Source organism: Heloderma suspectum, chromosome 7 (genome assembly GCF_057233095.1).
Source record: "Heloderma suspectum isolate Gila_16-S chromosome 7, 16-S_ref, whole genome shotgun sequence".
Lineage (NCBI taxonomy): Eukaryota > Metazoa > Chordata > Lepidosauria > Squamata > Helodermatidae > Heloderma > Heloderma suspectum.
Genome location: NC_139464.1, coordinates 45,307,531 through 45,558,824, shown reverse-complemented (window position 1 = coordinate 45,558,824; position 251,294 = coordinate 45,307,531). Strand labels below are relative to the sequence as shown.

At 42.9% G+C, this 251,294-nt stretch overlaps 3 protein-coding genes and 1 long non-coding RNA gene across 29 annotated transcripts; 2 read left to right on the top strand and 2 right to left on the bottom strand.

Annotated features, from left to right (window-relative positions):
• The first annotated feature begins 14,783 nt into the window (after window positions 1-14,783).
• MRTFA (myocardin related transcription factor A) lies at window positions 14,784-166,148 on the top strand. Of its 5 annotated transcripts, XR_014784296.1 has the most exons (18): window positions 14,794-14,929; window positions 47,424-47,685; window positions 110,022-110,087; window positions 130,806-130,861; window positions 132,225-132,300; window positions 134,329-134,490; window positions 135,658-135,833; window positions 136,329-136,490; window positions 137,674-137,927; window positions 138,790-138,961; window positions 139,363-140,469; window positions 142,182-142,277; window positions 146,367-146,531; window positions 148,141-148,311; window positions 148,646-148,706; window positions 149,637-150,331; window positions 163,139-163,362; window positions 165,680-166,148. XR_014784296.1 is itself a non-coding variant. In XM_084809907.1 (16 exons), the coding sequence occupies exons 3-16, from the start codon at window positions 110,081-110,083 to the stop codon at window positions 150,146-150,148; spliced, it is 3,177 nt and encodes a 1,058-aa protein (XP_084666033.1). In that variant the 5' UTR covers window positions 14,784-14,929; window positions 47,424-47,685; window positions 110,022-110,080; the 3' UTR covers window positions 150,149-152,642. The 5 variants fall into 5 exon arrangements, 4 of the variants coding, with proteins under 4 accessions (XP_084666033.1, XP_084666035.1, XP_084666036.1 ...); XM_084809907.1 differs by lacking the exons at window positions 163,139-163,362; window positions 165,680-166,148 and having other exon boundaries at window positions 14,784-14,929; window positions 149,637-152,642; XM_084809909.1 differs by lacking the exons at window positions 142,182-142,277; window positions 163,139-163,362; window positions 165,680-166,148 and having other exon boundaries at window positions 149,637-152,642.
• SGSM3 (small G protein signaling modulator 3) lies at window positions 152,391-212,162 on the bottom strand. Of its 21 annotated transcripts, none has more exons than XR_014784301.1 (24): window positions 212,109-212,162; window positions 203,853-203,953; window positions 202,680-202,741; window positions 189,390-189,475; window positions 178,649-178,715; window positions 177,456-177,664; window positions 177,255-177,362; window positions 170,053-170,196; window positions 168,273-168,468; window positions 167,088-167,233; window positions 165,763-165,987; window positions 165,363-165,417; window positions 163,566-163,693; window positions 163,181-163,336; window positions 159,273-159,327; window positions 159,010-159,059; window positions 158,221-158,373; window positions 157,872-157,942; window positions 157,144-157,192; window positions 156,773-156,858; window positions 156,401-156,523; window positions 154,608-154,668; window positions 153,856-154,330; window positions 152,391-152,557 (listed from the first exon to the last, which is right to left on the bottom strand). XR_014784301.1 is itself a non-coding variant. In XM_084809916.1 (23 exons), exons 3-23 carry the CDS (start codon window positions 202,684-202,686, stop codon window positions 154,247-154,249), a joined length of 2,349 nt encoding a protein of 782 aa, XP_084666042.1. In that variant the 5' UTR covers window positions 202,687-202,741; window positions 203,853-203,953; window positions 212,109-212,162; the 3' UTR covers window positions 152,841-154,246. The 21 variants fall into 21 exon arrangements, 15 of the variants coding, with proteins under 15 accessions (XP_084666042.1, XP_084666046.1, XP_084666044.1 ...); XR_014784299.1 differs by having other exon boundaries at window positions 152,394-152,557; window positions 177,456-177,682; XR_014784300.1 differs by having other exon boundaries at window positions 152,397-152,557; window positions 177,456-177,682; window positions 211,648-212,132.
• A 120-nt stretch (window positions 212,163-212,282) lies between these two features.
• On the top strand, window positions 212,283-234,559 carry LOC146339665 (uncharacterized). 2 transcript variants are annotated; one of them, XR_014784294.1, is made up of 4 exons: window positions 212,283-212,491; window positions 220,931-221,086; window positions 231,223-231,498; window positions 233,496-234,559. It is a non-coding gene; the product is annotated as an uncharacterized LOC146339665 (long non-coding RNA). The 2 variants fall into 2 exon arrangements; XR_014784295.1 differs by lacking the exon at window positions 233,496-234,559 and adding an exon at window positions 231,606-232,003.
• Window positions 217,969-245,764, bottom strand: ADSL (adenylosuccinate lyase). Its single transcript, XM_084809906.1, has 13 exons — window positions 245,451-245,764; window positions 239,415-239,618; window positions 236,778-236,822; window positions 235,990-236,069; window positions 233,784-233,955; window positions 233,285-233,331; window positions 232,636-232,726; window positions 230,290-230,359; window positions 227,715-227,862; window positions 225,986-226,076; window positions 220,976-221,065; window positions 219,198-219,374; window positions 217,969-218,341 (listed from the first exon to the last, which is right to left on the bottom strand). Exons 1-13 carry the CDS (start codon window positions 245,610-245,612, stop codon window positions 218,255-218,257), a joined length of 1,464 nt encoding a protein of 487 aa, XP_084666032.1. The 5' UTR covers window positions 245,613-245,764; the 3' UTR covers window positions 217,969-218,254.
• Between the last annotated feature and the right edge of the window lie 5,530 nt (window positions 245,765-251,294).

Here is a 251,294-nt window from a genome sequence, read left to right as displayed (position 1 = left end):
AGATACACACACACACACACACACTGTGTTTCTATGTCTGATTCCAATATCCTGCAACAGTACAGTAGAGCGGGGGAGGGGGGGGGGATCCTGTATAGACATGCCATAATAAACACACATCTTCTGGATAACGTCTGTCTCTTCCAGTTTAATTTAGAACTAGTCACCCCCCCTTCATTTATAAGGTTCCGAAAGAACTGACAATGCTTCTGATTTGAAGTACATGCAGCTGTCTTTTCCTGCATTATTTCCTAGTCTCTCATAATTTCCTGCAAATATCTTTCCTATTGTTTATGATCCTAGTTTTGCTTCATGTGGATTTTGGGGTTCTCATCAGACTCAGGTGGATTATACAGTCATTGCTGTATCATGTTTTACCCTCTTAAGGAGAGGTTTCACACCATAAGCTACTCGGCTAACTAGGTAAAATCAACTGTCCTGTCAAGGGTTTGGCAGGATTACACTGACTGTGGGCGGTATCCAACTGTGTCATTCCGCTAGCGCAAATGACATTGTGCTAGCAGAAACTAGGTTTCGAACTATGCAGAAGAGGAGAATCCAACTTAAGTTACGCTTGCACAACCTGTCACACATTATGCTTGCTCAACCCATTGTGCAACCAGTTGCGTAAGCATAATGCCAAACCGCTTGCGCAGTTGAAAGATTTGGCCAAGTTCTGCTAGTACCATTTGAGTTTGCGGAATGACACCATTGGATACTACCAATTTAATACTTAATCTAATATTTAAATTGATACTTAAATTTTAAAAAATTGACATAAGGGATTTAATTAAAAAACCCCTTACTTTAAAAAAAATCAAACAATCTTTACACGATGTAAGATAAAAGTCATAAGAGCATAACATACAATTCTAAAAAGCTTATTTGTGACAAGAGGAAAATATTTCAAAAAGCTTTCTAAGGATTTTAAAGGAGCATATATTTAAATCCATTTCTTACCAAAAAAGGTGTTGATTGTCCCATGAACAACAGGAAGAAAAAGATGATGATGAGCTGATCATGTTAAACATCCGGAATGTTTTGGGCAGTCAGCCTCATATTTATACACAGAGTTCTCATGAGCTAGTTATAATCTTGAACTTGGAAAGTCTTTGAGCAGCAGTTTTAAACAATTAAGTATCCAAATTACAGGTGATAACGTTAACTTTCCTTCTTTTGCCAGCATGTCCAAACAAGTTTCTTCAAAACAAAACTCTTGACCTTATATCAGCTTCCCCCAACCTGGTGCCCTTCAGATGTTTTGCATGCTATCTCCCATCAGCTTCAGCCAACATGGGCAGTGGTCAGGAATGCTGGGAGTTGTAGTCCAAAACATCCGGAAAGCACTATGTTAGGGAAGGCTCCCTTGGATAACATTTAAGTTCCTTTTATACCCTAGTTTTATAATTAACTAACCAGAACTCTATTCTCAAAATATTTCCCCTCATCATTCATGACATCATCATATGCAAGATTACTTCCAATACGATCTTTAGTAGTTAATCAATCTTCCTCTGAATCCATTGTTATCAAAGCCTCTTAATTCTACAAGTCATATACTGATACAGTATATGATACTGATACAGAGTGTAATCTTGTTTGTCACTGTTCTCAAACACTGAGTTGACAGGAAAATGGTTAACTAAAAACAGGTGAATGGATGGAGGTTAGCTAGGTTACAAGTATGAATCAAGTTAAAATGGGGGAGATATATAACTGATATTTTCTCTTAATATCCCCTGCAAGGTATGGGCAACAAATACCCTATGGTCAAAAGATAAAAATGTTTAATGTAGGCTGTTTAGACGCCAAGAATCTTACAAAGTTTAAGAAAGTGCACTTTTAAGTGAAAAGATGCCAGAATAAGACTGCAAGGCTTCTGGGATGAGAATTAATTAATTAAACAACAAAAGAATGAATTATGTCTGTATTTTCTCTACTGATCCATGACAGTTGTTAATTTGTTGTTATTGTCATCATGGTTAACAGGTTCTCAAGACAGTAACAACATATTCTATAAAGACCTGTAGAAATCGCAAATGATTTATAAAATGGCATCAAGCATTGCTTTGTTGAATAAGGATCCACGCCAGGCGTTTGTGATTTTATGTATATGATATGAAACAAGTGAGACCTGCAACAAAATGTGGTAATGTGGAGTGGCCTTATTCAGCCAGCCAGCTGGCCAGCTGGCCAGCCATGTATGCCCTCATCCAGAATGCTCCATTCCATCCCCGTTCTCTCTACATAAGGATGCATACTCAGAGAATGAGTTTGCTATTAGTACATTGGATATGATATGATAATATTGTTTTGATTCTATCTGTGCATGCCAGCAGAACGTATCAGTGGTCTCAACATGAAAATCACGTAACTGGGACAGGGAGCTCCAGAATTGCTCTTTTCATGCATGCAATGTTAAATATTCCACAGATGATATGTTAAGGTATTTTTTTGTAGTTTTGCAATATTCCTTTATTCTCCCCATCCCCTTTTGCAACATCAAATCTCAATAGACAATAATGCAAGTCCTTAGTTCTTTCAGACACTATTGCTCCAGTCCAGTGCACCACATATTTCTTATATTTTGATTTGGTGATCTTCTAAAACAGAGTCTTACAGTATTTGTATCTGAATGTTTTTCTGCGTGTTTTTTTTACAAGTTGCTCCCAAGCCTATGCTAATGCAGTTACAGTGGATTCAGATATCCAGTTTTCTAACTTAGCAAATTATTTCAGGATGGCATGTGTAAAGGGTCTTGCATTCAATTGGCTTTGCACCCATCATGCTTTTGTCAAGCTGCTCTCCAGTAGAATGGTAGATACAGAACTAATACTGGGGTGAGACCTCTTTATGTGACCCATTTCCATCTGACCCCTACATACAGTGGGGGGGAAATGCATTTCTCAAAGCCAACACAGACATTACTTTTAATGTGTATTTGGATCCTTTGTTTGGGATTCTCCACAGGTTTTTTTTAAACCAAAACCAGCTGTGGGGTTTTTGTTCTGGATTGGGACTGTAGTGTGGAGGAAGAGGGATTAACCTTTCGTCCACTTCATTTTCCTGCTGAAAATTGCTCTTTGACCCCATAGCTGCTATTTTCAACAAATTTTCAACTTTTTGTGGGCAGAGGGCTTCTTGTAGCAGGAAATCAGCTTCTAGAAAAGGATTAATCCTCTTCCCTCTTTAGCCCTGATCTGGATTTGTAGGGATCCACAGCTGCTTTGGAATAAAACAAAAGTGTTCGGAATCCCAAGCATTAGATTCAGACAGTTTAAAGTAACTTCTAGTTTGTCCCTAAGCCACCAATTTTCATGTTTGAATAGTGCAGATCTCATGTTACTATTTTAATGAGTATAAACGGGAACAAATATAGATTGTCCAAATATGCTAGCTGTGCAAAGACCTTAAACAAAAATCACTGAGGAATGTGATTTTGCCATATTCAAAACCAAGTAGGGTCGGGGTTCTTTATTGCTTACAATTGGGAGGGAGGGAAGCTAAGCCACCTGCTGTTGTGGAGAGTATAATACAATACTTAAATGATTTTTATTTTCTGAGTAAGCGTTGGACAGATCAGAGATACTGTAAAAGCTTCAAGTGTTTTCCAGATGGCATCTAAATAGATCAGAAGACTGGAGGGTGGGGAGGTAAGGGTCTTCGTAGTTAAATGTTAGCCACATTTCACATAGCAAATAAATGCACTATTTGGATACGTCATTGTACTTTCCAAGAAACAGAATATTGTGCTGTGAGGGCTTGCTAAAATGTTAAGTTCTTGCAAACATCCTATTTGAGGAAATATGTGTTTCATGTGCAAGAAATTAGAAACCAACGCTCATTTATTGAGCAAACAATTGTGCAAGGATAGACTACTGGTGCAACACCATCCTCAAATTCCACTGGCTGAACAAGGATAGGATTGCTATTAAATTCTTTGCTCCAGCCAACTCCTAATTATGACAGCATAGGGAACACTGTTAATTTATGTCACTGTAAATCCTGTGATTTCATAGCTAGGCCAGTGTAAAGTGGGAGGAAATGGACAATTCTGGGGGTGTTGTGGGAGAAGATCGGGGGAGTGGCCAACTTACTCCAGATCCTATACTCCCTTGGGTGTGTGGCAAATTCCCGCCACCGTCACTGGCATAAAGTTAATGGAACAAAATAGCCATCGTAAGTAAATAATACCTACTGAGGTTAATGGAGCCTGGAGAGCCCAAGTTGGGTGCTCCTTTCTCCACAGCAACAATGGAGCAGAGGATTCCTACTCATTCTGCAGCCAGTCATGACTTGACAACAGCAGCATATGAATTCTGCCCAAGGAATCCATAACATTTCTAGTATATTCCTATGAGTGAATTGGAAGTTACAGTTTGCAGTGGTGATAGTATAGCGTGCTATTCTTACTGGAAACTATAGAAGTGATCTTGTGTTGCTAGCCCAAGAGATCAGGGAATTGGCCTCAGGATGGGATGGGGTGATATTCTTCTTGGGCAGCACTTAGAGAATGGTGAAGCTTTTCATTAGTTAAACAAATGGAAGGTGAGGTTTAAAAACAACATGGTTTGTGGCTTGGCTTGACTTGCATGAGCCATCTCAATTCTGGAGTGTTTTTTCTGCGTGTTCTGCCCCTTCCATATCATGGCAGTTAAGAGGCTCCACTGGTGGTCTCTTGTTTAGAGGTGTCTTTATATGAGCGATTTATTGCACCCTCATGATTTGGTCAGTCACGGAATTTTGCAGGTCCTTTTCACGATGTCATCAACCTCCAGGATGCCTCGTGCACATTTTCCCGTTTATCACGCTTTCAAAAAGATTGGCGATAAACTAGTAATAAAAGTTAATGGCACCATATCCATACACCATATCGGCAGTGTGTAATGCTGGTTTAGCGCCATGAACTTGCTGAGGAATGACTTTCCTCAATTCAGACCGTGTGTCCCTTGATTGCCGATCAAGGGGAGAAGCGAGTAAAATTTAAACATAGTAATATTCACTAACAGATGCTAACCTTCACTCAGTGAGAAATGATAAAAGTTGGAACTTAATTTCTCTCCTATTACAAGCTTAAGCTTACTTTCAGCTACGAATCTTCACTTTCATTGTGGCGTTACAGACTTTATCTGAACAATACAGTTCAAGACCAGGGTGTTCACTTGCTTTTAATGGATACAATAATAGGAACCACCACACTTTGGTTTTCAGGTCTCTTGCTGCTGTTTCTTGTGGTCCTGCCTCTTGAGTGCCCCCGTTCTTGTACTTGTGCAGGACTATGATGCCATTAATTTCCACTGGCACAGTCTTCTCAAGGGCGCTCAGATTTGATTGGTGGCCATTGGGTGTATGGACCCTTCCTCACCCATTCACTGGGGATCTCTACACCAGCCTAAAATCCAGCATTTAAAATGGGGCTGTCTGCTTCCGTTTTAAATGCAGGATTACAATGACTCCTTTTTTCACCCCCTCCTCCTCCCCATATTTGAGTCTTCCATTGATCTCTTGTTGCTTTACCTCTTTTCACAGAGGGAACTCAAGCAGAATACAGTGGAGTAATTTGATAGCTCATTATCTGCAATCTATTTAAAAACGGAACAATGGGCATTTAGTGCAAGAGATGCCTCGGAGGTTCACAGCGTCATGTAAAGAGCCCGCAAACTTCCATGAAGGAGCAATCTCTCAATCGCAGGATAAAAGCTCAGTGTGAAGAAAGCCTCTGTCTCCAGCAGCATCTCAATAATAGTGGAAAGAGCAATACAGACATAGGGTGTTTCTACATTAAGCAGCCCCCCCCCCCGCAAAAATCCACATCCTTTCCGCAGCTTCCTGCTTTTGGTTTCTTTGCGGGATTAGGAAGGGTTCCTTTACAGGAACACATGGTTTTAATTGAGGAAGTGCCTCCCTCCCTCCCTGGCATGTGTGCAAAGGAGCGGGGTGGGGTGTGGGGGTGGGTTCTTGTTTCTGTAGCTTAACTTCTGCTGTGCTCTTTTCTCACAGCCCCCAGGAAACTTCTGACTTATTTCTGAGTAGATATAAAATGCAAGATTGTGCTGTAAGTGTGCAACCCTTGGCACACTTATGTGGGAGTAAACACCATTGAACTCAGTGGGGCTTACTTCTGAGTAGACATAAGAGTGCCCTTTAAGTTTGCAGCCCTCGGCACACTCACTTGGGAGTAAGCCCCATTGAACTTAATGGGGTGCTCTGAATCAACAGAGGATGTTGCTTCTGAGCTTGGTGGGGTGGGGGATCAGATGTGTCTCCCTTAGTTGCAGGGGGGCATTTTACCCTCTTCTCCCTCCAACTGAGAAATGTGCTCAAGCATTTACATGGCAGACACCTGGGAATCGAGGAAAGTCCTTCCTCAGCAAGACTTGAGCAGAGGCAGGAGTTGCAATCAACAGGCGATTGCCCTCATGCCTGTCAAATCTGCTCCTGCACACCCCGCTCCCATCGTCAATGCCTTTGTCATCCTGACCTCATGTGCCCCCAGCAACTGAAAATAAATGCTCACAGCAGGCAGACAGAGCGGTTTCTTCTGCTATTGGAGAATTACATAGGAAGGTCATGCTGCTCCTATTCTGTGGGTGGAAAAAATACCACATTTATTGCGTTTGTGGAAAACATGGGATAGGCTGGGGGAAATTGCGGGAGACACCCTGGAAGGTAACAGCGTCATCTAAAGAGCCTGCCAACTTCTGTGAGAGAGCCATCTCAATAGCAGGATAAAAGCTCCGTGTGATGAACCTCATAGGCCCTCTGGCTGCTGCTTCCATCCCCTTCATCCATCCCTGCTGACTGTCCTACCTCTTTTTATCCATTGCTAGAAGCCATGCATATGTAGTACAGGCAGGCAGACACTACATGTATAGGCCTCTCCTCCCATATGAGACTGCCTGATGGTTCAGATCTTTTGGAGAGCTTATTTTGCATGTCCCACCAATTTCTGAATTGCATTTGGTGTGAATGAGAGAGAGGGCTTTTTCCATGGCTGCCTCCAGATTGTGGAACTGTCTCGGTAGAGCAGGGATACAGAACCTCTTACAGGCCAAGGGGCCAAATTGCATTTTGGAGAAGCTCTTGGGGGGCCACATTCCAGTGGTGGGTGGGGCAAAAGGGACAGGGCCAGGCACCAAAAAAGCCAGTGCATTTTAGTTTAAAGTTCTTGCTGTTAGTAATTAAGCCTTAGAAGAGGCATTTGATCTGTTCAAAATGTGGGGAAAGCTGCATAAAAGCCAGGAAGCCCCCAAATGACAAGTGCTTGGGAAAAGGGGATGGGGCCAGAGAAGAGGGCATGGCTTTTGTGGGGATCCTGGGGGGTTGGATTGTGACCCCTAGAGTCAGATTTGACGCCAGGGTCGGATTTGGCCCCAAGGCCTTAGGTTCTGCACTCCTGCCATAGAGAAACGTGCCTCACCGCCTCATAACATTTTGGGAAAAAGCATCTTCCTAATTGGACAGGCTTTGACATGTTCATATTCATATTTGATCTGCTCTTATGTTTTAACCCCACCTCATTGGCTCCTTATTTTTGTATTTGATGGTTTTTCTGTTGTCTTTTCATTATTTTATTGTTAATAAAATTGTTTATTATTGCTGTTAACCTGCTTTGGGCATGATTTACGGAAAGACGAAATATATATATTTCCCCTGAGTTTCTGTGTTGTGTCCAGCCTGAACCCCACTGCAGCAAGTAGACCTTATTTTTGTTATAAGCACCCTGCCACTACTACTTTGGGGCTTCTGGACTTGTACAGATGTGTTGTATTTTATTATTCCCTTTTTCATTTGATATATTGTTTATTAATTTTGTGTTTATTAACTTAAGCTTGGTTTTTAAGTCTTGAATTAAGTTTATTGTAGTTTTGTCAGGTCATTTTTCATATTGTTGTCTTTTGATATTGTGTTTGGTATAATTGTATTTGTTTTTGTATGATTATGGTAGCTGCTTTGGGTTTCCTTTTGGAGGAAAAATGGGGTAAAAACTGATGATGATGGAAGGCTAGCCAAGCAGTGACAGTTGGTTGTTTCATCAGCTGGACTTCATTGAGTTTCAGAAATACAACATCTGGAATATATGAAACTGTCTCTATACAGAGCAAGAAAGGAATCCAACCATGGTATATTATCACACTATTGGCTTTGTGGCTCTAGAGTGTGACATCCAGAAGATGCATTTTGCATAATCCCTTTTAAATTCATCAAGTTTCTACCAGTTTTCTTATGTTTTGTTTGACCATTTGTACTCCCCCACAATGAGCAGACCTTTGCTATTTACATGCCTGCTGATCCCACAACATATCAGATAGGTAGCAGGAATATGTATTCCTGCCTCCAAGGTTATCCTTGTTCATATCTTCAGTGACTCAGTTGGACCTCTTGATGAATTGTAGTTCAGCTGTTTCACTTTGGAATCTGCCTTTAAGGTACCTTTGTTCAGGAATGGCTACCTTTAGGTCAGTGAAAGTGTCCTGGGAGGTTGAAGTGTCCCACCCTCACCACCTTTTAAAAAATATTGCCATTTGTGATGTCAGATTTGTGTCCATTTATCCCTTCCCATAGAGACTGGCCCATTTGTCCCATGTAGAATACAGTAAGGCATTTCTGGCAAATGATGATCTATATCATATTGGATGATGAGCAGGTGTATGAACCCCTGATGTTGTGGATGACTAATGTCATCCTGTCCTGTAATGGTCTTGTAATGCCAGAGTAGACATGGGGACAGTGCTGGCATCTAGTTCTGCCACAGAGTCTGGTTCCTGTGTCTGTATCTCTGTTACATGCTTTGTTGTTGCCGGTGAGTAGCTGTCTTAGGTTGTGTGGCAGTCTGTAAGAAAGTACAGGCCTACCACCCAAGGCCTAGGAGATGGAAGTGTCATTGTCCATGATGGGCTGTAGATAACTGATGAAATGTTTGAATGTCAACAGAATTCCACTTATTGCCTATAGTTACCAACTAAAAGACAGATTCCAATGTGAAAGAGTTGCTGCAGTTTATCAAGAGGCTCAACACTCTTATCTCCTGAGGCATGAATAGGAAAAACACTTTTTTTTCTTATAACGCGCTACATATGTCAATCTGCTCATAAATGAAAGGATGCCTGTGTTATCACTCAACAAACATTTTGTGAATGGCCACTGTAAATAAGGTAATTCTCACTGTCTTCTTTCTGCATTTCGTTCCCTCTGACCTCACTGTTTGCAATCCCCACCCCCCACCTCCTGTGTTTGTATATATACTTCTAACTCAGGATAGCACTTCATTCATCTGGTGAAGTGGGCAGCAGTCCATGAAAGCTTATGCCATAATAAATCCGTTAGTCTTTAAGGTGCCACAATACTGTTTTTCCCCCCTGCAACAGACTAACAAGGCTACCCCTCTGGAATATTTCAAAAGACAAGTTAATTAACACCTCAAGTGTTGAGAAAACCATGTCTCTTGTCTAAAGCAGGTATGAGGTTTACCTTTTAAAATGTGAGCTTTAAAACTTCTGCACATTAGAACATTTATTATATGATTTCAATATTCTCCGCTATCGTGGAGACCAGAAACTACCTTAATTTTTAAAAATATATTTTAGAACAATTATATAATACAGTAGCATTAAAAAAAACAGTGAAGAGTCTAAAGATCTTTTATTTTTTTACAGACTACTGTTGGTTCATTTAATAGTGGGCCATAGGCTGTTCACATATACCAAGCAACTAGAACAAATTGGTACAGAGTATAGTGTCAGATTATATATTCAAATGGATGGTAACCGATTAGTTCCTTAAAATTAAAGAATGTACTTTAATCCCCATGTAGTCATGGGGCCACATCTTGTGCTATTTTGGATCAATCATTGTTCTGTATCTTGACATTTGCTTGTGGCAGCAGTCATCCTCAGTTAGTTGTCTTTTGAATCCCCAGCAGCCAGTAACCCATATCACAGAAAGGGGAAATGGAGACACATGACATTGGAAGAGGTGGGGAGTGGCCACCCCACCCATACTATAACACTGTCTCTGGCTTTCATTGTCCCTTGGCCAGTGGCAAACAAACCATCATTTTCATACTACTAGGCCATAGTTAAGTCATCTGAGTCTTTCCAATATTTTGCTATTACTAATCTGGCTGCATGCAGCCAGTTCCCTGAATATTATATTTTGATTTTGTTCATCATATGTGTTAAATAAAGCAAGTTTTGGTGTTAACTTTAAGAAACTTCCTTTTAAAACTATGGCCAGTTCCATGAAAATTGGCTGTGTTGTCACAATAAACTATTTTAGTCTTCAAAGTGCCACAAGATTCTTTGTGTTTATAATGAAATCAGAAATTTTCACCACGTTAGCAATTGGGAGGGGCCATAGCTCAGTGACAAAGCCTATGCTTTGCATGCAGAAGACCCCAGGCTCGATCCTCGGCTTTTCCAGGTAGGGTGGAAAAAACTCCTACCTGAAACCCCAGAGAGCCTCTGCCAGTCAGTGTTGACAATACTGGGCTAGATGGATCTACAGTCTGACTCTGTATAAGGCAACTTCCTATGTTCCAAGAAAACACATAATCCTGACACTCATTATACACCTGCAAGAGTTTGATCTTGAAAATTTATAATTATAGCAATGTCTTTTTTGTAATGATATTCTAGTCATAATTAATAATGACTTTCCAATAATAAAGCTGCTGTTAAATAATATAGCACAAGAAAGGCTATTGTATGATATGACCACTAGAGGTCATAGGATGTCAGAAAAATAAACTGATGCTTAGGGATGTCAGAGAATTTCACCACGAATCTCGGGGAGGCCAAATGCCAGCGCATTCGGCCCCCGAAATCGGTGGCGAAACGGTCTGCCCCCCCGCCCCCCCCCGGGATGGGACTTACCTTGGGCGAATCCTCCTGGTGGCGGCAGTTTTCGGCACTGGCTGCGGCGGCCGGTCTTCCGACCGGCTGCCGCTGCCACCATTTCCAAGTTAAAAACAAAACAAAAAAGGTGATAGGCTATGTAAAGATTTACGTAGCCTATCATGGCTAAATTTTAAAAAACACTGTGATAGGCTACATAAATCTTTACGTAGCCTATCACGGCTGAGTAAAAACAAAAACAAAAAAACTGCGCGTATGCAAATGGCGGCGCCCATGGGCGCCGCCATTTGCATTCCTTATTTTGGCACGTCTAGTCTACGTAAACATTTATGTAGACTACGGCAAAAATAAGGGGAACGCAAATAGCATAGCATCTACGCTATTTGCGTTCCTCTTATTTTCGCCGTAGTCTACGTAAATGTTTACGTAGACTAGACGTGCCAAAATAAGGAATGCAAATGGCGGCGCCCATGGGCGCCGCCATTTGCGTACGTGCGGTTTTGTTGTTGTTTTTACTCAGCCGTGATAGGCTATGTAAACATTTACATAGCCTATCGCGGCTGACTGCAGGGACGCAAGTGGCGGCGGCTATGGCCGCCACCATTTGCGCACCCGGCCAGCCAGGATTTGGGGGGGGGGGGGAGGGATGGAGCGCCTCCCCCCCGGCCAGAAATTCGGGGGGAGGGACGGAGCGCCTCCCCCCCACCGTGAATCAATTTTGTGAGAAGGTAAGTCACTTTCGTACATCCCTATGCACTACAGTTTCCTTTGACTGGGAATTGTTTTAGCAAGACCATTCACACTATGTCTTAGGCTGCATACCATGAATAATGTAACTCCTTAACATTGTTTAGTCTCTGCTATTCCTACAAATAGAGGGATTTAAGGATGATGAAGAGAGGAACTGTCCCACCCCAGTGGATGTTTGAGAGATGAGAGGTTTCCCATGTATTCTCAGTGCACTAGTGACTAAGAATACAGAACTGGGGGATACTAAAATATTTAGAGACTGGCTAGAGGATGCTGGGAATTGTAGGACTTTTTTCTGTCTAAACATACATAGGATTGTGCCCTTAGTTGGTTTCAAATCAATGTGGTGAAAACATACTGAGCTAGAAATATATGAAGAGACAAGCCCCTGAAATCTGTTTCAGAGCATGTTTGAGAAAACTCACTGAACATCTCCATACGTAGTATATGACCCCACTTAAAGTGGCATGCATTGCTAGTTCATGTTCATTCAAATGTTGGAAGGGCTGTGGGCAGAGGGGCACAAGTCTACATTTGTGGTGGGCATGTTTGATAGTGTCCATATTCTGGGATGAGACTTTTAAACAGATTAATATGATTATAGGACGAAATCTAGTGAAGGAGCTGAAAATTGCACTGTTAAACATATTGAGGGTCAAAAGAAAACTGTGGTTTCAAAGGAGCTGGTCAAATTCATGCTGCTGGTTGTAACACTACTAACAGCAAAGGTCTGGAAAAGTACAAAGGCCCTAATCCTGGAAATATGGTGCTAAAATGTGGTACACCGGATTGCATTTTCTGATAGATGTAAACACATGTACAAAGTGATCCTATGTATATTTACTCAGCTGTAAGCCCCATTGAGTTCAACCAGGCTTTCTTCCTTTCAACTTTGCTTGGGATTGCAGCCTTAATTTGTAAGTTATCAGGGCCAGCCCAAGACATTTTGCTGCCTGAGGCAAAGGACAAGATGTCAGCTCCCATTCTATGTATAAAAGCTGACTGGATTGGTAGTTGAATATTTAGTCAACATTGGCGATGGGACGGCATCCTCCAGCACACCTGAAGACAGCAGGCTAGGTTAGAAGGGTGCAGGGCAGCCAGGTGGCACACACAGTACTCTCCTTTAACACACTGCAGTCACCTCCCAGCATTTACTGCCTGAGGTGACTGCCTCGCTTTGTCTACTGGTAGGGTTGGCCCTCTACGTTACAATACGTGATATAAATGAGAACAAATCTTTTTGCATTAAGCCAGCATGCTATGACCTACTACAGCTGAAATGTTCGGTATACCAATCACAAGCAGATGACAAACACTTCCTCAGACTATCCCAGCTCATAGGGAAAAAGATAAGACGAAAGGGACCAGAGGTGATACTTTTAATTGAATCAACATCTGGAAGGAAAGGAACATGACCACTTTCAAAGCTGTAAAGATGACTTTGTATGTAACCCCCTTAAACTGGTTGGTTTAGCCCTGTGGGGGTGAAGTTACTCAGGAGAGCTAGGAGGAAGAGTCAGGTTGTTCTGCTAAAGAGCTGAATAATAATTATGATCACATCACCTTGTATAAGGCAAATTGTGTGTATAGCTGATTAACAAGCAGATGGGGAATAATTGTTGTATCTTGGGTATTTGTTACATTTGCATTGTTATTATAGGGCTATGATCTTCATGCTTCAATTTATAAGTTTGCAATTTGCTGCTCTTGTCGTGTTGCTTTCAGACTAAAGTTGTCTGCAGATGAGTAACTTTGAAATTTCAGGCACCTTGGTGAACCAGAGGAAAGTTTGGACTGGATAAGTGCAAGCAAGAATTACACATTTCTCTTTCTCTGGGTGCATTGTTCTTGTGTTAACAGCTGTCTTATGGATTTGGGCAATTGCTGTGGTTCTAACTAAAGAAAATTTGTTCAAATCCTTGCAAGTTTTATTCCAACTCATCCCAGAGCACCTACACAGGTAGAGGTTATATACAGAGGTTATATATACTGCATACTTTACTTCCCAACCTGGCATCTTCCAGATGTTTTGGACTACAACTCCCATAATCCCTGGCCATGCTGACTGGGACTGATGGTAGTCAAAACCATCTGGAGGGCACCGAGTTGTGGAAGACTGCTTTTCTTTATGCTAGAAATTAAGCATCTGTTCTGAACGACGCCCTGCTCTAACTGTTTTATTTGGAAGCGAGTCGCATTTCAGTCAACCTCCCTGATCCTATGCAGGTTTACTTGGATGGAAGTTCCACTGAGTTTAATGTTGTTGTTGTTCAGTCGTGTCCGACTCTTCGTGGCCCCATGGACCATAGCACGCCAGGCCTTCCTGGCCTGCGCTCTCTCCTGGAGCGTGCTCAAGTCCATATTCATTGCATCAGTGATGCTATCTAGCCATCTCATCCTCTGCCGTCCCCTTCTCCTTTTGCCTTCAGTCTTTCCCAGCATCAGGGTCTTTTCCAGGGAGTTTTCTCTTCGCATTAGGTGGCCAAAATATTGGAGCTTCAGCTTCAGTATCTGTCCTTCCAATGAGCACTCAGGGTTGATTTCCTTTAGGATGGACTGATTGGACCTCCTTGCAGTCCAGGGGACTCGTAAGTCTTCTCCAGCACCACAGTTCGAACGCATCAATCCTTCTGCACTCAGCCTTCCTTATAGTCCAGCTCTCACAGCCATACGTTGCTACTGGGAAAACCATAGGGGTTTGCTAAGTCAGTGTGCATGGGGGATACTGCCTTTCTTTTAAGTAATGTGCTTCGGATGTTGCTATGTAAGACATATTTCTTAAAAGGTGAGAGAGCTGAATCCATGGGAGCCGATGATACGTATGCATGCATGCATCTTAAAGCATATATAGGGAAGTTATAAACCGCTACAAAGATTGGTGCACTGTCGCTTTAAGGGCTTCTCCGCCTCCTTCCTTCCTTCCTTCCTTCACCACCACGGCTCGGAGCACTTACCTACTGCCGATGACATAATTTCTATTCTCTGATTGGCTGTTTTATACCTCAGTCACCTCTTACTGCCCCGCCCGCCTCTTTCTCCCTCGCTCTGCCTTGAGCCCTGTTAGCACCCAAAGTTACTCGGCAGCCATTGACCGGCGCTGGTATCGCTCATTCGGCTCGGCTCCTTTTGATTGGTTGCGTGACTTGTCGGTCTTGAGCTCGGGCGTTGGTGGGCGGGAGCTTCCGTGGCTGTGAGGAGCCGACCCGGCGGCGGCGAGGTTGGGTCTCTGCGCGCCCGGGGAAGTTTTCCGTTGCGGGTGGTGGTAGCTCCGGAAGGGGAGGACGGCGGGCCGTCGGCAGCTGGGATGTCGTCGTGACCAGGTGAGTGGCAGGCAGGCAGGCTTCGGCCTTGCACGAGGGAGACGCGCCAGCTCCCTCGCCCCTCCCGCTCAGGGGCTCCTCCATCTATGGGGCAGGGCGCCGCCCCTCTGGAAAGCACGAACCGGGCTGTCCCGGCTGCTGGGAGAACCCGGCCTTGGTCCGGGGCGCCACGGCCCTCCCTTGCCTCACGAGGTGAGGGCAGTGGGTGAACCGCGCCCTTCATCTTCTGGGAGCCTTCCGAGCGAGCCAGTGCCGGCCACCCCCATTTTCCTTTGCCGTGAATCAGAGTTGAGAGCCCTTCCGCGACGGATGGCGCCTTATTCAGTCTACGTGACTTTGGTGTGTGCCCCTCTCGCCCCCTTACTCCTTGCGGTGAATGCCTCGTTCTCTCCCATAGATTTGCTTCAGTGCTTTTTGCACAGCCAGCCGCAAGGCTTTTCCCTGTAACGCCCCCTCTGCCGTGTCCTTTCATCTGAACGTGTTTCTCATTCCTTGCTCGCCGTAAATAAGCCATTGGGGTTTTTCTTTGCCATGCTAAGCAGTTATAGTGAATTGCTGAAAGAATGACAAAAACCTAACAGACCACTACCATCATCAGTAACAAATCCATGCATTTCTCAAGAGATCTAGCTGCCTCCCAGGAAGACCTTTAATTATGCAGGCCGTCTATGTAATGGATTTCGGGAAAGCCAGAAGTTCCTGATTCTGTTCTATAATTGCAGACTGTGTTCTTTGGACCTATGTGCAGGGTCATTAGCTGTATGAAGTGAGCTGGTTACAAACACCCACTAGAACATGCAGGATTCAGCTTTAAGCACAGAGTGGGAAGAGTGTTTTTTAATGCTAACCAGAATCCTGTGCTTGGAGTTTGATGTATGGGGCTGGCTCACCCTGGGCTAGAGGCTAGCCAGTATGGTGTAGTGGTCAGAATGTTGGACTGGGATTCAGGAGGCCCAGTCTCAATCCCCCCTAGGCCATGAAGCTTACTGGGTGACTTTGGGCCAGTTACTGACTCTCAGCCTAACCTACCTCACAGGGTTGTTTTGAGGATAAAACGGAGAGCAGGAGGATCATGTGTGCTGCTTTGGGTTCCTTGGAGGAAAAGCAGGATATGAATATATCATTCATAAAATGCAAGCACAGGCTTCTCTAGCACTTTCGTGGCCATTGCACTCCCAGTGATCCAGTGAATAGGATCATACTCTCACTTCTGCATACACTGGATAATCCACTGGATAGGAGGGTTGTATCCTGTGTCAAAGTTTGATGATGTGGGGACTCTCTTCAGTTTCCCATTTTGAAAGCATCTCAATATCACATGGTAGTAACTTCTAGAAGGGTAGTTGTGTTATTCTGTTGTAGCAAAAACTACAGTTTTCTGTCACCTTGAAGACTAGCATATTTGTTGTGGAATAAGCTTTTGTAGAAAAGCCCTCTTCATGAGATAAAACTGATGAAGTGGACTCTTTTATAAAGGTCAAGCCCTCCAGATGTTTTGAATGACAACTCCCATATTCCCTAACTATTTGCCTTGCTGGGTGGGGCTTATGGGAGTTGTAATCTGAAACATTTGGAGAGCCCCGGGTTGCCTACCCCTACTTTGAGGTGAAACATAGCTCTTTGTTTTTGCCACATCACAGGTATGTCTGTGAGGAAAAAATTCCTACTTGCTTTCATGCACTGGAGTGATTTTGTCAGATCAGTCCTGTGTTATATAGCCTTTATGTGACTCTAGGTTGAACTGAATTTTGGCATGTGCAACTGGGCTGACATAAGCGGACTTCCCTGCCCCCTACTCCCCATGGCAATCCCTCCAACTCTTTGATCATGCTGCACAGAGGCTTGTGGGACTCTGGTGAATGGGGGTGGGCTGTGGTGTGAGGAAAAGGGAGATCTCTGAAAATTGGGTGGAGACAGAGTGTTCATGGAACGTGCCTCCACCCATTTTGGCAGGATCCTCCCTCCCCTATGTAGCACTGCCCATCCCATTCAACAGGGTTCCTTGACCCTCTGTGTAGCATGCTCAAAGAGCTGGAGGGGCTCCTTTGGGGAAATGGGGGTGGGGGAGCCTGCTTCTTCCAGCCCAACTGCATGCACCTACATCTGGATCTAACCCTATGTTCCTATCTAGTTATTTAGCAAAGAGTTTGCATGTTTGTTGATGTGACAAATATGTTGAGCGTATCTCATCCCATCTGTTTTTATGTTTATATACCTGAGTGCAACTCACCAGATTAAAGGAGTAGTGTGGGAAAACAGTACATAAGGAATTTTAGGTTTGGATTGGGTAACTAGTTAAAGCATTAAAGTGTCTTAGTACAGGTGGACAGAAAATGCATGAGGATGCGAAGTCTGGTAGGCATTCTAAGGCTGGAAGAATTCCAACAGGATTTCCGTTTTACAGCTATCTCAACAGTTTGCTCTTCTTCACATGGATGGTATGACTCCACACAGTATTGCTACTATACCTTAAACAGATGAGCAATTGGTATGTATACCAGTATTAGCATTTCTCTTTTGAATGTGTGAAGACTTTCTAGATTTGAAAGATACTCATGCATTTCCTGGATATAATTTATTGCCAACCACACTTTTCTTCTGCTTCTGATCAAGAAGTTGAAGGCCCTTTCTTCACTGATGAGCATGCATCCCAGACCTATTCTTGCCTTGTATGTAATAGCTGGATGACAGAACTAGAGCAAAAAACATCTCTGTTAATTACAGTGGGTTTCTAGAAAGAACTTAAGGATTTTGGTGAGGGATGGCATAATGTAATAGCATACTGGAAGCTGTCATGGCCCTGTCCATCTACTGTCATGATAAAAATATTCTCTGCTGGGCTTTGTCGCCCCTCTAAAAGAAATAGGTTTTAAAAATGCTATTTAAACACACCTGGAACATTTTTGTTTTGCAGTGGATAATATTCAGCATTTTGAAAAACTGGTCTATAAGATCATGTAATCAGCAGCAATAACTTATATGCATTCACATTTGCAATGTGTGTGTGCACTCTAGTATGTACTGAATTTGACTTGGTTTCTAAGATAAGTTAACTTTCCCTTCCCTGAACTTCCTTAAGTTCCCTGTCCTGCTTTCTTCCCTGTAGCTACCTGCAAGCTCCAGGAAGCCTGGGGGTCAAGGGCTCTCCTGACCAATGTGCTGAGAAAGAGAATTACCCAAAATTGCGTGAACCTCTGCTTGATTTTGGGTGATTTCCTCTTCCCCAGCAGCCCCCTGTGCTCCATCCCACATTGTCCATGATGGCCCCCAAGCTTCTGAAGAGACTTTTTGTGCAGAGGGGAGGAGGAGATGAGAAACTTTCCTCCACTTATCTTAGGATCCAAGCCAGTGTCTCTTTGAAATAAACATTACATATGTGCAGTTGCATAGTGTCCAGTTGAGGTACTTGATAAATTATTTGGCAGATAGGGAAACATCGTGGAGTTCTCTCACTGTTCTTCCTTGATGCTCCTTACTATGGGAATACCAAACTGCATTTTAAGTAACAGCAGAGGGTATATTCTCTCAGCCCTTTCCCTATGAATCATCAGCTTTTTGTTTGGTAGAATAGTTCATAATGCAACCTTTGATCAAAGTTTAAAAGGAAAAAAATGAAACATGAAGTAGTGGTGGTAGGTTGCAGGCACATACCATGCTAGCAGTGTGCCAAATATTTATAATATCAGAGTTGCTAGGAATTTGGTAAGACTAGTAGAGTCCAGTACTCTTCAGTGGTCATCTATCCAGTAAAGCATGACAGTGATAGCATCTTTTGTTGCTTGTCCCTAGCATTAGCTGCTGTTAGAACTATCCTTTTAAAAAGCAGTGTCTGCTAATGCAATCACAATAACATGTGACAAAGAAATCTGCAAGCTTTATTATATGCTGTTGGCATATTTCTTTTTATGTCCTGAATCTGTTGTCAGGCAGCTTCATTGGTTGACACAAAGTTATGTTTTGGGGCATAATTTGTCTTTCCCTTTTCTCTAGATTGTTCATAATTTTATAAACCTCTATCATGACCCTCAGCCATCAGTATATTTTTTTCTATGCAAATATTCAAACATCCTATGAAGAAAGGCAGAAGGATATTCCTGAGCACTTTAGTTGCCCTTTTCTCTACGTTTGTCTTTTAGTTGTAATGAAACTCTTATCTGTTCAGACATTTCATGGCTGTTGGAAATTGTCTTAGAAGGCACCATCCTGTTAAAACCAGACTGCTTGAATTTCAGTGAGACATCTGTAGATCTGAAACACAGCATTTTGTTTTCAATCGTGTTACTCACTTCAACAGGAAATAGCATGTAGATGTGAAGAGGTTGGGAAAGCAAAGTGAAAGAACAAATCTCTAGATCAAATATCTTCATTTTCCCCCACACCAGCTAGTTCCCAGTATAGTGTGTATCTGTGTTTGTGCAAGATCACAGAAAGCTGCAGACTTTGATAGTGGTGGGTGCAGGTACAGCGTCCTGCATGCATGTACGTGATGTCAGTAGGCAAACACACCATCCAGCCCTTGATTTCTATAGATGATCTGCTTACTGCATTTCTTGCCTAGGCTTTTTATTCCCAATCTTACCTGGCTTTTACTTTTCCCCATCCAGTTTTTTTAAATTAGCATTGGGCTATAGGGATGAATGATGAATTCGGCCTTTGTTTTTAGTTTTGTACTATACAGTAAATTAAAACTGTCTGTTCATATTTTAAATGCAACTGTTTTAGGCTGCAATCCTATACATACTTACCTAGGAATAAGTCCATTTGAAATCAATCAGAATTATTTCTAAGTAGATATTGTGTTTCATGTGAGAGGTTCTGAAATCATGTTGGTTGGTCCATAGTGTATACAGGAGTACATGGCTGTATATATTTATAGTATTTCCTTTTGCTTTCTCCTCAAGTATCGGGGCAAAAAATGAGCTCTTGTAAAATTTACTTTGGGCTTTTATTTTGGGCGTATTTTTGTTGTTGTTTATTCGGTCAGTTGCTTTCGACTCTTCGTGACTTCATGGACCAGCCCATGCCAGAGCTTCCTGTTGGCCGTCGCCACCCCCAGTTTCCCCAAGGTCGAGTCCGTCACCTCCAGAATATCATCCATCCACCTTGCCCTTGGTTGGCCCCTCTTCCTTTTGCCTTCCACTTTCCGTAGCATCAGCATCTTCTCCAGGGTATCCTGTCTTCTCATGATGTGGCCAAAGTACTTCAGTTTTGCCTTTAATATCATTCCCTCAAGTGAGCAGTCTGGCTTTATTTCCTGGAGTATGGACTGGTTTGATCTTATGCAGTCCAAGGCACTCTCAGAATTTTCCTCCAGCACCACAATTCAAAAGCATCTATCTTCCTTCGCTCAGTCTTCCTTATGGTCCAGCTCTCGCAGCCATAGGTTACTACCAGGAATACCATTGCTTTAACTATGCGGACCTTTGTTGTCAGTGTGATGTCTCTGCTCTTAACTATTTTATCAAGATTTGTCATTGCTGTCCTCCCAAGAAGTAAACGTCTTCTGATTTCCTGGCTGCAGTCAGCGTCTGCAGTAATCTTTGCACCTAGGAAGACAAAGTCTGTCACTGCCTCCATGTTTTCTCCCTCTATTTGCCAGTTATCAATCAAGCTGGTTGCCATAATCTTGGTTTTTTTGAGGTTGAACTGCAACCCAGCTTTTGCACTTTCTTCTTTCACCTTCGTCATGAGGTTCCTCAGCTCCTCCTCACTTTCAGCCATCAAAGTGGTATCATCTGCATATCTGAGATTGTTAATGTTTCTTCCAGCGATTTTAACTCCAGCCTTGGCTTCATCAAGCCCAGCACTTCGCATGATGTGTTCTGTGTACAGGTTGAATAGGTAGGGTGAGAGTATACAACCCTGCCGTACTCCTTTCCCAATCTTAAACCAGTCTGTTGTTCCGTGGTCTGTTCTTACCGTTGCTACTTGGTCGTTATAGAGATTCTTCAGGAGGCAGACAAGATGACTTGGTATCCCCATACCACCAAGAACGTGCCACAGTTTGTTATGATCCACACAGTCAAAGGCTTTAGAATAGTCGATAAAACAGAAATAGATGTTTTTCTGAAACTCCCTGGCTTTCTCCATTATCCAGTGGATATTGGCAATTTGGTCTCTGGTTCCTCTGCCTTTTCTAAACCCAGCTTGTACATCTGGCAATTCTCGTTCCATGAATTGCTGGAGTCTACCTTGCAAGACCTTGAGCATTACCTTACTGGCATGTGAAATAAATGCCACTGCTTGATAGTTTGAACATTCTTTGGTGCTTCCCTTTTTTGGTATGGGGATATAGGTTGATTTTTTTCCAATCTGTTGGCCATTCTTGTGTTTTCCAAATTTGCTGGCATATGGCATGCATCACCTTGACAGCATCATCTTGCAAGATTTTAAACAGTTCAGCTGGGATACCGTCATCTCCTGCTGCCTTGTTATTAGCAATGCTTCTTAAGGCCCATTCAACCTCACTCTTCAGGATGTCTGGCTCTAGCTCACTGACCACACCGTCAAATCTATCCCCGATATTGTTATCCTTCCTATACAGATCTTCCGTATATTCTTGCCCCCTTTTCTTGATCTCTTCTGCTTCTGTTAGGTCCTTGCCATCTTTGTTTTTGATCATACCCATTTTTGCCTGGAATTTACCTCCAATGTTTCTAATTTCCTGGAAGAGGTCTCTTGTCCTTCCTATTCTGTTATCTTCTTCCACTTCTGTGGATTGCTTGTTTAAAAATAATTCCTGATCTCTTCTGGCTAACCTCTGGAATTTTGCATTTAATTGGGCATATCTCCCCCTTTCACTGTTGCCTTTTGCTTTCCTTCTTTCTTGGGCTGCTTCCAGTGTCTCAGCAGACAGCCATCTTGCCTTCTTGGTTTTCTTTTTCTTTGGGATGTTTTTTGTTGCCGCCTCCTGAACAATGTTGCGAACTTCTGTCCATAGTTCATCCGGGACCCTATCTACTAAATCTAGTCCCTTAAATCTATTCTTCACCTCCATTGCATATTCATTAGGAATATTAGTGAGCTCATATCTAACTGATCTGTTAGTCTTCCCTATTCTCTTTAGTCTGATTCTAAATTGTGCAATAAGAAGATCGTGAGCTGAACTACAATTAGCTCCAGGTCTTGAATTTACCGACTGCACAGATGTCCGCCACCTTTGGCTACAAAGGAGGTAGTCAATCTGATTTCTGTGTCGACCGTCTGGTGAAGTCCATGTATAAAGTCATCTCTTAGGTTGTTGGAAGACAGTGTTTGTTATGCACAGTGAGTTGTCTTGGCAAAATTCTATCAGCCTATGTCCCGCTTCATTTTGTTCTCCCAGACCATGCTTGCCTGTAATTCCAGGTGTCGTTTGACTACCCACCTTAGCATTCCAGTCTCCTGTAATGAAAATAACATCTTTGTTTGGCATACTATCCAGTAGGTGCTGCAGATCCTCATAGAACTGATCTACTTCTGCTTCTTCAGCATCTGTGGTTGGGGCGTATATTTGGATCACTGTGATGTTAAATGGCTTACCCTGAATTCAAACTGAGATCATTCTGTCATTTTTTGGATTGTATCCAAGCACTGCTTTAGCCACTTTATTATTAATTATGAAGGCTACTCCATTTCTTCCGTGGTCCTCTTGTCCACAGTAGTAGATCTGGTGGTCATTTGATGTGAAGTGGCCCATTCCCGTCCATTTTAGTTCACTGACACCCAAAATGTCTCTATTTAATCTTGACATCGCCCCAATAACCACATCCTATTTGCCCTGGCTCATAGATCTTACATTCCAGGTTCGTATGGTGTGTTGATCTTTAGAACATCGGATTCGTCGTTCACCACCACCACCATCGGCTGCTAGCCGTCCTTTCGGCTTTGAGCTAGCTGCGTCACCATATCTGGGGCTAGTTGAACTTATCCTCTGTTCCTCCCCAGTAGCCTTTTGACCATCTTCCGACCTGGGAGTCCCATCTTCCGATGGTATACCGACATATCTCTGGTTGTACTGATCCATTTAGTTTTCATGGCAAGAATACTGGGGTGGGTTGCCGTTTCCTTCCCCAGGGATCGTATTTAGTCTGACCTCTCCGCCATGACCTTCCCACCTTGGGTGCTCCTTCATGGTTTAGCTCACGACATCATTGAGGTGCTCCAGCTCCAGCACCACGACAAGGTAACGATCTCCTTTGCTGAAGGGGCATATTTTAGGGTTGGGCAAAGTAGTGTAACTTCCAGAAATTATCTAGGAATGACCTCATCCTTGCTGTAAACTTCAGTTTCTTTTGGAATGGAGAAGGCAGTAACTTTTAATAATTGAACTAAATGCTACTAAATCTTGGGGGGGGGGGTGCGCGCGCGTATGCATATATATGTAATATATTAAATATACACACACACACACTCTCTCTGATTTTTATGGAAATATTTTTTAAAGTACTTCGTGGAAAAATAACATTAATAGTTTATCATCTATCTTTGTGACTCAATTTCAGAAACATATTTTAAGTTGCTGTAATGAATATATATATTTATCTTTTAACTTGGAGTTTTAACTGGAGTGATGTACAACTAATAAATTCAAAAGGGGCAATAATTTGACAATCCTAAAAATCAGATTGCTGTTTCAAATTGTTTGTATTTACAAAGCATTTTACAGAACAATAGGTTTTCATGTGAGATTAGGTATATTAAATTTTGCTGATTCCCAGCAGGAATATAATTATGGAGATAGATTGGAGACTGAAATTCTAATTAACAAAGAATTTCTAAATCTTTCATCCCATTTGATGCTTTTCTTGCAGAAGATTTGTCTTGAATCTTTGTCATGATCTACAACAGCTAATTGCCCTACTTCTCTTCCTCTCCTTTCTAGCCATCCTGGTCTGTTTTCCCAGTAGCTCTTTTCTGCTCTCCAAAACTGTTTCACATGATGCTTTGTTGAACTTACCTGGTTTGGAGCCATGCAAAATTGACCTTTCATTAGTTTTAATAGCTGCAACTCATAACAAATGAGTTTGTTCTTTGCTGTGTCAGGCCCAAGGCTGACTGGCTCCTTTGGTGTGCTAGTTCCACTTGTCTCTGTCACAAATTAATATTCTATACTTGCTGTCTTGTTTGGAAACCACAGCTCTTTCAAAATAGCAGTACAAATTACTCATGATACTATATGACATGTTGGAATACTGTCTTAGTATTTGATCACTCATGAACAAGGAAACTATATTATAAGAAACGGATCCAATGTAACAATCATGATTAGGGAAACTGAAAGTTGTTTATGAGATATAGTTAAAAGAGATGGCTGAGGGGTTGCTCTTAGGAAGCAGGCTTCAGTAAGGGTGGAGCTTATTCAGGTTTAAAGAACATAGAGGCAAGAATAAAATTTCTGTGGATAACTTTACATTGGAAATAAGGTTTCCAACCATCTAGTGAAGGAAATTCTGGAATAGTCACTTGAACATTCCTGCACTGGGCAGGGGATTTGACTCTGTGGCTAAATGGTTCCTTCCAATTCAGTGGCTTAGTTCAGACAATCAACGGGGGAAACAATGCAGCATTGGTTGTTTCCCCTGCCCTTGCATGTGCTGGTTGCGTGACCCATACTGCACAGTGTGGGTTGTAGGGTGAGTGCCAGTTTTGGATGACATGGCAACCTGCGATGCAGCGTAGGTAGTTAGGGTAATCCCGGTGGTGCGGGTGGGAGAAACTACCAACACTGCGTTGTTTCCCCTGCTGATTGTCCAAACGCTGTCTATGATTATAACCATGGTGTATCTTGATAGTGCTGGATAATGTTATGAAATATTTCGTAATTTGGAGTACATTGCCTGCTTTTGGCTGTCATGCAGTTTATGAAACTGGCTTGTTACAAATGAGCCATAATTAATGTTAGCCATATGGTTTAGGAGTCGGATAAAGCACTAAAATGTGATTAATAGAAAATGGAGTGAAAGCTTCCAAACTCCTCACAGCTGTGCCAGAAGGGTGGGGTAGCCATTCCCTCTTCTCCTCTGGTGCAGTTGTGAGAAGGAGTTTGGAAACGTTCACATCCATATCCCATTAACCACATTTTAGTGTTTCATCTGAAACCTAAACTGTATGGCTAACTTTAAATATGGTTTGTTTGAAAGAAGCCAGGTACGTATCCCATAGTTTGAAGCTGGCTTGTTTCAAGCAAACCATAGTTAACATTTGCTTCAGTTTGTCAATCTGTGTGACACACTGAGCCAAGGTTAAGCAAAATACAGAAGGAAAGCTTCCAACCTCCTCCTCTCAGCCACACAGGAGGAGGTTGGGGAAGTGGGCATACACTGGCCCAAGCCTTACCTAGGTATGTTTATGTCACGTTAATCTATGATCTAGTGTGACTTCTAACCACAGGATCATTATGTTTTAGCAGTAGGCTGAGGCTCTCATAGAATTGCAAACTAATTCTGTTTTAAAACATCTGATGGTGATAAAACCCATCCCATTGCATATTTGCTGCTCTTAACAGGTTGACCCACTCTGTGTGGATGATAGCTTCTCAAATAATGTACACTCTGCAATAAGGGCTTTGTGACTTAAAGAATAAATTTTGTAAAAAGTGTCCAGGTATTCTAAGATGTTCCTATCACTTTTTCACATCTTTTCAATCTGGGCTTGGATTTTTTTTTTAAATCTTGGAGGCTTGAATTACAGGTCTTGAATATGTCATCATTATCTGACTAAACAGCCAACCAAACTTGTGTGGATAGAGGAATCCTTTTGGCTTCTACCAGTAGCAGTTGAGCTAGTATTTATTTTGCTCAACTTTCTTTTGTTGTATATCATGTACCTTAATGTCATGTTCTGTGATTGTTGTGTGCTAAACATTGTTGGTTGTAATAATTTAGGACTGCTGTTTTGAAACATCCCACTCCTGCCTTAGAGCAGGTGGAAGGACTGGAATAATAACATTTAAGTATAGTATATTTCTCTTGAAACTTCTGAAAATGTGTAACTATTTTGCTTTGTGTGCAATGTTGGGCACTTAAATAAATAAATAAATAAATAACTTGGTGAGGCTTCCAGGGATGTGCTGGAATTGCTTGGGGCCACATTTGGGGTGTCATTGGACTATCCCTGCCTTTGTCATTTTCTCAAGGTCAGAATGGAGCAAAGTAGCTTAATGAGATTTCTTTCTTCCTAGTATGTTTTGTGGTGTGACTACTTTGATTGCATTCTGTAATTGTATAGAGGGCAATTTTCATTTTGTGGCCCTGGTCTGGTACTTAATTTTGATGCTCTAATTAAACATACAAAAGTTGGGTTAGCAGTTGGTCTTTGAAGAGAGTCACCTGAAACACAGACCTTTCGTAGGAGCCTTCCTTCCAATTCATGTGTACATTTTTAGATGATGGAAAAACAGTGGTAGCAACAGCAGGCACATTCCTTTCAGCTCCAGCATGCATTTTTCAAATTTACTTTTGTTTGGAGGAAAGGTCTTTTCTTACCATTGGAGAGGTTATGTGCATTTTCAACCAGAAACAGAGTAGGGAATTTGATCTGACATTGGCTTTTTACTTTGCTTTACATCTTCATTAACTTGTCTGTGTCAGAAGCCTTTCCATTGTCTTATGCCAAAAGTAAACAAAATATTTCCACAGTAGGCTTGACTTGTAAAGTTGAAGGGTGTTCCGAGTGGGGTTCCTGTTGGGTCCTTGAGTTTGAAAAGTGCTGCCAAGCATTTCCTCCCTGGTCTACTCTGCTTTTGTCTTCAGTTGCGAATTGCCAGCATTCAAAGATGAATTAGATATGTTGAAGGTCTTGATTAGGAGTAGAAATGAGAATATTCTAATAAAACTTAATGGTGATTTCCCTGGGAGAGTGTGGTGCTTTGGAAATCAAATTAGACTGCCTTTAGGGAGTTGTTCCCTAAAGATACATTGTGTGTATAGAAACTTGTTTGTAACACTGTTCTTTTTGGTTTTCATAACAGGTAATACAGGAATCAGTAAACAAAATCTCTGCCCCCCCCCACAACATAAAAATGAGGAACTTATATTTAATTACTTATATTAGACAACATGAAGGATCCCTACCTCTTGATTGTTGTTCTAACAAGGTTTACTTGGGCTTTGAAAATATATAATAGGAGAGGCATATTGCAGAGGTCTTCATTGTTGGTTGAGGAGAAGGGATAAAACCCCAGTTGTTGCACTCAGATCAGTGACTTTTTCTTAGTGCCAGCTGGAGAATTTCCATGTTGCTCAACTACTCTTTAAGTTCTGAGTCACCACTAGTGAAGTCAGATAACCATTGTAATTGCTGGAATAGCAACAGTTTGGCCTCGACATGTAAACAATGGTGTATAAATATTTCCACTGAATTGAGAAGTTTATTAGCAAGACAAGACTTCTGCATCTCTTACAGTTGACGTTATGTTCTCAGGGGAAAAAACCCTGATACTTTTTTTGCAGTACAGTTATACCATGTAGCTGGGAAAAAACAGAGGTAGGGGAAAAAATATTTGTGGTTTTGTCTGACATATATGCCAAACAATGAATGCTACTTATGCCCATTTTTATTTTTCATAATAGTTCCCAGATAATTAGAGTGAAAGTACACCTGCAGACACTATAAGAGCCTTGCTAATAGGTCCACAAATTATTCACTTACCTGCCCGCATATGTTACTGTTAACAATGTATGTGCGGCTCTTCAGCTGAAGGCCCTCATCTTCCTTTGGTGGTAGGGATAAAGGTCACCTTTTTTCTTCCCCCTCCCTTCCATGGCCTTCCACTACTGTGCTATGTAACTCTAGAGGCTGCCATCCCCAAACCTGAGTATTTTACCTGGGGGCACACTGCTCTGGAGATGGGTAAGGCATCTTTCCAACTCTATACCCTGTCCACAGATACTTACTGTAAGCTGTTGGGGCTTGAGGAGATTTTCTCTTCTGCCCATTTTCTTTTTTTGTTCATTTTTTTGTTTTTAAGTCCCACATGAACATTTTATATCAAATCTCAGCAATAGACTTGATCAGTAGGCTCTCACAGTGTGCCAGATTTCTTTAGACCATTTTCTGCTGAGTGTATGATCTCTCTCCCTCACTCACTCTCGCTGTTCAGTTGCCATCTACAATCTTTATGCTCACAGGTTCCTGTCAGGAAGTTACATTGTTTAAAGAAGTAATTTTATAATTTATAAATTCATGAACTTATGTATAACCTGATGTTCTGTTTGAAGTGGGGCCAAGGCAGCAAATCTTCAGCCCCAAGGTTAGGTCAGAAGGCAGTCTAGGTCTGAGCAGGCAGAGTCCAAGCAGAGAACAAGGTAGGGTCAGTTCCAAAAGCAGGTTTGAGGACCTCCAAGGGTCCAAGCACAGGGAGGTCCAGTGGAGACAGCTTGGTAATCAAGGAACACATGAGTAGGAGCTGATTCACAGACATTGTTCCAGAAACTCTCTGCCTGAGACTTTTAAGCCTGAGCCTTTTTGGTCCACTCAGGATTTTTGCGCCTCTGGGGTAACTGCACAGGGTTTTGATGGTGGATCAGGTGCCTCCTGACTAGGAGAGGCTGGGTATGAAGTTTGGTCCCAATCCTGCAACACCCCAAGGTTTTATAGCCACCATCCCATTTGGTGCACTCGGGATTTTCGCTCCTTCATGAGTCACCCGGTATTTTTGCTCCTTTGTCAATGGATGTAACCGCACCACTGCTCAGGGTGGTGTAGTGTAGTGTAGTGGCTATAAAACCTTGGGGGTTTGCAGGATCTGGACCAAACCTCATATAGAACTGTAGCACTCGTTCACTCATTTGCTAAAGTGGAATTGCGCATTTCTCCCCATAGACATTACTGGCCTACAGGCCTTAACGTGTCCCCAATACCGCAATTGTGAATATGCGCTAAGGAAAATTTAAGAAGTGTAACTCCCACGAAAAGCAGAGTGATGACAGCAATCTGAACCACTCTTGTTGTGTGACTCTGTAACCACGGTGCCCAACAGATGACACAATTACCCGTGGTGTATTAAATAACCCCTACTGCAGACTGTGGGTTATCAGAGTGGGTTATTTTGGCCAAATAAGCCATCATGGATTAAAAATTTCCCGAAGGATGACATAATTCATGATGGGTTAAATAAGCCATCGTGGCTTATTTAACCCACTGAGGGTTATTGTGTCATCGGAACCTAGTCTCTGTCTTTACTCTTTTTATTTACAACTGGCGCACGATTTCAGGGTGCACCCTTTTTTATGTTTTGGAAAAAAGAGCTTCTGCATAACTTATTTCTGGATGGATTGTTTTGAGCTATTAGAACTTGTTATAACCTAGCTCATGTACAGTGTCTGAAAGTGCATTCACATTCTACTAGAATCCAAGCTGGATCTGTAAAACGGTAGCATGGTCCATGCCATTGACTTACCAAGCATTACTCTATAAATGTCAATACCAGAAACGAAGCAGTTGTTGGGAAAGCAGTGCTTCAGTTTCATGAGGCCTCTACTCACACTTCGTGGCAAGTCACCTTTCTTATTATCCACTGTGGGACAGCACAAGAGTTACAAAGAAGAAAGAGGTCGCATTTCCTGTAACAGATATTTGAATGGCTTTGTGCAGTGATAATCCTTCATCTTACCTGCTATTCTTGGGAGGTTCCATGGTGGCTCAGTGAAGGCACTGAGTGGTTCCCCCACTCCTTGGCAGGAGAGGATAATTAAAACTGTGGGTGCTTTTGGACAATCGCAACCGGCGAAGTAGCCATAGTGGCTTCTCCCCCAGCCCCCTTGTGTGCTGCATGTGTGACTGCCGTTTGCATTGTTCCCTGCACTGCAGCACAGGTTGGCATGCTGTCTGAACCCAGTGTGCATCAGGGTGGGGGCTTCGTACACACCCCACAACCTGTACTGCACATTGTGGGTTGTAGGGTGGGTACAATGTCCTCGCTGCTTGCCAGATTTGGACAACATGCCAACCATCGCTGTAGCGTGGGGAATAATGCAAATGGCAGTCGTGTGTGCAGCATGCGTGGGGGTGGGGGGAGAAGCCATGATGGCTTCTTCCCCCGTTGCAGTCATCCAAACCCAGTCTGTTAGTCAAGGGATTGTGAGTGCACAAGACTGAGTGGATTGTGCGTGTGAAATTCTCCTTGTGTGACTGGTCAGAGCTCCTGAAAGAAGTTCTGTTACAGGTAAATGGGTTAAACAACCTGTGGGTTAAACAACCTGTGAATTTACATTACATGTAAAGTAATGTAATGTACATTACATGTACAGGTCATTGTGTTACATTCCTGTGCTTCTTTGAAGTACTTCCCACCTTGGTGTGATGGTCACTAGTGGAGCTGTCATCTAGAAGTTCTATTAATGTATAGACATATGGAAAGCATATACAAAGGCTGTTCGCATATACCGGTGGCAAATTGTGACTTCATTAACCCATGATTTGTTTCAGCACATACTGGGCGTGTTCCGCAGTCTTTTTGAACATTCAACTCCCAATTAGGAGTTGCTACGTGATGTCTGAACCCAGACACTATAGGTTAATTGTGGATTAAACAACCCACAGTTAACCTACTATTGGTTGTTAGGTTAACTGTGGGTTGTTCAACCCACAATTAATCTGTAGTGTCTGGATTTGAATTTCACATAGCATCTCCTGATTGGAATTGAATATTCAAATTGTTAGTGGATGAGGCAAATCGTGGGTTAATTAACCTACAGTTTGCCACTATTACATGCAAACCAGGTGCAAATGTCTTCAAACTGTTGCTCTTTGAAAGTGTCATGTCTTATTAGTTTAGGTTGACTTTAGTATGTTTTATCATTTATTGTTTTTATGGATAACGCCTTATGATTTTATATTAATTCTAAACTTCAGTATCAGGTTGTTATGGATTTTTAGCTTTGCATGTTACTTCTTTGAGAGAGTAAGGAGAAAAGATACATTCTTATTCTAAAAATTACATAATAGTGCAAATTGTTCCTTTTTATTTGCACCTCCAGATAGATAGGTAGCTGGGCTTAGGCTGCTGTAGTTATAAATATTTGCAAGTGGGAGCCTGTAACAAATGTTGTGCATGTGTGTGAGTTTTCAATGCTCTGTCTTCTCAGGCTGCCCAGAGTGGGAACAGTCTCCTCATCTGAGGTGGGACATCCAGCAGGCTTTTACGAGGCGCAGATTGGTCAGCTAAATTGAAAATAGGAATGCTTGTCAGTAGTTTTCTTTGACTATACTAATGATTCTTGAAAACATGGTTTGGAGAATCAGGGATGAGTCTTGTGTTTGTGCATCCTCCTAGCATGCATGCAGCTTAATTACTTCCCAGTTCGATCAAATGATAGATTGTCCATATACTAGGGGTTGATTCTGGTTTCTGGACAAAGTACAGTTGGATTAAATCGGGAAGTAATTTATTAAGCTGCATGCGTGAGGGGATGAGGGAGCATCTGAACACTGGGCTTATCCATGTTTTTCTAAGCCAGGGGTACAGAACCAGAATGGAGTGGGAGGCCAAATTACCCCCGCTAGGCCCTCTGTGGATCAGATGATGTCAGTGGGTGTTATAGATAATGTGGCTTGAATTTGTATGATTTCTGTTTCTCTTGCAGTGATTGGATCTCCTGGCATGGAACTGAACTGGGTTAATTTGTGGGAACTATAAGGTACATCGATTTTTAAAATCTTCCAGCTGTACTTCTTTCTTTAAAATTAGCTGATGACTTGATGATTTATAGTTTGCATTTCTCTTGGAACTTATTGTGAGTTCCAGTTTTTTGCTTGTTGTGTGGATGTGTGTGTAGAAAGAGCCACAATACTACAGCTGTGGCCTAAAGTGAAGTATTTTCCTACCAGCTGCAAAATGAGGTAGTTACTTCAGAACCCATAGATTTTTATCAGTAATATGGGTTTTCTGGATAACCTTGAAATCAGGTTTTTTTCTTAGATAAAATATGTTCTGGTGCCTTAAATAGAGTGTGATCTTATTTTTGCATACTTGAATTATATTTAGTTAACAAAACCTTAAAAGTGTACCATAATGATTTTACATGCAGTATAAATATCTGAGGGGTTTTCCAGTAGTTACAGTAGTTGGACTGAAGTATTAAATCAACACATACACAATGGCTGAGTTCACACAACACGATAACCCACTTAAGGGTTGAGTGTGGGTTGTTGTTGAAACATGGGTTATTGCCTTGTTATCGCAGTTGTTATCACAACACAATAACCCACAGTTCAAAGACAACCCATGGTTCAACGGCAACCCACGCTCTACCCTTGAGTGTGGGTTATTGTGTTGTGTAAACTCAGTCATAGTGGTTTAAATATTCACATCCAGAGCTTTACTTGGAACATATACTTAGAGCTTGCACTTTTTGTTTCCATTTTAAGGATGCAGCCCTATCGGGATAGTCGGCCACCTCCGAACTCAGATGCGGCTGACTATCCAGTGCAGAGTGGGCGGAGCGTGGAGGGGATTCTCTCCTCTGCGCTCCACCTGCCCTGTATTTGTGGCTAGACAGCCAATTTTGGCTGTCTAGCTGGGGACTTCAGAGCGGGATGCGGGGAGGCTGCACAGTGCATAGGAAACATTGTAATGACACTTCTGCGGTCTCCTCCCTGCCTCCAGGAACACCCCCTTTTTGCCCATTCCACCCTGCATTTATGAGCGTGGAGACGGGGAAGAACCATGCCACCTCTGAGGCAGTGGGGGAGTGGGTGAGGAACGTGGTTTCTGGAACTGAGCTCTGAGCTTGGTTCCCAGAAACTGAAAAATCTTATGGCTGTCTAGACACTGTCTAGCAGCTATAGGATTGTTCTCTAAGGAAAGAAATGAAGACACAGATATAACATACAAATTTTAACATGTCCAACGACTGTTGTTTTTATATATGTATGTTTGCTTTTCACCTGAAAAAAGTGAATTACAACCTTGAAATGGCTGAATCTGGTACCATATCCATTCATTGCGCTACCAATCAATGTTACAGAATGGTGTTTCTTAGAAATTGGGTTTTTTTTGGTAGCAAAAGGGTAGAAAACAAAGCAGGCTATATGGTCCAAGGGTGGCATACTAGGGTTTGGCAAGCGGCACTAGCTGAGAAACTTACTCACCACAGTAGATGAATTAGGGGGCTGACAAAGCAACATAGTTTCATAAAAATATGGTTTCCATTTTTGTCTTTTGTGAACAAAGAAGAAAATGATTTCACACCTCCAGTCACACAGAGATAATTTTGGAGAGATGTAATGTCTTAAGACTTGAATATGTACCTTGTACAACTCTTTCTATCTAATGTAATTTTGGCACTACAAAACTGAATGTGGATGTTTATGCAGTGTAACAAGCTCTTGCACTCTGTTGTTAATGTTTTGTTTATCTGTTTAATGGAAAAAATGATTTCTTTCCATGGGGAAAAATATAGCAGTGGAAAATATATCAATATATAGGCAGTGAACAACTGCTGCGTAAAAAGTGAACAGGCTTATACAGATAGCAAAGCATCTGTGTTTCTGTGGGTGGATGTGTAAGGGAGTAAGATGTGGGGAAGGAAAATCTATTCTAGAGAGGGGAATGTTTATATGTGGGATTCTGGAAAAGGTGATCTTGCCTAACATCTGTATCCAGGTTAAACATCAGGATTCCAGGAAATCTTTATAAAAGTCTCAAACATTTTTGCTTTGCTTAATAGACAAGTTTCCACAATCTGGGATGGTGAAACATTACTGCTAACAGAATGAGGTATAGAAAACAAGCTACCTAAATGTTAAAAAAATACTCAGTCCTATATCCCAGTCTCTGTGCAGATGGCAGCATTTTGGAGGGTTGAGTATCATGAGTTGGTAGATTTCCTGCAGAAAAATAGTGAGGCAAACAGCGTTGTGCAGGCTCTGCCCAGGAATGATGTAGATCAGTGCTGAGCGGGTGATGCTTAAATAAGTGGCATTTGTCAAATCCTGATCTGTGAGTTGGCTGGATTGGTTATACAGAAAGCATTTTCTTCTGAGTCTATTATAAAGCCACCAGTGATATTTCTGGGGTTCTAACTGCTGTAGCCTCTGGGGCTTTTCACTAAGTCGAAGCCCATAGAATCAATTTTGATAATGTTGTCGCTCCCGTGACCTCCATATAGGCATGTGATTTTCCACTATGGGAAACAGGATACTGGAGTAAAGAGGCCTTTTGTCAGATCCAGCAGTGCTGCTCTTAAGTTGTTGGGGCAGAAGCTGGCTGAGCATGTTACTTCCCTAGCAGTAGTGAGGAGGGAATAGTGGGAGGATCAGTCACACCAAAGATAAGGAAAGATCTGACCTGCTACTTATTATTTCTTCTTGTAAGGTACTGATCCAACCAAGGATAAGTATGCGGTAGTGGCTGTGGCTTAAAGTTGGAACTAAATGTTGTTGGCATATTTTGTGCTCTGTTTAATAGAGTTGACAACTGAGGTCAAAAAGTAGTACTTTTTGCAAGCATCCCTTCTATGTGTCTGTCTACATGGGGAGTACAGCATGCAGACAGAAATAAATATTTGTACATTCTAAATCCCAGTCATTTAAATGAAACCTACATATTCATAGGATCACAGCCTTTTTCAGATAGATTTCCTTGCAGTTTGCTTGCAAGGACATGACATGTTTTGGCCATTCATCCTTGCATATTGCTCAGGGCAATACAAAACAATGAAAAGGCAAGGTCCAGTGCTGCAGGCCCTTCGTCTGTCATGGCATGCCACCTATCAAATCCTTATCACACTTGCTTCTTTATCTACATGGATTACAAAACTTGTTTTGATCTTTCTCAATCAAGAGCCTGCAGAATAGTGCCTAGGGGTATAGATATGCAGTGTTTGACATCTGTGTCATCTTAGAACAAATAGAAGCTGTGGGACTGGTAAAAAGCATCAGTGCTGCAATGCTCACTTACAGTATTTCTATGATCACATGCTGTTTGAGCTGAGGTGTAGAGACAGGTAAATACACCCGAGTATCTGGAGTTCTCAAGGCAATCCTTGCTCTGTTAACTTGCTAGGTGTGCTATGAAGGAGGGCATCAAACACAGGTGGGGTAATATTATTTCTTCCTGTTTGTGTCATTGGACTGTGCACTTTCACACTAAAGAGTAACAGATAAATCGTTAAAACTTCTCTGTTTGCTTTTTGCTGCGCACATTATCATGGCTGGATCCTAGAGACTAGAAGAAATTCTTGTTCTTTCCTTCTATCACGATAGTTGCCCGTTATGAATGTAAGTTGGATGGAAGAAACACATATAGACACCTGCTCACGTAAGCATGAAGGGATGTGAGGGAGTAGAGCAATCTCTTCCTTTTGCATTGTATGGTGTTTGTACATCATGCTTGCCATAAAAGCTGAAATAAAATAGAGAAAGAGAAAACAATATGAAAAAAGTAAAAACTATTTTTGTCTGCTTTTCTTAAGAGGAAAAGAATCAAGAAAATTAAGTTATATAGGAAGATGGTTACAATTGTTAGCCAATTCTCCTTTTAAACTTGAAATTACACTTAAAACTAGGCAACTTTTAACAGTTAAAACTAGACAATTAAACATAATAGAATGATTTTGCTTTAGTTACACTTGGTCACACAGTCAGAGCTCAGAGGAAAATGGCGTTCTTGACAGTATCGAGCTATGGTGCAAAAATGAAAAAGCACAAGGAATGCAGAACTTTAGTTGAGTGAAATAGGGATCCTGATGGGTGCCATTCACTTCCATAGGTTTCACTGTGTGATTGCCCCAACTGTCCTCTTATAAAAGTTGAACTGATGTGAGGTGGGTAGGGTGGGTAGAATAAATATTGAGAGGTGAGAAACCTTTCATTGTTCAGGGAGATGAGTAACCTTTCATTGTTGTTCTTCAGAATTTCTAATAGGAGTGCATGAGCCACTGAAGACTTCACCTGCATTTGCCTGTAAAGTCTTTCAAGTGCAATACTTGCCTCACCATAGTCAGTGATATCAGTGAAAGAAATATCCTGCAGGGTAGAACCCCTTGAAGATTAATGAAAGCTATAAGCTATTTCTGTGCTATGCCAAGATGGAAGATAAGGTGCCACCATGAGCCTGATTTTGTGGGATCAATTTCTGTTGTTACTGCCTGATGACATGGACAAAGTGCTTGCAGCAATGCAACCGATCACATGTCCTCTTGATCCTTGCCCTCCTGGCTAATAAAAGCTAGCCGAGGGTGTTTAACCGGGTGGGTCTAGGGTGTGGTGAATGCTTCTCTTCAGAAAGGGGTGGTCTCTGCTGTCCTTAAGGAGGTAGTAGTGTGACCACTCTTGAAGCAGCCCACTTTGGACCTAATGGTATTAGAAAACTGCCCAGTTATGAATAAACCAGTGTAGTGTAGTGTAGTGGCGAGAGTGATGGACTGGGAGCTGGGAGATCCAAGTTCTAGACCCCACTTGACCATGGAAGCTCACTGGGTGACTTTGGGTCAGTCACAGACTCTCAGCCCAACCTACCTCACAGGGTTGTTGTTGTTGTGAGGATACAACGGAGAGGAGGAGGATAATGTAAGCCGCCTTGGGTTCCTTGCAAGAGGAAAAAAGGCGGGATATAAATGCAAAAACAAACAAACAAATAAATAAACAAACAAACTTTTCTTAGGGAAGGTTCTGGAAAGGGTAGTGGCGGAACAACTGCAGTCAGTCTTGGAAGATTCTGATTATCTAGACTCATTCCAATCTGGGTTTCGTGCTGGTTATCGGACTGAATCAGCCCTGGTTGCCCTGATGGATGACCTTTATCGAGAGAGGGAGTGCAACCCTGTTAATTCCGCTTGATCTGTCATTGGCTTTTGATACCATTGACCATGGTATCCTCCTGGATCGACTTCGTGGGATGGGTATCAGAGGCACTGTGTCCTATCTGTGGGGCTGATTTCAGAGAGTAACATTGGGTGGCCATTCCTTGGCCCCTTGGCAATGGAGCTATGGGGTTCCGCAGGGTACCATCTTGTCCCCAATGTTATTTAACATCTATATGAAGCTGCTGGGAGCGGCCATTAGGGGATTTGAAGCCAAGTGCCATCAGTATGCTAAGAACACAGAGTTCTATCTCCCTGTGACATCTGAATCAGGAGAGGCTGTGCAAGTCCTGGACTAGTGCCAGAACTCAGTAATAGGCTGGATGAGGGCCAATAAACTGAAACTAAATCCTGGCAAGACGGAACCCCTATGGGTGAGTGGTTCCTGAGTCTGGGAGATAGGCTCATTTCCTGCTCTGGATGGGATTGCACCCCTTCTGAAGGATCAGGTCTGTAGTTTGGAGGTACTCCTAGATCCATCACTGTTGCTGGAGGCCCAAGTGGCCGTGGCGGCTCGGAGTGCCTTTTACAAGCTTCGGCTGGTTGGCCAACTATGGCCTCTCCTGGACAGGGATAGCTTGGCCACAGTGGTACAGGTGCTAGTAACCTCAAGACTGGATTACTGCAATGCACTCTATGTGGGGCTGCCCTTAAGGCTGCTCTGGAAGCTGGAGCTAGTGCAGAACGCAGCAGCTTGGCTGTTGTTGGGAGCTGCCCCTTTACAGCATGTAACTCCTTTGCTGAGGGAACTGCACTGGCTGCCTATCCACTACTGGGCCAGGCTTAAGGTTTTAGTACTAGTGTACAAAGCCCTAAATAACTTGGGACCAAGATACCTGAGAGAGTGCCTTCTTCCTTACCAGCCTGCCTGGTCACTGAAGTCATTGGAGGGCTTGCTCCTGGTGGTTCCACATGGACCTATGGCCCAGTTGGAGACCACCAGGAGAAGAGCCTTCAGTGTGGTGGCCCTCTTTCTTTGGAACTCCCTGCTTCTGGAGGTCAGGCATGCACCAATACTGTGTTGTTTCCGGCGCCTTCTGTAAACAGTACTGTTCCAGGAGGCATTCCTTAATTGACCAGTCACGGTTTCTATTGACATTCCGTTGTTTAAAAAGCATGATTTTAAGCTCGTGTTTTAATCTTTTTATTATTTTACTGTTTTATCTTTTGTGTTCACCACTCCGAAATCTGTTTTAGATATGGAGTGCTTTACAAATATTATAAGGAAAAAAAGAAAGAGCATGCAAGAGTACCCAAAATCATAGTATGGACGGCTCTTCCACAAAAAGGGCTGACTTGAAAAAAGAAACTGGGAGTCATTCAGGATCTAGTTTCTCAGGTCATTGTGCATTCTGTTCTGAAGGCTGACAGCAAATAATCTTTTTCGCTATCCAGAATTGACATGGATCCAGGATGCCAATTGCTGCTTGTCCATGGGCCTAATCCAGATAGGACAAAACTACAGAACCTAGCTACCTCTATTTGGACTTTGTGTTCAAACATGATGTCCCAACAATTAATGCAATACAATTATTAGCAGTGATATAACCTGGAGTAGCTGTGCTAGTATTCTGTACAAGTTATTGTTAGTAATATTCAATTTCTTTGTTAATATTCATGTAGATGAGGCCATATTCTGTGTGCTAGTGATTAGCCTAAACAGGATTCTTGCATCATAGGAGAAGGCTTGTTAAGTTGAATAAAAAAAACCTGTAAGTGTAACTAAGGGCTGTAATATGCACAGAATTTTATGCAAACTGCGGGATGACTTCTCATTCCTTGAACCTTCCCTGTGGAGTTCCACAGGGTTCTATTTTCTGCAATCAAAATCCAGCCCTCAGCATGCAGAAAATACAATGTGCATACAGTTGACCACATTGCAAAATAGTTGTAAAGTAACTATGGCAAAGTAATTGTATGAGCTGTTGGTCATATGTCCTTACTGGTGTTCAGCACATTGATATGTTGGATGGAAAAAACGTTTTTGTGTGCCCTAAATAGCAATCTGTACATGCCATTGATGGCTTCACTTGACTTTATACAACAGTCTTTCCAACCTGGTGCCTTTCTGAAGTTCTGGACTACAACTCTCAATCCTAATTGGCCATGCTAGTGGGGCTGATGGGAGCTGTAGTCCAAAATATCTGGAGAGCACCAGGTCGGGGATGGCTGATATTTAATGTGCTCTGGGTTAGGAGTGTGTGGAGGTCCAGTTGGTATGAACCTGCCCTTAGAGGGGTGTTGAGGACCCCAAAGCTTATGATCTTGGTGGACTTTAATATTCATACTGATGCTACTTTGTCAGGAGCAGCTCAGGATTTCACGGCCGCCACGTCAACTATGGGCCTGTCTCAAATAATATCTTGCCCAACACATGTGGCAGGACACACTTTGGGCCTGGTTGTCTGTGCTGGACTGGGAGAAAATTATCTGCGGGTGGGGGAGCCAGTGGTGACTCCTTTCGCATGGTCAGATCATTATCTGATCAGTTTTGACCTTCAGGCCACCTGTAATCTCTGTAGGGGTGGGGGACCAAATTTGATGGTCCACCCCTGGAGACTGATGAATCTGGATGGATTTTTGAGGTCTCTTGGGGATTTTCCTGCAGGCTTAGCCAGTGGTCCTGCTGAGGTCTTGGTCACGGCTTGGAATGAGGAGATGACCTGGGCTATTGATATGATCACTCCCAAATGTCCTCGACCTAGTCGTAGAACTGTGTCAGCTGCTTGGTATTCTGAGTTGCTGAGGGCAATGAAACGACTGTGTTGGTGATTAGAGTGCAAATGGCAGAAGACTCGGAACAAATGCGATCGAACACAGGTAAGAATCCATTAGCAATCTTATTCTGTGGCAGTGAAGGTGGTGAAGAAATCCTATTTCTCCGCCACCCTTGCATCTGCTCAGTGTTGTCCAGCAGAGCTCTTTCGTGTGATTAAAGTATAGGCCTTGGAACACAAGAATTCAAACCCTCAAAGGACCGCTGTGAACAATTTGCCAGAGATTTTGCAGATAAAATCGCTCGTATTCGTGCTGACTTGGGTGACATTGTTTTGACAGAGTCTGATATGGACGGGGCTGGTGCACCATCTAGTCATGTTATGGATACCTTTCGGCTTGTGCAACGTGAGGATGTGGACAAACTGCTTGGAGGACTGAGGCCTTGTACTTGCCCTTTAGATCCTTGCCCATCCTGGCTTGTGAAATCTGCCAGAGCTGGGCTGGATATCTGGACCTCTGAGGTGGTAAATGCCTCCTTGAGGGATGGCGAGGTCCCCACAGCTTTGAAAGAAGCTGTGGTGAGGCCCTTGCTGAAGAAACCAAATTTAGATCCTATGGTTCCGGATAATTACCGCCCTGTGTCAAATTTTGCTGTGTGGTGGCCTCAGAACTCCAAGCTGTTTTGGATGAACCTGATTTAGATCCATTCCAATCAAGTTTCAGGCCTGGTTATGGGACAGAGACAGCCTTGGTCGCCCTGGTTGATGACACATGCCGGGGAATGGATGTGGGGAGTGCTACCCTGTTGGTTCTTCTGGACCTCTCAGCAGCTTTCGATACCATCGACCATGGTATCCTTCTGGATTATTTATCTGGATTGGGCTTGGGAGGCACAGTTTTAAAGTGGTTCTGGTCCTTTTCGGAGGAGTGGTCTCAGAAGGTGGTGCTAAGGGACTTGGGTTCAATCCCATGGCCGTTAGCCTGTGGGGTGCCGCAAGGTTCTATCTTGTCCCCTATGCTTTTTAAACATCTACATGAAACCGGTATGGGAAGTCATCAGGAGGTTTTGGCTGAAATGTCATAAGTATGTGGATGATACTCAGCTTTACCTCTCATTTCCATCTGCACATCCCAGGGAGGCTGTGGAACTCTTGAACCAGTGTCTGGAGGCTGTTTTGGGATGGATGAGGGTGAACAAGCTGAAACTTAATCCAGACAAGACAGAGGTACTGTGGGTTGGGAAACCATCTACTTCGGATGGAGGTTTACAACTGGCCTTAGCTGGGGTTGCACTCCCCCTGAAAGACCAAGTGCACAGTTTGAGAGTCCTCCAGGACTCTGAGCTAACTGGGGAAGCCCAGGTGGCTACAGTGACCAGGAGTGGTTTTTACTAGCTTAGGCTGGTATGCCAGCTGCGGCCCCTATCTGTAGAGGACAGACCTTGCCTCAGTTATCCATGCGCTAGTCACATCCAGGCTGGACTACTGTAATGTGCTATATATGGGACTGCCTTTGAAGACGGTTCAGAAACTCCAGCTTGTGCAGAATGCGGCTGCCTGAGTATTGGTGAGGGCGAGGCGATTCAATCAGATAATGCCTATACTGCGTCAGCTGCATTGGTTACCAGTGCGTTTCCAAGCCCAATTCAAAGTGCTGATTTTGACCTTTAAAGCCTTAAATGGTTTGGGACCAAGTTATTTGAAGGACCGCCTACACCCATATCAGCCTGCCCACACTTTAAGATCAGAAAGAGAGGCCCTTCTCATTTGCCCACCTGTGAGAGCAGTCAGGTGGGTGAACACATGTGAGAAGGCCTTCTCTACAGTTGCCCCACATCTTTGGAAGAAGCTGCCATTGGTGGTCCGCCATGCTCCATCATTGCAGACTTTTAAGAAGGCCTTGAAAACATATTATTTTACCTTGGCCTTCTATTGAACATATTATTCAATAGGTAATCTATTCAACAACATCATTGTTGGTTTTATTGCTTGTTTTAATTGTTGGTTTTATTGTTGGCGTTTATTGTTTTTATGTTTTTAGTATTTTTATGTATTTTATTGTTGTAAGCCACCTTGGGAGGGCTTCTTCCCTGAAAGGCAGCCAATAAATATTTTAAATAAATAAATAAATAAATTGCTCTTGCTTGGGTAGCAAATAAGCCATTGTGCCTGTGGCATATTTAAGCTCAAAAGGGACATTACAACATTGATTTTCAGGTTTGTCAGTACAAGTGGTGGATATGTACTATCCCTTCTTATACTGATGTCTTACATTATGTAATCAGGATAAGAGGCCACTGCTTTGCCTCCCAGCCATTTCAAGTTGAATGTAGAGAGAGTTCACACTTCTATTTTTCACTTTTGAGAATCATTCAAAGGACTATAGCCTGTGTAGGGAAGATCCATGAAAGATTATAATGACCAAGTTCACATGCAGTAGGAGGAAAATGTGGGTTAGTTAATTAACCCACGATTTGCCGCAGTGCTTGGCGCTGTGGCCATTTTGAATATTCAGCCTGCACACTATAGGTTAATTATGCGTTAAATAACCCACAGGTAACTTACAATTAGTACTTAGGTTAACTGTGGGTTGTTTAACTCATGATAAACCTGTAGTGTCTGGGTTTAGATGGCACAAGGGTTGAATATAAAAAAAGGCTGCAGAACACTCCCAGTACATGCTTTGGCAAATCTTGGGTTAATTAACCCATAATTTGCGGCTGTTACATGCGAACAGCCTCAATAGGTAGTAAAGCCAATAAGTGGTTATGTCTCTAAATATTATGAAAGAAGACATTCCTAAATTTGCAGAGCTCAGTTTATAGTCTGTATAAAAATTCTAAGGGAACTTTGCTGATTTGACTTTTCTGGCTTTTGTTCAGTTATCTGAAAGAGAATTTGCCTTGGCTCTGCAGTAGATCATATTTGTTGTGTATATATAGAGTCGCAGATTTAATCCCCAGGCATCTTCAGTTAAAGGATGACTGTTAATAGGGCTGGGGAAAGGCTTCTGCTTGAAACTCTGGAGAACTGATTGGCGCACCAGTTGGATCAGCCCTGTTCTGTTATTAATCGTCTCCCAGCAGCTTCAGCATTGTGCCTTTTTGAATGCTTTTGTCTAGAAGGATTGCTGTCTCTTAACACTAGTGTCTCTTCCTTCTCTGTTCAGCTTAAAGCTTGATCCACTGTGCCCAAAGATTACATTTTCTTGTGGCCTCCTGGCCACACGTACCAGAGTCATGTAACAGATGGCTTTTTTTTAATGTAAGAAAAGTAGTTACTGCTTCCCAAAATAGCCTCCTTCCACATGCCACCTGCTGCTTCTAGCTGCTGCTAGCTGCTGCAAGTTGCTTAGCAATTCTTAAATGAGTAGGAAATTACTATTACCCTGGTAACTGCTCCTAAATAGAAACTGACCTAAAGAAGCAAAGAACAGAGAGAAATGCTTGTGGTAGGGTTCTTATTTGCTTAGACAATTACTTTCTCACCTTCCTGTCCTAAAATAATAGGTTAGTAACACAAACTTCGCTGACTGCTAGAGGTATGTAGAGGCGAAAGGTACGCTATATAATGTAGCTACATCCTTGGGCCTGTCAACTGTCTGCATTTTATATTGGGGCTGCAAGCTTTAATCACTTGCCCAGTTTTCAGTAGTGGGGCTGTGAGTTAAAGGCATTCTTTATTTTTATATTTTGGTTGTGTCATATCTCTGTTGCATTGAAGAAGAAGAAAAATATATCAAAGATATGTTTTTCATCTAACAATAAGTGAAAATTTTAAATTGTAAGCTATATTATGAGTCATTTCAAAAAAAGGCATCAGTATTCAAAATGTTGATAATATATACATTTGTTAAATTTAAACTATTTTAATCAGTGTAAAATGTTACACTCTTTCTGAGCATCATTACACGATCTACTTCTTTGTGGGGCAGGTCATGTAATTCCTGTTGGAAAAAAACATTTATTAGTTGGTGCTGTTACTGACAGTTGATTGATTACAAGAGTGTTAATACATGTGTATCCCTGTTAGAAAGGGGATTAACACTAACAGTTCAATTTAATAGAAAACTATAGAACATGCTGTACCTACAGACAAATAGCTATTAGCCTGTGTACTGTCTCTGCATCTTTATAGCCTATGTATTTGGAAACATAGCTGCTGGGGGGGGGGCGATGTGAAATGAGGGGCAGAGGGGAGTATAGAAAGTGAGAGTGTTGTCAGAGCCTCCTACATGTTACTGTAAGGGATTTCTAGGATGTTTTTTCATTTCACATGGGCTAGGTTGGCTATGCTGGAAGTGAGATGCTAGTCTCATGCATTGCTTTTCTCCTGGCTGACACAGTTCCCCATGTGAAGTTAGAATGATGTTGGTCAGGCCAAAAGCATTACATGATTTTAATTTAGCTCTCTAGTACAGTAAGTGTATCCCAGAGTCCATTGGGACTTAGTGTGGAGATCTCTTGGATGCTTTCTCACTCCACATGCTTTCCTTCATCCCATTATGCTTCTCTTTGTTGTTGTAGCTAGGCTTGCAGGAGGCCATGATGGATGCTTTCTGCATGTATTGCCCCGGCCATGGGCTTCAAACTCTTTATTTAGAGGTGCCAAGACAGTGATAAATCAGATCCAAGTTTACTTACAAGGAGATACTTTACTGAGTACAATCAGCACACAGGCTTACCCAATGGTTGGATCAGACAGCTTCTCTGAACCCAGAGCCGTGGGGTAAAATGGGTCTTATATCGTACATGTTAGCAGTGAGGCAGCGTGACACTAGCAAGTGCCACCTAGCGTTCATTCCCAGCATAGATATCTGCAGTTTTAAGGCAAACAAACTTTGCTTCCCAGGCACATCTTGATAAGACACTCCACTCATTAGTATGGAATGTGCTTGACCATCACCCTTTGACTCATCCTGGTAAATCAAGAGGCCTGTTAGGGAATACAGCAGCCTTCTGAACCAAACTCAGAGAGCATTATGGGGCATCTAAGCCCCTCTAAAACTACTAATAGCTTGGTTCAGGCCTGGGCCTTACATTGCACTTATTGAAAGGGGTCATTCAAACAAAACTATTGTTAGCAAGAGTCCCTTCTATCTTAAATTTTTTTGTTAGAAACACAACTTTTTTCTCTGTGGCTAATTCCGGGACTGAGGATTCCGGGAAAGATGTTTAATACTCTCCAGGCTGGCTTTCAAACCAGAATTTAAACTAACTTTTAATAAAACATCTTCCAAGGGTACTATTTGACAATATTATGATTTGTCAACATTTGAGCTTGTGCGTGGATTTTAAATAGAACTTAAAACTGGTTGAACATATACAACTTACATAGAAAAAATCGCTTATCTCAGGCCTATGAATGTCATGGTGTGCACTCAGTGAACTTTGTTTTTGCAGTCTGCTGCTTTAAAAAAAAATGGAGTTGAAAGCAGTTCTACCTGAAGGATTTATTTCTTTCCCCTAACCAATATTTCACAATGCATAGGAAGTTGTGGGAACTTTTTACCGGTTTTAAAAATGGGAGAAGACAAAGATGGAAGATGGAACAGGCAACATTCCAACAAAGGTTGACATTTCAGAAGGGATCACAGATTTAGGTGTTTAAGTCACAAAAAGCTGCATTGTAGTACACTTCAATTCCTTGCATTCGGTGAAAGTATAGGGTTGGATCTTAAGAATGGGATTTTCCCATGTTCTGCCTGCTACAGCCTTCTGCAACCCCCGAGAAATCCACCTTTTCGGACTTTTGGGAATGACATGTGATATGACTGCAGCTGGAGAGGAGAATTGGCAGAACTTGTGGACCTTTCTTGCAGAACTGGGATTTCTTTGCTCTCCCAGTGCTGTGGGCCTGATTTGAATCCTGCCTCCTCCTTGTGTGGCTGCTGGGTTTTTTTTTTGGTTTTCTAAAATAATTACCGCAGAAGATCTGATCACTGATCTCCTGCCATCCTCTCTAGATAGGCCCATTAAAATATTTTTTCCCCTCATATGGCTTCATTGCTCTTTTGTAAGGGAGAGAAAAGGGCAACAATGTGAGTCACTATTAATTCATAACAGTTTATTAAAAGCTTGGTAGTCTTGGTCATAAGTGGAAGAAGTCTAGAAAGCTTTTTTTTATTTAAAAAAGGGCTACATATATTATCTCAAGTCAAGCTTTACAAAGCCTTTTAATTGTAGCTGTTGACTATTAGTTTTTATACTTCCAGTTAAGCTAGGAACTTCCTCTAGACTCTAATGCATTTCTTTTAGTGAGGTTACATTCTAATACCTTGCCCTTGAAAAGGGCAAATTGATTAATTGCTGCAGTATAAGCATTGTAATGCAGGGCTGGCAACTGAGCAAGTCCTGCTTTTTTCCCCCACAGTCATGCTAGGGAAAAGATAAACAATACACTACATTTATTTTAGCTTGATGCCGAACATTAGTATGTTGATCTACAGCTAGGGTGCTGGGGCTCCTGCATAAAGTGGCCTGCAGCACCACCACTGCCACCACTGCGGGTTTTTTTTTTCAACAGGTGAAAGTAAGGAGAAAAACTGGATGGGGGGAAAGAAAGTTAAACAAGGACATAGAATCATAGAGTCATAGGGTTAAAAGGGGCCTACAAGACCGTCGAGTCCAACCCCTGCTCAGTACAGGAAGCCTGATTCCCAGGCAGTCTCCCATCCAAGTACTAACCAGGGCTGACCCTGCTTAGCTTACGAGATCAGATGAGATCAGGTGCATCCAGCCCTTTTGCATAATACAGTAGTTTTAAATTGGGACACAAGTTGCAGGGTAGGGCTAATGCTGGGTCCTGAGTCGGAAAAGCTAGCATTTTGAGAATATTAATGGTAGGGATGACTTCCTTAGGAGCTTGTGTTGGGCTTGAATCATTGGCCTAATCCCTCATTTGCTATGGGTTGTGTGGCCTTGTTTCTGCCTCAGTTTCCTCACCTATAAAATGTAAGTAAAAATGGATGGTTCTACAACTGCTCTACAAATTAGAACACCTATATCAATGGGAAGTAGTAAGGATGGTGCCAAAATCCATCCCTGCTAGAGGTCTGGACCAGAACTGGCACTTGTCCAGTGCTGGTAAATTTTAGATCCAGTCTGGAAATAACTGAGAGGAAAGGCCTACTGTGGTTTGATGAAATCACCAGATGGGTGGTAGGCCTTGTTGTACAAGTTCAGAGAGCTCCGGTATTTCAATGAGTCAGCTTTGTCATTGACCCTGTGCTGTAACAGACCTCTGTACTTTCAAGAAGGCATAGTGCATCCACATCAGGCCATAATATTATGAATGTGACTCGTCTGTTGAGACATGATGCAGAAGGAAGACATCCCTAGCAGCTTTGCCCTGTAGTTGCTGATAAATTATTTATAAGTGTGTTGAAAATGTAAAAATATTGCTTAGTAGCCCTACCTTATTCTGAACTTGTAACAGTAAAATACGTTGACGTGGTTTGCATGTAATGCTAACCCATGGTTTATTTAAGCCATGGTTTGTTGCTCTGCCCAGAATTTGTCTAGCAGGTGATCGACCAAACCATTATTTGTTTTCTCAGTCCCCAGGTCATTGGTTTCTCTCCCCCTTTGCTTGCCCCCTCCCTTGGCAACTACCTTGGCAGCACTGCAGTACTGGCATGTAAAGTGGGTTTTTGATAGCACTTGCCTGCTGCCTTTGTAGCCTTGCAAAACAACTCATGAACAACCCACAATTCTGGGTTCGCATGTAACAACATCCTATTGTTTAAACAACCCACAGTTCATAACCCAACAACAAATTATAGGTTCTCTTTGTGATTTGTTCATGGTTAACCCATAGTTCTGGGTTTGCACATAATGACAACACACAATTCAATAAAACATGGTAAATTAAACCATAGTTTGTTGTTACGTGTGAACCAGGACATTGAAAGAAGGAGCTACAGATAGAAAAGAAGCCTGCATCTGGAAAGGTAGAATAATCTGTCTGAACTCTTGTTTGCTCTCTTTTCAGATTGCCATCACGAAAGCCAAAGTGGATTTCTCCGGTGTGCTGTGCCTGCCCCCTTCCGTCATTGCTGGAAATGGGCTGGACGGAGGAGGGGCTGGCGAGAATGAAGATGAGGCGGTGTTGCTGTCTCTTTCGGCAGCACCAAGTCCCCAGAGTGAAGCTGTTGCCAATGAGCTGCAGGAGCTCTCTTTGCAGCCCGAGCTGACCCTAGGCCTCCATCCTGGCCGGAACCCCAATCTTCCTCCACTAAGTGAGAGGAAGAATGGTAAGTGGAATAATAAGAACTGTAATGGTGAAAATGGTGTATAGAATTCTAACTGTTCCTTACCACTGAATAATTGCGCTGTAGAGATATACGCTGTGTGATGAGTTTTGCACAACAGTCTTAGATTTACTGATATAAATGAAGGTGTGGGCCTCTCCATCATAACTAATGCACTGTATCTGGTGACTTATCTGATTCTGTTTTAGGTTGAGAATTTTTTTCTATGACTGAATTTGTGTTCAGTAGGAAAGATGTATGTTAATTGGTGGTAGATCGAAGAAGAGTAAAGCCCTTACTTTTGTATAAGAGCACGCTCCTCCCTTAGATTTCATGTGCTTAATATGGTTTCCTTCTCATTGATATAATAGGACTAGGAAGGGAGTGGGGTCTGTGGAACCTCTAAAATGGCCATATGTGGGACCTCCTGGTCTCAGTTAGTCTTGTATATGTGGGATTTATTTATTTTTATTTAAATTTGTTTATACCTTTACATACACAATGGGCATGTTCGCACGACATGCTAACCCATGATGGGTGACAAGCTACGCATTGAGTGTTTTGCGAACAACTCACAGTGTGTGCTTGGTGTGCTTGAGAGATCATCAGCCACACCACCCACAGTGTGTGGCTTGTTTCTCCCCCCATTCCCCCTCGGTCCTCCAGCCAGCTCTACTGGGCATCCTGGAAGACTTGGCGGCAGGACCCATCTTGTCTGCTGCCAAGCCCCTGTCTCCGCTCTGACCGCAATTGTGATAGCAGTCGGAGCTCCTTTTTTGGTGCCACTTTTTTCTTGCCTGCGGCAGCCGCTCCAAATTGCCCAAGTGGCACTTCAGAGGGGCTGCTGCTGCTGCTCCCCTCCAAGCCCCCTGTCCTCATGCCAACTGTGATCGCAGTTAGAGCCCCCACTTTAAAAAACCTTTCTTGATGCACAAATGGGGCTGGGAATTCTCACATTTTCCCAGCCCTGTTTTGGCAGCTAAGCAGGGTCAGCCCTGGTTAGTACTTGGATGGGAGACTGCCTGGGAATTAGGCTTCCTGCATTGAGCAGGGGGTTGGACTCAATGGTCTTGTAGGCCCCTTCTAACCCTATGATTCTATAATTCTATGGGTGAAAATGGCCCTTTTTGTTTTGGTTATTCACAGTTGTGCACTTCTATAACTGAGTATCCAAAAATATAGGGGCTTGCCTTGGCTGCTCCCTTGTATGTCAAACATACAAGGGAACACTCAAGGCTACACTGTGGCAAGGCTGTTTTGACAGCCTTCAACAGTTGACAGGGAGGGAAACAGGGTGTAAATCACCTCTCTAGCAAGAGTGTCCCCAGGCTTTAATGAGATGCCCTGTCATAGAGAGTGTTTTTCAAGCTGATCCACTTGTCCCTGTCCCCATTTTTCCACTACCAGGGCTTAGAGTTTGACAGCTCTTCTGACAGCTGTCAAACTCCCACATGGCCCAGCGAAAAAGTGGTGCGATGCACTTTTTTATGAAAAGCAAGTCCTGCTGACTCAGGGTGGGGTGCACTAGAAGGGGCACCCCCAATGGTTGTAGCAAGGCTTTAAAGCCAGGGGTGAGTGTGTGTGCGCTCGGCTAACTTGAGCACTTTCCCCACCTGTCAAGAACCACACGGATTTAAATTGATACCTCGACCTTTGGGGATTCCCTCTTTCTAATGCACACATCCTCTAGCCTTCAGCACCCTGGTTTCATAGAAAAGTGCACGCCACCCCATTTCTCTACCCCAAAGTAAGTAACTGCTTCTGCTTTGATAGCTGTCAAAATAGAAATGGTTACAGCGTTCTTAAGAAAAAATGGGATGGTGCTTCAGGCAGCCGTAAAAACAGGGACACGGGACTCAGGCAAGTGGGGATTCCTAGCAGGGCGCTCCCAAGGTTCAGGGCAATGCATTGAATCCTGGGGGCACCCTGGAGGCAGTGTAGCCTTGAGTGTTCCCTTGTATGTTTGACATCATGGTCGGAGCAGGGACTGGGGGCTTGGAGGGAGTTTGTCAGGGTGGAAACTGAGCCCATAGAGCCACAGAGCAGTTCTGATTCTGAGGAAGAGCAACAACCCGTGGGAGAGGAGCTTGCTCATCTCTCACAGGCACAGCGGCAGGGAGAGATTCCTCCTGCCTGCATTCCTGAGAGAGATAGTGACCCTGGCAGCGAGAGAGCGGGGGATGAGGCCTTGCTGGACGCTCATCACAGATGCAGAGAGCGGCGCCAGATGGAGGGCGCCGAGAGGAGCTGCTCTGCTCACTTGGCGCTAAAACTACAGTCGCATCCTGAGGACCCAAAGGTAAGAGGGAGGACCTCTCCATAGCCCATAATTTCAGAGTGTTCCCGCCCTTCTCCTTCAAACGGGGACCAACTGCCTTACCTGGAGCTTAGGCTACTCTGCTAACTACCCCAGTGCAGTTCCTTGCTTAGTCATTGGTGATTAGCATCTGAAAGAGTCATTAAGTTGTAAAAGGAATAAAGCCTTGGAAAGAATCCTTTTCATCTGTGTTTTGAGTTGGCTATTGGAGGGGACTGTAAGAGGCAGCTAGGGCACTCCTGACAGAGTTGTGGGAGCAGTGGCAGCCCTTCTGAAATGCTATTTGGGCACTTCAAAGGGTGCTGCTTGCAAGGGGAAAGGGGCACTTGCAGTGGTTTGGCTGTGGTCGCGAAAAGCAGTCATTTGGGAAGAGCGGCAGGGGTCTCTGATACTCTTGCTGAGTGGCTTGCTGAGAACAAACCATTGTGGGTTGGTGTGTCTTTCGAACCCAGTCATTGAAAGAGAAATGAAAAGGCTATACAAATGATTACTGCACAAATATACTATGCGCCAATTTTATATGTCCTTAGCATTCATTCCATATTCAGTAAAGTAAGATCACTTATTTGACACAGTATTTGGCATTTGTATGCCTTCTCTCCTGTGGACTTGTTCTGTGTGCTTATCCATTTCCACAAGATCTAGGTAATTTAAGAGCCATTACCTGTGTGGAGAAGAATGGGATTTCTTTCAGTATCTTGCCCATATGATTTTTGCAGTGACTAATAGTTTTGTGACTAATGATTTCACAATACTAGGAAAATTTACCTCTGTAACATTATATAAGATTATGAAAGGGTCTAACGCTATAACATACCCTAAACTTTGTGAGGCAGTATATATTACTGAACCTCAATATGACTGTACATACAACATCCCCACCATACATGCAGGATATTGGTTCTACCAACCAGCCTTGCATTTCTAACAATAAAAGTGAGCAGCTGAAATCATGATGTTCAATTTTGCTGGTGTTAAATACTATCTTAACATGAATTTTACACTGGATTTCATGTACTGATAAACTTATGGAATATTTCCTAATAGAATGGCATGTACTATCCCATTTTTGCCCTGTTATTTCTGAAACCAGATCCTTTTACCATATCACTTTAAATTTGAGCCTAGTGTTATTCAAGCCAATCATTCCCTCTATTCCTCAATTGTTTTGTCACTGTTTGCTAATTTCCTAGGAGAATAGTTGTGTTCTACTTTGTTACTAGAAAACCTCTCACTTGTTGGCATTGAAACGATGAAGGACATTAATCTCCAGAATACTGACTAAATTTTTGACCTGGTTTGCATGTTGGCAGCAACTCCATGGACAACAAACTATGGGTTGTTGAAAATGCAGCGGCAGTGAGTATGTGTACTGGTTCCTACACACCTGCCTGCTTCCACGGCGATGAACAATCCAGGGGTGCCCTGTCCCTTCGTTGTTTATGTGATGTCCGATCCATGAACTCTGAGTTGTTGGGGGATGAACAATGCAGAGTTTGTACCCATGGCTGAAGAGAGAGGTCTGGGGGAGATCTGATCTCAGATACCCCTGCATCCCTTACCTCTCTAACATTGAGCTCCAGTGTTGGAGAGGAGGGAAAGGAGGTGTGTTGGGGGTGGGCCAGTGGGTATGCCAGGAGAGGCTGTGAATCCATAGCTCTCCTGACCTCTGGACCTGCTCCCAAACTGGCTTATGGACTAAGCCAGCCTTGGAGCTGGCATCGATCAATTATCTCCCATGGGTTTCAGTAGAAGGGAATTTGTCAACAAAACAAAATGGTACAGGGAGGGGAAAAAAAGCTGAAATGCTGCTTCTCCCTCTCTTCAACATTGGCATGAGCCCAGCAGTGCAGAAGTTCTCCACAGCAGAAGGTAGGATTGTTCTGCTAGTTGTTATAATATGTGAATCAATTAATTAACTAGAATTCAGTTATCTTATTAAAACAATCAGGAGTAATCAACCAGATAATTCATAGATGATTATTTCATCAAGCAAGATTATTTGCATTTCCATTAAAAAGTGGGAAAGAATAAATTCCGTTAATACAGTTTCTTCACCCGTTTACCTGTTCTTGATAATTCTTATACTATTATAGTTTATTAAATCATAAGTTTTAAATTTTAGATCCCCACACACACACACTTATCAGTTTGAACTCAATTGTCTATAAACAATCCATTTCATTTAGGGTAAGTATAAAACAAAAATCCCATTCTTAAAATGTTATGACTGTTTAGTAAATAGTCTCTTTAACCTTAAACCATAGAAATATTTTATTCCATTTTTTCTAATCATTAGTAGCACAGAGACCAATAGAAAAGTCCATTAGCAGGTTCATTATCACAAAAATATGAATCAGACCTTAAATTCATTCAGTTTGTTTTACCTTGAAGATTTCTTTCTTTTCAAATTATCAGGGTAATTAATGCTCAGGCATGCAGGAAAATCAACAGTCTCCATCTTTTTCCATTCATAAGATGGCAGAGATCATGTCAATATGATGACAAATATTATCTTAAAAGTGCCCAGAGTCAGTCTTTTCTGGCGGAGTGGGCAGAAGGTAGATCTCCAGATGTTTTCACCTTCAGCTCCCGGAAGCCCCTGCCAGCATGGCCAATGTTTAGGAATGCTGGGAGTTGAAGTCCAAAACATCTGCAGATCTACTTTCTGCCTACCCCTGTTTTATTATAGGTTTTCCAAATAAATTGTTTCCAATCAGGAAAAAGGTTGTACATTCAGTCTGCTGTTATATTCTTCAGTTAGCACAGTCTCTGTTTACAAACTTCCCTTGCTTCCTCACTTGTTACCCCTCTGGCTGTACCCCAGAAGCTGCAAGGACATTTTATATGCAGCAGTACCGAGACCCTGCGCAACATTCAGAAAGTCCCAGAGTGAAAGAGCAGCTCCCTTCTCCCAGTTCCATGCAGGGATCATGACTTACTGTGGTGGCTGGAGCTAGGCAGTGGCTTCCACTGAGAAGGGGAGAGGGGATCAGTGGCTACCACCTTCTCCCCATATGGGAGATTTCTTAAAGCACCAACGATTTTGGGAGGATGGAAAATCTTGGAGCAGTTCTCTGCATTTTCTAGCTTTGCACTTTGTGCATGTGATTAGACTAGACTTCTTTTCCTTTCATATTTACATTATAAAAATAGCATCTTAAAGAGGCTAACTCTTAAAACAATATGTACTGGACTCGGTGATCACTAAGCTGTTGTTGGATGGAACTGCAAGTAACCTGTTGAGGAATGCCTTTCAAACTTCACCCTGAGGAGCATACAATTGCTGCAGGAAATGGCATAGGTGAATCATTAGGTGGCTCTTTTCCAAGTAATTCTGATGGGCAAATGTGTAATTGGCTGGCTGTATCAGGTGGGGATGGAAAACCCAGTGTCTTCACTAGCTACAGAGCTGATGTAATATAATGACTAAGACTGAGTTATGGTCCAGGATTGTCGTAAGGCTGAAGTATTCAAAATGCTATAGAAAAGCTAAGGTTTATTATGATTATTATTGTAACTGTACAATTATTTATTTATTTATTTATTACATTTATATCCTGCCTTTTTTCCTCATTAAGGAACCCAAGGCGGCATACACAATCCTTCTCCCCTCCACTTTATCCTCACAACAACAACCCTGTGTGGTAGGTTGGGCTTGAGAGTCTGTGTCTGGTCCAAAGTCACCCAGTGAGCTTCCATGGCCAAATGTGTCAGGGTGGACACTGAGCCCATAGAATCCCAGAGTAGTTCTGATTCGGAGGAAGAGCAGTCGCTCCTGGGAGAGGAGCGCGCCCCTTTTTCCCAGGGCCTGCAGCTGACAGAGATTCCTCCCACCAACATTCCTAGATTAGAAAGCAGTCCAGGGAGTGACCCAGCACCGATAGCAGACTGGTTGGATGCGTGGCGCAGACGCAGAGAGCGGCGCCAAATGGAGAGCGCGGAAAGGAGGCGTAGCGCCCGGTTGGTGCTCAAAGAACGGTTGCGCCCAGAGGATTCAAGGGAAAAGGGGAGGGATTCTCCCTAGTCCTTATATTCAGGGGTCTGCCAGTAATTGCCTTTCAAATGGGGACCAACTGTTCCAACTTAGGGCATAGGGATGCTGCTGCTCAGATCTAGTTGCTACCTGTAGAGTTGTAAGTTGTAAAAGAAGAATAAAGCTTTGAAAAGAATCCCTTTGTCTGCGTCTGGACTTGGCTACTGGATTAGACTGAGAGAGCCCTCCAAGGATCCCTTGACAAAATGGGGACTAGAGCCCGGATCTCCCAATTCCCAGTCCAACACTCTAGCCAATACACCACACTGGCTTACACTCGCAGGAATACTATGTAATTCTGAGCAGTCACTATTGGCCTGGTGCGTTCTAGACTTTTAATATATGGAGTATCCATCCTACGGACTGCACCTTCACTGCTTGGAAGCCACCAAATTCAGAGGCTTCCCAGATTCCTATGTCCTGCTGGCCTGAAGGTGGATAGGAGGAGTGGTGGAGGCAATTTTTGTCTCTCCATCCTCCAATTGCCTTTATTTTCACTAGACAGGCTTTTCAGCCTATCTAGGAAGGACGCTTTGGAGGAGGAGGGATGGAGGCTAGGAAGGGGTTTTTTGAGCTATCTTATGGTCCCAGGGACCCTTGCCCAGAAACCAAAGGATTGCTGGACAGAAGTCATGGGTGTGTGCTCAGTGTAATGAGCTCCTGGCTCTCATGGAACAAGTTTGTTCCCTTGAAGCCAAGGTTGTTGATTTGGAGAAACAAAGAGGCAGAGAGGTTGGTGAACGAGACCTTGGGGACCTAATAGAAGTGTCCCAATCCCTGAGTGACAGCTCCACTGTTGTCATGGATAATGAGTGTCTTGGGGAAGGAGAGTGTCAGCTTGAGGAAGAGGGAAATGATCCCTTACAAAGGACCCATTCCTTGGAAGGTGATATCCTTCAAATATCCTCTCATGGCAAGGATGTGCCTCCAGAGGGTGCGACACTTGTGATAGTGGGAGAATAGATCATTAGACTCATAGACAGCTGGGTCTGTGATGGGCATGTAGTTGTTCAGTTGTTAAGTCGTGTCCGAATGGCAACCCACTCCAGTATTCTTGCCAAGAAAACCCCATGGAACATATCACAGGGCATGTAGACTTCATGGTAAATTGCCTGCCTGGTGTGAAGGTTGCTGATATCACATGCTGTCTAGATAATTTTGTAGATAGTCCTTGTGTGGAGTAGGGTCATGGTCCATGTTGGTACCAATGACGGGAATGTAGTCATGAGGTCCTGGAAGCCAAATTTAGGTTGCTAGGTAGGAGGTTAAAATCCAGGACCACCAAGGTGGCTTTCTCTGAACTGCTACCTGTTCTACACACAGGGCCAGCTAGACAGGTGAAGCTGAGGAATCTCAATACGTGGATGAGATAGTGGTGTAGAGAGGATGGGTTCGGATTCATTAGGTACTGGGTAACATTTTGGGACAAGCTGGGCCTGTGCAAGAGGGACAAGCTCCTCCTGAGCCAGAATGGAACCAGACTGCTGACACTTAACATAAAAAAGGTGGAAAAGCAGATTTTAAACTGAATCCTGGGGGGAAAGCCACAGGAGCTGGGAAGCATCCGGTTTGGGTTGAATCATCCCTAGGGGAAGAAGATGAAAATGTTTTTGATTGCCCAAATGGAGACAAAGAAAAGAGTCAACATGGCTTCCACAAAGGTAAGACATGTCTGATTAATCTTTTAGAGTTCTTTGAGAGTGTCAATAAACATGTGGATAGGGGTGATCCAGTAGACATTGTTTACTTGGATTTCCAAAAGGCCTTTGCCAAAGTCCCTCATGAACAACTCCTGAGCTAAGCAGTTATGGAATAAGAGGAGAGGGCCGCGGTGGCTTAGTGGTTAAGACGCTGAACTGCAGACTGGAAGGTCGGCAGGTCAGCAGTTCGAGACCCGAGTGCTGCGTGACGGAGTGAGCTCCCGTCTTCAGTCCCAGCTTCTGCCAGCCTAGCAGTTCGAAAGCAAGAAATTGCGAGTAGATAAATAGGTACCGCCTCGGCGGGAAAGGCAACAGCGTTCTGTGCACCTCGGTGTTCAGTCATGCCGGCCACATGACCACGGAAGCGTCTTCGGACAGCGCTGGCTCTTCGGCTTAGAAACGGGGATGAGCACCGCACCGCACTGCATTTGGGGACATGACTGGTTGGGGACACCTTTACCTTTTAACTGGTTAAAGAACAGAAAGCAGAGAGTAGGAATAAATAGTAACTTCTGCCAATGGAGGGATGTAAACAGTGGGGTCCCACAGGGATTTGTATTGGGACCAGCACTTTTCAACTTATTCATAAATAATTTGGAATTCGAAGTGAGCAGTGAGGTGGCCAGGTTTTCTGATGACACCAAATTATTTAGGGTGATTAAAACAAAACAGGATTGTGGAGAGCTCCAAAAGAATCTCTCCGAACTAGGAAAATGGGTGTCAAAGTGGCAAACGCAGTTCAGTGTAAGCAAGTTTAAAGTGGTGTATGTTGGGGCAAAAAATCCCACCCTCATGTATACGCTGATGGGATCTGACCTAGCGGTGGTGACTGATGAACAAAGAGATCTTGGGTTGTGGTGGATATGTTGACCCAGTGTGCGGTTGCTGTGGAAAAGGCAAATTCCATGTTAGGCATAATTAGAAAAGGAATTGAAAATAAAACTGCCAATATCATACTGTCCTTGTACACATCTATGGTGTAACTACGCTTGGAATACTGTATGTAGTTTTGGTCACCATACCTAAATTTTAGAGTTGGAAAAAGTGCAAGAAAGGGTGACTAAAATGATCAAGGGGCTGGAGTAATTCCCCTATGAGGAAGGCTTACAACATCCGGGGTTGTTTAGTTTAGAAAAAAGGCGAATAAGGGGAGACACGATAGAGGTGCACAAAATTATGCATGGTGTGGAGAAAGTGGATAGGGAGACATTTTTCTCCCTCTCTCATAATACTAGAACCCAGGGTCCTCCCATGAAGCTGATTGGTGAGAGTTTCAGGACAGATAAAAGGAAGTACTTCTTCACACAGCACATAGTTAAATTATAGAATTCACTTCCACAAGATGCAGTCCTGCAATGTTACCATTAATGCAAAACATACCTTAGCAGCTGTAGTGTTTGAAATGGTAGACTGCTATTTACTGTTCACGCACATGCATTATGTATACATGCATAGATACACACACATTGAAGGCAAGAGTTATTTCTTTCCACGCAGGGACTTGATTCTAGAGGCTGTGAGAGAAACCTGAAACCTGAAGAATGACAATTGTAACAACTCACAGTTACAGTTTTAATAAGGCTTCCCCCCGAAGCAAAAATAGGACAGAGTTGGGGAGGTAGATTTACCAGGGGAAGTTCTGGGAAAACTGAGACTGTCCATGATAAACAGTTTGAATATGTGCAATACAAAAATCCCTAAAGTAAGGCTCCCACTTGCCTTTTATCTGCATATTACCCCAGTTTTGAGCCTAGATTATATTATGTTAGCCAAATTGGTTTGGGGAAAATAGATCTGAAAATGCGTCCATTCAAAGGTTATTTCTATCTTCACTCTCAGTTCTTGGACATATAATTTGGGGTATGCGATAGGAAAACTGATACAGAGGTGCATACTTTCTTTTATGAAGTGTTAGAATGAAAGCTGCTATACCAGTGTATATGCTTTACATATCTAAAAATACATAATTAGCAACCTATGATGCTTATATACTGGAATAATGTCTCTATTGAATTCTTAAAATGGGGTGTGGTAAATGGCACTGATGAGGTAGATGTATAATTTAACAGGTCATACACAGCTATAGCCATGAATGTTTGCTGTGTAGGTGTGACCATTTCCTCGTCCTTTCAAGCACTGATGTAGCGCTGTGCAAATGGGTGGCAGTTCAGTGTTTGAACTCTCCTAACTTTTTCAAATTGGCTCTGGATTACCTTGAGCAGTGGACTTTTTATGTGACTAACCCTTATATTGGGCAATGGGGAGGAGTGGCAGTAGGGAGAATCATTAAAGTGGCAGAGAAATGTTGTCTAGTTTTTTTGTTGAGAGTTCTTTTATTCTCAACTCCAGACACAGACTGCTGAGTCAGAGCTGAGTTAACTTATGTGCTGAGTGGCCTCCTAGCAGGTTAACCCTCAGTGTGCCTAAAATTTATCCTATCCACGTTTTGATAGCAGCAGTGTGGTAGTTACATAATATGTTGCTAGGATGTGCATATCCTTCAGCCTCAAACTCTGAAATGATTGTTCTTGCATTTGTATGTTATATGACTCTCTGTATAAATATCAACTACTTTGCAATTCTCCAAACTAAAGAACTTCGCCTCAACAACCTTAGGTCCTCAAATGTGTGATAACTCTCTTTTTTCAATTATCTAGTCTGATTATGTAGTTTTCTAACTTTAATACTTCAAGACTGGAAACGTACAACATACTCATGGAGGACCAACATCATTTAATTACAGAATTCCTTATTAGTAATGTAAATTGGCAAAAATACCTTGTGATTACTGAATGAAAACTTTACTCCAGGCGTCTTGGCACATTGTGTATGATGCTTTCAAAGCTATGGTCAGAGGCTGGTTCCATGCAACAGCATCAAGAATGAAAGAAAATAAAAAAAATTAAGGACTTAATAACTAACTTGCAATAAATAAGTGTACAAATGCTTGAAAAAAAAATGATAAATTTGGGAAACAGTTGGATTTTGAAGAGACAGTTCTTCTGTCAACTAGACAATACTAATTGAAATTGGTGGTATGCCCAGCAGAACATTAGCCTGGCAATTAAAAAATATATTCAGTCTTAGTTACATACATGCCAGGTATTAGAACCACCTCTTAACTCACTACTAGATCAGAAGATATCTGTGCTGTGGTTACCAGTAATTACAAAAACTATGGGGTCTGATGGACCCCACTAAACAATATTAAAACCTATCTAAATGCTCTGCCTTCTCCAGCACTTTCAGCTGAGCACTGGTGGATATGACATCAATTACAGTTCAAGAAGGGGAAAAAATAATACAACAATTAATCCCCTCCAAACTCTAAGTATTGATGGCTTTGCTGCCGTATTCTACAAGAAATGTCATGGAGAATTTGTTCCCTGCTTGATTTTTCTTTTAAGTAAAGTTTTTGGAGAAAGGGAAAGCACCAACTTCCTGGGCTGAGATACACATTGTTGTAAACCCACTGTGGTGAATATTCCTCAGTGTTCTCCTCACGTAGACCATTTCCCTTACTAACCAGAATGATACAATTTTTACTTCCTTGTCTCTGAGATAATTCTAGTATGACTTGGTAACAACAACACAGAGTACAGATTGAGTATGGGTTGTCGTTTAATCTTGGAATGTTGTTGAATTGTGGATTGTTATGTGTGATTCCTGCACTATGATTTAACTATGGGTTGATAACCATGAACAATCCAGAGTTCATAACCCAACAACAAACCATGGGTTCTCTTCCTGGGTTGTTCATGGTTAACAACTCATAGTTAAACCATAGTGCAGGGTTCGCATGTAATGACAACCCAACTTTCAGTGACAACCCATACTCAACTCTTGGTAAGTCTTGATCGACTTACTAGTGGATGACATACTTAGACAGTTATTTTAGGGCTAATTCTTTGTCTGTTTGTGTATACTCTGTTGCATCTCTATGGACCAGGGCAGTTGGCTGTGACCCCCCCTTGCCCAGTTCAGGATCTAAAATCAGTGAAAGCCCCATCATAGCAGCATTCCCATTTGTAGTTGAATTAGTCTTTTTATTGGGCTGTTCCACTTTTTTTTTTTTGTCCACGTGAGCAATCTTAATCTTTCCTGGAAACCCGTGTTCATGGATAAATGATTATTCATTTTAATTGCTTCTGATGAAGTGGACAGTGTTCCTGAAAGCTTATGCCAGAAGAAATTTGTTAGATTTTAAGATGCTACAAAATTCTTGGTCATTTAATTGTGACATTATTGTCTCTCTTGGATTGTCAAAATAGCATATCATTTTAAGGTGACTTGAAGCCATCAAATTTACTTTACATTTCAATGTTCTTGTAGCCTGGTAGCAATCTGTTTCAGGCCCTGTAATTCTGAAGTTCTTATGAAGGATTCTGTTATTTCTTTTACTAGCAATTTTTGTTGTCACTTGCAATCAAATGATCACATCATCATTTCCTTGTTTTTCATCCCCAGCACAGTCTTTAGTCAACAGACGTGGTAATCTTTCATCTGTCCTGGGGCCATAAACCTGTGATTATTATCAGTCTGGGTCTGTCTTAGTTCTTTTGCATTCCTGGCAGTTTGACTCTTCAGGTTGTGCATTGTTAGTCAAATAACTGATTGGAAGTGATTGGGTAGAACTTGCAGTAGCTTGTTAATCTGCCTTGACATACTAAGCTGAGGAGTTTCACTGTGCAGAAAAGGAACATATTCTGGAGAAACTCAGTGGTTAGGAATGTAAGGAATGTTAGTCTTGAGACAGTTCACAAAATGAACTTGGTGCCTCAGGTAATGGAGAGCTTCCACTCAATTGTACAATGTATGGGGCTCTTTCAAACATGTTGTGAAATTCTGGATGCATTCTTCTGGAGCTCGCAATGTAGAACTCTTCATAGCTAGTGCAGGCTCAGTGTCTAATCCGCCCAATATTTTTTGGTAACCAATAGGCCCAGAGGCTATTTCTCTTGAGCAGGCCCATGAAAGTTTGTGGTTGCAGATGTGAACAATATGCATTTAATACCAAAAAACCTGCCCAGGAAAGCCTGACACTACTATTTTAGCTTTGTTTTATTGGAGGCTCCAGGAGTTGTCGTAATGCAGCTTGAATCATCAGATACCTTGGTTTAGATCTGTTGACTTTTGGTAATGTTGTGGCTCAAGTTTTCCTCTCATTTTTTAGTTCAGACCAAAGGAAGTTAGATCATAGCTTTGCCTTGCACATTCTTTGTAGGGTTGTGGTTCTTCCAGGATGCTGTATGCAAATAAAACAATGTGTTGGTAGAGCGACAGTGACTGTTTTGGACAGAGCTTATGGAAGTGTAACCAGAGAAGAGAAATCTACCAGACTGTGGAATGTGTTTGACACAGAGGTATAGAAGAGCTATATAGAAGCATAATGATTTGAGCAGCATTCAGTTTGCTTATTTGAATATATAAATTTTCAAATGGAGGGTGCTGGCTTCACAACTAAAGGACACATTGCACTTCTGTAGTGACATTTGTTTCATTTCAAGCATGTGACGTAATATATTTTTGACATTTTACAGGTGACTAACAACTAATTGAAATTGTAATTGGTAATTAAGGTGATACTTCTCATTATTGCAGTACCTTCTGAGTACATATAATTACAACAAAATATACTTTTTCACACATGACAGTATACATGCACCATGTAGGAACAAGTCCTATCAAATGTTTCTCAGTGTGATCCTCTAGCATTCTGTCTTGTATCAGAGAGACCTGGACTCATGTCCCACCTCTATTCATGGGCTCGTTGTGCAGCCTTGATCCAATTGCAACCTCTCAGCCTCATCGGCCATATTTAAAATGGGTGTAATATTAACCCTCTACAGTATGAGGGTGAACACAAAAGTTATGGAACTTAATATGTGATGAAAATGGAAAGATGCAGTGCCAGTAATTCCTGTTCATGGTTTGTTGTATCATTGTGCAGCAGTCACTTGGGTGATACTGTAAACTTGATCCAGAATCTCTTTGGTTTGTTCATAGTTTAGTGCCTTCTATTCTGAAGGATGTAATAGTGCTAGAAATATATTTATGTCGGAATCATTTCAGTGACTATACCAAGGACTTTTACCTATACCAGCCCATATTAGAGTCAGTGTGAAGAGGTGAAAGCTTAGACCAAAAGGATTTGGATAATTCCACCTATGTATGTCATTCTAAAAGTATAGTTAATTATTTAACTACTGTGCACTGCATAGAATAATCTGAGTTGCATTTGGTAATGCTAGAGATGTTTCAAGCCATTTTGGGAGTTTTGTGTGTGTGTTTTAATGGAACTTTAAAAGATTTTATCCTGGAGACAGTAACTGTCACCTGCCAGTGGGTATGAATTACATTAGTAATTCTTGCAGCCTGCTTTTCTCATCTGTAAATATTGTTGGATGTAATGTGGGTCAGAGTTGTTGCACTTTTTGTGGGCGGGACTCTACAGTTTTCAAGCTATGTGACTGTCTCTGCTTGGAGTCATGTGGGTCTTCAAATGCCTGGAAGAAAACTGCCTCATAAGTATAGCCCTCTAGGGAATTCAAGAGTTCACATACAACCTCCTCTTCCTTTCTCAAACAGGAGAGATTGTAAGAGAAATGAAACTTTCCAGAAAAGAGTTCTGAAGACATCCTCGCTTAGTTTAAACTAAATATCTCTGTGTCTGTAGTTTGGTTCTGGACTGTACCTGTAAAGTGAATAATTTAAGAATTGCACAGGAAAAAGAGCAGTTCTTCATGATAACCGACAAGGATTTGTATTTAAAAAGGAAGTCTTCGATGAGTCTTAATCTACAGTCCGTCCTAGATTTTAATTTTCTGGATAGTTCCTTTGAGAAAAGGCATTAGTATGATTCTGCTAGAACCAGAAACTCTGATGTTGGCAGTCCAGTCAGGTAATTTCAGATTAAACACTTTTGATGTGCTGTATACTTGCAATAATGATAACATGGGGATTGGAATTGAATGCTTGATGCCAGGCAGAGACTTGTTTAAAGGCTGTAAGTATTTCAACTTTGGGATTTAATTGCAAAAAAAAGTTTTCATTTTTTTCTTTCATGAAACTTCAGATGTTTGAACAGTGAGGTCACTTCTCTGAATTTCAAGGAAATAGCTGCCAAACCTTGGGTGCTATAATGAAGTATATTTGACTGGAAAAGCCCCATTCTCCTGATCACTGGATCTGAAGGTGTTGGCTACAGAATATTTGAACAATTTTGCAGGGAGTATTTAGAAGTATATTCTTTGGAAATTGCTTCCACTTTGTTTTATAGTTCTGCAAAACTTGTTTTCTTGCCTCCAGTGCACTCAGCTTAATCTTATGATGCCATGGTTAATTGTTAAACATGTCTCATGTAAATATTTTTTCCCTGATACGGTTAAACAGCATGGCAAGATGTTTGGTATCTGTATGAAATAAGGAGTACATGTGCAATAATTTCAGCATATGAAGACACTTAGCAGATATGTCTCCTTTATTAGGTTAAATTGTGACCTTAAGGAATCTATGGCACTTGAGAGGTCTGGGTAAAAAACCCCACAATTATTAGGCAGTGCCACTTACAAAGAAGGGAAGAATAATGAAAAATACTGCAGTTCACTCATGCCTTCCTCTATTAGTCTGATACTAACGACATTTGACTTTTAAAATAACTGTTGACATGTAAGAATTAGGTTCAGACAGGACATCCACTTGTTAGAGCATCCTGAAATACTTGTTGTTGTTGTTATTGTTCAGTCGTTCAGTCATGTCCGACTCTTCGTGACCCCATGGACCATAGCACGCCAGGCCTTCCTGTCCTGCGCTCTCTCCCGGAGCATGCTCAAGTTCATATTCATTGCATCGGTGATGCTATCTAGCCATCTCATCCTCTGTCGTCCCCTTCTCCTTTTGCCTTCAGTCTTTCCCAGCATCAGGGTCTTTTCCAGAGAGTTTTCTCTTCGCATTAGGTGGCCAAAATATTGGAGCTTCAGCTTCAGTATCTGTCCTTCCAATGAGCACTCAGGGTTGATTTCCTTTAGGATGGACTGATTGGACCTCCTTGCAGTCCAGGGGACTCGTAAGAGTCTTCTCCAGCACCACAGTTCGAAAGCATCAATTCTTCGGCGCTCAGCCTTCCTTATAGTCCAGCTCTCACAGCCATACATTACTACTGGGAAAACCATAGCTTTGATTAGAGACGGACCTTTGTCGGCAAGGTGATGTCTCTGCTTCTTACTATGCTGTCTAGGTTTGCCATAGCTTTCCTCCCAAGGAGCAAGCGTCTTTTAATTTCATGGCTACAGTCACCATCTGCGGTGATCTTGGAGCCCAAGAAAATAAAATCTGTCACTGCTTCCATTTCTTCCCCTTCTATATGCCAGGAAGTGATGGGGCCAGATGCCATGATCTTAGTTTTTTTAATGTTGAGTTTCAAACCAGCTTTTGCACTCTCCTCTTTCACCCTCAACAAGAGGCTCTTGAGATCCTCTTCGCTTTCTGCCATTAGGGTGGTATTGTCTGCATATCGGAGGTCGTTGATAATTCTCCCGGCAATCTTAATTCCGACCTGTGATTCATCCAACCCGGCGTTTCTCATGATGTACTCTGCATATAAGTTAAATAAGCAGGGCGACAATATGCAGGCTTGTCGTACTCCTTTCCCAATTTTGAACCAATCGGTTGTTCAATGTCTGGTTCTTACTGTTGCTTCTTGACCCTCGTACAGGTTTCTCAGGAGACAGGTAAGGTGGTCTGGTACTCCCATCACTTTCAGAATTTGCCACATTTTGTTGTGATCCACACAATCAAAGGCTTTAGCGTAGTCAATGAAGCAGAAATAGACCTTTTTCTGGAATTCTCTTGCTTTCTCCATGATCCAGCGAACGTTGGCGATTTGATTTCTAGTTCCTCTGCCTCTTCGAAACCCAGCTTGTACTTCCGGTAGTTCTCGGTTCGCATACTGCTGAAGCCTAGCTTGTAGGGTTTTGAGCATCACCTTGCTGGCATGTGAAATGAGCGCAATTGTGCGGTAGTTTGAACACTCTTTGGCGTTGCCCTTCTTTGGAATTGGAATGTAAACTGACCTTTTCCAGTCTTGTGGCCACTGCTGAGTGTTCCAAATTTGTTGGCATATTGAATGCAGCACTTTAACAGCATCGTCTTTTAGGATTTTAAATAGCTCAGCTGGAATACTGTCATGGCAAATCAGGATTTTCACCTGGCTTACAACAGATATAAAGATTTTGGGCTGGAAAGGGCTCTTTCACTTTGCAAAAGGGAGTGAAATCCAGTGATGGATCCCACTGGAGAATTAGCGGGGGGAGGGAATGACAAGGTTACTTTTGCCAATTTCCCCCTTTCCCCCTCCCTGTGCCATTGTTCCAGTGGATCTCCCAGCTCTCTGGAGCAGCTTTTTCTGCATAGGCGGAAGGAGGAATCTGCTAAAATCATCCATCCTCACCTTTGTCTAGTGGGAGCAACCTGTGAGCAGAACTCTAGATCCAACCCTTTCACTGTTCTGTGCTAAGTGGAATGTTGTAGGTGGATAACTCTTTTGAAACCTATTATACATTGCACACTTGATACGTGCTTTTTAATTCTTTAAAAAGTTAGCGGGGGAATAACGTATAAGTGCCGGTTGCTGGCAGCATTTGCTTTGTCTTTCTAAAGAGTTGTGTTAGGCTCTGCAATCAGACTAGCACTGGTGTTTTTTTATGGAATGCTATAAAACACAGGAAATGAAAGGTAGGAATAAAAGGACACTTTTCACAATGGAGAGAATGGCAAATGCATTGTGAGCGTTACACATTTGGGCAAGAGATCCAAACCATATAAACAGTTTGGGTCTGAACAAAGGGAAGTACTTTTCAAAACTCCTAATTAACTTCTGGAATTCTGTGTGCTTATGTAGTTCTTATGTTATATCCGCTGTACTCAGTGCTAGATGCAGATGACCCTGAGCCAGAGGATATTTAGATAGATTATACAATAATCTGGATGAATTTGATAATGAGATTAACACACATTAATTCAGTTAAAATTAGATTGTATGAAATTAAGTTGCCATGTGTAAATGTTCAGTAGAAATGTCTGCGGGAATGGAAGTACAGATTCTACAGGAATGGGAATATTAATTGGCCCAGTGCTATGGTTTATCAGTTGAAGAACTAGCTGTGTGCCTGCACACTTCCTCCTCCTCTCTCCACCTTCATGTGCCTGGCTTCAGCACTGATATTATGGCTTGTTTAAACCAGTTTCCTGTTATATCTGAACCAGGAAGATGTGGTGTAATCCCTGCATACCAGCTACGATCTGATTATGTTTGATCAGCCTGAGATCATTAAGACTGATCTAGACCATTCGGTTATAGTTCATTCAAGGTTAGTGCCACATGCGGGTTTAAAAAAGATTGGAAGGCTTTCAGGGTATTTTTCAAGAAAAAGTACATTAAGAATAATTCCTCCTCTGTGTTAAATCAACTGCCATGGAAATACAATTAAATCTAATGCAAACTAATATCAGAAAGTGAGTTTTACACAAATGTGTGGAATTATTAGGTAGCTACTTTTGAAAATAAGCCTTTTACTAAAAACTGCTTGTGTTGTTGCAACTCTTTGTCAATGTTGGTGAATAATATGCGTAGAGAAGTAACACCAAAGCTTACTGAATGAGATCATGTGTGTCAACTTCCCTGTTCTTAAAAAACTAATTCCAGTTATTAGACTTATTTAAGAAGACTTTTTTGAGAAAGGCTCATTTTAAGATCACTTCCTTACATTTTTGTGTTACTTGAAGAATACTGAATTTAGCCATTCAACAGTGGGATCCTACACTGGAGGAAGATGATATTATCATCATCATCAACAACAACATTTCTATACCGCCCCATAGCCGAAGCTCTCAGGGCGGTTTACAAAAGTTAAAACATTAAAATACAATATACAAAGTTTAAAAACCATTTACATAAAAGCATATAGAAGGGGAAGAAATGGAAGCAGTGACAGATTTTACTTTCTTGGGCTCCAAGATCACCGCAGACGGTGACTGTAGCCATGAAATTAAAAGACGCTTGCTCCTTGGGAGGAAAGCTATGGCAAACCTAGACAGCATAGTAAGAAGCAGAGACATCGCCTTGCCGACAAAGGTCCGTCTAATCAAAGCTATGGTTTTCCCAGTAGTAATGTATGGCTGTGAGAGCTGGACTATAGGGAAGGCTGAGCGCCGAAGAATTGATGCTTTCGAACTGTGGTGCTGGAGAAGACTCTTACGAGTCCCCTGGACTGCAAGGAGGTCAAATCAGTCCTAAAGGAAATCAACCCTGAGTGCTCATTGGAAGGACAGATACTGAAGCTGAAGCTCCAATATTTTGGCCACCTAATGCGAAGAGAAAACTCTCTGGAAAAGACCCTGATGCTGGGAAAGACTGAAGGCAAAAGGAGAAGGGGACGACAGAGGATGAGATGGCTAGATAGCATCACCGATGCAATGAATATGAACTTGAGCACGCTCCGGGAGAGAGCGCAGGACAGGAAGGCCTGGCATGCTATGGTCCATGGGGTCACGAAGAGTCGGACACGACTGAACGACTGAACAACAACAACATATGGACAGTATATACAAACATATCACTAAAAACAACTTTGAACTAAAAACAGTTTTTAAAAAATCCAACAATAAAGCAAAACAGCTTAAAAACAGTATACAAAATTCAGCAAAAGGAGCAAGAGTTCTAAAAAGGGAAGGCTTGCTGGAATAATAGTCTTTAATGCCTGCTTAAAAACCTTCAAAGAGGTCAGCAGGTCTATTTCAACTGGCAGGTCATTCCACAACTGAGGGGTGGAAAAGGAAAAGGTCCTCTTGTGTGTGGCTGCCAATCTCACATTAGTTAGCCACAGCAGATAACCCTCAGAGGACGTTAGGTGGCAGACTGGGACGTAGGGGAGAAGGTGCTCCCTAAGGTACCTTGGACCTAGACCATGTGCGGCTGTAAAGGTAAGAACCAGCACTTTATATTTTGCTTGGAAACAAATTGGCAGCCAGTGTAAAGATTTTAAAAGCAGTGTAATATGGTCTTCATGGGATGTCCCAGAGATCAACCTGGCTGCCATATTTTGTACAAGTTGAAGTTTCTGAACTAAATATACAGGCAGCCCCAAGTACAGCACATTACAGAAATCAAGCCTAGAGGTTACCAGTGCGTGCACCACAGTTACCAGGTCCACATGTTCCAGGAATGGGCGTAGCTGGTGTATCAGCTGAAGTTCATAACAGGCACTTCTCATTGTTGCCTCCACCTGGGATGCCAGGAGCAGGGTTGGGTCAAGAAGCAGCCCCAAGCTACGAACTTGCTCCTTCAGGGGGAGTGCAACCCCATCCAGAACTGGTTGACATACCTCAATACCTGAATTAGGACCCTTCACGATGAGCATCTCTGTCTTGCCTAGATTTAACTTCAGCTTGTTCTCCTTCACCCTGCCCATTTCTGACTTCAGGCAGTCATTCAGAGGAGTCATACCTTCCTTGGATAAAGATGTTAAGAAATAGATTTGGGTGTCATCAGCATACTGATAACACTCAGCCCCAAACCTGATAATCTTTCCCAGTGGTTTCATGTAGATATTGAACAGCATTGGGGATAGAATGGAGCCTTGAGGGACTCCACATAATAGTTCCTTTTTCGAGGAACAACTATCCCCGAGCAACACCATCTGGAACCATCCTGAGAGAAAGGAAAGGAACCACTGCAGAGCAGTGCCCCCAACTCCCTCAGGTGATCCAGAAAGATACCATGGTCGATGGTATTGAATGCCGTTGAGAGATCCAAAAGAATCAACAGGGATGAACTCTCCCTATTGATTCCCAGGCAAAGATCATCCACCAAGGCGATCATGGCAGTCTGAACTCTGTACCCTGTTCTGAAGCCGGTTTGAAATGGGTCTAGGTAATCAGTTTCATCCAAGACTGCTTGGAGTTGAATGGACACTGCCTTCTCGATTACCTTGCCCCCAAATGGTAAATTACTTACTGGTTTATAATTATTGAAGTATAGTGAGTCAAGGGAAGGCTTCTTCAGAAGCGGTCTAACAATTGCTTCTTTCAGACACGATGGAAAATTACCTTCCCTTAGGGAGGCATTAATAATATTCAGCAAGAATTGCTTTACCATCTCCCCTCCCTGGACTATAAGCCAGGATGGGCAGGGATCAAGAGGGCAAGTTGTCTTTTTGACCAAACCAAGCAGCATGTCCACATCATCAGGAGTCACAAGCTGAAAATGATCCAGTTTAATCGTGCAAGCAGAGTTGCTGGACACTCCTCTGTTGATTTCTGTCTCCATGACAGCGTCCAAGTTGGCTCGTATCCAAGAGATTTTATCCATGAAAAACTCATTAAAGGCATCATAGCGAGGTACCAAAGACTCTAAGATCGGATTCAGTGTGTGTGCGTGTGTGTGGGGGGCTGACTTAGCTCCCTAACCACCCTGAACAGCTCAGCTGGGCACGTGTTTGCGGACATGATATGTGTAGAATAGAAAGCTCTCTTCATTGCATTTATTTCCACCTTATAGGTCTTCAAATGATCCCTATGATGTGTCTTGTTGGATTCAAGTCGAGTTTTCCACCATCGGTGCTCTAGTTGTCGTCCTCACTATTTCAGCTCCCTCAGTTCTTTTGTAAACCATGGAGCTTGTTTGGAAGTGGGTAGGAGAGGACATCTAGGAACGCCCATGTCAATAACCCTGGTCAGATCTTCATTCCACACAGAGACCAGGGTCTCAACAGGGTTGGTGGCGGCACCAGCCAAGAAACTCCCCAAGGCATTTTGGAATCACAGTGGATCCATCAGCCTTCAGGGGCGGACCATCTTAAATGGTCCTCCACCCCTGTGGAGGCGGATAGTAGCCATGATACCAGCTCTGACCAGACAGTGATCCATCCCTGACAATGTGGAGATGGACAGAACCTCCACCCATGGATCATTCTCCTGATTGGAGCAAAATATCAAATTGAATGTGTGACCAGCTTCATGCGTCGGCCCCTTGACCACTTGGGACAGGCCCATGGTTGTCATGGTTGCCATGAGCTCCTGAGCTGCACCTGGCAAGTTGGACTGGAGGGGGATGTTGAAGTTGTCCAGGACTAAAAGCCTGGGTGACTCCAACACCAACTCCAACACCAGCTCTAGGAACTCAGTTAGGGACTCTGTTAGGTAGCAGGGTGGCCAGTACACTAATAGAATCCCCAATTTGTCTCTATTTCCGAGGCTGAGGGTATACACACTTGATGTGAGACAGTTCCTTCACAGTGAGTCTGATCAGCAGGATGTTATCTTTGTGGACCTCTGCTACACCGCCTCCCCGTCTGTTTCTCCCTCCCCAGGAAACCAGATCCTCAGCTGTTTCAGGGAGCTGGAAATAATGAGCCCATCCCAAGCCAGACAGGCTGCTGTAGCAGCGGTGAATGAGCAGGGAGCTGACACAGGCCAGAAGCAAACGACTCCCACCTGCTCCTCAGATGATTTCTCTGCTGCCACAGTTCTTGCTCTGCTGGGATGTTGCTGATTCTGCCACCTGAAGTTATTCTCTGGGGAGTTATCCCCTTCATCCCCTCCATCTACTAGGTAAAGCTATCCAGTTTGGTTACAGTTGGCTTTTTTTTTTAAGTTAATACACCATCGAAAGTGTATATAGGATAAAAGTACTTTTGGTTTGCAGTGCATTGCAGTCTTTTGTTCACTCCAACAAACATTGTGAGGCATTTTGCTACAATTCCCATTTTAGAAATGGGTAAGTGAAGCTGAAAGAGATGAGAACTAACATGAAAAACTGACCCTAGGGGTCACACTTAATCCAGAGATTGACCTCTCAGTTCCAGGACTCTGCATCTGCTGTTCCCCCTGATTTTGATATGACCAAGGCTGCCTAGTTTCCTTGTACTTAAAGAACATATGATGGAGATTCTTAATTCAGTAGTGAGATCAAGAGACAGATATTGATCTTTGTCTTCAGAGCTGGGAGCACTTAGACTAGCTGCCTACCATCTGGCTTCCAATGAGGCATTATTTTTTCTTGGGGTAATAATGTTGGAAGCCTTTCTTCCAGCTAATTGTCATAGTTTAGAACAGTGGAAATCATTGCTGTCAGGCAGGAATTTTATGAGGGTCTTGCCTAGTCACTGTTTGTGTCCCTTCAAAAACTTCCATTTTGACTAATTTCCAGAATGGTAGCTGTGTTCTGTTGAGCAAAAACAACAAAATGTCTTGTGGCACCTTAACGACTAATACATTCATTATGGCATACACTTCCATTGCCAAGTCCACTTCATCAAATACATGAAATGTTATCTTGTGTTACAAGTATATATACACACATGGTTGGAGGCTGGTGGTAGTGGATTGTAAACAGTGAGGTCGGAGAGAAATGAAATAATGTGGCTTGAAAAGGGACAAAGTTTTTCTTAATCACAGTGCATGTGTTAATCAGCTCATCAATGCAAGACTGTGTTATCACCCAGCAAATATTTTATGAATGGCTACTGTTACGAAGGTAATTATCACTGTCTTTACTTTCTACATTTTATTTCCCTCTGACCTCACTGTTTACAATCTCCCCCTTCAACCATGTGTTTATATATACTTGTAACTCAATATAACACTTCATGCATCTGATGAAGTGGACTGTAGTCCATGGAAATTTATGCTATAATAAATGACGTAGTTTTTAAGATGCCACAAGGCTGTTGTTTTGACTAATGTGAGCTGTTTATGACACATTGGGAAGCATTCTTCGAAAAATGTGTGCCCTCAGTTGTGTAATCCTAATGTGAGGTTACAGAAATGCTGCTTCTTGACAATCGACCTCTTCTTAAGTTGATTTTATAATATGTAGCATAAATATGCATGTGAATGTTCTGGAACAGCTTAATAAAGTACCTCTTGCTTTTCTGTCTTCAGTTCTTTAGTTTTCTTTATCTGCTTTAAGGACAATTTGATGTTCCATAAAAGTTCCATTTATGTTGCATTTTGCTTCAACCCTGGGGTGGTTCTGTATGTATGCATCAGTGATAGAACTGGAAAGGTGCAGATATGATCTAAGATTCTGAATGATTCTAAATCCTCAAAACATTCCCAGCATTTCCAGTGTATTGGATGTATCTGAGATTTTTGAAGTATCTTGGTTCTGAGGACACTTCTACTTGAATCTTGTCCTCCAAGATCTCCTGTTTGACTGATGCTACCAAACAGTTCTACTATCTTGGATTAAAATGTACACTGAAGAGGGATTTTCATGGCACTTCTATAATAGGATGCAAGAAGTGCACACTCAACATCTATAGTCTTCCATTGAAGTTCTTCTAACAGTAGTTTGTAAGGCCACTGCTGCTTAAAAAAAACAAAGTATGTGTGTTTATACAATCAATCACAGTTTGAGCAAAGACTTGAAGAAGGGTAAGTGACAGATCAATGTTGATGTATACCTTTTGGCCTTTGCTAACAATGACAATGGACTGGAAGTGTATGGGGAAGTGCAGCCTCTCTCTCTTGGCTAATATGACTGAAGACAGCTGCGTATGCAGCAGAATTGGCATTTTGTTATAAAGTTGTTCACATCCAGTGCAGATGTAGATTAATGCTGGGAAAGACAACAGTTCTACCAACTCGTGCATGGTGAATATCCTAAGTATAACCTGCTCTTGATATTTGCAAATATTTTACTTGAAATGTGTGTTTGAGACGTAGGCTCTTGTGACCCATACGTTAGGAATAGGTATACTAGAGCTATCTGGTAAATAAAATAACCCTAAATAAAAGTTGGAAATCTTTACAGGAACGGTGTTATGCTGCCTCATTGAACTTGTATACTTTAGTGGGTAAGAGCATGAGTTGTGATCTTAGAAATACTCTTAATATCTCAGGGTGTTTTTTTTTTTTTTTTTTGACACGTAAGGTCACTGGGTGTCCTCAGGCAAATAATTACCTATAATCCTCAGCTTCGCACCTGTAGTGTGGAGATGATACTAGTAAATCTTGCTGGTTTGGGAAGGATTACTAAGAGTATATTTGAAGCACTTTGAGTTCTTACAAGAAGTTCCATAGAAATCCAAAGTAGTATTTAATTCCTTTCAGTCTACTTTCTCTAGAGAATAGATCTTCTCCCCCACCATATATCTGTACAAAATGTTCTCTTAAAACTCAGGAAATAACTGCTATTGTACTTGAATCCAGACATCCTCCACATTCCTCAAAAACCACAAATGTCCATGCTAATGTTTCTCCTTATAGATGACAAGACTTGTTTGTGTGTGAAATGTAGGATTTATTACTGACAAAGCTGAGCTTTACTCAAGGCTGCCTTAGACATTCAAAATAACTTGCAAGAGAAGAAGTAAAAGTGACTTACGCTCTTTCTCCCCCATGCTTCTAGGCATCATTTGAAGGGAAAAGATGTGTGTTTCTCTGCTTCAGGCAACACTCCAAAGAGTGGGAACAGGACATCCCAGTTACTTGAGCTTTTCTTGCTGCTTCTTTTGAACATCAAGAGTAGCTGCTGCTGAGTTTCTGCATCATACTGCATCTTTGTGATTCATCACCTTTTGTTAAAATTATAGAATAGCCATGCTTACCAGTTTATACAATGTCTTTTAGAAATAGTTTGCCCTTAAAGGTCTCTATCTTATAGGAAAAAGTGGAAGATCCCCAAATCAAACAGGAGATATGCTTCCAAGTTCAACTTCCTCAATACAGGCCTATTGATCTTAATTCCCCTTTCACATATATTTGTGTGTTTGTGACTTAGTAAGCATTTATGTTGCCAAGTGTTCTTAGCAGAATCTGGAGCACTTGTAATGTATTGTAATTGTCTTAATTGATTGTCTGACATTTTCCCAGGTCATTTGAACTGTGTATTTGAACTGTGAACCTACAGATTTTTTGTGACAAGTGTATTAGGCTGCTTAAACAATGTATTAATTATAAAATATATTTTAGCAATCTTAAGTACAGTATTATGAAACAGTCAAGTAATCTAGGCCTGGAACTTCGTATTTTTCTGAGAGAAAAAAAATATTATGGATGAAATCTGATATCATGCAAGCGGACCTCTACTTATACAGTGGGATTTTTCCCTCCTCTCCTCCCTCCATATCCCCCGTACTCCCAAATCTGGTCTTAAGGGTCCCCTAACCCTCAAGTAGATTTTGAAGGTGTGAACTGCAGGGGGAGTGGGAATGTCTCCCTCCCCATTGCACTGGAAGCCATTCTGTCAGCAGGAGGGGTTAATTGGATACAGCCTGATATGAGCAAATAATCTTTAGTAGACTTATAACAGTATTGAATATGTTTAGCTCTGATAGTAGTACAAAGTTTGACTTGGCACATTTTCATTTTCAGGTCCACAAAGCACACCAGTGTGATAGGCTCACAATGCTGTATTTGTAAGAAGATTGGAGAAAAGCCTCTAAACAAGATGTAGAATTCTGAAAGGGCACTGCCTAACAAACCAGTAACACTGGAACAGTGTTAGAATGCTCATCAGTTGACTGTGGTCAAATATGCCATGTAAAACCATCTGTGATACACAGTATATCAGATAATAGTTATGGGAGGAGTTGTTGGACCAATGTTGCTTCATTGGCCAAGTAACTTTTGGCACCGCACATGTATAAACCTATTCTGGCATAGAGCATCCTGGAAGAAGAGGGAAGGCTGCAAAGGGAACAATAAATGTTTTTATTGCACATAATTGCTTTGTAAATGATTTTTTAAATCTTTCCCGCTTGTTGAGGTTATCTATGAGTGACTTGCTCTATATCCCTTCTTTTACTATGATGAGGAGTTGTAGAGAAAGGCCTTCTCTTTTCTGATGCCTGCATTGTGGAATACCCTCCTTAAGAAATGAAATTGGCTTTGTAGTTTCTGCTTTATATGTTTTGTAAGGTATTTTCAGGTACTGGTTGATTCCATTGTTTTTAGGATGATCTTTACAGTTCTACATCATGCAGTGTGTGGTGTTGCTTTCTTGTATTTGTTTCATTCATAAATTTAGCCTTGTTCAGGGTCTTCAATGGAGAAGAGACTCATAAATGTATTTTAAATAATATAATGATGCTTTCAATGATATCACAATAATTGGGGCTGCTCTGTTTGCAAAAGCCCAAATAAAGTATTTTAAAAGCATGCTTTGAGTAAACATACTTTGATTCTCTTTAAAGTTTTTAAATGCTTACTCAATTTAATTTGGAGCAAGAAGAAACCAAGGGTCAAGGAATAATTTATTTACAAATAGCATGGAATAGAAGAGGCAAAGAGGTGCAAAATCTTCCACTATTATTTTGGAGTGTATTAAAGATAATGAGGAGCTTATTGTAATATCCCACTTTGCTCCTTGATCTGAACAAGCATATTGTAATATCCCACTTTGCTCCTTGATCTGAGTAAAGAAAAAGAAACAGGGGAAGTATTTTATCTTTGATAATGTTATCATAAAAGCAGAATTAGGTTAGAAATTTGGGCCAAAGATTTCTCCTTTCACACCAGTCATTAGGGACAATATTTTTGATTTAACCCAGTGGCATGAGAACTTCCAGTTTTGGCTCATAGCAACTTTTAGTTGAGAGTACTAGTAGCTACCAGGTTGACTTTTTTTAATTTCAAAAAAACCTTTATAGTTCAGTTTTGCAGTAGCCCTTACAAAATAGACTACAATCAACTTGTCTTGAATAGCTTCACCTGAACCTCCTGGTATAGGGATGTCAGAGAATTCCGTGACGGATCTCGGTGAGGCCGAATTCGGCCCCCTGAAATCCGTCACGGAACCAAGCCCCCGCCCCCCAACCCACGAAAGCCGCGCGGGACGAAGCCCCCGCCACCCCCACCCCATGAAAGCTGCACGAAACGGAGCACTTACCTGCTCCCGTCCGTGCTGCTTTGTGAATGGCGGCCGTCCTGCCATTTGCGTCCCTGCGGAGGCCGTGATAGGCTACATAAGTATTTACGTAGCGTATCACGGCGGGGGGGGGGAAAAACGCAGCGTACTCAAATGGCGGTAGCCGCCGCCATTTGCGTACGCTGGGGTTTTCCCCCCTGCCGTGATAGGCTACGTAAATATTTACATAGCCTATTGTGGCTCAGTACAGGGACGCAAATGGCGGCGGCTACGACAGCCGCCATTTGCGTCCCTGCAGGGCTGTCCAGTGGCCGGATGTCCGGCTGCGGGCAGGTGGCTGGAGCTGGCCGGCAGCTCTGCGGCTTGGCTGCGGAGCGGAGCCGGCCAGGCAGGATTCCGGGGGAAGGGACGGAGCGCCTCCCCCCCACCGTGGATGCCCCTCAGCGGAGCAAGGTAAGGGATTCGTACATCCCTATTACTATAACACAACTCTCTTAGATCTAGAGCACCCTCTACTGTCCCAATGTTGTGTTGTTTGAAAAGGTGTTGGTTATGCCAAATTGTATACTATAGTTGCCTTTTTCTGTAGTCAGGCTTGTCTTGTTTTTTAACTCACATCTGATGTGCCACATCTGTCAGTTAAAAAGTCTAGAAATAAAGAACATTACTTTATGACAAATCTTGTAATTGCAGACTTTCCCATCTTCCTCTCCAGTATGCTTCCAAACCCATGTTTACATGAGACAACTTCATTAAACTTTGCTGCAATTCCTGTTTTGTCCAAGGAGTTCATTGCATCATGCATAAGCTTATGCCATTCATCCTCACAGAAACCCCACAAGATAAGCTGACAATAATAATTTGTCCAAGGCTATCCAGGGAGCTTTATGGCTGAGCAGGGTTTGACCTCAAGTCTTCTTAGTGAAGTCCCATACTCTATTCATTATACCATACTGGCTCTCTAGAGCAGCCTTCCTCAACCTAGTGTACTCCAGATGTGTTGGACTACAACTGCCATCATGTTAGTGCTAGCATGTCCATTGCTGGGTAGGGATGATGGGGGCTGCAGTCCAGCATATCAGGAGGGCACCAGGTTGGGGAAGGTTGTTTTGGAGTGATTGCAAGTTTCTTCTAAAATTTGGGGACTCAAATTAATCAATCAATTAATTAATTATTATTAATAAATAAATAAATAAATAAATTTGAGTTCTCAAATTCTAGTCATTCTTCTGTTTCTGTTGCATCATTGTGACATACAGTGGTAGTCCAGGGACCTGCCTGATCAATGACAGGATGGCTGTCTGAGTTGGGTGTGGGAGGTACTACACTGCAGTGGTTTTGCTCCTACTTGGAGGGTTGGCTCCAGAAGGTGGTTCTTGGGGATCATTGCGCAGCCCCATGGATTCTCCAGTATAGGGTTCTACAGGGTTTTTTTTTTGTCTTGCGTGTTGTTCGACATCTACATGAAACCGCTGAGTGCGGTCATCCGGAATTTTGGAGTGTGTTGTCATCAGTATGCTGATGACACGCAGCTTTGTTTCTCCTTTTCATCTTCGTCAGGTGAGGCTGTGGATGTGCTAGATCAGTGCGTGGCTGTAGCAATGGACTAGATGAGGGCTAATAAATTGAAACTCAATTTAGACAAGACTGACAGGCAGTTGGTAGGTGGTCCTTCTGACCGGATGGAGGATGCTCAGCCTGTTCTGGATGGGGTTGCGCTCCCCCTGAAGAAGCAGGTTTGTAGCTTGGGGGTCACCTAGAACCATCTCTGTCACTTGAGGCTGAGGTAGCCTCAGTGGCACGGAGTGCCTTCTACCAACTTTGGTTGGTGGCCCAGCTATGCCCCTATCTGGACAGGGATAGCTTGACTTCAGTTGTCTATGCTGTGGTAACCTCCAAGTTAGATTTTTGCAATCTATTCTACATGGGGCTGTCTTTGAACATGGTTCAGAAGCTGCAGTTCATGCAAAATGTGGTGCCCAGATTGATAACGGGGACCAGAAGGTCCGAACATACAAGACCACGCTGGCCCACTTGCATTGGGTGCCTATATGTTTCCGAGCCTGATTCAAAGGTGCTGGTTTTAACCTATAAAGCCTTACATGGCTCAGGACTGCAATACGTGATGGAGTGCCTCTCCTGGCTTGAACATACCCACACCCTACACTCAACATCTAAGGTCCTCCTCTGGGTGCCTACTCCGAGGAAGGCTCAGAAGATAGCAACAAGGGGTGGCCCCCCAATTATGGGATGATCTCCCTGATGAGGCTCGCCTGGCACCAACTTTGTTATTTTTTCGGCACCAGGTCAATACTTTTCTCTTTTCCCAGGCATTTGGCAGCATGTGATGAGTTTTAATTGATCCTGGATTTGTTTTATGGTTTAGCTGATTGCTCAAAGTTGTTTTTAGATACATATTGTCTCTGTGTATACTGTCTGTGTGGTTTTTTATGTTTTTAAATTTTTCATATTGTATTTTTAGTGCATCACTGAGAAACATTTGACTTTCTGGCCTTGACGTGAAGTTGGAAATTAAGCCATCCTACAAATATTCCTTACCCAAACTACTCTTGTCCTTCTGTTTGAATATAAAGGGCCTTCAATGGGAATCTTTGCACTTGTTTTAATCCATTGAGACAACTGCAGCTTTTGTGAGATGACTTTGATAAGTTGATAGAATCTATGGTGATGTTTAAACAGGAGAGGAGTTGATGTGTAAGGAGGCTTCACTCTGGCATCCTGTGAAAAGTGCTTACGCTAATGGCACAATCCTATGGGGATAGTCGGCAGCCTCTGAACTTGGAGGCGGCTGACTATCCAGTGCAGGTCAGGTGGAGCACAGAGGGGATCTGTTCCTCCGCGCTCCGTCCGCCCTGCATTTGCACCTAGACAGCTGATTTCGGATCAGATTTGAGTTATTTCATCAGTAAAAAATAGTGAAAAACAAACTGTCACAGTAGGCTGTAGATGTGTTATCCTCTGGCTGCTCTTTAAGATCCAGTAGCCCTTGCATGGACTACAACAGCTCAGCTGGAAGCAACTCCATTGATACAAGGATGAACAAGGCAAGAGATTTCTTCCTGCTGCTGGCAGTGAAGTGTCAGCTGTATTTCATGGAACATTGGTACTTCACAAAACCCTTGAGTTTTTCCTAGCCAGCTAACTTTACACTTGCTTTCTAAACAGGTGTTAGAAGATTTTGTCTGAGCAACTGTCAGCTTGTCAAGGTAACTTCCCTGAAAGCAGTAAATTCAGTCAGGCATGTGCCTGATGCTGGAGTCCTCTTTCTTAGACTTCTCTGTAGCTTGCAGAAAGAACACCACTGTATGCTGGTAATACTTTCATTTAGATCATCTCCTTTGTTATCCCTTTGGTTTAGGCCATTCCCAATCTGGGATAAATATGGCCTTTTTATGATCAAATCATTGGCTGACTTCAGATATAATGGGAAACTATAATTCCTGCTACATGAATGAGGCTGCATGAAACTTGGGCTTGTGCGCTCCTCCTCTCTCTTTTACATGCCAGAAGAGGAGATCAAAAGCTGCTGCTTTTGATGTTAAGCAAATCACAGTTCCTTGTGATGTCCAAACTTGGAACTGTGGCTTGTTTCAACTAGGATTAGTTAGAACAACCTAGGATCTGACATTTAAAATTAAAGTAGAAATCTCTGATGTCCTTTTGGTGTGTAAAAAGGTAGGGAGAAGTGTTTGAGGCTTATTCATGTAGCAGGAAACGATGGTTTACTGTTGCATCTGAATTCTAATTGAAATCACAAGCTCTGAATTCTCTCTATTGGACGTTGTGAAGGCTGATGAACATTCTTTGAATTTCCGTTCTGAAGTTGATGGATGTTAGTAGGCTGCTTGGCAGTAGGGCAGACGCTGTAGGCTCCTGAGACATGATCATATCAGTGTCCAGGTATAAAATCAGGAATTTATTAACTTTTTGAAAAGAGCACAATCTTTGAATAGCTGGAGGCTTAGCATCCTCTTTACTGAGCACCCATCCCAATTGTCCTCTTTTACATTTGAGATGGCTATGAGTTGCCCAGTCCCATTGTTTTAGCCTGTAATGGCTATTGTTGACAGGTAGGGATCTTTCTGTGACTCCTTTGTGGCTTTGTTATGACAAACCTGGCATCCTTTGTGCTTTTGAAGCTTTTGTGGGAAGGGATAAAAATTTCAAGTTTCATGCATTCAGTGGGTGGGTTGCTCATTTTTCCTCCCTGCATGTGCTGGTTGCTGAGCCACCTAAGTGGCATAACTACCTTCACCAGGCATGGGTTGTCATGACATCCGAACCCGGTGAGAATGGCTGGCTGGGGTGGTTTACAAACCACCCTGAAACCCTAGAACAAGCCATGGGTTTCAGGTTTGTAAACCACTCCAGGCACCCATCCTCGCCAGGTTCGGATGTCACAACATGTGCTCCCTGAGGGTAACTCTTCTAATTAGGTGGCTCACAACTGGCATGTGCAGAGAGGGAAAATAAGCCCTCGTAGCTTATTTTCCCTCCATGGTTGTGCAAACCCGGTCTGTGTGCCAGCTTACTAGGTCAGTTTCATGTATAGCTGTTGGACCAGTACCATCCTGGGTCCATGCCACTAAACCCACTTTGGTCTCCTGGTCTTCCCACTATTTGCAGAGGTCCACCTGCTTTTCAGAGCATGACAAACCCTGGACAGTCTAGCTAGAACAATAAGAACCATGGTCAGGGATGGCCCAATACATTTTGCTGCCTGATACCAAGAACAAGATGGCGCCCCCTCCCATGCCATGCACAAAAGCCGACTGGACTGGCAGATGAATGTGTCTTCAACACTGATGATGGGACGGCATGTTTCACTGCACCTGAAAGCAGCAGGGTAATATAGGGGGTGCAGGGCATGTTGTATGGCACACAGCTCTCTCCACCAACACCTTGCTGCCAGCTCCCAGCTCCCAGCATCTCCTGCCTGAGGCAAATGCTTCACTCTGCCTAATGATAGGGCTGGCCCTGACCATGGTACACTGTTCTGTCACTCCTTTCCCACTTTTTACCCCGACTCAGCAGAGTCTAGAGACCTGCTGTAACCCCTTTTGAAATGGACCTATTTTTCCTTCACCCCCGAGAGACTCAGGATTTTCAATGTGCCCCGAACTTCAGCTTCAGGAACAGGTCACTTGGACCTAGGGAGAGGGATCTTTGCAATTCTATACTGTTTTAAGGAGGCTCTTGTACAAATTGTACCCTCTGACTCTGCTTCCTGTTTTCTATAATTGAGGAGTGTGTGTGTCCGTGTGCACGTGAGTGTTTGTAATTTTGTCTAATTTTAGACAATATTTGGTTGGAGCCCCAGCCACTTCTGCGCAGCCTTCTCCTGCCCATCTAGTGGGAAAGATTGCAGCCTGGACTCCTGTTTGAGGGATCTCCCCCCACCCCCATTTACCTTTTATTCCATCGTGTTCTAGTCAGGTTCTTTGAAGAAACTGGTTTGATGAACTGTGGTTGGCAGTTTCCTCGCCAAAAGGAACAAAGTTGGATAGTGCACAAGGCACTGTACATTAGAGTGACGGTATGCTTAGCCCTAGGTAACCTCATTCCTGCAGTCCTTTCTGTGTTAGGATAAATTTTCCTCAAACCTTTCTATCCCACTCTTCACCCCAAACCTTTCTCCCTTCCTCCCAATAGTGTTAGGGACTCTGATTTACTTAATCCTAACCTCTTCACCATGTCTGCACCAAGAATCCCAGCCCAGATCAGCCCAGACTATTCACACATGTCAGCAGCCTAGTTTACATACCAGAACCTTCTGTCCAGCCACTGAGAGAACTAAACTAGTTTCCCCATGCACTTTGCATAAGCTTGGTGCTGTTCATGTTCTGCTTGTTTGGATTTCTAAATGCTCTACCAAGTTAATTTCTCTAATTAATTAGTAGGTATCTTAAATGCTTGAATGTGTTTAATAAATTCCCCTGTTATTGCAGAAGCCTGTGCGTGTGTGTCATTGGGGTTCCTCTTTCCAGATGGTCTATTGCCAAGGTTAAAAGGTTCCTTAACAAATGTGTGTCTTAAGAATGTATGCAAATTTGAACACATGTGTAGAGGAGCACAGTCAGTAACACAGAGCTATTTCTATGCACATTTTTGATACTTTTTTAACATTAGGAGATACCAAGCAGTGTCTGCTCCTAAAGCTTGGGGCAATTCCTACAGAGGTTACTGGAAGAACGTTTCTCAGCGTAGTACTCTGCTTAGCTGCCACTGCTGTAACTTCAAAAAGTTTTTTTTTTATACCATGGGAATGGCCCTGATTTTTCGAAAGTCCAGGTGCTAGCAACTGTTGGAGATGTATGGAGCTGATATAGACACTTTTAATATTAATGTGGTACACAGATTTAAAATACTACAATGCCAATGCAGAGTACTACACTACAGACATGGTTTTTTAGCAGCCACCTCCTGGGGCCTTTAATTTAGATTGGTCTTTTAGCTGCTCTCTTGAGGGTATTGGGTTTATGCTTAAATCAAGACAGTTGGCATAGTTCAGAGTATATTAGGCAGCTGTGGAAATAATCCAGCTGAAGTTTCAGAAAGGGAAGAGGTGGCTCCAACCTCTGTGTGGATGAAGCATTCAAATTATATTGGCATTTTATCATCTGCTAAGGGGGTTCTGCCTCAGAAAAAGCATTTTGGTTCATAAAATATGTAGTAGATATGTTTTTGCCAGAGAGACAGAGCTGAATCTTGGATGAGTTTCATATTGAGTCAAAGGGGAGTGGTAATCTGGCTGTTACTGTTCAGAGTGCATTTTGGCAGCTGACAGATTTAAAGTGCAATACACTCAGATTTGTGAGGTAATGAAAGAGTGACATGGAAAAGGAAGTGAGGAGGAGTGGGGTTGGGGAAAGAGCTCAGAATGTGCTTTGACGTCATCTGATAGGTTTTCCAGCCTGCAGCTGCTATTCTTGCATCTACAGTTCATGATATTTAAAACTTAGTTTATGTAGAAGTAATGGACACTCTGCCAAAAGTGAGGGTGGCAGTATATCCTGTGTGTCTACGGGTCTTCTGTGGGGGTAGGGACTGCTACAGAGCCTTTCAGTAACTGGGCAGAGATCCAGATTCCCAGGCTGGCTGACTCCCCTGCCTCTGAGAGAAACTGCAACTAAAGTTTCTCTTTGGCCACCTGTCCATCATGGCTAGGAAACTCCTGAACTGCTTTAGCAGCTGTAGCCAGTTGTCTGGAAGGATAAGTATATAAGCTGCACATTCTGGGTAGGCACGTATAGTGTTGCATACTTGGAAGTTTTACTCAATCTCTCTGAAAGTCATTGTAGTTACCAACTTCGTTCCTGGGAGCACCTCAAGTTTAGATAGTCTCTAAAAGCTCAATCCCTGTGAAGGTAGCTTTGAGTAAAGCCTTTAAATGTGTATTCCGTCATGTTTCACAGTGAACTGGGTGCAGTCATTTGTATAAGCCTTGAATTTTTGTGGACTTCAGTCTAAAATTTAAAAGCAGTGCATGCTTTGGCCTTTGCTCATGTCCCTGGATGTGAGACTATTTGAAATCTCAGTGATGAAATTGCTTCATCCTTTCCTTATGGAGTAGGACTAGGAATGATCTCCTACTTCTCTTTGCTATGCGATTCTGTTGTAATGGACATCTATTTGTGCTCTTGCTAGTGAAACATACGAGACTTGAGAGTTTTTGTGTCAACCCTAACCAAAGGAAGTTACTTGGAAGTTTTCAAGGCAAATTTGGAAGGCCTATGTTATGGATGCTTTAGATCTAGGGTATCGTGTATTGGAGCTGGAATTAGGCTAAATACCCCTCTGGATTCCTTTCATCAGATTTCTCTCCTTATGGATGGGATCCTTACAGCAGTGCCCACAGGTATTGCAGTGCCTACAGGACTGTCCAATGTGCCCACAAGGATCTTGGCTTCCCTCTACTCCTTCCCAGAATCTATTCATGGCTTTGATTTTTTTCCATGTTATTTTCAGAGGATTGGGGAGCTCAGCTAGGATGTTCTTCCTTTCTGTTTCCTGTGTACTGGAATGTGTGGGGCAGAGCAGTTTTCATCCTGAAAACACAGAGGGAGACATAAACCTCCCCACTGAATGCTGGAATCAAAGGAACAATTGCCATCCCTTCCCCTCCCCTTCTCCCCTCTAGCATTTAATTAATTTTAGTGAAATGGAACATATATGCGTTATGCATTCAGCGAATGTCTTATTTGGCCCTCAGTGAAAGGGCTTGGAATGCCTTTTAATCAGTAGCAGCAGCCTGAGGGGCCTGAGCAGCTGGCCAGAGCAGGGGCGGGGTGGACTCTGTAAAGGCCTCATAGAGCCACCCCCCCCCCAGCTCCCGCATTTCCTCAATGAAGGGCTTTGGGGGGCATTGAATAGCAGCACCATGAACGGCAGAGCCTTTGTTGTGTGTGTGTGTGTGTGTGTGTGTGTGTGTGTGTGTGTCTGTCTATCTATCTATCTATCTATCTATCTATCTATCTATCATATTTCTTGGCTGCCTTTCAGGGCAGAAGCCCTCCCAAGGCAGCTCACAGCAATAAAATACATAAAAACAGTTAAAATATTAAAAGTGATAAAAATAATAAAACAATAAAAGCCAACAATAAAACCAACAACGATGTTAATTAATTTGTTGTATTTTTATCCCGCTCCTCCTGGAGCGGCGTACAGTCAATGAACAAAGAAGACAGTCCCTGCCCGCAGGTTTACAATCTTCCCTCGTTTTTTTTTTCGATTCCCTCATTTGCCTTCCCTTGTCCTTTACTCTTTCTCCTCCTTTCCATTTCTTTCTGCTGCCCATTTTCCTCTCTTTTTTCCCTCTCCCCCTTTTAATCTTCCCTCCTCCTTCCTTTAGTCCTCTCTTTTTTTCTTCCTATTCCCTTTCCCTTCCCTCTTGCTTGTCTCACTTTCCTTACTCTCCTTTTCCTAGATTCGCAGAACAGATGTAAGGAAGGAAGATATATTTGTGTATGTGTAAGTGAGAATTTTTGTGATGTGTGATGGACAGTCCTATATAGGTTTCCTCAGAAATAATTTCCACTGAAGTCAGTGGAGAACTACTGGAAGTACAAGCTGGGTTTCGAAGAGGCAGAGGAACTAGAGATCAAATCACCAACATTTGCTGGATCATGGAGAAAGCAAGAGAATTCCAGAAAAAGGTCTATTTCTACTTCATTGACTATGCACACAAGCCTTTGATTGTGTGGATCACAACAAACTGTGGCAAATTCTGAAAGAGATGGGAGTACCAGACCACCTTATCTGTCTCCTGAGAAACCTGTAGGAGGGTCAAGAACCAACAGTAAGAACCAGATATGGAACAACCGATTGGTTCAAAATTGGGAAAGGAGTACGACAAGGCTGCATATTGTCACCCTGCTTATTGAACTTATATGCAGAGTACATCATGAGAAACGCCGGGCTGGATGAATCACAGGTCGGAATTAAGATTGCTGGGAGAATTATCAACAACCTCAGATACACAGACGATACCACCCTAATGGCAGAAAGCGAAAAAGATCTGAAGAGCCTCTTGTTGAGGGTGAAAGTGGAGAGTGCAAAAGCTGGTCTGAAACTCAACATTAAAAAAACTAAGATCATGGCATCTGGCCCCATCACTTCCTGGCATATAGAAGGGGAAGAAATGGAAGCAGTGACAGATTTTATTTTCTTGGGCTCCAAGATCACCGCAGACGGTGACTGTAGCCATGAAATTAAAAGACGCTTGCTCCTTGGGAGGAAAGCTGTGGCAAACCTAGACAGCATAGTAAGAAGCATAGACATCACCTTGCCGACAAAAGTTCGTATAATCAAAGCTATGGTTTTCCCAGTAGTATGGCCGTGAGAGCTGGACTATAAGGAAGGCTGAGCGCCGAAGAATCGATGCTTTCGAACTGTGGTGCTGGAGAAGACTCTTACGAGTCCCCTGGACTGCAAGGAGGTCTAATCAGTCCATCCTAAAGGAAATCAACCCTGAGTGCTCATTGGAAGGACAGATACTGAAGCTGAAGCTCAAATATTTTGGCCACCTAATGCGAAGAGAAAAGTCACTGGAAAAGACCCTGATGCTGGGAAAGATTGCAGGCAAAAGGAGAAGGGGACGGCAGAGGATGAGATGGCTAGATAGCATCACTGATGCAATGAACTTAAGCACGTCCGGGAGAGAGCGGAGGACAGGAAGGCCTGGCGTGCTATGTTCCATGGGGTCACGAAGAGTCGGACACGACTGAACGACTGAAGAACAACAAGCATGCATAAGCGTGCAGCCTTTGGAAGGAAAGAAGGGTGGGGGATAGATGAAGGCAGGGATTGATATGGGTGGAAAGAGGGAGAGTTGGGTTGCTCTCTACCAAGAGGTGGACTATGACTCAGCCTCACCAGTTTGTCTTCTTGGAAGTGGGTATTGTGTTGGAGCAGAAAGCTGAGTTCAAAGTGATGTTCTGCTTTGGGCGTTAGACTCCCCACCTCTGTCTTGTATTCAGATTCTTGGACAAGTTACTTGACCCTCAGCCTTACCAGTTCACCTTCTGTGAAATGGATATTTTGTGACTGGCCATACCTACTATGGCACCCGTTTTGTGAATGGGCTTGTCCTCCCATGGCAGTCACTTTGTGACAGCATCAGTGACACATTCTCTCAATTCAAAATATGCCTATGGTCCCAAAAAGTCTGGGACCCCTAGCTTATGGCATGAGAGAGAGGAGGAACATTTATTTATCTTGAGAGAGAGGAGGGACATACTAGTTTTCATGCAGATGGTATCAAATTGATAAAAAATACTGGGAGGTATATAGACTTTTGCCCTTAATGTTGGCACTTCTGATTCTGCAATGAACAATAACAAGCAACCAGAGGTCCTTAGTTTGTCTTATATGAAATGGATGATCATTCTAAGTATTATAATTAGTGTCTCCCTGATACAGTGCTCTAGTATACTGTAGTATTCAACAGTATTTAACAATTTAAACCCAAGCCTTTCCCCTACCATGACATTTCAGAAGTAGATCAGACAGGATGAGGTAAACCACTTCTTGTGCAATATCTATTTTGGCCTTTAATGAATTCCACTCTTTGGCTGTTAATCCAGAACCTTTTCTCCAGATGCTAGCATTTGGTATTGGTTAAACTGGGAGTAGGAAGGAATCTCAATAACTGCTGATCCAGAGCTTCCCCTCTCATATTTGCAAACACAATGTTGAAGTTTTAGAGGTGGAGACAAAGAGGAGGACAGGAACTAAATCACATGATGATGCTTGCTTGGCAAGTGTTTGAGGTCTGAGTAGAGAAACCAACTGCTTACTATTTTGGGTGAATGAGGTTAGCTGTTACTGCAAGCAGCTTCTTGAAAGAATCTATCCATCTGTCAGTGTGCACAATTGTGGATAGAGGCTCAGCCCTCTCAAGTCCCTTACTATGTGTGTGCACATAGGGGAGGGAAGACATTTCTATGTCTGAACGTAGCACTGATAAGGCATGTTTTTTGTCAGAAGTTCACTGATTTTGATCTTCAGGCGTCAGCTCTCCTAGATGTGTCTGCCTCTGGTGTCTACTTGACCCCAGCGTGAGCTCAGACTCAAGCTGCAAACTGGCATCCAAGAATAAGGGATCAACAGAACATTGCAAGAAATCTAAACTGGCCCTTCTCTGAGGAATAAACGGTTGTCTACAAGCCCAAGGAGTTATTTTGGTCTTGGGATTTTCTCCAGCATGTTGGACAAAACCAAAACTCTCCAGCCCACTTATGGTGGGATTGTGCCATTTGCAGAGATTGTATCAAAGGAAGGAAAGAATGTAGGCTTGGGTCAGGATTCTTACCACAGCTTGCGGGAAGGTTTGTAAGCTCTGTCCTCCATTCTTAATGGCTTCGATATTAAATCTATTGGGGGGTCTTCCAGTGTGTTATAGGTATGCCTACTGAATTAGTGTTGGTAAGGCTTTACTGCTTCTGTGCCTTTCAATTGGTCCCGTTTATTCCATTTTATGAAGGACACTTGTAAGCCAGGGTATGAATTATTCTGTGAGAAATTTTACAGCAAATGTGGACAGTGATGTGGGATGGAAGTTTTTTCAGTGCTTTATTTTTCCATAGAAAAATTTCCATTTCATAGCTTCATTAGTAAAAGTGAATGTATGCCAATTTTAATACAATATTAGGCACGTTTGGCACTTTCAAAGTTCTTGTTAATGTTTTTCAGGTGATTGTATTTACCAAATATGTGAGAGAATACATATATGTCATTGAAATGCCTTTCAGGTGGATTGTCTGCCTAGTTGAGTGGTGCTTTGTCTGCCCAGTTAAGGGGTGTTCAACCAGTTGTACTCCCCCTGAAAGATCAGGCACACAGCTTGGTGATGCTTCTGGATCCATCATTGTCACTTGAGGCCTGGGTGGCCACGGTGACCAAGAGTGCTTTTTATCAGCTTAGGTTGATATACCACTTGCAACCCTCTCTGGACAGAGATCACCTGGTTACAGTTGTTCACACACTGGGTAATCTCCCAGTTGGATTACTGCATTGCATTGTACATGGACTACTTTTGAAGACATTGTAGAAACTTCAGTTAGTTCAAAACAGAGCTGCTAGTTTACTAACTGGGACTGGCTGATATGATCATATGATGCCAGCACTTCATCAGTTGCACTGGCTTTCAGTCCGTTTCCAAGTCCAGTTCAAAGTGATGGTGTTGACCTTTATAGCCCTAAACAGCCTTTGGACCAGAGTATCTAAAAGAATGTTTCCTCCCACATGTATCTTGGGAGGCCTTCTTCTCTGTTCCCCTGCCAAAGGAAGCTAGGCGGGGTGGCTACAAGAGAGAGGGCCTTCTGGTACCCCACTCATGAATACCCTCTCCAAAGAGGTTTGCCTGCCATCTATGTTGTTATCTTTTGGGTGCCAGGCAAAGGCCTTTATTTTCTCCCAGGCATTTTAGAGACCTTGTTCTAGATTTTTTTTGGCTGTTTCTAGTGATTCCTTCGCTGTTTGTGGTTTTGTATCATATTGTATTTTATTCTGTTAAATATTTGTATTATATTTTAACTGTTTGTATGGCATTTTAGTCTTTTAACTGTTTGTAATCTGCCCAGAGAACATTGGTTATTGGGTGGATTTTTTTAAAAATAAAAAAATAAATGTCTCAGAGTGAAATGGAAGTAATAAATAATGACAGCGAATCTAAAAGTGCCCCAGAAACCTTAGTGGAAGAGAGGTGAACTCTGCTGAAATAGATGAGTGGTTGTCAGCATATCATACACATTTCCTTGGGTTGCTAAAAGTAATTAGTGTGTAAAGCTTATTTCAGTAACTTTGTTTCCCCCCCTCTTAAATTTCAAGAATGTAAGGGAAGTACATGCTATTGTCTTTAAATTTTTACAAGTGTTCCAATAAAAATGTTGATATAATAGAACATTTAAATCACATTAAGTGTGCTATAAATCCACCACCTCCTTCCTGTGCATGCACCAGGTCATTGCTGACCCCTAGAGGGACGCCGCTTACGGTGGCATTTTCATGGCAGACTATAGTGGGGTGGTTTGACATTGCCTTCCCCAGTCGTGACTACCTTTCCCGCAGCAAGCTGGGTACTCATTTTACCGATCTCGGAAGGATGGAGGGCTGAGTCGACCTGAGCCGGCTACCCGAGACCCAGCTTCCGCTGGGATCGAACTCAGGTCGTGGGGAGAGTTTCGGTTGCAATACTGCCACCTACCACTCTGTGCCACATGAGGCTCAATAATTCCACCACCCCCCCGCCCCAATATTTCAGGTCAAATACTTGTGGTATATTGGGTTAAAAAAATTAACATCGGGCACTTTTTAAAGCTTTGTTTACTAAATAGAAGTAAAATAAACATGCTAAATTAGATCTCTGTACAGCAGGGATGGGCAGCTTGTGGCCCTCCAGATGTTTTGGCCTATGACTCCCATCAGCTCTAGCCAGCATAGACAATGGTGAAGGAAGATGGGAGTTGTAGGCCAAAACATCTGGAGGGGCTCAAGTTGCCCACCTCTGCTCTACAGCATAAGAACATTTTCCGATACAAAGTGAAAATTTCCCTATGCAAATGACCCTAACCTAATTTGCACTGGCAAATTTTCCAATTCAAAATTTTCCAGAAAACCCACATCACTGAATGTGGGAGGCATTAGTTTTCAGAAGGCCTTCTCTTTCAGCAGTGCAAGGAGTAGTTATGGTACACAGTGCTTTCATTTTATAAGGGGGGCAGAAAAGTAAGCTATTTATGATCAATGGATATACAGTATGAATATTTATGTGATGCTATACCAATATGGTGGTCCATGTTCTTGGATAGCTAATGGGAAAAAAAGATGAGGATATAATCCAGGAAAGGAATATTGTAAATGGGGGGAATTCTAGGATATTTGTTTGAAGAAGAGAAAGATGGGTGACATTAGGGGCAAGGAAGTGGATGTAAGGAAATCAGGGTGGCAATCAAAAGGGGTCATATTAGGAGAGATAGTGAGGATGTCTATGTAAAGAAGTCTAAGATGCTACTGTATGGGAAGGCTGGCAGTAAATTTATTGGAATGATGAAGGGAATTGATTTGAAGGTGAAGAAACAATGCTTTAGAAATGGCTTTTGGACAGACTTGCTTTAGGAAGTATTGAGAGAGATAATTGGCAAACAATGTAGCTACAGTTATCCATGCTCTGATAACTTCTCGTCTGGATAACTGCAATGTGTTATACGTGGGGCTGCCTTTGAAAATGGTCTGGAAACTTCAGCTGGTCCAAAATAGGGCAGCAATATTGTTAACAGGGACTGGCCAATGAGCTTCTATTACGCCAGTACTTTTCCAGCTGCGCTGGCTGCCATTCCATTTCCAGGCCCGATTCAAAGTGCTGGTATTAACATTCAGAGCCCTTAATGGCTGAGGGCCAGGTTATCTGAAGGATCGCCTCCTCCCATATGTGCCTGCCCGGACCTTAAGATCATTGTCAGCAGCCCTTCTCCGTGAGCCCCTGCCAAAGGAAGTGAGGCGGCTGGCTACTAGGAGGAGAGCTTTTTCTGTTGTGGCACTCCAGCTATGGAATGAGCTCCCTAGTGAGGTTCGCCTGGCACCTACATTGTATTCTTTCTGGTGCCAGGTGAAGACCTTTTTTATTTTCCCAGGCATTTAAGCATTTTAGCTTTCTAGACTTTTAGCTTTGCTGTTTTAAATCTGTATTTGTATTCAGGTTGTATTGTTATTTTAATGTTTATATATTTTATATTGTTTTATTGTGTGCTCTTTGGTTTTAATTTTTGTGAGCCGCCAAGAGAGCTTCGGCTATTGGGCGGCATAGAAAATAGATAGATAGATAGATAGATAGATAGATAGGCGAATCTTTCATCAGCTGGGTTTACACTGTAGATCTAAGATGATGGTTGGTTCCACTGCATACATGCCTGTTCCTTCCCGAGGGCGCATTTTAAGTGTTTAAATCTTCTTTAATTACTATTGCCATGTTTGAAACATTCATCTTACCAGAGAAGACATGCAATGCTCACTGAGAAAGCAGACTTCTTCAGTGTAACTGATGCCTGTTTTACTGTGGAGTTCAATAAGGACTATTCCCCACGCCCCCTGTTTTGGCCCATACAGTAATTTAAAATTAAACCAGAAAAATGCCACCGATCTTTGCAGTGAGAACTTTTGTGTGAATGAGATTCCCAGATATCAGTTCTAGATAAGTGGTAATATCTAGTTTAAAGTTTATTTTAACATTTGTGAATATTGCATATAAATACCATATCCATTCAGTAGGTGCATCTTTTCCTTCTTCCCCCTCTCCCGACAACAGGAATAAGTGGAAGCAAAGTTGCTTACCATTAAAAGAGGCTGCTGCTGCTGTTTGAGACATGCTTCAGGATACTGAGCTGGTTTATGATTATACTAGTATAGTGCCAGGGTGTAATAAACAGTACAAGAGAGATGTAGGTAAGTTCAAAGTGTAGCATGATGAGGTAGTCCATGAGTTTCCATGCCAGAGGGGTATAGATGGGAGACGTGGAGAGGAATGAAGACAGGAATGAAGACAAGACAGGAATGAAAGCTGGAATCTGGGTGCAAGATGAGGAGGGCAAAGATGTAGCACAGAGGTGGGCAATTTGTGCCCACCAGATGTTTTGGCCTACAAATCCCATCATCATTTACCATTGGGTATGCTTATTAGGACTGATGGGAATGGTAGGACAAAACACCTGGAGGGCTACAAGTTATCTACCCCTGATGTAGCGGAAGGCCAGGCAGCAGGTTGGGACTGGTTTTGAAGTAACTAAAAAGCAGAAATGTCCTCAGAACTATATAGCTGGGGTCAAGACTGGTAGCATTTGCTTTTCATGTAGTGTTCCAGAATCAAAATGCACAACTACACCACTGTGATTTCCAAAATCAAAGTGGTATGTAGTCGTGGACCTGACAAAGGGCAGTGTTCAGCAGTAGAAAGTAATTGGGATACTTCAGGCTAGCCTTCCTGAACCTGGTGCCCTCCAGATGTTTTGGAGTACAACTCTCATAATCTACAGCCAGGCTGCCATTCACACCAACACTTCTGGGGGGCACCAGGTTGGGGAAGGATGGTTTAGGCACAAACAAGGGATAAGTATCCATATGGAAATAGGCCTGATGATTAGGAGCCAAGAACCCTCTCTTCTTGCGAATGCAAGGCTCTGGGGAAAAAGAGGAAACTAAAGAAAAGGATTTGTATAATGATAGCACAAATCATAGACAGCCAACCACGTTTTCCAAGATCCATTGTTAAGGGCAGACTTTATGAGGCACAAGGATTCTTATGTTCCAATCCTGGATAGCTCCCAAAGCAAGGAAACACTTAGGTGATTCAAGCCTATAGTGGGCCTGTTGCACTCCAGTAGACTCATTGGTGCTGTTTGCTTTACCTTGCAATCCTATTATGCCAGCTGTGCAAAGGCAGATGTTGTGAGCTCTGTGGAAATAGATTGTGCTGCACTCTAGGAAGTTGCAGAGTTCATGTATGGAGAGTGGGGTTACAAATGGCTGATGACTGACTTTTGGTGACAGAGGGCTACTGAACCATGTAGCAGTGATGTGATTTTCTTACCATTCCATTTTTATGTAGTGCAATCGTCTGGCTTTGCCTTATAGCTTAACTCTTCTTATGATGATCTCTTCTTACTTTTCCTCCAGGGAGACTATTTTCTGTCTATAATTCCTCTGCTATACTCTGTTGGAGTGTTTAAACAAAAGTTTAATAAATATACTTTGTCAGTGAAGGGATGATTGTTATAGCAATGATGAAGCACGTAACATAAATGAAAGAAAGAGGACTTTACTGATTTTTGTGTACATGCTTTGCAGGTCTGATTTGACATATGGGCAGGGTCCCATTTCACTATCCCACTGCATCTCCCTTCATCCCACAGCAGTTGAAGATGGTATCTGTTTAAAGGTGCTAAAGGGTCCCTTATATAAGACTATTGGTGTGTCCCTGCCAGTAAATACTGTATTTACATATTGTTTTCAGTATCTCTTCTTCTCAATTCCACTGTTCTGTAATGAAATGGAGAGCCTAAACCTGGCCTGGGCAGCAGTGTCCTCGTGTTTCCACTTCTGCTGAATGCTGACTCTTTAGTTTTCATCATTTAATAAATCAGTTATAAGGGTTCATTTTCATAGCTCAAATATTTAACATACCTTGTGTAATGTGCATAATTCTGCTTGTGATATTTGTATAGAAGGTAGCCCTTGTGCAAGTCTTGCTAAGTAATGTATTATGTTGCAATTACGCTCTTGTTGAATTGCAGAAAACACATACTACTGTACATGAACTGCTTGCCAGTTTGTGATTATTCTTATGCTGTGAACTCAACTATGCTTGATATCAAGCCTTATCACTCATTACTCATTTTTCTATCAATAACCAAAGAAAAACAAATGCTTCTCACTGTCCTTTGCAAATATTGGATTGAGGGAAAAATACCTCTCTCAAACTCAAACAGCCTGAACTGCTGTCCTTAGTTTTTGGCATAAAAAGGTAAATCTTTGATGTGTGACGAATATTATATATTTATTTCTTTAGATTTCTTCCCTGCTTTTCTATTAAAAAAAAACTGCTGTAGTTTTGTACTGTGGCTTACAGTACGAAAAGGGTCAACTATTTAAGTCAAGCAACACCAATGTAATGTTTTAACATTTCAGCAATAAGCAAATATAAATTAAAATCTAGATGCTACAAAATAGTATAGACCAAATTGAACTCAGACACTTACAGATCACTCTCACCCTACCTGGCACAAAATACTGCCCTGTCACATGTATGGGGCCATATATTAATTGAAACTAAGCCATAACTGGGTAACCACTTTCAAGCAGTTTCAGGGTAAGGGTGTCCATCTTCAATGAAACCAAGTGTTGCAAGCAATGAACGTTCCTAGTACGAGCCCATTTTTTGCAAACTTTTCAAGCATCACTAGCCATTAAGCAGAATTTTGCTGTGACAGCTGAACTGGCAAACAGGGGTTAGTGCTTGCCCTCCAAACCAGAATTGGAAACCCACTTTGAACCATGGCTTCAGATTCTGGTTTGGAGAGCAAATGCTATTTGTGAAAATAACTAGGATGTAAATAAGCAACCTGAGTAGGGAAGAGACGAAGAGTGCATGAATCTGTGGCTCATTCACAAGGATCACCTGAATTAAGACAGTGGCTTAAATCCAAAGTCATCCCTGCACACATTCCAAATCTGCTCCAGAGAATCCAGATTTGGGGGGCATGTGGGTGGGGGGAGAGGGGAAAACTATTCTGCCAATGAGCGGTCAGTGTTGGATACAACCCAGTGTTTGAAACAACCCAGTGTTCGAAACGGAGCATGTTTTATGTTTTAAGAGATGAATTATAAGGTTTGTTTCAACATGTTAGTATTAAGATGAGACTATTTTAAACTAGTCTATTTTTAAAGAATAGAATCTTGGTGTAGCTGAACTTAAAACAACAATAACTGATGACATCCATATTTATCCTGTCTGTTGGCATAAAGCCAAATTTCAAAGTGAGATGCAGCTATCCCAGAGAATGTGCTTCTGGTTGCTTGCAGATGTATGGCTTTCTTGGTGACAATCCCTTGTTGATCATTTTTCTGATCCAATTATTTTCCTGTTCTGGGTTCCCTTGAGCTCACAGGGGTAGCTGGTTGTAAGTTCAAGGCAGGAATATGGATCAAGGCAGGAAGAAAATAAGATCCTAGATAGGATCTTGGTCCTGCTGGCAGGAACTCTGTCTTACTAGGACAATAGGAAGATGTTAGCCCAGCAGGTGGCTAGAGCCAACTGAAGCCTTATAAAGACCTGGTTTGCATCACACAATAGCCCATGGATTAAACAACCCAAGGGCTCTTGTGCACAAGTTGGAGAGAGGTATAGTTTGTTGTTGGGTGAACTGCTGGGTTGTTTAGCCCCTAAAAAACACAGTGCTCCAGTTTCGGACGACACGCTAAGCAACCTACGAAGGAGCCGCTCATGGGTTTCTAAGTAAAAGCAGAAGTGCTGGGTGTGCTGCAGGCAATGCATCTGCTCTCTCCCACTCGTACACAACTGCCCGTGGGTTGTTTAACCCATGGGATGTTGTATCATGCGAACTGGCCAGCGTCTGACTTGTATTGTGGTCAGCTGCACCCCTCCTAGAGAAGCCAAGTTCTGTGAGGCTGAGGTGATAGAGGTTCTGCTGGTAATTCATCCTCTGAGCCAGAGGATGATGGCAGGGCTGTGTCCTCTGGCTAGGAGAGCCCTGAATAAGGCAGTGACTGTCCTATCCCTGAGGAAGTAGCTTATGCTTCGCCCCCATCAGAATCCTCTGCTGCACATTAGAAGGCCTGAGGGCTTGGTGTTTTGACAGTTATCTTTACGCAGATAATGGAGACAGCTATTTGCACAACCTTTTTGTTTTCTGTTGGTTTCTGATTAATTGGAATCATCTATTAACCTTTAAAGCACAATTTTTCAGTAGGGCCAAATATTAAGGCTTGAATGATTTTCTACTTGGTTCCTCAGATGAGCAAAATAAAATGTCTTTCTTTAATACTTCAAACAGTGTGTTAATAAACTTCATATTGTCACTGTTAGGTTCTATTTAGATATAAGGATTTTGTTCAGAATTTTTCAATATTTTGATACTTAACAAAGGAAAGTAACTCTACTGCACTGCTCCCAAGTTTCTGGTCCCTGCCAGATTAAGAGCCACTGCCTTAAAAGCCTACTGTGTGCTCCCTTTGAAGAGGCAACCAGTAAACACCATCCTCTGATTATTTGTTTGATCTTCCTTACCATTATGAAAGCTCAACTGTGTTGTCTTGGCTAAGTCAGGGTCACCATGATAGAGTTTAAGATCAGCTGGTATAAATCTTGCAAATATCCTCAGGTATAAAGATTGTAGATAAATTAAAGTAGGGGTGGGCAACATGCAGCCCGTCATCTCCCAGTGCAGTCCCTGCCACTTCCATTGCACCTTGCTTGTTGTTCAGTTGTTAAGTCGTGTCCGAGTCTTCGTGACCCCATTGACCATAGCACGCCAGGCCTTCCTGTCCTCCGCTCTCTCCCGGAGTGTGCTCAAGTTCATATTCATTGCATCGGTGATGCTATCTAGCCATCTCATCCTCTGCCGTCCCCTTCTCCTTTTGCCTGCAATCTTTCCCAGCATCAGGGTCTTTTCCAGTGACTTTTCTCTTCGCATTAGGTGGCCAAAATATTTGAGCTTCAACTTCAGTATCTGTCCTTCCAATGAGCACTCAGGGTTGATTTCCTTTAAGATGGACTGATTTGACCTCCTTGCAGTCCAGGGGACTTGTAAGAGTCTTCTCCAGCACCACAGTTCAAAAGCATTGATTCTTCGGCGCTCAGCCTTCCTTATAGTCCAGCTCTCACAGCCATACATTACTACTGGGAAAACCATAGCTTTGATTATACGAACTTTTGTCGGCAAGGTGATGTCTCTGCTTCTTACTATGCTGTCTAGGTTTGCCACAGCTTTCCTCCCAAGGAGCAAGCGTCTTTTAATTTCATGGCTACAGTCACCGTCTGCGGTGATTTTGGAGCCCAAGAGAATAAAATCTGTCACTGCTTCCATTTCTTCCCCTCTATTTGCCAGGGATGGGGCCAGATGCCATGATCTTAGTTTTTTTAATGTTGAGTTTCAGACCAGCTTTTGCACTCTCCACTTTCACCCTCAACAAGAGGCTCTTGAGATCCTCTTCGCTTTCTGCCATTAGGGTGGTATCGTCTGCGTATCTGAGGTTGTTGAAAATTCTGCTGGCAATCTTAATTCTGACCTGTGATTCATCCACCCTAGAATAAATGTTTTCTAAAAATTAAATTTAAAAAAAATGGTGTCTGGAGCACTGTGGAGCACCAAAAGGTCAAATTTAGCTTGTTTGTAGTGCTCCAGATGCCATTATTTTCCTAATGCTTTTTTAACAGTCATTTTTCTGGTTGCCTGGCAGACTGCGGCCCACAAGGGGGGCGGGATTCTGGGGGGGGCATTAATGGCCTCCTGAAGTTGCCCACCCCTGCTTGGAACTAGTGGACATATGAAAGTGTTAGATGAAGAGTTACTGGAATGGAGGCCCTATTTCTGTAGAGGACCTAAGATTTTTCAAACAAGAAATAATTGTGTGATACAAAGGTTGTAGCAGTACAGATGCATGAAGCTGTTCCTTTCTGTTCAGCTGTTTTGGATTGATTTGACATATTCACTCTCCTTAGTTTAACAAACAATTCCTGTCAGTATAATGATCCACAGCTGTTACTTTAGTCCTAGCTATTTTCATGCTGTGATAGCTGCTTGAGATACATACGGGATTGTTTAGTACATCATGATTTAATTTAACACAGTTTTCAAAAATGTTTATTGAATTTATGGATATTAAAATTCAATGAAGACCAAACAGAATCCACATCATATTTTAAAAACTTTTATGGCTTCTATACTATTAGGAGAAAAACAGTGGGTCTGACCATATTTTTGGATACTTGTCTGATAAGAGAAGGACTTTTGACCATGCTGTTTGGGGTGAATATCAATAATTGCTGCAGAAAACAATGTAGCCTTTATTTATTGGAGAATATTTAAACCACCTTTTCACTTCCAGATGAGAATGTGCAAGGCAGCTTACACAACTAAAGTAACTAAACAAACAAACAAAATAGGCAGCATCCAACACTGCCTGCACTTCAGCAAGACTGACTGCTAGCACAACGAGAAGCTAGTGGTTCCTAAAGCAACTGGAAATGAACCAAAGTGCTTGTTTCCAGAACAGGGCAAGTTAACAGAGCTCACAGAAGGGATCTCCGCTGACTTGACCCTTTCCAGAAATGAGTGTTTGGGCTCATTTCCAGGGTTACTTTATAAAGCGCTAACTTACTGTTGCTTTGGCAGTTGGTCCTATGGGTGCAACAGAATAAGCGGAGGTACATGGGCAGCATTGGATATGGACCAATATAAACATGTAACCATAATGAAAAGAATAAACTTCAGAGCAACAGATAAAATAACTGAGTAGGAGCCAGAACAACCAAAAATACTGTATTTGAAAAGCAGACACATAGCTGCTGAAAACATAAAGCCTTTAGATTATGGGAGCTAAATGGACCTCCCATGACAAGGAATTGCGGGCCCCACTTGTATCCGTCTATCTACTGTTCTGAATCCAGGCGTGCCAAATTAGAAAGGATCTAAATAATCAGTGTGCTTCAAGACTGCCTAGAGATGACACAACACCATTTGTTCTAGGACCTTGCTCAAAATCTTTTAAGTTTGAGACTGGGTGATAGTTTTCCTAAGCCAATGGATATAAATGTGGCTTCTTTTACCACTGACACCTTCAGAGTTGTTGGATCTGCCCCATTCCTCAATGACAGATTTACCACTTCCAGTCCATATTGACAGTCCAGTCTTGGCAAATGGAAAAAAATACAAAGAGAACGTAATAAAAAGTGAAAATCATGTTTATATACTCTCAGGAACAAAAAAGAACATAATATGGAAAGGGCAACCTCTTGACTGTATTGTTGGATTTATAGCCAAGATTATTAAAAGAATTAATGCTTGTATGTTTATACTTCTGTCACAAGCAAATTTCTACACCCTCACAAAATGTCTGTAACTCCACAGTAGACATTTGTTGGTTTTTCTTCCCCCAGAGGATTTGAGTTACAGGAGACTTACTCCATGTTCTCCTCTTTAGACTCCTTTTTATCTTAGCTATCTTTCTTTTACAGAAAATAGTTTCTCATCATCAGATCAGCTTCCAGGGGAATAACAAAGTAAGCAGAAGAATATGGGAGAAAAAAATTCTGAGATTGCTCCCAAATTCTAAAAATGTAGATGGAGGGATCTGGTATAAGCTTGTTGAACTGTCATCTTCTTTGATGTCCTTGAGGTAGGGCCCCTCTTTTTCCATGGACTCCCTGGGAAATCTTGCCTGGTTGTCTTTCAGAGGTACTGCAGAAGTGCAGATAATGGCCAGATTTGCTTATTGGCAGCTTCCCTTTAATCCACTTAAAAAAGAAAACTTTTCAGAAGTAAAAGTTCTTCTTTCTTTCTCTGGAGGGTTTCTGGAAACTTGGTAATGCACATATTAAGCTACATTGGTTTAAAGTGATGAAGCTAATCTTTTTCGTGGTCTCTGTGCATCACACATATGGGCTCTGCACCTGTGTTGTGCCTCTTTTGGGAAACTTCTAAAGCTGAGGAACATTTTGGCGAGAACCCTCCCCCACTGTCCACTGTGCACGTCCCTGCCCGTTCCCTCAGTTCTCTTTCGACTGCCTAGCAGTAGCCTCTTCTTGAGCTTCCTCTGGTCATAGAAAACTTTTTGTCGGTGTTTTTACACTGGTGCTGAGGTCTTTTTCTCCTCCTCCTCATTGTTTTTTCTTGTTTTTGTCACTACCTTAAAAAAAAAAATTCTGTAGTCTGTTCGGCTTTTTGTTGTCTACTGCAGCTGCAGTCTTCATATGGCCATAAAGGCCTCATTCCGTAAATGCAACACATGTGGGAGTAAGTTGCCCCCCACTGACCCTCACTCTCTTTGCCTTTTTTGCTTGGGGAGGGCCATTTACCTGATCCTTCTCTTTGTGCCAGTCATTCACTAAACAGGCACGGAAGAACAGGTCTGACAGACTCAAAGCAGAGCTGATCCAAGCAAAGCCACAGATCCAAAAAACTCAGCTGACTGTTGTGTAAAAGAAAAGACAATTGCTGCTATGTCTTTGTCAAAGCTGTCATCTCCTTGTCCCTCAGGTTCTGCTGAGTGGGTCGACCTTCCGACGCTGGGATGCTCTTTAGCACTCTTGGTAGCAAGGAAGATTTCGAAAAAGGCTAAGGTTCCAAAGCTGGGATCTGATAGCCTCAAGAAATGAAAGAAAAAGAGGGTTGGAGAGAAGCCTTCGAATCCTAAGATTCCAACCCTTCCACGTTTACTGGATTCACCTTTCTGGGTATTTCCATCGGTACTGAGCGCTCCTGTAATTGAGCCAATTTCTACAGTGTCAGAAGGTGAAATATTAGAGCTGTCTCCTCCACAGCCAGTTTCTCGGGATCGAGAAACTTCTCTGTTGGAAGATTGCCAGTTGTCCTCAGCGAGAGATGAGGCTTCTCAACAGCGCTTACTGTTTCCTCCCTGGGACCAAGAACATTGTTTCCTTCCTTCTGAGGCATTCAGTTCTCCTTATGGCAATGGCCGTCATGACTCTCAGTATAGGGAGAAGTCCAGGTCTCCTCATGGTGATTGGGATCTGAGTGGTCTTACCTTCCACCACGGTGCTATGTTTTTTAGGATTGGCATTGTTCTCAGGATTGAGAATATTACGATCAAACAAGATACCTTGGGACAACTTCACCTCGGTACTGTCCTCAGCCATCAGCAACTCAGTCTCGTCTTTCCCCATAGGAGATGATTTTGTTCCACCTCTGCCTGTGCTGCCCCACTCCTCATCCTTACTATGGAGCCAGACAGCATCAGTCAAGCCGACGCAGCTGCCACCTTCACCTGTGATGCAGACTAATCCTCAACCTGTCCCAGCTCCTAGACCGTCTTTGCCTCATAATTCTGCAGATGATTACCACTCTGACTCTTCTTCATATTCCTCCATTCCACCTTCGGTTCCTTCTCCAGATGATGTTGTGGGAATGCAGGAGGGAGCTACTCCTCCAGAGGACATGTTTAATTTTGCTGAACAGGTTAGCAGGATGGCCCATTCGTGGATGTTGATGTGCAGCAACAGAGCAGCATGTCCAGGACCCAGTTTTTGATACAGTCCTTACTTGAGTTGTCAAAACTGGTAGCAGTTCCCTTCCTCCCAACCCTCCTTCAAATGGTACAGCAATCATGGAAGGCCCCGTCTTCAATGGCACCGGTGTCTAAGTGTCTCGAATCCCTGTACCACATACAAGAGAAAGATGTGGCATTTTTATATTCTTATGTACGACCAAATTCCATCATTGTGGAATCGGTGCAAGGGTGGTCACAGAAGGTTCATGCCTTACCTGTCCACAAGGAGGGTAGAAGATTGGATCTTTTGTGGAGATGGTTGTATTCTTCCACTGCTCTTGGTCTCCATGTGGCGAACTATCAGGCCATGATGGACAGATACCAACAGTTCCTATGGGAGAAAATGGACTCTCTGTGGGCTTATCTCCCAGAGGACCAAAGAGATCTCGCCAGAGTTTTTCACATGGAAGCTGTTAAGTTGTCCAAGCAGCAGATTAACAGTTCCCATCATGAAGCTGACTGTAGCTAAATCAGTGGTGGGTGCAATCACACTCCAGAGGCATGCTTGGTTGAGGTCTGCAGGCTTGAGGCCCAATCACAAATTGAGGATTTGCCCTTTGATGGTGAAGGGCTCTTTAATGTCAAAAATGATGAACAAATAGTTTCTGTTCAAAAGGCAAAGAAAACCACCTGAAAGATGGGTTTGGGCCTCAACCTCCACAGCAACAGTACAAGTTGTGCAGGTGATTCCACCATCAACCGTATATGACCAAGCAACAGTTTGATCATTATCCTCGTTACCAGCTTCCTCAGCAGCAGAGGAAGCAGACTGCTCCTTCTTCGAAGTATCGCCAGGGTTGTGGAAGGACTGACTCTTCTTCTAAGCGGCGGCTTTGATTTTCCAAAGTTTGTCTTTCCCAGCCTCCCCAGCCAACCCTTCTTTGGGTCTCTCCTGGCTCGGTTCCTGCCAACATGGAGAATAATAACAACAGACAGCTGGGTGTTAAATATAATCAGTCAGGGTTACATGATAGAATTTCATACCCTTCCCCAGTTGGGTGTTGTTCATGTCACCTCTACATCGCTGGCCCTCCTCTTGGAAACAACCATGCTGCTCCAGAAGGGAGCAATTCAAAGAGTTCTTCCATACCAGCCAGAGGATGGTTTCTCCTCCCGGTATTTTACCATACTGAAGTGGGAAAAAGGCCTCCATCCGATTATGGACTTGAAGAGCTTGAACAAGTTTATTAATCCCAGAAAATTCAGAATGATCATGATGGCTTCAGTCCTTCCTCTCCTTTGGAAGGGTGTTTGGCTTGTGGCCATAGACCTGAAGGATACATATTTCCACATAGCAATCGCAGAGGCTCACCAGAGGCACTTGTGTTTCATCATTGGTACCGTCATGTTCCAATTTTGAGTCTTGCTGTTTGGTCTGGCAACCGCCCTGAGAGTTTTTACGACGTGCATGGCAGTTTGTGTGTGTGTGCGCGCGCGCGTGCGCCTTCAACTTCAAGACATCGAAGTCTACCCTTACCCTGATGATTGGCTCCTCATCTTGGACTCCGAAGATTCTCTTTCTCATGCCGTTAAGATTGTTCTGAACCTTCTGGGAGTGTTGGGCCTTTATGTGAACAGGGAAAAGTCAACTTTGAAGCCAACACACAGCTCCAGTTTATAGGGGCATTGCTGGATTCGACAGTTGTACATGCTTACCTTCCTCCAACATGGCAAGAACAGTTGATTGCCCTCACAGAGACCCTTTCAGCAGTTAGTCACCGCTCACACTGTGCAGACACTCCTGGAACATATGACGGCAATAGTCACAGTTGTTCATTGGGAAGACTTCGGATGCGACCACTACAGTACTGTCTTCTCCAAAACTTTGATTCCACCACCAACGGTCAGCGTTATTGCCTAAGGATTCTACAACATAGCAGATTCCCTCCTGTGGTGGATGCAACCACGCAAACTATGTTGGGAAGTTCCCTTCATCCAAGCATCCCCTATGCCAGTATTGACAACAGATGCTTCCCTTTGGGAATGGGGAGCTCACTGTGGTCCACTTAGGATTCAGGGAAACTGGTCTGCAGTGGAAAAGAAACATCACATAATCTACCTGGAATTTCTTGCTGTTTGGAACGCGATGTGTGCATTTGAGACTTACCTTCAAAGGAGGCATGTGCAAATCCTGACCGACAATACGGCGGTGTTGTGGCACATCAAGAAACAAGGGGGCACGCATTTGTCCAAGCTTGTGAGGCTCACGATGGACATATTCCAGTCAGCAATCCATCAGCACATTCTTTTGAGCGCTCTTCACATTGCTGGCAAAGACAGTGTTTTGGCGGACAACCTGAGCCTGTCGTACAAATATTCCCATGAATGGCAGATGTCTGCCTCCATCCTGCATTGTCTCTTCACGAAATGGGGTTGACCCACAACAGACTTGTTTGCGACCCCATTGAATGCGATCTGCAAGAGATTTTGCACAAGAGCAGGGATCAGCCGATCATTGTTGGGCAACACCTTTCAACTTCGATGGCATGGGGAGTTCTTTTACTTGTTCTCTCCATTTCTCCTTCTCTTGAGGGTGCTCCAAAAACTAGCACACTATGGGACAGACCGCATTGTGATTGTTCCTTGGTGGCTGAGGCAACCATAGCTTGCAACCCTGCTGCTGCATCTGTCCGAAAGGCAGTTGGTGTGTCTTCTGCAACCCTTGGATCTGATCTCTCCGGATCTGGCACCCAAATCTCATCACCCTGAAACTAATGGCCTGGAGTTTTGCAGTGAGTTCCAGAACTCTGCTCCCATTGGAAGTCCAGGCAGTTTTGGATGCGGCTTTGTAGCTGGCTATGTGTCGGTCCTATGCGGCTAAGTGGTTGTTGTTTTTGAAGTTTGCAAGTCTCCATGGTTTCAATCCACTTAAGGGATTGAGTGAAAATGTTCTTTTGTTTTTGCATAACTTGTTTCAGAAACATTTAAAGTTTTTGTCCATAAAGGTTTACTTGGCAGCACTTTCTTTTTGTAGAGGCCAAGGTTTTTCCCTGTTCATTCACCCAACTACTCGTCAGTTTCTGCAGGGCTTAAAGAATTTGGCACCCCCGGTGAGAACTCTATTACCTCAGGGAAGTCTTTGTGTTGTTTTGCACGCCCTTCTTTCAAAGCCTTTTGAACCTCTGGCCACAGCAGATCTTCAGTTGCTGTCATGGAAAGTGGCCTTTTTGATTGCCATCACATCCTCCGGACGTGTTAGTGAGATTTGTGCCTTTGTCAGGAGCGCCCTTACTGCCCTCTGAAATCCTCAAGTAGCCAGAATCAACACGCAGATAATAGGGTTCTTTTCCAAGGTTTTATTTCCATTCAACCTAATGATGCTTACAGATGCTAATTGCATGAGCCTAATGAGGGAAACTTAAGAGAGCTGCCTACTAGGGGTTTCTAGCCTTAGTGAATCAGTTGATCTCCATTTTGAGGGTAAAGGTGGGAAGCCTCTGAACTTAAGGGCTAGGAGGCGAAAGTCCACCCCTTTCCCGTGGGGCATCGGGGTGCAGCTGTTGACGTCGCGCCAAGCGGGCTGAGTGCCTCCTCTTGGTGCCCTCCATCTCCCGCTTGTCCCTGCGCCAGCACTTAGCATCCTGAAGCTCCAGTTGTCTCTCCGCCTGCCTGCCCGGGTCGCTACCACTCTCAGGAATGTGAGCAGGGAGGGGCTCTCGCTCTGGCAGTACCTCTGAACAGCACATGGGTTCCTCTCCCACGGTTTCTATCTCTTCCTCAGAATTAGAACTGCTTTGGGGCTCTATGGGCTCCGATCCAACCCTGACAGCCTTATGGGTTGATCATCCCTACATGATCTTCCATAAGGACAATGACTTTCGTAAGTTTTGTCCTATATTTAAGCTTGATGAACCTTCAGTTCATGCACACCTTAGAAGTACTATGCAGTACAGTGGAAAGTTGGAATGAATGTCGGTTCTTCCCTTTACTCCAGTTGATGCCACATTGTAGCACTAATTATTGCTGGTCTTCTTCCCCCAGATGAAACACAGCCATATAACCGCTTTAGTCTAGGTGTTCTTTACAGTCTGCTTCATTTAAATGATTACAAACTATATAATCTGCCAAAGTGCACAGACAGTTCACATTCCCCTCAGCCATCAGGGGATTAAAGTGTTGTTCTCTAAAGCTATTCCAAAATGGCATCATGTTTCATTTATAAGCAAACACCTATGTTCTAATTATTACTGCAGCACATCTGATCTAGGATTTGGACTTCTGTGTATCCTACAGGAAACAATTATATATTGTTTATGTATTTATGTATTTGTGATATTTATATACCACTAAATATAATAAAATCCCTTAGTGGTTCAAGAAGAGGACTGCTCCTTCCTCTTCCAGTGCCCCATGCCAAACTCCATAATAGTGGAAGTTTCCCAGTCAAAGGCAAAACAAAAGCCTCACTCTGCTCCCATGGGTTCAGCGGGAAGAAAGTTAGACTCAGTGGGATGCTGAATCTACTCCACTGCAGCCCTGTCACTCTGTATGGCAAACGGTGAGGCATTCATGGCAGCCTACCAACAGTTCTTATGGGGAAAAACAGCAACCTTCTTTGACTGTCTCCCAGAAGTCATCAAAAACCTGGCGATTATATACCAAGCTGAAGCCCACAGGTTAGCAGACCAACAGATAAACGCAGCCTGCCACATGGCTGATTGCGGCTCAGAGGCCATGGCAGCTGCTATTTGATTGAGAGGTTATGCCTGGCTCCATACTGCAGGACTCTACCAGGAAGCTAGATTTACCTCCTGTTTGATGGTGAAGGCCTTTTCACTACATGCACAGATGACACCTTCAACCACATCTACAAAATGAAGACATCTACCCAAAAGATGGGAATGGGATCCCAATCCTTGGTGGCCTCTGCAAACTGACCAAGTCTATATTGGCAACACCAGTGGCCACCTTGGAGCGAACCGACTTGGGCCTGAACCAAGCTTCCAAACAAGGCTTGTACTCCTCCTTTCACTCAAAAAGACCATTTCAGATCAACCCACCCGTAGTAAACACCCTGACCAAACAAAATGGTATCTTTGACTCCTACACGGGAGCCCAACCACTGGATTTTTTTCACCAGCACAGGCTCAGACCCTTTCTCCATGCCTGGAGGTTGATCACCACCACCAAGTGGGTACTTTCTATTATTCCCCGAGGGTATTCCATCAAATTCCAATATCCCCCCCAGGGATCTTCCACTCTTATTTACTCTACTTGTGTTCTAAGAGTAGAGAAGAAGCCCCCTTGAGCAAAGGTGCGATAGAAAAAACCCTCCCCTGCTCAAAGGACCACTGGTTTCTTCTCCAGGTACTTTACAGTCCCTAGAAAGGATGGCGATCTTTGACCTATACTCAGCCTTCATTCTCCTCCATTCTTCCCCTTCTGCATTAGGGAGACTGGTTCACAACAACAGATCATCGCAGCACTTACTTCCACATTGCTATACACCCTGCTTCTTGCCCCTTTCTCAGATTCACCTTGGGTACAAACTCTTCCAGTTCAAGGTTTTCCCTTTTGGCTTGGCCATGGCTCCAAGAGTCTACAAACTATATGGCAGTAGTGGTGATAGATCTGAGACTTCAGGGGAAGGGATCATTGTTTTTCCATATAGAGACGACTAGCTCTTCGTAGTCCCCTCTCACCACTGCCTCAGAACCAACATTAACATTGTCCTGATGCTTCTGGAATCTCTCGGCCCGCAGGTCCAACAAAGAAAAATCCTGTTTCATCCCATCTTGAACCTGACAATGCATAGGGACACATCTTGACTCCACTCGAGCCCACGCCTACCTACCAGAGGACAGAGCAGACACTTTATGATGTCTCGCATTGAAACTAGAGGCTCCCCACCAATGGTGAGCAACCAGCATCCAGAGCCGCCTTAGCGTCATAGCCTCCACCACCTCAGTAATTCCATTAGCATGCCTTCGTATGAGACTACTCCAGTCATAGTTCCTATGAGTCTTCAACCCAGAAACAGACTTCTAGACCTGTCTCTTATCTCTTCCTGATTCAACTTGACATTCCGTACACTGGTGGATAATTCTGACACACCTCTTACAGGGGCTCAGCTTCTGGACTCCCCATCCACCCCTAACAGTCACCACGGATATGTCCTTTCATGGCTGGGGAGCCCACTGTCATTCAGTAACACGTTTAGTATGGCATACATTTTCATGGACTAGAGTCCATTAGATGGATATGGGAAGTATCACTTCCATTCTTTTCAGTATGAAAGCATAGCCTACTTGACAGTGCCCTTTTCATCTTAAATTGCAGACTTCTTGGGTAACTGCTTTCAACCTACCTAAAGTTCCTCTCCTATGCTTTCATCTGGCTACAATGGGTGTTTTCACTTCCTATTCTCAAACAGTTTGTGCTGTACTGTTTTGACCCACCCTTTCAGTGGCTTCGCTTGATTGCTGCAATGTTTTGGCAGTGAGGTTTTTTTTAAGCTTTATCTCATGAAGGAAGACAGTATAGTATTATTGTTATATTTAATATCTCAAATATGTATACTTATGAATTATAGCCTACAAAAACTTACCCCGTAATAAATTTATTAGTCATTAGGATGCCATGATTCTTTTATTTGTTTTTGCTGCAAGGGACTAACACCTACCCCTCTGCAAATTATTTCTGAATATCCATTCAGTTTGAACAGTTTTGGTCTATGTTCCTTCTAGAGAAACTTGATCCCAGTTTTCATTTAATTTTTTCTAAGCTTCGGCTCTCAGGAAAAGAGACTTTTTGTGTTATAAATGTTATAAGCATGTTCCAAATAGGGGCCCCTATTTGTGCCAAAAGGCAACTCATAAATTCACAAATAAATAATAAATAAAAATGTTGTCATCTTGCAGAATTACTCTGGAAATCCATTCCTGTAATACTAGTGTCATCTGAATAGTAAAATTCACAAATAGATGCCTTGTGTTTGGGATAAGGCACATGTCTGCTTGTAGGCTGTTGGTAAGTGTTTTTTTTTAATACAACCTTCCATTTATTGCATTTTTAATAACTAATGTGGCATTGCACATGGACTTTGAAAACTAAAGATTTGGGATTGCAAATCCCAAAGTAGTGCAGAGTGCCAGTATCAGACTAAAATAACTCCACGTATTTTTCTTCGCACCAGAGAGCACATCCAATCCAGTAGGCAGGGACTGTGCTTTTCTTTTATCTCAGCTACTTACCAATGGAGAGGAATTTTCGCTAGTGAAACTCACTGTGAAGATTGTGTACTGACATGAATTTTGCAATCATTAGGAAATCAAAACCATAAAAAATTAAGACTGTACAGACATTGGGGCACACATTAATAGATAACAGCCACATTTGCACACCAACAATAAGCCAGAATTGCTGGCTTACCCTGGTTTACTGTGAATAAACAGCATGCTGGTGCATGCAGGTTGTTTCTTCCTGCTTTGCAGGAGCAGGTAAAGCTAACCAGAAATGAATAGATGTTTGTGATGTCAGAACTTGGGCTCTTGGTTTGTTACCACCAAACAAGCCTGGCTCATCAGCTAGGAGTAAACTAGGGTTTGTTGCCTAACAAATCCCGGCTTCTTTGGGAGCAACAATGAGCCCAGGTTTGGACATCACATGAAGCTTTCGATTTCTGGTTTGTTTTGCCCACTCGTGCAAAAGGAAGAGTGAAGTGGGAGCAAATTTGCTGTGTACATCAGCAGGCTACTTGTTCACAGTAAACCAGGATAAGCCAGCAATTCTGTTGTATTGTTATGTGTGAACAGCTAATATTTTATGAAGACAGTGGAAAACTGTACTACTATTTAGTGCTGTTTCTTCTTAGATTTCAGATGCTGCTCAACTGTTGTCAGAGAGCTTTATGTTACACTCCTGGTTTTAACTTCCAGACAGATAGCTGTCTTAGTCTGTAGCAGGAAAAACAACAAATAGTCATGTTGGACCATAAAGACTAACACATTTATTATGGCATAAGTCTTTGTAGGCTAGAGAACTTAATCAGATGCATGAAGTATTCTCCTCAGTTGGCAGGGTTGTATATACACATGTGAAAATGGTGAGGTCTTATATGACTACAACAATCCAAGCCTCCTTAAATGGAATGGCCAAAGCAATTCCTCTTACCAGTGCAGAGGACAACATCAAAAATATAGCTGGAGCCAATGGGTGCAACCAGCACCTTCTGAAAGTACATAATCTTACTCTGATTTCCATATATTTTATATTCATATTGTGAATGCCAGCCATAGTTGTTGGCATACTGCAGCTTTATTATTTTTGTGCTTACTTCTGTATAGAAAAGCATCTAAAGTTATAAGACTCATAAACAGAGTATCTTTTCCTTCCGTTTAACTTCCCAGAATAATTTCTTTGTTCTCTTTTCACAGTTATTAGTATACCTTAGAACTGTACTTTCTCTTTGCTTTAAGAGAGTGTAGATGTATATCTTCAGCCACTAACTACCTGGATTGTGAGAATAAAGGATAATTAAAGTACTTTCAGAAGAAAGTAATCCATGTTATGTGCCCTTGAGCATGAACATCTAAATGATTTCTGAGGAATCCTTTTAACTCTTGAAGTGGAGCAACTATGAATGTTTTGTGAATCTCATTTTTCGGAGACGGTGGTAGTGTAAACATTGGAGGTATGAAATAGGGGAAATCATGTGTTTCACAGATAGCTGTTAGTGATAAATGTGGGTGTACATTAATTAATGCTTTGATAAACATGAAGTTCTATTTGAATCCTACGTATCGGTTTGTGTAGTCTCTTCTTGTTTTTACAGTTTCATAATTTGCATTGGGGTTTGGTGCTCTAGGAGTTCTTGAGCAACAGGCTCTGTTCTCATATTTAGTGGATTTTTATCAACCTGCTAAAATGCTTTGTAACTTCCTCTCCCCCGCTGTCTGCAGCAGAATACGGAAACCTTGGTGCCTGAGGCTACTTCTGCAATTGCAAGAGTTAGAACTTGGTGGGGATGACAGGGCTTCTGTCCTCCTCACTAATTTTCTGGAGCTAGAAGAAAATAAAATGAAGATGAAAATGTGCTCTGCATTGTGGCATGTCACAGTAACCTGTTCCCCACTTATTTCTTTGTCTGCCTCATTGCAGTGCTACAGTTGAAGCTTCAGCAGCGACGGACACGTGAGGAGCTGGTTAGCCAAGGGATCATGCCTCGTAAGTATGACTTATTTAAACGTATCCTTCCCCTTTGAATGCAGAGTACCTTTATTTAGATGAGAGAGAGAGAGCTTTGAAATGTCTTGCCCTTGCAAGATTCATTCCACTTCAATATCCATGTAGAGTGTGGGAGCCCTGTGCAAATAAAGCCATTTTTATTTCCTAGGATTGATACACTAGCACCTGCTTTCTGGAAGTTTGCTGATGTACAAAGTAAAAAGTAGCGGTATTATTCAGTTCTAAAAGGACTTAATGGAGGATGTTGGCATGCTAGAAATGTTTGAAATACTGAGTTCATGGTAATCATTTTCTTAGCAGACTTCCTGCCTCAAGCATACTTTTGTTGTATTTGAGCAGGGAGCTTGGCTTGCACATATGCTTAATAATACCTTGACTGGAAAAATGTCCATGCAGTAAAGCAATTTTTCTGCACCAAAGGTGGTAGACAGTAGGTTACATTACACGGTGACAAATGCTACAGCAGTTAGTTCATCAGATGTGGGTAAAGAAGACGATGAAATGTATATGTGCAGGGCTAAGTAATGCTTTGAAAATAACTTGTTTATATATTGAAAATTATGATAAAAATAGGCCAAAACAGAACATATGCACTGGCAGAAATAACACAAAGGCAGATAAGAAAGCAGACATTATTTTCACATTCTCTGCATTTTCCTTGAAGCCTTCACAAAGTGTGTTAACCGTGCTAAGAACTAGCAATCACTTTCTCAGTACACCTTTACCTTGTTGCTTTTTGTGGTGAGGGTACTATATTTCTCATTTATTGTTTAGAAGGATTTTCTTACTACTTCCAGTTATAAGCTGCACACAGAAATATTAACATTTCATTTTACCAGGCCTAGCTATTACAGTAACAACTGGGACTTTATGACCTGTTTCTCACATAATACCAAACTGTGGTCTAATTAACTGTCGTTTGTTGAATCATGGGTTATTGTTACATGTTAACCCAGAACTATGGGTTGTTAACAACAAACAACCCATGAAGAGAACCCATGGTTTGTTGTTGGATTGTGAATTGTGGGTGGTTCTATAGGTTGTCACTATATGTGAACTCAGACTTGTTCATGGGTTGTTTCGCCAGACTACAGAGACAGCAGGCAAGAATGGTAAAAAACAAAACTCAGCCTCTTTAAGTGCCAGTACTGCAGTTCTGTAAAGGCATTTGGCATTCAGGGAGGGAGTGGGTGATAGAGGAGTGAAACAAACAACCGAGGGACTGAGAAAACAAACCACTGTTTGTTTGATCATCTGCCAGGACAGGGAACGAACTATAGTTTAAATAAACCATGGGTTCACATTATGTGTGAACAAGGCCTATGTGAAACTGACCAATACACACTTTTGTCCATTGATTAGTTGTAAGTACATGACTGTACCTGTACTCCTGGATCTTTGAAAGCTGAAAAAGAGGCGGTTGGATGGAGTGGGAGGTGCTTTCTCTCCCACAGATCTTCTTCTGTCTCTGCATAAGTAAATTATTCTGTCCACTTTGGGCTTTTATTCCTCCTATTCAGGCGGATATTTTTACAGAGCATATTCATAAGATTTGCTAGATTTAAAAAAATGTTCCATGGATCTGTTTGCCTGTTCACATCTGTTATTTCAAATTCCATTGATCTATGCTGTCAACCCTAGCAAAGGTAGGAACAATTGCATGTGAATGGCTGATTTCCAAGTGGCCCCTCCTTCTTTATGACAGTTCTAAAATTGGCTCTCAAATACTTTTTGAAGTGTCATTTTGAGGTTGTCCTGCATGGAGATAAGTACTCAGCACTTCAAAAATCCAATATTTTGAAACTAACATTCTCAGTTTTTTTGAAACTGTAACTGTGTTGTGTATTTGATAAGTCAATAACTATCGAAGCTGTTTTACCCCCTGTCTCTGGAGTTCTCATAGCCCGGAAAAGAGTTATGGGATCTTTAGATTGATTTCTGGGTGCACGCTATCCTGCTTAGCTTGCAGAGCAAAGACACCAGAAGTAACACATTTAAGAACAATGGATGTTTAATAGTGCCTTATAGGCAAAAACCTAATATAAAACTTGACTACTTGAGATCTTAAGTTTTCAGCATATATGAATATAATATTTTGACAAGCAAATTGGTGAAGTTGTTGCTTCTCTGTTGCAGAGTGGGGCTAAGAATCCTGTCATAGAGAATGGATAGTAAATAAAGCAGCATGGCAATAGGTGCAAATATCTGCAGAATGGCATAATTTATTATTTAATACATTGATAGCCCAATTTTCAGGGAATAGCCTGCTTTCCAGGTTTTGAGGACATAGCTGGGCTCAAGTCATGTTCTCATTCTCCACAGTCATCCTCATGTCCTATTTGTGGGGCTGTCATTTAAAGAAATGCTAATAATTTAAGCAACAGTTACAGTCTATTAATTGATTAAGCAATTACAATTACATTCTAGATTTAGAATGATAATTAACACATCAAAAATCAGGCATATTTTCTAGGAAAGTAAAAAAGAAAACTGCATTATATTTATATAATTGTGATTATTTGAATAGATAGGAAGATTATGTCGGGGGGGGTTGTAATGGGTGGAGCAATGAAGTAGCTTTCAATTCATAATGTCTTAATAGGGTACCTCTAGTTCTCAATTTAAATGTCAGTGGGCAGGCTGAGAAAGCATAACTGGCCCTCAGTCACCTACGGAGCTTCATGACTGAGTGGGAGTTCACAAAATCTTTAATTGATCATATGGGTTGATCAGCCAATTCATGTTTCAGTCCTGATTATTTGCACTCTTCCTTACATATATTGGATGGATTTCTCTCTATACAGTTTCTCTCTATAGCTATAGATACATGGGGTGAGCAGCCTGTATTTCATTCTGTAGTGTGTTGTTATTCAGAGTGTACATTAAGCTAGAAGATGCTCCATGCTCTGTTGTTTATTTAAAGAAATCAATTACTGCTTAAATGTCCTTTATTATGATGGGTGCAGTATACATGTGGGGGAAGGAATGCTGGGAGTGCTGTCCTATAGGGTTCTTGTTAATGGAGGCCAGGCCACCTGTTTTCAAGGCTGGTAGGCTGGTTAAGTTCCGGAGGGCAGTGCTTTATTTTTCCACATGGCCATGAGTGGGAGCCATTCAGTTATATGGGGAAAAAGTAAAAGGACTCAAAGTCATCACTGAGGTGGAGGCCTAGCCTGTCCTGGTGATCTCAGTGACTGGGCTGAGGGCCAGGTTTAGCTCCTCTCAGCTGTATTCAAGATTGAAGCTATCTTACTTTGTTCCAGTGGGAACACCGGAGAACTGAGCAAGCCTCTGTTTGCATAGTACGACCCTGCATTCCATGTCTAGATATGATGTTTAGAACAGGGGTGGTTGAAAAGTAGATCTCCAGATACTTTGGAGTTCAACTCATAGCATTCCTGACCATTGGCCATGCTTGCAAGGGGCTTTTGGGAGTTGAAATCCAAAGCATCTGGAGATCTACCTTCTGCCCACTCCTGGGGTTGCCCCACGGGGGGTTTGCTGTGTTTGGAGGTCGTTCAGGGCACATGACGTTGTGGCCATCCTGTGGCCACCCTGGAGATTTTCATTAGAAAAAGCAGTTTTTTTGAGACTACTTTTAGGCTGATTGTTTTCCTTAATTCAGCCTGTCTGCTTCTGTTGCGGTGTGCACCAACCCTCCGCATTTACTTCAGCATGATAGCCCTGCCCAGGGGTGTGTCTTTCACCTGGCTGTGACTCACTGACCATGGTCAAGGGGTGTTTCCCCTCCTGTGTTTCCCCAGTGTTTCCACCATTTCGCAGCTGGCCGCTCAGGAGTTCTGAGCTACCTCATGGTATGTACTTCACCTCATATACCACTAAACTCTGGTAGCCATCCTTGCAAAGTATAGGTGTGCTCCGCTGGGCAGTCTCTAACTTAAAAAAGCAAGGCGTAAAAGCGCTACATTGCACTCCATGTTCACCAACCACAGCTGCCTGTGGACTGTAAAGTGTATCAAATCTTGGACATTTAAAGTCATCACTGCGGGAGCACGCTAAAGCGTATTTATTGGGCAAGCTAGTACAGAGGGTTTCAGGGGCTAAGGCTTACACTGGTAAAAGCACCTTAAGGGAGTAAAGACTCACAGTGCCCACGCGTGCTGCTCTAGGCAAGGAAGTTATGGCCAGATCACAGTTCCTGAAGTAGTTACTGCGGGACTCCGCAATTGCACATTTAAAAAGCTATTTGAAATAACACATTTGTAGAGGAATACATATGCTCTTTATAGCGCTACAGTGAAATGACAGCACACCTCCAGTGGGACATTGAATAGTGCTGATGACAGTTGTGGCTAAGCAAAATTGCGCTTTAGGTGCACCTTCTGAAGTACTTTGAAAGGCACAAACACAACTACAGAGACAGGGCAAAGCCCCCCAGGAAGAAACTACTCCACCCTATAGTTCCACCATCCCAAATTAAATGAAAACAAGATTCTGCGCATTTAGTCCTGTAGCTATTGCACTATTGCAGTTTTAGAGGACAATAATAAACAAAAATGGGGGGGAGTCGGGCATAGGTTGGGGAAGCAGGGGGTGCTAACACACGCACTAGCCAGAGAAAGCAGAAAGGGTGGAACAAGGCAAGAGTGGGTGGGAGGGAACAAACTCTCTACATGATGATGTGATACATGATACTTCTCCATCCAGAAGCCACCCAAACAGTTCTCAGTAAACTTCCGTGTGACCTGCCCAGAGCCCCAGGCTAGCTTTGGGATAATCCAGATTTTCTGGTCCCATGTGTCCCCAGACAGAGCAGATATGACTTCAGTAAAAAGCAGAACAAAGTGGAGAGTGAACTAAACCCATTGAGATTCCCCCCAGGTCTAGAGTATGTTGGAATCCAGAGAACTTGCTATTTTCAATTTGGCATATAGTGACTTGAATACCAAACATGCAATAAAAAACTGTCTTTTTAAAATTATAACTTCCGTTTTAATGGTGAAAGCTGGCTGGCATGATCCTAATTCATATTTTCTGTTATAGAACTCTCAGAATCACTCTGTTGTTCCTAGTTTAGAATGGGGACTACCCTGAGGTCAGAAATGCCCAGGGTTTCCTCCATCCTTGCCCCTGTGCACATTCAATGTGAAAATGTTCAGGTATGTCTTACGGCGCTCCTTGGTCATGCTTTTGAGAGGTGCCTTGCTTGATCCTGCTGGGCATCTCTTCTGTAAACGTACCTAATTTAAATAGTTCCAAATGTTAAAGACTCGAGACCTAGGATTGGATATTTCAGACATATAGTTCTTTTATAAACTTATCCAGATTGCCAAGTGCTTAGGATTAGAAGTACTGAGTCAATGAGCTAGTAGGCCCCTTTTGATCATTTAAGTGGGTGCTATCTTTACGTTTTTGGTCTTTCTTCCTAGAACAGATTTGAGATAGAGCAGTTTGTTCTAAAATAGATCTGTTTCTGAGGGTGGAGTAAAGAAAAAAAGATTTTACATTTATTTTTCCCAAGTACACTTAAGCTTGCTTAAATACCCATCGAAAACAACCCATGTCCTTTTAGAAGAATGTAGCCTCTGGGCTACAATTCTACCTTTTTTTTGTTATACTTTAAACCAGAGGATTTAAAACTGCTTTGTGTGCCCTCATTAACTTTCCTGGTATGCTAATAGTGAAATACTATTTTCCCCTGTGTAAAGTTGTAACATGTGATGGGCTTTGCCAGACTTGGAGCTTGTAAACCTGCATACACTCTACATAAACAGCATGGACAATAGACAGTTCCAACGTTTCCTAACACATTGTGCCTGTCCCCAGCAGAACTACTCACTTAAAAGCACCATTTCTAGAACTAGGTAAATTTTTGTTTCTTCATGGCAGGGTCAGAGTATGGCTAGCATATATGCAGCACAGGACTCAATTAGATTATCAGTGGAAGGGCCATAGCTCAGAGGTCAAGCACATGTTTTTTATGCAAAAAGTCCGAGTTTCAATCCCCATTATCTCCAGATAGGGCTAGAGAAAAACCCTGTCTGAATCCCAGAGAGCCACTACCAGTCAGTGTCAACAATACTGAGGTTAGAAGAACCAATGGTCTCACTTGATATAAGGCAGCTTCCTGTGTTCTCTATACATGCAGTGGACAAATTGGCTTACTAGTTAACCTCTACTTGTGCTTCCCACCAACTCCCTCCTCTGTGTTACACAGAGGGGACTTGGGGGATAGGCAGGGATTTCTTTCAGTTGTGCTGCAGTATGGAGAAAGTTAGAAACAGCAGGAGCCTGTTCCACTGCTTCTCATCCAGACCTCAGGGCAAATGCAAGTAGACCCCCTGACTGGTTTGCACATCACACACAAAGAACACACAATATACCCTGCCTTGAGTTCCTTGGAGGAAAGGAGGAAAGCAATTAATAAAATAAAGCTAAATGAATTATTTTGAGGAATATAACAATGTTGTACCATATAGGTCACAAAATAGAAGCGCTTGCAACACTACTAGCCGTTTGAGACCTTTTAATGTGAAGTAAAGCAGATATTGGAACTCTGTACCATGGGATCATTTCCTTGATACATTTTTTTAAAAATCCAGCTCCTCCTTCATGCACGCTGTTGTTCCTTGATATCTCTGTTCTTTAGAATCAGACCTCCTACTTTTTCAGAAGAAGACTCATCCAGAGCCTATACAGACGATAGCCTGTATTGAGACTGTACTGGACTCAAATTTACAAACAGAAAAATTTGTTCCAGGGAAAAGAGAGGCATAAAAGGTGGGTCTGTGCAAAGATTTCAAAGTGAACCCATGACAAGCATGGATGCTGGACTCGATGGGTCTTATAGGCCCCTTCCAATCCTACTATTCTATGATTCTATGACACTTGTACAAAGGTTATTAGGCCTAATGGCATCCTCAACAGTTGTACTTCCATATGTAAGGCTACGGATTGAGACTAGGAATGTACGAACTGTGTAAAATCTGCTCCGTCTTTGTGTTTCACGGATCGTCAGGTGCCGTTTGTTCTGTCATCCACTCACAGACTGTTGTAAATTTTTTTGCTCGTCGTGCAGAAAAATGCACAAATAATTATGTAAGAGGTTTTGTAACTATTTACATAATTTACCTTAGTACTTAATATTTAGCGTGTTGTCCCCCATTCCATTCAACTTTTCCTTAGCAGAAATGTATTTTCCTATGAATAAATATGCGTAAATTGGGGCGGGGGGGAATCAGAAAGTCCACTGACTTCATGTGGCCTGAAGGGGTCGCTCTGCAGCGGATTCCGCAGGTTGGATTCTTAGAAATCCGAGCTCATATTAGTCCATCTCGAATTTCTCCAGCATCCCTAATTTGAGACTATTAGTATCCTGACATACTTCAAAATACAGTTATCTTCCAGGACAGAAATGGCCGTACTGTAGGCCACTTTTAATGAAATTTGGAGGTAAAACCACAGGAGATATCTCTCCTAGGCCCAGTTGAAAACAGTACAACTCTGAAACATAGATGGTGAGTGCATTCTGCAGGTCACTGGATACTGTCAACACTTCCAAACCACTAGGCAGGAAGGAAATCCACAGAAATCGATTGTGAAAGTATAGCCTGAGCAAGATGTGGTTAGCGCTTTACATAAACCTTGGTCTCTTTCACTGTTACGAGACAAGCAGCATGGAGATGGCAGTTTTGCTGAGATATTCCTATCTTTGGTTCCTTCTTCTGTTCTGTAGTGCCCCTTTGTGATCAATATAGAATGGCATTGATGGAGTCCTGTTTGTCCAAAGGAATTAAGAAGTGTTTTTCATTTACCCTCTATAACTTCATTCACATTTCTTTCATGAAGAGAACCCATGGTTTGTTGTTGGGATCTGAACTATGGGTTGTTTGTGGTTAACAAACCATAGTTTGTTGGCACAGCTAGGTTCACACAACACAACATCCTACTATTCAACATCAGCCACCTTCACATTTTGGTTTTTTAGAGCGCTCGTTCTTCTTTACTCATAGGTTTCTCTCATTCCATTGAAAGTGCCATTGAAAACAGTGTGGCTTGCTTCTGAGTAGACATGCATAGGAGTGCACTGTAACTCTACTTAGAGTAGCAGTCTTAAGGTCTCCCATCCCCTTCAATGCATGTACTTGGAACCTCTCCCTCCCATTGACCTCAGTGGACTTTTTATCTATGAGAAGAGGACCGTACTCCCTAGCCCCTGACTGCTTCTTCCTTTTGCTCACCAGTTTGATGGGCTTTTTTCCTCCCAGGGTGAATGGGGGAGGCTCCCTTCTCAGCCACGCAGGAGAAAGGCTTAACAGTTAGGATTTCAATGGGTATTAAAGGTGCCTTTTCTCCTCTTCTGAATAAATTCATCATGCAGAGCTTGGAATGGTCATTTTTAATAGTTTCTTATTCTTTTATGGAGTTGTTTTAGATAAGGCAATAATGCTGAGGTGGGTAAGGTGGTCTCCATCGCCTCCACATCGGAAAGAAACCTTAAAGTCAATTTGCTTCCAAGAGGCATTCCCTCCCTCCTTGAAAAAACACAGGCACAGGCAAACTAGAGCTCCTGGCTTTGTGAATGGAAGGCTGGACCTGAAAATGTGGACCAGATTAAATGCAATCCAAATCTCTCTATGGACCACAGAACCAAAAATCCCAGATAAGGCACAGAAAAGAGAAGGACAAGAGAAGGGGCTTGGGGTGGTTAATGCCTTGCCACTGTGCAGGGGATTGGCTGTAGCATCACAGATACAGTACACTGAAAGCCCAGCATGACTTGACTTTGTGGCGGTGGGATGGGATCACAAGGTGGACTCATGTCGAGCCTGTGCATCTGCCCACCTTACAGGGTCATTGGGAAGATAGAATTAGGAGGAAGAGCAACAACAGCCCTCAGAGGGATGGGGGGGGGAGCAAGCCAGTTGATGGGAGGCCAGAATTAGGGGGAAGAGCAAAATGGGGGTGGAGGGGGGGGGAGCAAGCCAGTTGATGGGAAGCCAAAATGAGGGGGAAGAGCAAAAACTGTGTGTGTGTGTGGGGGGGGGGAGAAAGCCAGCCATTATCTCTTCTCCTAGCCCACCTTTCAGGGTTGTTGGGAAGATAGAATTAGGGGGAAGAGCAATAGCAGTGCAGGAGGGGAAGCAAGCCAGTTGATGGGAGGCCAGAATTAGGGGGAAGAGCAGCAACAGCGGGGTGCAGGGGGGTGGAGGATGGAAGGCAGGAGGGACAAAGGAGTGGAAGGACAGGGCAGAGCCATCAGTCATTTTCAGGAACCAATGATCAGGAGAGGGGCAGGGGCAAGTGGCCAGCAGCCGCCACCTGTCCTGATTTTTCTGTGCAGCTCCACCTAGCTGTGAAAAGGAATACAGTGGAGGGAAGCACTATGAGAGATACCTGTATACAGGGCCAGTCTAAATCCCGGAAAGGATCAGGAATCAAAAGGACTGGTTTGTGGTAGGATAAAATGCCAGCTGTGAAGAGAGCCAACAACTCACAATTCAACGACAACCTATACTCATCTTGTACTCTCACTGTCGTGCTGGGTCATTGTAATTGAATGTGAAAGTTAGTAGAATTCAGGAAGGATGGTCCAAGCCAAAGGAAATAATCTGCTCAACCCTCCACAAAGTAGCCTGTATTAGTCCCCAGGATCTCTGACTGTGAAAATCAATATTTCTACACTTTACCAGCCTGGGTTCCTGTGTATGCACTTATATAAATAATCTTGTTTGGATGTAATACTAAACCATAGTTTAGTGTTACATGAATGAGCCATAGCGAGCCTTGGGCCTGTGTGTTCCTCCCTCCTCTTCCAGTGCAACTGTAAGGTACAGTTTGGAAGCTTGTTCTGAGATTCAAACCCAGACAGACTGTGGTTAATCCTAAATATGGTTTGTTGAAACAAGCCAACTTCATAGTTTATGAAAATGGCTTGTTTGACGATTAACCACAATTTTGGTTTTCGACATCAGGTTTTATCCAGTGGTGTCCATCAGCAACATAACTGACACCACTGGTGGAATGGATTCCCCCTACACCATGTGCCCTGCTGCCCAAATCTGCTTCCATTTCATGAGTGGAAGTCTGCTTGAGTGTCCTTGGATGGAGCCCAACCTGCTACCCTGCGATTAATCTAAAATGGAAGCTTCCAATTTCCTCATGACCATGCTGCAGGAGGAGTTGGGGCACAAGCCCAAGGCTTGCAGTGGCTTGTTCTTGTTAATGCAGTTCAGCATCATCCTTGTCTGTCCCTTTTCCGTCAAGCAAGTTTAAATGTAGTTCCTTCTGATTTGTGGGATAGATGTAGTAAATCCCAAGTCGGAGGAAGAATCTTTCTATTTTGAGATTACTTGATTACTATGAAGAACTATCGTAAAGGTACATCTTTAAGAAAGCTATAACCACTTAATATTATTCTCTCTTAGGATAATTATTCTGAGCTCAGAGTAAATACACTGGAGAAAGGGAGTCTATTTAGAGTTGGCTTTCTGCTCTCAGTTACGCTAGAATGGTTGCAAACGATTTCCTTGAGTGATTGTGACCGATTTACTGTTGGTTAATATGAAAGATCTAAATTAGTGGTATGTAGCATGTAGCATGGTGTTAGTGTGACTGTGTGAAGCCCATCTAAATTGGTGCAAGTGACCAGAATGCAGCAATTCTCTCTACCTAAATCCCTGCAGAACACGTAACTATCAATAACCCTAACAGCTCCTGAAATTGTACTAAAAGTGTGTTATATACAAGTTGTGTATATACCAATCCATTTGTTTCCATACATTCCGGTGTTTAGTTGGTCATACTTTGAACTAAACTCTTGTGAGCTGGTTCACATGCCAAATCATGGTTAAGTTTTATGAGGACATGTCTAGGTGAGGCTTGGGCTCATATGTGCTCGCCTTCTCCAGCACTGCCATGAAGAAGAACTGAGAAACAAATTGCACATTTGAAAGTGACAGAAAAAAAAGAGAACCATTTGCATCCTTTTGAAGCACTTTTGGGGGGGGAGGTTGTGAATGGAAAATTGCGCAGAAAAGGGGTAACGAGTGGAGTGGGGCAGGAAGCTGGAAATGTTTCCCTCCATAGGGATGAGGATACAAGAGGGTTTGTGCCGCAAAGGCCCGTGGAATGTGGGCTGGAGGTGTTCAGGAAGACTAAGGGGGAAACAGGCCACCGTCTATTTAGAGTAACATGGGTTACCGAATGAATAAGTAACCCACTGTGGCTTATTTTCAGAGTGGCTCATCATGATGTGTGAACCGGCCCTTCTGTGAACCCTCTGGATTGTAGCAAATGTTCTTAGTTTTTAGAATAAGAAAGGCACAGGTCTGTCTTTACTGACTGTAATATTGACAATCTGGAATATCAGTACAATGGCTGTTAATATAATCTTCTGTTTGAGCTATGACAAATACTTAATACACAAATACGTGCTTTCATCCGCATCATCCTTTTTTAATAGCATCATCTCTGATTGGATTCACTGTAATGCAAATCTGAAGCTATAGCAAGGAGATGGCAGCTGAATATTTCCTGTGTATTTGCCCAATTTTGTTACAAAATACATTTATGCAGACTGCTTTCAAAGTGAGGAGTCAAGATTTGTTGAGTTCCTCCTTGGAGGACATTGATTCTTTGGAATCCAGTGTATGTTGATTCTTAAATCTGAATGCAGTCTCGCATGGGATACTAATAGCTTTATTAGGTCAACCAATGTGGACGTTTTCAGGATCTCCAGATCCCTTCATCCAGCAAAACCTTACAAAAGGGGAGGAGGCATGGAGAATGTGATGGTTTCAGGTTTCACCTGGAGCTGCTCTTAGGGCTGCTCGGAACAAGCAAGGCAGTCAAGCTAAACATGCTTTCAGAAATGGTGCATGTTCATCAAAGCAAAATGAACTGGAATTCTTGAGGGCAAGCAAAATATCTTTTGCAACTCAAGCTTTTTATTAGACAGCTAGACAATTTTCAGGGAGTCAGTTACTCAGATAAAATCCAACTGCTTGGCAGTAAGACTGTTGTTGGGTGAATAAGCATGTAGACTCAGTACTTCCACCACCAGAAATCAGGTATAAACACTTTCTGTTTCTTTGAGTCACAGGGTTTTGACAGCCATACAGTATTATGATATACACTAATAGTGAACTCAAGGACTGACAGTCAGATCATAGAATCATAGGTTTCAAGAACAATGGTGCAGATCTAACCACCAAACTATGTTAATTTCAGTGTTATTTACACTGTTGCATTCTTACAAGGAGGGCTTGCATCTCACTGTATATAGTTTGCGTGCTTTTCCTTTTTTACCCATAGAGGGGTTGACCTGGTTCACACATAATGGCGATTCCTGGGTTGTTTAAACCAGGAATTGCCATGGCCAAGTGACCACACTGCCTCCTGCGTGCTTGTCACTTCTACTTTCAGTCAACAACCCAAGAATTTTCAGTCAGTTATTGTGACATTCAAACCCACAATAAAACCATGAGCAATTATTGGCTTAATTCTGGGTTGTTTAACCCCTAAGCAAAAATTTTTTTCTGGGTTTGGAAGTGAGGAGCATGTGGGAGGCTCCTACTTGGCCATGTCAATTCCTTGGTTAAACAACCCAGGAATTGCTGTTACTTGCAAACTAGGTCACAACATCTTTAAAATATCCCCATATATTGCTAGCACCCATGATAGTTTGAGGTTAATTTGTTGACTCAGAATAGGGTTTTCTTCCAGGCAGGTAGTTATATGATTGCAGCCTAAGTATGGGAATACAGGCAGATTTTTCTTTCCATTGTCGTGCTTTTTTTTTTCACTCTGTCTTAGCCCAGCCTTGCCCTCACAAAAACTAAGTAAGAAACAAAAATGAAATGCCCATGACTTATAGGTCGAAGCAAGGTTTGACAGTTACTGGGCAGACCAGACCAGTTGCTGTCATGAAGTGAAAATGTCTGGGTAGAGTGCAAATACCAATTTTTGAGAAATGATGAGATTGGTTCTTCATTTGGATAGAAAAGCCTCCTTTAACTCAATGTATCTGGTAGAGGCATTGATTCAGTTTAGAGATTAACTGTACGGCAAACCTAATTATATCCCGATTATTTCATGTTAAATAATAACTAGGTTAAGAGAAATTTAGTATTTATGTTTTTTTAAAAGATGTAAGAATCCGTTTTTCTTCTATTTTCAAAATTGCCAATTTCTGTCCAGCATGTTATATTGTCTTTCTCTTTTAAGTAACTCCTCTGCCTTGTTTAGCCCAGCTCCACAACCATACAAGCACAGAACAACAATCCTATCCAGCCTGTGTCTTTGCACATGTGACTTTTGTCAGAGAAACAGAAACAAAAAGCCCAGAACTTTCAAGAAGCAAGATCTGTTAGTTAGACACGACAGAGCCATTTTCATGAGATGAAAAACTAAAATGAATGCCCATGTTCAATGGAATTTCCTATCAATGTGTGTGAGCCTCTAATTGTTTATGAGACTGTTGTGTAGGTGTAGGATGTTTATGATGAGACTTAATTGTAGCTATGCTATTTTTTAAATGAAAGAGAAATTTGATATTTTCTTTATAATTTTTAAAATAAGAAATAAAAATCCAATTTCAATAAAAACATACAATCATTGATTTTTATCCACCCAAAGGGCCACAGAATTCTGGCTATCTGTTCGATGGGGTGGGGTGGGAATGGAAAACTGAGGTGAAGAAGTAGGTTATGCATGGCTGGAACCCTGAATAGGAGCTTGCCACACTGTAACATTGTGTTACAGGCCCTTCTTGTTCCCTTGAATAGTGAAGTGGGTTGCCCTGTGCCTACTGGTATGAAATGGGGCCATGCACAGAAGAGGACACCCCAGGTATGGCAAAAAATATTTGTTGCTTAAAAGAGAGAGAGAGAACTTCCTTACATTGAAAGAAAAGGGGCTGTCACTTGCTTTCCTTCAGCCAAAAGTGCATATTGGAGGGGAAGAAACTGCAGTTGGGGAAGTACAAATCCCCTAATCCCAGTCCTCCCTAGGATAATTAAAACTGCAAGTGGTCTGCCCCTTTGTTGATTACACAGGCTTTAGGAAAGTGGCTAATTAGCTCGGAGGAAGTACTTCCCCTAATCCCAATTAAGTACCTGAAAAACACTCTTTAAGGTGTGAAGAACCCCTAATTTAACTTTTCCCAAAATGGAGCCTTCTGGATGGATTGGACTATAACTCTATAACTATAAAAGCCACATAGTCCTGTTGGTTGGGAATGATGGGAGTCATAGTCCAACAGATATGGAGGGTCCCAAGTTGGGGAACGCTGCTTTAACAGTTTAAAGGGTTTAATTTAGTTTAGTTTAAGATCTAGTTTTGCTACTAGAGGATCCTCACAGAGTCAATGTTTCTGGCCTTTAGTATTTGGATGATTGTATGAGACCATAATGTAGACACTTCTAAAGTGGGAATACATTTATAGCTAACATTCAAATATACAGTTAAGAATGTCAGTTTAATTTTTAAAATTCATTTTTACCATTTTGCAATCAAAAGATTTAGAACACCTTCACAATGCAGATGCATCCCTTGTCCAAGATGGTTGATAGCTAGTAATGAATTGAAGTTCCACAAATCTAATCTGTCTTGCCTGAATGTCATTATATCATTAGCTCTTCTTCCTAGGTAATTCGTTTATGAATATATTAAATTACGCAGATACTAGAACAGAAGCTTGAGATGCCCACCAGCCTGTCACCTTCCATTAATCCTCACTGTCTCATGAATGTCTACTAAATGTCTTTGGTTAATGTCTCCAGGCACTCTTGAATAAAATGGATTATCTAGTTGTTGTTGTTGTTTACATTTCTATACCACCCAATAGCCAAAGCTCTCTAGGCGGTTTACAAAGATTAAAAACATTAAAAATACAGTATACAGAGATTAAAATCCATTTACATGAAATAACAACAACACACAAACAGACAGTTCCATTTCAGTTGGGCTTCAGGCCTGGTTTTGGAACGGAAACTGCCATGGTCGCCCTGTAGGATGACCTTTGCCAGGAGAGGGGCAGGGGGAGTGTGACCCTGTTGATTTTCCTGGACCTCTCAGCGGCTTTCGATACCATTGACCATAGAATCCTTCTGGACACGTTGTCTGGGTTGGGAGTTGGAGGCACTGCACGGCAGTGGTTCCGCTCCTACTTGGATGGCCGATTCCAGAAGGTGGTGCAGGGGGATTATTGTTCTGTGCTTCGGCAGTTATGCCATGGGGTTCCACAGGGCTCTGTTTTATCCCCTATGCTGTTCAACATCTACATGAAACCACTGGGAAGGTTATCTGGAGGTGTGGGCTGAGGTGCCATCAATATGCGGATGACACCCAGCCCTGCCTCTCTTTTTCATCAAATCCAGATGAGGCAGTGACTGTTCTGAATCAGTGCCTGGGCATGGTAATGGACTGGATGAGGGCCAATAAACTGAAACTCAATCCAGACAAGATGGAGGTACTGTTAGTGGGTAGTTGATCGGTCCAGCTAGGTGTCGTTCGACCTGTTCTGGAGGGGATTGCACTCCCCCTAAAGGATCAGGTTCATAGTTTGGGGGTGCTCTTGGACCCAGAACTTCACTTGAGGCACAAGTGAACTCAGTGGCATAGAACACTTTTTATCAGCTTAGGCTGATATACCAACTACGCCCTTATCTGGACAGAAATAGCCTAGCTGCAGTTATCCATCCTCTGATAACCTCTCATTGGGATTACTACAATGTGTTATACGTGGGGCTGCCTTTGAAAATGGTCCGGAAACTTCAGGTAGTAGAGGGCAGCAAGATGGTTAACAGGGACTGGCCAATGAGATTACATTACGTCAGTACTTTTCCAGCTGCACTGGCTGCCAGTCCATTTCCGGGCCTGATCCAAAGTGCTGGTATTAACATTCAAAGCCCTAAACAGCTTGGGGCCAGGTTATCTGAAGGATCGCCTCCTCCCATATGTGCCTGCCCAGAACCTAAGATCGTCCTTAGGGGTCCTTCTTCGAGAGACCCCACCAAAGGAAGTGAGGTGGGTGGCTACCAAGAAGAGGGCCTTTTCTATTGTGGCACCCTGGCTGTGGAATGAGCTCCCTAGAGAGGTTTGCCTGGCACCTACGTTGTACTCCTTCTGGTACCAGGTGAAGACCTTTTTATTCTCCCAGTATTTTAGCATTTTAGCTTCTTAATCTTTTAGCTCTGGTGTTCTAAAACTGTATTTTAAATCTCTGCATTGCTGCTAGGTTTTATTCTGGTTGTACTATTATTTTGTGGGTTTAAGCTTTCATATTTTATATTGTTTTATGCTGCACTTTGTGGTTTTAGTTTTGTGAACCGCCCAGAGAGCTTTGGCTATTGAGCGGTATAGAAACAAACAAATACATAAATAAATTTGTCAAGAAAAAAACATGTGTAGGGTTTCATCTGGGTTATCCTTACCTACAAGAGTAGCAATATTATTAGGTGACTTTAATACATTAAATTCTATAAAAGCTTTGATCTTCCTTAAAAATATAGTTTGTCTTAATTATTTTTGTTGTTCATTTTCTTTACCTGGAACAGCACTTAGGTCTACTGTCAAGTAGTTTCCAGTCACACCTCTGGACTCTTTAAGAAAAAGGAACAATCGTGACTAGAAGGAGCACTTTCTTGATGAGAAATCACATATAATCAGTAAAAGTTCTCCTTGCTCCTTGCTACTTGCTTGATGGCTTTGTTGTGATCTTATTTGGAAAATGAAATATGTTCAGATTTATTACCTTAAAAGAGCAGATTAGGTATGGATATCTTCCCAGCATATTCTTTACTAAAGTCCAGTGGTAAAAGATTCAGCTTCTCTGCAGAGAGGGCCTGGATTGAGTACTGTTTCTAAACCACACGAGGTGCAGTTAAAAATGCTGGGCTTTCCCCCCTACAAAGCCATGGCCCAGGCCATATGACATTACTTTGGAGATTCTGAGGGTACTACTAAAATATTCAGAGAAGTCCCTGTTCCAAGTACCTTCTCAGTTTGTAAGATCAAGGAGAGGGCCACATTGATCAAGGAGGGCCACTTTAGTGGTGGGGCCAGTACTATTCAACTTACTCTTGGAAGAAGCTCCCCTATCGTACATGGTGATCCTCCTCTACATTTTATCCTCACAACAACCCTGTGAGGTAGATTAGTCTGAGAGTCAGTGAGTGGCTCAAAGTCACCGAGAGAGCTTCATGGCCGAGTGGGGACTAGAACCTGGATCTCCTGAGTCCCTGTCCAACACTCTAACCACTACACTACACTGGTGTTTTATTATTATCTTAATGTTCAGTGTGATAATATAATTCATTTTATTAACTACTCTGAGTTTATTTTTAAATATTTTGTACGTTGTTAGTGACTTTGGATAATTCTTTGAGACATGTGGTTGAAATTTTAGAATCAATATATTATTTTTTATTTTATACCTTTTATATTTAGAATAAATGTTGTTTAGCAGGCTTTCTACTTATGCTACTTGAACAACAAGTCTATCAGACTGTATTTCCTTACCAACTCCTTAATGAATTTCTGTTGAGGTTATTGGAAGTCTTCAGAATATAGGCAAGATCTATGGTCCATTCTTGGATACGGCTACCTTTGTCTGTCATCTTGTTGATGCATGAATGTTGGGGTGGGATTCCTGATGTCTGTGAGTTGCTTCATCTAAGACTGCCTATGTACAGTCTGAAAAAAAGAATCCAGGGCAGGGGTGGGCAACCTCTGGGGGTTGGGGGACTGCATTGGCTACCCCAGATCACTGCAGAGTGCAGACCCCTTACCTGCCGCTGGTGGAAATGGCTGCTTCTGCCAAAATCACAGTAATTCTGCTGGGAAAAAGGCGTAGACAGAGCATGAGCTAGGGGTTTTTGCAGAGGTCATTCTGCCCTTCTCCCCTTTATGTGCTTTGTACCATATAGATCCTGAGGGTTTGGGCAACTGCTTTCCTGCTTGCTTACTTCTTGACAGCGAGATTAAATTAGGTACATAACACACATTTAATATGTGTATTCTACCTAATATGCAGTGTTGCGTGATTTTGTTCTTATTTTTATGCAGGCTTTTGCGCACATTCTTCCTAATATTTTCTGTATATCTTCCCTCCCTCCCTCCCTCCAATGCTGGCAAGCAAGGCATGGAGTCAGATTTGGATGGAATAAGTCTGTAGGAGTGATGGCTTAAGCATTGAAAACATGGCGAGTGGCCCTATGAAGGGCCACCTAGACTACTGAAATCTGTATCTAGATACTGGTCTACATTTTTTAGCAACAACATCTAATATGTTTTCATGTTCTTTTTCACAATCTTGATGAGGGTTAGAAGCTTTTGTTAGACATAAGCTGAAAAAGACAGGACATTTCTCTAGAGTCACCGAGCATGGGTTATTGCAGTTCATAAACTTGGCTACTTGCAGCTAGACAACATCTTAAGGCCATGCTGGAAAAAGGTCTTTTGGTCTGATAAGTTACATGGTAGAGTTGTTTGACAGTTCTGGGTCATTTGTTATGTACTTTTTATGCAGCCAAGAAAAATGTACACTATTTGGTTAGTTTGGATGGAGTCTGATAATACATACTGCACTAGTGATCCTTTTCAGATATCAGTTCCTTCCAAGAGACTGTTGTGGGGGAAGTAGAGAGAGACTTGTTCCCTTTTGGCATTTTCAGAGGTCAAGTATGAAATTATTTTCTTTGTCTTAATGCCAACATTGGGGAGAACAAGCCAGAGTGTTTTTCCACACACACAAAAATCCTATGAGAATATGGAAGAATTTCCCTTGGGGTATTCTGTAAAAGAGAATAACCAGTTAGTTATTCTCTTTTATTGCTTTGAATACTAAGCAGGCTGCATTGTTGGGGTCTCTTTGCTTAAGAGAAATATAATTAAAGCTCTTCCCTACACCTGCTGTGCTATGAGTTGTGCAGGTATGGTTGGCTCCTCTGTTCTTGGCAAAATACTGCACATAGATAACTAGTCTGCATAGGAAAGGTTACCACCTCCACACCAAATCTTTCTTCTTCTTCTCTGAGGAGAATACGGATACATAGGATGCTTCCAGACGTGGCTTTTATGATGCCATCGCTCTGCCTTATTCATGGAAATTTATGGGGGTCCAGATGATGTCATCTTCTACTTATACACCTCCCATGTTTTCGCACTACTTCTTCCATATTTTTCTTAATGCAGAAAATCCATTAAGGAAGAAAAAATGGAATAGATGCACAATGCCTTCTGGATGCTAGTGCTTGGGAGCCCACTGTCTGTAAACAGCCATAGTGGAGGCACCATAAAGACTCCACTAGGATATTTATTTCAGGGGCTCATCCCAGCCACCTAGCCTTATGCAGCACCCAAAGCAATCGCAAATCTGTTTGGAAATCTCTTAGGGTTCAATCCTATTCAGATAGGCAGCTGCCTATCCAAAGCAGGGCAGGAGAAGCACTGAGGGGATCGTTCCTTCCACGCTCCATCCTGCCCTGCATTTTTGGCTAGGCTCTCTAGCTGCAGGAGCACGGAGCAGGGAAGGAGGCTGCTGTACAACACATAGGATGTGTCGTACAGGCAGTTCTGCCTTCCCGCCCCAGAACACCCCAGCCACGCCCCTTTTTGGCTGCTCCGCACTCTTCTTGCGAGCACAGAGGATGGGGCTGTTCCGCGCTGCCTCGGAGGCAGCATGGAAGTGGGGGGAGGTCAGTTCTCTGGGTGGCCCCCACTCTGTGGAACTCCCTCCCTAGGGAACTCTGCCATGCCCCCTCTTTAATGAGCTTCCGCCACGCACTGAAAACTTGGTTATTGAGGCAGGTTTTTGAAGTGGGTTAGGGTATTTTTAGAAATACAATGTCTTAATGTGGAATTTTATTGTTTTAAACTGTTGTATTATTGTGCATTGCCCAGAGTAGGCCGGTCAGATGGGCGATTAAAAAATTTAATTAATTAATATTGGCTATGTTAGTGTCTCTCTTCCTTCCCCTTCTCGCCAGAAAGATAAATGCACTCTTGCATACAAAACTTTACCAGGGTGTGCTATGAAACAATTTATTGGCAGACAGCTGTCGTGTTAGTCCCCACCAATGTGAATTTAGTGGAATCTGGCAGGGAAAACCCTGCCAAAGGATTCTTCCAAGGCTTCTACAGTGCTAGGCAGAAGTTGATGAGTGGAAGTGGTGCAGGGAAAAGAGAGAAGGTGTTTACTGTTTAAGCTATTCCTTAGATGAGACAAACGTTCTCAGCCTATTTTCCTTAGTCCTGTCTGGATGTCTGCTGTAAATATCAAATCCCAAAACATGTGGTTGTATATAATGTCAGTGCAGACATATCTTACTAGAGTTTTTGTATTTTGTATGCTGTTCAGTTTCTGGTGCTGAAATGTTAAGGTACACTAAGACTTCCTTGCTGACGTGTTTTATTACCCCCTCATCAGATTCTGTCTTTTCCATGTGCTCTGGCAGAGGATGGTAGCATTTATTTAGATAATGGCCCATGTATGTAAACATAGAGTTCCTTTAGTAATCTATGAAAATGGGCTACATTCTCAGTGGGTTTAGGCTGATAAAGTACCAGGATGTGGATTAAATCAGTGGAAGATCTGGTCCATATGCTGAGCATGTGCAGGAAGGAGTTGGCTTAACACATCTTGTACCTTGACTTCAGTGACTCTTAATTTGCATGGTCATATTTAGAAATGTGAGGAACCAACTCTTGTAATTCACTCATTCTTTCCAACAGCTCTGAAAAGTCCAGCTGCATTTCATGAACAGAGAAGGAGTTTGGAACGGGCCAGGGTAAGCTACCAGTTAGCTTTTAAAGAATGATTATGTCTGTGCTGTTTCAAATCCAGTCAGAAATTCCTCCAAACACTTATTTTATCTTTGTTGTTTCCATTCTACACACCACCTATGATGCAATGTCAATGGTAATGTCATTAAGGGAATTAGTGCCTGAGACCCCAAACCCACGACAGAGAGAGTTCTTACCCTTCAGATATCCAGCAGTTTGCTTGATTGCCCCCCTTGCCTACTGCTACTTCACTTACTGAAGGGCTGAAAACACAGAAACTAAGTGGAAAACTTTCAGTTCTTGGGGGTTTTACTGCCTTCCTGAAATGGCCTCTGGTGAGCTGGATGAGAAGTGGCTGGGTTGAAGCCAGTGGCTGCTGGGTTGTCTTGTTTTAAAGCTAAAGTGAATTTGAAGTTAGTGAAATTAGAGCCTGAGTGAAACAGTCCAGATTTGTTATAGAATAAAATCAGTTGGAGACAGATGTTCAAAGATATGATTGACTTTCCCTAAGATTCCCTGTCAATAGATAGATGTCTGAGAATAGGAATGTAACATAGCACTGTGTAAATATTTCAAAAATCACTTGGTGCATTATATTTTGTGACCTATTCCCCTCAAGCTTCTCAGTTCCTGGTTAAATATTGTGGAATCAGCCTGCTTAGATAGCAGGTGAGATGGTCCTTTGGCTGCTGTATTCTCTAGTAGTGGGGCTAAGACCATAAGAAGAGCCATGCTGGATCTGACCAAGGGTCCATATAGTCCAGCATTTTGTTCACGCAGTGGCCAACCAGCTGCCCAGGGGAAACCCACAAACAGGACTTCAGTACAATAGCACCTTCCTCTCCAGGTTGCCCAGCAACTGGTGTACATAGGCATACTGCCTCTGATACTGCAAGCAGCATATAGCCATCAGGACTAGTAGCCCTTGATAGCCTTCTCCATGAATTTGTCTAACCCCCTTTTAAAGCCATCCAAATTGGCGGCCATCACTATGTCTTGTGGTAGTGAATTCCATAATTTAACTGTATGCAATCTCCCACCAATCAGCTTCATGGGATGATTCAAGGTTGTAGTATTATGAAACAGGGGAAAAATCTCTCCCTGTCCACTTTCACCACACCGTGCATAGTTTTGTACACTTCTATCATGTCTCCCCCTTACTCACCTTTTCTGCAAGCTAAACAATCCCAGCTGTTGTAACCTTCCCTCATAGGGGAGATGCTGCAGCCTGTCAAGTGTCTGAGGAAATGTTGTTACCACATACTTAAGAATCCAAGACACTTTTTTAAACAGAAATCCCGTATGTTGCTTGTTCAGTCCTGTCACTTTACTTAGGGTTCAGCATATCATTTTCTGTTTGTTTTACAGACAGAGGACTACTTAAAGCGGAAGATCCGGTCCCGGCCAGAGAGATCAGAGTTGGTGAGGATGCACATTTTGGAAGGTAAGGGTCCTCTTAGTAGAGGAGTGAGCAATTTATTCAATATTCAAAAGATCTTGAAAGCTGCAGCTTGTTTAGTTATTTTGTTTACACATTATTGACATCATGTGAAAGTTGCCAAAGTTTAACACAGTCACATTTGCTTTCAAAAGAGGAAACTTCTAAAAAACAAATGAGGGGATTGGTAAAAAGGGAGGTGAAAAGGAAAGACAAGATGGTCAAATTTGTCTAGTACACTTGAGGACTGGGTTTATACAAAACTACAATAATAAAAGGTCAGCTAGAATGTATACCATAGTTTAGGGGAGGTACCACCAAGTCTAAGAGGTCACAAGTATGGTTAATGAGCAGTGTCAGGGAAACTATTAGAGAAAAGAAAACTTCTTGGGGAAGTCTGGCCCAAACAAGGACAACAAAAAGGTACACATATATTCACAAAATAAATGCATGTAGACAGTAAGGGATGCAAAAAAAGGATTTTGGGGATCATGCCACTAATAACATGAAGACCATCAACCATTTTCTTTTAAAATACATCAGGAGCAGGTTGGTGGTTGAACCATTGGATGATAAGGGAGTTAAAGGAGGATAAGGATGCGTTTATAATGTATTTTTCATTTGGTTGTAATAGTTTTTTTTTACTGTTTATATGAAAACAAAAACCGTAAGGAAAAAGGAGGATAAAGAGATTGCAGAAAAGATGAATAATTGAATTAACTCTGTCTTCACTGCAGAAGATGTAGAGCAGATACTCATGCCTGAACTGACATTTTCAGGAAGGGATTTGAGAACTGAGGCAAATAGTGGTGGCAAGAGATAACATTCTAGACTTTATTGACAAATTGAAAATAAACAAATCAATGAGTCCAGATGGTATCTATCCAAGAGTTTTTAAAAAACTCATATGTGAAATTGCTGATTTTCTATCAAAAATATATATGTCTCTAAGATCAGTGTCTGTACCAAGGGGGACTCGGAAAGTGGCCAATGTAACACTAATTTGTAAAATGGGATCCAAGAGGGTTCCAGGAAATTACAATTTGGTTAGCTTAATGTCTGTTCCAGGTAAATTGGTAGAAAGTGTTATTAAAGGTAAAGTTAGCGTTATCAAGCATATTTACCAAGAAGGACAAGTCTTACTGAAGACAAATAAACATGGCTTCAGGAAAGCTGAGACTATGTCACTAATCTTTCAGAATTCTTTGAGTCTGTCAACAAGCATGTGGATGGGGTGATCTGGTAAACATTGTTTACATGGAATGTCAAAGGGCTTTTGACAGGGGCCCCCACCAAAGACTCTTGAGCAGTTAGCAATTATGGGATAAGAGGAGACAGAGGAACTCTTATGGATCGGTAACTGGTTAAAGAGCAAAAAGCAGACAGTAGGAATAAATGGTCAGTACTTGCAACAGAAGGATGTAAACCAGGGACTGGAAATGTGTGGCTCGCCAGATGTTGTTGGACGGTAACTCCCATAATCCCTTACCATCGGCTATGCTGGTTAGGACTGATGGCCGCCAGTTTGGATGGCTTTAAAAGGGGATTAGACAGATTCATGGGGGATAAGGCTATCAATAGCTACTAGACATGATGGCTATATATCATCTCCAGTATTAGAGACAGTATGCCTCTCAGTACCAGTTGCTGAGGAACATGACTGGGAGAGTGCTGTGCTGGATTATATAGGGCTTTGATCTGATCCATCAGGGATGTTCGTGAGACATTTGTGATTCATATTAAATGTGAGGTTCTTTTTTACAGGCCTAATGAGATTCCTCTGAGGGAAATTAGAGAATTTTCTCTGAACAACTTTCTTTCCCTCTTTCTCTTTCTTTCATGAAATTTTGATTCTCAAGATGGTTGCACCTAAAAGGCAGACCAAAAACTACTTCAGTTGTATGGGTTGCTAACAAGTAGGGCTGCTGTTCTGGTGGAAGGCATTCATTTATCAGGGGAACGTAAACTTCCCAGTTTTGTATACAGGTTATGGAACTGAGAAGTGATCATACTTTTGCTGTTTACTGTGAACAGAGACCTCCGCTGAACCTTCCCTTCAGGCCAAACAGCTGAAGTTGAAGCGCGCCAGACTTGCTGATGATCTCAATGAGAAGATTGCCCAGCGGCCAGGTCCCATGGAGCTGGTAGAGAAGAACATTCTGCCGGTGGAATCTAGCCTGAAGGAAGCCATCATTGGTAGGGCTGGTGGCAAATGGAGGTCTGCATGCATGTGATGGTTGCTAGCAACTCCCATTATGCATCATTTTCCTTGGATTATGGAAAATAATGTTTAATTTTTCATCCTATATAGCTGCTTCAGTTAAAATTCTAAGGTGCACAACTCTCTTTGCTAGACAGGCTTGTAGCAAGGCGCAGTGGATTACCAGGAACCTAATTGATCTCTGAGGCTGAAGGGCTCGTGTAGGATGGTTCTCTTCCCTTAGTTTGTGTAGGCTGCTTTCTTCTCTAAAAACCCATCTCTTTCTACCAGCTTTCTTTCTTACTATCTGAGGGATCCTGCATTAATTGTGGGGGGTGATAATAAATGGAAGTGAGCTGAAGAGGGACAAGAATAAAAGCAGAGGGACCCTGTTAAAAACCAATGTGAGCAGATGTGTGGTGTGCAAGTGTCATCCCCTGACCAGGAAGGAAGGCTGAGAAATAGCAATGAGACAACGTAAATCTTCTTGGGGGTGGGTGAGGAGGTGCTGGGGGTGGCACATGTGAGCCTGACATAAAGAAACTCCAGATGCTGGTTTCAAATTCTTTGGGAATTTGGGAATATTTTTGGGAAGGATATAGATTGGAAGCCACAAGTAATATTAGCAGTCAGGCCTTACAGTTTATGTAAAGAGTTATTGCTTCCTTTTGAGTTGTGATAGCAAACATGAGGAATGTTTAGGACAGCTGCCACCGTATTGGTAGTTCTGAAGAAGTCTTTTCTTTAAACCTGTAAGGCTGTATTCTATTCTGGGTTCTAAGGAAATAATTACTTTTACACAAATTACATTGACATCTATCAGCTCTTGAGATGCCTTACTTTTAAAAACTGGTATATCTCCAGTGCTTTTTTCCCCCTGTTCAGTCAGGAACAGTCTGTATTCAGACTGAATACAACACAAGGCTTGCTGTAGCTTCCCTTGCAGAGGAAGGATGTTCCTATTAGTTCTTCTTAATTGTTCCTTGTCAGTTGCTGGTGGTGATAAATAAAAGTATTTTGCAAAGGAGACATCTAAAGCTTTTCTCCTTTTCACCATCTCAAATTTTGTGTGTGACTTCAGACTGGTCCAGAAGTATCTCCTGGTAGTTATCATTGACCCATACCATCTCTTGTTCAGTGGATGAACTTCCATTTGTTTTCAGTAGGTCAAGTGAACTACCCAAAGGTAGCAGATAATTCCTCCTTTGATGAGGACAGCAGTGATGCCCTGTCTCCAGAACAGCCTGCCAGCCATGAATCCCAGGGTTCAGTGCCATCCCCCATGGAAGCTCGGGTTGGCGAGTCACTTCCCACCCCCACTGTGGCATCCCCTGCCCAGGTGAGAATGTGAAATGTTGGCTCTTGTTGAACTCTATGATCTAACTGCGCTCAGGCAACATAGGTGCCATTTTCTTCGAGGGAAAGAAGCTTTCTGCAAAGTGTGAATTCTAAGGGAATTTGTGGTGAGTAGCAGCAAACACTTGATACCTGAAACTCGAAATAATGCTAGTAAATGAATGAGAACCTTATATTGACAATTATTTGTGGGAGATAGTCAGTCCTGGTCTTGTTCTATGGTAGGGTTGATACTTGGAATTTGGTTTGCTCACAGTACTATGGTTCTCTGTATGTGGCTGGAATTGAGAAACAAAAGGAAGGAACACATATGTAAAGATGTCTCTTGTCTGTCTTTTCTCTCTTTGATGTTTTAGGATCTCTATAGAAGGTCCTGTGTGCTCACTGTTCATAAAGTTTCTTCTATCTGGCTGAAAAGGGAAGAGTAGGAGTTAGAGATATATGAATGGGCATGTGCATCTCATTCTTACTTTTGCAGGTTGTGTGTCAGTTGAGAATCAGTGCAGACTCCAGCGAGATACCTTTTCTGTCTGAGCAGACTCCAACCGCCCTGCCGCCACTGCCACCACCTCCAGTGCCTCCCAGTCTCACCAATGGAATTACTACTCCTGTTGCCAAACCACTTCCAACTCTTATAAAGGTACTCTTTATAGTGGGGTTACAATGGATATTAGTAAAGGAATCTACTTTGTTATGGGTAAATTTTAAGACTGGGTGGGAAATATTGAGTAGCCTAGTCTTGATCACCAATAGCTTTCATAATTCCCTTCAAGATCTACTGTATCTCTCCTTGAGCATTGCCTTCATTTAAATAGCAACTAGTTAGGATGGGGATTAAGCCTGGGAATGTGAGTATCCTCTTCACTGCCATTAGACCTAGTATCATGCAGCTGGATAGCTGATATTAGAGCTTTTGTGTAAGATTCTTCCTCCTAAGCAGGGGTGGGCAACCTGTGGCCATCCAGATGTTTTCATCTGCAACTCCCATCAGCCCTAGTAAGCATAGCCAATGGTGAGGGATCATGGGAGTTATAGGCCAAAACATCTGGAAGGCCACAGGTTGCCCACCCTTGCTATTAAGCATATACCTCTTAAGCAGGGATACTAAACCTCTTGCAGCCCAGGGGCCAAATTCCAGTTTGACAAGGGACTTGGGGGCCACATTCCAGCAGTGGGCAGGGCCAAGGGCACAGGGGGCAGAGCCATAGCAAAGTGGGTGTGAACAGATGTAATTCTTGCCAATTTAGACATTTTCTCACCAAAACCACAAGCCACAGCTAAATTCCAGGGATGTCTACTCAGGAGTCAGGCCCATTTGGCTCACAGACCAGAGGTTCCCCATTTTGCTCATAAGCATCTAGTTTTGGAAACAGTAGAGGTTGATGTTTTCCCTGCTACAGCAGTCCCTTTATTTTTCTATAAATTCTGTGTATCCTGGAGCCTACTGTGCTATTGGTAGAAGGACCATAAATATTTCATGTCCTGTATATGTGGCAATTTGTGTGTGGTAGTGGTGGTATTTAAAAAAAAACCCTGTAAAAAGTCAAATATTGATGTCAGAGCTACCCATTCATACCGACTGGATTTTGTATGGTTATATAATTGGCATGTATTTTCTTGTTGAAGAATTTGGAGTTTATTAGTGCAAAGGTAAGCTGCATCTCTCTCTGAGGTGTACATTTATTGGGGAGAGTCCATGTGACTGAACCAGCCATATGGATCACCCCAGAAAAAGCTAATTGTTACTGTCTTAGCATGTGCACTCTTTATTCTTATCCTCCTCCCACCCTTTCTCTATCCATCTGTTTTCTCACTTCAAATAGCAAAGCCAGACCAAGTCCTCCTGTGAGAAGTCCCAGCGCAGCAAAAAATCTAAGGAACCGAAACCGAAAGTCAAGAAGCTGAAATATCACCAATATATCCCACCGGACCAAAAGCAGGACAAAGGAGCTCCTCCCATGGATTCATCTTATGCCAAAATCCTGCAGCAACAGCAGCTCTTCTTGCAGCTCCAGATCCTTAATCAGCAACAGCAACAGCACTACAACTATCAAACCATCTTACCAGCTCCACCAAAGTATGGGTTGCTTCTTGTTTTTTGTTTATTCTCCACTTCGCAGGAGTCCAATTTCAGCAGAGCTGAAGTTATCCAACTATCTTACAATGCCATCAAAATAAAGGAGTTTTAGCATCATCCAGCCTCTCATTTTGCAGAGACCTCACTCATATATCGTATTTCTCCATACCCTAAACATGTTTATTTATTTATTTTATTTATTGCATTTATACCCCGCCTTTTTTCCTCTTGCAATGTTGACTTGGGTTGGTGCATAGCTTGCAAATTTCAGATTTAGCTTGTTGTGTGTGAATGTGGCAGATGTTCTTGTGACAGTTGAGAAGTTGTCCAGTTAAGCAAGAGCTTAGTGTAAGAAGGTTCAGAATATTTAGGTAAGCATTTCAGAAGTGGTTGACAGCATGGCTTTGTGAGAATTCTTCTAAGCCGTCCTGCCTCCACCCTCAGCTCTTGTTTTAAATAGAAGTTTGTGTATTTAATTGGCTCTACTCAGTATTGGATCATCAGTACTCGTAAGAATTCAATATACAGATTTTAGCTTCATTTTGCAACGTATCACCATATGACTCTTATATAAGACATATATGATTCACAAACAAAATATAGGCAGTGAAGCAAAATATCTGATGTTTCGAACGAATTGGAACAAAAAGAGAAGTCAGTAACAGCACACAATGAGGCTGTCGAGATGAAATTTCCCAGCAACCACTCCATCATTTGCATTGTGCTGTATCTTGAGGGCAGGTGGTCAGTTTGCCACCTTATCAAAAGATCATAAGCATGTAGCATTGAGCTGCAGTGGTGAAGAGCAGGTTGTGCTGGTTGCACTAGTGAATACTCAGTTCCCACTTTCCTCCCGCTTCAGGCCTCCAGGAGAGCAGCAGAGTGGCAGTAACCCCCCGCCCATGCGTAGTCTCTCCACTGCTGCAAGCAGCACCACTTCTGTCTCTTCCAGTTCTAACGGGTTGATGCGACAAAACAGCAATGCTCCAGTGGGAAAGCCAGGAACTCTCCCTGCTAATCTTGATGACATGAAGGTAACCAAACATTTGTTGGCCACCTTGAATTTTTCATAAGAAAGTTGGGATATAAATATTTTAATAATAGAAAACATTTTGTGTCGCTGTAAGCATTTTTTTTTTAAAGCAAGGTGAGATGTAAATTCATTCAAATAAGCGATTGCTGCTATTAGCACTGAAATCAATGACCTCAGTGTTGGTATTGAGAGCAGATGGTTGAATACATTTTTCTGCTTTGAGGGTGGATTTTGAGGTGGCTGGTTGCATGTTAGGTAACTTTAAAAAAGATGGTTAGAACTGGAGGGTATTGTCCTTCAGGATTGTGGGTTTGGCTTCTTGTTGTGAAGTGAACTAGCTCTTGTAAACAAGATCATCCTGGCTAATGCTGCTTGTAATTTAATTCTAACTCTTCACGTTAGGTGGCAGAGCTGAAGCAAGAGTTGAAGTTGAGGGCACTGCCTGTGTCGGGTACCAAGATGGATCTAATTGAGCGGCTCAAGGCATATCAAGAGCAGAATGGCTCAGCTGGCCGAGCAATCACCACTCCAAAGCCCAATACTGCAATTCTCCCCAAAGCTGCTGAAGTGGTGGTAGCCTTCCCAGCCACAAGGCTGAGTACTGGACCTGCACTGGTTAGTGCAGGCATTACTTCAGCAGAGGTTGTTGTGGCTACAGTCACTGGCAATGGTGTGATGAAGTTTGGTAGCACAGGCTCAACTCCTCCTGTTTCACCCACCCCCTCTGAACGCTCCCTGATGAGTGCTGGAGATGAGAATTCGACCAGCGGAGATGCCTTTGGGGAGATGGTGACGTCTCCTCTGACCCAGCTCACCCTACAAGCGTCACCAGTGCAATTTTTGGTGAAGGAAGAGAGCTCCAAAGGCAGCACTTGTAGCACAAATCCCATGTCAAGGGCAGACTCCGGTGTCAGTAACAGCAGCAGACAAGACATGGAGGTCCAGGATAAAGACCAGATGTTGCAGGAGAAAGATAAGCAGATTGAGGAACTCACACGCATGCTGAAACAGAAGCAGCAGCTGGTGGAGATGCTGAAGCTGCAGCTGGAGAGAGAAAAGCGGTCTCAGCAGCCACTTTCAGCCATGGCCTTTGGAGAAGAGGGCGTAGCTGCAGTCCCTGAGCCACCGTTTGGCACCCATGTTAAGAGTGAAAAGGGCTTTGTGAGTTGCCAATCTACAGGGCAGCCCATCTGCCAAACTGACCAATTAAAACCCACAAAGACCACTAGCCAAATGGACACCTCAGATGCAAGCTCAGTGCCAAAGAAAGCAGTAATGGTGAAGCAGGAGATGCCAGCTGCTGAAACTGAGCCATCATGCCAGACCTCAAGTTTTTTCCTTGGCCAGAAAGGTGGAGGCTTCAGTGACCTCATCAAGGGAGCCCCTCCTCCTACCCTCATCACAGATTCCACTGGCTCTCACATAGTCCTCACAGTGACCAATCAGAATGCTGAGAGGCAGCGCCTCTCGCCTCAGGAGAAAGTGGGGAGTGGTTCCTTGCCATTGAGGGTAGGTATGCATGCTGTGGTAGTCTGGAGCTGGGGCTATTTATCCAGAGGAGGGCTTTCAGATAATGAACACACTCCATCACATTGCTTTAAAAATGAATAGTTTTTATTCCTGTTCTGCTTGTAATTGTGGAAACCATGGTGGCATGCCATGCTTCAGCACAAATTGATCACTACAAAGGATAGTGAGGGATCCTCTTTAGGTACAACACTGAATAATTAATGAGATGCATCATTTCAATCTTTTCTGTGGTCCATCACATGTTTCCCATGCAGAAAGTCCCAGTCTCAAGTGATGGCACTTCCAGTTTTAAAAATATCCCCAGTTAGCAGGACTGGGAAAGGAGCCAAGGGACTCTCAAGAGAGCCACCATGTGGTAGAGAGACAACAGAGAAACTTATGGCAAATGTGCTTGCCTGCCGAGTTCTTGCCCCAGTAGATTTGTGAAGGGCCATAGCAGAGTGATAGAAGCGATGCTTTGCATGCAGAAAGTCCCAGGTTCAGTCCTGGCATCTCCAAGTATAAAAATAGCCATTGCCAGTTGGAGTGGAACAGACAGTGCTAGGCTTGATGGACCAGCGGTCTGATTTACTCATATTGAACTTCAGATGTTAATAAGACATTTGTATTTAGCCATATTTCAGTCCATAAAGTTAGCGGAGCAACTGTTGGAGAGATTCAGCAGTGAGGCAGCAATAATGGCTGGAACTAATGTGGCAAAAATAATGGGAGGTTGGAGTAGATGACCTCCAAGATCTCTTTCAACTCTGGTTTTATGATTATAAATCCCTGAGAAAATGGGAAGTAGAGATTGGGAGAGGTAGCATATGATTTGATTCAAGGAATGGTGCTTTTTTTAAGTGTATGCAAACTTCATCCCAGTTCTTAGTATCATATTAGATCTCTGGTCAGTATCACAGTTAAGAAACAGTTATTGTATGCAGAATTGTCATAGCCATTAGTTCTCCCTTTCTATTCGTAGCTGCTCTTAACAAGTTAAACGAGTGTGTTTCACAGTATGAAATTATGCAGTCTTTTAAAAGTATTATGTCAACTGTTGGGGTCTACAAATTGTGTTTGCTAGTTAATTATCATTTCTGCTCGTCAGGAGGCATATGCTGAAAGTACTCCTCAGCCCAGGCATAGTGCCTTTCTCTTTCCACTGAGCAATTGGAGCATTCACCCCACCCCTACACAGACACACACACTTCACTCAGGCAATCAGAGGACTGGGGGGTATTGCAGCATTAGTGACTCAGCAGCAGAGACTGGTCTGACAACCTTCTTTAAAATATCTGCAGGTGTTTTGTTTTGTTGTCAGAATTAGAGCAAATTTCCACTGCTGCTTCTTGCTGGAGGCTGCTGACAAGAATTAAATTCATGGTTGACATGGTGATGGTGGCAACCGTCATTGTTGACCTGTAGTCAACTACATCTACTTCTCCTCTCCCCCAAAACTTAGAAAGCTCATTTGGTTTACAAGCCCAGTTTTTATGCTGCCTGTGCCATTGCTTCCCCACCCACTCTTCTTCCCCAGTTCATCCCTCTGCACAGCTTTTCTACTCCTCCACTGCACTTCTTCCCTTAATTTGTGCACGCAGGCCTCTGCCCATGTCACCATGTCTAGCCTGGGGCTGCAGCAACTGCCTCTCATGATGGACTTTTCAGGGGTGGTACTTATTCAATTTCTAACAGTATCTCTTCCTTCTCAGAGGGTGTCATCTCCACCTTCAAAAGCATCCATCCAACAATCTGTAAGCAGCTCCCAGTCGTCTCTGCAGCAGCCACCAAGTGAGCCCATTAAGAAGGTAGCTGAACACCTATTTGGTTTCCTAACAATTTACATTGTGGGTTGGGTGGCAGAGGAGAAGAAGGAAGCATGATATATTACAAATTGGCTCCTGAATATGGAACTGGCAGTGGAAGAGGTCCTCATTAAAGAGCTGCTCCTACCAGAGTCTGGCTCTGCCTGAATGCAGGTCAGGGTAGAGTGAGCCAGATAACTCATTGGAAGCAGTTTTGGGTAGTCATGCTTCCTTTGCTCAAGTGTTAGAATAATGCTGTATACGTTATCTGGCTTTAAATATTCCTCAGTAACTGGAAATGACAGTGATGATGCACTGGGAGAATCAGCTGCATACATTTTAGGTAGTTAAGCTTTGAGACTGTGCTTTTGAGTCTTGGCTTCTTCACTATGAAATTATCCCTTCAGCTCTCTTGTAAAATGAGATGACACTATTTCCTCGTAACTTTATTTAGATATTTTAGCCTGTTTTTCTTTACAAATAAATTCAAAGCCTTTTACAAAATGATTAAAACACATTAAATAATAAATACAATAATAAAAAAATCCTATTAATAAGAGCAGGTTAAAACAAGTTCAAAAAAGGGAGATTAAAAAATCAAACTTCATTAAAGGCTTGGTGGAATAAAAAGGTGTTTGCAGCATGCCTGAAGTTTAGAAGAAAGGAAGCTACCTTCACTCTCTAGGGAGGGAGTTCCATAATCTGGGTGCCACAATAGAAAAGATATCCCAGCCGTGTTTCTGAAAGTGGTGAGGTGCATAGCAGGGCCTCCATTGCTGAACTCAGAGGGTGGTAGGATCATATGGGAGGGAATGGTCCCTCAGCTATCCTGGTCCCAAACTGTCTAGGGCTTTGCGGATAAGAAACAGCACTTTGAATTGCACCCAGAAACTAACTGGAAGACAGTGTAGATGTTACAGAACTGGAGGAATATGATCAATAAAGCAGACTCCAGAAACTAATCCGGTTGCTGTGTTTTTCACCCGCTGAAGTTTCTGAATGCTTTTCAGAGGCAGTCCCATGTTGAGTGCCTGTAATGCACTGTAACTGAATGTGACAGAGGCTAGATCTGCAATATACAGAAAAGTGTAAAAGCAGTCCTAGCCACAGCTGCCACCTAAGCATCTAGGTGCAAGGCCAGGTACACAGCCCCAGGCTGTGTGAGTACAACCTCATCCAGAAAAGGATATATCCTCATTCCCAGTTCAGCCCTCCTACTCACAAACATATTCTCTCTCTCTCTCTCTCTCTCTCTCTCATTCTCTCTTGTCTGGATTAAGCATTAGCTTGTTTACATATAACCAATCCATTACTGCACCTGGACAGTGGTTTAAAACCTCTATTGCTAATTTGGCATCAGATGAAAAGGAGAGGGAGTAGGGTATCATCCATAGATTGAGGAGACCCAACCCCAAATCCTTGGACTACCTCTCCCCAAGACTTCATACAGATAAACATGTTACATAACATAGTGGATAGAACTGAACCCTGAACAACCCCATAGACCAGTGGCCAAGGCGTCAAACAGGAGTCACCCAGTATTTCCTTCTGGGATGTGTGAGTCAGATAGGACCGGAATCACTGCAAGGCAGTACTCTCAGATCCCATCCCAGACAGATGCCCCAAGGGTGATGATATTGAAAGCTGCTGAGAGGTCCAGCAGAACATACTTCTCATCTTGTAGAGGTAAAAGTGATGAGATATAATAGAGGTACATGAATGAGGAATGTGTTGTCATCAGTCTCCAATGAGATGTGGCTTCTGAGACAGCTGTGCAGTGAGTAATCTGCCTGTGTAACATAATGGAGGTGAGCACATATATGATTTGCATGATTTATGCAAGTTTATGTAGAACCTTGGCACAGAATTTGGGTTACGTTTGTTCAGACAAAGCCCTGGGCGTAAGGCTGTTAAAGAACAGGGAATCTAAAGGGTTAGAGAGTAGACAGGATATTTCTCAGAAACAGTAGCTTTTAAAATTGTGTTGTCATGTCGTTCCTTTCTCATCCTTGATTGGCTTTGTTGCTGATATTTTGTTGTTTGCATGATGATGATGAAACGGCCTGACAAATACAATGCGGTAGCTTGGGTGTGCTTAGACAAAGCAAGAGGTGTGGTCAGGCCTGTCCCCATCCTATTTCCCTAACCTGAATACAGTCCCTAGCTCAGAAACAGAAGACTTGATGGTAGGGATGTACGGATTATGTAAAATCTGTTCTGTCTGTATTTTGTGGACGGGTAGGCACCTTTTATGAACTTGAGCACACTTCAAGAGAGAGTGGAGAACAGGAAGGCCTGGCGTGCTATGGTCCATGGGGTCACGAAGAGTCGGACATAACGACTGAACAACAAAGGTTCCTTTTGCTTTGTTGTCCACTGATCCACAGAATCAGATTTTTTCTGTTTCTGGATTTGCATAAATTCACATTTGTGCAAATTGGCATTTATGCAAATTCACACATGTGAAAATGCACAAATTCTCCCAAAATGCGCATTTTCACACTTTAGCTTATGGGGGAAATGTGCATTTTTGGCTGTGTTTTTTTAAAAATTGCGTATTTTTAATTCGGGAAAGTTAGAAAGCCATCTGCAAGTCTGTGGAATTCGCCTGACAAAGGAGAAGCCAGTCCACTGTGGAATCTGGAGGTTGGATTCATGAAAATCTGAACTCATTTGGTTCTGTTGCAGGTTTTGCCGACATCCCTACTTTCCCTTCTCCCAGCCCAGGAGCTGCATTCCTCCCCACTCCCTTGCCCCTGACTGTTTGTTTTCTGAAGTGTGAGAATGCCTTACAACCCTTCAGAAGGGAAACTACTCCCCACTCCCATGGTGTCAGTGGAGGGGTCAGTGAAGGTTTTGACACCCTCCTCCCCATCACTGCAGTGGCATTGCAAGTGCAGTGTCCCCTGCCGCCACACCCACATAAGGATGAATGGCAGCCATTCATTTATGGGGGGAAAGGTAAAGGGACACTGGTTTTTGCATTCATACATGACATATATGCCATTTGTACATGCAGCAATGTAATTTACGTTGCTGCATGTATATACACATACAGACACATTTTTTCTCTGCCCCTTCTCCCTTTGGAGAGCATGAAGGGAAAATAAATCCTCTCCCCCAACAATTTGTGAATGTCTCTTGCACTTGAAACACATTGGGACTCACATTTAAATAGAGACCAAATTGAAGTTTGCACCTCTTCAGACTTGTCTTTGATCTTTTAGGGTTTGTGACTAGTGAACAATTTGAATTATAAGTCTGTGAAGAAATTCTAACTGGCTTCCTTTGCAGTAGGAATCCTATAAGGTTTTGACAGCTGAGCTGTTCATTTATTTGTATATATTTATTTCTACATTTATACCCTGCCTTTCTTTTTAAAAATCAAATTAAAATTGTGGCTCCCCTTCCATTCTCCAGGTCCCCATGTTTTCATCTGCTTTTCCTTTACCATCCTAGTCCTTCTCAATATATTCTGAAGTATATGAAAACCAGGGCCAGTTCCAGGTCTGAGGAGGCCCTTTGTGCAAAGTGTCCTGTAGTGGGCCAGTCCAGTGTCTTCTGTCAAAGGGCCCTGCTGGGCATACCTGACTGCTGTGCCAATGCTTTGAGCAGCATTGGGCATCTGAGTCTAGCTACCCTTTTAATTTCCCACAGTGCCCCCAGAGCAATGCTAGGTCAGGGCATTATGGGAAATTAAATGGGTGGCCAGTCCCAGATGTCTGGTGCTGAGTGCCAGGCCAGAAATAAATTTTAAAGGGGGCTAGGGCAGGCATCAGCAGTGGGCCCTGGCAGCTGCCCAAGGATCCCAAGTGCTGCCCTGTGAAAACCCACACAATGCAGTCAGAATAGAATAAGCCAAATAGGTAATTTTCATGTTTCGCATCGAGAATGTGTCTTTTGGCACAGATTTCCCCCTTTCAAGAGTTTTGCTCAGTTCTGCTGAGTTGTTGAGGGAGTATACTTGAAGTGTAACATCATAAGCCATTTTGCTCACCAAAGGGGATTTTTCTCTTTAAGGAGTAAAGTTCTTTGGGCCAGTCCATGTCTGACAGTTGCACTTTGTTTCTTATCCCTTGTGCCTCTCTCTAGGGTCAGAAGCCAGGTCTGCAGATGGTCACTGGGCAGCTGCCTCAAACAGTCTTGTCTTTTTCTGCGCCTCCGAACTTGCAGCCCTTCTTCCTGAACGGCTTCCACAAAGGACCCCTGAAAACAAGCATTTCTGGCAAAACTGGCCAGTCCAGTGTGCCAAAAAAGGTACCCTGTCAGCAAGCCCCACTGAGCACCAGAAGAATACACTGGGGAACAGGACCCAATAGGTGTTACAGGCCAGACCTCTAGGAATGTGCATTCCTGTGCCACTCTTGAGATGCAGCTGCTTCTGACATAATGTGTAGTGTGGAGAGGTACCCATCCAAGAGAAGAAATTTGTCTTTCTGGCTGAAAGTTCACTTAGGTTAAGGGGAGATATTTAGAAGCATATCTGTACATTTGCTTGTCTACCACTCTTACCAGTTTTCGTAACTAACAATTAGGGCTGAGCTGAAGCAAGGGTAGGGTGGAGGATGTTTCATGAAAAAATTTGCCCCATGCAAAATGTGCACACTGTTTCATTGATTGAGGATGAGCTATAAAATGGAATGAAAACATATATTCATTCAGAGTGAGGGCAGGAAGTGTTGCCTGCAGTCTGATTTAGCTTTCCAGTGTCATCATACTGGCTGCATGACAACATAATGTCATCACAGTGCTTATGGAATCTCTGATTGCCTCAAGAAGCAGCCCCCTTTGAAGGTAAAGGTTGGTGCCACAGCTGTAAAGAAGCAGCAAACTACAAAAAATATGATAAAAGAGAGCTCCCCTTTCCCTCCAGAAACATTTATGGGTGAACTTTTTGCAGAGTCCTTGCTTCCCATTAAGAAGAGACTTAATTTTCTTAGAATTGTAGCCTTTTTGAAAACCGTTCCAGCAGTAACCACTGTGCATTTTTTTTACTTGCTGTCTGAATGGTCCACCATGTGACATTGACTTAATGCCATTTGTGGAAGTGTTTATTTCACTTTTGCCTGCTTTAGTATCCCTCTGTGCTACATGTCAGTAAAGTATTTTTTGTAAGCAGGGCTGCTGTCTTTAACACTTATAAGTGCCTAAAATTTTCTAAGCACTATTTGAAAAATAAGACAGACCCTGCCTGCAGGCTCACAATCTAATAGACATGATACAAAAGAAAAAGATACAAAAGGTAGGGGGAGGGAAGAGGAAAGTAAGCAATGGAGCAGCAGCTCCTTCTCTGGCCACTGGGTCTCCCCCTTGTCAGTAATGATGATAGGACGTGTCCCAAGGAATGTAGTCTGAGAATATTCTAGACATGGGTTCATCCTTGTATCTCTATGATGGGCTAAGTGAATGTTACAAATGGCCGACATTAGTCCTGTTGTATCTAGTGGTGTCACTATCTTGAGGTTAGAGTAAGGATTGCTTCTGTTTGAAGTGTTCCTAAATCATGGTCTGCAGGCTTGAAGAAGCATCATGTAGTGCATGAGTAGGAAATATATTTTGTGCACTTCATAGGCCCCCAGGTAAATGGCTGCATGGCAGAAGTGCAGAGCTTCCTGGGTGAGAGAAGTCCATAATGAGTTGGATGAGGCTTACAAGCCATATACTGCATACTCTTGACCATGGTGCTGTGATGGCATTGGGCGGTGTAAGTAGCCATGGGGCCTCTGAAGAGTAAAGCGGGAGAAGTTGCATCAGAGGCTCTATGGAGAGTGAACAGAATATGCAGATTTGTACATTGGGGTAGCACATAAATGGCTCATTTCAGAAAACTGGTTGGCTGTTAATTGCCTTTCTTTCTATTTCACAGCTGCTTTCACAGCCAGGTTCTCCAGCCCCTCCGTCTCCATCCCAAATGGACCTTGAGCAGCAGAACTTTTTTGGTACTCCACCACCTCTCACTCTCCCTGCCTCCTCAGTGTTGATGAAAGAACCACCAGGTTATGAAGAGGCTGTGAAGCAGCAACCAAAGCCCTCTGAGGTGAGAGAAGCTGCTTTGCCTTGGCAAATCAGGAAAGTGCTCGTGGTGCTGTTCTTTGTAAACAGCCCTGAAATTTCAGTGAGTCAAATGTGCTGGGACTGGAATGGCTTCCTTTGGGTTAGCTATTTTCCCTTTGTTGGAGATAGGGCGCTGCTAGAGACTGCAGGGATCCACCATTCATACCAAGGGTGCAGATTTAGGTGTCATGCTTGTTGGTTGACACTGACATAATGGTTGAATGGTTTGGCCATACAGTGGTGCAAGTTATAAAGTACAAGTTGCTGCATTACTGTTGAGTGCAATACCTAAACAAGGACATTCTGTTCTTTATTAGGAGAATGGCTGCTCAAGTCAGCAAATGGATGACCTTTTTGACATTTTAATTGAACATGGAGGTAAGAGTGGAATTAGAATTTATATAAGGGGCTTTTTGTTTGTTTTTCTGTGGCTTCTTCAGCACTGAGGCTAGTGGTTTGAAAGAGTACACTATTGAGCCCATGTATGAAGTCACAGAGCAAGGGGCCATTTTCCCTTAGAGCACAAGTAGGCAGCTTTTGGGCTGCAGGCAGCCCTTTCCCGCCATCTGTGCAATCCCCAACACCCCACCCCCTACAAGAAAAAAAGAGTGCTGCCAAAGATTGAGAATAGTTTGAAGGCAGTCAGGCACTTGTGTGACTGATGCTGCCCCTACGTTGCCACTGTTGTTGCAAAGAGGAGGGCCATCGAAACAAAGTGAGGCACGCATGTAACCCAGCTACACAGTGTGGCACTTTGAGCAACCCTTGGAAACTCTACATGCTGCACTCTGTGGTTTGGCCTCTGAGCTTGTGTGTGCACCTGAGAGTGAGGCGGAGAGCTGAAGGCAGAGAGGATGGCAGTGAGTGGAGACAGGGGCTCCAGGGGCAAGTTGGCTGGTGGGGGGAGCCACCATGTGTGTGTGTGGAGGTGGGGGGAGAGGATGGATGGATGAATGAATGGGAGATAGAAGAGTATGTCCCTGCCCACTTTTAGCTGAGGTCCCTCCCATCACCATTATGTAACCACCAACCACTTTCCCCTGAGTGAATGTAGCCCTCAACCCTGAAAAGGTTGCCCACCATTGCCTTATAGACTTTGTTTACTTTGTACTGAAAGATTTCAAAGTGTGGCAGGCTCACCTGCGGTAGTGGTGGTAGTTTGTCTGGGTCCAGGATATGTGCAATACTTGCAGTGCATTAAAGATGGCTAGGGGTTCATCCTTGCATTGCAACCTCTTGCAATGTTGGAATGCAGTAGTAACATCAGACATATCAATGGACTTAAGTGCAGTTATCTTTGTCTTGCAGAAATTTCAGCTCAATTCAAGGAGCAGTCTTCCCTAGCTAGGAAAGACACTGCTATTTCCCCAGGATGCCCTTCTCTGTCCAACAGCCACCATTCCTCAGAGCTCCCCCTGCAGGTGTCCATGGGCCACACCAACTCTCTAAATTCCAGCCCAGCAGGTAGGTTGGAAGATTTCTTGGAGAGCAGCACTGGCCTCCCCTTGCTGACTGCTGGCCCTGATGGACCTGAGCCTCTGTCCCTAATTGACCTCTACAGTGAGATGCTAAGCAGTTCAGCTATCCTGGACCACCCATCTTCCCCTATGGACACATCAGAATTGCACTTTGCCCCTGAGCCTCCTGGGGGACCAAGTTTGGACCTGGCAGAGGCTAACCTGGACAGCATGGATTGGTTGGAGCTGCCGGGAGGGCCAGTGATGAGCCTCACCCCCCTCAGTACTGCAACACCTAGCCTCTTCTCCACAGACTTCCTTGATGGACATGATCTGCAGCTGCACTGGGATTCTTGCTTATAGCTCTCGAGCATGCAGACTGAGGGAAGCGGTACAAGTGGGTGTAGGATATGGGCGGGAGCTTAAATGAAAGATGCATCTAAAGAACCCATCATTTTGACCAGCTTTTGTGAAGCTAGAGCCAAGGGCAAGCACCAGTGATGTCTTCTGAATCTCTTCAGATGTCTTCAGTGATGTCAATCTCAGGCAAGCTACCACCTTTCTCATGGGCAGTGGTGGGGTGAGACATGCCCTTTCCTCAGATGTTCAGTGGCCACACCAGACTTGTATGAATAGTCAGAGGTTTTCAGCATGGGAGTGCTGCCTCTCCTCCATGAGTCAACAATCTGGCTGGGTTTGGGGGCATAGGTCAAGACCAAGAATACAGAGCTGTTCAGAAGAAATTATTGGAGAAAGGCCTCTATGCTGGACCTGATTCTGCCTAGTTAGGAAACATTTGTTAAAAATAGTTAATTTGGCCATGTTGCAAAGGGAATGTTTCTGAGAAAGGGAATAAGGGATGAGGATGCGTACAGAACTGAGACGGCTACTATCCTCAGTTACGTGGAATAAGCATCCTATTCCAAAAGCCTTTCCCTAATAATGCCATAGTGTAGATGCTTTCTACTTGGCAAGAAAGCCAAGCCCAAGTTGTGTGCCAGAGCTTACATAATAGCCATCTTCCCTTGGCTTGCTGCTGATTCCTGCATGTAGTCCTTGTTCCTGGCTTGGCCAAACTAAAACAGGTGGCTGTAGTATCTCACCTGGCCACTGTTGGCCATGAATCAAGATAGCTGCATCAGGGATGATATTTGCAGCCTCCTGTAATTATTCTACTGCCTCCTCTTTTAGTAGCCCTGCCTGTAACCTAATTGTGTAGAATCTGCAGTTTTGAAGAAGTGGAGTTCTGGAAGGTTTTGGCCCTTGGATGAATTGGCCTGTAGCCAGCATAAACTGTTGAGTTGTGCTACGCTGCTGTTCCTAGTGGTCATACCATTCAGATTTAAGTTCAGCCATTCCTCCCACAGATTTCCTGCATCTGAAGTGTAGCTTCCCTTTCGTTGGAGGTTGGTGTCATGGAGAAGTCTGGTCTCTACTGTAGGTCTTGCCTCTTGATACCTGGTTTCATTTATCGCTGGTAAAATTTCTGTATATAGCTCTGTAAAACTTTTTGTTTTAGAAAGCAAATGAAGTTAACTCACCTGGTTAGGAGGTGGTACTCTTTAGCTCCTCCTCTTCTGTGATAAACACTTGGGGAGCTGCTATTTTAGCCTGTGGTTTGGTGTGGAAGAGGACTTGGTCCTTGGACAGCCACTTTTAGCCTTATTGCACATGTCACTCAAAGGAAATCATATACCTATTAGCCTCTCCCCCTCTCCTTTAGAAATTATGTAGTTAATGTATCTGATGGCACTGCCTTCCTTCCCACAAAGAAAGGGAGCAGGTTTTTCTCTCATTTCATAGGATTCCAAGAGCCCCTTCACTTCAGTTTCTCTTACATGTTACAGAGATTATAACATATCTTTTACCTCTTATGATGAATGGACTGATCTTGAAGAGAATATTGCAGTTATGTCTTAGAATGGCCAACTGTATGTGAAGCTTATTTCATTCAGTAAAAAACACTGTTTTCTTTAATGGAAACCAGGTTGTTATGGTTGCTATAGGTAGTGTATCTTTTGTATTCTCTCCGGGACCTACTACAAAGCATATCAACCAGCAAGGGCTTGTGTGGAAAGTTGGAGCTAGATTTGGGATTATTCATAGTGCAGGAGAATTGTGTAAAGCATATTAAGCCCACTTCAGGGGATTGGGGGAAGCACCTGGTTTGGGGAGAGCATCTTGGTTCTGCTCTCATACTAACAGCAGTGAATGTATTTAGATTTTACAGTACTCATTGGCCAAGTCAGGGCAGCTTTATCAGCAGAAGGGGTTCACACTGTCACAACAGCTCCCTGGCATTGAAAGGGTAAACATGTCACCCTAGTTTAGTGTAAAATGACAGAAAGGCAACAGCTTTGACCGAACACTACTGTTCAACATAACAAAAAGTGTCAGGCCTAGTGTGGTACATGGCCCATTGTGGGTGTATTACCCTTTCATGGAATGGGAAAATAATTGGGATTACACTAGTGTCAGTTTTTTGCCACTGTATGAAATAGTATCTCCACTTTTTAAAGTATGTTCCCTAAATTCTCCTTTGATATCTACACGGTAAAATATGAGCCGAAGGCTTTGCCTCTAGTTTGAATGTACTCATTCGTCTGCTGATAACCACTAATTGTATAACTTGTATTTGATTAACACACATACTTTCTTCCATTATGCATCAATGAAAAGAGTTATCAGCACAGGTAAGAGGCTTAGGCAGTGCTGTAGTATTGGCCTTAGAGTGAACATGCAACTGGAAAAGGGTATGGAATGAGCAGTTACCTGGGGAGAGAATGGATAAATCAAATTATTTTTTCAGTTACAGATATTTGAAAAATCCATTTTATTAAAAAAAAATTGTGTTCTAGCATCTTTGTATATCTCATCTTTGGTCATGGCATTACAGATACCCTATACATGCCATGGTAAAAATATAGCAAAGGCATTCAACAGAGTAATGAAGAGCTACTTCACACTGTTGTAATTTAGGTGAGAAGTTATTCTCCACTGCCAGCATTGGGCATAGCTGCATCCGTTCTAGTACTGGGTGTTTTGCCACCCTCCCCTGTATGTTATGGGAAATGGGGCTGTTTTTCCTACTCCCATTGTAACTTCATCTTGCCCAAGTCTCAGGCAGAATATTCTCTAAGGTATGGTAGTACTGTTACAGTATTAATAATACAACATCTACAAGGCCGATCAACCATTTACTTAATATGAAATTCCTAGAGTTATCAGCACAGAAGTGTTCATTCTTATTCCTTCCCAAACACGAGTGCTGCCATAGCTCAGGTAAACAGAAATAAGGCTAAAGCCATATGAAAGATCAATCCCACTTCCCCATCTGTCTTAGACACAGTCACAAGATGTACAGTTTATTTATAAACCAAAATGACACAGGATCTCATTTTGTTTCATGATTTGATTGTGCTCCCCAACCAGTGCTTTCATTATTACCTGCACTCAGTTGTGCTGCCACCATGCAGCAAGTTGTGCGTTCCTATCCTGCAGCCTCTGCTATCTTCCTCAGATAGGGCAGAGGCTGTAGTTGTCTCCCTGAGCCAGCTCAGTCCTGAATCCATTTCCTGCTCTAAGATATGTCAAAATATACAGAGATTTCTGGATGTAATTTACACCTTTTGGTTACCAATTAAAAAAAAATATGGTCTGGGCTAAAATGATTTGATTCGGTTCAGCTATCATCCAGAATTAAAGGAGAGGCTACTGCTGCCCCAATCCTTCACATCGCCCAAGGCAGTTACCAGCCCATCATCTTAGGCACTTAATGGCAGTACCAAAGCCATTCATGCACTGTAGCACCTGGAAAAACAAGTCAAGAATCACATTCTCTTTCTCTCTTACTTAGAGGTTGCTTCACATATTAGCTCTGTGTAGGAAAATAAGTTTACCATTACAGATGAAGTAAGCTTCAGGAGTTTGCCAGCCATCAGTCTCTTCTCCTGAACAGAACAGAATGGAACAGCTAGACTGGCTACATTTAGAGGATCCCTCTACCTCTTGTTATGCTTCTCTTGCCTAGTTATGACAACTTTGTAGCCAAGGTTGCTGCCTTTCCTTACCTTTCACCTGGACCTTCAGGTCTCCACAATAAGTGATTGTTGTCTTCAGATACTGGGCCCATGTGGTACTCATGACTTTGATAGAGTTATGCGCATACATGCTCTGCACAATCAAGTTAGCAACACCATGAAGAAGGAAAGCTGGACAGCCAGGGCTTGAACATTGGAGTACCATCCTTGTTCTCTTCAATGTGCTCCTGCCCATCTGCTAGAGCAAGCTGCTACCAGATAATAGAGATCCCTCAATGAGAAAAGACTACAGGAGAAGGGACAGGTTGGCCAGGGTGTACAATGCATGAAGGGACAACAGGTTGGCTGGGAGGGGAGAAGAGGGGTATATGCCAAGTGTTCAGTGCCATCTAAGTAGTCCAAGCAAAGACCTAGCAAGGAGTCACCCATCTATGTCCCAGCTAAAGAGGTGGTGCTTCACAAGCATGTCTTGAACTCCTTCCTTCAGTGGTTTCTTCTCTTTCTCCTACAAATAATAAGCAAAAAGCTATAGTCATTGAATACTTTCAGTGATTGTTGCTAATGTGTATGTTCTCTGATGCAGGGCCCAGAGCTACACCATCCCTGAGGTTGGGGGCTAGGACAGATGGACAAGCCCATCTGTGCCTCAGACTCCTATGCAAATAGGGATGGGAACCCCTAAATCAGGATTGATGGAAACGGTCAGTAACTGAAGGGCTGCTTACTGACTAGCAAGGGAGTGGGGAAGGAATCTAGGTTCTGCTGTAGAGACACATGCTCACCTCTCTTTTTACAGGGAGTTCCCAATCCTGAGAGAGGCTGAAGGCAAATTTACTGAGGACTCTGTAAAAGAACATACCAGCATTTATTTATTTAAAATATTTATAAGCTACCTTTTAGGACAAATCCTCCTAAGGCAATACACAACAAAATTTAAAACTGCAAAATATAATAGAAAAATGAAAAATAATCAATACCCAATAAAACCCTAATTCCCTAATAGGCCAAGGAAAACAGATTAAACTTACGGGCCCTGCTCGAGCACCTGTAATGATGGGGCAATTAAGAATCTAAAAGGAGGGCTGTGCATACAGTGCAGTCAAAGTAATCAAACAGCTAAATTCAATAATTTGGGATATTTGCTTGTACTGAGTTTATTCTGCTATTACACTAAAATGTACTTGGTACATACACAGTATTTTCCAATTCTTGTTTATCATATTCTGCTGCCACAAATCTTCAAGGAATTTAGACAAGTAAAATGGTCCAATCTGGGTGGGATGTGTGTAATGGAGAAACAAGGAATAAAACTGGATGGGGGAAGCGAGGAGAGAGAGGAGGCCTGTGTTTTAAAAATAGTAGCTATGGGGAAATAATGAGGAGTTCTATACAACCCTGGACCTCTCCACAACATTCATGCTGTGCTGCACTGTCCTCCTCAGTTTACACAGGCGGCTGTGGCTTAGTGGTAGAAGAGCTGCTTTGCATGCATAAAGGCCCAGGTTCAAGCCCCAGCATCTCCAGGTAGGTCTAGAAAGGCTCCTGTCTGAAACCCTGGAGAGCTGCTGCCAGTCAGTGTAGACAATACTGGGCTAAACAGACCAATGGACTGACTCAACACAAGGCAGCTTCCTATGTTCCTACATATATCCATGCTGTTCTGTACCTCTGTGTTTAATTCCCAGGGTTCCTATTTGCAACAAGTCCCAGATTCCTTAGAGTAGCAAAATACATTCAGCAGTGCCTCAAGCACATGCACAGTCAACAGCTGGACAGAACATTGGGGAGGAGTCATGTAATACACCCAATGTTTGGCTAAATACTTACAGGAGAAAGCATAAACAAATACAAACCCAGTACTACCTCTTTCCACATTTCCTTACATTACACAAGGCAACAGAGATACAATAGGAGGAGGAAGAGTAACAGCTCCCAATGAGTTATCAAACCAGAGACTAACATCCCAGCTAAGATTGGACAGGGCACAGGCATGCAAGCAGATGCAGTAAGTTATACATGTATGGAAGAGAGATAGGAAAAAACTACTTTAATGATGGGGACAAACAGAGAAAAAGGCAGTGCTAGAACACTGACTTTGTAGAACCTGAAGCGAAAAACCAGTCAATTTTTCCCCAGATTGGCTGAACACCAATCTGCTACCTCTGAAGCTAAAGTCTACCCACACCTCACTGTTTATCTCTCACACACAAACCTGTGAAGAAAAAGCTATCCCAACTCTGAGCAGATCGTCTTACATTCTCCTTCCATGAACTAGAGTCCAGCTGAGCAACAATGAAGGGTTGGTGCATGATAGGCAAGAGCAAAGCAGGATCCTATTCTGTTTGGAAAGTGACACTGATGGCCACCTCGCAATAATACACGACGCTATCCCTGCACATGCGCACTAATCCCTCCCAAGGAGGCTAAGATTGGGATATGTAAACAACTTTCATATCCTCTCTACCAGTATGGCACAAGCCGGTATGATTTTTTTCACTTGTGCAAGGCAGCAATTTCCAGAAGGTGGGGTTTGGAGGTACAAGAAAGTGGAAAAGAGAAAGGACATTCCACCCACCTCAGCTCACACTTGATCTGCACCCAGCCAGGACTGCGCAAGAACGACCAGGGGTGGAACCATTTCTCCACTGTCTGCAGGCTAGAACACAACACCTCAAGCCACAGATGCAGCACCTGCTCACTGGAAAACAACATACAGAAAAAGTTACTAGCACATAGAAAACTTCCTTTTCCACCACATAAGATAATCCAGGGAAACATTAAAAGGTTGAACCAGAGACTGCAGGTCCCTTGGTCAGCATGGCAGAGGATACAATATTGCAGGACACTCTAGACAACCCCTTGTAATGAAGTGTGATCCAAACCACTACCACCTCCTGTTTTGTGCTAACAAAAGCAGCCTTTAAGGAAAGCAAACTGGGTGACTCACTTCAGTCCAATGCAGATGAGAGAACGAAGTTTCACATCCATCTGAGCATGTGCTGCATCATGTGACAAGTTCACAGATTGCACCGCCTGCCAGGAAAAAAGCAAGTTATATGGGCAACACCTCTTCCCTTTGAGCCAGAACTCAAAATTACATGCCAACTGTATTTCACCCACAGCATTGGTCCTTAGAAGCAGCAGGGATGAAAGGACTGTATAATGCCACTTGCTGGGAAAGACTGGCACTGGCAGTCCTCTGGGCTTTTCATAGGATCACATGAAGGGCCAGATTAAAAGCAGATTACTTTGCCTCTTCATAAAGCCCTCTTGTGGACTCTGCTGTGCCTGACTCAGGGACCAGAATAGTGTACTCACTCGATAAAGCAGCTCTTCTGGAGTTAGCACTTTCCCATCTTCATCTAACCTAGAACAGTAAAATAACAGGTCCAGATGTACCAGGGGTACAGAACCTTAAGCCAGGGGCCCAAATCTGGCCCTCTGGGATTCCCCAGAAGGGTATGCCCCCTTTTCCCCAACCACTGTTTGGTAGTTTCCCAGCTTTTTTGCAGTTTTTTCCTGTTCTAAAAGATTGAAATGCTCCTAAGGCTTAGTTACTGGCAGCAAGAACATTCAGCTAAAAATACTTTGGCCCCACCCCTTTTGTCTTTGGCCCCATCCATGCCTGAAATGAGGTCTCTGAGAGTTTGTCTGACATGTAATTCAGCCCTTAGGCTGAAAGAGGTTCAACACCTCTGCGATACAGCATATGAGCTAGTCTAAGTGCTTGTCTTGCCCAGCATCATTCACGCAATGGTAGTAACCATTCCCTTCAACACAGAATCTCAGTACTCCTTGCAGGTTTCAGTACAGATAATCAATCTGGTAGGAAAAGACACAGCTACAGACTCATAATTATTTGAAGACTACTCTAAGCACAAGAGCCCCCTTTGATAAGGCATTTCTGCAACTGGCTCTCACATGCTACATCAGTAATGTGGCTACTTGAAAAGTGTGAAAACATTACAAGAAGAAAATGTTTCTCCAGGAGGGGTACCTGGTGGACAGGAAACCCCTCATTATTAGTGTGATGAGAAAAGCTTTACCTGTAAGTTTTGCAGAGCACAAGACGAGAATACACAGAGTCAAAGTCTCGCTCCACTTCACGCCCAGCAGCCTAGAGAAAAGTGCACACACATACAAACTCTGATCCAAATGTTACTGATACTTCTGCCTCTTATTGGAGACAGATAACCCATGCATTCCTCCCCCTGCCACAACTACTTACAGCATGTCACCCAAAAGGTCACCCAAAAGATCACCCCCCCAAATGCCTCCTTGCACTCCAGCTTTACAGAGTTCTAGAGAGGGTCGTGATGCCAGCCACAGTCAGATTTCTCCTATACTTGTCATACTTTTTCCAGGGACCCTACAGACAGCAAGTGCCACTCTTACCTCTTCAATGAAGAGCCAGGGGTGGCAGGGTCCCCCCAGCAGAGAAGGCCTCTTCAGCCCATGCTCAAATATGGCCTTGAGGGCTGGACAGAGTGTCCCCCGAACCAAGTCTGTGATACCTTCAGTGACAGAGTCATCTCCAGCAATGGAATACTGAAAGGGACAAGATTGCAACCCCTATTAATACTTGGAAGAAGGGGCACAGCCAACAGAAGGGCATTCATGCTAAGCGGATCTGTACCATGCTATTTGCAGATGCTGTCTCACATACAGTACATGTTCCAGCATTTTATGGGTGGATGGCCATGCAACGGTGGATGCCCACATGAATGAATAATGTAGTAAAGCTCATAGTACCCTAGTAATGCAAGCTGTGATCATCCAACTAGCAAGTATATGAATGAAACTGTTATTTTTCAATACTTACCCTTCACTCACCTTTTCAACCTCCACCTTCCAAATTAGTTGATGACAAATCTTCTGTTTTAAATTGGCTCCTCATATACATTTAATTAATTCCTAGCTTTGCTACAGACTTATTGAATGAGCCTGGATTTGTCACTTCATTTCTACATCCTCTGCCTTTCCTACTGGGGCATGGGAATAATGATATTGCCCATTCACCCATGTTTTGTGCATATACTCAGAATTTGTTTCTCAGCATTAGCCTCACCAATATTCCATTTACAAGCTGTGAAAAACAAAAACATGGACCCAAACATGCACCCACAGTGGAGGGTGATGGCACTAGGCAGAACCAGACTCTTAATATGGAGGAGGAAATTTTACCTCTTTGCTCCGTTCATCCAGGACCTCCACAAACTTTGCAGGAAACCAACCTATAAAAAATCAGGGAAAGAACAAAGGATAAGGACCTAGCTTGACAGCAACCTGTAAATAAAAAGAACAGTATTTGTGGCATGGGGTCTCAGAGCAGTTCTCTCAGTTAATATTTTTGTTCAAATAATATTTGGGGGAAGTACACCATTGCACTGCCACCTATTGGAGCTTCTGCTCACCAATCCACCCTCAAATATCCCATTTGCACTCACCTCTGAGGCCATTCAGCTCACCAACCCAACAGTGCTCATCCTTCTGGGAGATGATCTACAGGAATTAAAAGGAGGGACAGTGACTTAATCAAATGGAGGAAAAAAGAGGGACAAATAGCAGTGCGTAAGAGCAAATAAGGAAAAAGCTTATAGAGCCATGGCTGATTTCCATTTTCCACTTTGTTTCATTAGCACATGATCAGCCTAAGAAAGTCTGTGTGCATCTGTCTTGGATTGTGGAGACTGACATTTACTTTGTTGTTCAGTCGTTAAGTCGTGTCCGACTCTTCGTGACCCCATGGAACATAGCACGCCAGGCCTTCCTGTCTTGCGCTCTCTCCTGGAGTGTGCTCAAGTTCATATCCATTGCATCAGTGATGCTATCTAGTCATCTATCTAGTCATCTCATCCTCTGCTGTCCCCTTCTCCTTTTGCCTTCAATCTTCCCCAGCATCAGGGTCTTTTCCAGTGACTTTTCTCTTCGCATTAGGTGGCCAAAATATTTGAGCTTCAGCTTCAGTATCTGTCCTTCCAATGAGCAGTCAGGGTTGATTTCCTTTAGGATGGACTGATTTGACCTCTTTGCAGTCCAGGGGACTTGTAAGAGTCTTCTCCAGCACCACAGTTTGAAAGCATCAATTCTTCAGTGCTCGGCCTTCCGTATAGTCCAGCTCTCACAGCCATACATTGCTACTGGGAAAACCATAGCATTGATCATACGGACCTTTGTTGGCAAGGTGATGTCTCTGCTTCTTACTATGCTGTCTAGGTTTGCCATAGTTTTCCTCCCAAGGAGCAAGCGTCTTTTAATTTCATGGCTACAGTCACCGTCTGCGGTGATCTTGGAGCCCAAGAAAATAAAATCTGTCACTGCTTCCATTTCTTCCCCTTCTATATGCCAGGAAGTGATGGGGCCAGATGCCATGATCTTAGTTTTTTTAATGCTGAGTTTCAAACCAGCTTTTGCACGCTCCACTTTCACCCTCAACAAGAGGCTCTTTCGATCCTCTTCGCTTTCTGCCATTAGGGTGGTATCGTCTGCATATTTGAGGTGGTTGATAATTCTCCCAGCAATCTTAATTCCGACCTGTGATTCATCCAACCCAGCGTTTCTCATGATGTACTCTGCATATAAGTTAAATAAGCAGGGCGACAATATACAGCCTTGTCGTACTCCTTTCCCAATTTTGAACCAATCGGTTGTTCCATGTCCGGTTCTTACTGTTGCTTCTTGACCCTCGTACAGGTTTCTCAGGAGACAGGTCAGGTGGTCTGGTACTCCCATCTCTTTAAGAATTTGCCACATTTTGTTGTGATCCACACAATCAAAGGCTTTAGCGTAGTCAATGAAGCAGAAATAGACGTTTTTCTGGAATTCTCTTGCTTTCTCCATGATCCAGGGAATATTGGCGATTTGATCTCTAGTTCCTCTGCCTCTTCGGAACCCAGCTTGTACTTCCGGTAGCTCTCAGTTCACATACTGCTGAAGCCTAGCTTGTAGGATTTTGAGCATAACCTTGCTGGCATGTGAAATGAGCGCAACTGTACGGTAGTTTGAACACTCTTTGGCATTGCCCTTCTTTGGGATTGGAATGTAAACTGACCTTTTCCAGTCTTGTGGCCACTGTTGAGTGTTCCAAATGTGCTGGCATATTGAGTGCAGCACTTTAACAGCATCATCTTTTAGGATTTTAAATAGCTCAGCTGGAATACGGTCATCTCCGCTAGCTTTGTTGTTACTAATGCTTCCTAAGGCCCACTTGACTTCACTCTCTGGGATGTCCGGCTCAAGTTCAGTGACCGCACTATCATGGCTATCAGGGTCATTAAGATCTTTCCTGTATAGTTCTTCTGTGTATTCTTTCCGCCTCTTTTTAATCTCATCTGCTTCTGTTAGGTCCCTGCCTTCTTTGTCCTTTATCATGGAATCCCATCTTTGCACAAAACGTTCCCTTGAGATCTCCAATTTTCTTGAAAAGATCTCTAGTCTTTCCCATTCTATTGTTTTCCTTGATTTCTTTGCATTGTTCATTGAAGAAGGCCTTCTTGTCTCTCCTTGCTATTCTCTGGAACTCTGCATTCAGTTGGATATATCTTCCCCTTTCTCCCTTGCTTTTCACTTCCCTTCTTTCCTCAGCTACTTGTAAAGCCTCCTCAGACAGCCACTTGGCTTTCTTGCATTTCTTTTTCTTTGGGATGGATTGAGTTGCTGCCTCCTGAACAGTGTGACAGCCCTCCATCCATAGTTCCTCAGGCACTCTGTCTATCAGGTCTAATCCCTTAAATCTATTCCTCACCTCCACTGTATATTCATAAGGGATATGATTTCGGTCATACCTGAATGGTTTAGTGGTTTTCCCTACGTTCTTAAATTTAAGCTGAAATTTTGCGATAAGAAGCTCCTGATCTGAGCCACAGTCAGCTCCAGGTCTTGTTTTTACTGACTGTATAGAGCTTCTCCATCTTTGGCTGCAAAGGACATAATCAATCTGATTTCGATATTGACCATCTGGTGATGTCCATGTGTAGAGTCGCCTCTTGTGCTGTTGGAAAAGAGTGTTTGCTATGATCAGCGTGTTCTCTTGGCAAAACTCTATTAGCCTTTGTCCTGATTCATTTTGTACACCAAGGCCATGCTTGCCTGTTATCCCGGTGATTTCTTGACTTCCTACTTTAGCATTCCAATCGCCTATGATGAAAAGGACATCTTTTTTTGGTGTTAGTTCTAGAAGGTGTTGTAGGTCTTCATAGAACCGATCAACCTCAGCTTCTTCGGCCTCAGTGGTTGGGGCATAGACTTGAATTACTGTGATGTTGAATGGTTTGCCTTGGATTCGTACTGAGATCATTCTATTGTTTTTGAGATTGTACCCCAGTACTGCTTTTCCCACCCTTTTATTGACTACGAGTGCTACTCCATTTCTTCTAAGGGATTCTTGCCCACAGTAGTAGATATGATGGTCACCTGAATTAAATTCGCCCATGCTTGTCCATTTTAGTTCAGCGATTCCCAAGATGTCGATGTTCAATCTTGCCATCTCATGTTTGACCACCTCCGGCTTACCTTGATTCATTGATCTTACATTCCAGGTTCCAAAACAATATTGTTCTTTACAGCATCGGATTTTCTTTTCACCACCAGACACATCCACAGCTGAGTGTCCTTTCGCCTTTGGCCCAGCCGCTTCACTCTTCCTGGCGCTACTTGGAAATTCCCTCTGCTCTTCCCCAGTAGTATATTGGACACCTTCCGACCTGAGGGGCTCATCTTCCGGCGTCATATCTTGTAGCCTTGTGATACGTTCCATGGGGTTTTCTTGACAGGAATACTGGAGTGGGTTGCCATTTCCTTCTCCAGTGGACCACATTTTGTCAGAACTCTCTGTCATGACCTGTCTGTCTTGGGTGGCCCTGCATGGCATAGCTTATGGCTTCACTGAGTTACACAAGCCCCTTCGCCACAGCAAGGCAGTGATCCATGAAGGGGTGACATTTACTATTGATCTATAAATAACGAGGATCGGAAGGGTCTGAGGTACAGCTGATCAGTTAATCCATTCGGACTTACTCCCTTACTCATCTTTCTTGTGTGTTTCAACCTACAGATTGAGTTTCAGTAATTCTTCTCTTTTTTTGTCTTGCTCAAGACTTTTCATGTCCACATATGTCCACCCATTTTCCCCACCTTTTAATTTGCATTATGTAATTATATCTAGGTCTTGCTCTTTCTCCTTACAATTGCCCTTTAATTATATCTTTGACTAGTTCTTACTTATCACAAATACCTTTGTTTTACTCTCATTTATTCTGAGGCCATAGTCTTGAAAAAACAATTCACTGTATTTGTTTTTCCTTATTCATATAAGGTCAAACTCCTCTCTGCCTCTTTCTACATGGTACCATCATACCGTGATGATATCATTCTTGCGGAAGCCCAGTTCATCATCATCGTGCCGCTCAAAATCCAGCAATGCCTTGGCACGTCGCCGCTGGTTCCGGGAACAAGCCACGTAGCTTTCATGGTCCCGCTGGTGGCTTTCCATGGTGTAATCTGGAGTCAAATCCTGGTTGTTGAGAGAAGAGAACAGGAGTAAGTGATGTTCATACAAAGCAGAAGGTGGACATTAATGAGGGATGAAGGGACTCCTCAGGTTATGTGGCTTTTCTTTTTCCTCACAAAGTAAGCTCCCACTGTAACACTGCACAAACCCCTACTTCAGTAATGTGAGCACAGATGTTGCCATGCCACAAGTAGGAAGCACAGATTCATCCACTTTGGGAGCCCTCACTCACTATGCTGCAGCTCTTGGGATCCACACACTGAAAGTGCTGCGCCACTTGCAGGATGGCCTCACGCAAGTCTGCAACCAGCTCAGTTTGCTTAATATTCTTGGCCTTCAGTGCCTCCATATCATCTTCTCCTAGAAGTAAGGATGAGGAAATCTCTGAAGCAGAGTATGGTGGCAAAGGTCTTCCCCTCTTTGCCCCAGCATCTGGTATTTAGAAATAGACGGGTGTCGTCTATACAGGAAGGTTCCGTTTTGCAATCACAATAAATAACCATCAACAGACCCCCTTCCATTAATTTGTCTAACCCTTTACAGAAAGGAGCAAATAAGACCATCACCACATCTTGCAGAAGTGAATTCCATGTGTTAATTACGTGCTATGTGACAAAGCACTTTTGACTGTTTTTAACCTATTGCAAATCAACTTCATTGAGTGAACTCTTCGAGTTTTACGATGGAGGAAGAAAAACATCTAGATAAACCATTTATCATTTTTCATTACTCAATTATGTCCACCTCCCCAAGTCATATTTTTCTTAAAGCCTCAAACATTTTAACCCTTTCTCAAAAAGTTACTCTAACCATCTTGGTTATTTTATTTGCCCTTTTCTGCACAATTCTTTTAAGAGGAAGCAACACACTATTCAATGATAAATGTACTGCTGGTTTAAGCCCAGAGTTAAGGCTATCTCATGTTGGCTCAAGCTCCAGAAAGCCAGGAAATTGGAAGCCCGTGATCAGAGATGATGATGTGCTGTGTCCCAAGTTGTGCTTGCTTACAACTTACCTTCCAGGCACCCACACTTTTCCTGGGTCTTTCAGGCCCAGATTCAGATGGGGAGGATGGAGTACCTGGGACCAGGAAAGATGCCCCATGTTGTCCTGGTCCTACATTGCCTTATGAAGCATCTGACCCTTACTGTATTGCTAGAGGAATCTTGGTGTGAGGTGACCCATGCCTATTTGTTGCTTGTAAGTAAGCACAATTTGTGACATTACACAACTTCATTGCTGATCATGGGGCACATCTGTTAAGGCACAAGCCTTAGCTCCCAATTTCCTGGCTTTGTGGAGCTCAAGCCATAGGCTTTCATGGGGCAGAAAGATCATAATAATGTTTAGACCACTGCTCAGAACTTCACCAAACCAATGAAACACCCATCTCCTTGACAAACCTGAATGAAGTACATGAATAGTTTTCACCAAATTTTGGAAAAAAATTATGATATGCCGAGCTACAGGTTGGAGTACAAAGCAGAAATACGTAAATTTTTATGTAAAAATGTAAATCACTTTGAACTTCAGTGAGGGATGTAGAGACCCATGGCACAGTTGCACAGACTCAAAAACAGGTCTATATTTGCACACTGTCTTGCTGAGGACAGCCATTGATTAGGAAATGGTCTCAAAAGTAGCCCACACTACCTGAAGTGGATCAGAAAGCCAGAAGGGCAGTTACCAAACTCCTTATTGCTATTTGTCTCTCATTAATTTCTTTCTCTGGACCTTTAAGAGGGCAAAAAACAAGTATTCCTTCTGGGGCTTCATCACAGTTAATGACATCCTCCTGCTTACATCAGAGTACAGCTTATATGTTGCACAACACCATTAAGCGACTGACAGAAAGAAAAGTCTGCTTACACATCCTAAGGGCAAGCAGGTTGCTTAGCACAATGTATATAGTGCAAGGACACTCCATATTATAGACACACACAGTGTTTCACCCTAAACATGCCATCACTGCCCTTTCTGTTCTGTCCTCTTCAGGGAAACAATAATCTCATCATGCATGTGTCCTTACCAAAAAGCAGTGAACTGATGCCAGACTTCCTGCGTTGTGTCCTGCGTCGCACAATCTGAGTGAGGCAGAAGAGCAAGGCACAAAAGGGGAGGATATTATAAACAAAAAAGCTATACTGACTAGGTACATTATGTTAGGTATGGCAAGCAGATCTTGAAAGTTAATTACATTAAATGGGGGTGGGGAGAGAAGAGAGGTGCAGATGACAGAACAGCAGAGCAGTAAGTAGCAGCAAGTTTGGAAGCTTGGTAGTATTTCTTCAACAAGTTATATAGGATTGTAACCCACTATTCTCTACTGCTACCTCTGGGCAATAGATAAAGACAGCAAAAGAGCAGAAGCCAAGCCCAAGGAAGGAAATAATTTGAACTTATGATCCTTAAGACCTTCGTAAGCATACCTTTGATAAGTTGACAGCAGCACCAGGATTGAGCAGCTGCCCTTGGTCAGCAATGAGGTAAGCAAGGTGCTTGCAACGCTGAGTCTCCACTGCCACATCTGTCAGCGAGCCAGCAACACGCATGGCTTCCTGCAGGAGCACATCTGGATCTTCGATCTGAGAGGGGATGTCTGAGAGTGTGTTGAAGATGGACGCAGAGTTCTCTGACTGGATCAGCTCATCTTCCTGTGTTAATGTGGACAAGTAATTCTTCATGTTATGGGCTACTCATGCTCCAAAATGCTTTCACAGTTCTCTCTACCTGTTCCCTGTATGTATCTAATTCTAATCCTATGGTGAATGTTTGCACAGTGCAACCAAAACAAAATCAATGCATATTGTAATTACTCCCATTTTCCCTCATTTCCTGTCCTCGCTTACTTCATATTTGCTACCCCATGACACCTGCAGTGAATACTTAAGACATGCTAACCAACTATTTTCTGTCTGGGAAGACAAAATTATTCCAAATTCTGGAATTATCTATGTTGCCCCTTTTATGTTAGTTCTCCTAGAGTTTGAGAACGACTTCTAGCAAACTGTAGATGCGCTAATTGTACAGAAGGAGCCCTTTCTGTGGCAAGTCCAGCAGTAAGTACCATCACAAACTCTAGGGGAAACAAATTAACAATATAGAAAGTGTATGAAAAGTCTCCCATGGCTTCAAATCAATTAACTTTGAGACCAAAGCTTTCAAATTGGTTTCCTAGTGGTATATGAAGAAATTCCTTAATGATACACAGAGTTTCAGCTGCCTCTGGGTGGAGCACAGTAGCCATCCTGCACCAATGCCACAGTATTAGACAACCACACCAAATGGTTTCTGCATGACACACCACAGGCGCTTTAAGGCTGCAATCCTACATACATGTACCTGGGAGTAAGTCTCATTGCACTCAGTAGAGCCTCACTGAACTCAGTAGTTTTGAATAGACATGTACAGAATTGCACCATCAATATGTCCAATACATATAGATGACATAATAGCAGAGCATTTTTTGGCTCTCATAGAAAATACCTGCTGCAAAGCCACCTGTTAAAAATAATCCAGATACACATTTGTTGGTTTTGTGGCTTCAGCCATGCTGCAATCTATATATTAATTTGTTGGCATTATTTCAGAAGGCTGAAAAGAGGTAAGTAAGACAATTGGGATAGGGATAATGAGAGGTCAGCGTGTTTTCATTCTCCTTTCCTGACATAATGCCTCCCTGAATTCAGGACAAACTCTCCCATATATCCATAAAGGAAAAAGAGAAGGTTGAGAGCTGAGGAATGTTTGTTACCTTCATGCTGAGCATGCCCAGTGTGACCTGGAAGAGAACTATGGAGCCCTGGTAGAAAAAAAGGTCCCAGATACGTAGCAACAGCTTGATATGCACAACACTAGCAAATGATGTGAGGAACCAGTGTAGAGTGATAAGGGACAACTCTGTGGATGGAGACAGAGAAGGAAGCATATAATTCCAGTTTAGCAGTCACCAGAAGAATTGCCCTCCATATAGTCACCTTCTGTTCCCAACATAAACAGAGAACACTCACAACTCCCTCTTTCAAATAAGTGTCCCTGTAATTACCACTGTAATGAAGTGGAAGCAAATACAGCTCCCTTTTCATCAGGCAGATTGCATCTAGTAAAGGGGCACAGGGAGTTTGCACACATATACATACACCAAATAACTACACACATTAACAGGATTGAACATAGCAGTTCTGGAGTACAGATATTGAGAATTTCCCCCCTTAGAACAAAAACATTCAAAATAATACAAGAGACTGTGCGTGCACATACACACACCACCCTCACTTGAACCCAAATACTCCACCACCACCCTACCCAGTGGCTTGTGTACAAAACATATTTAATCCATATACTCTACCAGATTCCCACAGTAGTAACACTGGTGGAAATGCTCATTGTGTTCACCATATGGTTTATGGACTGAGTTAAAGTTTGAAGCCCAAAACTCACTGGAGTACTGCTAAAGGAAATCACTTAAATTCCTTGCTTCTAAGCAGAGAGTAAAATAGCAAAATCCTTTAAAATGTTGTGGCGAGAACCATAAAATACTATGTACATGTTAAATGGAACCAAGGAAGCTGCCTTGTAGCGAGTCAGGCTATTTGTCCATCTAGACGGGCATTGCGTGCTCTCATTGGCAGTGGCACTCCAGGGTCTCTAGCAGAATCTTTCCCATCTCCTGCTACCTGATCCTTTTTTAACTGGAGATGCCAGAGACTGAACCTGAGACCACATGCTCTACTGCTATCAAAACCATTAATGCTTATTTCTCCATTAAATGTAACTACGGCCATTATGGGCCTCTTTTAAATGCATGAAGGACAATCCTCTCAACAGTCTTAATTCTTAACAGAATTAAGAAATTCTTCCTAATTTATGGAACAAACGAGGATCAGGATGGGTCCATCTCAGGATAGCAAAGGAGCAGCAGGTGAAGGAGGGCTCTTACCAATGTCATGCTCCTGAAGAAGTTTGTCCAGTCGTGGCAGGTACTGCACAATGAGATGGCGCAGGACACGCTGGTCGGTTTGAACACCCATCAGAGTGGTGCTGAAGTAGGAGGCTGGCACCAGGTCTTCAATGATAGCACACATCATCCAGAAGGCATCTTCCTCTTCCAAGAAAAGCAGCAAGGAAGCCACTACCTAGCAAGAGGGAAGAGAAGACCTGAAAATCTGCAAAGCATGCATTACACGGGAAGGGCCTCTGCTGTTCCCACTCACTGCGGTGTAATTTCACAACAGGGAAAAGTAGCTTCATAATTTCAGCGGCAGGACAGAAGCAGGCTGATGGAAGCACCTGAAATGAAATCCCAGGGTGCTAACAATGCTCTAAGAACTTGGGATATGCCTTTGTTCTGACAAGCATATTAGCTGTGTAGCTCCAGGCCACACTCTTACCATGAGCTAGTTGAGAGCTTGTGCTGACGGGTGTCTTATAAATTCTCTCAAAAACTCAGTACCAAATGGGATTAAGTGCACGGTGCAAATTAAGATAAGCTCACACAGTAACTCTGATTCTATTCGACAATGCCAATAACCTTACAAGTAAAGAAGAGATAGCCCAAGTGTCTTTGTTGAGCCCCATCATCCACCCAGACTTTGCTTTACTCCTCCCCAAAGCAGTGAAGCAGCAGCAGTGAAGGAGTGGGGTGAGGGACTGTATTACCTGGCCTCCCCCACTCTTTACAGCTGAGGAGAGCAGCTGACCCTTAAGTAGACCTGCCTGGAACATCAAGCCTAGTGAGCAGCAGAGACTGTTGCACCCGCCCAACCCGGAGGAAGTGTGTCATCGGCAACTTATGAGCGCACTCCAGGCTGGACTATAAAGTTACCACTACTTGGCATGGGAATAATGCAGGTTGCCTCCCCCTTTTCTGCCTCTTTCTGCAGTGAGAAGGTAGGTTTCACATGAGGGGGGACTGCAGCTCTTTGTATCATGTACGATTATTATATTAATTGGTTATACCTAGTTTTATTCTCAGCTTCTGCTGGCTCTAGGGTAGATTTGTCTCCTTTAATGCTACATTCAAATGGTTTAGTACACTGGCTGCTAGAGATGAGCATAAGTATATATTTCGGCTAAAATAATGGTTTGCGTTTTAATATCCCCTTGTTGATATATATTAATTTTGTATTTATTTACTGGTGCTTTTAAAATCTTGAATTCAAAGTTTGTTTATAGGTCTAGTGTAGCATTTTTATTGCCATAACATTTTTCATATTATTGTGTTCCGATATTTGCTTTTGTATGATGGACGTTAACCACTTTCGGCTTCCTTTTAGAAGGAAGAGTGAGGTACAAATAAATGATGGTGGTGACAAGTTCTTAATCCCCTTGCTGAAACATGTAGATGCCTCACTGCACAAATGACTGCACATCATGTTAAGTAAGCCTCACCCTTTCCTAACTTGAGACTCCACCAATTCCTAATGGCTGTTGCTGAGGATGTGGAGATTCTCCAAGCTACAGTTGCAATACTTGCAATAATCATTTTGTATGTTACAGCTGGGCATTAGAAAACACACCATGGTGAAGCCATTTTGGGTAGCAATCCTGTGGCCAGAGCAATGTGTGTATTTTTACTTCATTCTCCAAGTGTTATTATCTCTGAAGTGAACCCATTTTGTTTATTCCACTGCATGCAGAAAATTTTATGTTGTTTTATGTTATCTTAAGGGAAACAGGTACAACACAAGTATAACCCACAATGAGGGAGGTTCATTTACCATGCCAGTGCCTTGGCAATAGCCAATATCTGGATACAGCCAAGCCAACCCACGTAGTATTCTGCGTAGCCGTGGTACTCCAATGCTATTCATGTTGGAGAAGCAGGCATTGCTGGGCATGGTGCGGAGCAGATCTTTCTCAATCTAACAAAGATCAAGTATCATAGATAAGCATTCTACGTTCAATCAGTGATGAGTCCCCCCCATCTTCTTTTTCTAGCTCCCAGCCAGCTTTTATATTTCCTGCACCCCGATAAAGTAGATTTCCATTTCAACTCAGCATGGAAGTCTAACAGCATGCAAAAGCCTATTCAGTAATGCCTCACCTGCAACCTAAAATGAACTGCCCCAGGTAGAACAATATGCATCACGTCATTGCATGCTCAGGATAAAAATGCATCAAGTGCTAGTGGGTGTGTCCACATATAATGCAGATGGGCACATCCTAGATATCATCTCTAAACCAGCTTACATGAGATGCTAAATTTCCACAAATAGTAGCAACTGTGCCACTGTGGGATGACACATTAAAGGCTGACCTTTGTTTCAGACCCCTGGTCCAGTTTTGACAGCTGCCTTATATGCCATTACTCCATGACACTTTTTTCCCTACCCCCAAACCTACTTTAGGCAAGGAAATATTTTCATGCCCATAGTTGTGAGAGAATTAATTAAAATAGGGGGAAAGGAAGGAAGGCCAAGGCTCCTCTTTAGTGGCCTACATGTTCCTCTTAAAGGGTATGGTGAAGTCCGAAGGAGACAACCATATCACTAGAAAACCTTTATTTTTAAAGTTACCTCACTTTTCCTAGTTGGCTTTGAAAAAACCTATTCTCCTCATTGGGGTTTCTGCTATGTGCACTTACACGGCTGTCTGTCATTTTGAGGATCACTCTCAAGAACCTTAGGGTCTGGGGATTAAGAGTTAGGGAAACAATGGTGGCATGGAAAGCTTAACACGCATGCACACCACTTTGTATTATAATACCGAGACTACTACACATTTTGTTCAATGTTTATATTCAGCAGCAAAGACAGGTTGCTTACCTGTAACTGTAGTTCTTCGAGTGGTCATCTGTGCATTCACACATATGGGCTCTGCGCCTGCGCAGAGCCTCATTCGGGAACACTTCTACACTGAACCAGTTTTTTGGCAGGAACCCCTTCCCCACCGTCTGTGGTATATATAGCGTGGGTTCCCGCCTTCCCCTCAGTTCCCTAAGACCACAAAGCAGTCCGGGTCCCGAGAAGAAAAAACACCTTGGTACCAATAATCACATTGACACCGAAGTGGGGACGGTGGGAGGGTTGTGTGAATGCACAGATGACCACTCAAAGAACTACAGTTACAGATAAGCAACTTGTCTTTCTTCTTCGTGGTCTCTGTGCATCACACATATGGGTGAATAACAAGCTGACTTACCAGAGGTGGGTTGGTGTCTCACTGCAGTACCAACGAGAGCACAGCCCTGCCAAAGGCACAGTCTGCTCGGGCCCAAACATCTAGTCTATAATGCCTTATAAAAGTAGAAGGCTTTGACCAGGAAGCCGCTTTACACAAGTCCACCAGGGGCACACCTCTTGTAAAGGCTGTGGAAGTCAACACTCCCCTTGTCGAATGTGCTCGGATTCGAGGCGGTAACTCCTTCCCCGAGAAGTGGTACGCTAAGCTAATAGTCTGTACTATCCAGGAGGCTAGTCTCTGGGAGGAAACTGGCAAGCCTTTGTTATGTCCTCCGTAGCACAGGAATAATCATTGTGACTTACAGAAAGACTCGGTCTGTGATTTATAAAAGGCCTGGGCTCTCCAGACATCTAAAGTGTACAGTCTCTTCTCCAAATCGGAAGTCAGAGAGGGAAAGAAAGCAGGGAGGACAAAATCCGTCACCACTTTAGGGAGGAAAGCTAGGTCCGGCCTGAGTACCACCTTTTCCTTGTGGAAAATGGTGTAAGGCAAGTTTATTCATAAGGCAGAGAGCTCGCTTGCCCTTCTTGAGGTTGTAATCACTACCAAAAAGGGACCTTCCAAGAAAGCAGCCTGAAGGCCACGGTAGCAAGAGGTTCAAATTGTGCGGACATCAGGCTGTTGATCACTAGCAACAAGTCCCATTGAGGGATGAGGTCTCTCATGGGGGGAGCCAAGTTTCTAAGTCCCCATAAGAATTGTTTGCATAAGGGGTGGCTGAAGATGGAGCACCCATCTATGTTGCCCCTCATCGTGGAAATCGCTGAGGCATATACTCTTATGGAAGAATATTTCAGTCCTCTACTATATAAATGTTGGAGAAAACATAAAATATCTGTTATGGAACAGACTTTAGGATTACAATTGCTGTCAGTCGCAAACTTCACAAATGAAGCCCATTTAACTGAGTACGAGCGGCACGTTGATGGCTTTCTCGCTGCATCTAGAATAGCCTGAACTGTTGCCAGGAGCGGTGGGGAGCGGTCTCTGGGCACTGGATCCTCCACGCCGTGAGCTTCAAGGTATGGAGATCGGGGTGGAGAATTTGACCTCGGTCTCGAGAAATTAAGTTGTCTATTCACGGGCATGGGAGGCAATGTCCCTGCGACAGATCCCTCAGAGTTTTGAACCAAGGTTGTCTGGGCCACCATGAGGTGATTAGAATGCAGTTCGTGGCTTCCTGTCTGATTTTCGAGATCACCCTCGTGAGGAGCGGAAATGGAGGAAAGAGGTAGAAGAGGTGGTCCTTCCATTCCAGGAAAAAGGCATCGCCTAGCGATCCGGGACCGACTCCCGCCCTGGAGTAAAATTGTCTGCAGGCCATGTTTGCTGGAGTTGCGAAGAGGTCAATCTCAGGTCAACCCCATTGTCTAAAAATTAGGTGTAGAGTTGCCTTGGCCAGCTGCCATTTGTGGGAGCACCGGAGAAGGCAACTGAGAGAGTCTGCCAAAAGACTGTCTTCTCCCACAATATGGAGAGCAGACAGACGAATGCCCCTTGAAACAACGGAGTTGTAAATGTCCAGAGTGAGAGAAAGGAGACAGGAGGAGTGTGTTCCTTCTTGTTTGTTTAGGTGCCATAGAACTGTGGTGTTGTCCGTGAGGATTTGGCTGTGTCGATGCCGAAAGTATGGTTTGAAGGCACAGAGGGCCTTCCAGACTGCCATCAGCACCGGAAAATTTATGTGGTAGATTGTTTCTGTGGATGACCAGAGACCCTGAGTTCGTAGAGGTCTGCCAAATCATGGCCAAAAGCAGGGAAGCAAATGGCACCTGCTACGCTGGACGCCACTTGCGTTTGCAGACAGGCGGCAGCAGAGGGGACGGACGGCAGCGGACAGACGGCGCCAGGTAGGGTCTGTCCCGACTGGGCTTCGCGGGGTGGTGGTGGGGGGAGCAGTCTGTTCTGCCACGGACTCCGGGGGGCCAGATTCTAAGAATCCGGCCTCATTGGAGTCCGTGGCGGAATTCTCCACCATCCCTACTGCACTGTGCTCGCCAGCCCAGTAAGGAAGCATCTGTGGTCAGGACCCTGGATGGAGGAGCAGGAAGAATGGCATCCCTTGGGTCAGATGTTTGGGATTCATCCACCACTTCAGGCTGAGAGCGACCTCCGGAACCCTAAGTGTGACGAGGAGGGGGTTGCTGTTCAAGTCGAAGGTTTGAATGAACCAATTTTGCAGGGGCCTCATCCGCAGCAGGGCCCATTCCACAGCTGATACTGTCGCGGCCATATGACCGAGTAGGCATTGAATGTTGCGTGCTTTGGCACGGCAGTTGAGGAATATTGAAGTGGCATGCTCGACGAGGCTTTTGACATGAGTTGTAGGAAGGTACGCCTGGCCAGTTTTAGAATTGAGGATGGCCCCTATGAATTGAACTGTTTGTGTGGGGGTCAGACGGAATTTCTCCCTGTTGATCCTTAGTCCCAATGCCCGAAGGAGATTCAGAACAACTATAATAGCGCATGATAGGGCTTCCCGAGAGGAGTCCACTAACACCCAATAGTTGAGATAGGGATAGATCTCGAAACCCTTGAGGCAGAGGGAAGTGTAAACTACAGCCTTACACTTCATGAATACGCGTGGGGCTCTTGAGAGACCGAATGGCAGAACATTGAACTGGACGAGTTCCGTACCGATCGCAATGCGGAGAAATTTTCTGTGTGAGTGCTCTATCGCTATGTGGAAATACACATCCTCAAGGTTGACCGTGGTGAACCATGAACCCTTTTGGAGGAGTGGGAGAATCGTGGCTAGGGCTTTCATTCTGAATCTCTTGGGAGCGACCAATTTGTTCAGGTCCCAATGATCTAGAATGAGTCGGAGGCCTCCGTCCTGTTTCGGTACAGTGAAGTACCTGCAGAAAACCCCCTCTGTACTGAGGTTTGGATGAATGCACTGGATAGCACCTTTCCTTAGGAGAGATTGTGTTTCCTCCTGAAGGACCTTCAAGAGTGGTGTGGTCTGCACCAAACCCAGCGGTGGAAGTGTGTTGAATTCTATTTTGTATCCTCAACGGACAATAGTTAGTAGCACCCAGTTGTCTGATATCACTCTCATCCAAGTCGAGTAAAATTTGCTCAGGAGGTCTCCAAAGGGTAGTTGTAATGGTCAGTACGGAGGGGAAAAGGACTGGAGTCAAAGATGACGCTTAGACAATCCATCGCCCTTCGCCTTTTGCTGAAACTTGGGAAAGGGATAACTTTTCCTTTGTTGCTGTTGTTGCTGCTGTGGGTATCTGGGTGCTCTATCCCCAGGTTGCCGAGGGGCGTAGGTCTGGTGTTGTCAGTACAAGCGGCGCTGTCGATAAGGGACATGTTGTTGTTGTTGTTGCTGGGCTTGGCCAATACCCATTTTACGAGCAGTTGTTCTGGTTTTTGCACAGAGTCCATTTGCTCGTCCATTTTCACATTGAATAAACCCTCGCCATCATAGGGTAGATCCTCTATTCTAGAGCAAGCTTCAGGAGTTAAGCCCGCAGAATGGAGCCAAGCATGTCACCTTAAGGCGACGGAGCCCATCATCACTTTGGCACTGCAGACCACCTGATGACGGGCGGTGTTAATCTGCTGATGGGATAGTTTGGATGCTTCCACATGAAACATTCTTCCTAACTTGCGTTGATCCTCAGGAAGGTACGCAATAAGAGAATCCATTTTTCCCCAAAGGAACGATTGGTACCTGGCTATCATTGCCTGGTAGTTTGAAATCTGAACTCCCAACGCTAGTGAAGAGTAGAGGTGGTGTCCAATGAGATCGAGTTTATGGCCCTCCTTATCCACAGGTGAGGCATGTGTTTTTTGAGAGTGGCCTTGAGCAGACTCTATGACTGGTGTAGCATCAGAGACGTAGAACATCTCGGTACCAGAGGAGGGGGACAGAAAGTGTTGTGCATTTTGAACTGCGGTTGTTGTTTGGGTTGAAATGGAGTATATGATGGAGAAGTAGCCCTTAAGTAATGACAGCGATCCAGGAAAAGGTCGCGATCCCTCCTAAGTCTCCAGTCTGCATCATGTTGTGGTCCATGGGGAGGAGACAACAAAACAGAAAGACGATCCCAATCAAGGGATGGAGAGCAGGAGCGATCACAGTCATATTGTCCATGCCAATGGTACCTACAGTATCTATCCGGAGATCAGTATCTAGGAAGCTGCTGAGGAGAGAGTGTCGGCCGATATCGAGATGATTGTATATCGTAACGGCACGGTGTTGGAGACCTAGATCTCCATTCCGGAGCTGTCTGAGCTGGGTGGGGTGGTAAGGGTTGGTGTGTCCCTTGACTCACCCTCTGAGACTGTGGAGGATCCAATGTCACAGTCTGTGTGGAAGGGGCCACAACACGGATGGGAGAATCAAGTAGAGGAGGGGGAGGTGGGGCGTTCCGCTCTTTCTTCTGCTGTTTAGAGATTTTCTTTCTCTTCTTTTTCTCCGGTGTGACCGCTGCTGATTTTGGGCATTTTCCCTTTTTTGAAAGTTTTTTTAGCCCGAAATAGGTTCCTTCCTGGCGTAGGTGGGTCTACTTGAACCGGCTCTGTGTTTAACAGAGGGGAAGATTGAGCTGCAGCAGCTGCTCCTTTTGCACTTGTGGAAGGAGCAATGGTGGGCTGTTCTTGAGGTGTTTGGGCCTTAGGCATATCAACCTCCTGAAGGGCCTGCTGCCAAAGGACCACCTTTAGTCGATCTGCTCTATTCTTGCAAGCCTGCTTCGATAAAGATTGGCAGTGGTGGCAAGATTCAACTTTATGGGATTCTTCCAAACAGATTAGGCATAAAGAGTGATGGTCCAAAGAAGGAACCTTGCTGCCACAAGGAACCTTGCTGTGCACTTTCGGAATGGAGGCTTTTGGGCCATAAGCTGGAAGAAAAAACGCGCCGCTGCTGAGGCGAACGACGCTCTCCCAGTGCTCTTCTTTTCTCTCTCTCTCTCTCTTTCTCTAGTTTAGATAAAGAAGAAAAAAATAAAGCAAGAAAAAAGCAAGAAGACAGGAGAAAGATAGAAGAAACAGCTTGACAAGAATGTCAAAGAAGTTCCCCACAAAGTAATGCTAAGGTGATCAAAAAGGAACTGAGGGGAAGGCGGGAACCCACGCTGTATATACCACAGAAAGTGGGGGAGGGGTTCCCACCAAAAAATTGGTTCAGCTTAGAAGCTTTCCCGAACGAGTCTCTGCACAGGCACAGAGCCCATATGTGTGATGCACAGAGACCACGAAGAAGAAATTGCTGTTAACAGTCATTAGCACATCTCATTGCTCAACCATGTTTTATGCAAACTCTGCTCCTGCAAAGCAATTAGCCCCTGTTGTGCAGCAAAAGGATCTGTGCAACAAAAAGATCTGTGCTGGTTGAGGGAGATGCTAACAGGGTTCCATACCTAGACCTGGAAACTGCCCAACTTCTAGTGATTGTAGTGTTTTTTTCCTCTCCTTCCAGCACATTGACAGCAAATATGCACCTACACACTCCATGTTGTTCTATGCTAACTTAAATCCACAGAGGCAATGTGTGCTGGTAAATCCTTTCCCCACCATTATCAGGAAGAAGGCTGCAGGACAATCCCTTTAAGTCCATGTTCAGTGTAAGGAAGGAATCAGCCAAAATTGAGAAACTGCTCCTATAAATTACTGGGCAACCCCCTCTTTCTCTCCATTGCTGGTTTTAACTTCCTTTACTCCCATCCACCTGATGGGTACCCTTTTGTTGAGCCCCAAGTACTAACCCATGGGGATTACCCACTTGTTTGGCTGCAATTGTTTCATCATTTGAGCTGTTTTTCACAATTTCTCGGTAAGACATTTCTGAATTTCTCTTCTTCTGAAGAGCACCTGATAGTCGCATCCACAGCTGGATAGAAAAGAGGGAAGGGGTTAGAAGTAAGACACAGGAAATCTCACCAATAAGCTCCCCTCCCTCCATGACCAGCCAGGAGTACCTCACCTGTGGCCTCATGCTGTGAGGAATGCCAGCTAATACCAGCAGTCGCAGCTTATCGGAACGTGGAAGTATGACTTCAATTTTGTCCCAAGTGAGGTCCCCCACATCATGGTTATGTGTGAACTCCAAATGAGCCTGCCATTTCAACCTCTGCTGTGGCTCTTCAATCAGAGGGATCCCCAAGAGCTTGCTGGAGTTTGGCTCAGCACCATCTGTAGCAAGGGACACAACTTTAGGGGTGGGAAGAAAAAAGTAAGGGGATAGTTGCCTTCTACCTCTGGAAAAACATAATCCTCAAAATAACTAGATTTTACAAACTAGGGAGACAGGAAGCAAGCTGTAGCAGTTTGTTGTGGGCATAATTAATTCCCAGTTCTGATGCCAATACATTTATGGCTCATAGTTGTTTTCGATGTCACAAGCAAAAATCTGCTTCAACAGTCCTTCATGAAGCCTATGTGCATCAATCAGTTCAAATGCAAGCAGGAAAATAAAGGTGTTTATTTATTTGAAAATTTATATACTGCCTTTCTGATTCAGAAGAAATGCTTAAAGTGGCTAGCATGAATAATAAATCATAATAAGGTAACAGGGTATCATTTTGTATTTAACACACATAATAATCTGGGAAAAGTCAGCCTCTTAGGGATGCGTCTTACAAAATGTTTTGTATTCTGGTACAGATATCCAAGTACAAAATACATGTATATCACACTCGAGTTATAAAGGATTCACAATAGTAGACTCTGTCTACGTTTAGGGGAGGATGAAGCAAAGCAGAGGCCTATAAAGATGGCGACACAGATAGCTGGGTGGCACCACACAGGATGAATACCTGAAATCCTGCAGGTTGCCAGTTCAAGATCTATTGTAAGCTCAAGATCTGACATGCAGGTATATAAATTGCAGCTTTAAAATACATGTGAGCAAGGCCCTGATCTCCTTCTAGTTATCACCTGCATATATTTCAAAAATAAAAGTAAAAGCTGTTTACATGCATGTACACCATGCATGATACAAAATATACATATCTGTCATATCTCAGTTAAGCCAGGACTGTACTTCTTTACAGCCAAAGTGTTTTTGAGACAGAACCCTAAACAAGAGTCAAAATGCTGCTGCTGGGAATAAAGGAGAGAGGAGAGAGCCCCAGAGAGATCTTGTCACAAATCGCACCACACAAATAAGGACCTTGCCTTCTTTGTCTATTCGGAATCCAAATTCGTCATACCGGAACTCTGGCTGCTCAACAGACTCTTCTTTCTGGAAAATAGAAGAACACTGTTGCTTGCCATTTTCTGCCAGTAGGTGATATGACCAAATACATTTGTACACATTTTACACATTGCAGACATTCCAAAATAACTATGGGAGAAGTCTAAGCTCTTGTAGGAACATAAGAAGAACCATGCTGGATCAGACCAAGGGTCCATCTAGTCCAGCATTCTGTTCACACAGTGGTCAATCAGCTGTCAACAGGACACCCACAAGCAAGACATGAGTGCAACAGCACCCTCCCACCCATGTTGCCCAGCAACTGGTGTATGTAGGCATACTGCCTTTGATACTGGAGGTAGCATATAGCCATCAGGACTAGTAGCCATTGATAGCCTTCTCCTCCAGGAAGTTGTCTAACCCTTTTTTAAAACCATCCAAATTAGTGGTCATCACTACATCTTGTGGAAGTGAATTCCATAGTTTAACTATGCACTGTGTGAAGAAGTACTTCCTTTTATCTGTCCTGAATTTCCCACCAATCAGCTTCATGGGATGATCCAGAGTTGTAGTATTATGAGAGAGGGGAAAAATCTCTCCCTGAGAGGTGCATAATTTTGTACACCTCTATCATGTCTTCCCCTACTTGCTGTTTTTCCAAGCTAAACAATCCCAGCTGTTGGAACCTTCCCTCCTAGGGGAAGTGCTCCAGCCCCTTGGTCATTTTAGTTTCCCTTTTCTGTACTTCCTTCAGCTCCACAGTAACTTTTTAGGTTGGTTGACCAGAACTGTACACAGTATTTTAAATGTGGTTGCCCCATAGATTGTTATAAGAGCAGTATGATATTGGCAGTTTTATTCTCAATTCCTTTCCTAATTATGCCTAACATGAAGTTTGCCTTTTTTATAGCAGTCACACACTGGGCTGACATTTTCATTGAACTGACATTTTCACTGAGCTGTCCACGACCCCAAGATCTCTTTCTTGATCTGTCACTGCTAGCTCAGATTCCACCAGGTTATACTTGAAGCTGGGACTTTTTGCCCCAACATGCATCACTTTACACTTGCCTTTATCGAGCTACATTTGCCATTTAGATGCCCATTCTCCCAGTTTGGAGAGATTCTTTTGGAGCTCCTCACAATCCCTTTTTGTTTTAACCACCCTAAATTATTTGGTGTCATTGGTAAACTTGGCCACTTCATTGCTCACTCCTAATTCTTGATCATTTATGAACAAGTTGAAAAGCATTGTTCCCAATACAGATCCCTGTGGGACCCCGCTATTTACATCTCTCCACTGGGAGAAGTTACCATTTATTCCTACTCTCTACTTTCTATTCTTTAACCAGTTACTGATCCATAAGAGGCCCTCTCCTCATTCCATGACTGCTAAGCTTGCTCAGGAGTCTTTGGTGAGGGACTCTGTCAAACACTTTTTGGAAGTCCAAGTAAGCAATGTCTACTAGATCATCCCTGTTCACTAGACACTGTTGTGCCATAGCATTCTTCCAAAACACGTATATAATCCACACAGAAAATCCAGGAAGGAAGTGCTGGAGGAAGTTTCCATTGTTATTTTTTCTTTGCTTCCCTCTTGTTTTGTAAAGTGTATCTAAGATCTGCCAACTCTACAGATTTGGGAATCGTTGATTCACTCCATGTATAGTTCTATGTGCACATTTTTTTTTAAACATAGAAAAAACTGTTTCCATTTTTGCTCCTCTATCAGACATGCATACATATCCTCAGCACTGCTTGTCACAACCATTCTTCTAGCCTAGATACCATCAGTTCTTTGAATTAAATGCTATTTAACCTACCTAAGCACATTGGCTGTAGCCTAAACTACTAGGATTTGTACTAGAGCTGTCCCAATTTCACAAGGAAATAATGATCTGTTGTCGTAAGCCACAGAATTCCTGATTCAACCCAGATGAAATTCCTGATGTAATGCAGATGGCCTCAGAACAAATACTTACATCAGGTCCTCTATGTGCATTCTTAATCTTGCTTTGAATACCAGTCTTGAACATCACTGAACAGTTGTACACATAATAATATCTGTTATGCAGGGTGATGTTCAGCTACATTCCTCTTATTTACTCTTAATCTCAATGGATTCTGTATTTCAAGGCAGATTCTCACTGTACACTTTGTGCCCAGGTATGGGTGCCCAGGTATAAAGATGCATCTCTAATGGTATCTAAAGGGTGTGAGAGAACTTTGGCAGGGCCCTTTTAAAAAAATGTGGCGGTGGCAGCAAGTGGAGAAATACAGCAGCCCCCTTGAGAATTTTTTAAAGGATGGCATATCCTTCAGATTTAAGGGACATGTATATTTTATACTCCAATTTCTGCACCCAAATAGAAGACATAAAAGAAGTATCAGCCTTCATTTGCCTTTACCCTGACAACTGAGCATTACCAGCCTTTTAATTTTCCCTTGCCTAGCTCTAACAGGTTCTATATCAGATTTTTCCCAGAATGCAATTTACCAGTCAGAAAGTTAAAGAGACCCTTTTGTACTAGAGTTAATTTAATAATAAGGTTGGTGAACCAGCAATTTAATGCCATATATGCCTTGAACCAGCCTATTTATTTAACAAATGTATATACAATTTCCCAACAAAATTATTCAAGTGGTGAACTTAACAACAGCATATATAACAATATAAAATAAAATAAAAATTGATCATCTGAAACTGGGTGGGTCACAGCTCAGGGAAAGCCTGCATAGAGACAGGTCTTAAAGAGATGTCTAAAAATCAAAACTGTAAATGTTTATCTCATGTCAGTGTGTTCCAACAGCTAGGTGCTGCAACACTATATGCTCTATTACTAGTGCTCTTAAGCAGAGATGTAAAATTTCCGTAAATTTTGAGGCCATGGAAAAAAAAACATGTTTTCCTGTTGTTGTTTTTGAAAAATTGGAAATTTTGGAAAAAATTAAAAATAAGCAATACTTATTTTTTTTAGTGCTCTTTACAGATCTAAAGTCACCTTGTTACTTTAAGTTAATCTTCCCCAACCTGCTGCCCTCCAGATATTTTGGACTTCAGCTCCCATCAGTCTCAGGCAGTATGGCCAATGGTCACAAATGCTGGACACTGCGGTCCAGAACATTCAGAGGGCACCATATTGAGGAGGGCGGCTTTAGGAACATAAAGCAGCCTTTCTGTTCCTAAAGTTAGTTTATGTGTGACTTAGTTTGCTGAATAAATGTCTATCAGTAAAATATACTTTAGATCAATGATTTTAATAAGGAATACAAGAACTAACTGTGCTTCAAATTTTACAGAGATTAAAAAAATATTTTCCCCCATGGCTTCTGTTGTATAGGTAGTAGGAATGACTGCGAGAATCAGCAGGCCTCAGATGTAACTGCTCTTTACTCAGCACACATAGAAGTGAAGAACTTAGCAGAAGCTCCACCCACTGTTGCTACTCCCAACTTGACAGGAGCTGCCAAGGTTCAAAAACAGTAACTAACCCACAGTACCCCCCGCCCCCAGATACTTAACAGCTTCATTATTTCCAGACATTTTACATCTCTAATCTTTCTATAGAAGTGTTATTAAATAGTTTTTATAAATCATTTTGCGGTGAGTAAAGGATGGGTAATAATATCTACATCAGAGCTTTCCAAAATGTGTGTCGCGACACATTAGTGTGTTGCTGGCAGTGTGTAGGTGTGTCGCGCGAAAATTGTGCGGAAGGGCACCACGGAGTTCCCTTACTCACGTTTGCTTCGCTTGGTCCCTCCCCCGGAACTTCCTAAAGCAGCTAATGTTAAAGAAGCTTAGCTGCTAAGGCTTAGGTGCTTTAACATTAGCTGCTTTAGGATCACGTGGCGTCTTGATGCAGGACGCACGTGATTGGCGGTGTTGGAGCGGTACGGCGAGGAGTGTGGTAACGCTGGCTGCATGAGGAGTGTGGAGAATTCGAAGTTAGCAGAGCAATTAGTCGAGCAATTTGCAATCAGCTCGGGCGAGAGGCTTCCCCACGTCCTTGGTGCGGCTGCAGGGCAGCGGGGGAGAACAACGGCCCGTTGGACGCCCCCAGAGCAGGGAGGCCTGCGCCAGGCAGGCGAGGAGCTTCGAGCCTGCGCTCCGCAGAAAGGTAGAGGCACGGGGCGAAGAGAGGGGAAGGGAGGCACTGCCCTGGGAGCAGAGCTCGGCTGACACCGGCGCGGAGAAGTGGCAGCGGCCACCAGCCCTGCGTGGTTTCGGGCGTGCCCTTCGCGGACTTCTGCACTGCACTGCCGCGCGGCCAGGCCAAAGTAACACACAGGTGGAAACGCCACCTGGGACTGCACCGACCGGGCCGTCCGCCATCTTGGCCAGTCGGAACGGAGCTCAGTTGATTTCTGCCATTTATTTTTATTTTTACTCTGCTGTAATTGTGGATTAACCACCCACTGGCAGTGTACCACCGGAGAGTGCTGGAACTGGACTCTGGACATAGGCATTGCAAATATTTACAGCAGTATAGCCTAGGGATGTACGAAAGTCACTTACCTTTTCGCAGCTTGGCTTCGTGGTGGGGGGGAGGCGCTTCGCTTCTCCCCCCGAAGTTCAGGCGAGGGGGGGAGGCGTCCCACCTCGCCCAGCTGAAATTCAGGCCGGGGAGGGAGGCGCCCCGCCTCGCCCGGCCGAAATTCAGGCCGGGGAGAAGCACCCCGTCTCCCCGGCCGCGAAACAAAAAGTGAAAACAAAAACAAAAACAAACCCGTGATAGGCTATGTAATGATTAACGCAGCCTATCACGGCTAGATTTCCAAAGTCAGCTGTGATAGGCTACGTTAATCGTCACGTAGCCTATCACAGGTGACTTTGGGGGGGGGGAAAGCGCGTACGCAAATGGCGGCGGCCCATGGGCACCGCCATTTGCGTTCCTTATTTTGGCACGTCTAGTCTACGTAAAGATTTACGTAGACTACGGCGAAAATAAGGGCAAAGCAAATAGCGTGTCCTTATTTTCGCCGTAGTCTACGTAAATCTTTACGTAGACTAGACGTGCCAAAATAAGGAACGCAAATGGCGGCGCCCATGGGCCACCGCCATCTGCATACGCGCTTTTTTTTTTCCAAAGTCACCCGTGATAGGCTACGTGACGATTTACGTAGCCTATCACGGCTGACTTTGGAAATCTAGCCGTGATAGGCTATGTAAATCGTCACGTAGCCTATCACGGGTGTGTGTGTTTTTTTTTTTACTTACTTTTTTATTTTGTAATGTCGGCGGCGGCAGCCGGTCGGGAGATCGGCCGCCGCCCCCACCCCCCACGAAATGCCGCCGAAACGCCGCCGGGACCCGCCGCCGAGAGGGACATTCACTGAAGGTAAGTCCCATCCCGGGGGGGGGCGGGGGGCTGGCGGAGAATTTCCCCAACACTTTCGGGGGGCCGAATGCCTCAGCGCTCGGCCTCCCGAAGATTCAGGAAGAAATTCTCCGCCATCCCTAGTATAGCCTTGTAGTGGGACATATATATTTACACCATTTTTGTTGGACTTTTGCTTCTCTACTTCATGTGTTTTTGCAGCTGAGCTCCTACCTGGACCTATGTGTCCTAATATATATTGTAAATACTTTAGTTAATTTTGTTTATTTTTCACATTTTCTCCTGGTCCTGATTCCTATCTTTATCTCACTTTATCACTGTGGGAGTGGAGCGCAGGTGCTGTTATTTTCATAAGAAAAAACAGAGAAAGATAAGCACTAAAAACATGAAAGTATGGTACCAAATAAATTAAAGTGTCATTTTACCTCAAAACACTGTCATTTGTCAGAAAAAACAGTAGGATACTTTATTGAGCTTTCAAAATCTATAAAGAAGCAGTCTGCATCATTCACAAAGAGAATGAAGACATCACAGAAAGCTCAAAAGGCAAGTTACTTGGTTGCGCAAATAATTGCCAGAAAAAGGACCCACACACTATTGCCGAAACCACCATAAAGGAATCTTGCTGTGCTATTGTTCGAACAATGTTTGGGCCCGAATTTGAGATAGAAGTTAATAAAATCCCTTTGGCAGATAACACAATTGAAAGACGTATTCAAGACATGTCTGATGACATTAAGCAGCAAATGAAGGATATTTTTCAAGACAATAATATGATCTTTACATTGCAATTAGATGAAGCAACAGATGTCAGTGGGTTAGCACAATTATTGGTTTTTATACGCTTCATTCATACTGACGGAATTATTGAGCAATTCTTGTGTTGTCTAGAACTTCCAATGAGAACTAGAGGTGAAGATATATTTAAAACTTTTGATTGCTTCATGAAGGAAAATAATTTGCAATGGTTAAATTGTGTAGGAATATGCACAGATGGCGCACCCTCAACAGTTGGTTCAACAAAGGGTTTTATAGCTTTAGCAAAGAAAGAGAATGAAAATATTATAATTACTCATTGCTTTTTACATCGCGAAGCACTAGTTGCGCAAACCATTGGAAATGAATTAAGAAAAGTTTTGGACAAAGTGGTTCAAATGGTCAATGACATTAAAAGTAGACCTCTTCAATCAAGATTATTTGCTCATATTTGTGAAGAAATGGGGGCAAGGTTTAAAAAGCTTCTACTACACACAGAAGTTCCTTGGCTCTCAAGAGGTCGAGTGCTTTGCCATGTATACGAATTGAGGGAAATGATGCTTAAACTTTCTGAGGAAAATCAGCAGAATGAATTCTGCGATCTAATTCAAAGCAAACTTTGGTTCACAAAATTGGCATATCTTGCTGACATATTTGAACATTTGAATAAAATAAACACCAGTATGCAAGGAAAATGAGAAAATATCTTAACAGCGGTAGATAAAATGTGTGCTATGAGAGACAAAATAGCAATTTGGAAAAGGAAAGTGAAAGAAGGAAATTTTGAAATGTTTTCCAAAACTGCTGAGTGCCAGCTAAAATGTGGTATCAGCTCGCTAATTGTTGACCATTTAACATTGCTTGGAGAGAAAGTTCATCATTACTTCCCAAATGTTGAAATCCAAGACTATGATTGGATCAGATCATAGTCTTGATCTATAAGATTTCACTTATTGAAGAAGAAGAATTAGCTGACATAAAAAATGATTGAAATCTGTTAATGATGCATGAACAGGGTGACTTAGACAGCTTTTGGATTCACATTTCAAAAATGCATCCAAACATAGCTAAAAAAGCGTTAAAAATTCTTCTGCAGTTTTGTACTACATAGATTTGTGAAGTATCCTTTTCAGCGTTGGCAAACTTAAAGACACTGAAACGTAGAAGCTTAAAAATGCTTGATGACGAAATGCGAGTGTCTTTATCTAATATTCCACCAAATATTGAAAAGCTGTGTTCATCCCATCAACCTCATACATCCCATTAAAATGGTAAGTAGTTATTGGTGTTATTCAACTTTTTTAAATTCTTGCACATATTTACATACTGTTACTCATAAATGACAACAATGTATGTTATTATCTTACAAATCATATATTTTTAAAAATATAAATGAAAGGTTTTCATGAGATATGTTGTATCCCCATACATTTCATTATTACAATTTATGTATGTGTCTGTATCTCTTATAACGGGTTAGTTTAACCTCCGGTTTGCTAGTAAAACTGAGTTACCGTGTCACGAAATAATGCATGTCTAAAAAGTGTGTCACCAACACGAAAAGTTTGGAAAGCTCTGATCTACATACTTGTCTTAAATTCTAAACGAAAATATTTCATAATCCAAAGCTGTTCAAATTTTCCAATTTTTCAGAAAAACAAAAATGGGCCTTGGAAAAAAACGTAAAAAACTTTTTTTCTGTTTTTTTCTGTTTTTTCCCCGGGCCTTCACGTCTCTTAAGGCAAACCTAAGGACCATGAGGCAGCATCAAAAGTGCTTCTCTGAGGACTGCAGATTGGGCAGGGCCATAGGGGGTAAGACAATCGCTAAGGTAATCTGATTTGTTCCCAACAGATTCAGATAGATGTTAAACAGGATTGGGGACAAAAGAGTGTCCTGCGGCATCCCATAACACAAATGCCATGTGCCAGAGCATACCGTCTAAGATGGACCCTATAGATAGGAATGGAACAACCGAAGTACAGTGTCCCTGATACTTATTTCACAGAGCTGATCCAAGAGGACACTATGGTCAATGGTATGAAAAGCCACAGAGAGATAGAATAAGAAGGAGCAAAGTTGCACTCCCCCTGTTCCTCTCTCCATAAAGGTCATCCAACAGGACAGTCAAGGATGATTTGATCCCAAAACTAGTCTTGAACAGAGACAGCAACAAGTCTAGATAATCAGTTTCATCCAAGAATGCTTGCATTTACCCCCCAATCTCCTTCCCTAAAAATGAGGTATACATGACTAGGTGACAGCTATCACAAATCTTTGGGTCCAGAATGGGCTTCTTCAGGAGTGGTAATATTAACGCCTCTGTCAAGAACAGGATAGTAGAAGCTGGAGCCATGAGGGCTGCTTGGGTAGTCACGTATGTAGTAGCCACCTGGAGGGTGATTGCTTTTTGGCAGTATCTCAGCCCAGCAGCTCAAGGCCACGCTCTGCTCCGGCTAATTGGGAAAATGATAACAGCTGTGCCTGGTGGGAAGATTCAGCCTCTTTGGGGGGTGAAGTGGGATGTCCTGGGACTGGGCTTTGATTGGGTGTTTCAAATCTGCCCTGAGTTGCTAGGGCTGGGCAATAAAAAGAGGGCTAGAGAAGGCATGGGTGTCTCTTCTTGGCCCTGATGGTACTAGGGTGTGCTGCTGGTCGATGGCTAGCCTGAGAGACCCATACTTTGGTATGTATAGGATAGACTAGCTAGCTTTATTATTTTGCTCTTGGGAGTGTGTGCCTTGGTGATTGGCATTTCTGGTTTTGCTTCGAGTACTGTAACTTAGCTGTAATTTCCTGTACAACCTACCACCTCTCCCCTTTCCTTCCTCTCTGTTCCTTTCCCCTAATAAACTTTTATCCAACTTCCAGTTGGTGTGGTGTGTCCTGTATAACTTCAGTGCTAAATACAGTGCCTATTGGCCTGGCAGGGGAGCTACTGGGTCAACTTTGAGGAACTTGTGGCCAAGTTGGGCCTGGCCTACCTTGCAGGGTTGTTGGGATGAGACCAACAATCCTTTACAGCCTCCTTCAAGACAGCAGGCACCACTTCTTCATGTAATGAAGGGCATTATCCACACCCTGGATCCAGCAAGTGATGTTCCACTGGTTAGCCTTAGCCATGAGGAACAAGGATTGAGAGGGCACATGATCGGTTGCATAACTGCAAGTACCATGTTCATGTAATCAGGTCACATTAATGGAAACTGATCCCACAAAACATGGCTAGATGAGGCATCAGACATCTCACTCAGATCTACCATAGCTGTGGTGTCTAGACTGCTTTGGAGCGAATGGCTTTATCCTCAAAGTGCATTGAAAAAGCATCACAGCAGACCTTTGAGGGCTCTAAAGAAGCTCCCTCTGGGGTCAGGAACCTCCGAACTACTCTAAAGAGCTCCACTGGGTGGCTACTTGAGGATGCAATAGAGGCGGCAAAATAAAGACTTTTTCACCGCTTGCACTGACACATAGTAGGCACAATTATGCTCTCTGACCAGTGTTCGATCAACTTCGGAGCAAGATGCCAGAGGAGCTTCTCCATCCAAGATTAAAACATGGATGAGTATGATCTTATTCTGAGCCAACTTGGTATTTAGCAATAGCACCACCAGATCAGAGGGGACAGTGGATGAACAACCAGCTACACAAGGTCAGAGGTGGAACTGTAGAGGGCAACAGGAATCAAACATCTGCATCTCTGTCTCCTAAAATGGCATATCCCGCTCCCTTGACTGTATCTCCCCTTGTCCATAATCACTAAGATAGCTGCAGCATCCCCTTCCTCCCTCACCACACTTCTACCAAGACACATCCTGTCACAGACATTCTAAGTCTCCTACCCTCCCTCACCCCACACTCACACCTCACTTCACCTTAACACATAGCCCATACTCATTCATTCACAAATTCAGCATACGGATCCATAGCAAGCTAAATCACTAATAGGAAATCAAGCTCGCTAAGGACCCAGTAACACAGCAATAACACCATTTGTAACACAACTTTTGGGTGCCACACCCTATCCTACATGGGATGGATGGAGATTTTATGTATCATACACACACCAACTATCATATATCACACATTCCCCCCCTGCCTTTTATCCGGAAGGGGGTGGTACAGTTCTATACCAGTAGGCTCTCATCCTGGGGCATAAAAACCACTTCCTTCCTCCCACTGGTAAGCTTACAAAAAAATTAACAGTAAGCTTAAGAGACAGTAACAGAAATCAATCATCCCCAAACCAAGCACAAAGTAGTAACAACCAGCAAAACTGTCTGGCAGCCATAGGCAACAAGTAGTTGCGTGCAGGATAGTGCATGTACTTCTATTCAGGTGAGTGAGTGGGCTGGTGGAGGAGGGACAGAGTGCTTTGTCCCTCCTCTGTGCCCAGCATAAAAACCAAGATGGCTACAACTGGAGGAAAGCCTGCTCCTCTGTGCACAGCACAGAAATGCAGTGGGGTGCTGCAGGAGGGACAAAGCGGGCTTGTCATTTTTGTGAACTTATTTGCAATGCTGCTGAGTAGTACTTGCATTCATAATTCACATTGTTTAATATTATTTCACTGATAAAGAGAAATGAGGTTCAACATTGATTATTTCCTGTTGTTTTATTGTACCTGGGTGTACTTTGACAGGATCTCCTGAGGCCATATACTGGGAGTGAGAGCAGAGAAGGGTCCACCAGAAGTAGGAGTAAAGCTTCCTATATGTAAAAACATAAACATAAATAATGATGGAGCATATGGGGCAGAAAAGACACAAAAGCACAGCTGCTATCCTAAATCATGAGGTTATGTTGCTGATACTATTTCTCTGTCATCTGTGCGTTCTACTAGGAGTCCAGAAGCCACCATAAGGAAACTCTGGAAGCTTCTAGGAAGACTTTATTCCATGATATAAAAAGAAAAATATGGAACAGTTGCCCATTGAAATTAATGGGAGTTATTTTAGTTGTGCCTAACTTTAGTCTCATTCATTTCAATGGGTCTAATCTATGTAGGATTGACATTGGATACCACCCTTTGAAGTGCTAAATTCTTATTTGAAGTTATTGCAGTACAGCACCTTCCTTTGCCTAGAAGATTATCCCAAGGACAACAGCAAAAGTAGTTATGCCTTCTTGTTAGCAGTGTTGTGGGAAGGAAAATCTTCCAGTGCTTTAATTTTCCACAGAAAATTTTCTGTTTCATAAGTTTATTAGTAAAAAATGAATATATGCTAATTGCAAATACAATATTAGGCAAGCTTGGCAGTTTCAGAGTTGTAATTAATGTGTTTCTGGTAATTATCTCTAGCAAGTATGAGAGAGAACACATATATGTTACTGAAAGACATACATGTCTCAGAGTGAAATGAAACTAATAAGTCGTGACAGCAAAACTGAAGATGCTCCAACAACCTTAAGTGGAAGAGATGTGAAGTCTGTTGAAATAAGATGAGTAGCTGTCAGCATTTCATGCACATTTCTTTGGTCTGCTAAAATTAGTGTGTCAGCAGTACCTTCATTTTGTTCTTAAATTTAAACAATGTTATTGTCTTTAAATTTTTACAAGTATTCCAATAAAATAGTCTACATAATATAACATTTAAATCACATTCCATGTGCTTTATTTTTTCCTCAAATACTTCAAGTCAAATACTTCTGGTGTATTGGGATAAAAAAATTAACATTGGGTACTTTAAGAAAGTTGCTGTTTACTAAATATAAGTAATTAATTTAGCACGTAATAAACATGCTAAATTAGATCTCTCTGCGGCAGGGATGGGCAACTTGTGGACCTCCAGAAGTTTTGGCCTATGGCTCCCATCAGCTCTAGATAGCATAGCCAATGGTGAAGGATGATGGGAGCTGTAAGCCAAAACATTTGGAGGTCCACAAATTGCTGACCCCTGCTCTAGGGCAGTGGTCTCCCATCTTTTTTGATCGTACACCACTATCAGTAAAACATTTTTGAGGATGCACCACCAATATATGTATATTTATTTATAAATGATATATATGTATTACTGTACTAATATATTATGTACATTATATAACATACACACAACATATTTTTTAAGATGAAGAAATAAACAATACTTTTTAAAATAATTTATTTTATTTATTAACAGTATAAAACCCTTTTTGCTCTCATTAAAAATATTATTCATATTTTTTAGTGAGAGCAACATGATTGAATATGCTCCATTATTTTTTAAAATCTTGGTTCACCACTTTGTGATACAGTGCTTCAAAGGTCTGGTTCTAAGTTCATTTTATTTTGATACTTGGTTTTAATGGCTGTCACAGCTGAAAAAGACACCTCACAAAGATATGTAGATCCAAATGGAAGAAGTGCATTGTTGGCTGTGCTTACTAAAACATGCTACTCATTTTTCAATCCTACCCACCAATTATGCAAAGTTTTTTGTTGAAATTCAGCTAGTAAATTTCCATCTTCCCTGATGTCAATCAGTTGTCCTTGCAAAATAATCGGAAGGTGTTGCACTTTTGTATTTTTAACACATGGGTTCAAAACCCACTGAAACTCTTTGGAAGATTTTTAAACAGGTTAGAAAATTCCATTTCCAAGTTTTTTTTAAGTGTGCAGATACGAGTCTTTTTTATAGCTGATACCCTTACATCGTTTCAGCAACAAATTACATACCGATAGAAACATTTCCAAATATGGTTTTCAAAATGCTTTCTCCATAGCATGAGGTTCCCCCTCCCCAAGAAGCAGTTACTTTCTCACTCATTGTTAAAACATCACCTTTACCTTGAAGAGAGAGATTAAGTTTGTTTATTTTTTCAAAAATATCTGCTAAGTACCATACTTCTGACAGCCACTTGTCATCACAGAAAAGGTCAGCAACTCTGGAACAAATTTGCTCTCCTTCGGCAGGATGGCAGCTGCTCCAGTGCCATGGCCAAGTAAGGAACTGCACCTTCCTCTGCCGTGCCTGGCAGAGACTGGCACAGTTGCTCTTGGTGGCCGTGGCAGAGGCAGGATAGGACTGGAGCAGAGAGAAAAATGCCACAGAGCTTCCCTTTCGGCTCCTGTCCCATCCTGCTACATCCGTCGCTGCTATCATTGCACACAATGGCAGCTCGTCAGGGCAGCAGGAGGCTGCTCCATTATAAGGCGGCTCATGCACCCCAAAGGATCATCTTGTGCACCCTACTTTGGAGACCTCTGCTCTAGGGCATCAGAACATTTTGCAATGCAAACTGAAATTTTTCCTGTGCAACTTAACCTAATTTGCATTGGAAAACTTTCCAGTCCAAACTGAAAATGATCCTATTCTCCATTTCAAAATTTTCTGGAAACCCTGCATCACAGCTTGTTAGAGATATTGGCTTGGATCCAGACTTCGTGCAAGCACAATGCTGCTCATGAAATGGGGCTTTCCTGCCCTCTTGTTAGTCTTGCCCTGCTAGGTCCAAGGACTCACTTGATTCTACAAGATCTAGAGGAGCCATGATGGACTAAGATGGATGACAAATGTGGAAAGATTCAGCTCTGTGCAAGTTGCTTGGAAATTTCTGCTGATTCTTCATGACAACCAGTGTGTGACATCGGCATCTGGACTAATAAGGACTAACACTTTGAATCTACTAAGATGCCAAAGGAGTAGCAACAGGCATCACTGCAGATGATGAAATATTTGAGCTGCTTTGGAAGAAGATGTTGATATGGAATGTACTTACAAAGCAATGGAAAGACAATGAAAGAAGCTCTCTTTCTCCCCTGGAAAGATTATGGGCTATGTGAGGTGGAATCATCTACATGTCTGTCCACGTGCTTCATTAAATTAAGGTAAATCTTTAAATATTGTATGATCTTATTTCTCATCAACATAAAAAGGGTTTCAGGATCACTTTTAGGGGGGGAGGAGGCTAGATACTTTACCCCACTTCACCTCTCCACTGTTTGATATCTTAATTCCCCCTCCCTTGCTTTTTCTTCCTTCTTATTGTTCCGACTCTGATGGAGATGAAAGGACTCACTGAGCTGGAAACGTATGGGCTGGAGGGAGTTGTAGGCCTAGGATTACTATTAGAATTGTTTTGATTGCTTTCTCAATGACATTTCAATATAGTTCTTAAGACATTCCTAAACTATTTATATTGCTTTGTTTGTTAATTGCTTTCTTATGACCTTCTCTGAACATTTACAATATTTTCTAAGTACTAATGTTACTCTGTCTTCAAGTTAATAATATTATTTTCTATATGAAGGGAATATTATTTTCAGGCACTGTATATCAATAAACCAATTAGGGCACAATTCTATCCAGATAGTTGCCAGCCTCTGAAATCGGAGGCTGCTGGCTAACCTATGCAGGGTGGTCACAGCATAGAGGGGATCCTCTCCTCTGTGCTCTAGCCACCCTCCATTTTTGCCTAGACAGGCAATTTTGCCCATCTAGGCATGGCTTTGGTGAGGGGGAGGGAAGGGGCCTGGAGACCTGATTGAAAGCTGGGTAAAGCAGCTTCTGCGGTTCCCTCCCCTCCCCCAGAACCTCCCCCTTTTCCCCATCTCTGCACTCCATTTCTGAGCACAGAGACATAGCTGGCATGGAGAGACTGCATCAGCTACAAAGCAGTGGGGAGGGGTGGGGAGCACAGTTTCTGGGAACCGAACAATCTTATTGCCCTCTAGAGAGTGTCTAGTGACCATAGGACTGGTCCCTTAATTTGTTTGTTAAAATCTTGAGTCTGTGGCTTTTTACACTGGTCATGCTTTGCCATCTAACCTGCAAAGGTACAAATTCAAACTCAGATTAGACCTCCAAATTAACACCCCTCTTCCTTGTTGTACCCCCAAAAGCTGTTCCTAGGACTAGGGGACCCTTCAGGACTGAACATAAGAGGCTGTAGTAAGAGGGGTGAAATAGGCAAAAACTGGGCTGAACTCTGCTCACATAAAACACCTCTGCCTAATTTATGCAAATTCCCCCTCCTGTTGCAGCTTTACTCTCTATATCACGCCATTCTGGAGGGGTCCCTGGACCCTCAGGAATGGCTTGGGTGGGGGGTACAAGGGGCTGCAATGTGGAGGAGGGATGAGAAGGGAAAGTCAGGTTGCTTCCCTGTAACTGGAGTTCTTCGAGTGGTCATCTGTGCATTCACTCAATTCAGGAACTTCTATAGCTGAAGATTTTTTGGCGGGAATCCTTCCCCCACCATCCCACTGTATATATTCCAATGTGTTCCCGCTCAAACTCAGTTCCCAGGAGACTGCCAAATGTGGCCCCCTTAAAACCAAGGAACCAACAACAAGATGACATTGACACCAAAGCGGGGATGGTGGGTGGGTTGTGTGAATGACCACTCGAAGAACTCCAGTTACAGGTAAGCAACCTGACTTCCTTCTTTGTGGTCTCTGTGCATCACAAATATGGGTGAATAGCAAGCTTATGTACCCAGAGGTGGGTTGGTATTGTCAACGAAGAACCTCGGACAACACCATCTGGCCAAATGAGCACTCTCTTCTGGTTTGAACGTCAAGACGGTAATGTTTGACGAAGGTGGAAGGGGTCAACCAAGTTGCAGCCCGACAGAGACCTGATATCGAAACCCTTCTTTCAAATGCCACCCATGTCACCGTCACTCTGGTTGAGTGGGTCTTCACCAAACCAGACAACTCCAAGCCCCGCAGTTCAAAAGATAATTTAATAGCTTGGACTACCCAAGACGCTAAGCGCTGGGAGGAGACAGGAAGTCCTTTCTTAGATCCGCCATAACAGACAAACAAATGGTGGGATCGATGGAACGCCTCCGTCCTAGCTTTGTAGAATGCCAAAGCCCTGCGAACATCCAAAGTATGCAGTGTCTTTTCAAGCACTGTTGAGGGTGAGGCAAAAAAGGCAGGACAAACAATATCCTGACCCAAATGGAAACTTGAAATTACTTTAGGCAGGAAAGCAATGTCAGGATGAAGGACAACTTTGTCCCTATGAAATCGTAAATATGGGCTGTCCACCCAAAGGGTGCATATCTCTCCAGAGCATCGTGCCGATATGATGGCTACTAAAAATGCCACTTTTAGAGAGAGAAGACAAAAATCCATTATAGCTAGCGGTTCAAATGGTTTCTTTGTAAGCGTATGTAGCACTATAGACAAGCTCCGTGTCGGTATCGGAGGTTTCACAGGAGGAGCAAAGTTTCTAAAAACTGATGGATCAGAGGATGCAAGGAAACTGAAGAAACATTGTTAGCAAGGCGGGCAGCTGAAATAGCTGCTACGTATACTCTCAGAGGCCAACTTCTAAGTCCTTGCTCATGAAGTGAGAATAGAAACTCCAGAACATCCTGTACTGTACAGTGGATGGGACTGAAGTCACTGTCCCGAGCGAAAAGAGTAAAACGTATCCACTTACATAAGATTTTCTAGTAGCAGGTTTCCTAGCTGCCTCAAGAATAGCTTGGAGCAAAGCAGGTAAGTCTATCCAGTCTACTGCTGGATCCTCCATGCCGTGAGACATAAGGTAAGTAAATCATGGTGTCTCATTTCACCTTTGTTTCTGGACAGCAGCACCGGTATCGATGGGAGTCGAAGATAGTCCCCTCTGGACCAATGAAGGAGTCTGGCAAACCAAGGCTGCCTGGGCCACCAAGGCGCAATCAGGATGTCTTCCGCTTCGTCCTTCTCTATCTTCACTATCACTTGGGTAAGAAGAGGAAATGGTAGAAACATGTAGAGGAAATGTCCCCTCAAATTCCTGGCAAAGGCATCTCCCAGAGACCCCGTACCTCTCCCTGCTCAGCTGCAGAAACTGCAGCATGCAGCATTCTTCTCCGGTGCAAAGAGGTCCAAGGAGGGGCAACCCCATCAGTGAAACAGGCTGTTGCAAACTGAGCTCCCATTCATGGGAGACCAGAAAGGGGCGTCTCAGATGGTCAGTCAAAATGCTGTATTCGTCCGCAATATGAATCGCCACAAAAGTGATGTCCTGTGCAATGCACCATTTGAAGATTTTTATTGTCAGTTGAATTAATGGCAACAAATGAGTCCCCCTTGTTTGTTGAGGTGGAATACTACCATCGTGTTGTCGGAAGAAATCTGGATGAGATGATCACGAAGGACAACTTCAAAAGCCTTCAGGGCTTTGTGGACTGCAAGCAGCTCTAGAACACTGATGTGATTTCTCGCTTCCACTTCCAACCAGAGTCCCTGAACTTTGAGGTGCTCGTAGTGGGTGCCCAGTCCAACATGGAGGCATCTGTCATGACTGTCAATGTTGGAGTGGAGAGCTGGAAGGGCAGTCCCCATAAAAGGTTTGACGACATCATCCGCTAGTGTAGCGAAGCCCTAACCGCAGAAGGAGGCCATAACTTCCCCCCCTAATACTTTTTATTCTACTTTTATCTTTATAAATGAACCAAAGAACACCAACAACATAATCATCTTCTACAGTTTCCAACATTACAGTATTCTTAAGAGGACCCATCAATCATGAAATAGAGAAAAAAAGAGAGAAAGAAAGAAGATAATATAAAAAGGAGAGAGGGGGGCAAAGGAGAAGGAAACAGAAAAACAAAACAAAAACAGAGGAAAACAAAGCAAAATATAAACAGAAGTTTACATAACAAACTTAAATTTAAACTACATTACACATAAATTTCAAATATCACTCTACTTAAAAATTATACCAATCTTACAGGTCAATACAGCATAAGTAATCAATTTCAATATTGTATCTTCAGGCTTATAACAAAGAAGCAAGCTTACAATTCAGTTCCATTGGCCATATCATACCTTTTAGCTACTATATACTGATAAAACTTAAGAACAACCAGCCAGAAATATTTACTAATCCTAGTATCATAATATTGATAATAATTAAAAAGAAAAGAAAGAGATTATAAAGGATTAAAAAATAGAACAATCAATAACATATTTTATACTATCCACATTTTAGATAGTATCATTTCTAAATATATAAATGAGTGTGAACATTTCTGTACACCCTCACACAGAAGATTTAAATACAGTCTATCATATCCATTTTAAGAGAAGAAGAAAAAAAGAAAAAGGATGAAAGAAAAAGAACAGATAGATATAATCAGCTATCTCTGGCCTAGCCTGGATCTTAGACTAAACGTAGCCAATTGACAAAACATGTTTGTAAATTCCAGTTCATGGGGCTGGAGCAGAAGTCTCGCATGTTTTTCCGATTAGCCACGCCTCCGCCATTTCATGATTTAGAAACGTCGTCTTCATCTGACCTTCAGAAAAAATGCAAAACGTAGCAGGATATTTTAAATGATATTGTAAATTCATTTGTTTTGCCACGTTTCTCACCTTTGTAAATAGCCTTCTTTTATCAACAACTTATTTGGTGTAATCTGGAAATAACATAACTCTATCTTGTTTTGATCCCCCCAAAAGATTTCCCCCCGGTTTTGCCAAATGCAGGATATGATTTTTTGTGGAGATTCTTGCTAATTGAACTATAATCGTATAGTCAGTCCCTTTAGCATTTGGCATGCAGAATGTATGCTCAATGTCAAGTACATAATCAGATGACAAAGGAAGTATCTCATGCAGGAGCTTATCTACAAAAGTAAGCAAATTTACATCAGTAGATAGATCTTTGATACCAATAATACGCACATTTGCTCTGCGTGTGAAAGCCTCCAATTGGGAGATTCTTGCAGAAAAATTGTTGTGAAAAGCTTGCGAGACAGTCTCCCGCACTGTCACTTGATTGTGTAGCTTGTTAACCTTTGTCTTCATTTTTTGCCAAGAGTTGTTAAGTCCACAGCCCCTTGCAGGGTGGTGATGGAATTTTGAATTGTATCCAGTCTCTTAGCCTGTTCAGCAAATTGCAAAGACAAAGTTTTTATCAGAGCAAGTAACTCCTCTGTATTTTCATCGCTTCTTGAAGCCTTTGCCAAGGGAGGTGTGTGTGTGGGGGTCAGCGGCAGTCCTATTCCTTTTCTCCTCCTTGGTGTTGTCATCCTTCTTTTTAAATAAATCTTGTAGGTCCTCAAATATTGCTGGTATTCCTTAGTCCATAAACACTAAAAACTACATTGGAGCACGTCAGCCCTGAATTCTCCTAATTAGATAGGAGTTTCAAAACAACTTTGGATGGTGATTAAGCTCTGGCAGACTAGCCTCGGAGCCCAGCCCCTCTGCTGCTTCACAAAAAGGGCTACTCTTCCAAGACTTCATCCAGATGCTGCTCTTACCTCCCCTTTTCATTCCAGGGGAAGATGAAAAGGTTTTTCAACCTTTTAAAAGCTGTTTGAGATAGCGTACCACGGAGACTCCACATAACGCCGCCAGGGCGACACTGGCTCTGACCAGAAGTCTCAAGGAAGCCATAACTTGACTCTGTGGGAGTCTTGGCATAGGTCAAATGCCCTGATGAACCAATGCTGCAATATCTTCATGTGAAGGCGGGCATACGATACCACCACAGTGGTACCAGCCATCAGCCCAAGTAGTTCCTGTATCGGGTAAGCTTGAATGGTATGGTAGGCTAGAACATCTGATGTGAGTTGCTGTAACACTTGTGCTCAGTCTCGAGGAAGAAATGCCTGACCTTCCAGGGAATCTATGGAGGCTCTGATGAATCTGACAATTTGGGATGGCACCAAAACCGATTTCTTCATGCTCACACACAAACCTAGGCTTTCCAACAACTCCAGTGTACACAGGATGGTCTTCTGTAGATGGATCTTTGACTGAGCAACCAGAAGCCAATCATCGAGGTAAGGATAGACTTGTATTCCTTGGAGCCTGAGGTGGGCACACATCAAGACCATGCATTTTGTGAAGACCCGTGGAGCTGAAGTGAGCCTGAAAGGCAGCGCCCTGAACTGGTAAGCAAGACTGTTGACAGTGAAGTGGAGAAAACGCTGGCTGAGCTCCTCTATTGCAATGTGGAAATATGCATCCCTCAGATCAATGGTTGCAAACAAATCTCTCTGGAGCAAGGGTAGGATCAGTCAACATAGTAATTCTGAACTTTTTGGGTGGAATGAACACACTGACCCGTCTGAGATCCAGAATTGGTCAGAGTCCACCATCCTTTTTGGGCACCACGAAATATTGGGAGTACCCCCCCCCCCGTGCATCTCCATTGGAAGAACCGATGTGATCGCGCCCTTTGAAACAAGGTTGTCCATTTCCTCTAGGAGCAAAGGGGATGAAGTTGTCACTGCGATGCCTGAAAAGGGTGGAAGAATGTTAATCTTGATTTTGTAGCCTCGACAAATAATGAGGACCCAGAAGTTTGTTGTTATTCGCTGCCAAGCTGGAAAAAAGGCCACGAGATGGGAGCCAAAGGGAGGAGAGTGGTCCAGGAAATGAGGTACTAGAATCAGGCAGTCAGAGGTGTTGTTTCTTCACATTCTCCTGCGAGACAATGGAAAACGAGACATCAAGCCAAATTGATGTTTCTATTGAGAAGGTAGCTGCTGGTGTGTCTGCCAATCCAAATGAGATTGAGGTTGGTTGAAAGACAATTGCCAGTACCAACTGCATTGTCTAAAACCTAGCTGTGCCTGCAACCATCCCATTTTCCGTGCTGTGGTCTTTGCCTTCTGAATAGTATCCATGGCTTTGCTGGTCCTGGAGTTAAATAAACCCCTTCCATCAAATGGAAAGTCTTCAATCCAGGAGCGTGCCTCTTGTGTGAGGCCTGCCAACCTCAACCATGCGTGTTGTTGGAGTGCTATAGCTCCCACCATTGCTTTGGTGTCACAATCTGCTTGGTGCCAAGCAGTATTAATTTGTGGCCTCGCAAACTTAGTCGCCTCCGACTGCAAAACACGTGCCAAATCCCATTGATCGTCTGGAAGACAGTCACATAAGGAACCAATCTTGTCCCACAAAAAGAGTTGGTACCTCGCCATGGCTGCTTGGTAGTTCGTAACTCTTAAACAAAGGGAGGCAGAAGAATATATATGTCTGCCCATTAAATCCAATATCCTGCCCTCCTTGTCTATCGGAGAAGAATGGACTTGATTAGATCTTCCCTGCGGGGATTCCACAATGACCGAGTTAGGTGGAGGATGAATAAATAAAAATCTCGCATCCTTTTCCTGAATCCTATACATGGTCTCTAGTCTCTTTGAAGTCGGAGTCATTAGAGGAGGGTGCTTTCCAAGAAAGCTGTACTGTCTGAAGTAAAGTTGGCAAAAAGGGAATTGCCACCAGGGTGCTAGAGTCAGTATGAAGAACATCAAATACCCGAGCTTTGACTCTCAGTACCAGTTGCTGAGTCTCAAAACCTACTGACTGGGCCATTTTGGAAACTTGTTCAGAAAAATGTCGCATGTCCTCTGAAGGAGAGGATGGGTCCTGAGAGCCCACTGCACTGTCAGGCAATGACAGTGATAACGGTATGGATGAGACCGAGGCAGAGTCTGATTGATAGTCTTCCCTTGGGGAACAAGAGGAATCCCTGCGAACCTGCACTATCTCTAGAAGATTCTGCTTGAGGAAGTGGTGAAGCTACTCCATGCTCATCAGCTTTACGCACCCCAGACACCTTGGGAACTGATGACTGAATAGAGAGTGGTGGAAGCTGAGGAGCAAGCAGTGGCAAAACAGCAGGCGGCACCCTCACAACTGGCGGAGGCAGTGGTGGTGGCATAACAAACTTCTGCACTCAACATTCGACCTGGAGGAGAATATTCCCAGCAATGTCACGTTGCTCCCTGAAAGGGATAATGACCATAATGATAGGGATGGTGACGGTAGTCATTCCAGTCATCCCAATCATGGTGATGTCTCAGTGGAAAAGACCAGTCCGATCCTTGATCCCAGTTGGAGTAGGGAGATCATGATCTCTCTCTAAGTTACATTCATCTAGGGGCAGGTGCTCCTTCGCCCTCTAGGGAATAAGCTGAGCAGACTGATTGTGGGGATAACCCACGGTTCCGTTCCCATACCGGCACCCTGACAGCATCACTTCGATATCTGGTCGGTGTCAAATCTCTTATCTCACCTTTCAAAATAGAAACCATCAGTACCAGTACCGATGTCGATACCGGAGGTGCTGAAACCATTGGAATTGGCGAATCCAATATCGGAGAAGGAGATGGCAAACGAACTGGCGACTTAACTGGAGAGGTGGCTTTTTTAGATTGCTACCTCTTTTTCTTTTTTGCTTCCAAAGAATGGGAAGATCTCGCCTTTTTTGATGTTTTATTTGCTAAAGAGACTTCCAAAGATCGGCCCGGAGTTGGCGGGTCAGAGCAGCCCATGGCTAGAGCCAGAGCTGACTGACAGGATGAAATCACCGACTTCTCAACAATCTCCTCCAGAGGAGGGTTATCTCCACCCGTAGTGCCACCTGTCCCTGATGCCATCGGTTTCCTAGGTGCATCTGCTGCCTTTAACACTTTTTCCCAATCAATCGCCATGAGCCTGTCGGCATGGTTTTTTCTAGCTTGCTTGCTAAAGGACTTACAGTGGTGACAGGCCTCTATAATATGTACTTCACCGAGACAAAGCAGGCACAGTGAGTGACCATCTGTGGGAGGGAGTTTACTCCCACAGAGAACACATTTCTGAAAAGGGGCCTTTATGGCCAAATGCCCTAAGGTGTTGCACGATCAAGTGATCGCCTAAACTGAGGCAGATTAATAAATCAAATGGATAACTGTAAAGAAAGAATACTAGGGAGAGAAAGAAGAGAAAGTAGGAAAAAATTATTAACTAGAAAAATCTCTCAGCACAGTCCAAAGACGAAGAAGACCCCTCAGTCCAGTACTACCACAATGGTGGTCGACGAGGAACTGAAGGTTTGAGTGGGAACCCACTGGAATATGCACAGTGGGATGGTGGGGGAAGGGTTCCTGCCAAAAATTCCTCAGCTATAGAAGTTCCCGAATCAAGGCTTCGCACAGGCTCAGTGCCCATATGCGTGATGCACAGAGACCACAAAGAAGAAAGCTCCATTGCACAAGTAGCCTTCAACACTCATAAAATCTGGGTTTACAAAGCACTGATTTACATATACTGTGCTACTAAATGACGTCTTTGAAAAGAGCCTGGAAACTTCCATTACTCCAAAATAGGGTGTCTAGATTGCTAACTGGGACTGGCCAAGACGATCATATTATGCCAGTACTTTGTGATCTGCACAGGCTGCCAGTCCGTTTCTGGGCCCAATTCAAAGTTATGATTTTAACCTTTAAAGCCTAAATGGTTTGAGGCCAGTTTACTTGAAGAAGTGTTTCCTCCCATATTTACCTACCCAGACCCTAATGTCGTCATCATCACGAGGCCCTCCTCCAGGTGCCCCTGCCAAGTAATGCGAGGTGGGTGGCTACGAGAGAGGTGGTGGTACCCCGTTTGTGGAATGGTCTCCCCAGAGAAGGTTGCCTAGCACCTATAGTATGATCTTTTCAGCCCCAGATGAAGACTGTTTGATTCTCCCAGGCATTTTAAGGACTGTTTTAATGTTTTTAGATTTTAGCACTCTTATTTTGCCTTGGTTTTATGTGCGGTAGTTTTTTTAACTCCTTGCTGCTGGCTTTACCTTGGGTTCATTACGTGCTGTTTTTATTCACTGAGTTTCCTTGTTTTATTTTTTGTTTTTAATGTATTCTACACCACCCAGGGAACTCTGGTTACTGGGTAGCTTAAAAATGCAATCACTCAGGTTTCCTGAGTGTTATGTTTGAGAGCAGAAGAAAAGCAACTGAAACATATGCCTGTGGTTCTAGGCAAGGTGTCCATATAATGAACAACCTAAGATAGAAAAGAAAGAGGAAATAAAAATGACTATCTGAAGGTGCAAAATAATTAATTTAATAATCTAATGAGGAAAGAGTGTATGATAACATGCAGTTAATGGAAGTCAAGTTGATAAAAATGGTATGACTAGTAAGGTTTAAAAAATGCCAAGGGCTCTGATAAAATATCACAATTATTAACATTGCTTAAAGAGCTTACCTGACATAGTGATGGTGGAATGTAGACAATGTGGCTATTTGACTCTTCAGAAAATCACTGCCCTGCACAAGATAGATGGAGGCAAAATACAGAGGGAGAAAGAGAGGATAAAATTAATGCTCGGGACAAGCCAATTATGCAGGATACACCCAGCCAATTCCCAGTTAGCTCCCTCTATTCAGAGCCACCACTGCAGTTCAATTACATCTCTCTGTACGATATATATTTATCTGTATATTCCAAGAGAAACATAATCAAGACTATGACCCAGTTCACACGTAACCGCAAATCGTGATTTGATAAGCATGAGCAGAGACAATGAGTGTGCAGCCTTTGGTGTTCTCCTCACTTCTGCTTTCACTTTACACCTGAATTTGTTTGGGTTCCTGAACAGTGGATGCTCTAGGAACAGGAACAAGGGTGACATCAGTGGCAGCAAGTGATTTGGTCAATATTTACAGACCTACAGGGTGGCTTTGAAGAAAGGGATGCCTAGCTCTTCTAGAATCAGTGGCCTGAACGGTAGGAATGGTGCTGCCCATGGCTGCGACAACACAGGCTGCGACAACACTTGTTTTATTTGTAGCAGATTTACTTGATGAAAACTTAAACAATTAATCTTGTAAAATTGCTTTCATCAGGAGGCAGCCCTGTAAAATATACATAATTTAGGATTTCTAAAACTTAGTTCACAATATAGGAAACTATTTTCACCAAGAAAACAAATGCATTTTAAACATATGCTAAGAATTGGACAAGATAACCATTCAGCTGCATTCTAAGGTTATTAAAATTATAATCTCCACCTCCATTCATTTTTTGTGATAGCAAATCTTAGTCTACCCTAGGGAATAGAGTTGAGCATTATTCATGTGGATTAAGCAGTGTATAAGCATACAGTAATAAATGGGTCAAACAAACAGGATTAGGAACAACAGGCTGGACACGTTGAATTTAAAGGACAGTTTCTCAAGTGTAATGGGTGCCTACAAGACAATTAAATAGAGTCAAGGATGACTAACTTCTGTTGCTTGAGGCTGAAACAGGACCTAGAGAGATATGCAGGTGCAGAGAGATCAACAATTCTGAACAGCTGAGTAAAAATGAAGCATCCTACACATGTTTCCCTTGACAGTTATTACTTGGTGTATACTATCAAGTACAAATACAAACCTGACACAGTATCCTTCAGAGCTTCAGTATTTGCTGCCCTTCATGGGAAAAAGCAGGCATTTCTGGGACTGAAGCGATTCAGGGTCTCAAGTTGGAGATTACTGCAAGAAACAAGATAGACAGGCCCTCACAAAGATGAGCAGTGACAAACCTTGTATTTCTCAATATGAACATTTGTTCTAGTGGGAGCAGTTGGCCAGCCCAGCAGGATAGAATCAGGCTTCACAGCAAAGCCATTGCTTTCTCCCATTGCTTTCTCCCTATCTGGATTTGTCATCCCATTTTCACCTTGAATAGTGACAAGAAATGAAAAATACTCACTAGAAGTTCAGATTTCCACAAAACATGCACACAAAATTATGCAATTATGCTGGGAGGCCTGGATTTAAATCTTGGTTACCAAAGGACTCACAAGGTAGCCTAGTCATTCACTTGCTTTCAGTGTTGATTGGTGTTTCTTACCTGAAAAACGGGAAAGGACCTACTCCAAGAAAATAATTCGATAAAGATTCTAGAACAGTTCATACATTCAAAGAGCTATATAAATTATTATAATAATAGTATGCTAGTCCTGGGCCAGCTGGACAATCCTGTTCATAAATCTATTTTGCAGTGTTCTATTAAGTCCCCGGCTGTACAGCAGTTTCAGGCTTTTTGCTCACAGTTCCTGAGCAGTGTTTTGTGTCCAGAATTTGGAGGGGAAATTGCTAAGGTTCTGAAGCAGCTGTCAGAAATATAATGAAAAGACATTTGTATTGTCTTTATTTTTGAGAACACATAAAATTAAACCAAGCCTGAATGGATAGTTTTGGCTCAGTCCTAGCTCATATACAAAGTCATCCTTTTAACCCTTATACAGCTGAATATGGTTTGCACGTAGTTTCGTAAGATAGAATTGTTTCCAGTCCCATATGGCTTTCTCTGTATGTATTTGATTAAACTTAGGGTGAAAGATCTTTTACTGGCTTTTTTGCCCCTTAATTTGCCTTGGTTTACTGTGGTCAGAACTCTTACCTCCTACCTTCTATATATTGAGAAGAATAGTGTACATGAAGGAGCAAAAAGAAAACAAACTTGGAAGAGTAGGCGTATTAGTCTGTTGTTGCAAAAGTTGTTATGGCATTTAAAGACTTATTGTGGCATGTACTTTCACAGAATAGAATCTACTCCATCAGATGTATAATATGGAATGTGGAAGAGGGTAAGTATGAGAGAGATTCCTGCTACTAAGGTTCTTTCCACACCAAAATAAGAAAACATTTATGAGAGAATAGGGCAGCTTTCTTTATCCACCTGAATAATAGGCAGCAATGTCTAATGTGTTGTTCGGTCACCAGTCCTCACTCTTCCTATCAACTTCCACACAACTCACTAAACATATTCTTATATAGCTGAATATTAAATACACTGAACCAGGTGGACAGGTTTTTCCTGCTTTTGGTTGCTATGGAACATTCCCTGGCAACTGCTTTTTACACCTGACAAAGAGAGGAAGACATGCAGGAAAACACAGCACTGCTAGAGGAGAGTTGCGCAGGAGGGTGGATGAATCACACCTAATGATCTGGAAGGCTGGAAGAGGCTATATGTTGAAGGAGCCAAGAGAACTGTAACCCAGCCAGAAATCTGGGATTTCATCACAAATATGTCAAACTTAAACTAAATTCCTTTCTCACGAAGAGCTGGTCAATTACTCAGGATTGTGTTTCCACCATTAAAAACATCTTAGTGATTTTTATAAGTCTATTAAATATTTTATGCTGGTTTTTACAGCTTAAACCACAAGCAAACAAGATTCATGGTACCCTTGCTCAATTCTTTGCTAAGATAAATATTAGGCCACACCATTAAAAACCCAGGATATTGCTGGATGTTAATATCAAGGTCTCCCTACTTATCTATGTGTCATTGCATACCTAAATACACTCCCACAATGACAGTTCATTCAAGTGATTAAGAGCCCAGAGCAAGTCAATTTTCTCAAACTGCTAGGCAGCATAACCTGCACTAATGTTATAAAAGTGTCTTTAGTACCTGGATTCAAGAGGAAAGCCAAGGTAAACCAGCTTTGTTTATTAAACAAAGAACACCACAAGAGCTGTAGCAAATACCCTAGCTACAAAAATTGCCAACAAGCCCAGGTTATTTGATAGATGCCTTCCAGTCAAGAGACTTGTGCACTAGTTTAATACACAGTACTAAATATTCTATCATTTAATTCTTGCTACAGTTCCCGAATGCCACAGAGATAGAGAGCGAGAGAGTGCAAACGACCTAGGAAGGCAATAAAATTAGCATAGCATAACAGCAATGTAAAATTCTTACATGTTTGGTGGCAAAGTAACATAAGAATATTGGAAATATGTTTCAGGGGTTATCAATAAATAAAAAGAGGCATTTTAGAATTTACACCACAGATTGTATTGCTGAATAACTTAATTGTATAAAGTATAAATAAAAAGAGGCATTTTAGAACTTACACCACAGATTGTATTGCTGAATAACTTAATTGTATAAAGTATAAAACAGTTGGCAATTTATTAGCAAGAGCAAAAATGCTTGTGAAAATCTGTGTATATGACCAAAAATAGTAGTGGAAAAGTGATGGATACGACATAATGTGTAAAATAACTGCCATTTTTAAATCCTGAGAGAGTAATAAAGCCACAAAGTATTTTCATGATGACTGATATATAGGAATAAACTTCATGAAAAAAAATACTATCAGTGTTGTAAGCTGATCTGATTGCTGTTTAGTTGATGTATGTACAAGAGATCTTTGTATTTCTTTTTTAATGTGATTTAAGTTAATGGGCAGAGCACTAGTAGTGGTATGATCTGAAGACAAAAGAACCACCCTATCCAAAGCTTTGCCCGACTTGGGCCAGAAGGGAGGGATAAGCATTCTCTCCCCCACTCCTTTTTTTCAGGTTTTTTTTTTTTTTTTAACTTTTATGATTTCCCTCTCACTGGGAGGGAAATTACGTATGTTAGTTAAAGGGCTGGTGTTCATTCATCCCTGCAGATCCAAGCCTTCCAACAATCTGCCCCCAACAAGCCCATGCCTTTTCACCTCTAATGGCTGGAGCTCCATAGGAGATCCTAAGGCTGCGGGCACTTCCATGGAAGTTGGGAGGGGAGTTGCGTCGTTGGATCTCCCCCTTTGAGGTTGGACCTCTCTCTCACTGTCCACAGATGGGGAGGTGTGAAACATCCTATGCCCAGGGACACTCTCTCAGGGTCCACAAGACTGCAGCCTTACTTATGGATATGAATGTATCATTGACTGAATTCATTTTTATTAAAATAATTCTAAGTGATCTCACTAAAAATATACATTACAGAGAGAAGCAACTGACTCAAGATAAATATGTTTAAAATCTTCAGTCCTTTAGGTCTTTCCTAAACCGAGCTGGGCCCATGCAAACAAAATAAATTGTTCAACCTGACATGTGGAATTTGTAAAAGCTAAGTATCATGTTGCAAAAAGCAGGGTTGTGACAAATCAAGGACATATTAAGGCCACTCCCTCCATCTACATTTATTGCATCTGTCAAGAATGTCTTCTGCTTTGTTGGTTTAACTGAAGTTGGGAAGGGAGCTCCTCCTCCATATGCAGAAACCAAATATTAACTTGAGGAATTAATGGCATTTATAGGAAACGGATATATTGCCACAACATAGCAGTAACAGAGAGCAGAGGCAAGGGTCAGGATCAGGACAACATCCATTGTGATTTGATTTCGTAAATCAAATTGCTTTCTGCAGACTTAAGAGTGATGTACTTGTTTCAGCAAATATGGGCTTTTGCATAGATGTTTTAAATGACACCACTAGAATCCCACACACAACAAGTCCCAGTTTGGAACGCTGTATAGTGAAACAGAAGATGATTAGCCCTTAACTAAATAAAAGTCTTGTGACACCATCAAAACTCAGATTGATTGTGGCTTTTGCCAACTTGAGCCCATTTGATCAGATGCAAGATTGCATGGCTTTGGTTCAAAAAATCTTGAGCAAACATTAATCTGCTAGTCTTTAAAGGGCTATAAGATTATGCTTGCTGCAGCAAACTAATATGGCTACCTCTCAAAATGCCCCTAAGTAAACTATTGGAAGAAGAGTTTGGGGAATGTATTTCTTCTACACCTGCAGGATGGCTGAGGAGGTGAATGCATCTTGGCAAGGTTGACCTTTCTCCTCTAAATAATGTTCACTACCAGTCTTCATGTGTCTAGCTATAGCCAGTGTCAGGAATTTTCTGTTAGACTTAAGCCCGAAAACTTTTGTTTTTTCAGGAACTGAAGTTGATGGAGTGTAAATGCTCAAGGCCGCTCAGTGATCCTGTGGCTGAACTGACATTTGAACTCCAATCTCCTCTTGTAGTTAAGGTCACACACAATTTATTTATTGATTGATTACATTTCTATACTACCCAATAGCTGAAGCTCTCTGGGCAGTTTACGAAACAAGTTGGCTCACTACATCCCCTGGCTTTCTCTAAAACAGGAACTGAACTTGTAATCTTCATATTCCTGATACAATACATTGTTATTAAAACAAGACCGGCAAATTGTTGATCTTACATTGTTAAGACAAGCTCAGTCATCAGAACCTCACTGTAGAATTCCTTATTTCTAACTTATCTGATTAATTAATTTATTTATTGCATTTATATCCCACCTTTTTTCTGCTTACAAGGCAGCTTACATTCTCCTCCTCCTGCTCTCCACTTTATCCTTACAACAGCAACCCTGTGAGGTAAGTTGGGCTGAGAGTCTGTGACTTGCCCAAAGTCACCCAGTGAGCTTCCAAGGCCGAGTGGGGACTAGAACATGGATCTCCCAGCTCCCAGTCCAACACTCACCGCTGCACCACGCTGGCTCATTATGAATGGAAAGAAAGCAATTTCCTTTTTGGAACTGACATGCAGTAGGTTCTGTCTGTCTCCAACCACAGGGATCTTTTCTAATTCATCTTCTAGTTCTGTAGCAGCACAGAACTGGAAAAATATTTCCAGCTCCTATGAGCTAGATCAACGTTTTAGGAACCAGCCCTCCACAGAGCTGAAAACCACATCAAATTCCTCAGTACCAACACTGAATGTTTAAACCAGGCCTTTTCCAATGCTGCATCAGAATAATGAATTGAACTGCAAAATACCCCTATAAATTCAAAGAATTATGTTACACAAGAAAATTAATCCCAAATACTGTTTCCTTTTGCCTCATTACATAGCAGGAAAATAAGCTTGTTTTCTTCAGGGCACAACTGTTGCTTTTATATTCTCTCAAACATCACTGCAACAGAAGGTCACAAAGTAGAACATTAGACAATTAAACTGAAGGTTGAAATTCTGAAATCTAAAGAAACTAAACTGCTGAAATTCAACTAACCTTTACTTTTTTGTAGGTAAGAAATACCAAACAAACACCACACTAGAAGAATTTTGTCATCTGATCTTAGATACGTTTGTGGTAGTATTCGATCTCACAAAGGCTCAAGTTATTCTGGTACATTTTCCCTGGAGGTTTTCCCTTCTCTGTATTTTCTTGCATAAGGACTTACATAAAACATTTGATTTCTCTTTTCCTAGTAACTGATGAAATTAAGCAGACAGTGTAGTGGTGTCATGGCTCTTAAGAAAAGGAATACACACATGTAGCTCAATTCTATGCATATTTACGCAGAAATAAATCCCACTGGGTTCTATGGACTTAATCCTAAATAAATGTACCTAGCATAGTAATCCTACACTTACTAAGAAGTCAGTCACACTGACTGAAGGATCAGGCTGTTACAATAAAATCATATATGGTTAATTGGGAGTAAGTCCAGCTGAACTTAGTGGGACTTACTTCTAGGAAAACATGCATAAGGTTGGGCTGCTAAAGTTGAAAAGGCCAAGTGATTGATCACTTGCAATAAGCAACCTCAAAGGGAGAAATAGATGGCACTGCAGGGGGTGGGAGGAAGGGGGAAAATTTGAAAGACAGATATCTGAAAGTCTGGGACACATAACAAATTAGTGAAACCCAAAATAAATACAGAGCATGCAAGAGGCATGGAACAACCCCAATTAAATCTAACCATGAAAGCTTTTTAAAAAGTGAGTCACAAAACTGCAGAGTAGACCTGTGAGTCACTAGACACAACAAAAAGAAAACTTTCTGTGAGATACAGAATATCACTATCACTCCAGATTAAAGGGAAACATAACCTTTTCATAAAATGTAGCTTGAGGTTTAGAATTTACCAGAACTAACTACACCCACATAGTATGAATCCTAATCAATTTATTGGGGGGGGGGAAACAGATCAAAGGTATTGAAGCTCAAAAGCTATGCTTCATCTGAATTTGATTCTCTTAAGCTGCAATGATTCTCTGTATTGCAGCAAAAAAGCAGGGAAAGGCCAAACTAATGCCAGGTGGTTGTATAGATGAAAATCTCATTCTCAACAGGAACAGGAGCAGAGAGACTGCAGATTCATAGAGTAAATGCAGAAGACAAACGGGTTCTTTCAGGAAAGGCTAGGTAGGTGAAATACTTGCAAACAGGAATTTGCTTGTGGGGTGGGGGAGAATACACCTCACAGCACTAATATGCATAGACCTGCATATACATTGTGGACAGCTTCTGAGTATTTGTTAAACTAATGAGGGAATGGGATATCTTGCTTCATGGGCTAAGGTAAAACACATAAGCCTAGTTCTGTCTGCACAGTCCCTTCTAGAAAAAAAATAGGTGTGTTTTTACAGTGACTAGTGCAGAATTAGATAGGATTTAAACATATAATTAGAGGAAGTATGAATAGATGGAGATAGGTAGCAGAAAAACTGGGAGTGAGAATTACAGCAGCAGGATTAGTAGAGAAAAAAGCACTACACAGGATGTTTTATGTCAATATGAGTGTGTGCAAAAGCTGGTGTCTCTTATGAAATACTAACACTTCAGTTTTACAGGGGCATCCCTTAAAAATGTCATGCTAGTCTCCTCTATATAATATTCCCCATAATACAAACTAGTTAATATACACTTATTCAAGTGACAGAACAAAGGAGAGCCATGTTGTCATTAAGAAGATAAGGATCTCCTTAGCTGGTTACACACTTCCTACCTAACCCTCTTTTCCCCATTCCCACATATTACAAGACATACAAAAATCATAGGTAGCTGTGCTGGTTCATTGGAAAAGAAAAAGAAAAACATCCCAAAGCTCCAGTAGGGTAATGGTGTAATGTTGAGTGAATTCGATTAGATTGTGCTAGCTGAAAAGCATTCTAATCTAATTAAGCCTGCATAACAGTTCCTGCACTCCCTCTTAAGACTGTTACAAACGGCAGAGTTTGGAACTTTTTCATCATGTGCAGCTTTCTCTTCCTCCCTCTCCCCTGTCACTTTGCGTAGCATCCAGCCACAGGAGACGTTCTGGAGAGCTGCTCACTACTTTCTGACATTTTAGTTTTCCCTCATAAAGGCATTACAAGTAGAAGCCTTATGAGCAGGGATACTCCAGTTCCGGTATACTTGTTCTTACTGACATCAGCTTTTATCTGCGCGGCGCTTTGCTTTGTTTTGTTTTAGAAAGGGGACTTAAGAATTAATCCTAACACGTTCTGTCGGTTTTCGTTTAGACCAGGTGCCTACTATCAGTTGTGGCGTTGCTCCGCGGAACAGGATGCCTCCCAGTCCCTCTCCAGTTTTCCCGAGAGATTTGTAGAGCGTCGTCTCCTTCCTGACCAGCCTGAGCCCTGGTCTTAATAATTTCTTAATCAGTTTCTTAATGACCTTACCGGTATCGGAGAAGATGAGGAGGAGGAGGGGGAGGAACGGAGATGTTCGAGGATTCCTGCCACTCCATGCCCAGCCTGCCGGTTTCCCCAACCCACATTTACACCGCATGACTCGTCAGTCCGGTCCTTCACCTGCCTTTGGCAGCTCGTCCAACTATCTGTTTGGCCCTAGGCCTGCCGGGGCCAATCCTTTTGTTTACTCTCCGGCTTCCCATCCTCAACCCGTCACGGCGAGGGAGGGCCTGGCCCTCAGTCTGTCCACACACCAACCAGCGCCCGCTCCGTCACGTCTGTGTATGAGTCCGTGTCTCTCCTTAATCGTCACCGCCTCCCCGTTCACTCCACACGAACCGCCCCCTCTCCTCGCTCGCTGCCGCCTATTCTCCTGCTCCCTCGGTGAAGGGCATCGCACTCCGCCTCTCCCTCACACGCACCCACCTCCGCACGCGAAGCAAACCTACCTCGTACACGGCTTCTGACTTCTCCCCTCATCCCGTTCCCGTCAGCGCCTACCTAATCCATAACGCATGCGCAGCACCGGGGAGGGGGAGGGGAGGGGGAAAGAGGGCAACGCGAAGCATTACGGGAAGTGTAGTTGCTACGTACTTCTAAACCAGGACTTGAAAGGGGGAATTAGGATGACAATTTTCGTAGCGTATAAATGCGGAGTCTTGATTCCTTTGGACGCCATTTTCCCTCGCCCCGGGAAAAAAGTGACAGCTGCCCATACGAAACAGGGGAGAAATCTTTAGTGTAGACTAAGACTTTAGTGAAGCTGGGTTTGGGCAGCACAGCATAGTCTCTCCGGGTCTCCCCTCCCCACCCAAAAAAGGTAGAATCGAAGGTAGGACTCCATGCTCTTTCAAATTCCTCTTATTTCTCGTGTGTGTGTGTGTGTGTGTATGAGGGAGAGAGAGAGACAGAGAAAAAGAAAACATTATTTTAGATTTTAAACATTAACAAATGGGCTACGAATACAGCCTTTTATGTTTTGTATCAGTATTTTATGGTTCAAAGTTTTGTTTTGTGAACAGCTGAGAGATCTTTGCTTACTGGGTGGCATAAAAATGTAATAAAGGCTCAATCCTATGCATGTTTAGACAGAAAAAGTCCTATGATTCCCAGCAAACCCCAGCCAGCCTTGCTGGAGTATACTGTGAATTGTAGGACTTTTTCTGTCTAAACATGCATAAGATTGCACCAGAAATATTGTTATTGTCGCTATACTGCAGGCTGGGGGTGGTGGGCCATGTTGGTTTCCGATACTCATTCAATGTAGCCTTCTGTTGTTATCCCCACCCTACAAATTGGAGCATAGAGAGGCCACTGAGAAATTGAGGCATATGACAGCTCTATAATATAGCCCACCATTAATATTGCAAGTTGGAGGTTAATTAAAAAACTGCTTTACAGCGACACCACCAATGTCGTCGTGATATTATGCAATGTGAGCTAAAGCTGAGGGGGAGTAGTTTACAAAAACCCTGTAATGTAGTTCAGTGTTATCTATTAAAGAAAGTTTAATGAACTGTACAACAACCAGGATTGTTAAAACAATGCCTTAAAATGTTGCAGTGGAAATTACACCTTCCCTCTCCTGCATCACTTTCTGTCTATGGATGTTTATTCTGCTAAAAAAAAAAAAAAATCCCCCATACAGGTAGTAGCAAAGGTAAATCTAGTTAAAACTGCTGTGCTCCCTTAAACCCCACTCCCAGCCTAAACCAGAGCTCCATTGAACGCAGAATGCCTTGGTGCGTTATTGACTTTCACACAGACACGCTGTGCTTTTATTGTCCCTCACAAAGGGTAAAATGGGGGAGAGAGAAGAGAATCAGGGCAAACCAGTCCCCGTTTGCAACTCTATTTTTAACTCTATGCCCCGCAAGCCTCTTGCAGGTCATGAAAACTGTGCTGCAGGCTACTATGCTTTCCTGTAGCACTGTTCCTATACATTCCTTTCTGTAGATCTCTATGGTCTGGTCCAGTCTTTTCCTGCCTTGTTGGGGACCCCTGCAGGCCCCTCAAAATGTCAGATCTTTAGATTCTGAAAGCTAACTATATATGTACACTCCAGTGAAAGTTTCTAGGTCAGGCTTGGGCCTCAGACAGCCCACAGGTCTAAAGCCTGTTTTCAGCACAGGGCTCAACCACACCCAGAAACCTTATCCTGAAAAGACCAGCTGAGCCTGTATATATAGCTCAGAAAGGCACCCTCAACAGGAACTCTGATCATTTTACAGAACAATCCAAAGTGGGTAGGGGGAGGAACAATGCAAAGTGGGTAGGGGGAGGAACAATCCAAAGTGGGTAGGGGGAGGGAAAATCCACAGTGGAGGAACCATCAAATCCCAAGCCCTGCCAGGTTTGCATCAGTAGGGCAGAATGGGGCCAATGAGACTGGATGGAAAATAAGTATGTCAGATCTAGGGCTGGCATATGTTTTCCCTCATTCCAGGGATGTTTTGGGGGTAATGGGAGGGCTTTGGATCCAGCAGGTCCAAGGACTGCCTGGATTCGCCAAGGACTATTCCCTTTTCCAGGTTCTGCCATTGGAGCACTGATAGTGGAGCAGCAAGGACAGAGGTTTCCACACCAGCACACAGGAGGCCTGTGAGGGTAGATCTCTCTCTCCATGGGCAGAGAAGATCTGCACCATCCTATGGTCCCTGGGATGCTCTTCCAGGAACCTTAAGATTGCAGTCTTAATTGTATATTTCCTCACTGGCTATGAAATTGTCTTGGTAGTAGCTTAGTAAATCTAGAAAAACCCTATTTTGTTTGTGTGCATGAACTCTTTGAAGTCATACCAGCAGCAGCAGAGGGCAGCAGCTTTAAAGACCAGGGGAAGGGGCAAACGTGGACTATCTGCTCCTTCTTAGCTGCTGTTCTCTTTTATCTCTTTTATATTCTTTTAAACTGTTGTATATTTTATATCTTAATATTTTAATATGTGCCTGGGAGGACTATTGGACAACTCAGGGGGTGGGGGAGGTGCCACCATAACTGTGGTCATGGGCAGGGGGAGGTATGGCGTTGGGGGATTAACAGGCCAGCTGAGGAGAAGAGGGGCTAGACACCTTACAGCTGTCCCCTCTTCTGGTTCTTCCCCCAACCTGATGGTTCCTGGCAGCCTTACCAGTCTGCCCTCGGGTCTGGTGGTGCTGCTGCTGAATGCCAGGTCGGCCCAAAATAAGACCTCCCTCATCCATGATTTGATTGTGGATGAGGGGGCTGACCTGGCATGTATTACTGAGACCTGGGTGGGGGAACTGGGAGGGGTCACTCTCTCCCAGCTGTGCCCTCCTGGGTACTCAGTGCAGCACCAACACCGACTTGAGGGTCGGGGAGGGGGGGTTGCCGTGGTCTGTAGGAATTCAATCTCCCTCTCCAGGCTTCCTGCTCATTCGAGTACAGATCTTGAGTGTCTGTACCTTGTGTTGGGTACCCAGGACAGATTAGGGATTCTGTTGGTGTACCGCCCACCCCGCTGTCCATCAGACTCCCTGCCTGAGCTGACGGAGGTGGTCTCGGACTTGGTGTTGAGGACCCCCAGGATGATGGTCCTGGGGGATCTCAACTTCCATGCCGAGGCCGCTGTATCCGGGGCGGCTCAGGACTTCATGGCCGCCATGACGACCATGGGGCTGTCCCAACATGTCATTGGCCCAACGCATATAAAAGGACACATGCTTGATCTGGTTTTCTCGACTGGGCAGGAGGATGGTGATCTGAAAGTAGAGGAATTAACATCTGTCCCTTTGTCATGGTCAGATCACTTCCTGCTGAGGTTTAGACTTCTGGCGGCCTTTCCCCTCTGCAAGGGTGGGGGACCTATTAAAATGGTCCGCCCCCGGAGATTAATGGATTCCGATGGATTCCAGAGGGCTCTGGGGGATTTTCCTGCTGGTATGGCTGGTGCTCCTGTCGAAGCCCAGGTCGCTCTGTGGAATGCAGAGATGACTCGGGCGGTTGACACGATCGCACCCAAGCGCCCTCTCCCTCTGAGCAGAGCCCGGCCAGCTCCTTGGTATACACCTGAGCTGAGGGCAATGAAGCAAGAGGGGAGACGGCTAGAACGCAGGTGGAGGAAAACTTGTGCTGAGTCTGACCGAACACAGGTAAGAGCCCACTATCGAGCCTACTCTGTGGCGGTGAGGGTGGCAAAGAGGCAGTTCTTTTCCACCAGCATTGCATCTTCTCAGTGTTGCCCGGCGGAGCTTTTCCGAGTGGTTCGCAGCCTGTTACATTCTGGGCCAGGGAGAGAGACGGTGGAACCCTCGGTAGCACGCTGTGACGAGTTTGCGCAGCACTTTGAGGATAAGGTCGCTCAGATTCGTCATGAATTGGACACCACGATTAATGCAGTTCCATTGGTAGAGGCGTTCAGAGCACCGTCTGGTCCAGTTTTATTGGATGAGTTTCAGTTACTGAGGCCTGAGGATGCGGACAAGGTGCTTGGCCAAGTCCGATCGACCACTTGTGTGCTTGACCCTTGCCCTTCATGGCTTATTAAATCAAACAAGGAGGGGTTGTCCGCTGGGTCCAGGAGGTTGTAAATTCCTCCTTGAGAGAGGGAGTGGTGCCTGCCGCTTTAAAAGAGGCAGTAATTAGACCACTCCTGAAAAAGCCTAACCTGGACCCAGAGGATGTTAACAATTATTGGCCAGTGGCCAACATCCCCTTCCTGGGCAAGGTGCTTGAGCGGGTGGTTGTAGGACAGCTCCAGGCACTCTTGAATGAAACGGATTATCTAGATCCATTTCAATCGGGCTTCAGGCCTGGTTTTGGAACGGAAACTGCCTTGGTCGCCCTGTGGGATGACCTCTGCCGGGAGAGGGACAGGGGGAGTGCGACCCTGTTGATTCTCCTGGACCTCTCAGCGGCTTTCGATACCATCGACCATGGTATCCTTCTGGATAGGTTGTCTGGGTTGGGAGTTGGAGGCACTGCACTACAGTGGTTCCGCTCCTACTTGGATGGCTGATTCCAGAAGGTGGTGCTGGGGGATTATTGCTCTGTGCCATGGCAATTGTGCCATGGGGTTCCACAGGGCTCTATTCTATCCCCCATGCTGTTTAACATCTACATGAAACCGCTGGGGGAGGTTATCCGGAGGTGTGGGCTGAGGTGCCATCAATATGCGGATGACACCCAGCTCTACCTCTCTTTCTCATCAAAACCAGGTGAGGCAGTGGCTGTTCTGAACCAGTGCCTGGGCACAGTAATGGACTGGATGAGGGCTAATAAACTGAAACTCAATCCAGACAAGATGGAGGTACTGTTAGTGGGTGGTTCGTCTGCCCGGCTAGGTGATATTCAACCTGTTCTGGAGGGGGTTGCACTCCCCCTAAAGGATCAGGTTCGTAGTTTGGGGGTGCTCTTGGATCCAGAACTGTCACTTGAGGCACAGGTGAACTCAGTGGCATGGAGCACTTTTTATCAGCTTAGGCTGGTATACCAACTACGCCCTTATCTGGACAGAGATAGCCTAGCTACAGTTATCCATGCTCTGATAACTTCTCGTCTGGATTACTGCAATGCGTTATACGTGGGGCTGCCTTTGAAAACGGTCCGGAAACTTCAGCTGGTCCAAAATAGGGCAGCAAGATTGTTAACAGGGACTGGCCTGCGAGCTCATATTACGCCAGTACTTTTCCAGCTGCACTGGCTGCCAGTCCATTTCCGGGCCCGATTCAAAGTGCTGGTGTTAACATTCAAAGCCCTTAACGGCTTGGGGCCAGGTTATCCGAAGGATCGCCTCCTCACATATGTGCCTGCCCGGACCTTAAGATCATCATCAGCGGCCCTTCTCCGTGAGCCCCTGCCAAAGGAAGTGAGGCGGGTGGCTACTAGGAGGAGGGCTTTTTCTGTTGTGGCACCCCGGCTCTGGAATGAGCTCCCTAGTGAGGTTCGCCTGCCGCCTACATTGTACTCTTTTCGGCGCCAGGTGAAGACCTTTTTATTTTCCCAGGCATTTTAGCTTTCTAAATTTTTATCTTTGCTGTTTTAAATCTGTATTTTAAACTCCTGCACTGCTGCTAGGTTTTATTGTGGTTGCATTGTTATATTGTGGTTTTAATGTTCTATATATTTTAAATTGTTTTATTGTGTGTTGTTTGGTTTTAGTTTTTGTGAACCGCCCAGAGAGCTTCGGCTATTGGGCGGTATAGAAATGAAATAAATAAATAAATAAATAAATAATACCAACCTCTCTAGTTTCAGTGCGGCTCATTCTAAGCAGACAATGGCTTCATATCTTTGTATGTTTCAGCCACTCCTGTTTTGTAGCCAGCAAGTTGAACATATTGTACCAAGAAACACTGCACCATATTTTATAGGTTCTCTTGTTTTGGCTGACAGTTGCAATTGCTATCTGCAATAGTGTTTCAGGTTTGTTTTCCTGACCAGAGTGCGAACCTTTGAAAATTGCAATTACAATTTAAGTATTTAAATTGACTTTTTCACTTTTTCTCCAGAAGTATTATCTGCCCATATGATTTTCCAGACATGTTGCAGAAACATCTAAGACCAAATTCATACTTCAGATATAGGCATTTAAAAAAATTTATTGTCCTTTCCACACATGCCCAAATGACACGCTAATTCAAAGAGATAGCTCCATTTTCACACCCATCTTGTTTTGATAAGGGGTCAGCATTGGGTGGACCTCTTCTTTCAGGAATCTTGCCACCTGTTGTGAAGGAAAGGAGAAAAAAGGTTAGAACAATAATCTGGATCAAGTACTTACTAGCCCTAGCATATTAACCAGCAATCCTATGCTGGCTGGAGCATTCTGAGAGTTGTAGGCCTTTTTTTCTGTCTAAACATGCATAGGATTCCACTCTTACTGTTTTACACACCGCTAAGTAACTCAGAAAGGCTTGGATCAAAAGGTACAGGAAGAACAGGTAAAGGGAAAAAAATGGATACATAGATTTGTCACTGCCCAAAGCCTACCAGTTAACAACTAAGAGGAAATGGTAGTGGTACAAGAAACAAATTCTTTCAAGAGATATGCCAAGAATTTTGCACATACTGCTCCTGTTGAAGAATGTTTACATAGGACTAACAATGCACTACGCATTGTACACAAAGAATTGCCTGATCCAATCTACAGAGCTCCCAAATCACATTAAACCAGTAAGGTAGGGTGGGGCACGCCATTTAGAATAAAATGTCAGGAATAGTTCAGGAGAAAGTCATGCAGCAATGGATGAAGGAAACAGCTTAACTGAATAGGAGGGAAAGCTGGTCCAGGTACAAGGGAGAGTACGGCAGAAGGGGAAAAAAGCAGCAACAGATGAACTTTATTTATTACATTTCTATACCGTCTAATAGCCATAGCTCTCTTGTATCAAATGGAGTAATAAAAATGGGTGCAAGGGGAGACAAAGGGGGAAATGGTCATGCCTGTTGATCAACTGCTACTCCCAGCATCCCTCACTACTGGCTAGGCTGGAAGGCCACAAGTTCCACAGCCCTGCTTTAGGATGACTAGAGCACACAGCAACGTTATAAGGTCTTCAGTCTTTTTTTGTCCTTCTTACCTGCTGAGGAGCACGTCCAGTAAAAGATGTGGGCTCCAGGAGAGTTTCCAGCTGACCTTGGATAGGGCTGAAGTAGGGATCAGCACGAATACGTGCAATGAGATCATTATCACCCCCCTCCTGCTTCACAACAGCAGCTGCTTGTTGGGACAGAACCCGTATTTTCTCATGACAATCCTAGAAAAAAGAAATGAACTAATGAATTAGGAAACATGCTAAACTTCCTTCAGGGAGGGCAGGGGGCTACATTCCAGCAGTGGACAGAGCCAAAGGGTGATCTGGCACTCTCAAAAGTACAGCACAATCCTTTGCATGTATACTCAGAAGTAAGTCCCACTGACATGAATTGATCCCATGTAAGTAAATGTTCATAGGTTGCAAGAAGAGCACCACAAAATTACAAGCCACAATAACAGTCAGTTTCAGGAATCTACAGACCTCCCACAATCAGAAGTCACTCACCATTCCAGCTCAATTACTCACAAATAAGCATGAATACAACTGACAAAGCCAAGCCACAAATAATATTCAGAGCTGCACTTTCAAATATCTGCAACCCCTCTTGTTACCCAGAAGGAAGACTGAAAACCAACCTCAAATCAAATAAAGTTCTTTGAAGAAAATGAAATTTTAAAAAATCATTTGTAGTCCTATTTTTAACACACACACACTACAGAAGTAAATTGTGATCTTTACTGAGGTTTAGACGTGCCTGCATGGGAGCATCAGCAGGTAGACTTTAGCTGTGACTGAGCAGCAACTCCAGAGCAGAATGACAAGCCCCAATTACGCTTTTTCTTTTTACTCCTGCCTCCAACAGCTGCCCAAAACTAACCAACTCTCAGACTAGTGACTCAAAGAGCTAATAGCCAAGGATTAGCAAGGGCCCCTGTTGAGAACAAATGAGGACTTCCAGAACAGCAGGAACAGTCTTTGTTAATCCTGGGCTATTTTTCTTTAAGCTTTGCTGTTAGTTCTTTGAAGCACCTTGCTCAGCACTAGTTAGTTGGAAGTCCTCTGCAAATGACCGGAAGGTCATTTAGAAGCAAGGAGGAAGCCAGACTGTGTGGGAAAAGACAACATTCTGGCAGCAGCCAAGAAACGAAACAAAAATAAGACAGGATCAAAGGCAAAGGAGTGTGGTGAAGGGAACAGGGCATGCCAGCTGGGAGGGCCGTGCAAGCTGGACTGGGGAATGGGGTGAGCCAGATTAGGCCATGGGGCAGAGATGCCCCATGCTTGCTTTATAGGAAGGAAAAAACAGAGAATAAACTTGCCATCTTACAGAAGGCTCCCTGCTTGGAGAAAATGTGACAGATATGGGAAATCTGTGAGGTTCAAATCTTAGGGACCTGATGCCTCCTGAAAGCAGCAGCTCCACATCAAGGTTTTGCCCTCCCTCTTTGTAATGGGTTATACAACTTTCTCCATCTTTAGCTCCCAGTTTCAAAACCCATGATTTAAAGCAGAAAATGCTGCTAGTCTGTAATTGCCTTCGCAGTATCAACATACAAGCAACTCCCACCTGGGCAAAGACAGGTCTGTTTGTTAGTAATATATAACATTAATGCCTTCCCAGGAGGATGAACTTGTAAAAATTAGAGTTCTGCAGCCAGTCTTTCTTCTCTACAACATGAGGAGATGCAGTTAAGAGGATTAACTACAAAGAGTAACAACTCCAAAATACTGGTTTCATTATCATCTTATAATCTCTCTGTTCATCATGTATAAAGTCCCTTCAGGAGCCTGTGAATAAGAACCTGAATAAGAATACATACCTGGCGATTGCCCCCAGCTTTCACCATAGCCATTATAATATTTTCTGTGGACATGAAAGGCAACTCCTGTTGAATACGTCTTGCAATTACCTGAAGTAGCCATAAAAAATAGTAAGTACATCCTAGACTGGGTAAGTCAATCTCTGTGTTACTCTCTATTGCTTATTTATTCAGGGAGGAATCATAGCTCATTGGTAAAACACATGCTTTACCTGTAGATGTATTAGTAGCACATATTGTGAAAGATCTCTGCCCAAGACCACAGAGAACTGCTGCCAGTCTGAGTGGACATTATTGGGCTAGATGGACAATAAGGGCGCAATCCTATGCATGTTTACAGAAAAAGGCCCTATAACTCCCAGTATGTTCTGGCCATGCTGGAAGTTGTAGGACTTTTTTCTGTCTAAACATGCATAGGATTGTGCCCCAAGTCTGACTCTCTAAAAGGCAGCTTCCTATGTACCTGGATGGCATGTTCTTGAATACTTTTATAGTTACTATCTAAAATATCTTTGTTTAAATACATTCCATATGGATACAGGCTTAGAACAGAACAGGAAAAATGTTTCTTTATGGGTGCATACAGATACAATGTTTAAAATAGGAAGACACAACAGATGTTTTCCCGAGTGAGCCAGCCTCCTCTCACCTTCACAATGTAAAATGACAGATGTACTAAATAGTGAATGAAATACTGCTTCAGTTGTCAGTCTTGTCCCCGTGCTTCAGGCGTTTAATTTTTAAAACGTCACACATGCATTTGTTCATTTAAACATTGTTGCTGTTCAGTCGTTAAGTTGTGTCCGACTCTTCGTGACCCCATGGACCATAGCACGCCAGGCCTTCCTGTCCTCCGCTCTCTCCCAGAGCGTGCTTAAGTTCATATTCATTGCATCGGTGATGCTATCTAGCCATCTCATCCTCTGCCTTCCCCTTCTCCTTTTGCCTTCAATCTTTCCCAGCATCAAGGTCTTTTCCAGTGACTTTTCTCTCCGCATTAGGTGGCCAAAATATTTGAGCTTCAGCTTCAGTATCTGTCCTTCCAATGAGCACTCAGGGTTGATTTCCTTTAGGATGGACTGCTTGGGCCTCCTTGCAGTCCAGGGGACTCGTAAGAGTCTTCTCCAGCACCACAGTTCGAACGCATTAATTCTTCGGCGCTCAGCCTTCCTTATAGTCCAGCTCTCACAGCCATACGTTACTACTGGGAAAACCATAGCTTTGAATATACGAACTTTTGTCGGCAAGGTGATGTCAATGCTTCTTACTATGCTGTCTAGGCTTGCCATAGCTTTCCTCCCAAGGAGCAAGCGTCTTTTAATTTCATGGCTACAGTCACCATCTGCAGTGACTGGAGCCCAAGAAAATAAAATCTGTCACTGCTTCCATTTCTTCCCCTTCTATGTGCTAGGAAGTGATGGGGCCAGATGCCATGATCTTAGTCTTTTTAATGCTGAGTTTCTAACCAGCTTTTGCACTCTCCTCTTTCACCCTCAACAAGAGGCTCTTTCGAACCTCTTTGCTTTCTGCCATTAGGGTGGTATTGTCTGCATATCTGAGGTTGTTGATAATTCTCCCGGCAATCTTAATTCCGACCTGTGATTCATCCAACCCGGCGTTTCTCATGATGTACTCTGCATATAAGCTAAATAAGCAGGGCGACAATATACAGCCTTGTCATACTCCTTTCCCAATTTTGAACCAATCGGTTGTTCCATGTCCGGTTCTTACTGTTGCTTCTTGACCCTCGTACAGGTTTCTCAGCAGACAGGTAAGGTGGTCTGGTACTCTCATCTCTTTAAGAATTTGCCACAGTTTGTTGTGATCCACACAATCAAAGGCTTTAGCGTAGTCAATGAAGCAGAAATAGACGTTTTTCTGGAATTCTCTTGCTTTCTCCATGATCCAGCGAATGTTGGCGATTTGATCTCCAGTTCCTCTGCCTCTTCGAAACCCAGCTTGTACATCCGGTAGTTCTCGGTTCACATACTGCTGAAGCCTAGCTTGTAGGATTTTGAGCATAACCTTGCTGGCATGTGAAATGAGTTTAACTGTATGTTAGTTTGAACACTCTTTGGCATTTCCCTTCTTTGGAATTGGAATGTAAACTGACCTTGTCCAGTCTTGCAGCCACTGTTGAGTGTTCCAAATTTGTTGGCATATTGAGTGCTGCACTTTAACAGCATCATCTTTTAGGATTTTAAATAGCTCAGCTGGAATACTGTCATCTCCGCTAGCTTTGTTGTTACTAATGCCCACTTGACTTCACTCTCTAGGATGTCCGGCTCAAGTTCAGTGACCACACTATCATGGGTATCAGGGACATTAAGATCTTTCCTGTATAGTTCTTCTGTGTATTCTTTCCACTTCTTCTTAATCTCATCTGCTTCTGTTAGGTCCCTGCCTTCTTTGTCCTTTATCATGGAATCCCGTCTTAGCACAAAACGTTCCCTTGAGATCTCTGATTTTCTTGAAAAGATCTCTAGTCTTTCCCATTCTATTGTTTTCCTCAATTTCTTTGCATTGTTCATTTAAGAAGGCCTTCTTGTCTCTCCTTGCTATTCTCTGGAACTCTGCATTCAGTTGGATATATCTTCCCCTTTCTCCCTTGCTTTTCGTTTCCCTTCTTTCCTCAGTGACTTGTAAAGCCTCATCAGACAGCCACTTTGCTTTCTTGCATTTCTTTGTCTTTGGGATGGATTAAGTTGCTGCCTCCTGAACAATGTAACGGGCCTCCGTTCATAGTTCCTCAGGCACTCTGTCTATCAGGTCTAATCCCTTAAATCTATTCCTCACCTCCACTGTATATTCATAAGGGATATGATTTCGGTCATACCTGAATGGTTTAGCAGTTTTCCCTACGTTCTTCAATTTAAGCTGAAATTTTGCGATAAGAAGCTCATAACCTGAGCCACAGTCAGCTCCAGGTCTTGTTTCTACTGACTGTATAGAGCTTCTCCATCTTTGGCTGCAAAGGACATAATCAATCTGATTTCGATATCGACCATCTGGTGATGTCCATGTGTAGTGTCGCCTCTTGTGCTGTTGGAAAAGAGTGTTTGCTATGATCAGCGTGTTCTCTTGGCAAAACTCTATTAGCCTTTGTCCTACTTCATTTGCTACACCAAGGCCATGCTTGCCTGTTATCCCGGTGATTTCTTGACTTCCTACTTTAGCATTCCAATCGCCTATGATGAAAAGGACATCTTTTTTTTGGTGTTAGTTCTAGAAGGTGTTGTAGGTCTTCATAGAACCGATCAACCTCAGCTTCTTCAGCCTCAGTGGCTGGGGCATAGACTTGAATTACTGTGATGTTGAATGGTTTGCCTTGGATTTGTACTGAGATCATTCTATTGTTTTTAAGATTGTACCCCAGTACTGCTTTTCCCACCCTTTTACTGACTATGAGTGCTACTCCATTTCTTCTAGGGGATTCTTGCCCACAGTAGTAAATATGATGGTCACCTGAATTAAATTTGCCCATGCGTGTCCATTTTAGTTCACTGATTCCCAAGAAGTCGATGTTCAATCTTGCCATCTTATGTTTGACCACCTCCAGCTTACCTTGATTCATTCATCTTACATTCCAGGTTCCTAAAAAATATTGTTCTTTACAGCATCGGACTTTCTTTTCACCACCAGACACATCCACAGCTGAGTGTCCTTTTGGCTTTGGCCCAGCCACTTCACTCTTTCTGGTGCTACTTGGAAATTCCCTCTGCCCTCTGCTCTTCCCCAGTAGTATATTGGACACCTTCCAACCTGAGGGGCTCATCTTCTGGCGTCATATCTTTTAGCCTTGTGATACGTTCCATGGGGTTTTCTTGGCAGGAATACTGGAGTGGGTTGGCATTTCCTTCTCCAGTGGACCACATTTTGTCAGAACTCTCCGCCATGACCTGTCCGTCTTGGGTGGCCCTGCACAGCATAGCTTATGGCTTCACTGAGTTACACAAGCCCCTTCGCCACAACAAGGCAGTGATCCATGAAGGGGTCATTTAAGCATACAAAGATGTAAAAGCTTGATCAATTTAACAAGAGTAGCAAAACTATTCTGGAGATGAGTTCAGGATGTTACAGGTGCTAGGCAACCAGCACTGTGCACAGTTGCATATTTGCAAAACTGTTTTATTTTCTTGAGCTTGGCCCTGGAAAATGGTTTGTTTGAACGTAACATGGTGAATGTGCTTCCAAAGCATTCTCCCCAGCTCCAACAATGTTATGCCTGTTCATACCCAAGTATACTCCTTTTAGAAATGCCATGTAGCAATTCTTTATCCTGCTAGCTTATTTGTTATTTTAATTATTAATGTACTGAATATTGTTTATTATTTTCTATGGTTATTTATTTTATATTTTAAAGTATGTTCTAATCCCCTTTGTGAAAAGCAGGCTAGAAATCTAGCAATAATAAAATAATCTCTGGTGTGGAGGCCCAAACTTATTTGCCCAGCTCCCCTTCTGATGGTTGGCCGCATGCTGATATCTGTTCAGTAGCATTTATGGCCTTCTACCCCACCCATATGACCACCACTACTCACCAACTGTAATTTAGACAGCAGATATTAATGGGATTGTTTTAAAAACTTTCTAAAAGCCCAGTGCTGGAAGTGGGGATGATAGTTTACAGCAGAGTTTTTCAAACTTTTGTTCTTAAGGAATTCTTTCCATGACTGCTGAGGAACCCCTTGCATGTTGCAGAGGAGTCTGTGAGTGTTTTAGGGTTTACACATGATTTATGTGGGATCTTGGCCAGGCCTCTTGGTCATCACTGTCATCTTGTGTTAACTAAGAGTACACCCTACAACATGTCCATCACCCAGTGGTTGTGCATTGCAACGGAAGACTGGTAGGAGAGATAGGCTGTCTTTTGGTAAAGCTTGTCTGCCATTACTGATCTCAGTGAGGAACCCCTGATAACTTTCCAAGGAACTCCAGATCTCCCTAGAACACAGTTTGAAAAAACACTGTTCTTGCGGGAGTGCTCACACTACTTCTTTTACTTCTTACCTTGGGATATACCACAAGACCTTCAGAAATATTTTGCAGGGTGCTAAGTATTATGTCAGCAGTGAGGAAGGCTTCAGCTAAACACACACGCCTGTAGGGGAAAAATCACAAGAGTAGCAGCATTTTTAACAATTCAGTACCACTTATTTCTTTCCTCATTAACTTTCTTGCTATTCCTATTTTCCCCAGCAGGTAGAGTTTTAAGGAACATTTTACCAGGCTGACCTTTTAGGAATTGGGTTCTTCAATGGTGGTCATCATCCACTGTGAATCCACCCCTCAAAAAAAACTGAAGTTCATTTTTCAGTATCAAAATTAATTTAAAAAGTTTCCTTGATGAACATATGTTTCAAGTATCCCTAAACTGTAGCTTGGAACCTGTAATTTTACTGTGAAATGCTACATTAGGTAACATGTAAAAGTTGAGTTGGAAGGGAACACAAAAGCAATCTAGTCGAACCCTCTGCCTATCCACTACTACAGCCCCCCTAATAGGTGGTCATCCACCCTCTAAAAACCTAGAAAACCCAGACTGCTTGGAAAGTGGTTCCATTGAAATCAAGGAGGCTTAGGCTACAATCCTATACACACTTACCTGGGAATAAGTCCCATTGAACTCAATAGGACTTACTTCTGAGTACACACACATAGGATTGTGCTGTTAATGTAGGGGAAGTAATGTGGTCCAAAATCTACTTGGGCTCTTTAAACTTAAATAACAGTGTCTCCATTACAACAAATCTCTACAACCCTGCCCAACAGGGATAACTTGGATTTGTAGGTTGTGATTCACCCTTGGACTCAGCAGTTACTTTATAAAGTGACTCATACACTTAGGTTGTCCTTTAAAACATTACAAAAGGCAAATATATTCAAGACAATTATAGAAAGAAGATGGTACCAAGCTGCCAGTTAAACTTTAGAACAGGAAAATTAAGACAACTTAAACGCTTACAAGAACGGACATCACAAGCTGTTACAGCTTTTGGCTAGCAGAGGCGACTCTGCTGGAAGTGACCCAACCCAGCATCTTCTCTTTACTTTTATAGTTTTACACTTGAACGTGATCACTGATGTAACTGGTTACTATATTTTTATTCCCACCTCTTTGCATCTTTCCATACGTCCCCTTACGTCACTTGTTGCCCTTTCTCCCAGTGACCTCTGTCCTCACCAAGGGAATTGCACTCTGGGTTCATGTACCCCAGTTTTAACCACAGGATGACACATCTTTGTACTGTCTAGCATCCCCTTCTTACAAAACGCAATCTTTACTTCCATTTTCTACTCTTCAACTGTCCCTTATTTCTATTTATGCCACCCTAGAACAAGCTGACAGTTACATTCTACTTATACCGATGTTTACTTTGTACTTATGCTATCGTCAGCTATAGCCACTTTCATAGCAGACTCCCTTCTGTAGGCTTTATAACCTTTGCTTGTATCTTGGATTGGAGACAGCCTGGTAATCAGGCATTGAGCAAGGGGTTGGACGCGATGGTCTTGTAGGCCCCTTCCAACCCCTTAATTCTATGATTCTATTTTGCTCAGCCTATTCTGTGCACATTCTAATTTCTGAATTACTTCCAAGTAAGTGTGTTTGGATTTTGGGTGCTAAACACAGCATTATAGTGACACTGGTTTGTTTCTTGTGGTTAGTTTCTTCTTTTAATGTCAATATCTAGAGTTTCTCTATTCCATGTCCCAGTGATAAGAATCAGGAATATACCTGTTTGCACTATCATCCAAGGTACGTTCAAACCACTGCACAGAAGTTGTCTGAAGGGGGTCCAGGACCAGAACCATAAGGTGACGAGCTAAACTGCAACAACGCTCTGAACGCATGGGATTCCGTTTATAAGCCATGGCACTTGAACCTGTACAACAGGGGGGAAAAGTGGGCAACATAAGAGGGAAGAGTATGTGGAGGCAAAGTAAGGGAGTAGAATAAAAATATCAGGAAAGTTAATATAGTGTGGCTTTAAGTTGTTTCTCACTGTTACTTTAAAGAAATTACTTAACTCTTCAGAAAAGAGTGTTTACACCTCAGAGAGCCAGTGTAGTGTAGTGGTGAGAGTGACGGACTGGGAGCCGGGAGATCCGGGTTCTAGTCCCCACTTGGCCATGGAAGCTCACTGGGTGACTTTGGGCCAGTCACAGACTCTCAGCCCAACCTACCTCACAGGGTTGTTGTGAGGATACAACGGTGAGGAGGAGGATAATGTAAGCTGCCTTGAGTTCCTTGCGAGAGGGAGAAAGGCGGGGTATAAATGCAATAAATAAATAAATAATAAATAAAACAATCCTTGCCAATATACAAGAATCTTGACTAGACAGCAGAGCTTGCACACAAAAATGGGTAAATCCTGAGATTTTGCCAATATGATGGCATTAGAAGTCAAGATTTACTTACTATATCTAGCTTAAACTACTTGCAAATTAGAGTTTCTGTATAGCAATACAAGATTACGTCAAAGCCCTTAGTTGAATTTATCAACTGTTTTTCTCCAAAACAACAATTCCTAAGCTCTATTCAGACAATCACCTAAATTGGGTGGGCAATCACATGGCCCTCCAACAGCTGTTTGTGTGGGACCCTCTTTCACTGTAAAAACGCTGAGATGGGGGCCAAGGTTAAAGCCTCCTTGCCACCGCAACCTTGAGCAGCATCACTGAGATGGGGAGGAGGTTTTCACCTTGCCCCCATTGCAGCAATTCTCCAGGAAAAGACAGCGCACGAGGAATAATTCCTATGCATTCTTTCCTTGGAGAACTGGGCTCACACCAGACTGATGCTCCAGGGAAAGGGGCCACAGGAGGACTCTCCCCACGTCCCCTCTTTCCCTGGAGAATTGCTGAGATGGGGGTCACATTAATGCATTGCTGCAATGGGGTATGTGTGCACTTACCCTCATCCCAGTGGTACTACTCAGTTAAAGCTTCTCTCCACAGGGATCCGCAGTAGGATTTGGGGGGGGGGGGAAGAGTGTGCGCGCATGTATCTATGTGCTTGTGAGTGCATGTGCAGTTGTGCTTATGCACCTGGGGGTGTGCGGCCCCCAGCCACCATCCTATGTGGCCCTTGATCCGAGGGAACTTGCCCACCAGGAAAGAGCAGCAGTGTAATTTCAGCTTTTGCACTTCTACCTTTCCTCCACACATGAGAAGAGTGAAATCCTTTGCTCTCTCTTTAGAGTAATCCATAGTTCTGTGTTATATCCAAGCTTGGGGAATTTTGGTTTGTTCTAAGCAATGGATCTGAAACCATGGTTTGATCCTGGTATGTTTGAAGTAACTTTGGGTGGAATAAACCACAGTTCCCCAAGTTCAACCATAATGTGGAAATGTGGTTTGTTTGAAAGTGAAAGCGGACATTTTTATTCTCCTTTATATCTTATAATATATAAATTTAACATATTAAGTTTATTATTATTCATATATTGAACTGAAAATGGAAGTATGTAACATACTGGGCTCTTTAGACACAATGTCAAACTACTGTATTTTGTGCTATGAGAACAAAGCTTTGAGGATCCTCAAGTCCCTCCTCTCCTTGAACATAGCGTTTCCCTCTCTCTTTTCTACACTTCACGCAAAGTGTGGTGGCTTGCACACAAAACCCACAATCAAACTATGGTTTTTCAATCCTGGTTTGAAAAGCAAGTGCAAAACATAATTTTCCAGTTTGCCTCAAACTAGAAAAGAAAGTAGGGAATCATTGCAAGGAGTTCGCAAGTCCAAGGTTCCTTGAAGGCTCATTGTCATGGCACTGAGGCATCGAAGCATGGTTTCACATTTCGTCTGAACCTACCTGATGGCTTGGCTCCTGGGGGACCCTGGCTTATTGTGCTTGAGCAGCATGCTGGTGCACACTGCCTGATCACTCCTGCTTGGCTCCTCCTGCAAGTGACATTCTATCCAAGGTCTGTTTATTGTTACCTGCAAACTGAGAACTCTGGCCTGCCTGGGAGAGACAAGCAATAACTTCTAAAGCAATAGCTTCAGACATTTACTGATGGGTATTTTCAAGTTCCATTTAGTTTCAGTGGAAATTATGTGTGCACATCTTCTCACAGTGCTCATTTACATACAAATGGTGGAATATAAATTTGCCAACTGATTCTCTCTGAGACTTGTTAACATAATGTTCCATTTTTATTTCAATTTTAATCATTCTATTATGATATATAAAGCCTTAATGTGTGCAGCATCTCATAAGTGCTACTGAAATAAAGGGCTGGGTGATCAATACAAGTTAAATAAAATAAACAGAGCAAAATCCCATTTCTACACCTACTGCTTACCAATTTGTTCTTTCTCAAAAGGTTCTTCTATTTCTTTGAGGTTGGCCAGAAGGCGAATATCAGTACACATCTAGAAAAAACAAGAGTCAGTTCACACACTGTTCCTAAAAAGCATTAGCATCCATCAGTAATTTTGGAACTAGTTTCCATTATTAACTACTGAGAAAAAAAGACTAATTCATTTCAGATGCACACATGGATCTACTGCATTAAGATTTCCCATTAAAGGACTGACAGTGCAATCCTGTCAGGGTGGAAACTGAGCCCATAGAGCCCCAGAGCAATTCTGATTCTGAGGAAGAACAGCAATCCGTGGGAGAGGAGCTCGCTCATCTCTCACAAGCACAGCAGCTGGCAGAGATTCCTCCTGCCAGCTTTCTGAGAGAGATAATGACCCTGGCAGTGAGAGAGCGCTGGAGGGGAGCTTGCTGGACGCTCGGCGCAGACAGCAGCGACAGATGGAGGGTGCCGAAAGGAGGCGCTCTGCTCGTTTGGCGCTAAAACGATGGTTGCGTCCCGAGGACCCAAGGGAAAGAGGGAGGATCTCTCCATAGCCCATAAGTTTAGAGTCTTCCCGCGGTTCTCCTTCAAACGGGGACCAACTGCCTTACCTGGAGCTTAGGCTACTTTGCTATCTATCCCCAGTGCAGTTCCTTGCTTAGTCGCTAGTGATTAGTATCTGTAAGAGTCATAAAGTAATTAAGGAATAAAGCCTTGGAAAGAATCCTCGTCACCTGTGTCCTGAGTTGGCTATTGGAGGGGACTGTAAGAGGCAGCTAGGGTGCTCCTGACAAATCCTATGCATGTCTACTTAGAAGTAAGCCCCACTGACCTCTATGAGACTCTCTCATAGGTAAGTGTGTATAGGATTGCAGCCTCAATCTATTAGAGAAGAAATTCATTTAACCATCTTTGACATCTCATTTATTCCAGAAAAAATGGGGAAAATTTGAATACAAGCATCTGGAAAAGACCCTGGTGTTGGGAAAGACTGAAGGCAAAAGGAGAAGGGGACAGCAGAGGATGAGATGGCTAGATAGCATCACCGATGCAATGAATATGAACTTGAGCACGCTCCGGGAGAGAGCGCAGGACAGGAAGGCCTGGCGTTCTATGGTCCATGGGGTCACGAAGAGTCGGACACGACTGAACAACAACAACAATCCTGCCAAAATATATGCATTTGGATCTCATCTATTATACTATGAGGTTGGCATAGAGAGCTAGGGATCCTATATGTTAAAGTACAGAATTTACACATACATTTTAAAGTCTATATCTGACCTTTGTTTCACCCAATGTGCCTTCCTTCCTAGGGGAAATGTGCAAGCTGCTATCACTGACTGGCCTTGGTTTCACCCCATGTGATACCCTAAAGTGGGTTATACCATTGTGTCAGTTCTGGAGGCAAGATCTTATACATACACAATGAAGTCTTCTGTTAAGGGTCTTCAGTTGGGGAAAAAAACAGACTATGCTTGCTGTATTCCACTCTACATCTTCTGCCAGAGAGAATGACTTTTGATTTCTAACTCACATCTACACCCTGGTACCATGGTTCTTCTGGTGCCATAAAAGATATACCTGCTTGCCCATTTTATCAGCCAGGTCAAGTGTTAGCCAGAACTCCTAACTTTTTTTCTTTTTATTTCCTTGGCTGAATTTCTGGGTACTTTGTATGTATTAATAATTAAAATGGGCATGTTCTGATCTTAATGTCTTGGTCTTCTTAACCAAGCTACAACAGAAGCATGTGGTAACCCTCTGAGAGGGTGGACAGAAATTGGAAGCTGGCAGAGTTGTAGATATCTCAGTCTAAGAGGTGGTGGCAGCTACTGATTATTTGGGTATTAATGATCTATTATTACTGCTACTAATAATCAAGCTATTGATTATTTGGATCTAATCCCAATTTAAAGCTGGAGGAACTAGACACCTGTTTAATTCAACATAACTAGTAACTCCCCAGGATGCCAGGTTAAGAAGAGAGATAAGGTCTCTCAACATCACAGTGACCCTAAAGTAGAACTAGTATAAAAGCTAGCATCTGACTTGTATTTTGACCCTTAAGAGTTCCCAGTAAGTTTATTGTCACCCTTGCATTCACCTATAATTCAACAGGATATCTCTCAGACATCAGGTGTACTGGACAAATCTGAGTTAAACAGTGAAGAGAAAAATATCTGAATGAGATTTATGTTCCTAGAAGCAGGAGTTAAGCTAAGGAACCTTGGTTATATCACGTTGAAACCACCTAGAGAAGTAATTTGTGTGCCTAAGCAATTCAGGTTAGCATCCTATTGAGTCCCTTTCCTCAGAGCATATGGAGCTCAAAGTAGTTCTTACCTTGTGTATGGATGCCCCTAGACTTGCCAGAACAGATAAGACTTCAACATCCACTTTACGACTGTATGTCTGTCCTGTGATGATATAAGCCCTGAAATCAAACACAAAAAGAAAGTATCATGAAGTTTAACAAGGCTGAATGAGCACACAATAATGCACGGATATTACATATCATCAGCTGGTTCCTTGACCCTTAATTTATGTTTAAACAACAGGACTAAGATACAAGGAAGTTTAACTGCAAAGCCACATCATGGAGCAGATGTTGTAAGCACACTTTCTCCCCTAAGAGGTCTGAACTGTTAGCTCTAGCAACAGGAATGTTAATTGCAAAACAGAATTCAGGTTCATACACAAAGCCACAGAGCTGTTTGTGTTAAGAGTGAAGAAGGGTCATAGCTTAGTGGTAGAGCTCATGCTTTGCATTGAAAAGGCCCCAGGTTCAATTCCTAGCATCTCCAGGGCAGGGAAAAATTCCTGTCTCAAATCCTGGAGAGACACTGCCAGTCAGTGTAGCCACGCCGGGTTGGATGGAGCAATGGTCTGACTCTGTATATTCTATATAGTCTATGACCCTAAGAATGCTGTTGAGCACATATCTGAGAGCTAAGGCAAGGGAGGCAAGGGAGGGTTTTTTCGTTTTACATACCGCTTAAATCCCGCCATTGTAGTCACCAGCCTGTCCAGCTCCTCCACCTCAGGGGAAAAATAGATAGGAACCTCAGAATGCAGCGACTGAAGTGGGAATATGGATTGTGCCACAGAACACATTTCCTCCTCAAATACCATTCTAAGCCCAGAATGTTTTGCTGATGTAAACGCTATCTTTCCCAATAACTCCTTTGTTTCTATTCCCTCAGGTAACATAATTCTTCCAGGGGCCATGAAAATTTCATCCTAGCAAAAACCCTAGGAAAGTTCAGCTTGTTCCTTTCCTGATGGCTGAGGCAAACCCTTGGTATATTCTGACTGCTATTTTAAGGTCATGTTTCTTGCAGTTCCTGTTTGTTGTTGTTGTTGTTAGCTGCTTAGACTGGGTGTTCATTAAAAAGGCAGACTATACTTATTTTTAATGAATACATAGATAAAATTGTAAGTGCTCTCAAACAAATTACAACTGAAAACTGACTCTTGCTGGAGATACTTACTTTATCATGGTTTCCTTCAAAGAGCTGCAAGAAGCTGGCCTGGGTGCCTGTGGTTCCTTTTACACCACGAAATCTCAATTCATCTCGTGCCCGTTCAAAATTGTGGAGGTCCATGCAGAGATCCTGGATCCACAGGCAACATCGTTTACCCACAGTAGTTAGTTGCGCAGGCCTAAAAGCATCACACATGCGACTCAAGACCAATCCTAGACAAGTTCATCTATATTACAATAAAGTGATAGAAATGCTTCCAGAGCAACAAGTGTTATCATAATTTCTTCCAGAATTTTCATGGAAAAAATAATCGAGGACACAATCCTATGCAGATTTAGAGAGAAAGAACATCTTTAGGCCTTTTTCCGTCTAAGCATGCATAGGATTGCACCCCAAGTTTTCAGGCTCATTGATAAACGATATTGTACAGGTGTGCAAATTCACCCATATCAGCCTGCCCACACGTTAAGATCAGCGAGAGAGGCCCTTCTCATTTGCCCACCTGTGAGAGCAGTTAGGTGGGTGACTACATGAGAGAGGGCCTTTTCTACAGAAGCCTTTGGAATGAGTTGCCATCGGGGGTTTGCCAGGTCCCTGCGAAAACATACTACTTCGTATGTTTGCTGTTGTTGCTGTTTTTATTGCTTTTTAAGACTGTATTTTATTATGTGTTTTATTACTGTATGCTGCCTTGGGAGGGCTCCTGCCCTGAAAGGCAGCCAAGAAATATTTTAAATAAAATAAAATAAAATAAATAAATAAAGATGACCTATCAATGTCATAATGCAACCATCACAGTTCTTTCATCAAGCCAGAATGTTGAGTCCTGGGCTTCCAACAAAAATGGCCTTTGTCTTTATTTTTGAGATAGCTGAGTATAGTCTATGATGCCTATAAATATTTTAAATAGATAAATATTCATTCTTGGATTAAAACTCTAAAATATGGATTCTTTTAAAAAAGTATTTCCTAAAAACTCTAAACTCAAAAAAAAACCAGAACAAAACACATTTTCCAACTATATTATAGCATCAGAGTCAACGAAATATGGATTCCAATAATGCTTTCTCAAGCAAAGTCAGAAATATGACAGCTTGCAAGAAGTCTTAACACAGGAATACTACTGATGTCATCAGTGTAGCAGGGCTATCTCTCACGCAGATAAAAATCAGGCAGCTGACAAAATCATAGTAAAATGACGAATGAGGAGCAGATTGACATGGCATTTATTATTTCTTGCTGTTTCTCCCCCAGGCATCAATTTTTATTTTGTTGCTGCCCAGTTATTTTGTTTGTTTTATTTTAAAGCTACCCATAAAACAGAAAGCCATCAACTGGTCTTGTATAATCCTCGTAGAAAGGCATACTCTATTCTCTGATTCCAAAAAATGCCTTCTGAAGTACTGGAACACCAGTATGCAAAAATTAGTTATGCACATTTGCTTGTGGCAGCGAGGAGTCTGAGAATTGGTCATATATTTACTTTCTTGCTGGAAAACAGAGCTAGATTTGCTGCCTCAAATCAGAATTGGCAGAGAGTCCCTCAAAAAAACAGCTTAATTGCTGGTAAAGTCAAAGGTACTTACTGGAAGGGGTTACTTGTTTTGCTGTAATAATGGCAACAATTAGTGCTCAACCTATGAAACCAAATGAGTAACTCTGAACAATGAAGGCTTGAGTGGGGGGCTTCAATATTTTCCATGTCTGATTAGATAATAGCATATTTATCATGGTGACCTGATTTGTGTGTGCATGTAAAAAGGTGTGTAAAAAGGAGAATGGCTCTCTTATTAGGAAACAGACCAATTTTTCACAGGCCACTGAACTGGCATCTACATCAAAGTAGACTGTTAGTCTAACAGGCAGCAAAGAAAATATAAGCTATTCTATCCAGCACAACTGGATATATGGCATCTAAGTGAACAAATACTTGCCATAAGTATTTTAACAGCACCGAACCTGTTTTCACACAGTCTACGCTAACGGCTTAAAATCTTCAGGCTGAGAGCACCCAACTCAGCATAAATTTGCTAAGTTAAAAGGGGGCCTTGGCAACCGAGGTTCATAGAGTTCTAAGTGTTGATCTCATAACATCTAACTCAATTACTGGCCTCACAGTAGTAGGTAAAAGTCCACTGCTGGATAAAAGAGATGACATAGAAATGACAGCAGCATCCACACCATTAAAAGGGTAAATCTATGAATGACTTACTGGTAATGAGTGAAGCCCAAGGTGGGCAAGTTGGCATACTTCTCAGCAAAGTCTGCCAGGCGGCTGATCACTCTGGCAAGCTAACAAGAGTGGGCAGAAAAGAAAAATGAGAATGAGGGAAAACAGTGAATTATTATTTACATTTTATCCTACCATTTCTCCAGTGAGGTCCAAGCAGCGTACAAACTTCTCCCCTCCATGTACACGAAAGATGGAGAAGCTGGCAGCTTCTGTAGGAGCAGCTGTTAAATACTTAAGCATTACAATGGGGGTGGGAAGGGGAAAAGAAAAGAACATAGCTTAACCTGATACTTGGTAGAAGACATTCATTTTTTACTTATGGCATGTGATTTTTACTAATTTTGCTCCATATGAAACTCTAAGAAGTAGGAATCAATACACCAGTAGGATGTTATTTCAGTTTCTCAATAGGCCAAATTACCACTAACCTTGAATAGTATCCATTGTTGCCTGGGCAACTACCAATGTTTAGCTCTTTTCACAACTCTGAGAAGTCAGAAATAATGTTGCAAACTGGAAAACAGAGTTTCACACCTCTACATGTACCAACATGTACATGTACAGAGAACCAACAGCAATGAGCAGTAGCTCAAATACCCAGGAAAAAATAGGGCATCTGATGCCCTGCAAAATGCTATTTTTTTCCTGGGTATTTTGCCAGCCCCTAATTGTTTTTATTTCCTTCATCTTCCATCTAAGTAGTTAATTTGGGCAAATAGCCATCTGGAAATCAACAGCACCTGCCTCTGTGAAACTGTGCACCTCACCTTGGGAAGAAGCAAGCTGAATCCATCCCGGAGAACTATCAAGTCCTAATGAAAAGAGGAACAAAACAGTCAGGCACAACTTTGTTCAGTAACCACATGCATGCTTACACTTTCCTTACAGGGTGGGCTGCAGCTTCCATGAAGACTCACAGATGTAACTAAAATTATTACTATTATTATTTTACCGAGGAGCCTACTGTGTATGGGCGTTATTTGGCACTCTCAAATTTATGTGTGTGTTCCAAAGAGATTAATATTACTTTTGTGCCATCAAAGAGGTGAAAGCTATGAAAATGCAAAGGCAGGACACTGCAGCAGATTTGCCATTCTTTGTGCACATGTACTTCATTGGGTATTAATTCTTTACCTATACTGTATGTTTGCTTTTAAGATTCTCTGCAATGTCTAGGTTTGGTGTTAAACAGCCAGATTGCACATTCTCTACCATGACTAGGCCCACGGAGATTGTTAAGATTCCCAAAATGGAAGCAATGTTTCTAAAGGAGAAGAAACAATATGGTATAATATTCATACATGATAAGTAAATCCATTTTATTAATTTATTTAATACATACTACCCGTCATGCTATTTATGATTTCAGGGTGGTGTGTAACCAATTATATCACCATGCAACCACAACAAAACAGATACAAATCCTTAAAACAACTAAAATCACAATAAATTAAAATGCCTTGGTGGAAAAGAATATTTTTGCCTGGCACCAATAAGACTGTAGCACAGTCACCAAGTGAGCCACCACGGAAGCCAAGCCTGGTTCAAAACTGTATTTGGAATTTATAATAATGTCTGCTCTCTCTATCCTGCATGCCAGAAAAATCACATGCAGATCTCCAACACGAGGAAGAAAAGTTCCAGACGATCTGGAACTAACAGCAGTGTAAAAGTTTAACAAGACATGGACAGAATCCAGAAGCCAAAGTACAAAACTGGTATATTAGAAAGGAAGTATGTTATTCTTCTCCATAGCTCCTCTAGTTTAATAGCAGCAAGTTTATCAAGTGTGGACTGCAGGGAAATGGCAACATGCTTTCTTAAAAATGGCTCAAATATTTAGAATTAGGAGTCAGCAACTGGAGAATCCTGGACCAAATCTGGTCCCCAAAGGAATGCTGCCTGTCCATTTGCCCAACTACAGGTAAAAGAGGTGGGGAGAACATGATAACTGAGAAAATGAATTAGCAGGCAGAGGACTTTGGGGTTATATCGAGGTATTTACATGGTTTAACAAAGAAAAACAAGCTGCCATTTCAGAATGATATTTTATACACTTGATATTAAATCATACCTTGGCCATACTAAAGAAAGGTTTTCCCACAAGCTGATCACTAGGTTTGTTCATTTTCTTTCTGAGTGAAGACAGATAGTCTTCGTTGAGAAACTGAAAGTTCATATCCTGCATGTACCAAAGTGGCCGTTGATTTCTCAAGTTAATGAGCCAGTGATCAACTGGCACAGCCAACATGTCATATTAAAATGTCCTTTTAAAAATAGTAACTATTTTAACATGGTGTTTTATTCTTTTATCCTATCTGTATCTTTTATTGTTTACTGCTTTGGAATCTGTCTATATATGGAGCGGTATACAAATGTTGTAAATAAATAAGTATTATTCTTTTATTCAATTAGCTCCCCTGATCAGAATTTACTTCTAGCAACACAGATGGCTGAAGTAGAATGTAATAAGTACAGTTGTTTGAGAATGGAAGAAAAGCAGGAAGCAGCATGCCTCTGCATACCAGTTGCTGGGGAACATGAGCAGGAGGGTGCTCTTGCACACATATCCTGCTTGTGGGATTCCTACAGGCATCTGGTTGGCCACTGTATGAACAGAATGGTGGCCCAGATAGCCCTTTGGTCTGGTTCAACATAGATCTTTTTATGTTCCTATAATTACATGTGTTTAATCAAAGCACAAGACAACAGTATTTTGCACACATATCCTTGTGAGACTATAGAAGTAATGCTAAGCTCTGCATCCTGAAGACTCTTGCCTTGAGCACTCAGTGAGTGGAGGGTGATCCAAAAACATTCTAAATAAACAAAAAATACTCTTGAGCACACTATCTGGGCACATGGGAAAGAGAAGGTCTTAGGGCACAATCCTATGCATATTTAGACAGAAAAACATCCCAGTCATGCTAGGAAAAATCATTCCCTAGCATGTCTGGCTAGGGAATGCTGGAAGTTAAAGGCCTTTTTCTGTCTAAACATGCATAGAATTGTGCCTTTAATCTTGATGGGACTAGTGGGATTTATATTCTTTTTTAGTATTGTTAAAGATACTAAATACTAATATTAGTGTATTTTAGTATATTTTTTCAAAATTGTTCTTATTAGACCAATAAAACACCAATTAAAAATCTTCCCCAAATGAAGATCCAAACTGAAAATATGCATAATAGTGTATGAGAGTGCATGCATGTGTATATAATATATAAAGTAATAGATCAAAGTTGTTAAGGGCACAATCCTATGCATGTTTAGACAGAAAATGGCTGGGGCATGCTGGGAGCTGTAGACTTTTTCTGTCTAAACATGCATAGGATTGTGCCTCAAATGACATTTGAGTGCTTAAAACCAGCTTCATGGAATGCAATTTCAGAACATTATTTTACCGTATTATCGCCCACATAGCAGGAAGTCGCTCCAAGGTGAATTATTCCTGCAGCCTTTGGACAACAGTGGGCAAATGTATGTACGTGGGCCATTACATCATGACGCAACCGCTTTTCCTCTTCTGCAGCCATCTTGAAGTCTATGTTGTCTAGATTTGCTTCCATTTCCTTTATTTGTTCATCTGTGATGGGTAGGCCAAGTGACTAAGAAAAAAACAATTTCTGAAGTTAACACACAGACAAGGCGGCCAACACAAGATAAACAGTTCCACACAATTTGCATACTCCTCTAGGATCATTTTCTTATGGCTGAAGTGCCCTATACACCTTTCAAAGTTAGCACACAAGCCATCCTTTGACTACCAAACTTCCAAGGCATAAATTCAGGGGTGGGTGACACAAATCCCAGTTTATACTTCAGAGATTATTGCTGTTTTCCTTTAGGTTGAAATTTAGAGTTTCAAGGTTATTAGTCTTCTTAACTAGTTAATTTTGAAAGAATTCTTCTTTGCAATTATATTACGATAGAAGGTATTTTGGCATTTCTCTTTTTAAATTTAGTAGATAGGCTGGATCCAGGATTTGCCTTCTGCAAGAGGAAGGGACCTTTTGTAAGAGGAAGGGCTTCACTCATAGATGGTCCCTCCACCCAGTTTTTGGGGACTTCCCTCTCCCCACACCCAATTCTGGATCTCATGGCTGTGTAGCATTTTCAGAGTCTGACTGCAGTTACTGCATTGAGTTATTGCAGTTTCATGCAAACTGAAGATGGCTAAATTAAAAAAAACAAGCTGGAATGTTGCCTATATAAAAACCAAGGCAAACCTACAAATGAAATTTACTTTTTTAAAACTGTATTTAATTTTCACTACGCTTGAACCCCCCAATTATAAATCTAACCACCTCCCATGACACACTGAAGGGAGAATCTACTGGTGGCCATTACCAATGATCTGACAGAGTCTTGATGAAACAAACAAGTGCACAGTGTGACCGTCTCTCCATTTCCAGCAAAAGATCAAGATCAGAGTTGTCTTGGGAATGTGATCATGCAGATAAATATAACAGCCCTCCTTTTCACACTAGGGTATAAGATACAAAACAGCCTGTGCCATACTTTTTGAAAACATAATTCTAAACAAACAGGAACGAGAGAGATGTCTTTTGCTTATGTTATTTGGTATAGCAATATGTATACTGCTATCTAATTAAATAATCATTGTATAGAGGATCTAGGATGCACTAGAGACCCCTGCCCATCCCCATATGCCTTCCTGCCCTACACTCTAATTGCCTCTAAAGTGCCTCAGTTGTCCACTCTTTCTGGCAACACCGCAAGAAGATTCCCTCCCCCCATGCTCTTTCTTACCTTTGTGTTTTCAATATCCTGCCTCTCCTCTCAAGCCTTCTCCAACCATACTTCCTTGATAAAGTTATGGATGAAAGGAAATCTCAGGTATGAGCACTACTATAGCATTGGAAATTCAGCAAATGGTTGCCTAATCTCTTACTCAACTTGCTTGAGTCCCCAACTATACACATATACACACCACCACTGCACTATCCACCCAGCCTGTCTCGTACATTTAATACTGTGACAGAACATGAATCACACCTTGCTGTCATTTCCAATCCAGAAACATTCCTGAGCTTTATGTCATTTGCATGTACAGATCTTTCAGTGGCCCCTTAAGATGAAAGAGAGAAGGCAACAGAGAGAAGCACTGAAATACAAGCTCCATGGCAGCTGCCTGGCCTGGCTTCCTCTCTGCCCTTTAGGTTAAGATGTGAAAGAAATGAAGGACCCATAAGAGAGCAGCTGCATTAGATCTGTACTCTGTTGAAACATAGCCAGAGACTAGGATGAACTGCACCGAACTGGCTGAGTCACTTTCTCTCTCTTTGTTAAATTGTACAGCTCATGCTCTAAAACTTTATATGGCACAACTTTTTAGTTCCTCTGATAGCTTGTAGTTCCAGTGTTTCATTCTGACTGCAGAACTCACACCTATCTTATCACTTGCAGTCACCAGAATGCTTTGTTGGAGACCGATGTCGATAGATCACCTTAAGATGGTGGGTGGTGTGGCAGATCAAGCAAATCTTTCATATTTGCATGATCTTACTCCAGCTGCTCAATTAGGAAATTCTATAATCAAATTCCTCCAAGAGAATTCTGGAATTAAAAATGGGTTTCCAATGCCTAATATCACCCAGTATGGTCTTCTCACCCAAGAGTAATTAAAATGTCTTAGCTCTGAGGTTTGCCAGATGAGAGACAATAAATCATTAGATTCTTTTACTGTTTAGAAAGGAATCCAGATAAGGAGGTGCCAATGTTAAATTTAAGTTTACGACTTTCACTTAGTAGAGTCTCGTAAAGTTATTAGGTCAAATGGGCTGTCAAATAAGTGACCAAGAGGAGTCCAAGAGTCTTGGACTCTTGTGACCTCTTGGTCACAAATAAGTGACCAAGAGGAGTCCAAGAGACCAAGAGTCTCTCCAGTGAGAGACTCCAGTCTCTCACTGGAGACCGTAAATATGTAAGAAAGACAAGTTCACAACACAGGATGAAGTCAAGTAAATATATTTGTGTCGAAAACATACCTGTAACATGTCAAAGAAAACTAAAATATTTAGGTAAGTATGTTGGTATGCACATTAATCTCGATAAGAAATGTCAAAATTCAATAATATTATTTAGACATATGAAGATTTAGAGTAGAAAGGTTATCTTTGGAATTCTTGGATAAGAAATATAAACTGTAGTAAAAATAGTCTGGACATATTTTATAGCATCCAAAAAGTATATAAAGGAGACTCGGAACATGCAACAGTGGAAGCTATCCTTTAGGATCAGCTTTCCCGAATGTGTTGCCTGTAGAATCAACCTGATAAGTTTGATACTGATTATCACTGGGAACTAGCAAACGTACTTGACTCTGCTTAGAAGCCTTGTTTATAAATAATGTTAGCTGTTTCATGTGTTTGAATTTATGCATGCATACCCTCTTGTATTTAGTACTGTTATGCTAATACTTTGTAGTAAAAGACAAAAAGACAAATCTTGTCTGAGAGAATGTTCCTTAAGAACTAGAATTCTGTATTACCCATATCAGAGTGAAGTATTGAATTGGCTCCAGATGGTATCTGGTTGTAAGAGAAATCTGACTGTATACACAGTACACAGGTGATCAGTGGTTGCCAACATACTAACACTATAGTTTGAGAGAATCTCTGAACCAGGGCATATGCCACAGTGGTGATCTAGATCCCAAGAGGATTCCAAGACTTTCCCAGTCATTGAGACATCCATGGCAGGGACTTGGCCACATAAAGCAACTTTACAACCAAATCAAGAGAAATTTACCATTTAATAAAGATTTCTGGGAAAGAAGCGAATTCCACTAATGGTTGAAAAAGGTTTAACATTTGGATTAGAAGATAAAATTCACTTTGTTTACTCTTGGTTTATGAAATCCACTTGTGAGGTAAAACACACATTAGAAAGAGTGCTAGAGCTTGATAACCAGGGTCAATCCCCTCTGGGCTGATGAAGAAATAGGATATATAAAACATGACTTACAAGTAAAGAAACAACCTGGTGTCTTCTGTATGATTTAGACTTACAGAAGGTTGTGCAACCAACATGTTCAAAACTCCCCTTGATGACAAATGAGTTTCACTGAAATGCACACATTTGCCACATACCACTCTCTCTGTAATCATTAATCAGAAGACAGGCAGGGAAGAGTAAAAGCTGTTCGAGATGTGCGACACAACCATCTCACAAACTTCAAGCTTCAGTGTTGCCTTACCATTATCAAGATATCCCCAAATTGTGTGCTTCGAGATCTGCTTGCTTAAATCTATTTCTGTTTTATTTAAAAATACTGATTATGTCAAATCTGCTCTTCCCAGTCCATGCTGGATAACATTCCAAACCATTTAAAAAATCTTAGAAGTAACAGGCAAGAACATAGACCATGCTTTTGAAACCATTTCAGAAATCCCAGATATTAGGTAGCAGATAATAGACCATTGTTTCGAAATTAAGGATCTAGCTTGGCTTCTTTGCATAAGTAGCTACAGGAGAGAAGATGGGGAGGAATGAAGACAATGAAACTTAATTGCAAGTCAAGTTAAATATGTCCAAAAAATGGAGAAAAAATAGGCCAGGAGTAAAAACCAACAGGGTAAATGAGAACAACTATTTATTATAACCCAACATGCCAGGAGACTGACAAGTCAGCACACTCATGTCTGAAAACTTAATTGTGCTGAATGTCCTTGATGAAGGACCACTATAAGTAAAAGGATCCAAAATGTATTGCATTATAATAAAGAACTGTTCTTGTTTATCCCATTGTTTTTTGACTCTTGGTGGCCATTAAATATGTAGCTGGGGATACTTCATTCATTCTCCAACAAACAGCAGCTATTATGTCATCATTCTCTTCACAAGCACATGCAGGTAGATATCCTCTTTTAATTTAGGAAACTTTTATTAGACTTCTAATATGCAAGCACAGCCCTTACATGATGAAGAGAAAACTTTACCAGTTGCTCCCATGTTGTTGCAATCAGTAAAGGACATTAGAAAGAGATGCAATTTCACATAAGGATCCTGATTCAAAAATTAGCACTCACAATATGAGCAGATGCTTAAGAAAAAGATTCACTGGAACAATCCTATGAGCAGGATCCTAGTTGTCAGGAATAAAAAACTACAACACATTCATTAGACGTAGTCTGGAATCCACTACATTACGTCAAGTTGCATTAAAAAGTAAATATGAATAAATGAACATTTAAAAGTTAGGTTTTTAACTCCTATTCTGCTCCTATTCTGTTTTTGAATGGCTCCTGGTGTGAAAAACTATAATAGTGCTACAATACCTTCCTGCAATTTCTTAATGGGACCTAAAACAAAATGTTGTGGTGTGGAATGTGCCTGTTCAGGGTTTCAGCCAGTCTGCCATGCCTTCTTCCAGAATACTCCATTTCTTTCCCCTCCCTGACTCAAACAACATTCCATACCTGGGCTATTTTGGGGGTTCCTCTCCACCTTAGGATTTTTCCTTAATTTTTTTTACTTCTCCAACCTTCGAGTTCCTCCAAGCCTGCAGATACCTTCCTCTTGTGCAGAAATGGTGACATTTTGCCTACATAAGTTCTCTACAGATATATAGAGATGCCCATCCTTATTCCACCAAAGTCAGTTTCACAGTCAAATGGACTTGGGTCTGGGAGCTACAGGGTAGGGTCTCTTTTCAATCCTTTTCACTCCTCATAAGCCAATAGGGATAATAGCCAGTGTAAAGCACACACCATGGGTAAAAGCGGCGGCGGCGGGGGGATGTAGTTGAAATGCAATAGAGAACTAAATGGGGTAAGAATACAAAAAAAGAATTTGCAGCAGGGATAGATCAAGGAATTTAGAAGGACAAGAGAGATGTGTAGGAAAGCAAGTGTGGAAAATGGGATTTCAGCTTTCTGTGGGTGCAGGAAGGGCATACAAGCAGAGCGGGGATCTTCCAATAACTGATGGAGCAGGAAAAGAAGATTAACTAATGCTAGGGTGACCAAAAAAGGCAAAGGGTCTTGGGACACCTTATACAGAATCACAAATGTATTACGGCACAAATTTTCATGGGCTACAGGTCTCTTCGTCACATGCATTCAGTGCTATCCTCAGTCAGGAAGTATACATTGATGGAGTGAGTCAAAGACGGTAGTTTTTGTCCCTTTAACAGTCGTGTAGAACAGCTTTGCTCAACCTGGTGCCCTCCAGATGTTTTAAACTAATACTCCCTGCTACCAGGGGCTGATGGGGATTGCAGTCCGCAACATCCAAAGGACATCAGGTTGAAGAATGCTGGTCGAGAAGAAGGAATGTTGGCAGGTACAGCTTGTCGAGTGACGGAGTGGGAAAGAAGCTGCACCTGCTAACATCCCCTCCGCCTGGGGCTGCCGTAAGATCTTCGACGGCGATGGCCTCGCCGCTTAACGGGCTAATTCAGCGCTAACACGTACCTTCTCAGCCTGGGCCAGGTAAAGCCAGAGCCGCCGCCAGGTGCCGAACTTCTTCCGCTCGCTGAAGTTAAAGGCCATGTCTGGGCTGGCATAGCGCGAGACGAGAGGGGAGCGGTAGCGGCCGAAAGCATCTTCCTCGCCAGCGGGAGCCGGAGTCGCCATAGCAGCGCAGGCAGGCGGACTTCTTCCCCGTAACGGCGCGCGCGGGAAGGGAGCGAAAGGCGCCGGACTCCCTGAGGACCGCCGCAAAAAAGGAGGTCAAGTCCCGCCTAGGCCTTGCCCAACCTCCGGCCTTGGCAACCCCCAGCGGCGACAGACTGGTCCGTCCCTCAGTCGCTGCAGCAGCCTCTGCTGTTTGGGAGGCTGCATGGCAGCCGTCACTCCTCCCACACAGGGAACGGGGGCGGGGTGGCGGAGAGAAGGAATGGAAAGGTTCCTCCTGTGCAAGCACCAAGTCATTGCTGACTCCTAGAGGGACGCCGCTTTGGCTGGCGTTTTCATGGCAGGCTGTAGCGGGGTGGTTTGCCGTTGCCTTCCCCAGTCATGACTACCTTTCCCCCAGCAAGCTGGGTGCTCATTTTACTGACCTCGGAAGGATGGAGGGCTGAGTCGACCTGAGCCGGCTGCCCGAGACCCGGCTTCCGCTGGGATGGAACTCAGGTCGTGGGGAGAGTTTCGGTTGCAGTACTGCCACCTACCACTCTGCGCCGCACGAGGCTCCATAGAGAGGGAATAAAGGTAAAGGTGTCCCCAACCAGTCGTGTCCGACTCTAGGGTGTGGTGCTCATCCCCGTTTCTAAGCCGAAGAGCCAGCGCTGTCCGAAGAGGCTTCCGTGGTCATGTGGCCGGCATGACTGAACACCGAGGCGCACGGAACGCTGTTACCTATTTATCTACTTGCAATTTCTTGCTTTCGAACTGCTAGGTTGGCAGAAGCTGGGACTGAAGACGGGAGCTCACTCCGTCACGCAGCACTCGGGTCTCGAACTGCTGACCTGCCGACCTTCCAGTCTGCAGTTCTGCGTCTTAACCACTAAGCCACCACGGCCCTGATAGAAAGGGAATACATACAAACTATTCCTCAGGGAGATGCTTCTCCCTTGGTTCGGCAGGCCCCCGCCACGTCGTGCCCCCACCCCACCACCTTCCCTCAAGGCTGATGTCTGCCCTGCCCATTGCTAGTTTAGGCAAAGACACCTTCATACTGACGCAATTTTTCGGGATTAGTGTAAAACTGTGTCTGGGCTATATCACATCAGTTTGCAAGGAAGGGTGATATGATTGAACGCCTTCGTACATTTCCTTTCCTTAAAAATTAAGATACTAGGGTGAAGGGTTTCCAAGTGTAGTTTGCTATGTGCGGGATTTAAAAACACACACACCGTGGTATGGAGAAAAGTTGTCATGGGAGTCTCCACATGAGACCCTGCAATGAGAAGCGGCAGAAGCCAGACACAGCGAGAATTAGGCCCTCATCTAGAACATACGAAGCCAGGCACATCTATTTAGAAGTGAAATTACATTTTCCATAGAACTTACTCCCGCATGTATTTAATACTGTCCAAACTTGAATACAATTTGCTAGATTGCGCTTGTTGGACCACGTTCCTATGCAGATTTACTAGGAAGCCAGGCACGTAGAACACATTAGGACTTCCAAGTAAGTATGGGATACAAAAGATTTGGCTGCAAGTCTGCAAAATACTTTGAACATGCATAGGATTGCATCCTAGACGTGAAAAAGGTCCTACAACTCCTAGCATTCCCCAGCCAGCATGGCCGGCTAGGAAATGCTGGGAGTTGTAGGACATTTTTCTGTCTAAACCTGCATAGGATTGCACCCTTATAGTAGTATGTGTGCCTATGGTTCCCCACGGGACTTATTCCTAAGTGAACGTGTATAGGATGTACTCAAGACCTATAATTAAAACATCTCAAATTTTTGATTCAGCAATGGCTTTCCATTAAAAAAATATTAAACAACTGTAAGGTTATATTACATCAGTCATTCATATAGAACGTAAGTCCTGGATTATATTTCTGTCATGTTCTAATGTAATCAAGAATGTATACAACAGGGCCAAGGTGGTTGTCAGTGGGTCTTACTGAGTTCAGTGCATTACAACACAGGCTACATACCGAGACATAACTGAAGAGGCTGGATGACAGTTACACAATTTTTTTTTTAGGAATTCAAAAATGATATTGTTACTTAACCAACATGTTATTTATTGCTTAACTGAGCATCATTACTGAAGGACTGGAAAGTTGCCATTCTAAACAATTTTTTTTTAAGGACTCTGGTCTGCATATGGAGGCTGGTGGAAGGAAGAGTTCTAGAAATTACAGAACTGTCAGACCAATTTTTGTATCCCATATAAAATTCCAAGTCTGTTAAACATAAAGAAGCCCTGATGAGAAAGGATCAGCAGTTTCTGCAAAGGGAAACCTTGTCTTCACCCATCTTATAGGTGTCAATAAGGATGCAGATTACAGCTTGTAACTTGGGCTTTAAAAACATTTTTGACAAAGCCCCATTAGAAAATTTAGCATCAATGGGCTAAAGAGTACAGGTCCTGGTATGGTATCTGTTTTAAAACAAATAAATCAGAGGGCAGGGATAAATGGACAGATTTCATGACAGAGGAGAGTAAGCAATGAGTCCCCAAAGGATGTGTATTGGACAAGTACCATTTTCTGTATTCATAAATGGTCTCGATCCAATCAAGGTAGCCAACTCATTAGGACAGGGTGGGCTACTTCAATTTTACATCATAATTTACTTCTTACTACAATACCGCTGGAACACCAATGTGTTTTAGATTTACAAAGCAAGAGCACATATTCGCAATCTCTTAGCAGTTAGGGCAGCAGTTCCTGAACTGTGTTCCATAAGAAATAAGGTTAATCTGAATTTACCAGAGGCTACCTGCGGTATCTCTGAATGGCTAATTGCTCCAGCATTGCATCAGTCCAAATAATGGTGACAGGTAATATCTGAATAGGGTGTGACTGAATTCTTCAATCACTTTTAATGCAGAAAGTCAGAAAGACACTGGACTGGCCGCTCTGTTTGTGACTGGTGAGGAGAGCTGGAATTGGAACTAGAGGGAGAAGACTGGCTTTTGCAGCTTTTAAGAACTCTGCTGCCTTAACATCTTGCTCTGCAACTGAACTGCCCACCCCCTCCTCCAGCAATCTTAGTTGATACTGAGTGGAAACACCTGCTGGGAAGCCGTCTCACCGAGGCAGGACACTCTCTCTCGGCCATTGGACATCCCCAGACCTCTGAGAGAAAGGCAAGCCCTGCTGTGTGGTGGCGGGTCGACCCCGAAGGGAGCATGCTTCTTTAGTTTGCCCCTTCGGGATGCCACGGGGGGGGGGGGGTCTTTTTTGGTTGTTCCTTACCTCTGTCTGCTTGTGCAGTTTAGTATCTGTTGTGGGGTGGGGGAGGTTCCCAGGGTGACAGCAGGGGTCTCCTATAATAGCAGCTTATTTTGGCAGTTACCCACCCCAGGTGAGAGACAGGGGTTAGGGAGTCTGTGTGTCACAAATGCTTCCTCTGCCCAGGGTGAGAGCCTGTGGTGGCTAGAAGTTGGTCTCCCTCTGGGTGAGAGGCAGGCGGGGAGAAGTGACTCTAACACTCCAGGTGAGAGATGGAGCAAGCATGAACCTGCTGAAGTAGTTCTGAATGACTGGGAAATAAGTTTGCTGGTGGGTTGGCAAGCCTGATGTCCTTTATTTGACTAGTGGCTGGTTATTTCCACTAACTATTATCTGTGACTGTGTTAGGTTGGCTGTGGGTGATTGACTGGATGGAGAGAGTTTTGAATGGTTGTCAGTATGTTTGAGTTGTGAGTGGGTGTTGAGCGTGCAGGAAGCTCCATTGTGGCAAGGATGTGCTTAGAAAATTAATTACCGCAAGATATGGTGATGCCTATTAGCTTAGATGGCTTTAAAACAGGATTAAACAAATTCAAGGGTAGGTAAATCAATTGCTATTTGCCATGACCTCTATGGTGAGACACGATACATTTTGTACAATATGCTTGTGAGCTTGTTTATTATTTATTCACCGCCTTATCTGCTAAAAAGCCATCAAGGCAGTGTAGAGCAATTTAGAATAAAACCTTTTAAACCATAAAAACAAGAACATTAAAAACTGTAGAAACATTAGAATACACATTTTAAAATGCTAAACTGAAAAGATGCAGCTTCACACCCTTTCTAAAGGCCAAGACTTGGGGAGCAATCATAGTTCTCAAGGGAACACATTCCACCGTGAGGGCAACACAGGAGAAAGCCTTTTCATGTGTGCTCAACAAATAAGCCTCTGTGGGTCATGGTGCCCCCAAGAGGGCCTCTTCTACATATCATAACTGGACAGGTTCATAACGAGACGGGCGGTCCCTGATAGCCAGGTCCAAAGATGTTTAGGGAGCAATCCTATGTCCGCTAGTCAGCGGCTAGATGGCCACAGGATATCTTGTTTTCCGGGAATCAACCTCGGAGAACTGACCTTCCCCTCCTTCTGCGATGCCTTGCAGGCAGCGCGGAGAAGCCCCATGCTCGCAAGAGCATGGAGCGGCTGAAACAGGGCGTTCTGGGGCGGGCGGAAATGCTTGCAAGACACATCCTGTGTGTCATGTCAGGCTCCTCCCCCACTCTGCCCTCCTGCAGCTAGACAGCCAAAAGCAGCTGTCTAGCCAAAAATGCAGGGCAGGAGGAGCGCAGAGAGAACGATCCCCTCTGCGCTTCTCCTGCCCTGCATTGGATAGGTTGCCGCCTCAGAGTTTGGAGGCGGCCACCTATCTGCATAGGAGTGTGCCCTTAGGCTTTTAATGATTAAAACCAGCACCTTGAATTGCATCCACAAAGCAACTGGCAACCAGTGCAGGTTTTTCAGGACAGGTGTAGTATGGTCCCAGTACTATGCACCAGTTAGCAGCTTAGCTGCTGCATACTAAAGGTGGCTGGCTGCACTCTAGATAGACCCTTGCCTGATGCTGCAAAGCAATTCTTGTATAATTACTTATCCTTGCAAATCTCCTCTGTTCAGCCCTTGATCCCTTTGTGAGCTTGCAAGCCAGTTATTTTCAAGGGCCGAGCATGTTCAGCATTTATCATTTTGAAGCTTAGCTAATTTTTGTTGCAAAAAGGAATAGTAAACTGTTGTTTGCTAATTTGGCTTGTGATGTATGCATTCTTTGCCAATTGACATCACTGCTTTGAGCTTGTTCCATCAACAGATTCATTTTAGTTTTTGTCTGTTTACTTTTTGATTTGTACCCCTTTCTTCCTCCAAGATTAAAACAGTTTTAGCCTCACCACAGCCATAAGGTAAGGTTAAAGCTGAAAAATAGTGAATTGCCCAAGGACACCTAGTAAGCTTTACAGTACACTGCTTATTTATATCAGGCGCAAGCAACTGCACCACACTAACTTTACATACATTGCCCTTGTTGCAAGAGATGGTTTGTTTGGAGCAGGGTTTGATATTAACATATTTTATTCTATTATATTTTAGTGTAGTGCATTCTTCCCCAACCTAGTGCCCTCTGGACAACTCCTAGAATTCCTAACCACTGGCTATGGTGTTTGGGGCTGAGGAGAGTTGAAGTCCCAACAAGGGGCTGGAGGGCACCAGGTTTGTATTACTTATAGAGTCTGTCCTCACTTAGTGCGTATTGAACTGAAAAAAAAGTGGAGGGCAATCCCCACCCCCCAGGACACACACTTCACTGTACCACCAGGAAACTCTTCTTCCTAAGGCGGGAAGGGGAAGGCTTCCCTAACCACCATGGGAGTTTTCATGGTGCCGACAGAATTATGATCTTTTGGCAT

Excerpts from the sequence above, each read along its gene's own strand:
- MRTFA (XM_084809910.1), top strand. The coding sequence starts at position 87,331 with ATGTTGGACAAAACCAAAACTCTCCAGCCCACTTATGGTGGGATTGTG. Across the intron at positions 140,470-142,181 it reads GTGGTTCCTTGCCATTGAGG|AGGGTGTCATCTCCACCTTC; the intron begins GTAGGTATGCAT and ends CTTCCTTCTCAG. Across the intron at positions 148,312-148,645 it reads AGCAACCAAAGCCCTCTGAG|GAGAATGGCTGCTCAAGTCA; the intron begins GTGAGAGAAGCT and ends GTTCTTTATTAG.
- SGSM3 (XM_084809911.1), bottom strand. Across the intron at positions 177,683-178,648 it reads ATTCCGAATAGACAAAGAAG|TTGTGTCCCTTGCTACAGAT; the intron begins GCAAGGTCCTTA and ends CCACCCCTAAAG. Across the intron at positions 156,524-156,772 it reads CTCATCTGCATTGGACTGAA|TGAGCAGGTGCTGCATCTGT; the intron begins GTGAGTCACCCA and ends GTTGTTTTCCAG.
- ADSL (XM_084809906.1), bottom strand. The coding sequence starts at position 245,612 with ATGGCGACTCCGGCTCCCGCTGGCGAGGAAGATGCTTTCGGCCGCTAC. Across the intron at positions 227,863-230,289 it reads TTTTGAGAAAGAACAAATTG|GTTCAAGTGCCATGGCTTAT; the intron begins GTAAGCAGTAGG and ends CCTGTTGTACAG. Across the intron at positions 221,066-225,985 it reads GTCTTGTGGTATATCCCAAG|GTAATTGCAAGACGTATTCA; the intron begins GTAAGAAGTAAA and ends TGGCTACTTCAG.